Here is a 288,358-nt window from a genome sequence, read left to right as displayed (position 1 = left end):
TGTTCATTCAATTATTTTTGTTTGTGTTGCTTGTCGCTACAAAATGCACTGCCATAATTTTTTTTTTTTAATTTTCTATATTTGACTTCCTTGGGATATAATCTCATTAATATAATCACTTAGTTAAAGTGAGTAGATACTTACATACCTGGAATAATTTAAAATTATTTCCATGAATTTGATTATGGTCTATGACAGGATATTTATTTATATTTAAAAGGTGCTGACTGAATCTTAATGTTCCAAATTCTAATTATATTTACATAAAGTTCAAAAAGAACTGCTATTATTTCTAATAAAAATAGGAACATTAAGAATGATAATAGTACTTATATGACTTTTTAAAGCTTACAAGGATCTTTGAATACGGTATTACATCTGATCCTCATAATAGCTGCAAAAGACAAATGCTTTATTGGAATTTATTTTTCATATGAAAAAACTAAAGCTAAATGAAGTAAGGTGATTTGTCTTGATCCTCAGGGTCACTGGACTAGTAAATGTAAAGGGCAGGAGTTTAACTTAGAGCTTCCTGAACGGTACCACTTAGCTATTCTAGTTAAGTCAAAATTATCTTAATGATTTCTGAGGTCCCTTTGCACTCTGTGAGGTTATGACTTATGAAGAAATGAATCCAATTTAGAAATCATAGTCATAACCATAAAACAAAGAGTGACATACATGCAAAGAGCCTCTTTTCCTTTCTTGGGGAAGCAAAGACCTCAATAGGGCATTTAGTATCATCATTGCCAACATTCTAAAATTACATACAATTTTAAATTGCCCTAAATGCTTGAGGTTTCCATGGGGTTTTTAACCATTATTGTTATGGGCCCAGCTATTGCTCTTCAAGCTTGATAAAAATACATTCAGATAAATAAATGACACATTGACTTAAAGAACAGCACCTTATATGGAAAGTAGTTTTGAAATGTTTGTTTCTACTATATTGAAGATTTTTTTTAAAATCAAATTTATGTTATTTGGAGAAACAGAATAAGATAAAAGAAAAACAGAAAAGGAATACAAAAAGGAACATTGTCATATGTCCAGGAGAAGATCAAGAAAGATTCAAAATATATAACAATAAATACCAGTTTAAGAAAATTATATATGCATAAATATTAATAAAATAAATTATATTTATGAGTATCCATCTTTTTTTTTTACTTCCTTGTAAGATTTTTTTTGTTCTCTGCTGTGTACCTTTTTTTAATTTTCTTTTTTCCCTCCTTTCATCCCTCTACTACCTCAAGTGGGCTATAAATAAGAAAAATATATGTATAAATTTATATATAGATAGATATAGATATTTTATATCTATATCTATATCTCTTTTATATATGTATACACACAGACACACACATATCCCTCTTACATCACCCCAATATTCCAAGGTACAGTTAAGAAAAGATACATTTATGTATAAATATGTAAATATAAACATACATATACATACATACCCCAACTACACACATATCTTTCATATACCTGCTGACTCTCATTAAATTCTGCAGTTTAACTTGCCTTCCTATTACTTAATCTTCCCCCACCCAAGGATGCTGTCTTCTTCCCTCACCCTTTGCTTACCCCATGCCCATCCTCCTGCTTATTTCTTTATAGATTTTGGAGGGTGCTATATCCTTCATGGTATACATGTAGTGTTGTCTATTAACCCATTCCTCATGTGAGTAGGTTTTCAAAACTACAAGCACTTCTCCCCCATTTAATGCCTCTGTGTCAGTTCTTCCTCTGCACCTCTGTACCTAATTTATATAACATGATTTGCTATTTTAGCCTTTATTCTGCCAAACTTTCTTTTAAGCTATCTTATTGTTGATGTAAATCTCAAATATAAAGTATACATTTTCCATGGTGGGAAAAAATATTATATATGTCATCTATCCATGTTTAAAGTTTGTCCATATTGATTCCTTAAAATTGTTCTTTGATATTAGCTCTTATATGTTGATTTTTTTTTTCTGTTAGTATCCAATTTGATGAATAGAAAGGCCTGGGAATCTGCAAATTTGTTGAATGTCCATATTTTTTCATTCAAAATCATGGATGATTTTGCTGCATGTGATATTTTGGACTGCCTGCCTGCTGCTTTTGCTTGTCTGTAGATATGACTCTAGGACCTTAGGTTTTTTATTGTAGCTGCTGGGTCTTATACAATTCTAATTGTAGTTCCAATGTATTTGAATTAGTTTTTTTTTTTTTTTTAATTTTTTCTTACAAAGTTTTCTTTTTGGTTGGGGGATTTAAAAATTTGGCAATAATATTTCTGTATGTTTTTCAACACAAAGGATGACATTTAGGTAGTGATAGGTAGATTTTTTTCTATTTCTACTTTCCCCTCATGTTCTATCACTTCAGGGCAATTTTCTATGATTATTTTCCGCATTGTTGCATCAAGGTTCTCTTTTTGGCTACAACTTTCTGACAGACCAATTATTCTTCTGTTTTCTTTTCTTGATCTGTTCTTCAGATCTGTGTTTTTTCTTATAAAATGTTTTACATTCTGTCCTATTTCCTCATTTTTTATATTCTTGTATGGTTTTAATTTTTTTCCTTAGTTTTTTCTCCATGTCTCTCATTTGATTTTTGAATTGTTTTTTGAGTCCTATAAATTTTCTCTAGGAAGGGAGTCATTTCTCATTACTCTTTGGGGTAGAAACGTCTTTTTATTAAAGTGTTCTCCTCTGAAGATGAACCCCCAGTCTTTTCCTGTTTCCATGATATGTTTCAATGGTGAGGTTCTTTCATTTTTGCCCATTCAGGTTTTTTTTTTTTTTAATTAGAAGTATTAGTGTAAGCCCTCTAATTCTGGGGTGAAGGGAGTATGATGTCTCTGGTTTCTTTTCAGCTTTCCACTCCACTAGAAACTCCAAACTGAGAACTCCCCACTCCTGCTTCAGCCAGCAGCATCCCTGCTCTCCCCTGCTTTTGTACTCCCAGTGTGCTGGCTCCTTCTAGCCCAGGGCCACATCTCAGCTACAGAGCTAGGTTTGGCAATCCCAATCAGTGGAGGTTTCCTCAGTCTTCCTGGACTCAGACCCAGACTCTACAAACACTCCAGGAGCTAAAAGTTTCTGTGGTTCCTGCTGAGGCTCCAGTCATACCCAGCTAAGTTTAGGGCTCCCACTGGGTGTTTCCTGGAGCCAGCCCCAAGGGGTTTGCATTGCAAATAGGTTAATCCCAGCCTGGGGTCTTTCTTCAGATCTTTGCCAGTTGTAACCCGAGGCCCTGTGTTTTGCCTTAAGTCTTGGTTTTTCACCTTCTAGGTTCACACTGAGGTGCAAATTTGTTCTTTTTGTGAGGGGAATTGGGAGAGCTTGAAATTTATCAACCTGTTCTGCCATCTTCCCAGAATCCTCCCCAGAAGATTTTTCTAATAGAAATATCTTATTGAGCCTTTTATTGCTACCTGACAATTGAAGGAAAGCAAAAGTATGTATTAGATACTAAGTATGAAGCACTTATTTAATTTGTACAAAAAGAATAATAGCAAACATATACATATAGATATACATATACATATATATTTATATATAGCCAAAGTTACAAGTCTAGTTGCAAAATGTCATTCACTAAAATAAATATAGAAAGAAAATACACCTAAAACAATTTAGTAGACTCCCACCATTACTGATTGACCTCAGCATAAAATTTATTTACATCTGCCTATTAAATTGCTCAGTAGCTCAAAATAGTTTTAATACTATTCTAATTGTAATATGCTAACTTGATTCAATTTCTACTCCTACAGGTCTCATTCAAGTCCAAAGCCTGTTTTGAACAAACAATTCTCAATAATGTGTCAACTTTAAGAATCTCTGGTGGATCTGAGGATCTTTTACTTTCTTTGGAGTTTTCCTAAATCAGGAATGTAACTAAAGAAGTGAGGTCTAGGCTCTGCAGTATGGCAGAAAATTGAGAGGGTAGTACCAGAAGTCAATATCAGATTAATTCATCAGCTCCTTTCCTCCTCTTTACCATCATGGTGATGAGATTAGTGCTGATAAGGTTAGTAGCAGTCAGAGAGTTGTTCAAATCCCCTTTTAGTCAGTGCAGGTTCTTCATGAAGGAGTTCACAAAACCCAAAATATTAATTGGCAAAAATGGAAGTTTATTGTTGGATAGGAAGCCAGTTTTGCTAAGAGACTGACTTTTTTAGTGGCAAAGTCCTATTAGGGAAATGGAGACCGACACTGAGAAGAGAATGCCTTCTCAGTGGGCAGGTCCTAGAAGCAGAGCAAGCTGCTTTGGACCTTCTGCAATGAAATGAGTTCAGAAATTGCTCTTTAAACGGGATCTTGAGGCTTCTGATTTCAGGTTGAAAGGAAAGCCAAAGTCCCCATGCCTAGATGCTCATCTGGCATCCCAAAAAGATCAAAAGGGTGCTTTTTGACCAAGATTTCTAATTGAATAATGACACTTAACTTATCTGGAGGGAGATGCCTTCCCCAGGAGGGCCTGAGACTTCAAAAGGGATCACAGATCAAAAGGGAACACAGCTCCAGAGTGATAATTTTAGATAGAACACAGTTTCACTCCCCCTCCATTATTCATTGGATATTTTTTTCCTCAGTACTTATACTACTGCAGGATAGCAACCTTGAAATGTCCTAGAGTATGAGTCTTCTCTCTGCTTCTGACCCCAAACCAGAGTCTGTGGCTGCTCAGTTAAGATATTTTTAGTTATTACTTTCCTGAACTTAAATATTTACCTCAAATATTTTACTCAGGATAGTGTGTCTATAAATCCTCCAAATGTGTTTATACTTGCATTTTTCCTCAAACTTCACAAATCTGAAAAAAAAAAAAAAGAAAATCAGATCAATTGTAACCAGTTCTATACCTATTAATAATGAGGTATGATGGAGAGGTGTATGTGACAGAAATCAGAAGACCTGGATTTGAATTTTGCCTCTAAGAGTACTTTTGTTACTTTGAGAAAATCATGAACATCTTCAGGTTTCCTGATGTAAAATGAAGGTGGGTAAAATAAAACTGAGGTTAAAATGAAGCACGCGTTAGGCAAGATAATAATTTATTAACAGTGACACATTTAAGTGTTAAAAGTGAGTCTGATTGACCTCAGTTGGGAGTGCCCACAAACAAATGGAAAATATAATTTTCGTGGAGTACTGAAAGATTTGTTATGAGGAAAGAGGGAGTGAGAATTGGGGAATAGTGATTAGGGTCAGGATAGTTGGGCAGCTTTCTCTTTAACTGTAGCTGGGGAAAGTAGTTGGTTGGCCTTTAGGTTTTACTAATCTAGCTTCCCTCAGATGATTTAGGATTGTTAATTTCTTTATTGGCCTCAAATGTCTTTAGTAAACTTGTACTGGAAATCAGAACCACCTCCATCCAGATCATCCCAGTAAGTTATCCCATAGACGAGACCAAAACACTACTATTCTGTAAAGGAAGGATGAGGGCAGAAATGCTGTTCCTTGTAGAGGATTTCACCTTAAACTAGTTTATTTTTACACATAAACAAAACATGGGATTCAAGCTAGTAAACATCCCAGATGCTAGAAGTGATTGTAATATTTAGCAGCGCACTCTATTTGGAATGAGAGAAACTGCATTTTTTTTTTTTAGCTAAATGGAGAAATGGAGCTTGACAAAATAAGAAATAAGATCAATTATAAACTAGGATTGATTATTAAGTGATACAGTATAATAATAAATTTCCTCAGGGAATTTGACTAGATGACTTCTGTCTGAGAGCTATGCTATTATGATTCTGTGTTTAATACTTCATGGAGGATTTGGTTATGTTAACAGGCCAAGATTCAAACTTTTATGTAAATACACTCCTAATTTCAGCTCATTTTTTATCTGAACTACTGTGATAGCATCCTAAAATAGTTCTACTTTATTCTGGTCTACTGCCTTTTGAAGCATTTTGCATAAAAGCATTAGGTTAATTTTCCTCAAATATCACTTCTATAGACTTTCTAAGAAAAGCATTAATGTCTATCCACTGATTACAGGGTAGTGACCAGTGACAAACTCCTTTGTCAGACAGTCAGGTTGCAAACTACATATTCAGAATTCTTTTTCATAACTCGTTTGTATGAATCCTTTGTTCAGTCATGTAAATTGGCAAATTTTGGCAAGCTTCCCAATTATCCTGACCATAATCACTATTCCCCAATCCCTACCCCCACTCTTCCCATACACACACACACATACTTCTTTTGAGTATTGGATAAAAATGGTCTTTTTCATTCTATTGTGTTTCTGTTATCCATAGTCACTAAAGAGGTCAATCAGACCCATTTTATTAACTGTTATGTGTCATTGTTAATATTATCTTGCAATTTTGCCGATTTACCAAAATTCTTTCCATTATTCAAGTATGGACCTATTTCCTTTCAATTTTTCAAGGGCTAGAGTTATTTATGTTTTGTCATGAATGTCTATCGTATAATATTATACCTAATCTATGTCCAGGACATAATAAACACATATGAATGGATTTGAATGAGCAGATTATTGACTTGAAATTTCTCCCTACCACTCTATCCTGATTCTTCACTCCTATCCTTCAGGATCAACCCTAATCCTTCCTCCATGAAGTCTTTTGAAAACACAAAGATTGCCCCACTCCTAAAAAAAAAAAATGCATTGTCCCTATTGCTTATCAAGTGAGGAATGGTTTGGCATTTCTCTCATTATGTATTTATTGTGAATTTTTTTTAATTGATAATTGTGATGAGTTTGTGATTTTATCTTCAAACATCTCCCCTCTAAAAAAGCAAAACAATTAAAACAAAGAAATTCAAACAAAAACAAAATTGTTATACACTAGATTTTTAACTCCTTAAAAGTATGAGCTTATAAATGCTTCACAAAATATAAGATGGATTGTAGTTATTTCATCTCCTTCAATTCTACAGATGAAAAAATTAACATATTCAAAAATGATAACAATTAGAACATAGCCAGTACTTATAATATAATGTCTAATTTCTTGCCTAGTTTGTAATCTGCATAGATTTAGAGATATAATGTGTAAAATATATTTCATTCTAAATCATAATAAATGATCTTCCCACTGAGGTTGTTAGTCCTTTAAGAGGGTGTTCCCTCCTACTGAACTTAGTATATTGTGCCATCACTTTATACTTTTTAATTTATTTTATTTTTAATTCATACAAAAGCCTTGAGTAGAATTAATATATAACGATCAATGAGCTCTTTGTTTTGCCTCCATAATTGCGCAAAAATAAGTTTTTTAATGATATAAAAATGATCTGATTCTTGAATGCCAGAAGAAGCAAAACTTTGGCAGGTTCTGGAGATATAGAAAAGTTTGGAACTATGATCCTCCCCACTTCTAAAAATAAACTTTATATTTGCCTTCTAAAGACAAATGCAGCTAAAAAAACAGCAACAGGAAGTTGCTTACCAGTTGATAAATATTTTCTGTACATAACAGTTCCTGAAAATTGTCTATTAAAATGTGGAGAAATTTCGGAGTGCCACCCAGTGTTTACAAAACCCGGTTCTTTTGAAGTCTTGACATTTTTTAATAAATGGTCTTTATTCTGTGTTCTCGCTTCTGTTTTCAACGCAAAGGGAAGAATTGTACAGTATTTATATTTTGCCTTGTGAGTGATAAAAACACTCTATATGTTTTATTATCTTTGCCTACTTTATTTTCAGATGTTTGTTATCATGAAAAGAAGATGCCCATTATAAGATGGCCTTGACCTCATTAACGACACAGAAAATAATTTTCGAATTACTGTGCTAGTACCTAGGAAAAGCCTTTTTTTCAATTCAAGATAAATCAAGGAGATTCTATTGACTAGTATAGTACAAAAAAAAAAACCAAAAAAACAAAATGCATGTGCTTTATCCACACATTATCTAGACCAAACATAGAAATGAGGTAAAACAAAGGGAACGTATATAAATAAATAAAATATTCTGAAATGATGAATCAATTATCTTCTTTAATGGCCTTTATTCTACCCTATATATAAAAATAGAACAGAATCAAATCATGTGTTTTGAAGACAAAGAAAAAGAGTTCCCTAGGAGTTTTAAGCTTTCAATAAAGACAAAAATTTGATTTGTTCATCAAATGGCTCTACAGAGTAATAAGTGAAAAAATTTAAAAGAATTTTGGTTGAATTTTCCTGCCCATTAGTTTCCCAGCATGGCTTTTCTGCTCTTGGTGTTTCCTTTCAAATAGACAGAAATTCATAAGACATAAAATGTATTACATAGGTTCACTTAATTTTAGTGCAGGCAAGGGAGCTCAAATGAATGTTAAAGAACTCACTGAAGTCAAACTAGGATATGGAAACTGGTAAGCCTTTTTCTCCCACTGACTAAACTGTATCCCAGTAAAACAAATGAGAGAAAAAATAATTATTTCCAAAAAGTACAACGTGTATCCATTTCTTTTCTCAAAATGGAGAAAAAAAGAAACAAGCAGAAAACAAAAATAAAACAAGAAATCTATAGTCAGATGACATATGTTTGACTCTTTACTCTTATTTTTGTAGCCTATGTTATACTAGATAAAACATTTAACTTCTTTGGGATTCAGTTTCCTCATCTTGAGGTGATTAAAACAAGAGATAACTTTTAAGTTACTTTTGGATCTAAGTCTTTTAATTTATTGCCTAATCTGCTATTGAATAGGAAAACGAAAATGAAAGAAATTGTTGTCTTGCTCCCAGTGACTCAGGTAATGTCCATCACTGAATTTACTTATGGCTTTCTCCTTTATTTGACCACAGCTTCTTTAAAAACTTATTGATGTATTTCTTTTTTTAGCAGAACTATTTGGAGACTTCCCTTGGTCTCTGAGATGTCTCTTATAATAAACAATTGTCAGTCTAATATCTAGATCTCTTCTAATCCTGCCACTTCATTGTTTAAAATAAAGTAATCTACACTGCTCTTTCCTTATTCCATAAGAAAAAATGAATAGGAAAATATTTTTAAAAAATAATTTGCAAGCCCAACCAAACAAAACTAATTCCCCCAGTGTACACAACATATACATAAATATGTGATTATATTTTCCTACTCCTAATTCATCATTTCTCTGCCATGGATAGTCTCTTTCAACGTAGGTCTTCTAAAATCATCCTTGAATTGATTATAGTTCTTATTTCAAAATTATCTTTATAGTTTTGTTGTTATTTTATGAATTGTTCTGCCATACTTTTATATTCTTTTTTTTTTTGGGGGGGGGATTCTCCTTATTTTCACTTTCTACAAATTGGCAAAGTGAAACAAGTACTTTGAATGTGGTACTTAAAATCTTTTCTCTGTAAAATTGGAGATTTGGATTCAGAAATTATTAAGATTTCCCTACTTTTAACTAGGGAATGTTAACTAGGTATGTTTGTTTCTATGGCCTCTTTACTGCTTTGTAAGCTTGATAACCTCCTATATTGTTGTTTTGTGGAAGAGTTAATCCGTATCAGAGAACATTTGTTGCTGTTAAGTTGATGATTCTTTGTGCCCACCATTGGGATTTTCTTGACAAAATAATTGAAGGGATTTACCATTACCTTTTCCAGTTTATTTTTTTTTTTTCAGGTAAGGACCTGAAATACATAGGATTAAGTGACTTGGCCAGGTTCACACAGCTACTAAGTGTCTGAGATATGATTTGATCTCAGGATGATGAGTCTTCCCAACTTCTGGCCCAGCACTCTCTCTACTATGTACCATAGACACTGTTAAAGCCAATAGGAATTGGCTGAGAAACATTCATAAAGTCCTCTGAGGAGCCATAGATTATGATCTAGGTTTGCTGCTCTGCTGTGTCATTGTGGGCACTTAACCTCATTGCATCTTCATTTTTAAGCTATAAAATTGTACTAGCTGTTTAGCGATGTGGTGGTGGGGAGTAACTAATAAAATATATTGCACAGCACTTTGCAAGCATAAAAGGTCCCATATAAATCTTCTACACACAAAAAATCCCTCTGCCATATTATTCTTATCCAGTCTGTCAGTATAAACCAATCCAAAACCAGGTCAGATTTAAGTCTGTTTTTATATACTGTATTTAGATGTTTTACTTATCACCTAATCATACTGGGATTGAAAGTCACTCAGGCATCTCTGCTACTTAGGGAGACATTCAAGGAAGGAAGTAACTTGGCTGCTTGATGTCAAATAATTCATTTAATAGTAATTCAGAATGTATTAAAGGGACAGCTATGTGGCTCACTGGATAGAACACCAAGCTTGGAGTTATAAAAGGCCTGAGTTTCAATCTGTCCTCAGACATATTCATGTATGAACCTAAGCAGGTAACTTAAAGCTGTTTGCTGTAGCTTTACCGTCTGTAAAATGAGGTAAGAGAAATTACAAAGTATTCCCATTTCTTTGTCAAAAAAAAACCAACCTAAACTATGATAACAAAGCTATTTTTATCCTTAAGTTACTTACATTTTCCCATGTGTACATAATATATACAGACTTTGCACACAGATAAGCAAATTTAAAAAGTTGCCAGGGAGTGAGAAGTCTAACAACTGATCAGTTGTTTTCATTTTATGTAGACATGTAAAAAATGGATTTTTACTTGATGATTCTAAAAATGAGGAAGGCAAAAGAAATACAAAGACATTTAGCCATAGTTTAGTTTAGTTTTTTTTTTTTTTTTTCCAAATTAGATAGCTAGAGGAGAGCCAGGTCATGAAAAGCCAAGGACAAAGTATTTAAGAGGAGATGGTAGTCAACCATATCAAATGCTGCACTAAAGTTGAAAAAGATAAGAATTTAGAAAAAGTCATACGATTTGTCAATGAGATCACTGAAAATGTTGAAGAGAGAGCCGTTTCACTTGAGTAATTATAGCATTTTAGAGCTAGAAGGGATCTTATAGTCCAGCCACCTCATTTCTTTTAGGTGGGGTCCAGAGTAGTAAAGTCATATCTCAATTCGGGGCAAATGTGATCTTTTTTTTTTTTTTTAATTTGGTCTGTTATCAATCTCAATCAATAGAACCAAATTAGAACCTACACTCTTTCCTTTTAAAATGACACATGAAAAATTCATTTTGTCTTTGATAAGTAAAGCTTAAGGAAAGGGTCATGTCCATGTTCTTTTTTTCTTCTGGCTGAAGATTTGGAAGAATGTAGAAATTAATTATGAAAACACATCTCCTCTTGCAAATGTTTTCCAACAGTAGCTTAATCATATCTGTAGCATATCCAAAGCTGAAAATGAGTCAACATTGAAAAAAAAATCTTTGAATTTGCTGAATTTTCATTATGAAAATCCACAACCTATTTGCTACATTTATGAGGGACTTTACATTTAATTAATTTGGTTAAATATCTTCAACAAATATTCTGAGGAACAAAAAAAAATAAGATTATAGGAGAAAGCAACAAGCAAGAACCCCATTAAGCCTTCTGGTGTTGAACAGGCTTTTGATTTCAGTATAACTTTCTTTTTCTGTGGCTTCTTAATAAGATTAGCTACAGGATTTACTAGTAAAGGGCAGAGCCTGTTCAATAATATCCAACTGTTCACAGCCAATGTGAAATGGTCCAGATTGAAACATCTATTCTCACTCTTTACAAATCCCTCTCAAATGCAGCAATATTTATTCTTTCAGCTTTTTAAAAAAAGGCAATCCTGAATGAAAATAGATTATAATTTCTGGACAATTCATATTCAATCACCATCCTGCATCATTCCATATATTTGTAATTGTCTTCATGTCTTCTAGTTTAATTTAAAGCAATATTCTCTTTGGTCATCTCAAATCTGGAATGACAACAGTTACATTAATATTTACAGATGGTATGAAGAAAACGACGGCAATAGCAACTATCATTCGTAATGACCTCCATTCTCTTTGCTGTCAATCTGCCAAAATCATAGCAGAAATAGGAAGTGATCACATAAGAGGAAGCCCCATGATATATCATACACACTTCATACACTTGTCTGTTTTCCTGATTGGATTGCTAAGTCATTCATTTTTGAGTAGCTGTAGATCTCATTGTAGTAATTTTTCAATCAGGAAACATTTGATCCCTTGGCAAGCAGAGAGACAAGCCAGCCAAAGCTAATGCAAAGTTAGAGTACAAGCTTATTTGCAAAATATTTCAGGGGAGAATAACAGAAAGTTTATTGCCTCACAAAATGGTGAAAAGTAATAAAGGATAAAATAAGCCAGGAGAAAACTTGGCCAGAGTTCTCAAAAAGCAATTATAGATAAAAATGGAAGAAAGACAACAAATAAAAGCAAAGTAGAACAGATTTATTAATCATTTCTATAGTCAATTATTTTCATTTTAATCTTTCACATTTAGACTCGAGAACTACTTTCTGTACTGTGTAAGGAAATGAATATAGCATTTCAAGAGACAAAGTTTTGAATAAAAGCCAGATCTTATGAAATCCAAAATTAAGAAACCCATGCTAGTAGTAATACAATATGAAGAAAAAAAAAATCTCAAGGAGGCAAGAATCTCACACAATTTTATAAAAATCAAAGCAAAACATAAATATTCAGAAATTATAATCCATATCCATTTCTTATAGTGCTCAGATCAAGCTCAGTAATGGTCTCCATGAAATCTTTATGGTTCACACAATATCTGGAAGTATGTCCAATTCTGTTACTTCTGCTCATTGCGGGGAAGGGGGGAATTGTCTAACTAGGGACAATACAAAGATTACAATGATGGTTACAATATTTATATATATATGAATATGTATATGTGTATATAATTATATGCATACACATACAAATAGATATGGTACCTAATAGGCATTTACTAAATGATGAATTGATTATCTCATATCCATCCTTGTATCCCTGATGCATAGTACATAACATATGATAAATTCTTGTTAAATGTATAAAGTTACCAAAAAAGTATGATCAATTTACCAAGGGCTACATTGACAGAAAATCTCTGATAAGAGTGTGGATTTAGATCTTCTATTTTGACTCTAAGCCTTTGTACTATGTAACTTCCCTCATGAATTACCTTTCTGAGAAGAGGGAATAGATTTTTTTTTCTGCATTCTTACAGCATCAGAAGTGTTTCTAGTGAATGTAAATTATAGGAAAGTAAGTTTATTTCAATTGAAAAGAAAATGTTCTTGCTGCATAGCACTATCTAGTAATGGAAGATGTCTACAAAAGTGGTAAGTGCTATATTACTAAAAATGTTCAAATACTTGTTGGAGGGCTCTTTTTTCAGGGACTGGAGATGAGGCTAGTATTATGAAGGATATTGTATTTCACTTTGCATTTCCCCTGCAAATACTAAAAACAATAAGAAGTAGCATTTTCTATAGTGTTTTAAGGTTTGACAAGTGTTTCACATGTGTTATATCAGCTTATCCTTACAGGCATGCTGTGAGATAGATTATTATATGGGAATGTGAGAATATTATTATTCATATTTTACAAATGAGGAAGCTGAGATTGACAATATTAAATGATTTGTTTATGCGCACCTACTTACAAAAAATCTGAGACTTAATTTGAATTTAGGGCCTCCTGAATATACATCTGGCATTCTACTATCCCATCAAGCTGGTAGATAATATTATTTTATTAATAGAGATTTTGAACATTTGAATTATATTCTTTTATTTTTTTTTTTCCTTTTCTCTCTCCCAGCTTTTCTACCAAGTAGGATTGGGGACTAAGTCAGGAAAGGAAAAAACACCATACACCAATATAAATTGTAGACTTTGAAAGATTCCCCTAAGAGGTTAAGTGATTTACTAGGGTCATACAGTTCGTATGTGTCAGAGGTAGGTTTAGAAGTCATATTTTCCTGCATTCGTGGACAAGTTTCCATTTATGACCACCCTCTTGTTTGTATGTCTCTATTAGAAGGAAGTTCCTGATTAAGATGTTCCCTTCATCATGGCAGATCACAACAAGCTCTTTAATTTGTAGGTTTTAAGAAGTACTTGAGTATAAAGAGGGATTGACTAGTCCAGAAACATAAAAGTAATGTTTATTAGAGATAAAACTTGAGCTGTCTTTTTTTCTTTTTTTTTTTTTTTTTTTTTCCAATTGGATTTAAGTGATTTGTTCACTGTAACACAATTAGTAAATGTCTGAGGCTGGCTATCCTGACTCCAGAATCAGTGTTTTTTCCATTGTACCACTTCGGTGTTCCTGAAGCTCAGTCTTTCAGACTGTAAAACTGGCCATTTAGCCACTCTGCCGCTTTCTCTATTTCCATATTAATGATAAAATTTCTAACTTTAAAATCTGCTCCTATCTAATTATTTTAATATCATTTTATTGACTACCCTCTACATTTAGGTATCACACTCAACACCATGGGAAATACAAATATGATGGTTTCTCTTCCCTCTAGGATCTTTTGATCTAATTGTGAAAACACTAACATGAGAGAAGACAACATAATATAATGAAAAGTGCAATGGTCTATGGGTCTGGGGACCTGGCTTTTGTCCTCAGCTAATTCACTAAATGACCTCAGCAAAATTGTTTCCTCTTATTGGATTTCATCTATAAAATTGCAATGTTGGCAGATGAGAAAATCTCTAAGGCCTCTTTAGCTCTAAGATTCTATGATTTTCAATTATAAAAATTAAACAATTAAATAATACAAATTGGCTTATCCCTAATGAATTTGGCCTAAGTTTTGAGACCTGATGTAATTTCCCTAAGCTGAGTCCTCTCTAGATCATAAACACTTTAGGAGTTGATTATATCTGGGATAGTGTTGCTATCTTGTTCTTGTGTCTTAGAATTCAATGTGATAAGAATAATCAGTTTCAAATTCCTTGCGGATAAAGTGAGTCACAGATGTGTTTTCTGCCAGCCCTAAGACCAGAAGAATGTAATTTCTTTTGTAGAGGAGAAGCTGGGATCCTAATTTCAAAAAGTAGAAAGATTCAAAAGTTGGAGTAGATTTTAACCTGAACCATTTACATATAGTCAGTGGTTATGGTTGTCCCATAACTGACAGCAAAAATAAAGCAGCATTTTCCCCCATGTTGAATAGGTGTCTTTCTCCAAACTAGGTTGCTACTTGTGAAAAGGTAATACAAAGTTAAATTTGATGGGAAAACTTAATGGAAGAAAATTTCCAATCTGATACCCTTAATGTGAAAAAATTAAAATCATTGAATAGATCAAGCAAATTCTTTCTCTCTCCCATCTAATAAAGAAATAAGAGGTACTATCCCAGGAACTCCTATAAAAAGACTTTTCTATATCAGTTGTTCTCAAACTTTTGCTCAAAGAATTTTTGTTTCTGTGGATTACATTCATAAATATTTATCATATTAGAAATAAAATAATAATTTTGAATTTGTAGACCCTCTTAAAGGGTTTCTGATACCCTCAGGATTCTCTAGATTGACCTTTGAGAACAATTTGAACAGTGAAAATCAATGCACAGAACACGAATGTGGTCATGGAGCAGTTGTCTGAATTCCTGGAAGTAGTCCATGAGAAGTGTGCTATGAAAGATTCTCTTCCTAGGACCACAAATTATTTTTTACAGTGAGACTTTAAGTTCCTTTAATCTATTATGATTAAAATTTTGTCCTGTGATATACAAGCAATGTTTGAAAACAAATAACTTGAGATGTCTAATGAAGAGAGTTCTCTTCCCCCATCCTTCCTATCCCAGATATCAAAGAGTTAGTTCAAGCCATAGAAATGAGAAAGCTCCATCAAGTAGTCTAGGCCATTTGTACCAAGAGACTTTGGGAAATGTAAGGATTATTAGATATCTAGGTATAAAGTACAATAAAATTATAGAGTGGCACATCATGTTACAGAGTTCAGTAAGGAGAAGTATCCAATTAGACCTTATTTATCAAGCAAGATCTCATGGATGTAGTAGGACTTGAGATCAGATATAAAAGCTGCATACCAAACTTAAATCTCATTGTTACTCAAAATAATTACATTATACATAAGAACTAATAAAACATTTCATACTTCTCACTAAAAAAATCAAAAAAAGATATGGCAACTTATAAGACATTCAATATCTGAGTCAAAAATGGGCCATCTTGACACATTATCAGTGAAGTACAAAAAAAAAAAAAAAAAAAAAAAAAAACTATGGCCAATTTTGCAGGCCAAGGATGTCTTGAAAGATATAGATTTTCCAAGAAATAAATTGGGAAAGAGAAAATTAAAGTTCTATTTCAGCCTGCAGTGTCAATTGATGATTTAGATAAAGAAATTACATTTTGATCAGTTACTTTGGTTTTATAAAATAAGAGAATAATGAGAAAAGAAAGTAAGAAAACTAGTATAATAAAGAGTGGTCCTAGAAAATATCTATATAAACATGTCCTTGTTAAAGGGGAATTAATGAATCTTGGCAGATGGGTGTGTGGTGTGCACCTCAGTAAGTGTTTTCATGGTTTTGAAATAGAATATCAATGATTGGATGGTGCTAGTTTAGAAACTTCCTCGCTCTGTATTCTCACCTTCACATCTGCTTATTATCTTTCCACAGTTACAATGTTATATGTGTTCACAAAGTACAAATCAATAGAAAAGACCTGTTAAAGTAAAAATAACCCTAAAATGAGGTTTCTTTTGTTGTTTAGCCATTTCCAATTGTGATTCTTTTAAGGATTTTCTTCACAAAGGTATTGGAGTGGTCTACTATGTCCTTGTCCAGCTCATTTTACAGATGAAAAAACAGACAAACAGGATTAAGGGTCACAGAACTAGCCAATGAGGTTTGTGTACTTTTTATAGTGTATTTCCTTTCAAGTCCTACTGCATCCATGAGATCTTTCTCAATATTGTCTGAAGATGGATTTGAACTCTGGTTCCCTCACTATATATAAGATACTCTACCTCTTGTGTCATTGGAGGAAAGCAAAATGAAAAGGTGGATGAAACAGATTCAATGAGGTGGGGAACTTTAAACATGTGCTGGTATAAGGATATGATGTTTGATCCTCAGGGAACCCAAAGCTAACAGAAGAACTAATGAGAAATGATGTTGCTTCAAAAATCTAAGCCCTTTTTTAAAAGGGGTTCTTGGGAATAGTTCATTGTTCTGCTCTCAAGTTCTCTGTAGAGAGGGTGCTGAGTACAGTCTCCAAGATGATGAGATATCAGATGATGAGTTTAACTTAGGGAGATATGATGTCTGTGGAATTGACACCAAGTAGAGTAGCTATAGGGCAGCTAAGTGGGAATATGGATCCAGTTTGGGGAGTGGAGTGAAAATCTGGGCTCAAATTCTTACTAGTTTTGTAACACCAGGCAAGACATTTAACCCTGCTTACCTCAGTTTCCACATCTGTAAATGGATCTGGAGAAGGAAATGGTAGATCCCTTCAGTATCTTTGCAAAGAAAACCTCAAATAGAGTGATAGTCTGAAATAACTGAAATGACTGAACAATAACAACAAAAATATTCACTGTTGGGAAATGCCATTTATAGATTTATACTTTAGCGTTTTCAAAGTACACAACAGTTCTGTGAAATAGATGATTTCACCAGTTTGTGTATATAGAATTTTAGCCTACTTTTTATCCAGAATTACAGGACAAGTATGTGACAGAGGTGGGATTTTAGCTAGACTCTTATCCAAGACCAAGATTTTTTCCAGTATAATATGCTCCCTCCTTGTACTTTAAAAGTATATTTAAACTATATTACACATCTTTAAGCCCTTGGGAAAAATTCAGAAATCTGAGCAGCAAATTAACTATTCAGGTAAAACTTCCCCTTCTAGAGTGGTAATTAAATGATTGAGATATCTGGTCTTGTGATTCATTCATTGTGATTTATCATTCTTATTCTGTTACTTTTGCCCATTTGTCTATGTTTCCCTCTTTCTATAGAAACATGACTATTCTGAAGTTCTTATCCAACTAATGTTTATTCCTTTTCTTCTCGTGTGCTTTCCTTATGCCCTCTCCCTTCGTTCTCCCCCTTTTTATATATAATATATTAACATACACACACACACACACATATAAATTTGTTCAAGAGGGGAATGTCCAAGTGAGAGAGAAAATAGTGACATACAAATATATTAAAGTAATAACTAAAATATCATTCTTCATGTGACCTTAGTGGCCCTACATGGGACATCCTCATCACCTCTACCTCCCTTTCCCTGCCAAAACAAATAAATCAATTAAAAAAATGAAAATAAAGAAATACTAATAATGCATAGACCCACCTATCTTCTAAAATAGATTTATATTTTGTTCTGGTCAATCAAAGGACATAGCTTTAGTAATAAATAAATAAGTTTTCATTTAAAGATAATTTATTGTCCATACATGTTTGGACATGATTTCCAAATACCTGATGAAATCTGAATTTGTCTCTTGGAGGAAATATAATTTTCCCCTTATTTTTACCCCAATTCTGAAGATGTTGGGGAGGTGGACCCACAATATTTTAAAAGTTGTTTGTACCACAATTACAGTTTCTCAACAGTAACTGCATATTCTAATTACAACTAAGACAGCAAATTCCATTCTATTGTATTCCAAAGTAGCTTTAAACTGGCTGGATTGCTTATCAATATAGCCAGCTGTTCAATGGTAGATCCAGTGATGACAGTACTTTTAATTGCTTCTTTTCATTTGGCTAAGTAAGTTCAGATGGTCACTAATTAGTTCTGTCATGCCAAGATAGTTTTGTTATGAACAATGCAATCAGTGTTTCGTTGAAAAGACAACTGTCTTCAAGATCAACACTGTTTAATTATCCCGAGGAATCCATCCTCAGTTTCCTTATTTGTTAGAGCTGTCATGAATTAGGTGACAGTCATTAAAAAGCACTACAGTTTAGAAGCTTGCTCCTCCTGGGACATAAAATAATTTCTCATCTTCCCCTGCTTAAAAGCAATCAGTTGAAATTAGTCACGGAGATGTATTCTTTATTAAGTTATATACAGTGTTCAAAGGTGGTATAAGTTATATCAAAATTACTTGATCTTGAATTATCAAACAGCTCAATATTGCATAATGAGGTAATTTTTTTTTAAACACTCTGATTGAAATATTTTGGATGATTCTTTATTTGGTTTTGGTTTCATAGGAAGAGTTGTTTTTTGTTTTTTTTTTTTTTTTCCTCTATAGAATTTCTTTAAAGTAAGCTTCAGCTTCAGCTTTCTTTGCTTGTTTTCCCTAGACAAGTCATAAGAATTGCTAGAGATGCTTGGGATGTTTACTGGTGAGAGGGCAATAACAAAAATGAGGAGGGTGGCCAGAATATAAGTCATCTGGATTGTCAGTGACCAGAAAATGATGTGACTAGTTTATGTTATTTGTTATGCTCTCTCATCCCCATTAGAATACAACTTTTTGAAGTCAGAGATTCCCTTTTCTGTTAATATTTATGTATTCTATGGTCAGAACAGTTTGGCTACAATAATAAGAGATTAATAAAAAATGTGTTGTTTTTCACTCATTCATTGAAAATGGGGAAAAGATAATTCCATTATATAATATCCAGAGCAGAAAAACATATAAAACTCTGTTTCACACATTTTAAGAATTATTTGATAATGCAGTCAGAGAAGTTCAAGCAGTATAATGAGATAATTAGAGAAAAGAAAAACAAAAACACAAAAGGATTTATTAGAAACTGAGGCTATTTAGATTAAAGAAATTTCTTATGATGGGGGTAAGGAAGAGAAAAGAAATGGGAGCTGTCTTCAAGTATTTGAATGACTGTTCTGTGCAAAAAAGAATTACACCTTTTTCTGCTTGGCTTCAGTGTAAATAATTTTTTTAAAAAATGATTAAAATCATAATGGGGAGATTTGGGGATATATTATCCCATTCCTCATTTTAGATGCATGGATGAATGAACAAAGCATCTATTAATTCTTTATTCTATGGTTTAAGTATTATACTATACTTTCTTTGTTTTACTTCCTTTACTCCTCTCTCTTTCCCTTCCCTTACCCTTCCCTTCCCTTTCCTTTTCTTTCATTTTTCCTTTCCTTTCTTCCTTTCCTCCTTTCTCTTTTTCTTTCTTTCTCTTTTTCTCCCTTCTTTCTTTTCCTTCCCTTTCTTCTTTTTCTTTCTTTACTTTCTTTTCCTTCTTTTTTCCTTCCCTCCTTTAAAAAGGTACATTCTAATAAAAGTATATCAGGAATGAGAACACAGACACATAGAATTTTACTTCCTAATACATACATGCATACTTGAGTATAGAGTGAATGTATGTATATGCATATGTCTATGTTTGTGTAGATGATAGATAGACAGATAGATTGAATGAATATATATTCCACTGGTTATACATATTTCATGGAGAAGAGTGATATATATTTCTCTTTTCCTTTATTTTGTTATTTTCTCCTATTTGAAGTATTCCAACAATTCAACCTTGAGTGACTTCAAAATTGTTTAGCATACAGAGTTCAAATTTATGTCCTTTATCAAGGACAGATTTTGTTCATACATTCATGTGAAGTATTGTTATCTTTTCATTAAACAGTGCATTGAATACATAGATGATTAAAATCCAAAAGAGAGATTTTCACTGTGATCAACAGAGAAAAAGTTACCCTTAAATGATAATAAGTCTGTCCCATTCAGCAACATTTTGTTGTCTTATAAAACTTCTTAAAATAATATATTTTATTATTACTAGAATTCATACCAAGATTACTTTGTTTTTAGTATATTTTTTCTTCAAGTGTTTTCTGCAGAAGTTGGGGTTGAAGCATACTATGGAACATGAAATGGACTATAGATATTGATGAAATTGTTGTTCTATCTAAATAGCAAAACACATTTTTCATTGTTTATGAAGATATATTACATGTACCCTTCCATCTTCCTCTAGTTTATTTTGAGAAATAATTTAACTTTTGGTTTTCTTTATACTGAAACTATCAATATATAGTTCAAGGCCTTCAGCTATGTGTTAACTTGGTTATTAGACAAGATTGCAAAGTTAAAATGGCAAATAGTTAAATGGATGTTTGTATGTTTAAGTATTTTGTGATTTTTATCATTTCATTTTTCTTCCAATTCACCATTCTTATCTCAGATATCAAAGGAGTTTGCATAGTATTGACTTTTTTTTTCAAAATTGATATCTTTTATTTCTTAATTTGTCATAGTTTTCCCAAGTTTCCTTCCTCTCTCAGGGTGAAGAGATATCCTATAAAATAAATCTTAAGTTTTTCAAGAGAAAAAAAAATAGTCTGAAAATATAGTCAATGTACAACAATTATGGATCATAGTTATTGGATAAAGTGGTGGATTAGATGGTCCTTGATCTTTGTTGTTGTTGTTACAATTAACTTTTTAAAAAATTATGCAGTACTTTCTTCAGTAGATAGTGTTGAACACGGAGTCAAGAAGACATATCTTCCTGAGTTCAAATGCAGTCTTAGATATTTAGTGAGTATATGATCCTAGGTAAATCACATAATCTAGGTCTCAGTTTCCTCATTTGAAAATTTTATAGAGAAGGAAGTGGCAAACTGCTACAATATTTTTGCCAAGAAAACCTTACAGGAGGTCACAAGGAGATGGATATACTAGAAAACTGAACAACCACAATAAACTTTCCATTTACATTGTTTTAGCTACTGTATTTCTTTCTTGACTCTGTTCATTTCCTTTTTTTAAGTAAACAGATAATTTTTACTACCCTAAATTTGTTTCTAGCCTTTTAGATATCTAATTTGATAAAATCAAATATTGTTAAAGTGCTTTGCAAATCTTAAAGCACTCTATAAATGTTAGCTAAAATAGTGTTGGTGGTAGCAGTAGTAGTAATAGTAGTAGTAGTAGTAGTAGTAGTAGTAGTAGTAGTAGTAGCAGTAGCAGCAGCAGCAGCAAAATTCTGCTCATTTCAGTGAGCATCAGTTCATATAGATCTTTCCAGGCTTTTTTGTAATCATCACACAAATGATTTCTTACAACAGTGATATTCAACTACATTCATGTACCCAAATTTGTTTAGTCATTCTTCGATTGATGGGAATCCGAGTTCATTATTTTTCATTTCCCAAATCATCTTCTTTCCTGGATTTCTGTTTTCTGTTATTCATATCACCAATCTCTTGTTTTTTCCATGCTCAAATTTCAGAGTAATTTTTGGCTCTTTCTTTTTTTTTCCTCTACTACACACACTTAATGAAACTCTAAATCCTGTTGGTTCCTCCTCCACAAATTTTCTTCCATCTGTCCTTATTTTTCTATTTCTTTGGCTAAGATCATCTTAAATCATTCCTGTATTTTCCTTTGCTTTGACCACAGGTGTCAAGCACACAGCACACCTGAGTGCTGCCAAATTTGATTAAAATACAGTTAGATACTATTTAGCAAAATAAATAAAGATGCAGTAAAATATAGACAATAGCACATTTTAAAACAAAGTTGCTTTGTGGCCTACAGAGATCATTATAAATATATATTAGTTGCCTCTATTTCTATTTAATACCATTTCATTTCTGAATGCTCTTACCTTTCTCTTCCTTTTCCAAATGATCTACACCCCACTGCAGATTCAACTTCCCTTAATAATTAAATAATAAAAATATGACATGATTATTATTTATATATAAAATATATTAAATGACATAATTTTTTTCAAATTAATTTTCAATTATTTACATTTAAATAAATCGAGATGTACAAAATACTTTAAGTTCTGATTTAACCCCTCTAATAATATATTAGAAGCCTCTGTTCAATCCTGTGTTATCAAATATATTCTGACATGTAAGACTTTTATTTCCATTTGCTATTTACTTTCAAGAGTGGTTTTATTTGCTATGTGTGATGTCTTTTTGGAAGTAATGTTGATTCACTATTTCTACAGGATACAATATACAGGAGAGGGATCTGAAATGTAGCTTGAACCTAAATGTTATTTACCCTAGACTAACAATATTTAAAATGGCAAATAGGTACAATTCTAACCTGAATCCCCCTCTCTGAAGAGAGCAGAGGAGATGATTTCATAATTCTAGTCTACTTTTCATTTCCTGATATATCAAAGTTACTCTTGAAGGAGATGAATTCAAAAGATTCTTGAAGTAGCTGTTCATGCAACCACCCAAGGGACATCTAGACAGACTTTTTTGAATATACACATAAACACACAGACATAAATACCTTGCAGTAAATCCTTTGTCTTTCAAAATAATCCCATTATTACTTTGTCAATATCTATAAAGTATCCTTTTTTGTAATTTTTATAATATTAAATTTGAAAATTAATTTTGAAAGTATTCTTATTTTTATTAGCTACTAAAAATTTAATTCTAGCTATATACATTATTTTTTTAATTTTTAGAGAATATTCTACATCTATACAGATATTAGATGAGTTATAATAGATTGAGTCCCAAAATATTTTATGCATTTTATCATTATTTTGAATGAAACTTCCATTTCTATTATTGCCAGTCCCAGCACTGAGGGATCTTACCTGTTTTCTGTTTTTTTTTTTTTTTTTTTAATTGTTGTTGTTGTTGTTGTTGTTGTTGTTGTTTTGTTTTGTTTTGAGCCAATTTGATGAATGTATGATACAATGAATGTAAGTTGCTTAAAATTCACACAATATTGTCAGTGAGATTGAGCATTTCTTCAAAGATGATTTTATATTCAAGTGATTTTTAAGTGTTTTTTCTTTCTTCTTGAAAACACAGCTTTGACTATCTGCTATGAACTGTTTCCCTCCCCCCAACACACATACAAAGTTTAAATGGCAGCATTTTTCTTGAAATTCATTATACTTTCCAAATCTACTGTTTTAATTTTACTTTTGTTATTTTATGTGTTTTAATTCAATGGAATCAAGAATAAGTATCTCAACACTCATTTTTTTTCCTTGGGTTTGATGGAAAAAATCTTTATCCCCATCACAATTACAAAAAAGAGGAAAAAAGTTTTTTTATAAAAGTTATTTTTATTATTTTCTTATTGGATACCTACTTGTGATTCACTGAGAGACGATGTAAAAAAGTGAACATATAAATGTATTCTCCCTAACTGCTGATACTGATAAAGGATAACCCATCTCTTTCTACTGATTGCAATTCTTCTATGAAAACTGAACATCTTTAGGACACAAAATAAAATCTTTATTTGGGCATTTAAGATACTCTACAATCTGTCTTCCACCTGCCTTTCCAACTTAATTTCCATTGCTTCCTTTCTTACACTTGCCATCACCAAAAACAAAAACAAAAAACAACCATATAAACAATTGAATATACTTCCCTTTAATATTTATGGCTAAATTAAACTTCCTCTGAATTCTAAGAGAAATAGATACTCTGAGCCAGTTACCTTCTGCTTCAGATCTCAGAAACAGCCACAGAAACTAAATTTGAAAGTACAGTACATAATACAAATTTATAATAATTTTGAAAATAGTAATGAATTGGGAGAAATTGATATTAAACCTTTTGTATGACATGGGGACAATTATATGTTGTCTAATAAGATAAAATAATTTGGTTATTAATTATAAACATAAATAGGGTTATTTGTCATAGAGGACTCAGAGTGGAAACATTGAAGCTAAGAGAGAGAAATGAAAGGGCTGATTTAAAAGTGTATTAGCAAAACTGAAGATTGAAAATTAAGTATGCTGTATTTACTTTTGATAAGTAAGTATGGGTATACAACCAAACAAACTGAAAGGAGAAATTCTGTGAAATCATACAGGAGATCAACTACTTTTACTAAGACATTTTTGCCAGGACAAAGTTAGAGATGCATAGGATGTATCAGCTCAGCTTAGCAGGAGGAAAAAAAAATCTAATCAACATATAGAACAAATTAGTTAAAAAAATTTAATGGATAGTCCTCCAAGCAGATATAAGACACCAAAGTTTACAGTCAAAATTGTGAATCATCTTGGGTAGTTGGATTTTTCTTACTTATATGTCTGTTAATTGGATTATATTCCACAGATATTAAGTGTGTTTTGATGAGAGTATGACCCAATTTATATATGGATGTTATTATTTTATTATTTAAGCATTAAATTTAATATGTATCTATTATTATAATTAGTGTTAGCATTATTTTCCTTCTTACTGTTTTTGGAAGCAAGGGATTTCCCTTAAAATTATATTTAATTATGTCCAATATCTAAAACAAACAAATTGAACGTGGCTGTTTACCCAAAATGAAATGTATCAATAGAGGGGCAGTTACTGAGTAGTCACTAAGATAATATATGTTCCTTCGACAGAATTAATCCCAGAATTCAGAGATAAGATGAGTATAACAATGTCTAGTGAGCCTACCTAATATTTGGTTATAGTCAAAGGATGGGGTCTTGACTGCAAACTTTCTGTAAAATAAAGGAGTTGGACTTGATTTCCTCTCAGGTCCATATTAGACAAGAAACTACTTGGTAAATATCCAAGAGCTGATATCCCTTTAAAATTATATTGAGGATATATTCAAGTTCTATGAATGTACTGTTTCTATTATGTTTATTGTTTTATTTTTCAGTATAAATACAAATTGATGATGCAGTCTAACTCTGTCTCCCTCCTTTCTTCCTTCCCTCCCTCCTTCCTTTCCTTCCTTCCTTCCTTCTTTCCTTCCTTCCCTCCCTCCTTCCTTTCCTTCCTTCCTTCCTTCTTTCCTTCCTTCCTTCCTTCCTTCCTTCCTTCCTTCCTTCCTTCCTTCCTTCTTTCCTTCTTCCATTCCTTCATCTCTCCCTCCTTCCCTCTTTCCTTTCCTCCTTTCTTTCTTTCCTTCCTCCCTCCTTCCCTCCCTCCCTTCCTTCCTTCTTTCCTTTTATTTTCCATCATTCCTTCCTCTCTTCCCTTCCTCTTTCTTCCCTTCCTTGCTTCCCTCCTTTTTTCTTTCCTTTCTCCTTTCTTCCCTCCTTATTTCCCTCCCGCCTTTCTTTCCTTCCTCCTCTCCTTCCTTCCTTCCTTCCTTCCTTCCTTCCTTCCTTTATGCCTTCTTTCCTCCCTCCTTGCTTTCCTTCCTCCTTTCTTCCTTTCCTCCTTCCTTCCCTGCCTGCCTCCTTCCCTCTCTCTTTCTCTTTCCTTTCTCTTATTTAATTAGTCATCAGATAGACTTGATTCCACTTCTACAACATTTTTCTTTCTTCTCTCTCTTCACTAACACCAGCATAGTATAGGCTCTCATTCCCTTGTGATTAGACTGCATTAAAAATGTTCTTGCCTCCTATACCTCTGCTCGTTTAATCCATACCAATGCATATATGAGATAATTTTAAACCTCCTCTCCCTGACAATCTTCTGATTCTATTCATAGCCAAAATGTTGATAGAGATGTAATCCAGCTCTTCAGTAGCACTATATATGAAACTTAGACAAATTACCTACCGCTAATATTTATTTATTTATATTTATTTATGAAATGAAAATTTTGTGAACTTTAGCATTCTTTTTTTTTCCCCATTTTAGTTGCTCTCTATCTATAACTGCTGAACCAGAAAACAGTAGAGAAAACTTGAGTTTAGTTTAGTTAAGTTTTGCAGATTACCGTAGTCAAAAAATTTATCCCTTGGTCGCTAGACTAGTGATGACATGCCTGTTTTTATTTAGCCAGTGCACAGATCTTTTTTGGAGGACTTTTCAGTTTTCCAACAATTGTTAACCAAATGTCACACATAAGGAAAGTAGGCCAGCCTAGCTGAAGTAGCATATAGATTGGGAGATAAAAGAAATAGCATATGCCAGTCAAGTCAAACCAATACAACCACCACCTCAACCACCATTTTACCTTCAATTTTAATAGTCCAAGTTTTGGGATCCAAGGGCCTTAGAAAGAATAGTGCTTCCAGCCCAGGCCAACAGCCATCATCCTGCGGTGTCATCCCTTTGGAGAGATAGTTTAGCAATTGCTCAGAAAGGCACTACATGCCTGGTGAGTGAAGAGTCAGAAAAGAAAGGGTTTTTTTGGCCAAGATTTTTGGATGATATCAGAAGAGAGCAAAGTTGGGGAAAGGAGGGAAGGGGAGGAAGATCCATCAACTATACTATGATTACTATTCAAAAGTGTCTTTGAGGTTCATTTTCCTCCAGCTTGTTTTTATTAATTCTGATGATATGAGTTAAATATCTCATTATACACTTGGATTTAGATCTTTTTGACATTTGAGGATTTCTGGGATTTAGGAAACCAATATAACCACAAAGAAGCAACTAGGAAACAAAAATGGATTGAGTATTGAATCTGAAGTCAAAAAGACTTGAGTTTAAATGCATCCTCAGACACTCAATAACCATGTGACCTGGGCATTTCATTCGGGTTCTTCAGTTTCCTCATCAATAAAATGGTAATAATAACAATAATTATTAATAATAGCAAATACCTTTCTCTGAGTGTTATGGTGAGTAAATAAAATAATGTTTACAAAGTGTTTTGCAAATATTTAAATATTATATAAATGCTTATTTTTCTAAATTTTATTATCACTTATTGCCATTAGTATACAGATCCATTATTGTATAGTTTTTTTTTTCATTATTGTATATTGCTTGCTTATAAAATTTTTGACACAAGTCAAAGCCCTGTGCATTGTTAGGCATCTTTACATCTGTGGAAATATAACATTGGTATGCCATGATCACAACAATAAGAGTAATGAAAATGAAAATTTTCTAGAAATTATGAGCTTTTGAAAAATAGGTAAGATATCATAACTCTTTTATTTGGATTCAGGCACATTCAATGATTCATAATTAGTGCTGCATTTTAGGGAGAATCAGAGTTGAAAGATAAAAAGTAATTTATGTTCTGAGAATACTAAAAATTTTAAGGATTTGCAATAAACAGTATGATATATGTACAAGAGAATGATGGTGGGATTACCGAGAGTTAGACATATTTTGTTGAGTAAATGAGTAGCAATCCATGTTATCTGGGGGTTATAGTTATGCTATTTGTTTTTTTTATCTTTGCATATATTTTGTTTTTGGTTCTCTGTTGTTCTTAGTTATATATAAGCAATATTTCAATAAAATAAATAATATTAATTCTGTTATATATATTATTAAAATATTAGACAGGAAATGCTACAATTATAAATCTATATTCAAAAAATTATGAAAAGTAATAAATCAAATAATACTATCCTTTCTAAGAATACACACAAACACAAACATACATATATTGACCTTAATAATGAGTGACTTTGTTAATAAATGCTATTTTACGTTTCTTAATCAATGAACATAGAATTTACTTTAAAAATGTTTTCAAAGAAAATTGACTCTTTTGTTATATAACTAATGAAATAATTAGTCTCCTTTATTTAAGAGTTTCATAGGGATTTTGGTCAATTGCAGCTACATAATGATTGTCAAAACTTTACAACACAATGAAATAAATTCTTAAGAGGCAATACATTTATCACCGTGCAGCTTTGGTAATATGCAGTATCGTAAAAACCTTCTTTTTCACCTTTGAGCTGATATATTGGAATGGAAAGATAAATGTCTTTGTGATTTATAAGACTGGGTTCAGAAACAAAAGATAATCTTTAGGTACTAGAGCACAGAAAGGTTTTCTTCTTTCTTTCAGTGAGATTATCTATCTGTCTATCTACCGATTATGTGTATAGTCATTCACTTACTGATTTGTATGCTTGCATTTATTTATATATTTTGTCAGATAACTCTGCTTTTTACTTAAATCCATGGATTTTCTGATCAAAATTTCTGATTTTTTTAAATTTGTGTAGCAACAGAATGATTCAAGCAAATGTAAGCTTTTGTCAGAAGTTTAGGATGTCTAATACATGAGGTAATTTCTATGTTTCCTGGATAGAAGAATCTTCCAAAAAAGCAGATTCTATTTTTCCTGCCCCATAATTTCTGCTGATATCCAATTTCAAATCTCCAACTGCCTTCTAGACATTGCAAACTAGCTATTCGTTATCCATATTTAACTCATGTCTATAGAATTCTCTTACCCTATTATTTTAGAAGACAACATTTTATCAATCCCTCAAACTCACAAGGAGTCATGCTTCCCTAGTCTTACCTCTTATATCCCGGCTGAAAACTAGGCTTCTTGCTTTCATCTCTGTCCCCTAAAAATGTCACTATTTCTAATGTAGGCCCCCATCACCTCATACCTTGGTTATTGAAATAGTCTGCTGGTATATTTGCCTGTTTTAACTTTACATTTGGTGCAATGCATTCTCCATACAGCCAGGAAAATGATTTTCCTAAAATATAGGTCTGATCATGTTGCTTCCCCCTGCCCAATAGATTACAGTGACTTCCAATAGCCTCCTATGAAATGTTCTTTTTAGCATTTAAATCCCTTCATAATCTACCTCCCTGTATAAGCCTAGGCTTTTTATCCCTTATCCCCCTTCTACTACTTTAAGTACTTTCTAATCCAGTAATACTGGGCTCCTGGATATTCTATGCACAAAACAGCTCATCTTTTGATTCTTAGTATTTTATTTGGATGACTCTCAAGTCTAGAATGATGTCTTCTCTCTTTTGACTAATTATTCTTTTTTTTTAATTTTTATTTAATAATTACTTTATATTGACACTCGTTTCTGTTCCAATTTTTTTTTTTCCCTCCCTCCCTCCACCCCCTCCCCTAGATGGCAAGCAGTCCTTTATATGTTGGATATGTTGCAGTATATCCTAGATACAATATATGTTTGCAGAACCGAACAGTTCTCTTGTTGCATAGGGAGAATTGGATTCAGAAGGTATAAATAACCTGGGAAGAAAAACAAAAATGCAGATAGTTCACATTCGTTTCCCAGTGTTCTTTCTTTGGGTGTAGCTGCTTTTGTCCGTCATTTATCAATTGAAACTCAGATCTCTTTGTCAAAGAAATCCCCTTCCATCAAAATATGTCCTCATACAATATCGTTGTCGAAGTGTATAATGATCTCCTGGTTCTGCTCATTTCACTTAGCATCAGTTCATGTAAGTCTCGCCAGTCCTCTCTGTATTCATCCTGCTGGTCATTTCTTACAGAACAATAATATTCCATAACATTCATATACCATAATTTACCCAGCCATTCTCCAATTGATGGGCATCCATTCATTTTCCAGTTTCTAGCCACTACAAACAGGGCTGCTACAAACATTTTGGCACATACAGGTCCCTTTCCCTTCTTTAGTATTTCTTTGGGATATAAGCCCAATAGAAACACTGCTGGATCAAAGAGTATGCACAATTTGATAATTTTTTGGGCATAATTCCAGATTGCTCTCCAGAATGGTTGGATTCGTTCACAACTCCACCAACAATGCAATAGTGTCCCAGTTTTCCCGCATCCCCTCCAACATTCATCATTATTTTTTCCTGTCATCTTAGCCAATCTGACAGGTGTGTAGTGGTATCTCAGAGTTGTCTTAATTTGCATTTCTCTGATCAATAATGATTTGGAACACTCTTTCATATGAGTGGTAATAGTTTCAATTTCATCCTCTGAAAATTGTCTGTTCATATCCTTTGACCATTTATCAATTGGAGAATGGCTTGATTTCTTATAAATTTGAGTCAGTTCTCTATATATTTTGGAAATGAGGCCTTTATCAGGACCTTTAACTGTGAAAATGTTTTCCCAGTTTGTTGCTTCCCTTCTAATCTTGTTTGCATTAGTTTTATTTGTACAAAGGCTTTTTAATTTGATGTAATCGAAATTTTCTATTTTGTGATCAGTAATGGTCTCTAGTTCATCTTTGGTCACAAATTTCTTTCTCCTCCACAAGTCTGAGAGATAAACTATTCTATGTTCCTCTAATTTATTTATAATCTCGTTCTTTATGCCTAGGTCATAGACCCATTTTGATCTTATCTTGGTATATGGTGTTAAGTGTGGGTCCATGCCTAATTTCTGCCATACTAATTTCCAATTATCCCAGCAGTTTTTATCAAATAATGAATTCTTTTCCCAGAAGTTAGGGGCTTTGGGTTTGTCAAACACTAGATTGCTATAATTGACTATTCTGTTTTGTGAGCCTAGCCTTTTCCACTGATCCACTAATCTATTTCTTAGCCAATACCAAATGGTTTTGGTGACTGCTGCTTTATAATATAATTTTAGATCAGGTACAGCTAGGCCACCTTCATTTGATTTTTTTTCATTAATTCCCTTGAGATTCTCGACTTTTTATTGTTCCATATGAATTTTGTTGTTATTTTTTCTAGATCAATAAAATATTTTCTTGGAAGTCTGATTGGTATAGCACTAAATAAATAGATTAGTTTAGGGAGTATTGTCATCTTTATTATGTTCACTCGGCCTATCCAAGAGCACTTAATGTTTTTCCAATTATTTAAGTCTGACTTTATTTGTGTGGAGACATTTTTATAATTTTGCTCATATAATTCCTGACTTTCCTTTGGTAGATAGATTCCCAAATATTTTATGGTATCAACAGTTATTCTGAATGGAATTTCTCTTTGTATCTCTTGCTGTTGGGTTTTGTTGGTGATGTATAAAAATGCTGAGGATTTATGGGGATTTATTTTGTAGCCAGCTACTTTGCTAAAATTATGAATTATTTCCAATAGCTTTTTGGTAGAATCTCTGGGGTTCTCTAGGTATACCATCATATCATCTGCAAAGAGTGATAGTTTGGTTTCCTCATTGCCTACTCTAATTCCTTTAATTTCTTTCTCGACTCTTATTGCCGAGGCTAGTGTTTCTAATACGATATTAAATAATAATGGTGATAGTGGGCAACCTTGCTTCACTCCAGATCTTACTGGGAAAGGTTCCAGTTTTTCCCCATTGCATATGATGCTTACTGATGGTTTTAAATATATGCTCCTGACTATTTTAAGGAAAAGTCCATTTATTCCTATGCTCTCAAGTGTTTTTATTAGGAATGGATGTTGGATTTTATCAAATGCTTTTTCTGCATCTATTGAGATGATCATATGGTTTTTGTTTGTTTGGTTATTGATATAGTCAATTATGCTAATAGTTTTCCTAATATTGAACCAGCCCTGCATTCCTGGTATAAATCCTACTTGGTCATAGTGTATTATCCTGGTGATGATTTTCTGTAATCTTTTTGCTAATATTTTATTTAAGATTTTAGCATCAATATTCATTAGGGAGATTGGTCTATAATTTTCTTTCTCTGTTTTCAGCCTACCTGGTTTAGGTATCAGTACCATGTCTGTGTCATAAAAGGAGTTTGGTAGGACTCCTTCAATCCCTATTTTTTCAAATAGTTTATATAACATTGGAGTTAATTGTTCTTTAAATGTTTGGTAGAATTCACATGTAAATCCATCTGGTCCTGGGGATTTTTTCTTAGGGAGTTGATTGATAGTTTGTTCTATTTCTTTTTCTGAGATGGGACTGTTTAGGATATTTACTTCTTCCTCTGTTAGTTTGGGCAAGCTATATTTTTGGAGGTATTTTTCTATTTCATTTAAGTTGTCGAATTTATTGGCATAAAGTTGGGCAAAGTAACTCCTAATTATTGCTCTAATTTCCTCTTCGTTAGTGGCGAGTTCTCCCTTTTCATTTTTAAGACTAACAATTTGATTTTCCTCGTTCCTTTTTTTAATCAGATTTACTAAGGGTTTGTCTATTTTGTTGGTTTTTTCATAGAACCAACTCTTAGTTTTATTAATCAATTCAATAGTTTTTTTACTTTCAATTTTATTGATCTCACCTTTTATTTTTAGAATTTCAAGTTTAGTGTTTGACGGGGGTTTTTAATTTGTTCCTTTTCTAGCATTTTTAATTGCAAACCCAATTCATTGATCTTCTCTTTCTCTATTTTATACAAATAGGCCTCTAGAGATATGAAATTTCCCCTTATTACCGCTTTGGCTGCATCCCATACATTTTGGTATGATGTCTCATTATTATCGTTTTCTTGGGTGAAGTTATTAATTATGTCTATGATTTGCTGTTTCACCCAATCATTCTTTAATATGAGATTATTTAGTTTCCAATTATTTTTTGGTCTACTTCCCCCTGGTTTTTTGTTGAATGTAATTTTCATTGCATCGTGGTCTGAAAAGGATGCATTTACTATTTCTGCCTTACTGCATTTGAGTTTGAGGTTTTTATGTCCTAATATATGGTCAATTTTTGTATAGGTTCCATGAACTGCTGAAAAGAAAGTGTATTCCTTTCTGTCTCCATTACATTTTCTCCAGAGATCTATCATATCTAACTTTTCTAGTATTCTATTTACCTCTTTGACTTCTTTCTTATTTATTTTGTGGTTTGATTTATCTAATTCTGAGAGTGCAAGGTTGAGATCTCCCACTATTATAGTTTTACTGTCTATTTCTTCTTGCAGCTCTCTTAGTTTCTCTTTTAAGAATTTAGATGCTACCCCACTTGGTGCATATATGTTTAATATAGATAGTGCTTCATTATCCATGCTACCCTTTAGCAAGATATAGTGTCCTTCCTTATCTTTTTTAATTAGGTCAATTTTTGCTTTAGCTTGATCTGAGATCAGGATGGCTACCCCTGCTTTTTTGACTTCACCTGAAGCATAGTAGATTTTGCTCCAACCTTTTACCTTTAACCTGCATGTATCTCCCCGCTTCAGGTGTGTTTCCTGTAAACAACATATTGTAGGATTCTGACTTTTAATCCATTCTGCTAACCGCTTCCTCTTTATGGGGGAGTTTACCCCGTTCACGTTTATGGTTAGAATGACCAATTCTGTATTACTTGCCATCTTGTTAACCCCGGTTTATGCTTTTCTCCCTTCTTTCCCCTTTCCCCCCCTTCCCAGTATTAAGCTTGTGAGCACCACTTGCTTCTCACAGCTCTCCCTTTTTAGTATCCCTCCCCCCACCTTAGAGTTCCTCCCCCTATCTTACCCCTTTCCCTCCCAGTTCCCGTATTCCCTTCCGCTTAGCTTATTCCTTCCCTTTTCACTTTTCCCTTCTCACTTTTCAATGAGGTGGGAGAAGTTTTACCATAGATTGAATATGTCTTAAGATTTTTCACTTAAAGCCAATTCTGAAGGCAGTAAGATACCCACTATATTCATCCCCCTCCATTCTTTCTCTCAGATATAATAGGTTTCCTATGCCTCTTCATGAGATATACTACCCCCACTTTACCCTTTTTCTGATACAATGTCCTTTCCACATCAATTTCTAGAACAAGGTATACATGTATTCTTTATACATCTATATAGTCAAAATATAGTTCCCAAGATTAATCTTTACCTTTTTAGATTTCTCTTGAGTTCTATATTTGTAGATCAAACTTTTTGTTAAGTTCTGGTTTTTTCATCAGAAATAGATGAAATTCGCTTACTTCGTTGAATGTCCATCTTCTTCCCTGGAAAAAGATGCTCATTCTCGCTGGGTAAGTTATTTTTGGTTGCATACCAAGTTCCTTAGCCTTTCGGAATATCATATTCCAGGCCCTTCGATCTTTTAATGTGGATGCTGCCAGATCCTGGGTGATCCTTATTGTGGCTCCTTGATACTTGAATTGGGTTTTTCTAGCCGCTTGCAATATTTTTTCCTTCATCTGAGGGTTCTGGCATTTGGAACTTGGTGTTTTGATTTTAGGATCCCTTTCAGTGGGTGATCGATGAATCCTTTCAATGTTTATTTTTTCCTCTGTTCCTATGACTTCTGGGCAGTTCTCTTTGATAATTTCCTGGAAGACAGTGTCCAGGCTCTTTTTTTCATCATGTTTTTCTGGGAGTCCAATGATTCTCAGATTGTCTCTCCTGGATCTGTTTTCCAGGTCTGTTGTCTTCCCCAGAAGGTATTTCACATTTTTCTCCATTGTTTGATTTTTTTGGATTTGCTTGACTGATTCTTCTTGTCTCCTCGAGTCATTCAATTCCACTTGTTCAAGTCTGATTTTCAGTGAAGTGTTCTCTTCACTCACTTTTTTAAAATCTTTTTCTAATTGTCCAATTGAGTTCTTTTGTTCTGTGGAATTTTTTTCCATTTCGCCAATTTTGTTTTTTAGAGAGCTGTTTTCTGTTTCCAGTTCACTAATCCTATTTTTCAAGGATTTTACTTCTTTATCCACTCTCTTTTTAACTTTCTCCAGGCTCTTTTGCCAAGCCTCCCTCTCCTTTTCCCAAGCCTCACTCTGCTTTCCCCATTTTTCTTCTAGCTCCCTTGTGAGAGCCTTTTTAATCACTTCTATGAGGTTCATCTGTGCTGAGGAACAGATGGTCTCCTCCTTTGGGGAATCACCTGGGGACTGCCTGTTTTTAGTCTCCTCAGGATTTAGAGTCTGCTCTCTATCTGTGTAGAAGCTGTCAAGGGTTAAAGTCCTCTTCAGCTTCTTGCTCATTCTGTCTATTAATCAGAGACAAACTACCAAAGAAAAACAGAAAAAACTGGAGTCTTTCTTTGGGGGAGGGACTGGGTGTGTTACCGAGCTTCCTCTCCAGGCTGCGGGGGGCAGCAGTGAGGCACTAGCAGGACTGTGCTGCGCCTGCGCTCTGAGATCCCAGAGCGTGCTGAGTCACTGTGGGGGGGGAAGGGGGGGGGGCGGCCAGGTCCCGAGAGACTCCAGCTGTTTGGGGTTGTGTTCTTCAGCCCCGGTGTTTTTAGCTTCTCTGCTGGGCTGCTGACTTGCTGCTGGAGTAAAGTATCCAAACCTGTAGCGAAGCTCTCCCCGCAGAGACGGCTGCGATCACTCCCCACCCCCTCTCAGCTCTGCTCCCGTGCTCTCACTGCCGCTGCCCTCAGCCTGCGCCCGATCTAAAACCGTCCCAGCCCTCCAGTAAAGACAGACCTTTCTTGGCAGATCTCAAGGATGGCTTCTCTTGGTAACTATATGTGGGTTTTTTTCAGTCAAGCATTGATTCAGAGGCTTGTAATGAAGTGGATAGTGAGAGAAAGCGCGGAGCTTATGCAACTGTGAGCCTCCTCTCCGCCATCTTAACCGGAAGTCCCTTGACTAATTATTCTTTTGATTTTCTTTAAGACACCACTAAAATCCCACCTTTTATATCAAGTCTTCCTTACCCTTCTTTGATCCTTCTCTTTTAATTATTTCCTGTTTATCCTGTAAGTAGGTTGCATTGAATATATTTGCTTGCATTGTATTTCTCAATGCATTGTAAGCTCCTTGAAAGAAAGGACTGTCTTTTGCTACTCTTTCTATCCCCAGTACATTGCTCAGTGCCTGGCCCATAGTAAGAACTTAATTTGCTTAGATGATTGAGATAAATTCATGTTGAGAATGGTGGCAAAATACTAGAACAAAAAAAAATTATCAGATGATTTTGAATTGAGACAAAAAACTTTATACTGTATATATCTGACACAGTCAAAAACAAGAAAATTAAAAAGCTCTTTGACAACATTTTTATAGTTATAGATATATGAATATATACATATAGAGAGATGATAGCAATATAGATATAAATATATACAGGAAATATAGAGAATGACTAGACACATGCACTTTGGGTTTATAATCAGCTATCACCCAGATCTCTCAAGAGTTTGAGTAATTAAAACAGCATAATAACCAGATAATACTTAAGAAGTCAGTTTCTGAAGAATGTTCAGAGTCTTCATTGAAGGCATGTAATATAATAATAACAAGCCATTGCTCTTATAATCCAAGGAAAGAAAGAAACTTTGTAAAATCAGGGGAACATTTTACCACAGAAAGAGTAAATGCACAGGAGATGATGAGTTCATGGGGGAAAAAAAGGCTTAAAAAGGCTTTAAAAAGAAATCAATTTTGAAGGAATCACAAAGAGAAAATTGTTGAGAATATCATTTTATTTTATATATATAAAAAGCTTCATCAAATAGATTCAAAGTTTCATGTGACATCTTTTTACTTCTCTTCTTATGTGTATAAATATGTGTATTAATTTATGTTTGTCAAATTTATTAAGACATTTTAAAATCAAAAAAGTGAAGGAAAAAACCCTTTAAAACATCTATGATTTTTATCATTGTGGCTTCTTCCACCAAAGAGAATGACAGTCCCTGTATATTTTAGCATTTAGAACAGTGTCTAGAACAAAGCAGGCTTTTAATAGATATGTGTTGATTGGTTGATTTAGTAAAGTTTCTTCATCTGCTATGTATGAAAAAGTGTACCACTTGCCAGTCCACCTTTTGGTATTCAGCTTCTATCAACTCACAACTTGTCCATTTTGATAGCAAATGTAAAATGATACAAGCATAGCTAGCATATAGAGTCACCACAATGTCAATATGCAGAACTTCAAAAAAAAAAAAAAAAGAAAATGTCAATGAAGAGTTATGTTTCATTGATCAAAATAGTTTTAGTAAATGTCAGCTTTGAATCTGGGAATGCCAAATCTCTTCTTTCCATTACTCCTCCAAAAATAAACAAACAAAACACACAGCAATAGTCTCTACCCTCAAGAAGCTTACATTATATTCAGTTTTACAGATTTAAAAGGAATAGAGACAATACAAATCATATAATACAACCTTTCTCTCTCTTTCTTTCTTTCTTTTGCTGAGACAATTGGGGTTAAGTGCCTTGCCCAGTATCACACAGCTAGGAAGTGTTAGGTGTTTGAGGTCAGATTTGAACTTAGGTCTTCCTGACTTTAGGGCTGATACACTATTCACTGCTCCACTTGTCTGCCCCATCTCATACAACTTTCACATTTTACAAATGAGGAAACTAAAATCCAGAGTATTTAAATGATTTGAACATAGTCGAAAGGTAATAGTAGTGATGGGTTTGATGATGGAAGCAGCCAAAGACATGTTATTATGATGTCTCCTGCACTGAAATTTAGTCCTAATACAGTGTCTTACACATTATAAGTACTAAAGAAATGTTTCTTCAGTTAATGAAAGATTAAACAGATCCAATAAGGCATTATATTTTTATTTAGCTTAATATGTTTTAAGATATTATACTAATCCTGGATAACTTGTACATAAAAGTAATGTGTATGTAGGGCTTCAAGGCAAACATTCTAGTCCAGTAGCCTACTATATTCCACCTCCCTTTCTAATTTTCTGGATCTCCCATCATTTGAGACATTCCTTGGTTTCAACAAGTGAGACAGATGAAATATTTTCAATTCTTCAAATATCTGAGCAGGAAGCCCTATGCTGATATAGATTAATTACTTCACTCAGCATAATTCATCAAAGAATCAGCTGGAAATCTGAAACCTCTGTAAATTTAGCTAGGTTGGTCCTCAGAAGACAGTTTATTGCTTGGCATTCACTAGAAACATTTTTAGTTTTTGGAACATAAGGGCTTTTGATTGCAGTATCTCTAGTCTCATATTTCATTCCAAAAGTGTAGATGAAATACATGAAAAACTTTAATCTGAACAAAGAGACAATAAATACAATTCAGTAAGAAGCAACATATAGTGGGAAAAGCAAGGTAAATCTAAGCACGTTGAGTATTTGCTGATCGCACTACTGCCGTGCTCATGACATTTGGAAGGGAGAAGAGGAAATCCAATACTTTAACTCTCTCAATTGGGAATTTGGGCTTGGATTCATTCAGAAATCAAGCTAAAATCCAAGGTTCTTAAAATATTCTGATAAATAGTATGATCATGAAATTGAAATTTAATTAAATTCAACAAACATTTATTGTGTATGAGGCATTGTATTGGCCATTGGAACTATAGTGGGAAAAAAAAAGCCATTACTTTCTTCAAAATTATAGTCTAAAGTTGTAAAAAAAAAAAAAAAAAACCCAGAAAATATATATTTTTTTAATTTTTAAGGATCTTTGAAAAGGACTATTATTATTATTATTGTGGAAAAATATACCCCCTCCAAAGGTTGACTTGTCTTAAACAATGTACATGATATCTTCCTTAAAGAAACATGATGTTGAGAGAGTATGTGGTAGAACTGACTCAAGCAGTTTTACTGTCTCATTGATTGACTTGAACAATGTCTATGAGGAAAAATCTCAAGAACCTCAAATTACCTACTCAAAATACTGTTTCCAAATACAGAGAGGATTGGCGAGACTTACATGAACTGATGCAAAGTGAAATGAGCAGAACCAGAAGATCATTATATACCTGAACAACAATACTGTATGAGGATATATTCTGATGGAAGTGGATTTCTTTGACAAAGAGAAGATCTAACTCAGTTTCAATTGATCAAGGATGGACAGAAGCAGCTACACCCAAAGAAAGAACACTGGGAAATGAATGTAAAGTGCTTGCATTTTTGTCTTTCTTCCCTTTTTTCTGTTCAACTTTTTCTAACAAAGGTATGCAATGGAAACAGTATGTTGAGTAGATAATATGATGACGTTGTTCAAGTCAATCAATTGGTCTATGTGTGTCCACTCCCCTGCAACCACAAGTTCTGGTGTGCTAACATTGCTCATTGTCCTGGAAATTAGAGTAAGTACTGCAACTCAGATACAAGTATAAGTAATGCAACAGAGTCTTGTACCCTGTACCAGCAATGGGATATCTTTAATCAACTCCTGGTAAATTTTATAAACCCTTTACTGTCTTTTGGCCAAGAACTCTGAAAATCACTGCAGGTGATTCAAATGCCTGAAGCTACATTACTTACTTGCTGGAACATTGTCTGCACTGGTCTATGCTATTCTTTTATCATAGTATAAAATAACTTCCCTACCTACCTTGTCTTCAGTTGGAAAATTGTTTTACTTAATTTTTCTCTGTGTTCTCATACTCAATAGTTTATTTTGAATAATTATTTAAAATAGTTTGGAGGTAAATTTGGGAATGATAAGGTAAATTCCTGCTTCTCCACCATTTTGGCTGTTCCCTACAATTCGACTTTTGAAGGAATTATTCTAACACTGAAATTTATGCTTTTTAAAAAAATACATTGAGTAATTCTCTGGCTTTGATGTGTTATTTTCTTTAGTATTTTGTTCCTCTTTTTACCAAATTGCTAGTCTATCTATCTATATGTATCTGTATGTATGTGTATATGTGTATGTAGCTTTTTTCTTATTTATTTTCCCACTTTTTTCTCTAATGTTTGGAATTTGGAATTTTTAAAAAAACTTATTCCAGGCATTTTTGTTGGATCTGTGTTCAATTTACATTTTTCCTCCTTTGAGGCTTTGCTTGTAGCTAATATCATTTTCTTCTTCTGAGTTTGTGTCAAATCTCTTCCATTATTATAATAGTTTTAAACATTCTAACAATTTTTTCTTCCAAAATTTTGATATTTAAATTCTTTTACCTGAGCTCTGAGGATGAAAGCAACATACTAATTATAGAAAGATAGATAGATAGATAGATAGATAGATAGATAGTCCTGAAAACATTATGTCCATATTAATCACATTTTAAAAAGCAAGAAATAAAGTAAAGTGAAAAACTTATATTTAAATTTGCAGTCAGTATTTATCAGCTCTCTTTCTAGAGGTAGATCACATTTTTAAGCAAGAGCTCTTTAGAATTGTTTTGGATCATTGTATTGATCAAAGTAGTCAAGTTTTTTCACAATTAATCATCATTAAAAACATTGCTATCCTTGTGCACATTGGTATACCAGTTTTTCTCATTTCACATTTCATGAGTTTATGTAGGTGTTCCTTTTTTCCCCCTGAAACTATTCCATTTTTGATTTCTCATGTTTAGTGAAATTTATCAAGTCATTTTAACTTTTAGTCTTCATTTTAATATATGTTTATTATTTATTTTTAAAATTTAATACATTTTAATATTATTTTTCTTTAAATTTTGATTTGCAAATTCCTTCAGTCAATATTTCTTATTCACTGAGAAGATAAGAAAAATAATATGAATTGTATATGTAAAATCTTGTAAAACATTTCCATATTAACTATATTACAAAAAATGCAACAAAATGGAAGTGAAAATGAATAAATTCTTCTCCATTTTAATTTCTACTCCAATGTATTTCTTCCATTTGAAAAACTCTTCCCTGTGTGCTTCTTTTATGTGAGAAAAATGTCCATATTCTATTGTCTACTTTCTATCTCACCAATCATCCTTCTCATAGTACATCCATTCTTCTTACTCTTTGTTTTTTTCTAAGATAATACCTTCAAAAGTAAATCATTTCTACTTGCCCTAATAGTAATAAATTTCTTAAGAGTTACTAATAAAGTTTCCACATATTGGGATATAAAAATATATATATATATACATATTAAGTCCTTCAGGAATAAAGAGAGTACACTATATTTAAAAGGGAATAAAAGTCTTTTCAATATATAAAGATATAAGAGGGTGAAGGAATAGGAAAAAGGTTTTTATAAGGTATATAGATTATTACCCTAAATGATATAAGATGTGTAGATAGATTTATAGGAATGAGATAAATAGGGAGAAAGTAGAGGGAGAAGAAAAAAGGAGGAGTCTTTCTTTGGAGGGGTGGATAGGTTAAAGAGAATATGGGAGGGATCCTTGACGGGGAGTAGGTTAAACAAAAGGAGAGCAAGGTAGGAGGTAGTACAAAGGTCAGGAGGGATAAGAAGTAGGAGATATACAAAAACATATAATACAGATCAAGAATCTTTATTATTTATTATTTTTAAAAAGCAGAAGTAGTTAAAGCAAAAATAGATTTCATCAAAAGATAAAGATAGAGAAACTATAATATATGTCAATCATATAAAACATATTGTTATAGACTAAAGTAACTAGTAGCAAAAGGTTGGACTGTTGTAGTTGTATAAGAAATGATGAGATGGTGAAGTTTGGAAAACTATGGAAAGACTTGGACTTATGAAGGAAGATGGATAAATACATATAGCATAGTCTTATTGGATATATATATGAAGAAGGCTTATGTGTATATTTGTGTCTGATTATAGATATTTATGTATATGTATATACATGCACATCTAAACATGCAAGTCTGTGGGTATATGTATATATGTATGTATTAGATATGTGTGTGTGTGTGTGTGTGTGTGTGTATAAACAAATTTATCTGCAGCTGTTCAATTGCAGACTTCTTGGGGGAGGGAGAGATGGGAGAAAAAAGAAAAAAAAACATTAAAATGCAGCAGAAAACAGGAGAATTTATGAGAAAGCAAATAAAAGATGGATAACTCAACACAATGTATAGTGTATGTTAAATAGCCTTTCTTGAAGATTTTTTTTTGCTTTGTTTTTAGAATCCATTCTTATGTTGTGCTGAATACATGATAATATTTATTATATTTTCTTTTTTTTCTATTTAAATTTAATGTATATAAAGAGAGGAGGAAAATAGGTGAGACATTAATAACATTTTCACATAAAAGAAGTAAAATGTTTTACATTATGTTCTCCTGTGTCTTGTATGTTGAATTTTCCATTAAGTTCTAGTTTCTCTCTGCACTCCATCACTACCCCCTCAAACACACATACACACACACACACACACACACACACACACACACACACCTGAAAGTCTATCAGTTCATTGAAAGTATTCTTTCCCCCATTCAGGATTATACTCCACTTTGCTTTGTATATTATTTTTGATCACAAGAGCTTTGCTCTTTGAAATATATTACAAGACATATAGTCTTTTTAAAAATAAATTTACTTATTTTTGGTATGTATTGCTTTATGAATCATATTGAGCGAGACAAATCAGAACAAAAGGGAAAACCCTCATAAAGAAAAAAAAAACAGGAAAAAATGTGAATATAGCATCAATTGATTTACATTTGTTCTTCATAGTTCTCTCTCTGGATGCAGATGGAGTTCTATGCAAAATTTATTGGGATTGACTTGAATTACTGAAGCTCTGAGAAGAACCAAGTCCTTCATAGCTGATAATTGCATCTTCTTGTTATATTATGAACAATGTATTCCAGGTTCTGCTTTTTTTGTTCAGAATCAGATTATACAAATATTTCCAGGCCTTTATAAAATCAGCTTGTTCATTATTTTTTATAGAACAATAATATTCAATTTCCTTCATATGCTACAACTTATCAACCATACCCCAATTGATGGGCATCTACTTATTTTCCAATTCAACATATAGTTTTTTGTTTTTTTTTAAGTAAAAGCCCTAGGTCTTATATGAGCCTTACAGTAGTTCCATTATATTTATATTATTTTTCTCCCCTTGTTTATCTTAAGATGGGACGATGGAATGTAGTTATAATATTCCTCTAATTTTTTATCCTAGGATTTTTTCATTTGGTGATTAGAAGTTTTTTTTTTTTCTGATTACCTCTTATTCTTAATTCAGCATAATTTCTCTCATTATTTTCTCATAACATTGTTATTTGAGACTCTTATTTTGATTATAATTCTCAGGTAAATGAACAGTTCTTGTTTCTGCTCTTTCTGTTCTCCACATCAGTTTTTTTAAAAAATATTTCACATTATCTTTCTTTTTACAGTTCTTTTGATCTTTTGATGTTTATTATTGCTTATTTTCATATAACATCATCAACTTCCACTTCCCAATTTTAGTTTTCAAGAAATTTTTTTTCTAAAGTTTTTGGTCTCTTTTTCTAATTGGTTTACTCTTTTTTTCATATTTTTTGTAGTTTTCTTGGTTCACTCTTATTTTATTTTTTGAAGTCTTTTTTTAAAAGTTCTTCCAAGAACTCTTTTTTGAACTTGTGACTATTTGACATTTTTGTTATAGGAATGGGTTTTAAATTTTACTATCATCCTCTGAATATGAACCCAGATTGTCTCTATTACCATAATAGCTTTCTATGGCCAGGTTCTTTCTCCTTTGATTTTTCATTTTTATTTTGTTTTATTTATTTTTAGTAGCTTTTTATTGTAAGAAGGCTCTAGTCCGGAGGAATGGGAAATAGTGCTCCAATATTCATCTCTTTCTTTTTCTTCTGAGCTTTGTTCAAGTGTCCAAACTAAGGCAATCCTCTCTACCCCAAAACCATGGCTAGGATTTCCCATTCACATTGCCATACAAATGCTCTCATTCCCTGAGATCCTTCCTGGGACTACAAACTTTAGCTCTTTCCTCTATCCTGGAGGCAAAATCATAGATTCTCTCCTTATGCAAGTGCCCACAGCCAGCAAGGTCCCTGCCCATTTGGCTATCCTAAACAGGTTATAGCATTGCTTTTTTGTACCCATAGCTGTAAGATGGGACCTTATATATTTAGCACAGCTGGAATTCCCCAATATTGAGGGGTCCTTTAATTTTCCATTACAAAACTATGCAATCCCAATACTATCTGTGAGTAGAAGTTCCTGAGACCAAGATTATAATGCAAAGTTAGCTATCCCCAAGGCTAGTTGTTCTTGATTTAATAGAGTTTGCCTGGTAGTATTTACCTGGACAGAACTTCCACCCTTGGAAGTAGAGTCTTTCCTAATGTCCTTATAAGTTGTCTTAAGAAGACAACTATTTTGCCCCAGCTTTTGTTTTTTTTTTTCTGGTATATATTCTCTTTGAGGCAATGTGCTGTTGTTGTTGCTGTTGTTTTGTGTGTGTGTGTGTGTGTGTGTGTGTGTGTGTGTGTGTGTGTGTGTGAAATTTGGAAAGTCTGGAGTCTTCTGATCCTACTCTGACATCATTCCAGAATGCTCTCTGGATATTTATTTTCTTTTCTTTTTTTTTATTTAATTTTTATTTAATAATTACTTTATATTGACACTCGTTTCTGTTCTGATTTTTTTCCCCTCCCTCCCTCCACCCCCTCCCCTAGATGGCAAGCAGTCCTTTATATGTTGGATATGTTGCAGTATATCCTAGATACAATATATGTTTGCAGAACCGAACAGTTCTCTTGTTGCATAGGGAGAATTGGATTCAGAAGGTATAAATAACCCGGGAAGAAAAACAAAAATGCAGATAGTTCACATTCGTTTCCCAGTGTTCTTTCTTTGGGTGTAGCTGCTTTTGTCCGTCATTTATCAATTGAAACTCAGGTCTCTTTGTCAAAGAAATCCACTTCCATCAAAATATGTCCTCATACAATATCGTTGTCGAAGTGTATAATGATCTCCTGGTTCTGCTCATTTCACTTAGCATCAGTTCATGTAAGTCTCGCCAATCCTCTCTGTATTCATCCTGCTGGTCATTTCTTACAGAACAATAATATTCCATAACATTGGATATTTATTTTCAAGGGAACAGTTTAACTAAAAATTGAAGACTTTTCTCAGATTCAGAAATTAGACTAATCTTAGCTCCTTTTTAATCTTGTAGGTTATTTCTAGGGATGGGAATAAAAGTTAAGAAGAATTAAAACTTATTTCCCATTGGAACTGAATTTATCTGAAATGCTAATAACTGATATTTATGAAACCCTTTAGTTTTTATAAAGCAATTTATAAACACAATCTCCTTTATGAATCATAAATACCTTAAGTCAACATTAGGTGCATGAGTAGTTATTAAAAGCTTATGCACCTAATGTTGACTTAAGGTATTTATTTGCCAAGCACTTCTGTATGATAGAGATTCAAAAAAAAAAGCAAAAATCTGGCTCCTGTCCTTAAAGAGCTCTTTTTCAGATGTGTGAGCACTATGCAAATGAATAAATATGATAGATAAGAACAAAATACTTGCAAGGTAATCTCCCAGGCATGACAGTATCATTGCAAGATAAGTAGAAAAAGGAAGAAAAAGATTTTGAAAGGTCTCCTGCACAAACTGGAATTTCATCTGTCTTGAAGGAAGCCAAGAAGCTTGGGTAACTGAGGAGAATATTCTAATGATTAGGGACAATTAGTGCAAAAGGCCAAGAGTTGGAGGATGATACATTATTGAGGAGGCAAAAAAAAAAAATGTCCAGTAACTTTATCAAATGTAGTCTATAGGAGGGAATACAGTAAAGTAAGACTGGAAAAGTAAGAAGGGGCAAGTTTTAAAGAATTCTACGTGGCAAATATATATATTTGTGTGTGGGTGTGTTTGATTCTGTAGGTAACAAGATGCCTTTTATTTTTACTGATTTAGCTTTGGGATGGAAATAAATATGGTTAGATTTTGCTGTCTAGAAAAGTCACATTGCCATCTGAGTAAAGGAATAGGGAGTAGAGAGAAATTATCAAAGATCTCCCTAGGTGAGTCCTGGGAATTTAATTGAGAAATGACCTTGAATCCCAGTTCATCAACAAGAGTACAAGGTATTCTCATTATTTTAAGCTTTTATAGTTAAAAAAAGGAACAAGAACTTCTGCTATCTGTTGTATACATTCTTTCTTTAGGCATACAGCTTTTACATTAATCTCTATTAAACTTAAGGGCAGAGATTATACACTTTTAACATTTTGTAATTTACATAGCACTTAGGAGATAGATGCTATCTATCTGTCTGTCTTGCTGTCTTTCTAGGACTTTTACACTTGTTTGTTTACAGAAAAAAAGGAAAAAGTCAAAAGTAATGTATCAAAGGAGATAAATATTATAAAGGTTTTAAATAAGGACAATTAGGGGATACAATGATTAGAGTGCCAAGACTGGAATCAGGAAAACATTTTATTGAGTCCAGATCTGGTCTTGGAGTTTGCCTCAGTTTCCTCACCAGTAATATAAAGCAGAGAAGAAAATGACAAACTACTCCATATCTTTGCCAAGGAAGCCTCAAACTGAGTCATGAATACTCAAATATAATTTTAAAAAATGAACAATAACTAAAAATAATATTTGTAGGATTTAAAAGTGTTTAAATGTGGAAAGAATAATTTTTAATCATTAAAGTGAAAGATATAAGAAAAACAAACAGAAATCAGTTTGCCTGATTAAATCAGCACAGATTTAGATTTATTAGACTAAAAGGACATTTCAATGATTTACGAGGTACAATCAAGACAATTGAGTGCATAATATCAAGCCTAATTGGCGAAAAAACATCTTAAAGCTTATTAACAGTAATTTAAATTTGATGTTTTTCAAGGGTCACTCCATATTATATCTATCCTTTGTGATTTATGAAAACATTATGCAATGTTTTCTCTAAGAAAAACTTTACTAAAAGGTAGCTTTGTTATGGAAGCTCCTATAACCTATATATAACCCTTGTCAGCAATATTCTACTGCTGGCAAGCAGTGTATTTTGGAAATATATCTATGTTCAATCTTCTTATCTTCATTTTTCCAATTTGATTTTTTTTTCTCTTTCACTTTCTTCTTTCTCACTTTTTTCTCTTTTATATGCATATACATCAACATTCCCTTAAGACATTATTATTAATCACGCAGGGTTTATATTTTAAAAGAAATAATTTTGACCTGGACATTGTTTTTGTTCTTATCAAAGTCTGTGAACCTCTTTTCTTTGGTGTTAGTGTTCCTGCAGTACATAATTTTTAAAGGATTTTTGGTGTCATATAAGCTCAAATGACTTTTTGGAATGGAATAAAGAAAGGCATTGTTTTAGGAGGGTAATAGAAATATATCTCTGAAAAGTTTGTATTTTTGTCAAGATACCTAAGACAATGTCTACTCTCTTGAGTTCTTGTTATTGCTATAAAGAATGCATCAGTAAGGGGGAACTATATATTCCTTATAAGCAGATGTCAATATCTAAGGGTTTTTGAGTGATGACAATCATAATTAGATGGCACTCTGGAAAATGGATAAAACAACACTTTCATCAAAGAAAGTGAATAATGTAATGTAAGTAGTATTAATGTGAATAATAGCAATTCTCTGGTAGTTACTCTTTAGGCAGAAGAAAATTATATATTCATAATTTTCTCCTTCATAATCTTGTATAGTATAACCAGATATTTGTGTGAATACATACCCACAGAAAATTGCACAAAAAAGCTAAAAATCTTCCTCTCTAAGTCAAAATGTACATTCTGTGAATTTAAACATTTTCTGAAATTCAATTCATTAAATATATATATTGTGAATCATCTTATATGCAAAATATTATAGTAGGTATCATGAGTACTATAACATTAAATTGACTAATTCCCTACCCTTTAGAAGTTTGTACTCTTTAGAATGGATAACATGAAACAAGCACATAAATTAAGATGGTAAAAGCTATAGGAATTCACAGAAGGGAAAAATTATATGTTCGAGAACATCTGTGATTTCAAGAAGATAATTTCAAGGTCACAAGGGATAATTTTTTATTTGTTTTTTAGAAGATAATTTAAAGAAAAGGTATTCTGGTGAAATATGAAAACAACATGAGAAAGCAATGGAATCAGGATGACATAAAGCCTGTTCCAATAGTAATTCAGTTTTTATGGATCTTATTTTAGGGTCAGTAGATTAAAAGGGCAGGTAAGTGACACAGGGGATAGAGTGCCAACCTTGAGTTCAAATCCAATGTCAGATACTTAATAGCTTTGTGAAGCTAGGCAAATCACTTACCTCTTTTTGCTCCGGTTTCCTAATCTGTAAAATGGGTTGGAGAAAAAAATGGCAAACCACTCCAATATGTTTGCCAAGAAAATCTCAAATGGAATCATGGAAATTTGGACAACTAAAAAGGCTTGACAAAAACAACATCAAGAGGATTGTAAAGATAGATGATTCTATTGTGAATGACTTGAATGTGAGATGTAATAGATTAGAATTATTAGTTTCTAGATTGTTCTAGATTATTAATGGATTATAATTTATTGAATAGCAGAAAGACCATTGATAACAGTTAAGCAGAGGAATAGAATGAGTGGAGCTATGACTTCCTGAGATGTGGGCAGTGGTTGCTTAAATTTGGAAGATTAATAGGGAGTTGCTTCAGCAATTGCATCCAGAAGGAATGAAGAGCTTCATTTACCTATTTAACAAATATTTATTAAGAACCTTTTATAGTCAAAACAGTAGAATAGGATGTGCTTCCATTCCAGGGAATGGGAAAGTCAGCCTCAATGAATAAGAAAATGGGAATGTCAAAAATAGGAATAGGGAAAATGTGAGGAAAAATTGCTGGTGGGAATAGGATGAAGAAAAAAAATTATGGATGCAGCATAGAATGATATTTAGTTCAACAATTCAGCTTAATATTTTAGTTGGCTAAAATTATGATCAAAGAAAAAGTTGTTATTCAAACAAGCAATTAGCCTTGGAAATAAAATAGACAAGGAAAAAGAAAAGGTTGATCTATAATATGCCCAATGTGAGTGGAGAAATGATGTACAAAAAAGCAAAAATTGTACAATTTTTACCATGAGTTATTGTATTGAATAATATGATAAGAATGTTAAAATATCATAATAGTTTGGCATAATGTATTGAAATAGCAATAATAAGTTTTGTAAGAGCAAATGGATCCATATGTTTAGGTCCTAAAATCAGTTGTATAGTACCAGAAGGGACAAGATGGCTTATCGGTAGTTGAGATGGAGAGACCACCAGAAAGTTTTGTTGACCACAAATTCAATATATTTGAGATCCATGAAATAACTGCTTATAGAAACTACTGAAGAATGAGTCTGTGATAACAGAAATATATTCTATCAATGAAAGAAGACAATAGTTCTAAAATATCCCATTAATTTAAATGTCTTCTGGAAGATTGTAGCTTGTTCTATATACCATGTTTTAAGAGGGCATTCATAATATGAAGTGCTTCTAGAGGGATCAAGGAAAGGGGGCAAAAAATTATGATTTTACTTCAGAAACAAAGCACCCAAAATGTTTGACAATATCTATTCTTTCCACAATGTTAAATTGCTTCACAAAATTTCCTTTTATATTAGTTATGATTGCAAACTCTGATAAGCATTCTCAAAAAATTGTAATGGTTCCCAAGCTCACAAGGAATCCAAGCTTTTTAGGACAGGCAAACGAAATGAGTGATATACTTAGGAAGTAGATATGTGAAGAACATGTTATTGTCAGTGTATTTTTTATTCTAAAAAAATCTTTTCTAACAAACTTTCTATAAACTCTTGTCAGAACAAGATGACAAATTTGTCAATATAAACTATAGAAAAAAGTATTTCTTTTTTTAATCATAAAAATATGAAATATTATAAATCAACAAACAAAACTCTTCCCTGTCTTGGAAAAGAGATAGGTCAATCATTCTCACAATCATTCACTCAAGGGCAGAATAATACGATTTTCCCCCCTGAGCATTATTCTACTGTGTTAATGTTTTAATGCAAAAAAATGGAAAACTGTTCATGAAGGTCTATTAGAAACTTCTGTAGCTCCATAGGTATTTGGAAAAATGTATTACCTGCAGCTTTTCTTCAGAGTATATTAAATCTTTCCCTTTCCCCCCTACTTTGGACAACAATACTCTTTTGGAAGTAAATTTAACATTGGATATTTTCTCTTCACTCATTGATAAAAACAATGGAAATCTACCTGAATATTAATTCATCCAAAAAGAGGGCAATTATGGGGAAAATGGCCTTTTAAAAATGTAACCATTTTAAAAACACTACACTAAAACAATAATCATGAACACTGAGAAAATTCATATGAACTTGCCAATTTTCTATTTCTTTTTATTCTCCCAATCTGCTTTCTTCTTTATTTGGATTTTTTGTTTCTCTATTTAATTAATACTTTATTTTTAAACTATATTATCACCTTAATGTTATATTTATATCTATATTTATGTGTGTAGGAGTATGTGTGTGTTTTCCTCATTTGTATACATATTCTTTACATTGAAGACTATGTCTGTCTTTGTTCCATAAATTCCTTTAAAAATCAGGATTAAAAACTATATTTTCCAGATTCTCCTCGTAGATTTCTATTTCTTTTATATCAATTTTGGACATGTTTTCAAATAATGCCCCCCTATTTTTATGGAAATTTCTTTATTGATAATGACATTTGGTACTATTGCAACTTCTTGCAGAATATACTTGTGCATATTGAAATGATTGGTAAATTCTGAATCAATCAGTGAAAAAAAATATCTGCAAGTGACTATGGACCATGTCTTTGGGATGCTTTTCTTTTTTAGATGCAAAGTGTTCTCTCTTCTACTTTGTCATATATTTATTAAAAAGACAGTTTAAGTGACATTTACCACATGAGAATGGTCTTGTGAATTTTCAGAGGACTGGAGTATTTTGATATTCTCTATTTTGTCCTCTCCTGGTAGTGTTCCCCAAACAGGTAATGAAAAGTCACCATTTGATTAACTATTGACACTGAGGAAAGTCAGCTTTTAGACTCTACAAGGAATATAGACTGTAAATGGTATAATTCCTAAAGGGAACTTCATGAATATTTCACAAAGAGGAGAAAATGATTTTTAAAAAGCAATATATTTTCCCTATGGTCTATCTGTACAGTTGGAAGAATATCACATATTGGGAGTGGGAATAAGAATGGTAAACTTTTCACTATCTGTTCCTATCAAAAAAACTTTCCCCAAAAGTAATTAAGTCTGTTTGATTGTTATCAATCAATAATACTGAAGGAATAACACCATTGTAAGTACATGGGATATATTAAAGCACACTTTTCCTAATTTATTTTGGTTACCCCTGGAACTCAGAGGAAAAAAATATAATTGTCTTATTTGGGAAGATGTAAAAGTCCCCTTTTGCAAACCTTGCCTGACAGTGGAAATAGAGGATTGGTGTGCCATGCATAATTATTTGCAAAATAAAATCACTGCCAATGAGCAATCACTAATATTTTAATTCAAAGAAGTGTGTTCTATAAGGAATTTTGGGGGAAAATAGATGTGATTTCTACAATTGATGATTTGATAATATAGTTCATATAAATGGATAAACCACAATTCCAGAGTTTTTATGATTAAATACTGTTATCACCTCCAGAAATAGAGGTATTGAAAGCAATGCGATTGCAACATATTTTCTTTTGCTTTGCCTTTATGGATTTTGCTTTTCTTTCTTTCTCAACACGTATAAGAGACAATAGAGGAAGATAATTTGTATCTGAAAATAAAATAAAATTGAATTAAAATATAATAAATAGATATTTTACTAGCTTGTAATGACAGCTTCCAAATTATTATTAGCATCAAAACTCTTTACAACTTTGCTTCAAACTACCTGCAGCTTTATTATATATGACAACATTACTACACTCTACAATCTAACCAAACTGACATTATTATGATTCCTCATAGATAAGGTCACTGATTGTCCTTGTGATTAAGAATGAGACCCATCTACACTTCTACCTTTTTAAAATTTCTAATTTCCTTCAATTTTTAGCTCAATGTTACCTTGTATGCTTTTCTAGAAAAACATGTTACAATCCTTTCCAAATCTGCAATTATTATGTCTGTATATTTTGTGTTCCCAGCACTCAACATGGTGCTTAATCCATAATAGGTATTTTTTAATGATTAATTAATTCATTTATACATATTTAATTACATCCTGAGGAAAGATTTTATAAAATATATTGAATAAAGTTAAGTAAAGCAGTCTGCATCTTCTTTATTTGGAGTAAATAGGAAACCATTTAATTGAAAATTTTAAAAGTAAATAATAGTTTAATAAATAATAAAATAGTTAAATTTGCTTAATGGTCTCCAAGTGATACAAATAATATCAAATATGCTTATTAGTGTAAGTCAGTAAAGATTACATTAGCTGCCAATAAATATAGCTTACTGAAATTATTATTTCTTTGTATTTTTCTTTGTTAAAACTAAATCCTTTGATGAAGAGGAATACTATATTTTTGTTTTTATATTTCTAATACTCAGTATAGTGCCTAATACTGATTGTGGGGCATAGAAGACTTGTGCAAGAGAATCATTTCTAAGTTTTTAATTGAGCTAAACTTCCAGGAGTTGGATGAGAATATATATATTTTTTAAAAACCAACATAGAATGAGAGTGTTTATATTAAGATCCAAAAGGAACATACTTTAGAAAATTTAGCATTCTTTGTAAGATCTTTCATTTATTTTCTAAGGAATACAATGTGTCATTTATTCAAAATTGTAAAACAACACACATCAATTTTAGCCCACTAGGCTTGTTCTCACAAAACGTCCAAATAGTATATAAATAAACTGAAATGAACTGCCATGCATAAATAAAAAGATTAATTTTTCACTTGATCATTTTCTTTCATGTGTAATTAATAGTATCATTTGAAGAATATAAGAGTGGGGAATAATTATTTACAAGGAGGGGTGCAATGTAGAATTGCTCAGCTTCCCAGAAGCAGTAACACAGCTTTCTACAAGTATGTTTTCAGTGGGAAATAATTTTTAAAAAGATTTGAAGAAAAGGAAGCTATTATACTGTTTTGTATATTCACTGAAGAGTGGACATATTAGGGTGAGAAAGGACTTTGAGAGATCACCTATTCTGTCTTGTCTTTATATTGGAGTACACAGAGCACTAGAGATCAGGAGTCACTTGTTTAAATTCACATCATTAGATCATGGTGAAATTTTTCCTCATTCACATGAGCACATCTTAGATGAATATTGCTTTATAAACTCCAGTGCCTCAGCACATCTTTGTGGGTGTATTATATGATGGTTATTTTTTTCTTTAAAAAAAAAAAACTAAATTCATTATTTATGTTTAATAATCTTCTTTCTGACATGTGTTCAAAATTATTTCCCTTTCACTTAACCCCTTCCCTTCCCACTGAGAAGGGCGGCAGCATATCACTATGCATGTGAAATCATGCAAAAATATTCCTATAGCAGCCATATTGGAAGAAGGAGAAGGAGAAGGAGAAGGAGAAGGAGAAGGAGAAGGAGAAGGAGAAGGAGAAGGAGGAGAAAGGGGGAGGAGAAAGAAGAAAGAACATATTTCATTTTGAAATGATTGCATTAGTTCTCTCCTTCCTTTGAAACTTTTTAGACAATTTTATTAATGAAAATAGCTAAGGTCTTTTATTTTTTAAGTTTTTATATCATAGTTAATTGTGTATCTGTCTTTCTTCTCCTGCTATCTAAACTCACTATGCTGCTATCACAAATTTTATAATCTATCTTGTATCACATAATCTAGCACACTCTTTTACACATAGAACGAGCTGTGGTAGGGGCAAGGGGGAGAAAGTTTGTTGAATTTTACTAGGGTAAGAATGAATGAGTGACTGAAAAATGAAAGAAAAAAATAGTGTTACTTTTTTGCCAAGGAATGATATATGTTCAGAGACACATAGAAGCAATCAAGAAAACTCTTACCCTCAAGGGATTTACTTTCAATGGAAAAAGAATAGAAACAAATGTAAATATACAGAGGAGGTACAACTTACTTTGGAACTGATGGAAAATATATATTGCTCTTGAGGATAAGTTATAGGAGGAGAAAGTTCTTACCGTTTTTAAAAATGTTGTTTTTCTAAATGTTCCATCTTTCCTGCTCTATCTTCGCCGCCCTCCCCCCCCCTGCAAATCCAGGTCTTTGCACCCCCACTATTCCAACTTAACACAAAAATTCACAGAAGTACAGAAACAGGGAGAAAAGCATAAAAGACAAGAGTCTCAGAAACAATGTTTTCCACTCACTCAAAGATTCTTCATTACTCCATCTTATAATCTTCTATAGATAGTACCGGTATAAATATAATCTCTTTCTTCTTTCCTTCCTTCCTTCCTTTCTTCCTTCCTTCCTTCCTTCCTTCCTTCCTTCCTTCTTTCCTTCCCTCCTTCCTTTCTTCCTTCCTTCCTTTCTTCCCTTCTTTCCTTCCTTCCTTCCTTCCTTCCTTCCTTCTTTCCTTCCTTCCTTCCTTCCTTCTTTCCTTCCTCCTTCCTTTCTTCCTTCCTTCCTTTCTTCCCTTCTTTCCTTCCTCCTTCCTTCCTTCCTTCCTTCCTTCTTTCCCTTCCTTCCTTCCTTCCTTTCCTCCTCCTCCTCCTCTTCCTCCTCCTCCTCCTCCTTCTTTTTCTTCTTTCTTCTTCTTCTTCTCCCTTCTCCTTCTCCTCCTCCTTCTCCTACTTTTCCTCCTCCTCCTCCTCCTCTTCCTTCTGTTGCTCTATTTCTACTTTTGTCTGTCTCTCCCTCCTTTCTTCTCTGTCGGACTCTCTTTTTTGTGTGTATGTCCACTTTATTTCTGTTACTTTCTCATTCATTTTAACAAAAAAAAGTTTACTTTGTGAGAGGCATTTTTCTAATTTTAACTTTACATGCAGATAAAATTAGTTATTTAATAGGTAAACTCTGCTTCTGCTTTATTTTCTATATTGACTCATCTGAGTCAGCAATTAGTAGTTGATTATCTAACTTTATTTCTTTTTTTTAGAATGTAAAACTTTACAGTCAACACTATGATTATAGTTCTAATTCTACTTTGTGAGATGCAATTAAATTGCAGGATTGGTAGAACTGGACTATTTTTCTTCCAATTTCAGAAACATTTCCTACATTTTCATGTTTTTGCACTAATTTCTACAAATATTGTGTTTTTTCCAAAAAAGAAGCATTTTATAGCACCTGCTAATGGAATAGCAGATAACAAAAAGTAAAAAAAGGGACAACTCACAATAAGTAGTTATTTTTTTTTCCACATCAAATTATGCTTTTAGTTCACTGTCACTTATGTCACTCCAAAATATCATTGATTACTTTTCAAATGGGAAATGCTTGCAGGTATACTGCAACACAGATTAGCTCAATAAGGCAGTTGCAAATTGCTACATTAGGTAGCAAACTGGGGAAAGCATTTGTATTTTATGTTCCTTACTTGTAGGGCCTGTAAAAATTCCTTCCCAAACTATATATTTTTTAACCACATGAAATACATCAACTGACCTGCAGTGGAGCCAGTCCAATTAGTGTAGCTGTCATTATGCTGGCCATTGGTGACAATGAGCCAAATGTCATGAAATTTGTCAAAATGAATTGAAGAGTTTTGATCAATTCATTTCACAATTATCTGTGCTTCCTAATTGTATTATAGAGAACTCACAGAATAAAAATGATGGAGTGGCCTTCAGACCTGGATTGACTTGGAGTCAAAACCAGAATTTAAATCAAGGTCTTGTGACACCGACTAGCTCTGTGACCTTTGGCAAAGCACTTCCCTTATCTCTCCTCTAATCCATCTTCCACACAATTGCCCAAAGTATAGAAAAAATTTTTCTTCATAAGTATGAATATGAACATGATACTTCATTACTCCACAAAAGTACTTTTAGTCAGTAAAAATACTCTGTTGTCTCTAAGCCAAAAAAAAAAAAAAAAAAGAAAAAGAAAAAGAAACTACTACTTAGTTTTCAAAATTCTGTATGACCTGTTCTAACTTATTCTTTAATTTCATTTTACATTACTTCTTCTTGTCTATAGTCTGTTTAAATAAAGTGTTTTTCTTTCCACGTTATTTTTACCTTCTGAATCCAATTCTTCCTGTGCAATAAGAGAATTGTTTAGTTCTGCACACATATGTTGTATCTAGAATATACTATAACTTATTTAACATGCATAAGACTACCTGTCATTTAGGGGAGGGGGTGGAGGGAGGGAAGGGAAAAATCAGAACAGAAGTGAGTGCAAGGGATAATGTTGTAAAAAATTACCCATGCATATGTATGTACTGTCAATAAAAAGTTATAAAAAAAAGTACCCATCCCACAATTCTTTAGAAATGACATTATATTTCTCTATATCTTATATACAACCACTATGGCTTGAATACATTCTTATATCTCTTCTACCTCATGAAATTATTTCCTTCCTTCCAAATGCATCTCAAACTTTATTTTCCATATTCACTCTGTCTAGCTTTGCCCCTCAATGACAGAATTCTTTTATAAAACACATTATTTATTTTGTATTTATTGTGAATTATTATGAGATACACATGAAATCTTCTATAAACATTTTAATATCTCTGTAAGAAGCAACTTGGATTTTAATTTTTGTCCTCCAATGCCTAAGACAATGCCCAGAACACAGGGCATCCTTAATAAAATATGAGTTGATTGATTTCTCTAAGTCCTAGTTTCCTTAATTACAAAATAATGATTATAATAACTCTTGCTTGTCGTCGCTTAAACATTCATACACACATGCACACACATATACACTTACACATCAGGTTGATATGTTGAAAAATGTTCGTACATTTTAAATTTCTCACAAATAGTGAGTTTTTATTCTTGAACAGACTATGCAAAGTGGTAAACAGTCTTCTGTTCCTGCCGACAGGATGGCAGGAATTTAGGTTCCATACTTGGCACTTAGAGATTTTTTTTTTCCACAGACAACCAAATCACAGTCTCTCTAAGCCTCAGGTAACTTTCAATAATTTACTGACTTCCTTCTATATTGATAGTGATGTGTAGATGAAGAAAGATCTCAGTGATAAAATAGGATATCTTGTAGGCCTTAAAATTTTCATTTGCCATTTAGTTTCTGACCTCATTCCTCCTATTGCTAGCAGGGATATTAGAGGTGAGAATGTGTACCATGAATAATATATCAGACATATGGAAAGTGGTCTTAAGCACATTTGAAAGAAAAATACCAATTATTAGAAATCAAACATGACTATTCACATGCACACACATACATGTAATCAGAATATATCATATTGTTCTATGCCACAGCCACAATCTTAAACTTAGTTTCTGCTATAAGCCAAGTCTATTCTATATACATGAATGTTTGTGTGTGTGTGTGTGGGCGTGGGTGTGTGTGTAGCTAGATGGTACAATGGATAGAGTACTAGCTCCTTTGCCTTTTATTTCATGTGTAAAATGAGCCAAAGGAGAATATGGGGAACTGCTCCATTATTTTTGATAAGAAAAAATGTAAAAGAGTTTGCAGAGTATAACATGACTGAAAACAGCCAAGCAGCAAAATATACATAAAGTTCTTTTTAAACATCAGCAAGATACAACTTTAAAACTTTTATAGTGACACTAAGTTAATAATGTTATTATTTACAATGTATTATGTATTATAACATTGTAATATATAATAATATTATTATTCATTTACTACATCATTGCAAAAATGTATTGAAGTTGCCAATGTCTTTGGTTTAAACAGAAGTTTAAAATAGGGTATAAGATTGCCGAGCTGAGTTAAGATATATTAAAGATGTCAACTTAAATAACTTTTGAACATGGTATCAATATTAATGGTAATCTTCATAGAGGAAATTAAACTCAAGTTTTCTAAGATCCTAGTTTATCCATACTCTATACCAAACTGCCCTTTTTGCTTATTGATATTCATGGTGTTATTTTCATGTCCAACAATTGGTGACCCCATTTGGGATTTTTTTTTTTTTTTGGTAAAGATATCAAAATGATCTGTCATTACTTTTCCAGCTAATTTTCCACAGGGGAAAATTGAGGCCCATAGGGAGGGTTAAGCGACTTGCCCAGATTCACCCAGATATTATGTGTAAAGTCATATTTAAACTCAGCTTCCTGAATTCAGGCTCGGCACTCTGTCTCCTACTACTACATCTAGCTTCCCTTCTCTTCTTATCCAAAGTTCAAATTAATGGTAGTATACAAGATAGACCAGAGGATTAAAAAAAAAAAAAAAAGGAAAAAAAAATGTAAAATACTATTATGCCCCATGAAGAAAAAGATAAGGCACAGGATTAATGTGATGACAATGGACATGGAAAGGATGAGATTCACAGGGGAAAAGTCAAAAAATATAATTACATAAAATTATATGATTAATTAGATGTGGATAAAGCAGTCAGAGAAAAGAGTCCAGAATAATTGCAATATTTTGAGTCCGAATGACTGGGAAGTTAAATGGGGTTGGTTGCTAGGGGAAAAAAGAAATGATGAATTTGAGATGATAACAAAACACTCATTGGAAACATAAATTATAATAGATTTTAAAGTTGGACACAATTTCAGAAATTACGCATCACCACTCCAAATTTATATATATAAATAGTTTGCAGTGTGGAAGTGAAGTCCTGGAGACAGATCACCTAAATGCAAAAAGCAATTATTGGGTACCTATTATGTACCCAACACTGGGTATATAAAGAGAAAAGCAATCCCAGCCCTCAAGGAACTTGTCTAATATTGAGAATAGAGATAAGATGTATACAGATAAGTAAACATAACATATATAGATTGATCAATTATCAGACAGCTACTTATTCTTCTAGAAAATTTGTCATATCTATCAAATTATAAAAGTTACTTCTCTGATAAGAGACCTTTTCCACTTCATCCAAATTTTAGTTTCCCTTGATCATTTTTCATTTATTCCTATATATATTATGTATACTTATCTATATACATCTTTTCTGTCCTTTTAGCCAACCTACTAAGTATGGTAATAGCTAAAATTTGTTTTAATTTTCATTTCTCTTAGCAAAACTAAGATCTTCTGAGTGTATTTTTTTGATATTCATTGTCACCATAATATTTTTCTGTGTTGTTTGCCCATTTTTTTAGCCTATTGTTTGACTTTTTTTTTAGTGGGACTATACTTCCCAATAAAAAGGGAACAGTGTTCCAACCTTCGGGAGTTTTGTACAGATTTTTTCAGAGATACTTTTAGGAACCTGTAAATTTTCATTTTTTTCCAACAATTTTTCAACTTCTTCCAGTCAATGAAGTATTTCCAACTTATACCCTACAATCTAAGGTGTTTTCTACTTCTCTGACTGATGCTCTGTCTGTGAATAACCACAAGCACTCTTTTCTACTCTGAATTTGTAAAAAGGGTCTCTTTAACAAACAATTCTATTGTAGTTGCAAGCCCTGATCTGTTATTGCTCCTCCTTACCCTGGGAAGACCACCTAACTGTGACTTTTATAGGAGCATGAACAGAGCAACAGTCCTGTCTCAAATCTAGCAAAGATACTACTAGAATTTTTTTTTTTTCTGACCCATTGTCCCATCCCCTTACCATGTATGGACTGAGAGATTCAGAAGCATCTGGTGAAAATCCAGTAGCTCCCAACACCTCCCCAAACAAGATGTTTTAATGGGGATATGATGGTATTGGCATGATATGTGCTGGACTATGTTGGTCTGTGCTCCACCCTTACCCAATTCAACAGACATTTTCTGCCAATGTTCTAAGTTGTCTTGGGCTGGAAAAAATTGTTTCACTTCTTTTTGTGGGTTCTGCTGTTCTAGAATTGGTTTAAAATTATTATCCAACGTTATTTGGAATGGTTTGGAGAAAGGCTCAGGAAAGTCCCTGCCTTTATTTTTCCAACTTTTGTTCTGCTTCCCTTATTCACATTTTCACAAAGGCTTTGGCAAAACATTATTTTTCTCACCTGTAAAATAGGGCCAATATTCTTTTCTCAAAGCTAACACATATCACACTTCAAGTTTTACAAATAATTTCACATATATTACTTGATATGACATAACAATCACATAAAGTAAATGCTTTCACTATTTTATAGAGGGCAAAAATTGAATTGACAGAGTTTAAGTGTTACTCCTTGTCATGCAGCTAGTAAGTATCTAAGGTATGCTAGGAACTATGTGATCTTTTTGACTACAATTTTTAGTATCCTTCTCTACCACCTAGAAGTGCTTCATAATCATAAAACCATATATATTTGTGTGTGTGTGTGTGTGTGTGTGTGTGTGTGTGTGTGTGTATGTCTGGTACTTCTAGATTAAGGTGATTAGGAAATTCCTCCAAAGAATACTTCACTGACTAGGGAAGCATACCTGTATATAGTGAATAATCTGAATACTCCTGAAAAAGTGAAGATTTAGGATTTCTTTCCTTAAATTGTTTGTTTAACATTCAAAGCCAGTTATCACTGAGGAATATTAAAATTTAGGTTTTATCAATGCAAAATAGTATGGATATGTTTTTTATCTTGAGGTTTTTTTTTTGTTTTGTTTTGTTTTGTTTTGTTTTGTTTTTCCTTTCTTTGTCTTCTGTTTTTAGAAGAAAGCAGGAATATAATGAGTATCTTGAGTGGGCTGGAGAGTTGTGGTTTATGGGTAGCATTCAGTACCCAGAGCCAAAGAAGGCTGAAGGAAAATGGGAATGGGAATGTTGAAGACAAATCTCAATGGCTGTCTCCATACACATTTAGAAAACAATGCCTGTGTAACAGAAAGTAGCAATGAGAAATTTAATTTGAATAAATATCTCCTTCAAACTTCTATCAGAGGGCAGGGGTCTTATCATGTTTCTGTGCTTTCCTGTTGGAATCCTTACTAACTGTTAACGAATTAGAGTTGATCTAATCTTACAAGAAGATGTTTTGGGCAGAACCTGAAACAAGGTACTAAGTAGAACTAATTAATACAAGGCTTGTGTCCACACCTTTACTCATTGGAGTTCAATGAGTTCACACCTCCCTTGAAGTTCTTTGGGCCAGAGAGCACTATGGGAGAAAACCCATAATCCCCCTCTCTAAGTTCCCTCAGATATGATAGGTTTCCTTTGCCTCATCATGGGATGTAGTTTCCCTCATTTTATCTCCCCTTTTCCCTTTTTCTGACACTATTCCCTTTCCATTTTTACTTCCCTTTTTATGTTATATCAATAAAATAATATTATACATGTGGTTTTTATGTATATGCACAACAGAAATACAGTTCTCCAATTCTGAATAATTCTTTGGGAAGGATCACTAATGAGGAGGAAAATCCAGAAGAGTTAAATGAACATAAAATGGGGCTGGACATGGAGGAAAAGTGTAAATTTTCAGGTAACGTGACAATAAAAGAAGAAAAAGAAAACATTTTTGAACTTGAAAAAAGCAAAGATTCTAAATATGCGGAAATTCTTGTGGGTGAGCGTCAGTTAACATCCCTGTGTCCAACAACCCCATGTCTGCCAATACCTTCTTTGAATCTCAAAGCTCATCAGGATGGCACGATCCTGAAACCCTGGATGAATGATTTCAGATTTTCAGGAAAATATCCTCTCCTTATGTTACAGAATCCTGAAAATTGTGAGATATTTAAAAGGGAAAAAAATGCAGGGATGTTCCAGAAGCCCTTGGGGTTGATGATGTTACCCCATGGATACTGCAAATTTCATTTTAATACATTACGTGGCTGTGAGCGATCACTGTGTAAATTTACTCACGTTCCTGAACAAGCAGATGAAAAGGTTTGCATGGAAATACTTAAGAAATACATAAATATTGGTGAGGTGTGTCTGCTTCAACGTGCAGTATAAAAGAAACAGACACAGAGCACTTTGGGGGATTTTCACCGGAATGGCATGAAGACTGGAGCTGGCTGGAGGCTGAAGAAAGTAGAGGCAGAGGCTGAAGGACCAGACCTTTGGATTTAAAGACATTTGGAGAGAGCTCTTGGAACCAAGCAGAGAGATAGGCCTCTAAGCTAACCGGGCTATATTGGAAACAATAAAATATCTAAACTTTTATCACCTGGCTGTTTTTTGAGAAGAAAAAGATCACAACACTCATCTTTTGTCATCTTTGTTAATCTGATGGCTGTGAGTTATTTTAATTTGAATTTCTCGTATTATTTATTTGGGGCATTCTTTTATATAATTATTAAAATATTTCAATACCAGATGATGAGAAGAAATCCCAAATTTGGTAAATAGAAGGGAATTAGGTTAACTGCTTGGGGAAGAGGATCTGCTTATATTTCCACAGGTGGAAAAGGAATCAGATGGCTAACAATGAGACTGTCAAAAGAACTTTTCAGCTTTCAGTTCCTGAAAAACCAGCAAGAATCACTGGATTCCCTGAGATGAAAAATTGTTGATGAGACTTTTGCAGTACTTCAGAGCTTACAGGAATTATTAGATTCCTGGCACATGAACTAATGGACAATGGAATCCTATTGGACTGTTTCTAGGACTTATGGACATGTGTAAATTTTCAGGATGATTCATGTTATTTGTTACATTACTACTAGCCTGTGTTATATTGCTATGTGCTTATGTAAATTATGTATAATGCCTCCCATATTGATGGATTTATGTATACCATATATATCTGTTACAAAGTTCTGGCCCATATTGATGGATTTATGTGTACCCCCTCAGAAACCCCCTATGTTTTAAAACAAAAGAAAGGGGGAGATGTTGGAATCCTTACTAACTGTTAACGAATTAGAGTTGATCTAATCTTACAAGAAGATGTTTTGGGCAGAACCTGAAACAAGGTACTAAGTAGAACTAATTAATACAAGGCTTGTGTCCACACCTTTACTCATTGGAGTTCAATGAGTTCACACCTCCCTTGAAGTTCTTTGGGCCAGAGAGCACTATGGGAGAAAACCCATACTTTCCCTCCTTGTTCTGGGCATTATTATTATTATTATTATTATTTCACTTTCTCAAATGGAAGCTCCTTTGAGCTTGCTCTGAAAAACATTGAAGAGAGTATCTGAAAGAGTGGCAGCTGCATTGTGCAAATAGTGTCAATGATAAGATTTTTTAAAGCGCTCTAGTTGGAGAGAAAAAAAAATAAATATTTTCATCAGGATTTCAGTTCTGCAAGTGTTTCTGTCTCCATTTTATCTTTGTGTATTCTGCCTCTTATCTCAATAGTTCTTCTCATACAATTACTCTTTTCTCATTAAACTATAAAAAATGATTTGTCAATATTGTTTTCATAGTCTCCTGTTTCTTCTAGCACCTGCAAGCTTTCTTGAGTGTAATATTACTTGTTTATGATAATAACATAACACATAAATTAGAATTTAAACCACAAAGGCCCAGAATTACAAAATCCCCAAATATGTATCTTAAAAAGAAGCATACTAAAAGATAACAAAAAATAGTTTGAAAAAATTCACATAAAACTATCTTTTTTTTCTATAAAAAACAGAAAAGCATTAGTGAATTATTGCATATGTTAAGCTCACTTGTGTCACTCTGGTCTTTTTACCAATTGACTATGTAACTCTAGATAATTTACTTGGATTTCAATTTCCTTACATGGAACATAAAGAGGTCTTTCTGGATAATGTCTAAAATCTTTAACAGCTATAAAATTAATAAGTATTTGTTCCCTCTTTGCACAAATAAATTTTAAGTTCTAAGATAGCTAAGGAATCTAATAAATGACAGTTAGAATTCAAATTGGTCAGGATTAGCACATCTTTTTTTTCCTTTTTAAAAAAAAAATATTTATTTGATATTTTCCCCCTGTTACATTCAGAACACATAGATCTCCCAACCTGATGAAAATAAAAACCCTCAAGAAAAATTAAGTTAAGAGTAGAGAGTGATACAGAGAATAATTGAGAATGCTTCAATCTGTAATCATGCTTGATCAGTTTCTTTGCTGAGTAAGGATAGGATTTTTCACTATAAGTTCTTCAGAGTAGATGTGCATGATATTCATATTAATAATAAAAGTCATTTATAGCTGGTTATCCCAGAACACTGCTATTATTTTGCAGATAGTATATTTCACTTTGTTCATGGAAAACTGTCCAGGTTTTTTTTTTTTTCCTGAAAGTGTCCTGCTCATCATTTTCCAGAAAACAATAATATTCCATCTGAAAAACTTGCTTCATTTTTTTGCAATTAATATTGCTAATAGTATTTCTCCTCATTTATTCTCACTCTTCTTTCACTTTGTCCCTGCTCAAATGGTGTTTGCTACCACTCCCTTCCCAAATATTCCCTCTCATATATCACCCTCCCCCTCTTCCCATATTCCATTCCTCACCTATTATCCTGCAGGATAAGATAGATTTTATACCCTTTTTATGTTTATATGCTATTTCCTATTCAAGCCAATTCTGATTACAATAAGGTTTACTCATTCACTCTCTCCTCCCTCTTCTTCCCCTCCATTGTAAAAGATTTTGTTTCCTCTTTTTATGGCAGATAATTTGCACCATTTCATTTCTCCCTTTCCCTTTCTCGCAATATATTCCTCTCTCATCCTTAATTTCATCATTAAAAAAGACATTATCCCTTCACATTCAACTCACACCTGTGCCCTCTGTCTATATATACTCCTTCTAACTGCCATAAAAATGAAAACTTTATAATGAGTTATAAGCATCATCTTCCCATATCGGAATGTTAACAGATAAATCTTATTAAGTTCCTTATGATGTCACTTTCCTGATTACCTCCTTATGCTTCTCTAACGTTCTGTATTTGAAAATCAAATTTTCTATTTAGCTCTGATCTTTGCATCACAAATGCTTGAAAATCCTCTATTTCATTGCATGACTAGCTTTTTCTCTGAAGAATTATACTGTTTTGCTGGATAGGTGATTCTTAGTTGCAGTACTAGCTCCATTGCTCTGCAGAATATCATTTTCCAAGCCCTCTGGTCCTTTAGTGTAGAAGTTGCTAAATCTTGTGTTATCTTCACTTTGGTTTCAATACACATGAATTGTTTCTTTCTAGATACTTGTGATATTTTCTCCTTGACCTGAGAGTTCAAGAATTTGGCTACAATATTCCTGGGAGTTTTTATTTTGGTATTTCTTTCAGATGGTAATCAATGGATGCTTTTCATTTCTATTTTATTCTCTGCTTCTAGGATATCAAGTCAGTTTTCCTCAATAATATCTTCAAAGATGTATCTTGTTTCTCAAAAAGTCATTAGATTACATTTCTTCAATTCTATTTTTAAGGAATTATTTCCTCAATGAACTTTGGTACCTCTTTCCCCAAATGGCCAATTTTGCCTTTTAAGGTATGCTCCTCATTAGTTTTTTTTTTTTTTTTTTTTATTTCCTTTTGTACCTTTCTCAATTCTTTCCCTATTTTTTCCTTTATCTCTTTTACTTGATTTTCAAAGTCCATTTTGAGCTCTTCCATGGCCTGAACTCTATTGCTATTTTTCTGGGAGATTTTGGATGTTAGAGCTTCGACTTGGTTACAATCTCCTAAGTGAATCTTTTGAACCTCGTCAACATAAAAACTTTTTTTCTTTTTCTTTTTTTTTTTTAAAGAATCAATATCAGAGTATCTTATATTTATTTATTTATTTTTATTATAGCTTTTTATTTACAAGTTATATGCATGGGTAATTTTACAGCATTGACAATTGCCAAACCTTTTGTTCCAATTTTTCCCCTCCTTTTCCCCCATCCCTTTACCCAGATGGCAGGTTGACCGATACATGTTAAATAACATCATAACTTTCAATGCAAAAACTTCTTTTTGTTTTCTGCTCATTTTCCTAGTCTATTATTATTCTGCTTTAAATTCTTTGTTAAAATAGGCCTCTGTTTCCAGGTTAGAGTACACCTAGTTCCAAGGGTTTTGTGCAGATGTTTTCAGAAATCCTTCTAGGAATTTGACCACAAATCTTCCTTCCTGCCACAGAACTGTTAGGTGTGTCCCTACCTCACTGGACCTGTAAGATCTAGGGTAATGGCCAGGTTAGGTCCCTGCTCTGTACTGGGATTGCACATCCCTTTTTCACAGACCCTCTCTGCTGACCTTCTGAGTCCTCCTTGGTGTCTCCAGGCTGAGAGATCCAGAATCCTCTAGTACTTCAAAGGTCTAGCCTCACTGATGCTTGGATCCAGGCCTGAGCTGGGGCTAGAGCTGAGACTGTGTTGGGATTTCACTAATTTGGGGGGTTTTCTTGATTTTTCTTGTAACAATAACCCACTTAAAATATTCATTATGTTTTTTCTTCCAGTTGTGCATTTCTCATGCATAATTACTCTCTTGTAAAATATGGTATGTTTTCCCCTATCCGCTTTACACCCCTTGGCTATTCTTTGGCTGATTGTCAATTTCACTTAGAGCTTAGTATCCCATGTCTCACAGCTATATAATATGGAAAGAAGGAAAGAAAGAAGGAAGGAAGAAAGGAAGGACGGAAGGAAGGAAAGAAGGAAGGAAGCAAGGAAGGAAGGAAGAAAGGGAGGGAGGGAGGGAGTGAGAACAGGAGGAAAGGAAGGAGGGAGAAAGGATAGAAAAAGGAAAAAGAGAGAAGAATGTCACCTTTAAAAGAATAATCTCTGTTAATTTCAGGTAGAAAATTAGGTTTAATAAAGGAATATTGTAATTTCCTAAAGTCAGCCCTGTGCTCCTTCTCTTGTTCATTTTTGTTTCTGTTAATTACCATTTATAGGATCTCCCCAAGATATAGATTTGGATGCATAAGTTATACAAGCTGTCCTTCCAGTTGCATCTCAAAATATGAACATTAGAAATTATAGGGGCAGCTAGGTGGTACAATGGATAGAGCACCAGCCCTGAAATCAGAAGGATCTGAATTCAAATTTGACATCACACACTAGTTGTGTGATCCTGGGCAAGTCACTTAACCCCAATTGTGTCAGCAAACATATATATATATATATATATATATATATATATATATATATATATATATATATATATATATATATATATATATATATGGAGAGAGAGAGAGGGGGGGGGGCAGTTAGTGGCAGAGAAGATATTGAATTTGGGCTAAAAGTCAGAAAGATCAGCATTCAAATCAGCCTCTGGCATTATGTGTATGAATCTGGACAAATGGCTATCTCAGTTTCTTCATCTGTAAAATACGAATAATAATGACATCTACCTCCCAGAGCCGTTGTAAGAATTAAATCAGAAAATAAAGTAATATTTGCAAAACACTTAGCACAGAGCTTGGCACATAGTAGATCCTATATAAATATTAGTTGTCATTATTATAGTTATTATTCTCATAGGCATTTCCCCATGGATAATTAGCCTAAACTTTTTACGAAGAATTTAGTGAATGTTATATTATATTCAATCAACATAATGTTATTGGCAGGAGGAAGGGAATACTACCACTTGAAGACTGTGTTTGGCTCTTGTGCCTGGATTGGAATATTTTATTTCATGTATTCCTGAAAGTATCTATTAGTATAAAAATAAATATAACTAGAATTTTTCAAAACAGAAGAATAGGAATATCCCTTTAAGATAATCTTTTAATTGAGATTTATGGAATACATCTAGGTAGTAGTAGTATGTGTAACTCTTAAAAACATTTTGTTTCAGTTATATCATTATGTTACCATATTCAGCATAAAGTAAAATGCCAAAATCTCAGATAGCTGGCCTCCTGCTAAAAGAAAAAATTACTCATAAATATATAATTGCTTTCCCAGCTGAAAAACAGATACAAACTGCCATTAACTAAATTTGCATGGTAGGTGGTTATTCTTCCTTCTGTTTGCTGCTTGAAGCTATTTACAGATAGTTCATCTCTATTACTATTTGTAATTGCCATTATAATCAACCACTTATTCTGATTTGGTAGCAATATACTAATCAGAGCTGTACTATGATAATTTGAGAAGCTTTCATGGTAGACAAGTGGTGCTTACCAACTTAGTAGCACGTTCATATGACCAGTACCAATCTCAGATAAATTTGAAAGAGTGCATGGAAATTACTACTGGAAGAATATACAGAAATGGTTCATTTACCTTGTATTGTTAGGGAATAACATACTCTCTATAAGTAAATTTTTGAGCCAACAAACCGACCCTCTCTTTTGTAGTATCAGTCAGTTTTTTCCTAATATTGAATTTCTGGCACCTTAAATAGAGTATATGAAACATGGGAGGTAGTATCATCAAATCTGACTTCAATTCACTGATCTCCCCATATGTGAGATGTCAGGATATATGTAACTGCAGAATTCCACATTGTCTCCGTATGTAACAATATTTACTCTGTGAAGCAAAGCAACAACAGTGCAGCAATAACAATCAACTTCAGCATAATATAATGCTGAATGGATGAATTTTCTATCAGTTACAAATGGGTAACTCACTGGCATCTTTGGAGGAAATTCTCACAGTGTCAGCTCTCCATAAAAATGAAATCATAGGCCTGGATCTGTCAAAAGGAATCAAAGTAAAACAAAAAACAAAACAAAACAAACAACAAATAAATAAAACAGAAACACAGTGTTCGATAATATTTACTTAAGGTATGGAGATATAATCTTTCCCTGTCTGCAGTTCATTAGCTTGTTCTGATGTCTTGTAGACACAAACAAAACACAATTATATCTATAACCTATGTGATATCTATTTTTTCTCCTTTTAAATTGTAACAGATCACATAGCAACGCATGTTTCATTGTATTATCAGTAAATCCTCATGATAATGACATAAATACCTTTCTAATGTTATGCTATATACTAAATAATGCAATAATTATAATAACATTTATATGGTATGTTAAACTTTCCAAAGCAATTTGACATGTACCATCTTATTTAAATGTCATAACAATCCTTAATTCGGTACTAGAAACCTTTTATTTCCTATTTAAAAACAGAAGAAACTAAGGTTCAGAAAGGTCAACTACATCCATAATGATGTTATCTATGATCATTTTAATCCAGTGACTTGTATTGTAAAGAAAAAAAATGTAAGGAATAAAGAAAAAAATCATCAAGTGTACAAAAATTGAATACTTAAAATTGTTAGTTTTAAAATTTATGGTTTTAATGTGGAAAGTAGAAGGATTCCTAGAAATTCAAAAGAATATAATCACAAATTTCTTTTGTTCTTATACTGAAGAGAATCCTAGTGATTAAAGTCTAAAATCTAAATATCATAGCAGTAATTTCAAAAGATTCCTGCTAATATGGCCCTAGCATGCTTTATATTTTATGACTTACTGGTGAAATAAAATGTGTTGTATTTGTTAGGTCTTTTAAAAAGTAAAACAATTAAATGAAAATCTAATGGCATGGTGTTCTTGATTAAATTTCTTTTTGCAAATAAACATTTCTGAACTTCAATATAGCATTTTCTTTTAAGTGAGAGGAATAAAAACACAACCATTTCTAAAAAGCAATATATAGAACCATTTCTTAGAAGCACAGGGTTACATTTCATTATACTTAATTTCAAAATGAAATTTAGTCATAAAAAAGCAATGTGTTAAAAATCTAGTCCAGAGAAACTCTGAAGTTTAAGAGTTTGTTCACTGAGTTTAGTTCATTTGACTTGAAAGCATATGTGAGTTTCACATATAATGTTTGGTAAATAGAGCTTTTTGACATCAACAAACAATGAGGTAATTTTTCTCTGTTATAATATAATTATATGCACTTATATGATCACTTTGTGCTTATTAAATTCCTTACTTTCTGTATCCCTCTAGAGAGTACAGAATCATTGATTAATTATAGCATGGTGGAGATTAAGTCAAATTCTGATGATAATGGACATAAAAATGTGAACATGGGTTAAGCAGACTATTCAAGTAAATCAAAAGAAAGAATATAAATAGCTAATAATTTATAGCTTTATTTTTGACATATTTTTCCATAGAATTCTAGAAGACCGTTTCTTTAGATTCTGCAGACTGCATATAAGATAGATATATTTTACTATGAGAAGAACTATTTTACAGAGCATAAATAATGACTTTTTGGATAAATCTTTCATCTTATTATGGTGAACATTTCTTTGAAATCTGAACATGGTACATCTTCTATTCAGGGTTTTAGAAGTATAATTAATATGTCTGAGATCTCTTCTACACCTAGCCCCATTCCAAATTTGTTGTGGTCTCCCCACTAAGTGCTAGTAATTAGCACCAAATTCCATTTGACCATTTTTCTTCTATGAAAGGATATTTTCTTCAAAGATACAGAAAACACAGTATAAATATTTCTACCAACACTAAGGTTCTGTCTACAATTGAAGTGTCTGATGAGAGTAGGCTCAAACTTAGCACGATTCTTACTTAGCATTAATTCTACCACATTTAAGTCCAAGTGAACATGGCTGCTAAGTGAGTACCTGTATCAGGTGTACTTTACCTGCATTCTAAAGCTTACTTACATCTTTCTCCCTGAGACATTGATGTTGGATTGACTGCAAAACATTCTCTAAACTCCTGGACTCCTAGACTTTGCTACTCCTAAATGGCTTGCTAATCTGACCTGTTGTAACTCACAAAGCAACAACTTATATATTCTTTTCCCTAAAAGAAAATGTGTAAAAGCAACAACTAAGAATCTTATTCAAAGAGCCACAAATTGATCTCTAGCAATGTAAAACCTGAGACTTATAGCCTCAAAGCAATGACCATTACCCAATGCTTCTATTCACCAGTAAGCCAAACAATCCAAGAGATGTGCCTAATTTGCTAATTTGTTTTGAAACTCTCTCTCTCTTTCTCTCTCCTCCCTCTTCTCTCTTCCTCCCTCCCTTCTCTTTTAAATTGATTTTTGGAGTGATCAGTGATAAACACAATTTGAATTAAAGAATGAAACTTTGGTATTAGAACATACATATATGGTAAAAATAAAATAAAAAAAAATCAGCTTGTGGCCAACTTTTGATTGATTTCTCTCAGTTTCACTGAACTGGTATTTTGCTGAATGTACTCATTAGTTTTTCCTATACTTAAAGACTCTCCTATTTGGTAGACTGTGGTAGAGTTTTTATGGGTCTGACTTAGACTTGGAAAATTGAAGATCATCTCCAGATTACCACGAGACATAGAAGAAGGTATTAATGGAAGAACCAAAAAAAAATACTGAATATAATTTGAGTTTTCTTCATTCTTTAGGATTATATTTATAAGTATTAAAATAAATCAGAACTTTTAGACACAATAGGCCTAGAGTTCTAAGTTTATAGAATACTTATGCCTTCTTTGTACAATTTTCCTTCTTCCTTCTTATTGACAGGTTGTTCCTCATCTGTTACTTTTCGGTGCCATCTAAGTATCTGCTATAGACTACACACCCATATGAAATTAGTTGTTCAAATTATGTTTAAAATGAGAAGTTCTGAGAAAGATCTTCAAGGACTTCTTTCATAGAAAAAGGATAGAGTACCAGCCCAGCATCAAAAACCTTTTGATCATACTTTTAAATTTATAGCTTATTATGGGAAGGTTGAGGTTGCCAGAAGTCTCGACTTTTTGAGATAAGTATAATGTTACTGTACGTAGATATGAAAAGAAATGAAGCTTGTGACTTTTCATTGTGATATATAAAGAATTGTGAGTAAGGAATAAACATGATTCAGTCATTATCATACCAAGTAAAGTAAGTATTGAATAACAATGAAATGGATGATCAGATATGAAGTGATGATTTGTAAGGAAGTGAGTCTGACCCTTGAGGATGATGTTCCTTGAGGAAGAAGATCAGAGAAAAGATAATGAGAAGATGAAAAATGTGTAGAATAAAAATACATATTCTGATTTGGATTTTGTTTATTCTTTTCAAAACTACACGACTCCCATTATATACAGGGCTTTTTTATTGTCAGTGCTGAAAGATCATGAATCGCCTTTCAGCAAAGCAGAAAATAACTGGAATGAAATGAGTTAACTGAATAACATATTTTATACAAGCATAATTTTACTATTGTTTAATAAACATATTGAAGATCCTATATGATTTTAAGATATCTAGATGAATGACAATTACATACAGGATAGTTCTTGGGGTTAAGGATTAGAACTGTATGAGATGAGGTATTGACTGAGGAGAGGTACAGAGAAAATTGAATGCCCTTTACCTAATTTTCTAGTTTTGTGACCCAGGTGGCACTTATAAGTGACAAATTTAACCTGGGAAAGAACAAAAAGAAATTAATGACATCAATGAAACAGTAAGGCACGGCATTAAGGGGCCAGCTTAAGCCCTTAGAAGTATTCGCTGGTTGTGTAAGCTGCTGTTCTGGGAAATATCGTAGGTCAAAACTGAACACTGCAGGGCCTATAAATATCTATAAATAGCCTAAGATTACTTATTCCTCTTTTGCCTGTGTACTCATTTCTCTCCCTCAAAAGGGGAAATAGCCTACCCTTGGATTTAAAGCCTTCCCGCCTGGTCGGAAGCTGTGGTAATACTTGCAATGTAACCTCATGAAGCAAGTATCCCCATTAACCACTCAAACAGATTATTAACCTCTAAAAATAAACATGAGTTGGGAAGTTTATTTCCCCCACAGAAAGAATCCAAGTTATTATTGATTTTTTTTTCCTCTTTGTGAGCTTAAGTGCTTAGCCTGCTAAGTAAAATGTGTCTCAAGTAATGTGACAGAATATAACACACTTATTGGCAATACCTGCAGTTAGGGCTGGCATTTGAGGCAGAAAGGACACAAGCTAGTTTTTAATGATCCTGAACCTAGTTTACAGCAAGCACCTTGAGGGCGGTGATGGTCATCCTTTCATTTAAAAAAAAATCATAACAAAGTACCACATTATCCTTTTCACAAAGGGAACACCCAATAATTGCTACTTGAATTTAAGTGTCAGCAAATATCAGCAGCAACTAAGGCCTTGCGGCCTTAATGACTTATGATGATGCAAAATGACTTGTGTCATAGAATGATAAAATAGAAAGAATGCTGATTTGAACTATGAAGATATGAATTCAAGTTAGTTTTTTAGTGCTTATTAGCTATTGAAATTATTGAAATTATCACACAACTGAAAACCAAAGTTCAATCCTTTTTTTTTCTTAATGGGACATATAAGTGATTATTGGATCTCATCAGCCAGAGTGAGAACGGTCTCCATGATTGGTATTGAAGTAGATAATTCCCAATCAATGATCTTGGTGAAGGAATTAATAGTATATTTATCAATGTTATACAATAGAGAGCAGATTGGACTCAGACCCAAAAGACCTGGCTGCAAATATTGCTTTTATTGCTTTTCCTAATTAGACAATGTCCTCATTATTTAAACTTTCTGAACCTCAGTTCTATTTCTAGAAAAAGAATAGAATAAAACTTGCATGTGAGAAATAGTGTTCCATAGTGGATAGACAGCTGACTTTTTAGTCAAGAACATCTGATTTCAAATTCTTTTTTTGACACACACTGGTTATTTCATTCTAGACAAATCATTTTCTTCTATGTACTCCTATCTCTCCAAAAACCAGTCATATTTGTTGAAAATATGTATTGACATTGTTGGTGGGATTGTGAATATATCCAACCATTCTGGAGAGCAATTTGGAACTATACTCAAAAAGTTACCAAACTGTGCATGCCCTTTCATCCAGCAGTATTACTACTGGGCTTATACCCCAAAGAGATACTAAAGAAGGGAAAGGGACCTGTATGTGCAAGAATGTTGTGGCAGGTGTCTTTGTAGTGGCCAGAAACTGGAAACTGAGTGGATGCCCACCAATTGGAGAATGGCTGAACAAATTGCAGTATATGAATATTATGGAATATTATTGTTCTGTAAGAAATGACCAACAGGAGGATTTCAGAAAGGCCTGGAGAGATTTACACGAACTGATGCTGAATGAAATGAGCAGGACCAGGAAATCATTATATACTTCAACAATAATACTATATAATGATCAATTCTGATGGACCTGGCCATCTTCAGCAATGAGATGAACCAAATCAATTCCAGTGGAGGAGTAATGAACTGAACCAGCTACGCCTAGTGAAAGGACTCTGGGAGATGACTAAGAACCATTACATTGAATACCCAATCCCTATATTTTTGCCTTCCTGCATTTTGGATTTCCTTCAGAGGCTAATTGTACAATATTTCAGAGTCCGATTCTTTTTGTACAGCAAAATAACAGTTTGGTCAGGTATACTTATTTTGTATTTAATTTATACTTTAATATATTTAACATGTATTGGTCATCCTGCCATCTAGGGGAAAGGGTGGGGGAAGGAGGGAAAAAATTGGAACAAAAAGTTTGGCAATTGTCAATGCTATAAAATTACCCATGCATATAACTTTTAAATAAAAAGATATTAAAATAAAAAAAAGAAAATATATATTGACAGAGAAAGTTTCCCTGCTGAAAGAGAGTTCCACACATCTATGAATTTACTATATCATCCTCTAAAATGAACACACACACACACACACACACACACTGTGTATATACCTTTCTATCTTACACATGTAAATATCTACCATTACCTGTTTGTAAAAGTAGAATATAGTTCATAACCTTTAAAAAACTATCTAAAGTGGATGGTTTGTTATTGTAATTTTTAAAATAAAACTCATATAGGATAAAAGTCTTTATAAAGTGGAATACTAATTCAATTTGACTTGCATTTATTTGAGAAATTTTATTCAAAAACAAAAGTAAAATATAGCGTATTAATATATACAATGAAATAATATATCAATAGTTAAAATGAATTTATTGAATGCTAGATTGGCAAGAAACAAACAAAAAAAACTAGAGGTCATGGCAGAGAAAAAAAAATATTGTGATGAAAATGTTTTATGGTTTTATGTCTTTGTGTATATAGTTTAAAAACTGAATAAGCTTTATATTAACCAAAGTACTAAGGGATGGAGTACTCTGGTTAACTGAATTAAATTGATTTTGTTTCTCCTTTTGTTCAAAATCGTTTAAAATGTGTTTATTCTGTTTCTGTCTTTACTAGGCATATTAAGATGATCCTAATACCATAGGACCTAACAGGGCCTCATGTCATGATGCTTATGAAATTTCACTCTCTAGGTCACCCAAAGAAGAAAAATTTCAAGCATATTACTTTCAATGTATCCTGACATCAGACCAGAGTCAAAATATCATTTTTTCTTCAAATAAATCATGAATAAAAATTCATTTTCTTCTATTTTATTTTTCTTCATTGAAAGTAAAAGTTAAAAATTCTACTTAAGTTAATATTTAGATTGCTAGGGCATACTCTAAATTTCACTGTAGTGTTGTATATTTGTAAAAATATAATACCTTATAGAGGATAGAAATATATATTAGTTGTATCTAAATTGAATATCTAAATTAAAAAAAATATCTGGAGAAAAAAGGTCTTTAAAGGAAAAAAATGGAAATAAAAGGTCTTTTGGAATGTAAAAATTAAGATGAAATAAGAATAGATGCAATCAAACATGGAGAAAAGATGCCAAATGCATAGTTTAGTATGTTATTTTAGTTTTACAATTTTTACATAGAAGCAGGCCATTCATTCCTCATTTTTTATGATTGAGCTAATACAAATTAGAAATGGTTTTACATGGAATTAAGAGTATAATGGATAAATAAGAGAATGAATTTATAGTTGAAAGAATCAACCAAAAAGTGTTGAAAAATCATATTTGAGAATCCCTTAAAATATTATACATCAATATCTATGTTTAGTAGCTAATTAATCATTTGTTTAGATTTAGAAGTCAATTGGAAAACAAAATATAGAGTATAAATGAAGATAATCTTAAAGGGAAACACACTTAGGGTAAATATCATGAGCAATATTGGTTCCAGATTATTAAAGTTGAAGCACACATCTTTCCTATTTACAAAAGATAATTTGATTTAAAAGTGAAAAAGTGATATGTTGACTTTTAGGTCATTTTGCTTAAGTAGATTTGTTGCTTGCTTGCTTTTTTATTGGAATGACATTATTTGAGAAGGGAATGATTGAGGAGATGACAGGTTAGATAGATGATATAAGAAAATATTATTTATATATATATTTAAATATATAAATATGGCCAACCTTGAATTTCTAATCGATTTTTTTCTTACTATAAATCCATGACATTACTAAAAATGGGAAAATAAAATCTAGATACCATGTCCTTCAGAAATATTGATTATTGGGGAATTGACAAATGATCAAGAATATTATATGATTGTAATGGAATACTATTGTGCTAAAAATGATGAGCTCAATGATCTTAGAAAACCATGTATAGATTTACATTAAATTATCAAGAGTAAAATGAATAAAACCAAGAGAATATTGCATAAAATAACAGCAGTATTTATTTAGGAACATCTTCAATGAGTAAATTATTTGACTAGTAAATACCCACATTATAATCACTTTGAACAAATGAAGAAAATACTATCTATATCCAAAGAACTTATAAATACAAATGAATATGGAATAGTTTTACATGTATATTTACATATACACATATATACATATATGTACCTGTGTGAACAAATACACATACACATATGGACAAATACATATTTTATTTCATAGTAGCCATATCTAGAGTATAGAGGAAGAGAAAAAAAAGAAAAAAATAGAAATGTAACTGAAAATTGTATTATATATTTAAAAGGAATACCAAATTATATACATTTAATTTGCAGTTTCAAATACAATCATCTTTTTATTATCTTGTTTTCTGGAAAAGTTTAATAATTCCATAAATGAAACAATTAAAATAAAAATTAAACCACTTAAAAAAAACAAATATTCATTATCATTGCATATACATATTGCAAAGTGAAGTAAACAAAAGTAAAAGTGAACAAAACCAAGAAAACATTTTTATATAGTAAAAGCAATACTATAATAATGACAGTTGTGAAAGATTTAATCTAATCAAGACAATGATCCAAGATGATTCTAAAGGACACATTATGAAAAACAAATGTTATCTATTTCTATTGAGACAAGTGATGAATACAGATTGGGACATGATTTTTTTTTTGGGGGGGGGCTTTCTTTTTCTTTTTTCTTTCTTTTTTTTTGCATCATGGCTAATATGAAAATGTGTTTTTCATGATTTCTCATGTGTAATTAAGAGCATTTTGATTGTCTTCTCAGTTAGTGGAGGAGTAGTTAAAGTGAAACAAATAATTTGTAATTGAAACTTTAAAAATTAAACTTAAAAATAAAAAAGCAACAAATAAACAGTCTATCCTGTTTCCCAGAGGAAATACTGAGTAACTTGACCTTATTATTATTTTTTTTTTCATTCACAAGTCAGCATTGGAAATTAAGACACCTTGAATGATTTGTAAAAATATACATTCTTTGACTTCACCAGTTTTGTTATACTTAAGAATGCTTATAGGGATTGCCATATAAAACTGTTTTTTTTTTCTTTTTTAATTATATCTTTTTTATTATCAAAATATATACATGGATAATTTTTTAAATAACTTTTTATCGATAGAACCCATGCCAGGGTAATTTTTTACAGCATTATCCTTTGCATTCACTTCTGTTCCAATTTTTCCCCTCTCTCCACCCCCTCCCCCAGATGGCAAGCAGTCCTTTACATGTTGAATAGGTTACAGTATATCCTAGATCCAATATATGTGTGCAGAACCGAACAGTTTTCTTGTTGCACAGAGAAAATTGAATTCAGAATGTATAAATAACCTGGGAAGAAAAACAAAAATGCAAGCAGTTTATATTCATCTCCCAGTGTTCTTTCTTTGGGTGTAGCTGCTTCTGTCCATCTTTGATCAATTGAAACTGAATTAGCTCTCTTTATTGAAGAGATCCACTTCCATCGGAATATATCCTCAAACAGTATCATTGTTGAGGTATATAATGATTTCTTGGTTCTGCTCATTTCACTCAGCATCAGTTCATATAAGTCTCGCCAGTCCTCTCTGTATTCATCCCGCTGGTCATTCCTTACAGAACAATAATATTCCATAGCGTTCATATATCACAATTTACTCAACCATTCTCCAATTGATGGGCATCCAATTATTTTCCAGCTTCTAGCCACTACAAAAAGGGCTGCCACAAACATTTTGGCACATACAGGTCCCTTCCCCTTCTTTAGTATCTCTTTGGGGGTATAAGCCCAGTAGAAACACTACTGGATCAAAGGGTATGCACAGTTTGATAACTTTTTGAGCATAGTTCCAAATTGCTCTCCAGAATGGCTGGATGTGTTCACAATTCCACCAACAATGTATCAGTGTCCCTAAAACTGGGTATGTTTTTATGCAGAAGAGACATCTTGATAGATAAGTAAAGAATAGTTACTGAGTCACCAGAACTATCATCAGACCATAAAAACCTCAGTATCCAATCAATCATGTTTTGTAAACTGGAAATAAAAAAGTACCTTATTCTAGAAAAGGACCATCTTCATTAGAAGTCTTTTTAAAAATCAAATACTCAAATTCTTCTTATTTTTAAATTATCATTATTGGAAGCTGGGATTTAGGATAAAATTATCTAAATTTAAAATGAAATTTCTAATTATGTGGATTCCTCTATTGTATATAATCATGCCATAGGTATGACTTTTTCCAGTTTATTTTAATTATCTCTCTTTTCCTCATTATTAATTATCTCTCTATTCCTCATGTACATTGAAAACATTTTTAACCAAATAAGCACACTTTTAAAAAGTCACTTTGGGCAGTAAAATAATGAAGGAATGCATCATACACATTTTGCTCTACATTATTATCATGTTGATTTCTGGCACATATATATCTTGTCAATATTCTAAATGAAATTTATAGTCATTATTTTCCTAACCAATTTTAAAAACTTACATATAATTTTTGTCCATTTATTCAATTACTATTAGAGTTGGGAAATATTTACTACTTCCTAAAAAATGGATTAGATGGATAGAATAAGGGAAAAAAAATTAGCTATCTCCTTTAAGAGAAGTGGAGAAGTGAGATGTTTCCAGGCTAATGACTTTGGCTTTGTCTTAAATGTTCAAACATATTGATATTGTTATCTTATGCATATATCCATGCATGTATGATCTTTCCCTGATTGAATACTCACTTAGCTTCCTAAAAATATAAACCATAGAATAATCTTCCTGAATAATACAATTGTCTAATTTCTATTCTCATATTCCTGGCTCTTTTTGCTGCTTTGATGATATTGACTATTCTTTCCTGGAATTCATGTGTTCCTTTAGTTTTTATAACACTGTATTCTGTGCTTTTTCTTCTATCCCTCAGATTATGTGAAAGATGAATTTAACCTCAATTACTTGACTCAAATATTTTTCCTCTCCAGATATATATATATATATATGTAATACTAATACTACTCATTATAATAGACTAGCTTTTATATAATATTTTAAGCTTTACAAAATAGTTGTTATTAACTAATTTTATTCACAACAATTTAGAAGTTAGATTCTATCATTATATTATTTTATATATGTTCTTACAAACCTGATGTTACAAACAAACGAAGGGAAATGCTCTATGTTTGACCTAATCAATGTAGAACAAAGTACAATTTTATTTCTTTCACTCTATATAGTATACATTAATTCAATGTACCATTGACCCAAAACATTTTAGTCACTGCAGCATAAAGTTTTCTCATAGCAAGTTTCCAATCCAATAAAATCCTCAATCATTTCTCTAATGAATTATCTTGAATACACAACTCCTTCATTCCATTCTGATAATTGATTATTTAACTAATTGAAAGCTTTTGTTTTCATCCCTGCGATGTCTGTCTGTCTGTCTGTCTGTCTCTCTCTCTCTCTCTCTCTCTCTCTCTCTCTCTCTCTCTGTGTGTGTGTGTGTGTAAAGATAACCTGAATCTTTGGTGAGAATTCTATTGTGCATAACTTGAATTTCTTCAAGGTTTGTTTTAATCAATATTCAACACAGTGGGTGGGGAAAGTTGATGGATTTCTAGTCCTGGGTTGTCTTGGGTTGACATTCTAATTCTCCTACTTAGTACCTATGTGACCATGACCAGTTCACTTAGTCTTTCTAAGTTTCAATTTTCTCCTTTTTAAAATAAGTTTAAACTAGATTCTCTTTCCCCTACTTTCAGTTTGAAAATATTTAGCCTCTTGCCAGTGATGCTATAGAAGGGGTTTCTTATAGAATCTGTGTAAGGAGAGAGAATGTCTGAGATCTCTTTGCAAATCTGAATTTTTGGGATTCTGTGCTACCATTTGAAAAACAATGCAGTAGCTGCTGAGATAAAAATGATAAGACCTTCTTTGTAACACGTTTACAATAAACTAGGCAGCTGAAGCATGCAAAACCCTAATTAATTAGAATGTGACACATTCACAAGATATAAGATATATTCTTATATTCCCAGATTTTTAGGTTCAGTGTCTGAACAATGAAAACCACAACTACATTATGATCTTTTTCAAGGGCAGGGATGATTTTTGTCTTTTTTGAAACCCTTGTACTTAGTACAAGTGTTAGTACAAGTACAGGTGTTAGACCTAATAGGTACTCAATAAATGTCTATTGATTTATTTATAGATGATTGAGATTTAATTTAAGAGGATTCTCAGTCCTTTCCTAATCTCCCCTGAAGAATATAAAAGTTAGAAATCTTAAACTATTCTGCCCACCAGTTTCCTTAAATTGCTTCCTCCTGGGGCCTGGCCCCTCTTTCAATTTGCATCTTCTCAGATGCAAGCTATTGCTAAGTCAGCTTACCAAAAAATGACTTTGATTATCTCCTTCAGAGCTTCTTGATGAAGTTATTTCCCACAGATTATTCTGTCCTCAGAGATTATTTTCTCTTTCCATAATGATGAAATTAGAAATAAAGCTGTATATCACATTAGGATATCCAATACCTTGTCACTATATTTCCTTCAACATTAACATTATTTTTTCTAAATTTCTTCTATATTTACTTGGCATTCTTTTTCCAATTCCTCTGTTTCCTCTTTCTTTTAAATTCTATCTTTTCTTTCTATCTACATACATGCATATATATACACATATACTAATATGTATGTGTATGTATGCATATATGTGTATTTGTATCTACATACACATGCACACACACACATGGAAACACACACACACAAAATTAATAACAATAACTCTTTTAAAATGCTACAAGTTTTACAACTAGGGTCACTTAAGCAATTCCCCAGATATTGTTCTCAACTATTTCCCAGGAAGATATAAGAAAAAAATAGTTTCTCAGAATATGTTTATGTAAAATACACATTCATAATACAGACATACATACCATATATACTCATACATATATACATATTCTAGACAATATATGTACATATATTTAAATTCATCTCACCGTATTACACAATTTATGTTATCTCTAGGATGCCCTAGTTTGTCCTTTGTTTATGTTATTCTCATCTCTTTATATAAGTAGGGTTGAATGAAGTGTTCAGGGAGAACTAGCATCTCTGCTGTAAGGGCTGCTGAGCTCTTTTTCTGAGCTACTCATCCATTTTTGGATGGAGATCAAATCAGCCAATACTTAAAGAAATTAACTCAGACTATTCACTGGAGGGTCAACTACTGCAACTGAAGTTTAAACACTTTGACCAAATAATGAGAAGACAGCATTGAATGGAAAAGATCCTGATACTGGGAAAAGATTAAAGAAAAAAAGAAAAAGGAAAGGGCAGATGATGAGAGAGATAAAAAGTGTCATGGAAGCAATGTCATTAACATCAATAACATTCTTTCTGCTTCACATATGAAATAATTGAAACTCAGATTTAATTGCTTGTCCATGGTCATCCATCTAAGAATTAAAGTCACTGCCTTCTAAAGCTTCTTACTCAAATCCCAGGTACTCTTTCAACTACTCTATGCTGTCAGCTCTGAAGAAAACTGAATAAATGATTAAGTTTACTGAAACCATTTTTCTGCCTGTCATCTTGTCTTGAAGACATTGTGATTAGGAGAAAAATCATTAATTATGCCAATGAATGGATACAACATTTTTTAGTACCTGGAAATAACAGTGCTGTTATTTGAAAAACCTTTATCAGAAATGTAGAAGGAAAAATATCTTCCAGAGCTCCTGATTGCGCTAATGCCCAAATCATGAATATTATGATTTATATTTTCTTTAAAAGACATTGGAAATGACTTCTAAACATTATTAGGTTAAGCTATATGGATCTTCCTACTGCCAAAGCCTGATTGTTTCATGATTTAAAAATTTGATTCCTGATGAATCAGAGACTCTGACCAAAAGTTTTAGATCAGCAAATCCATCAGCAGTGTAGCCAATATCAGGAAAGAGTATGTGTTACACAGTGGATAGATTGCTCCTCTTCTCACTTTTGGATCTGGCCTCAGACACTTATTAGCAAAGACCCTGAGGTAGATATTTAAATGAGTTCACCTCAGTTCCTTACCTATAAAATGAGAAGGAAAAAAAATTGCAAACCACTCCAGTATATTTGGCAAAAAAAAAATGCCAAATGACTTAACAAAGAGTAGGACAAAACTGAAATGACTGAACAACAAACAGAATCAAGGATGAATCTTCTGAATCTTACATGAATATACATCCCTGCATCTGAGTTTCTTCCATTACTGTTTCCTTTTTTGTTTATTATTATTGCTGTTGTTGTTGTTAATGATATTATTACTTTTAGATGAACTATAAATGGGTCATTTTGCTATAATTCTGATTCTGAGATATCTGTCCTGGCCTCTCAAAGAGATGCAACAAGAGACATGATCCAAGTTCATACAAAAATTTGGTTATATTTTACCTCTGGAGAAGGCATTTCACTTGTCTGAACCTGTTTCCTCTAAAAAATGAAGAAGTTGAACTGGATGACTTCTAATTCCTGTCCAGCTCTAAATATATTCTCTTATGACAATCCTATGACTAATTCATGGGAAACAACATCAAACAATTCAAAGCAGAATATAAATGAGTAGGAAAATGTCTGGTAGAGAACAGTAGTCTCTTGTTTGTTTATAGCACTCATCTATTTGAATTACTACTGTATAAATCTGTGTCAATCTGACTGTCTATTTCCCAGAACAGTGGATCAGAGGGCTGCATAACACAGCTCAAGGGGGCTGTAAGCAGCCTGATAACAAAGATTTGACACCTCTGTTACAGATGATAAGCAAGTGATTCAGAGAGTTCAAAAAGGTATGGTCATTGAGAGGAGTTGTAGTCGTCATGGAAAAGTTCATGAAAGAATGGAACTGAATATTGGAATGAAGAAAGGATCTGAAATTTTGACAATGTTTGAACTTCCATTATGAGGACTCCCTATACCAGCACAATGGTAATTCATCTGTAACTTAGTCAAAATTCTGAAACACAAAAAGGTTAGATGACATCCTCAGGGTCACAAAGTTAATGTGTCATATGTAAGAGTTATAACTAAGTCTTCCTGATCCAAAGAACTTCATTCTATGCACTGCAATATATTATATTTGAAAGATGAGTCACATTTTCTTTAAAATCTCATCTTGATCACCATCCATCCAAATCACTATCCCCTGAATATAGTTATTTGCATGAAGAGAAACAATGTTCTGATCATATCTATCTATATTGTGATTGAGTGAATAAACGTGTGGATAATTTTGATTCGGCAGGATAATTTTGATTCAGTGAAAAAGATTACTTCATTAAATGTCATAGAGATAAGAAATTCCAATGAAAGTTGAAAAATTTATATAGATTTTCAATCTTTGATATAGTAAGTATTTTATGAAGCTATTAAAATGGGAAAAATACTTTAAAATGTAAGGTTCACTTCTCCCTACTTTTGAAACTATTTTAGTATCAAAATAAAGGGAGTAGTAAAATATATATATTTACTGTCATGAGATTCCCCATAGGATGTGGGGAAAGAATTCCATATTTCTGAAAGCAAGAAATTGCACTCTCAGTATCAAATACAACTGTCTCTTCAAGGTCTGCTTCAATTTGTTCTCTTACTTTGATTTTAGAATGAAGTTAATCCTGCTTCCCTCTAATTCAAGATTCATGGAATCTTTTTTTTTCTATTATTCTTTTTGTTGTACAAATCTAGGCAAAAATGAGAATAAGTTGCTACGATGATAGGTTTTAGGCAAAGTCATACATTTTTAGAAGAAAATTTTAGATTGGTATAGTGACTCAAAAAAGCAAAAGAAGGAATCATAGATCATATAAGATTATTGTCATACATAATCAGTGCTAAACTCTGAATGGCAAGTGCTGCAGAAGACCTCAGCCCCACCAAGAACAGAAATGATTGAAAAAGAAGGTGGGCCAAGTTTTTTAGCGAGAGCAAGTTTTAATAACAGATGGACAACCTGCTTTCTGAACCAATGTCAATGAAATGTTAATAGAAACAGTTTAAGGCCTCTCATGTATTGGATCCTCTGAAGAGGAGGATGGAAAGTTACCAAAAAAACCACCCAGTATGAATGGTCATGGATGGCTTGTGACCTGTACATTTGGAGGAAGTAAAATGGGAATGAGAGCATCGACCCAGTGCAGTACTGAAATAGGCATATTAAGAAATAACTTTAAAAAACTCCAGTTTTATTTTTATCATTTCTGATCACATAAATGCTATATCTTTATATCAATATATTACACCTGTGTATATACATATATTGCCCATATATATCTATATGAATATATACATACAAGAGGCACACATAAATGTATATATATATATATATTATACATATATGTATATACATGCATGCATATATAATTTCTAATAATTTAATTTGGTTAAGTTTAGAATTTGATCTTTTTTTGGGATCAGACCTATAGTTATATCAGGATATGGAACTCACTGCATTGAAATTCTCTTCACCATTGAAGATATAGATGTTGTGTGTAAGTTATAATATTAGAATTGTCCCAAGATAAAACTGTGGTTGGTCACAGGACCACGATGGACACTGATGACAAAAAATAATAATAACAAAACAACAACTACAACAGTAACAAACCATTTATTTAGTCACATAAAGCCACCAATTTTACAAAACAGTCACATCTACTTGTATGGATCTGGTTTTAAGGATGCTTTCCTAATATCAGGTTTAAATTAGTCTTTTTCAAGGTTGCATCAGTTAAATCTGATTCTGTCTTTGAGGCAAGTGGAATAAAACTAACCCTTCTTGATTAAGTCTTTAAGCATTTGAAGACAGCTATCAGACCTTCACCATGCAAATGATATTAGTCCTGTTCAACTATCCTAAGAAGATTTTATCTCTAGACCCTTCACCTTCCAATTGTCCTTTAAGAAACATTCTTCTTTCAAAAAACAAACATTGCTATTCTTGTCCATGTGAGTCAACAGTTGAACTTGCATAATATTACCAAAAATACTCATTTATCAATGGACATTCTAACTGGACTAACTAGTTGAACATTTTTTTCTGAGCTTAAAATAGTGCTTCAAGGAAATTCAACTTTCCAGGGTTTCATGATCAAAATCTATGTAATAATCATCTATCTATAACTTCATATTCTACAAAATTCTCACCAAAAAATTCTCCATACTTCATCTAAGTAGATATCAGATAGTATATAGAGCACTAGAAATGAAATCAGAAAGACCTGAATATAAATCTATTTTCAGTACATATTAAAGGTATGATTCTGAGCAAGCCTCTCAATCTCTCTCTGCCCTCAGTTTCTTCACCTAAAAAAATAGACAAAATTATAGCTCATATAGGCCAAAATTATTTTTCAGATCAAATGAATTGTTTGTAAATTTATTTGCAAAATTTAAAATGCTATGCAATTTTAATTATTAACTTTATCTTAATAATATTATCCATTATTTAGAAATGTTTTCTAAATCATATAATATTGATAATGAGGATGATATCTAACATTTAGAAGTACCTGCTATGAAAGAGATATTGTACTAATTTATCACTTTATTTGATCCTTACAACAATTCTGGGAGAGGCTGTATTCTTATTTTGATTTTGCAGATGAAGTAACTGAGGCAAACATTGGTTAAATGATTTATCCACCCAATTAATGCATCTAAGAATGGATTTGAATGCAGGACTTTCTGACTCCACACTATATGTTCTAACAACTGCAGAGTTTGATAGTATGTAGTCCTACAGCTCTTTCTTTGTTACTTCCTCTTCTTACAGCATCACTGCTTTTCTGTTCTTATATACTAGTATTGTGTGTTTGATATCCCTCAATTCATTCTCATTTACAAATACATTGCTAATAATAAGTTGCAGTGTATTCAAATGCACCTTTATTTTTTCCATGCTAAGAATATGAGAATAAAATAAAGAACTTACTCTGCATATTCACTAAGTAAATGCAACTCCACATGTACACAAAGACTACTATATCCTTTGGGAAATCTTACCATCATTAAGGCAACCATTGACTTCCCCCCTCCTTCCCAGGCAATTTGGCCAGAATCATAGAGCTAATAAGTGTTTAGTTTCTGAGGTGGAATTTGAACTCAAGTCCTCCTGACTCCCAGCCAGTGCTTTATCCACTGTGCCATCTAGCTACTCTACAACCCTTTACTTGTGTCCAATTTGTTTCCACAATTCTGAAACTCAATTGAGAACTCATTGGGGATTACAGCTGTTATTAGTCAATTGCACTAAATAAAAGAACATAAGATGGTACCAGGATGAATCAATTATAACTTCACACAATAGGATGTTAGATGATGGTGAAAGGGAGGAAGGTACACCTACATTTTTGTCTGTTATCTCACATGTATGTATATGTGGATTTGAGTATAATAAATATTTGGAAAAAGTACAATTATAGTTTTGCTCCCTCTGTCAAAGAAGGGAACAAAATTCTAATTTTCCTAATGATCTGAAGTACCAGAAGTAAAAATGCAGCACCATTAACTAAACTCCATGTATAAATGCAAGCATCTGTGAGAATTTGCACAGTTCTGGAATTAGTAAGCCTCTCAACAGGGGTGAGCAATACTTGCTATTCCATTTCAAGCATTGTAAATGTTTCTAAGACATTTGCCAGTCACATGTTAAAAGCACATCAGCTAATCAATGGGAATAATCACCAAAAGATTGTCATATCCTTTTAAAAATGCTACCAAACTTATTAAACACACAACTATTGATAAATATGATCATATTTACATATGTATATATGCAAATATATGTATACATGTGTAAATATATGTTAGAAAATATAAATAAAATAAATATAATATGCAATCCTTTCTTTATATTACAATTTTTGTGTCCAATTTTGATACATTCTCTTCCATTGTTGAATAACAGTTAAATTAGATTAAACTTAACAAATAGTTGTTAAACTCCACAAAATATAAAAAAAAAGTCTGTAGATTTAAAAATTAAAGAAATAAACTAAATCTCTAATCAGGAGTATATCATCTAATGGCATGTATTAAAGGAAAGCAAGAGACCTTGAGTATGCATGTGAGAAGAAATATTAACTCACTACTCATTAATACAAAAAGAAATTTCGTTAAGTATCTAATATGTGAAGAATACTGTTTTACACATTTTGAGAATAAGAAATAAAATAAATCACTTTTGTCTTCATAAATCTTAACCAAGTAGGCGATTCAGGCATGCAAAAAGATATGTGAAAAATACAATAACCAGTTGATTGCACTGGAAAAGACGTTGCAAAACATGTGAAATTGTTTAGTATCAAAGTGGGGAGGGACAGAGCCTGGGAATCTGTTTCGAATAAATGACATTTACATTGGATTTTTTAAATGGGCAGAGTTTATGAGAAAATGTAACCAAGGATACTCACTTTTTCAATGTCGGGGATTTCTGGCAAAAGTTTTACATGAAATATATCAGGATAGGATCTAATTAGATATTGCATTTCTAGAATGATGAGGTATTTACATAGATATGCTGATCTGATTCATAGAAAATAACTCAGATTTCAGGAGAAAGAATATAGAAATTAAAAGAAAAGAAATGAAGGTCTGATGTTCTTGGGCTGTAGACTAGTTAAGATGAGATGGAATCCATAAAGAAGACAAAATTAAATTATTTGGAGTGAAAAGAAAACCAATTGAGTAGGATAATTACAAAGTTAAAGGAAATGAATGTGTTGTAACAGAAAAATGAGGTTGATACTGCTTACAGTAGTTTAGAAAATTCAAGAAAGGTAAAGCTTTAGAACAATGACTTTTAATTTGACTATTAGGATGTCATTGGTAAACTTTAAGAGAGAAATTTCAATCAAGCTTAAAGTAGGAAAGATAATGTGCAGTACTGGTGGTGAGTGATGAGGGAATGTGATCCTTAGAGTAGGCTTTTTTCCAATAAATATATTCATATATGTATGTGTATTACATATACATTTATATTTAATGAATCAAAGATTTTGGGTTATGAATTATATTGATACACACAAGAATCGAAAGACTGAATGATAGCTGGATAGGATAGAATGACAAAAGAATGTCATTTTCAAACTTTTCAAAATAGTTTAGAAAAAAATAAGAAATCTATATGCACATGAAAAGGAATTTCTTAGGGTTAGATTGAACAAGAAGGAAAAAGAAGACTTCACTTTCAGACAGTTTCTGGAAGATGTAAAAAGCAATTAGATCAAAGGTAAAGTATAAAGTTAAGTGTTAGTAAGGAGATATTTCTCCTATGTTTAAGGTGAAAAACCCAAAAGTTGTTGATGGTGCTGAAAAACTGTGAAGAATGGAAAAGGAAATCTGAGAGTCTGTTTAGAACAGAGTCAAAATGAATTCTGTCACTGGACAGATGACCAATAGAATGTTAAAAGAAAATTTGAAAGGAAAGATTACTTTTAGATGGGTGTGTGAGTGTGGGGAGTGAATAATGAAGATTTCATTTAAGAGGTAGAAACTCAGAAAGATAGGGGTTTCAGTGAAATCATAGATCTATTTCTGCAAGGGAATAAGGAACTGCAACATCTTTCATTTTATAAATAAAGATACTGAAACCTAGTACTTTCCCAAAATCACATGAATAAGTCACCCAGTATTTTAAATTTAGAGACATGATCTATGTAAATGCACATATATATATATATATATTAAAGGATGAAATGAATTAGAAAAAAGCTAATTGTAATTATTCAAGTGGGTATAGAAATTTGGTTAACTCTATAAAGAAATAGAAAGAGAAAGATGAAAAGAAAAGGGAGCGACAGATTAAAAGGGACAATTGAAACTAGGAAACAAGGCAACAGAAAGAGGGAAGAATGATAGGAGATAAGGTAGTGGGTGGGATAAATAAAAAAAAAAAACATAGAATTAAGGATAGGAAGGAAAAAGAGAACAAAAGTATTTCGAAGGGAGAAAATAGGATGGAGGAAAATAAAAAGTTAGTAATTAAAACTGTTAATGTGAATGGAATGAACTCTCCCATAAAACAGAAGAAAATATCAGAGTGGATTTAAAAAAAAAATCTTAAAATGTATTGTTTACAAGAAAAACATTTGACACAGAGAGACACATGAAAAGTAAAGGTATAAGGCTGGAACAGAATTCATTGTGCTTTAGCTGAAGTTAAAATAGCAGGAGTAGCAATTCTGATCTCAGATAAAGTAAAAGTAAAAAATAAGAAAAAGATATTATTAAAAGAAATAATGAAGGAAAGTACATCTTGATAAAGAGCATAATAAATAATGAAGTAGTAAAAATACTAAATATGTATTCACCAAATGGTAAAGCAGGCACATGCTAAAGGAGATTTTAAGTTAGTTACTGGAAGAAATAGACAGCAAAACTATTCTAGTGGGGAGCTTCAACCTTGTCCTTTCAGAATCAGAAAAAATCTAACCACACACACAAAAAAAAAATGAGAAAGAAACTAGGGAGTTGATAATATCCTGCAAAATATAGATATAATAAACCTCAGAAGAAAATTGAATAGGGACAGAAAAGAATACAACTTTTTTTTTTTTTTAGGAATATATGGCACCCACACAAAAATTGACCTTGTATTTTGGCATAAAAATCTCACAGTAAAATTTTAAAAAGCAGAAATAGTAAATATGTCCATTTCAGACCTCAATAGAGTAAAATATATATTCAATAAATTCAATAAAAGGCCATGAAAAAATAGACTAAAAACCAATTGGAAATTAAATGATCTAATTCTAAAGAACTAGTGGGTCAAACAACAAACAGAAACAATCCATAATTCCATCCAAGAAAATGACAATAATGAGACAACATACCAAAACCTATAGGATGCAGCCAAAGCAGTTCTTATGGGAAATTTTATATTTCTCAATAGCTACATAAATAACATGAAGAGAATATGAATGAATTAGACGTGCAACTAAAAAGCTAGAAAAAGAACAAATTAAAACCCTCAATAAAATACCAAATTTGAAATTCTGTCCTTCAAAGGAAAGATTAATAAAATAAAAAATAAGAAAACTATAGAATTAAAAGTTGGTTTTATGGGGGGGGGAGGTAACTAAAAAGCTAAACCTTTGGTTACTTTGATCGGGAAAAAGGGAAGGAAAAATAAGGTGTGCTATGTGGAAATAATGGAGTATTATTGTTCTATAAAAATGATGAACAAGCAGATTACAGAAAGGTCTAGAAAGATTTACATGAACTGATGTTGAGTGAAACAAGCAGAAAGAGGAATACATTGTAAACAATAATAACAAGAATGTGTGTTGTTCGACTATGAAACACTTGGTTCTTCTCAGAGGTTCTGTGATTTGAAGCAATCACAGTAGACTTTGGACAGAAATTGCCATCTTCATCCAGAAAAAAGATCTAAAAAGACACTGAATGTAAATCAACATACACTATGTTTACTTATTTTTTCATTTTCTTATCTCTCCCATGGTTTTTCCCTCTTGCTCTAATTTTTCTCCCAACATAAATCATAAAACACTGTGTATTAAAAAGAAATTAACTTATTACAATAAAATAAACTAAAATAATTGTAAAAAGGGTAATTGACTTAATTTGTCTGGCCAATAAAGACTATTAAATGGGGAAAATATGAATTGAATGAGGAAATTAAGAAAGGAATAATCTACTTACATTTCAAGATGTAGCATAGACATTTTATCCTAGAGAAAATCACTTATTGCTAAAGCTTTTTGAGCAAGGGTGGGTAATGATTTGCATTAGGGAGATTATATTGGAAATTGTATGAAGGAACATTCAGAGAAAGAAAAGAATGGAGGCATGGGATTCATTTAGATCTTTATAAAAATCTAAGAGAGAGGTGCCTGAGAAAAATGGTGAGCATTTGGTGGATACAATGGAACTAGAGGCCAAGACAGAAGTTTGTACACACAGGATACAGCTTTTTTATGAAAAAAAAAAGTAAATGAAATAAGTAAAGCCTTGTGAAAGTGTTCATTAGATTATCATAGAAAAGAATGTAAACAGATAAGAGGAAGTATTAAAATAAAACAGACAAAATATACAAAAATAGAAAAGAATGTAAACAGATACGAGGAAGTATTAAAATAAAACAGACAAAATATACAAAAAAAATACAAAAAACAAACAAGAGGGAGGGCCTCCTACTTTTACAGTAAGGAGGAGAAAAATGAACCAGGGGAATATACATTCAGGGTTATAGAGAATCCTAGTGGTCCCCTACCTGTATGAATAATTGTTATCATATTTGATAGCAACATAACCTTCACAAGAAAAAAAAATGTGTGTGTATATATATATATATATATATTTATATATATATTGCCTCTTAAGATAATTTTTGTTGTTATTGTTGTTCTTCTTTGTTTTAGCTATTGCTTTAAGGAATTTTTCTTTTGTTTGCTCACCTTAAAGCTACCTTATTACATGAAATCTATTTCAATGTACCTTCAATCCACAGCTCCAACAAATGCTCTCAGAGATGAGGCAATCTAACCTCTCTCTCCAGGGAAAATTCTTTAGTTGCTTGAAGAGGTATATTATGTGTTTTGCCCCTAACATTCCAAAAATTGACTTTTCTGGTCAAATACCACCAGTTCCTTCAACTAATACTATAATTATGGTTTCAGAATTCCTGACTTTAATCGTTGTACTCTTTTGAACTCTCTCTAGCTTATTGATATGCTCCTTAATGTTTAATGGTGGCAGATGGGTTAGTCTCTCATAAATATCTTTGTATATACACATAAGTATAGGGATATATGAATGACTGAATATATGCATGTTTGTATCTGTAACTATATATTTACACATATACTATATATTAAATATTATTATTTTGTTGTACTTAAATTATATAATATCATATATTATATAACAATATAATATATTTACATATTATTTTCTATTAGCAAAAAAAACCACAAACCTAGTTTTGAAGATATCCACTTAGCTACTATTTAGTGAAATTAGGTGATACTTAAAGATCCAAAGGCATTGCTATTCCAAAGAATCAGTTTTATTTTTATTTACTTCTCACCCTTTCCTCTTTCCAAAAATGAAAAAGCTGGTTTTCCTACAACTATGGTAGTTTATGTTACAGTCTTGACAAAATATTTTTCTTTGGCCATCTGCCTCTCGATTTACCCTGCAAATAGAAACTTAATATTCCAGCATTAAAAAAAAAATCATCTTAAAGAGAATTATTTACATTCACAAATGTTCTCCTCATAGTGCATCCCGAATAAATCACCTTCCTCTCCAAGCACCACACAGTGAAGATAATGTGTCATAATTACTCCCATCACTGAGAATCACTTGCTATTTGTCAGTTGATAGGATACTATTTAACTTCATCCAGTTGGAAATGTCAATCAACACTAGCTTTGGCAATATGTGAAAATTTGTAATGACACTATTAAGCACAGTTAATACGGAGGTCTGCCTCAAAATGGATCATTATTTTTCTGTTCCTTTTATTGTATTGTTGGGTGATTGTTTATTTACCTTGATGAGCCCATTTTTTATTGTTGTTTTTCCTGAAACAAAAAGAAGTATCCATAATTGTTTAAATTTTCTCAAGAACAATAAAAACTAATAAAGAAAAGTTAAATTCCTTTTATTTTATTTTTTTTCTTTTCCAACTCTTTTCTTAAGCATTTGCTTTTCCACCTAAATAAATCATTTTCTCAAAGCTAAAGAGCTTCAACCCCATCAATATAAATTAGTAATTTCTTTGGGAAGAATTATAGGTCTCATTGCTGACCATTTTCTCAATGAAGGGTGCATTCCTGTAGGATTAGGGAATATACTATTCCCAAGTCTCAATTCAGATTGTAAAGCAAAATGAACTGAAATATTTTTCTGTCTTTCCTCTTCACTTTCCCAAGGTCAGAGAACTTGGCCATTCACTTTCAGGACAAGTAAAGAGAAAGGAAGAGAAGATGTAAAAGAGCATAAGGTTGAAGATAGTACAAAAATAGCTGTAGAGGAGGTCACAACCATGTTCACCTACTCAATCAAGGAATAAATTTAAAATACTACAAAATTAATATGAAGTGCATTCTTCCTTGCTTTAGTGACACTATTCCAAAATAGGCTTCCTGTTTATAGTACAGCATTTTAGTTCATTAGCTACTTTATTAAATGTATTTAGTATTTATTTTCTGCTAAAACTAAATTTTTGGGTTTTGTTAAATTTTTCAAAAGAAGAAAACTCAAGATTTTCTATCTCTCTAATTAGAAAAACATATTTTCAATAGGAAAAATTAATTTTATATGTTTTATATTAAAATAAAGGAAGTTTTTCCCCACTATGTGGTATTCATTTTTATTGAAAAATAAAAGGACAACCTAGATATAAAAATAACTCATTGTATCTATAATTTTGAGAAAGAGTCAAATCCCTTTTTCCCTGTCCTAGATGGCATTCATTAATTTCATAAAAAACACTGAGTGGGAATAAAAAGATGATGAATACTATCAACTTGAGAAAGATTCAAAATGTAGAATAAGTAGCCAGTATTTCAGAAGAATACAAAATGTATTTGATCTCAATGCTAATGTAAGGATTTAAGATGATTGTTGCCACTACCTGTTTCTAATGATGATTTCATATAAATTGAATCAAAGATAGCATAGTGAAAATGCAAGATCAGAAAATTTGTTTTCATAGGGAGATTTGTCTCCCTAATACTTATTACATCTTTAAAAAAGTCCTGCAAATAAAAAAACCTCTAATATAGCTTCTGGAATATCTTTGAGAATGTGAAAAAGAAGGGAAAAAAAACTAATACATGTGGGTTGAAATTTGAAAGATTGAGGGGGTATTTATATTGGGGAAATCACAAATTCGTTGAAATGTAGCTATTTCTGATAAGATATATTGTCTTTATTAGGATTAAAACAAAAACAAAAACAAAAAAAACTAAAGACTTAAGAATTCTGATCCAATGACCAGCTACAATCTCAGAGATCTAATGATGATCCATTATATTAAGTAGAATGAGATAACCATTTTCAGAAATGGATGATGCAGTTTTATTTTTTATTTTTTCTTCTTAGTTAAATCTATTAATTCAAAGGGTTTTTTTGTACTTCTTTTTACTTGAGAAATAAAAGGTAAATTAAAATAGAACAGTTTATGTTTGAGACACATTACCATTCCTGTACTTAATTCCCCTTTAAAATGAAAATAAACCTTGATTTTTATGGAAAAATTAGACTCCCCATGAGCCATGGATGTTATAAATTTTTTTCACTGGTATAACATTAATCCAGAACTTAGATTTGTTTTACTTCTGATGAATAAAGATTAAGTATCCCTTTGGTTGTAAAGGTAGATGATTTTTTCTTAATAATCAATCAACTTGAATGAATTACTATTGACTTTGTCAAAGGCACTTAGGTTTTATAATACCAATACAAAAATTGAAACAGTGTCTGCCTTCAAGGAGCTTGCAGGTGGGAGACATACATTCATATATGTCTTTGGGAAATAGAGTCATTAAAAATGATTTTAAGAATATGTCAAATAAATGATACAATAATTCACATTTATTTGTTGTTTATTAAGTTTTTGATGGTTTATGCAAAATATATTTATTTTATTAGTTATGTAAGAGAGACATTAGAATTGTTATTATCTCCATATTATATAAAACAAATTAATTATACAGAGAATGTGATCACAGGTAAGTGATCTGCCCAGGGTCACACAGCTAGCAAGTGAGAGTTATGATTCAAATCTAGATCTCGTAATTCCATGTACAAAATTTTACATTTTTTCTACAGTTGCCAACTGATCACTTTCTTAGCAGATTTTCATCTGTAAATAAACAAGTACCAATGTAGGTTACTGGGCCACTTACATTAAAATTAAACAGTAAAGCATGATATAAAGTATCCTCCGTATCACTTTAAGTTTCAAGTAAATGTATGTATACACACATACACACATACACACATACCACACACACACACACACACACACACACACATATATATATATATATATATGTACTATATGTAATCTGAAATGTTTTCAATCTAATATATATATACATATGTATATTTTACAAATATTAGTCATTTTAAATGGAAAAATATTTTTTTTGTTTTCAATATTTTCATGTATTGTAAAGAAAACAACTTGAAATGTGCATGGTGGTTTAAACTACAACAGCATTTTTAGAAGAAAAATAAGTAAAACACAAAAAGACATGGACTGTGTTGAAATACTTAGTTCACATTTCTCCTTTTTACACTCCTTTTCACAGTTTCTCTGATGTACTCACTGCCCCATCTCACACATGGTAGAGCTCTGAAAATTGTCTGTTCATATCCTTTGACCATTTATCAATTGGAGAATGGCTTGATTTCTTATAAATTTGAGTCAGTTCTCTATATATTTTGGAAATGAGGCCTTTATCAGAACCTTTAACTGTGAAAATGTTTTCCAGTTTGTTGCTTCCCTTCTAATCTTGTTTGCATTAGTTTTATTTGTACAAAGGCTTTTTAATTTGATGTAATCGAAATTTTCTATTCTGTGATCAGTAATGGTCTCTAGTTCATCTTTGGTCACAAATTTCTTTCTCCTCCACAAGTCTGAGAGATAAACTATTCTATGTTCCTCTAATTTATTTATAATCTCGTTCTTTATGCCTAGGTCATAGACCCATTTTGATCTTATCTTGGTATATGGTGTTAAGTGTGGGTCCATGCCTAATTTCTGCCATACTAATTTCCAATTATCCCAGCAGTTTTTATCAAATAATGAATTCTTTTCCCAGAAGTTAGGGGCTTTGGGTTTGTCAAACACTAGATTGCTATAATTGACTATTCTGTCTTGTGAGCCTAGCCTTTTCCACTGATCCACTAATCTATTTCTTAGCCAATACCAAATGGTTTTGGTGACTGCTGCTTTATAATATAATTTTAGATCAGGTACAGCTAGGCCACCTTCATTTGATTTTTTTTTCATTAGTTCCCTTGAGATTCTCGACTTTTTATTGTTCCATATGAATTTTGTTGTTATTTTTTCTAGATCAATAAAATATTTTCTTGGAAGTCTGATTGGTATAGCACTAAATAAATAGATTAGTTTAGGGAGTATTGTCATCTTTATTATGTTCGTTCGGCCGATCCAAGAGCACTTAATATTTTTCCAATTATTTAAGTCTGACTTTATTTGTGTGGAGACTTTTTTATAATTTTGCTCATATAATTCCTGACTTTCCTTTGGTAGATAGATTCCCAAATATTTTATGGTATCAACAGTTATTCTGAATGGAATTTCTCTTTGTATCTCTTGCTGTTGGTTTTGTTGGTGATGTATAAAAATGCTGAGGATTTATGGGGATTTATTTTGTAGCCAGCTACTTTGCTAAAATTATGAATTATTTCCAATAGCTTTTTGGTAGAATCTCTGGGGTTCTCTAGGTATACCATCATATCATCTGCAAAGAGTGATAGTTTGGTTTCCTCATTGCCTACTCTAATTCCTTTTATATCTTTCTCGACTCTTATTGCTGAGGCTAGTGTTTCTAATACGATATTAAATAATAATGGTGATAGTGGGCAACCTTGCTTCACTCCAGATCTCACTGGGAAAGGTTCCAGTTTTTCCCCATTGCATATGATGCTTACTGATGGTTTTAAATATATGCTCCTGACTATTTTAAGGAAAAGTCCATTTATTCCTATGCTCTCAAGTGTTTTTATTAGGAATGGATGTTGGATTTTATCAAATGCTTTTTCTGCATCTATTGAGATGATCATGTGGTTTTTGTTTGTTTGGTTATTGATATAGTCAATTATGCTAATAGTTTTCCTAATATTGAACCAGCCCTGCATTCCTGGTATAAATCCTACTTGGTCATAGTGTATTATCCTGGTGACAATTTTCTGTAATCTTTTTGCTAATATTTTATTTAAGATTTTAGCATCAATATTCATTAGGGAGATTGGTCTATAATTTTCTTTCTCTGTTTTCAGCCTACCTGGTTTAGGTATCAGTACCATATCTGTGTCATAAAAGGAGTTTGGTAGGACTCCTTCAATCCCTATTTTTTCAAATAGTTTATATAACATTGGAGTTAATTGTTCTTTAAATGTTTGGTAGAATTCACATGTAAATCCATCTGGTCCTGGGGATTTTTTCTTAGGGAGTTGATTGATAGTTTGTTCTATTTCTTTTTCTGAGATGGGAGTGTTTAGGATATTTACTTCTTCCTCTGTTAGTTTGGGCAAGCTGTATTTTTGGAGGTATTTTTCTATTTCATTTAAGTTGTCGAATTTATTGGCATAAAGTTGGGCAAAGTAACTCCTAATTATTGCTCTAATTTCCTCTTCGTTAGTGGTGAGTTCTCCCTTTTCATTTTTAAGACTAACAATTTGATTTTCCTCTTTCCTTTTTTTAATCAGATTTACTAAGGGTTTGTCTATTTTGTTGGTTTTTTCATAGAACCAACTCTTAGTTTTATTAATCAATTCAATAGTTTTTTTACTTTCAATTTTATTGATCTCACCTTTTACTTTTAGAATTTCAAGTTTAGTGTTTGACTGGGGGTTTTTAATTTGTTCCTTTTCTAGCATTTTTAATTGCAAACCCAATTCATTGACCTTCTCTTTCTCTATTTTATACAAATAGGCCTCTAGAGATATGAAATTTCCCCTTATTACCGCTTTGGCTGCATCCCATACATTTTGGTATGATGTCTCATTATTATCGTTTTCTTGGGTGAAGTTATTAATTATGTTTATGATTTGCTGTTTCACCCAATCATTCTTTAGTATGAGATTATTTAGTTTCCAATTATTTTTTGGTCTACTTCCCCCTGCTTTTTTGTTGAATGTAATTTTCATTGCATCGTGGTCTGAAAAGGATGCATTTACTATTTCTGCCTTACTACATTTGAGTTTGAGGTTTTTATGTCCTAATATATGGTCAATTTTTGTATAGGTTCCATGAACTGCTGAAAAGAAAGTGTATTCCTTTCTGTCTCCATTACATTTTCTCCAGAGATCTATCATATCTAGCTTTTCTAGTATTCTGTTTACCTCTTTGACTTCTTTCTTATTTATTTTCTGGTTTGATTTATCTAATTCTGAGAGTGCAAGGTTAAGATCTCCCACTATTATAGTTTTTACTGTCTGTTTCTTCTTGCAGCTCTCTTAGTTTCTCTTTTAAGAATTTAGATGCTACCCCACTTGGTGCATATATGTTTAATATAGATAGTGCTTCATTATCCATGCTACCCTTTAGCAAGATATAGTGTCCTTCCTTATCTCTTTTAATTAGGTCAATTTTTGCTTTAGCTTGATCTGAGATCAGGATGGCTACCCCTGCTTTTTTGACTTCACCTGAAGCATAGTAGATTTTGCTCCAACCTTTTACCTTTAACCTGCATGTATCTCCCCGCTTCAGGTGTGTTTCCTGTAAACAACATATTGTAGGATTCTGGCTTTTAATCCATTCTGCTAACCGCTTCCTCTTTATGGGGGAGTTTACCCCGTTCACGTTTATGGTTAGAATGAACAATTCTGTATTACTTGTCATCTTGTTAACCCCGGTTTATGCTTTCCTCCCTTCTTTCCCCTTTCCCCCCCTTCCAAGTATTAAGCTTGTGAGCACCCCTTGCTTCTCACAGCCCTCCCTTTTTAGTGTCCCTCCCCCCGCCTTAGAGTTCCTCCCCCTATCTTACCCCTTTCCCTCCCAGTTCCCGTATTCCCTTCCGCTTAGCTTATTCCTTCCCTTTCCACTTTTCCCTTCTCACTTTTCAATGAGATGGGAGAAGTTTCACCATAGATTGAATATGTCTTAAGATTTTTCACTTAAAGCCAATTCTGAGGGCAGTAAGATACCCACTATATTCATCCCCCTCCATTCTTTCTCTCAGATATAATAGGTTTCCTATGCCTCTTCATGAGATGTACTACCCCCACTTTACCCTTTTTCTGGTACAATGTCCTTTCCACATCAATTTCTAGAACAAGGTATACATGTATTCTTTATACATCTATATAGTCAAAATATAGTTCCCAAGATTAATCTTTACCTTTTTAGATTTCTCTTGAGTTCTATATTTGTAGATCAAACTTTTTGTTAAGTTCTGGTTTTTTCATCAGAAATAGATGAAATTCGCTTACTTCGTTGAATGTCCATCTTCTCCCTGGAAAAAGATGCTCATTCTCGCTGGGTAAGTTATTTTTGGTTGCATACCAAGTTCCTTAGCCTTTCGGAATATCATATTCCAGGCCCTTCGATCTTTTAATGTGGATGCTGCCAGATCCTGGGTGATCCTTATTGTGGCTCCTTGATACTTGAATTGGGTTTTTCTAGCTGCTTGCAATATTTTTTCTTTCATCTGAGGGTTCTGGCATTTGGCCACTATATTCCTTGGTGTTTTGATTTTAGGATCCCTTTCAGTGGGTGATCGATGAATCCTTTCAATGTTTATTTTTTCCTCTGTTCCTATGACTTCTGGGCAGTTCTCTTTGATAATTTCCTGGAAGACAGTGTCCAGGCTCTTTTTTTCATCATGTTTTTCTGGGAGTCCAATGATTCTCAGATTGTCTCTCCTGGATCTGTTTTCCAGGTCTGTTGTCTTCCCCAGAAGGTATTTCACATTTTTCTCCATTGTTTGATTTTTTTGGATTTGCTTGACTGATTCTTCTTGTCTCCTCGAGTCATTCAATTCCACTTGTTCAATTCTGATTTTCAGTGAAGTATTCTCTTCACTCACTTTTTTAAAATCTTTCTCTAATTGTCCAATTGAGTTCTTTTGTTCTGTGGAATTTTTTTCCATTTCGCCAATTTTGTTTTTCAGAGAGCTGTTTTCTGTTTCCAGTTCACTAATCCTATTTTTCAAGGATTTTACTTCTTTATCCACTCTCTCTTTAACTGACTTCTCCAGGCTCTTTTGCCAAGCCTCCCTCTCCTTTTCCCAAGCTTCCTTCTCCTTTTGCCAAGCCTCACTCTGCTTTCCCCATTTTTCTTCTAGCTCCCTTGTGAGAGCCTTTTTAATCTCTTCTATGAGGTTCATCTGTGCTGAGGAACAGACGATCTCCTCCTTTGGGGAATCACCTGGGGACTGCCTGTTTTTAGTCTCCTCAGGATTTAGAGTCTGCTCTCTATCTGTGTAGAAGCTGTCAAGGGTTAAAGTCCTCTTCAGCTTCTTGCTCATTCTGTCTAATAATCAGAGACAGACTAGCAAAGAAAAACAGAAAAAACTGGAGTCTTTCTTTGGGGGGGGGGGGCTGGGTGTGTTATCGAGCTTCCTCTACAGACTGCAGGGGGCAGCAGTGAGGCACTAGCAGGACTGTGCTGCGCCTGCGCTCTGAGATCCCAAAGCGTGCTGAGTCACTGAGGGGGGGAAGGGGGGGGCGGCCAGGTCCTGAGAGACTCCAGCTGTTTGTGGTTGTGTTCTTCAGCCCCGGTGTTTTTAGCTTCTCTGCTGGGCTGTTGACTTGCTGCAGGTTCCAAACCTGTAGCGAAGCTCTCCCCGCAGAGACGGCTACGATCACTCCCCACCCCCTCTCAGCTCTGCTCCGTGCTCTCACTGCCGCTGCCCTCAGCCTGCGCCCGATCTAAAACCGCCCCAGCCCTCCAGTAAAGACAGACCTTTCTTGGCGGATCTCAAGGATGGCTTCTCTTGGTAACTATTTGTGGGTTTTTTTCAGTCAAGCATTGATTCAGAGGCTTGTAATGAAGTGGATAGTGAGAGAAAGCGCGGAGCTTATGCAACTGTGAGCCTCCTCTCCGCCATCTTAACCGGAAGTCCCCTGAAATGCTTTCAATCTAATATTTTTTTTTCTTTTACAAATATTAGTCATTTTAATTGGAAATTTTTTTTCTGTTTTCAATATTTTCCTGTATTGTAAAGAAAACAACTTGAAATGTGCATGGTGATTTAAACTACAACAGCATTTTTAGAAGAAAAATAAGTAAAACACAAAAAGACATGGTCTGTGTTGAAATATTTAGTTCACATTTCTCCTTTTTACACTCCTTTTCACAGTTTCTCTGATGTACTCACTGCCCCATCTCACACATGGTAGAGCTCTGAAAATTGTTCTCACTATAGCAAAACCAGTGAACAAACACACTTCACAGCCTGGTGAACCCTCTTTGTAGCTGTGAATATACCCCATTCACTTAATATCTTTTTTTTGAGTGAAAAACAGTCTAACATGTGTTATAGCAAGTTTCTGGGCTAGCACTACTCCTATAGAAGTAACTGATTTATATAAAAATCACAGTAGATACATGAAGCAAGTAATTTCCTGTCCCTGAGTTTTAGATCTCTCATCTATTAAAATGGGGGGGGGGTAGACAAGATGACACTTTGGGTACTTCTCAGCTCTAAAATTATATGATTAAATTATTTCCATTCAAAACATACATTAAAATAAGATCAGAATTTCACTAAGGTTAAAAAACAGATACTCCTATTTTTTCTTGAATAGTATTTGTATGGTAAAATATAGTGTTTCAGATTTACTTAAAGAGTCATATTTAGTAGATGAAGCATATAATACTGATCTTTTCATCAGAATACTACCTCCATTTTATGTGATTTAATGATTAAGTGATTACTTAAATATAAAAAGCACTGATATCATTTTAACCACATTAGGATAATAGATAAATAGATATAGAGATAGATATAGAGATGTTAAGAACATATATATTTGCTTGTACTTATATACATATATGTATATATATATACACAAAGTTAAAGTTCTATATCAATATTTTATATACTGCTATAGATATGTAATCTGTATATTGAGACAAATATACATATCTATATAAATGTCTATATATAGTGATATCTATAGATGTGTTGTTTTTATTGTTGTTGTTTGTCCTTCATTCTCGAAGAGAATCATGGATTTAGCAATGTGATGTGATAACTTACAAGTGAATTGGATTTACATGTGTAAAATCATCAATCTTACTTCATACATCATACAAAATATATCAATACAAAATCATACATCAATACAAAATACATCAATCTTCCAGAGCTATCTGGGTCCAGTGGCAAAATATAGATCAGAATGCTTGAAGCTGACCCAGATACAGTGAGAGACCTTGGCCTTTTTAAGGTAAGGTCTTTCCCAGATCTCAGTTTAACTGAGGCAATTCCCATTCAGTAATAAAGGCTGGATAATAAATGAAAGAATGACTTCTTTTACCTAGTTAAAAAACAACTTGATTTTTTGTGAGGGGAAGATCCTCAGGATTTCTGGCAAAATAGAAACATTTGCTGTTAACACACACTCTGAGCCTATGTGTATATTTATATGCATTGATAGGTAGATAGGTAGGTAGATAGTAGGTAGATGATAGATAGATAGATAGATAGATAGATAGATAGATAGATAGATAGTTGCCTGGATGATAGGTTGACTACGTTATTTTCCACATTTTTCAGGAGTAAAAAAAAAAAAGTCCTTATTTTAATGTAATAGTATTGCTTTTGTAATTGCATTATATAATTTATTTTTACTTCTCAATGAGTTGAATTGTAGAGAAAATTTAACACCATACATTCAAAGTAGATATTTATAAAAAGTAATTAATCCTGAGCCTATTTATTATGCAAGACCAATTTTCTTACATCAAAATATAGCCCAAAAAATGGACATCTCCATCTTTGTTGAACTAAAGATACAATCAGATTTGGAAGTGGAAAAATACTAGAATATTCCCCACACATTTTATATGGCTTCATAATCAAACAATATGCCTATGTTAAATGAAAGAATATATCAATAAATTGATGGATGGTTTTATCTAAAACAGAAAAATCCTACAATCTTAGAAAAAGGGACCTCAAAAACTATTTATCTTGGCCATGAGAAGTCTAGGAGCCCAGTACTTCCCAATACAATTCATTCCACATTTAGAATTTACTTAGTTTTTATAAATTCTTTCTAAATATTAAATAAAATGTCAGTTTTTGTCTTTCTGTAGTTTCTACATCTTGTGAGTTTTGCTCTCTGGGAACAATAAGAATAAGTCCAGTCCTTTTATCAACCAAAATAGCCTTTCAAAAACTTGAAAATAAATCTTTTCTCACACATATTTTATCCTCCTCAGGCTCTACTTCCTTCTTTCCTTCAACTGATCCTCAGATTGCAGAAGTGTATTACTATTCTTTTTGATACCTAAGTTCACAACTTCTTTTTAACTCTCCCTTTATTTTTGTATGCATTGTTATAGCTATATTCTAATCAGGAATTCTCCTCCTAATAGATTTCAGTTATATTCAGTAGATCAAATATACTTGCAGACTATCCTCTTGTTTATTTCCCTTCCTTTATGTATTTGTGCATAGAACATAGATCATTTTATCATTGGTTTCATTTTGTTTTTGTCTTCTGTGGATGTCCGAATGTCTTTTTCTACTATTCTTCTGTCCTTAATGGCTAATATTATGTCATCACGCTTGGTACATGTATGTAAGCATTTTCTATCTTCCCTTTCATTTTTTTTTTTATTTAAAGCACATTTACTTAGAAATGAAAAATTCCAGGGTAACATCTATTTCTTAGTACTTATTACATGTTCTTCATCCCTGGCCAAGAACCCATTATTTCTAAATTTAAAGAACTGGTTCAGAAATTCCAAATCTATTCTCAGGCACTGGCTGAGAAACAGGAACTTAACCAGCTGTTCACTTTCCTAATCAACCTTTCTCTTCCAGCACTCTTCATTAAAAAAAAAAAAAAAATAAAAAAAAAAAAAAATAAAAAAAAAAAAAAAAGATTACCTTTGGCACAAAGGTCTTCAGTTCATTGTGAAGAGCCATATAGTTTTTAGTAATGACTTCTGATGACTTTTAAAATTTGTCTTGAATCATTTAAAAAACTTATTTTTTATAATTTCCCCAATGACATTATTTTTTGGTGGTGGGAAGAAATGCTGTTGGCTTTGCCAAAACCTTGACTATACCTGAAAGCAGGAATCATTGTACACATATTGCCAGAAGAGCACTGACAATTTGGAAGTTACATTTATCCAAGCTAATCCATCATGAATAAGCTCAGCCAAATACTTCAAACCTGATTCCATCAAGACAGAGTTATATCATTCCAAGTTGTTTGATTGTGCTGAAAAATGATTCTTGCCCTTTTTGTAACCAGCACAGTTGGTTGACACTTGTGGATCTAAAGTCATTAAGGTCCTCAAGGAACTCTTCTAAAACATTCAATATAGAGTTTTTTCTCAAGAGTTGAGAGGCAACATAATGGACATCCAGGACTTAAATCTAAGAAACAATAAAGGCCACATTTTCTGCAAAATGGATTTTTTTTCTGGTAGAGTTGTAAGAAGGATTGTAATGGATCCACAGTAGTACTTGGACATCTTCACCCTGATTGCCAAACTAGGAATAACTACTATAATAATCAAGTATTTTCATCCCACATGTGCAAAAGCCTCTTGGAACATAGGAAAATTTTTGCAGGTAATTTCCAAATTTTGTAGACATTTTTAAAGTCATGCTCTGGGGAGTTAACAAGGCCAAAAGCTTTTCTAATATCAGCTGCAAAGCAAACCTATGGAAAGGAGACATTTACCAAAGGAGTGACTACATGTAAAAATGGGAGAATTTTCCATGTCCTATATGTTCCCTCTTTGAATTGTGATTGGCCATATCAATCATTTTCAAATGATTATGTATTTCATTGAGTAAGCCCTATAATATTTCCAAGTGCAATGTGGCCAATAGAATATCATTCCAAATCACAAAAACCAAATCAAATTTTGCAACTACTGGTCAGAGTTTCATTATTGAACACCAATAAAGTTTTCTTCAAGAAGATCCCTGAAACATACTGAACAAAGTCAGTACCAATATATATTATATAAATTACAGAATATGTCTAAGCTATAGGAAACTTTTTTTTTTAAGTTAGTGGATAAAGTTTCATGGTGGATAGAGTACTGGCTTTGATGCAAGAATACTTGAGTTCAAATCCAAAATCAAGGATGAAAGGGTAACTAAATCAAAGATTTTTTTTTGTATTAATATATAACTCTGGGCAATTAATTTTTCTCATTAATCTTTCCCTTCCTCCTCTTTAAAATAGTGATAATAATAGCACCCATTTCACTAGAGGTGGTGTGAAGATCAAATGAGATAATATATGTAAAGCAATATGCAATACTTGACATGCAACATAAATGCTAGCTCTTTCAAATCAGCTAACCAAATATAATCAGATCATTGACTGGTTAAAGCAAAGGTCAGAATCTGTTCTGAATTAGAAGAGGAGAAGGTGCCTGTGATCACCGTACCTTCAATTGAGTTGACATATTTGGATTCTAATGAGGACTTTTAGAGACAGTATCTAAGCCCCAAATAAAAATTTATGTGATAAGAAAAGTTTCAAGGACATAGCCATGAAGCTGAGAAAAGTATTTGTTTTGTCTCATTTTAACGCTGTGGGGTAAGGATAAGGAAGAAGAGTAGATAGATTGTAGTATTATGATTATGAAAGTAAATAGTATTTGAGAGTACAAATATCATAATATGTTTAAAGTAAAATCATTTTTATGTATGAAAGGCTTTCATCAAATACACAAATATAGGTTATTTTTACCCTTGTGTTATTTAAGAAATAACTTCAGAAAACAAGGAAATGGTGTGGCCCCAAAGGAAATCATCATGATTTTCTTGCTACATAAATCAATTTAGAAATGTACTTGTTTATAAAAATAAGCATTTATTAAGCATCTACTATATGCCAAATTCTGAGCTAAGCACAGAGGGTAGAAAAAAAAGTCCCTATCCTTAAGGAGGAAGGGTCAGGGGTAGTAACAATCAAACCAAAATATACAAACATGTGTGTGGAATAATTAAAAGAGAAAAGACACTAGAATGAAGAGATATTGAAAAAGGCTTCATAAACAAGATGAGATTTTATTTGGAAATTAAAGTAAGTTAGTGAAGGCAGTAGAGGATATGTGGAGGAATCACATCTGACTCCTGATTGTGAAAAATAAATATTTCCATATTCTAATAAAACAAAAAGTGAACATGAATGACATAGTAAATGTATTTATTGTAACTGTCAATTCTGTTTGTGCAAAATGTAATTTTAATTAAATGTAGTCAAAGTTATCCATTTTGCATTTCATAATGCTCTCTATTTCTTGTTTGGTCATAAATTCCTCCTTTCTCAAAAGATCTGATCAGTAAACTATTCCTTGTTCTCCTAATTTGCTTATGCTATCAGTCTTTATTTCTAAAATAGATACCCATTTTGATCTTATCATTGTATATGATGTAGTTCTATATCTTTCCATTATATACTATTTTCCAGTTCTCCCAAAAGATTTTTTTTGTTTGTTTGTTTATTTGGTTGGTTGATTTTGTTTTTGTCAAACAGTGAGTTTTTATTCCAGAATTTGAAATCTTTGGGTTTATCAAATACTAGATTATCATAATAATTTACTACTTTGACTTGTGTACTTAGCTTATTCCACTGATCCACCACTCTATTGCCCAATACAAAATCATTTTGATGATCGCTACTTTACAATATAGGTATAGGTGTGATACAGCTAGATCACTTTTCTTTGTATTATTTTTTCATCACCTCCATTGTTATTGTTGAACTTTAGTTCTTCCAGATGAATTTTGTTATTTTTTTTCTAGTTATATAAAATATATTTGGTAGTTTGATTGATGGACCATTGAATAAGTAGATTAATTTAATTAATTAGAATTGTCATTTTTATTATAATATCCCAGCCTATGCATGAATAATTAATATTTTTCCAGTTGTCTAGAATTGACTTTGTGTGAATAGCGTTTTGTAGTTTGTTTTTTTTTTTTAATATTGTTCCTAGATTTACCTCTGCAGGTAGATTTCCAGGTACTTTATGTTGTATACAGTTATTTTAATAAAATTATCTTTCTCTTCCTTAAAATATCTTACATTTATTTATCTATTTAAATGTTGAAATCCATATATATATATATATATATATATATGTGACTATCACCATTCCATATCTCCTATAAACTTTTTTGCCTCTGTATCTCTAGCATTGGAACACAGTACCTGGATTTACAGTATTAGATTGAATTAGGCAACTCAAAGTTATATTGAATAATCATTTATTCAAGCATTTACCAAGCACATTCTATAAGAAAGGTATGATGCTCCATGCTAGAATCACAAGGACAAAAAGTAGACTATATTTTGCTACCAAAGAGCTTCCATTCTGTTAGTTAAGGCAACAAGAATTTATGAGATAAATACAGGTAATGTGAGAGTGATATTATTGCATCTGGAGAGGGACATGGAATGACTCTACATGTGAGAAATCACATTTTGGAAAAGAAAATAAATATTAATTAAGCATCTACTACATTCAAGGCAGTATAATGTGTGATACTGAAAATATAACATTTATTTTTCAAAACAATCTTGTGAAGCAGAAATTGTGATCCTCATCTTATGACTAAGAAAATTGAAGCAGATAGAAATTGTTATCCTCCCCATAGTTGCATAGTTTCTGAGACTGAATTAGAACAAAATTTGTCCTGACAACTGAGGGTAGGACTGTATCCACTATCTGTTAACACATTTTTTTTTTCTAAAAAGGCTTTAGGAAGAGATCCTTATGCACTAGTGCTCTGTTTTCTCTAGTTCTAGGCTATCCTTTGAACTAAACTCTAAAGTAAAATAGATGTTGTACATAGTAAAATTGAAGAGAAAGGGAATTTGCCACATAGGGGATCATCTTTACTAGTTAACTTGAACTTTGTTGTGTTAGAAAAGAACAAGTTAATTGTGTTGTACATGAGGTAAAAGTCATCAAAATACCACAGATATTTGGCCATCACTATGGTACCATTATAGCTTATAGAATATTTATAGCATGTAGCATGTTTATTATTTCTACTTAGTTCTCTCAATCTAAACAGATAGTAGGTTGTATAATTTGTGGGAACAATAATGATACATTACATCTATATAGAACATTTACTCATAAACAAGTTTTGCATATGTATATAATAAGCAATAGCTTATGTATGTATATATGTGAATATATGTGTGCACATACATATATTTTTGCATATATACATATACATACAAATGTATATAATATATAATAATATGTTGTGATACTTATAGCAACCATATAATTCAGTGTACATTTAGTAACAAGATTCTTTCAAGGAATGCTTTTTTTTTTAATAAAGGAAAATATGATTTTCTCATGTATCTAAAATTAAATGGAGCTTTTCCAATACTGGAAATGTTATTCAACAAAATTCAAAATGATGTAAAATTGTGTAAATAAATACATGAGGAACGGGGCTAGGGGTGCCAGAGATGGAAAAGTGAATGCAACCCAGACTGACAAGCTAGATGGACAACCCATCAAAATAGTTCTTTTCTTTATAGCTTGGTCAGGCAATGCAGATGGACAGGAGCTGAGATGAAAACTGAAATCAATGAGAAGAGAATGTTGAATTACATGTGGAAAATTAGACCGTACTTTTAATGATTTAAAGCTGCTCATTGCTGCAGAAAATTCAACTATTTAGTCTTCTCCCATTTGCAAAATACAGCTATGAGTCATTGAATGCTACATTATTAGAATAATTAAAATTAGAAATAGCCTAACGGACAAACTAAAGATTGATGATGGGTGACAAGAGGCTATATTTTATAATCAGAAACAGCTTGTTGTGTTAAAAATAGTTATCAAATATTGGTAAATGTGTATGTATGTGTGTATATAGATATATGGATATGTGTGGGTGCATATGAATATGTAGATGTGTATTGTGCTTAATCATAAGCCTGCTTTGGGGAGTATGAGAGGACTAAAAGGGGAAAAAAGAATAAAGTATAAAAAGTACAAGAGAGAACCAAATAATAACCCACAGGAAGCAAAGGGAAGATGGACAGTTGTGAATATAATCTCTTCTATTATTAGATATGTTCTTGAAATGGAAAATTATTCTTATATATTTAATCCCCCTGATGTTCTGTTGGGCACATGCCAGTGTTTTGTTTTGCTTTGTTTTGTTTTCCTTTTCTTTTTTTCTTTTTCAATTATGCTTTTTTTTTAAACTTTTTTATTCAACTCAATTTTTAAAAAGCAAAAAACAAAATGCTAGCAAAAATAAGCAAAAACAAAAATGGTGAGGAACATCATGGATGGAAAGTCTAAGTTATATATTGTTATAAAATAATAAGAGGTAAGCTACCAAATACACTGGTCAGATCTTCTTTGAAGACTGATAAGAAAACATGACAATTTGTGATTGCAGAAAAAGTATCCATAATCATGAAATCACAGATCCATATGAGAAAAAAGTGTGAATTAGAGTTTAAAAGGCTTGCCCACGAATACACATTACTAATGAGCAGAACCGGAACTATAACCATAATAATTTGACTCTTTGTCTGGTATTCTTTCACTCTTTCCACTATAGCACATCATCAACCAAAGGGCTTGTTTCAAATCTACAACTCTGAACAAAGTCATGCTATTTCTACAACATTCTTGATCAAAGTTATCTTTCTAGTAACAGGGGAGAAACAGCATTTACAAGAGGGAGAAAATGTAGTCTTCCTCAAATAGTTGAGGTTTCTATGGGACCCATTATATGCACCATAATCCTCCTGATTTTTTTTTCTTCAGGGAATGCTGAAAGCTGTTTGCAGTTGAAAATAAAAGCTTCTGAGTTTGCTTGAAGGCAATCTGGGGTGAACAAAAAATTTGACTATTCTGAACAGTTCCTCTTGTCTTTACTTAGTAAAGGATTTTTCACAAGAGGAAAAAAGAAATATTGCCTTGGGTATCCTAAAATGAATATAGATTATGCTGAAAAATAACATAATGCAATGCTTTTATAAAACTGTTTGAGATCAGCTTCTCATTTTCTGTGACTTGGGAAGTATAGATAATACAGATGTAATACTTAGTCATGAAAACTTAGGGCTGGCATAAAAGTACAAAATAACTCAAGGCTCCAACACCCTTTATTCTTGGGCTTAGAAGAACAAGGATAGAACCATGGGAATAGCAACAACAACAAAAGATCACAGCTCTATCTGATTTTGTTTTTATATAGAGAAACACCTAGAGAAATGCATATACTGAATCTTTCTAAATATAGCTAGTAGCTGGTTTTCCATAAAAGTTTTCCACAAAATAGGAAATCCCATACAAACACTCGTTCTTTAGGTAAAAAAAAAAAAAACTGACTTTGATTCATAGGAATAAAAATACTTCATGTTACAATCTTTTCTTGGTTCAGAAAAATCAAGACATCTCTGCAGAATCCACTGACACCTTAAAATTGAAGAGTTGGGTGGCGGAAGATAACTCTGAGTGTGGCTTATTTTCCCAAGAAATCTGGTATAAAGGAAATGCAGAGAAATGTGTCAAGATGTATCAAGAGCCACAGGGTTGCCTTTCCAGAGTCTTTGTGGGGGGAGGTTGGAAACACCATGGCAAGAAGATGAGTGATGGTCCCTTTTGACCCAAATTATTTCCCCTTCTTTGTCAAATTCTTTGCAAGCATAACCAGAACCCTAGAACTTCTGGGCTTGATATTAGTGGCTCATGATATAGTGTGAAATAATCTCCCTGTCCACCATTATTCTTTTGCAGAGCCACTTTTTGAGTCCTAGTTATGTCTCATACAAATTGAAATATATAAAATACAGAGGTTTTGTAGGAGACCTGAACAAAAGTAGAAGGTATGTAATACAAGAGTTCAGAACATGGGGTCTTTTTTAATGTTTTGATGAGAGGACTTCAATATGTGTTTCCTTTGTAATGCTATGCATTATATTTTATGCATTTATAATATTATTCTAAGAACAAGTCCATATGCTTCTCCAGATTGGCATGAATCCATGACAACCAAAATGTTAAGCACTCATAACAAAAAAAGACTCTCAATAATCCACAAAGGCCAAAACAATACCCCTTCTCCAATTGTTGTTATTTTTTCCATAGGGTCTTATGATTGTTCATAGTTTGAATTAGTGTAGAAGGGATCTGATTGAGTTTCCCTGGGATTATACACTGAATTTCTGGGGAATCCTTCTCTCTAATAAGACCACACAATTCCTAGCTCATAATTCCATTTAATGCCAGACAGTGTTTCTGAATAACTAACTCACAATAGATTCCAACTGCACAAACCATGATGGTGATTGCACACACACACACACACACACACACTCACACACACACACACTCACACACACACGCACACATAAATATATTTCCTCTCCAAAAGACATTTTTTCCCAAAATATACATTTTTAGGAGGAGTATTCTGAATTTTTGAATACGTGGTTACTCATTTAGATTGGTGCTACCCAAGAAAATTTTCTTCTCTGACTAGAAGTTTAAATTTTAGAATTTCATGGCCTAGGGAATTTCTTTTTTCTTCTAACATTAAAGGAGGGAAGAAAGGAGGGAAAAATTATCCAGAAACTCCTCTTTCAGGGATATAAGTTTATGTGAGCATAAAAAGCTCCCATGTGCTTCTGGCTCAAAGTAATACCTATTGACTTACCAGAGGAAAGTTAGAGTATACAACATTAGGCTTTAATGTATACTCTTTAATAAGTCTTTACAAATGAGGTGTTTCATTCAACAATATCCCATGCTTTCAAGTGTTTTTCTAGTCAATTCACTCTAACTGATCACTTTGGAAGTATGATGGAGTGGTTCCACATCACTTATTTAAATTAGAGACAATCCAATCAATGAGACTTAATCAGAAGTTGTTTTCTATGCTTTTAAGTGTCACTAGGAATGTCAATACCCTTTCTTGTGGTGGTTGTTATTTCTTAAATACCTTTGATAGTCTTAGAGTTTTAATATCTCTAGGAATTATTTATAATATAAAAATACTATATATATATATATATATATATATATATATGTTTGTGTGTGTGTGTGTGTGTTTATCTTTAAATCTATGATGTCATTGAGGAAATTGAATCTAATGATTCTTGAAGAAATGAATAGTCAAGTAAATGAGTATGTCATAAGAATACACATGTGCATTTTTGTATGCTAAAAAAGTTATATGGGATTATATTAAATTTCTTCTTCCTGGCTACACATAGTGAAATGAATACTTTTTTTTCCTCTTTTTTTTGGCCACTTTGTCCTACCTTCCTCTCACTTCATAATAGCCATTAAGAACCAGGAAAGGAGTAGTCATTGAGAAGAGATAGCTTACCATCAAGCTCCAATTATAACATCTCCATATTTTGGGTAAAGATAGCAGCTTTATTTCTTCTCTTGCAGCTATACATATTGTTCATAAATGTTCTTCATTCTAGGTAGAAGTAGAAGTGTTTGGGGACCAAGGCAATGAGTTACCTTTTTTTCTTTTTGTTCAGTGCTAGAATATTTCAAAATGGAAAAACTCACATTAAGTTATTTTTTTAAAAAATAACTCTGAAATTGAACTTTTATTACTTTTATATGATTTTGGGAAAAAAGGTAATAAAGATATGTATATTATAATATTTCTTCCTCATATTGATGATGTCCTATCCTATGAAATATCGGGGAATTGTCCTTAATAATCAGCCAGTTTGATTTAGGATAAGATAAATAGTTCAACTACTCTAAAGAACTCACCTATTCTACTTTTGGAATTCTCTTATTTGATCAGACCTCAGATGGCTATGGACTATAAATCAAATCTATCTTATGAAAATAGATTTTCATTATCTAAGTTTGGGAATACAAAATGATATATTTGAAATAATTAAAATTGTAAATCCAGTTAGTGAATAATGGAAGATAATGCATTAGGATGACAATAGCTGTGAGGTGGCTCTGTGGATAAAGAAATGCTTGAATTCAAATCCATCCTTAAACACATGTGACCCTCTGTCTTAATCCACTGAGTAAGGAAGTGTCAAATCACTCGACTATTTTTGCTCCCATGCAATCAATAGTCATGAAGAGTCAGAAATAACTACATGGTAACAATCTTTCTTGAAGATGAGCAATTCCATTTTTTTTTCTTTGCATCATTGGCACCTAGCATGGAGAAGTTTCTCAATAAATATTTGCAAAACTAAGCTGAATCTAAATAATTTGATTTTACCAAGAATGATTGATTTCATGACTGTTGCTACTATATTATTAATGATTACCATCTTTCCAATCTCATTTGGCAAAGGAGGTTAACAGATAATTAAATTCTAAGAAAAAACTGGAGGACCAAGGCAAAGTGCCAGAAATTATTTCTTTCAATATCAATATAGCAATAGTGATCATTATATTGCAGTGCTGGGCTCCCATAGTGACACATTTCTTTTCCCAATTACATTTCCTTAAAATTTTGAAGGATTGTTAAGTAGAAGAAGATTTAAATTTGTTTAAGTGATCTCAAGATCCAAACCTAGGGGCAATATATGGAATCTATAGGGAGGCAAAATTCAACTTGATATATTTCCTAGGAATGAGAGATACCAAAAATGGAATTGGTGGATTGTAGAAATAGCAAATCCTAGTATTGATATAAGCCCTCAAGAAAGGCTGAAAAGTTACAGGCATTGTAGGCATGTTTCTTAGTTTTGGTAGCACTTGGGCTATACGCCTTCTTTTTTAATTCTTAGGCAATGACTCTATATGTAAGTTGTGGGGATGTACATTGTTTTTAGAAAGAGGAAGACATGTATATAAACATGTGGGAAAAAAAGCTCAGTTTTGCAAATATTTATTGAGAAGCTTCTCTCTCTCTCTCTCTCTCTCTCTCTCTCTATATATATATATATATATGTGTGTGTGTGTGTGTGTGTGTGTGTGTGTGTGTTCATATATGTTTAACTTAAAAAAAGAAAATAATGATTGCAGGGAGTATCTCTTGCCATCCAGTCAAGATCATAAATGAAGAAAAGTTCCTTTGTAATATCCCAATAAATGGTCATCTAATTTTTGCTAGATTTCTAATGGACATCTACCATTCTGTCCAGAGGCAGACTGTTTCACTTTTGAATTACTTTAATGGCCACAGATTTTTTTTTTCCTGATGTCATGTTAAATATATCTCTGCATGTTATGCTTAGTGCTACTCAATGCTCTCTGGAACAAAAGAGAAAAAGTTAATTTGTACTTTCATATGAGAGCTTTAAAATACTTGAAGACAACTGTGATGTCTCCAATAAATTTTTCTCTTTTCTAAACTAGATATTCTCATATAATATGATTGAGTTACTTCCAGTAGACTGATTTAGAAAAGCCTAGACTTACCTGAACTGATACTGAGTGAAGTGAACAGAACCAAGGGAACATCATACTAAGTAACAGCAAGATTATGTGATGATTGGCTGTGACGGATATGGCTTTTTACAGCAATGTGGTGATTCAAGACAATTCCAGTAGACTTAGAATAGAAAATGCCATCCTCATCCAGAAAGAAAGAGAGATCTCTGGAGACTGAATGTGGATTGAAAGCATGATGTTTTCACTTTGCTGTTTATGTGTTTATTAGTTTTTCCTTTCTAGTATTGTGATTTTTCTCTCAAAACATAACTAATAAGGAAATATGTTTGAAAGGACTGTGCATGTTCAGATTATATTACATTACTTGCTACCTTGTGATAGAGGGAGGAAAAGGAAGAAGAAAATTGTGGAACACCAAATCTTGCAGAAATAATGTTGGAGACTACCTTTTTATGTATTTGGGAAAACGAAATTGAAAAGAATGCTCAAAAAATTAGGCAAAGGAGGAATCCTAGCAAATTTATTTAAAACACAAATAATGTGCTGACACCTAAACCAGGAAGAACAAAAAGAGAGAATGAAATCTATACACTGATTTTCTTGATAAATATTTAATGTTAAAAAAGAAAGAAAGAAAGAAAGAAAACAAGCTAGAAGCAAGGAAATGAAGAGTTCCTCCCAAGTTTCTCTCTGTCAAATTTTTCATGAGCTTTTAATATATATTCTCTTAAATTAAATCAATTACAAAAAGCATTATTAAGTTAAAATCTATAGAATATTACTAAAAAGTGAAATTTTCAATCATTATGTAACAGAATTAAACTAGTTCTTATTTACTTTATGAAATCATGAAAAAAACTAAGAAACTGATTTGAATGAATGTGAATCAAAACAAAGAGTAGTCAATCTCTGGTGAATATAATTTTTAAATGATTCATTGAAATCCTTATTTTATGATTATTTGTTTTGTTTTCACGTATGTAGTAATAGCAATCTTTAGAGAGAGATTATCTGTTTCAAAAGAATGTGAGAGGAAGATTTCTTTATAGACTTTCCAACCATCTAGAGTTTGTTCAAATGTATTTGTACTATTCCTCATTTTAAAATGTCATGCATTATTATCATATCGTATAGACAAGGGAAGTATGCTTCATTTGGTTCATCCTGATATTACTGCATCTATAGGCATAGCCTTTGAATTGACAAGACAACATCTATCTCTTTATGACAATGATGATTAAAACTGATATTTTAATGAATTAATTTAAAATTAGTAAATTTAAATATCAATAGAATATGAAAGACCCACAGAATGATCTTATTTCTCACTGATAGAGAAGAACAATATTCATTCTTAACATCATTCTTCTTTTGGTAATCATATCTGCATGTTGCACAATAGTTCATATTCAGAAGAAAAAACAATTGACCAACCTTATTACATGCTCAATTTTTGGGTGGTCAATGTTCTTATTATATCTCATTGACATCACTTTTTATGAATCACTTCCTAAGACCTTTCTCAGAACCCATACACATGTAGCTTTTATTTTATGAAAAAGGATAAATAATATTTTTTAAATCCATGAAGAGGAATAAAAGTGTAATTAGTAGTAGTAGTAGAGTATTAGGGGTAGGAGTAGGAGTAGAAGGAAATCTAGGAGTAAGAGTAGGAGTCACTAGAAATTATATAGAACTTATCATGTATTGAGTACTGAGGTAAAGCATAGATAGAAGGAGGAAGCAGATAATTCATAAAAAGGGAGGTGTTGATATTAGATTAGATGGTGAAACAAACAATATATAAACATAGACACATTAAAAAAAAAACCTACTTGCTAATAATATTGGAATAACTGCTAACTCTTAGATGGTGTTATTTCAAAAATATATTCTAGTAAATTTATTTAATATTTTATTTTTCCCAGTTAATTAAAAAAATTAACATTTTTAAAATTTAGAATTCCAGATTCTCTCCTTTACTCCCTCCTCAAATTCCATGTCATTTTGACAAGGCAAGCAATTAGATATAGGTTATATATGTGTAATAATGAAAAAAAATTCAAAATAGTCATTAAATGACAGACAACAAGCAAAAACCATCGAGGAAAATAATAATACATTATATACAATAATATGTAATAATGTGATAATAATAAATAAAATATATAACAATATAATAATAATAAATAAATAGCATGCTTCACTCTATTCATATACCATTAGTTTTTTTCTCTAAGGATAGATAGTATTTTTTCCTTATACAACTCTTTCAGAGTTGTCTTGCAGCATCAGATTACTGAGAAGAGCTAATTAATTCACAGCTAATCATTTTACAATATTCTTCTTATTTTGTGCACTGTACATTTCCCTTTGCATCAGTTTGTGGAAGTCTTTGAAAATTTTTCTGAGAGAATTCTGCTCATCATTTCTTATGCTTAATAATATTTCATCATAACCATATACTTCAATGTGCTTAATCATTCCCCAACTGATTCCTTCAATTTTGAATTCTTTGATTCTCAGAAAGGAGTTGTTATCAATATTATATACACATATATGTGCACATGTGCACATCCTTTTTCTTTTCTGTCCTATTTGTCAATCAATTAGGTATAAAAGGTCCTATCACATTTATTTAATTTGTATTTCCAATCAATAGAGAATTATGGTATTTTTTCGCATGGCTACTGCTACTTTTCATTGCTTTATCTTAAAACTGTTCATATCTTTTGATCATTTTTCCATTGGAAAATAGTTCTTTTTTTTTTTAAAGTAAAATTGATTTGCTGAACTTCCAGGAGAGGAACCAAGATGGCAGAGAAGCCAGGAAGCAACTCAATCTCTCCTATTTTCCCTCAAAAACCATATGAAATCAAATCTCTCAAGAGTCTGATGGAATAAAACCACTCTCTATCTCAAGAAAGATTGGGAAAGCTTCAAGAAAGGACAGTCATTCTGGGGTAAAGTGGGTTTTCAACCCAGCTTATACAGAGTTTGGGAAAGCCAGTAAGAGGGTCTTAATCACAGCAGATCAACATGCCCAATTAATTGATCTCCTCTTTCTCTATTTTATTCATGTAGCTATGTAGAGGTATAAAATTTCTCCCTAAGAACTGCTTGACTGCATCCTGTACATTTTGGTAGATTATCTTATTATTGTCATTCTCTTGGATAAATTATGGAGGGTTGCTGTGATGTGTTGTTTATCCTACTTATCCTTTAAAATTAGATTATTTAATTTCCAGTTGGTTTTTAATCTATTTTTTCCTCACTATTGAATATAAATTTTTATTGCAGTGTGGTCTGAATAGGAAACTTTTACTATGTCTGCCTTTCTGCATTTGATTCTGAGGTTTTTATGCCCCAATAAAAGGCCATTTTTTGTGTAGATGCCATGTCCTGACAAGAGAAAGGTGTATTACTTTTTGTCCTTATTAAATTTTCTCCAGAGGTCTAACATATCTAGGTTTTCTAGCATTCTATTAACCTCCCTAGTTTCTTGTTTATTCTGTGGTTAGATTTTTCTGATTCTGAGAAGGGAAGATTAGGGTCCCCCACTAATGTAGTTTTACTGTCTATTTCTTCCCATAACTGGCTTAATATCTTCTCTAGGAATTTGTATGCTCTACCATTTGATGCATATCAATTTAGTATCCTTACTATATCATTGTTTAATGGACCCTTTAAAATGATGTACTTTTCTTCCATATCTTTTTTAATTGGGTATTGCTTTACTTTTGCTTTATCAGAGATCAGAATGGCTATCCCTACTTTTTTTTTTTTTTTTAACTTCAGCTGAAGCATAATAAATTCTGTTCCAGGTTTTTACCTTTACTCTGCATGTGTCTCTCTATGTCAAAAGTGTTTTCTTATAAACATCATATTGTAGGATTCTGCTTTTTAATCCACTCTGGTGTTCACTTCTGTTTTATGGGAGACTTCATGCCATTCATATGCATAGTTATGACTACAGGCACTGTATTTCCTTCCATCCTATTTTCTTCACTGTATATACTTTTGTTCTCTCTTTCCAACATGTCCTTATTAGTGTCTTCTTTTTTTGACTCACAAAATGCACCACCTTATCTTCTATCACCTCTTCCCCTTTTCTTAACAGTGATTTACTTTTAACCCATCCTACCCACTACCATATCTTCTATCATCACTCCTCCCTTCCTCACTTTTCTTCTTTCTCCTCCTACTTTTTTTATAGGATTAGATAAATTTCTATACCTAACTGAATAATTAAATTATTTCCTCTTTGAGCCAAAACTGATGAAATCAAGCTTCAGATAATGCCCCATCTTTCTCCCTTTTTCTCTCTATTGTAATAGATTTTTTGTGCTTTACCATGTCATGTAATATGTCTCATTACACCTCCTTTTTCCTCTTCTCACAATGTCTTTTCCACTCATAATGTCTTTTTCTTTGAGATCATCATATTAGAGTCCATTTAGAACCACACTCTTAGTCCTCTATCTGTCCCATAACAGATACAGTTCTCAGATTTACAGATTTTTTTCCCGTCTAGGCATGTAAACAGTTTAAACATTAAATAATATGCATCTTCCCCCATTTGCCTTTCTATGTTTCTTGAGTCCTGTGTTAAAAGATTAAATTTTGTTTAGTTCTAGTTTTTTTTTTCAATAGAAATGTATGGAAATCTCCTACTTCACTGAAGAGCTGTTGCCTCCCTTAAAAAAATGATGCTCAGTTCTGATGGGTAATTAATTCTTGGTTGTAGACCCAAGTCCTTTGCCTTCTGTGATTTGGTATTCCAGGACCTCCATCCTTTATTGTAGAAATTGCCAGGTCCTAGCTCATCCTGACGATTACTCCTTGATATTTGATATGTTTTTGTATGGCTGCTTGCTATTCTTTTTCCTTGAAATTGTACTTCTACTTCCGGTTAAGATGGCGGAGAGGAGGCTCACAGTTGCATAAGCTCCGCGCTTTCTCTCACTATCCACTTCATTACAAGCCTCTGAATCAATGCTTGACTGAAAAAAACACACAAATAGTTACCAAGAGAAGCCATCCTTGAGATCCGCCAAGAAAGGTCTGTCTTTACTGGAGGGCTGGGGCGGTTTTAGATCGGGCGCAGGCTGAGGGCAGCGGCAGTGAGAGCACGGGAGCAAAGCTGAGAGGGGGTGGGGAGTGATCGTAGCCGTCTCTGCGGGGAGAGCTTCGCTACAGGTTTGGAACCTGCAGCAAGTCAACAGCCCAGCAGAGAAGCTAAAAACACCGGGGCTGAAGAACACAACCCCAAACAGCTGGAGTCTCTCAGGACCTGGCCCCCCCCCCTTCCCCCCCCTCAGTGACTCAGCACGCTTTGGGATCTCAGAGCGCAGGCGCAGCACAGTCCTGCTAGTGCCTCACTGCTGCCCCCTGCAGTCTGTAGAGGAAGCTCGATAACACACCCAGCCCCCCCCCAAAGAAAGACTCCAGTTTTTTCTGTTTTTCTTTGGTAGTTTATCTCTGATTAATAGACAGAATGAGCAAGAAGCTGAAGAGGACTTTAACCCTTGACAGCTTCTATACAGATAAAGAGCAGACTCTAAATCCTGAGGAGACTAAAAACAGGCAGTCCCCAGGTGAATCCCCAAAGGAGGAAATCATCTGTTCCTCAGCACAGATGAACCTCATAGAAGTGATTAAAAAGGCTCTCACAAGGGAGCTAGAAGAAAAATGGGAAAAGAGTCTGGAGAAAGTTAAAGAGAGAGTGGATAAAGAAGTAAAATCCTTGAAAAATAGGATTAGTGAACTGGAAACAGAAAACAGCTCTCTAAAAAACAAAATTGGCGAAATGGAAAAAAATTCCACAGAACAAAAGAACTCAATTGGACAATTAGAGAAAGATTTTAAAAAAGTGAGTGAAGAGAATACTTCACTGAAAATCAGAATTGAACAAGTGGAATTGAATGACTCGAGGAGACAAGAAGAATCAGTCAAGCAAATCCAAAAAAATCAAACAATGGAGAAAAATGTGAAATACCTTCTGGGGAAGACAACAGACCTGGAAAACAGATCCAGGAGAGACAATCTGAGAATCATTGGACTCCCAGAAAAACATGATGAAAAAAAAAGCCTGGACACTGTCTTCCAGGAAATCATCAAAGAGAACTGCCCAGAAGTCATAGGAACAGAGGAAAAAATAAACATTGAAAGGATTCATCGATCACCCACTGAAAGGGATCCTAAAATCAAAACACCAAGGAATATAGTGGCCAAATGCCAGAACCCTCAGGTGAAAGAAAAAATATTGCAAGCGGCTAGAAAAACCCAATTCAAGTATCAAGGAGCCACAATAAGGATCACCCAGGATCTGGCAGCATCCACATTAAAAGATCGAAGGGCCTGGAATATGATATTCCGAAAGGCTAAGGAACTTGGTATGCAACCAAAAATAACTTACCCAGCGAGAATGAGCATCTTTTTCCAGGGAAGAAGATGGACATTCAACGAAGTAAGCGAATTTCATCTATTTCTGATGAAAAAACCAGAACTTAACAAAAAGTTTGATCTACAAATATAGAACTCAAGAGAAATCTAAAAAGGTAAAGATTAATCTTGGGAACTATATTTTGACTATATAGATGTATAAAGAATACATGTATACCTTGTTCTAGAAATTGATGTGGAAAGGACATTGTACCAGAAAAAGGGTAAAGTGGGGGTAGTACATCTCATGAAGAGGCATAGGAAACCTATTATATCTGAGAGAAAGAATGGAGGGGGATGAATATAGTGGGTATCTTACTGCCTTCAGAATTGGCTTTAAGTGAAAAATCTTAAGACATATTCAATCTATGGTGAAACTTCTCCCACCTCATTGAAAAGTGAGAAGGGAAAAGTGGAAAGGGAAGGAATAAGCTAAGCGGAAGGGAATACGGGAACTGGGAGGGAAAGGGGTAAGATAGGGGGAGGAACTCTAAGGCGGGGGGAGGGACACTAAAAAGGGAGGGCTGTGAGAAGCAAGGGGTGCTCACAAGCTTAATACTTGGAAGGGGGGGAAAGGGGAAAGAAGGGAGGAAAGCATAAACCGGGGTTAACAAGATGGCAAGTAATACAGAATTGGTCATTCTAACCATAAACGTGAACGGGGTAAACTCCCCCATAAAGAGGAAGCGGTTAGCAGAATGGATTAAAAGCCAGAATCCTACAATATGTTGTTTACAGGAAACACACCTGAAGCGGGGAGATACATGCAGGTTAAAGGTAAAAGGTTGGAGCAAAATCTACTATGCTTCAGGTGAAGTCAAAAAAGCAGGGGTAGCCATCCTGATCTCAGATCAAGCTAAAGCAAAAATTGACCTAATTAAAAGAGATAAGGAAGGACACTATATCTTGCTAAAGGGTAGCATGGATAATGAAGCACTATCTATAGTAAACATATATGCACCAAGTGGGGTAGCATCTAAATTCTTAAAAGAGAAACTAAGAGAGCTGCAAGAAGAAATAGACAGTAAAACTATAATAGTGGGAGATCTTAACCTTGCACTCTCAGAATTAGATAAATCAAACCAGAAAATAAATAAGAAAGAAGTCAAAGAGGTAAACAGAATACTAGAAAAGCTAGATATGATAGATCTCTGGAGAAAATGTAATGGAGACAGAAAGGAATACACTTTCTTTTCAGCAGTTCATGGAACCTATACAAAAATTGACCATATATTAGGACATAAAAACCTCAAACTCAAATGTAGTAAGGCAGAAATAGTAAATGCATCCTTTTCAGACCACGATGCAATGAAAATTACATTCAACAAAAAAGCAGGGGGAAGTAGACCAAAAAATAATTGGAAACTAAATAATCTCATACTAAAGAATGATTGGGTAAAACAGCAAATCATAGACATAATTAATAACTTCACCCCAAGAAAACGATAATAATGAGACATCATACCAAAATGTATGGGATGCAGCCAAAGCGGTAATAAGGGGAAATTTCATATCTCTAGAGGCCTATTTGTATAAAATAGAGAAAGAGAAGGTCAATGAATTGGGTTTGCAATTAAAAATGCTAGAAAAGGAACAAATTAAAAACCCCCAGTCAAACACTAAACTTGAAATTCTAAAAGTAAAAGGTGAGATCAATAAAATTGAAAGTAAAAAAACTATTGAATTGATTAATAAAACTAAGAGTTGGTTCTATGAAAAAACCAACAAAATAGACAAACCCTTAGTAAATCTGATTAAAAAAAGGAAAGAGGAAAATCAAATTGTTAGTCTTAAAAATGAAAAGGGAGAACTCACCACTAACGAAGAGGAAATTAGAGCAATAATTAGGAGTTACTTTGCCCAACTTTATGCCAATAAATTCGACAACTTAAATGAAATAGAAAAATACCTCCAAAAATACAGCTTGCCCAAACTAACAGAGGAAGAAGTAAATATCCTAAACAGTCCCATCTCAGAAAAAGAAATAGAACAAACTATCAATCAACTCCCTAAGAAAAAATCCCCAGGACCAGATGGATTTACATGTGAATTCTACCAAACATTTAAAGAACAATTAACTCCAATGTTATATAAACTATTTGAAAAAATAGGGATTGAAGGAGTCCTACCAAACTCCTTTTATGACACAGATATGGTACTGATACCTAAACCAGGTAGGCTGAAAACAGAGAAAGAAAATTATAGACCAATCTCCCTAATGAATATTGATGCTAAAATCTTAAATAAAATATTAGCAAAAAGATTACAGAAAATTGTCACCAGGATAATACACTATGACCAAGTAGGATTTATACCAGGAATGCAGGGCTGGTTCAATATTAGGAAAACTATTAACATAATTGACTATATCAATAACCAAACAAACAAAAACCACATGATCATCTCAATAGATGCAGAAAAAGCATTTGATAAAATCCAACATCCATTCCTAATAAAAACACTTGAGAGCATAGGAATAAATGGACTTTTCCTTAAAATAGTCAGGAGCATATATTTAAAACCATCAGTAAGCATCATATGCAATGGGGAAAAACTGGAACCTTTCCCAGTAAGATCTGGAGTGAAGCAAGGTTGCCCACTATCACCATTATTATTTAATATCGTATTAGAAACACTAGCCTCGGCAATAAGAGTCGAGAAAGATATAAAAGGAATTAGAGTAGGCAATGAGGAAACCAAACTATCACTCTTTGCAGATGATATGATGGTATACCTAGAGAACCCCAGAGATTCTACCAAAAAGCTATTGGAAATAATTCATAATTTTAGCAAAGTAGCTGGCTACAAAATAAATCCCCATAAATCCTCAGCATTTTTATACATCACCAACAAAACCCAACAGCAAGAGATACAAAGAGAAATTCCATTCAGAATAACTGTTGATACCATAAAATATTTGGGAATCTATCTACCAAAGGAAAGTCAGGAATTATATGAGCAAAATTATAAAAAAGTCTCCACACAAATAAAGTCAGACTTAAATAATTGGAAAAATATTAAGTGCTCTTGGATCGGCCGAGCGAACATAATAAAGATGACAATACTCCCTAAACTAATCTATTTATTTAGTGCTATACCAATCAGACTTCCAAGAAAATATTTTATTGATCTAGAAAAAATAACAACAAAATTCATATGGAACAATAAAAAGTCGAGAATCTCAAGGGAATTAATGAAAAAAAAATCAAATGAAGGTGGCCTAGCTGTACCTGATCTAAAATTATATTATAAAGCAGCAGTCACCAAAACCATTTGGTATTGGCTAAGAAATAGATTAGTGGATCAGTGGAAAAGGCTAGGCTCACAAGACAGAATAGTCAACTATAGCAATCTAGTGTTTGACAAACCCAAAGCCCCTAACTTCTGGGAAAAGAATTCAATATTTGATAAAAACTGCTGGGATAATTGGAAATTAGTATGGCAGAAATTAGGCATGGACCCACACTTAACACCATATACCAAGATAAGATCAAAATGGGTCTATGACCTAGGCATAAAGAACGAGACTATAAATAAATTAGAGGAACATAGAATAGTTTATCTCTCAGACTTGTGGAGGAGAAAGAAATTTGTGACCAAAGATGAACTAGAGACCATTACTGACCACAGAATAGAAAATTTCGATTACATCAAATTAAAAAGCCTCTGTACAAATAAAACTAATGCAAACAAGATTAGAAGGGAAGCAACAAACTGGGAAAACATTTTCACAGTTAAAGGTTCTGATAAAGGCCTCATTTCCAAAATATATAGAGAACTGACTCAAATTTATAAGAAATCAAGCCATTCTCCAATTGATAAATGGTCAAAGGATATGAACAGACAATTTTCAGAGGATGAGATTGAAACTATTACCACTCATATGAAAGAGTGTTCCAAATCATTATTGATCAGAGAAATGCAAATTAAGACAACTCTGAGATACCACTACACACCTGTCAGATTGGCTAAGATGACAGGAAAAAATAATGATGAATGTTGGAGGGGATGCGGGAAAACTGGGACACTAATGCATTGTTGGTGGAGTTGTGAACGAATCCAACCATTCTGGAGAGCAATCTGGAATTATGCCCAAAAAATTATCAAAATGTGCATATCCTTTGATCCAGCAGTGTTTCTATTGGGCTTATATCCCAAAGAAATACTAAAGAAGGGAAAGGGACCTGTATGTGCCAAAATGTTTGTAGCAGCCCTGTTTGTAGTGGCTAGAAACTGGAAAATGAATGGATGCCCATCAATTGGAGAATGGCTGGGTAAATTGTGGTATATGAATGTTATGGAATATTATTGTTCTGTAAGAAATGACCAGCAGGATGAATACAGAGAGGCTTGGAGAGACCTACATGAACTGATGCTAAGTGAAATGAGCAGAACCAGGAGATCATTATACACTTCGACAACGATATTGTATGAGGACATATTTTGATGGAAGTGGATTTCTTTGACAAAGAGACCTGAGTTTCAATTGATAAATGACGGACAAAAGCAGCTACACCCAAAGAAAGAACACTGGGAAACGAATGTGAACTATCTGCATTTTTGTTTCTCTTCCCGGATTATTTATACCTTCTGAATCCAATTCTCCCTACGCAACAAGAGAACTGTTCGGTTCTGCAAACATATATTGTATCTAGGATATACTGCAACGTATCCAACATATAAAGGACTGCTTGCCATCTAGGGGAGGGGGTGGAGGGAGGGAGGGGAAAAAAAATCGGAACAGAAATGAGTGTAAATATAATGTAATTATTAAATAAAAAAATTAAAAAAAAAAAATAAAAAAGAAAAAGAAAAAAAAAATAAAAAAATATAAAAAAAAAAAAAAAAAAAAAAAAAAAAAAGAAATTGTACTTCTGTAGTTTTGCAACTATGTCCCTTGGGATTTTCCTTGTTGGATCTCTTTCAGAAGATGATCGGGTGATTCTTTCAATGATTATTTTCTTCTGTTTCTAGAATATTAGGATATTCCCAATATTCTATTGAATTGAATGCCATCCAGGCTCTTACTCTCATTATGATCTTCAGATAGAGCACTGATTTTTAAATTTTCTGGATCTATTTTCCAGGTCAACTGTTTTTTTCCAATGAGAAATTACAATTTTTCTTCCATTGTTTTCATTATTCTTAGTTTGTTTGACTGATTCTTAAAGTTTCATACAATCATTGGTTTCCATTTGTCCCATTCTAGTTTTTAATGTATGATTTTATTCAGTTAATTTTTCTATCTCTATTCCCATTTGATTAATTCTGCACTTTTTGTTCTTTGTTTTTGATAAGCAATTGGGGTTAAATACCCAGGGTCACACAGCTAGAGATGCTAAGTTTTTGAGGCTGAATCTGAACTCAGTGCCTTTTGATTTCAGGGCCAGTGCTCTCTCCACTGTACCATCTAAATGCCTGAATTCTATTGTATGGGTGTTGTTTTCTTCAGTAGATTTTTTTTTTTTTTTGCATTTAGTCAATTGTACTTTATAAGTAATTTTCTTCCTTTTCCAAGCAGTTGACTGTTTCTTGGATATTTCTTATCTCTTTTTTTTTATTTTTTCTTCTACTTTTCTTATTAACCTTTTAAAATATTTTGTCAGCTTTTCCAAGAAGCATCTTTGTGTTTGAGATCAATTCATAGCATTCTTTCAGATTTCCTCTGTGGACATTTTGTTCTCATCTAGGTTGGTGTTTTGCTCTTCCCTGTCACTATAATACCTCCTTATGGATAAGGTTCTCTTCTGTTTCTTGCTCATTTACTTTTATTTTGGCATTTCCTCTTATTTATTTATTATTATTATTATTATTATTATTTTGCTTTTATGCTTGATTTCTGCTCCTGGGATAAAGGGGGCATTGTCCAAAACTTCTTGTGTATCTCTGAGTATTAGCTCTGAGTATAGGAGCCCCTTATATTTGCAGGAGATAGTTTGCCTTCTCTTTTCAGGAAACAGCCTGGTTTCCCAGAATTTGCCTTCTGAATTGGGACTTCCCCCTTGGTCTGCTCCTCTACTGAGAGAGGACTGAGGGTCTCAGTTGCTGATCTGCTGTGATTAAGACCCTCTCACTAATTTTCCCAGACTCTGTCTGAATTGGGATGAATACCCTTTTCACCTCAGTGAGATTGACCTTTCTTGAAGTTTTTATAATCCACCTTGAACTTGAGAGTGGTTTCATTCCCTCAGAGTGTTCAGATGCTTGATTTCCTTTCCCTTTTGAGGGAAATTGGAAGAGGTGGAGTAGCTTCCTAGTTTCACTCTATCATCCTGGCTTCAACCCCAAAAGTTACTCTCTTTCTCTTCCCAATTTTTCCTTTCCCTTTATTACTTGACTCAAATTCTTTTTTTCTCAGTTTTGTCATATCCTGAGACCAATTCATTTTTTTTCCCTTGGAGATTTTTTAATATAAGAGGTTGGACTTTTGTTATCTTCTTCTGAGTAAAGTATGTGTTTTGATTTTCATTGTCATCATATTAGCTTTCTATAGTGAGAATATTTTTCTGTTGGTTTGTCCAGCCTATTATTTGACTTTTAACTCTGTTAAAGTAAGGCTCAGCTTCCAGGGTGGAGGGTGCAGTGTCCCAAGGTTCTGGGGTTTTATGCAATAATTCTTCAGAGATACTTTTAGGCACATTTAATTTTTCAATTATTTCAAGGTAATAAGTTCTAATGAGAGGCTCTACTGGCTGGTTCCACGGGCATTGTTTCCTGCTCTGGAACTGTGAGGAGAGCCCTTGTTTCACTATGGCTATAAGTTCTCATGTGCTAGTGTTCCTCTTGACCCCAAGACTGCCATCTAGCATGCAACTGGGATCCAAGTCTTGACAAAGCAACAGAGTCCTGTCTTACTGCTAGCAAACTGACACCTTTAAACTCCTTCTCACCAGTTATTTGATCCCATTGCCAATTCTAGGCTGCAAAGTTCTGAAGTTGCTAATGCTGCAATTGATTCAGTGTTTTCCAAGGCCTTCTCCTCATATGCTGGGGCAATTATGGCATGGTCTATGATGGACTGTGCTTTACTCTTAACCAGGTGCTACTAACTAGTCCTTGCTGACCTTCTAAGTTGTATTGGTCTGGAAAATTGGTTTAATCCATCTTTTCATGAGTTCTATCACTCTAGAATTTGTTTGGAATCACTATTTTGAAATATTTGGAGAGGTTTGGAATAGAACTCAGGTTTATATATCTATATCCATCTACATATATGTTGTTTTATGTGTGTTTATGTAAGCAACTGGACAGGTGGTGTTTGGCAATTTGTCAATGTATACTGAAAGAAGGAACAACCTTCTAATCAAAGTGCATAATTATAATGTATTAAATTATTTATCAAAAATACCCTCCTTCCCCAGTATACAGTTTACCTGAAGAAGTTGGTAAGAGCATACTAGTACTTTCTCATTATGGTTAAATATAAAACCTTTAGTTATTATTTAAAACAAGCAATTTAAAAGTTGACTGTACTCATCATCAGAAACAATACAGAATAATCATTCAGTAGTTGAGTTTCCTTCACAGGCCAGCTGGGCCAATGCAGTGGTCTGGGGAGCTGAGGTGTCTCTGGCCAATGATCATTTATTTGGAGTAGCCGCCAGTGTAATCTGCCAACATCAGTTACCCACACTCGGCATCTGTGCACTGATACTAATCGGGGTAATTGAGATGATTGCCAGAAAAACATCTCCCAGTTTGCCTAGTTGATTGGCCACAAAATCTCAAATGAAAACCTATCCAAATAGCCTGAATAGGTCCCAATTCCCTACTAGATTTGACCTACAATAATAAGGTTAGAGAAAGGCTTCCCAATCCTTGGCTCAGCTCTACTTGATCTTATCTTCAAACATCAATTACAAATATTGGAAAGAAAAGTTAATGAAAATCATGTGGAGGGAAGCAGTATTAGGAATTTGGCGTCATGTACTTGTGAGCAATCAGAATTAAGCACTAATGCTGCTGCTTAACTAGAATTTTATATTTTCTAGTGAGATTACCATTTGTCTTCATAAGAACATGAACCTCACATGGATCTATGAATAAATAAATTGAGGACTTGACTCTTACTTAAACGATCAACCTTATCATACCCTTGCTTCCACCACAGAGTTGATAACTATCATTGAGGGATTCTTCCATTAAAGGATCATTGATTTGAGCAACAATTTTTTGCTGATATGTCCCTATTTTCAGATAGTGGCAAAATATATACTTATTTATTTGGATATACTCTATGGACATAAAAAAAATCATACACACAAACACACACACACACACACACACACACACACACCAAATATTGTGTATGTATGTGTGTGTTCCTTTTCCCCAAAGTGTAAAGGTAATATTAACACAATAAAAAACTGTCCAAATTTTATAAATCTATTTTTGTTTTATAACTTTATATGCACTGTCTCTTTGGTGCTGGATTCATAAGTATTATGGCATGACTGAGCAAGTGAACTAAATTTAGAGTTACTGGAAGTTAATGACATTAATTATAGTAGAATTAATTAATTGATATTTGAGTTTAGAGGTAGCATAATCATTTGGACTGTTCTTATATTTAATTGTCTTTTTTTTTCTTTTTGTGTGGGTGGTGGGGACATGTCATAATATACCTAAATCCAAGGTGTGGGGCGAGGGAGAATAAGACATATTTTTTTATTCTACTCTTCTAATTGAGAGCATATTGAGCAGTAGGAATTATGGTCTTGACCATGGTTTAAACTTGTTCAATAATATCTATTAAGCATTTATGATTTGCTTTTTGTAACTCTGTAAGCCAATAGTATCCTAGGAAATTTTATTTTAAGCATAATTTTATGTTCTGAATTACTATGTATCCTTCACAGCAATTGTTCTTTGGTCATATTTACTTACTCAGCTTTCCTCTTTGGTGGTATATGGCAGGGCACCCTCATAAGATTTCACTGGGCAGTTCTACCCAATTCTGTCATTCCGCAGTGTCCCAGTCTTTAATGAATATAGCAAATATTTCATTATTTTAATAACCATTACATGTTTCTATACTACTCTGTATTTTATTAAGTGATAAGGATAATAAATATTTATGAAGCACACTTGATTTTGCTTTTCTTCATGGAAGGCTAGTCTGGGGCTACATTACTTTCCATCTTCAGTTATGTTTGGTTTGAACCAAAGAACATCAGTCCTCAGCTCTGAGTCCACCCTAGTGTCTCCCCCTGCCCCTGCTTTCATGTTCCTCTGGTGTGTTGTATACCCTTATTACATTGTAAACTCCTTGAAGTCTGGGGCGTACTTTATTTTTCATATCTGTATCCCTTGTGTTTAATATAGTGTCTGGAAATAGATATATAATATATATTCATTAAATTGAATTAAAATATTGAAGTGTTTTATATACAGTAATTTATTTAAGCTTTTCCAAACATGGCCATTATCTCTAACTTAAATTTTAAAGTGAGAAAATTTTGGTCCAGTAATATTGAGTAATTTACTCAAAGACATAGTTTGTAAATGTCAATCCATGTGCCAGGAAGAAACTTGTGTTTTCTGGCTTATTCTTTCTTAAAAGAATATGTTTAATGACCAAAAGAGGAAATATTTGTATTTTACTCAGAAGAAAAATCTAATAGTTTCAAATTATGAGAAATGTATTTGTATTATCATTTGTGCTATAGGACATCATCTCAAGAAATGGTAAGATAAAACTACTTTTATTAGTAGCAAATCTTTCTTTTATCATTCATTAGTTCAAAATCAACCAATTAATCAATAAATATTTATTAAGCATCTAAGGAGTGATAGGGACTGTTTCAACAACTGGAAATACAAAAAAAAGTAGTTCCTTTCTTCAGGGAGTATATAAGCTAATGGAAGAGACAAAAAGAAAACATACACAAAATTAAATATAAGGAATAAATAGAAAAAATGAATATTTATTTAATACTTTCTACATGCTAGACTGAATAGTAATATCTACCTTTAATGAATTTTCTATTAAATTGGGGGATTCGACTCATAAAAGGAAGCTGAAACAGAGTGAGAGGAAAGTGAACCAAAGCCAGGTAAGAAATGATGAAGTAATGAGGGGCTGGCTTGGGACCTCTCCTAAAACAAAAAGAAAATTAAAATTAAAAAAAAAAAATCTCGCACAGATTCCAGTGTTGTCCATGTTCTCCAGTCTCAGGGAGGGAGGGCTCTAGAGGTAGAAAGTATTAGGAAGTATGTGTTTGAGAGTTAAAATGCTTTTGCAGGAAGATGAGTTTCTTGGGGATGGAGGGAGAGAAGGAAACAGATAAACAAAAGAAACAAAAAAAAATTATCTCTGTGGATCTTCAGGAGAACCTGTGATGTTTTGAGCCTTGATGGAGTCAACATAGTGAAATCCCCAAATATAAACAGCTAAAAATCTTATTAATTTACAGGAATGCTTCTTCTTTTTGGACATTTTACTTAACATCCTCAATATCAGGGTCAAGCATTTTTAGTGCCACTTCTTTATGTATCCATTGTTATTCATATTCAAAATAGTGTTAAATAGTATTGCTGTTGTGATGTTATCCATCACATTTTGCATGATTTCATCATCTGCTGTCAATGTCAGGTTAAGGAGAATATGTAAGGCTGAATATTACTCATAAAAGCTTGGCATTTTTATATATTAACAAACTGTAAACATCTTTGTATCTTGAATTTTCATCTTTCAGTCATTCGTGTGACTGATGATGTATCTGATGTCAATAATCCTTTGGGAGGCAGTTAGGTGGTGCAGTAGATAGACCACCAGCCCTGAAGTCAGGAGGACCTGAGTTCAAATCTGGTCTTAGACTCTAAACACTTCTTGGCTGTATGACCCTGGGCAAGCTACTTAAGCCCAATTGCCTCATAAAAAAAAGAAAGAAAGAAAGAAAGAAAGAAAGAAAGAAAGAAAGAAAGAAAGAAAGAAAGAAAGAAAGAAAGAAAGAAAGAAAGAAAGAAAGAAAGAAAAGAATCCTCTGCTTTTATCTTCTCATACTTTCACCATTTACCCTTCCAACATTCAATCTGTGTAATCTAATCAATTTCATTTCCTGTATATTGCTATAAGAGTGTTGATTTGGGATCAATGAAAGACTCAGCAAGGAGAAAGACACCTTGAGTTGTCATTCTTTATTCTCCTTGAACCACCATGAATTATTAATTATTTTATGAAATTATGACTTGTGTACAATGCCTAGTTCTTTGGATATTCATCTGGGAAAACCATGATTGGTTATTAGAAATGTCATGATAATAATACATTAACTGAACATAGAGGATATAAAGACAAAAAACCCATAAAAGACATAGCCCAATAGCAAATAGTATAGACACCAACAATTGTGTGGGAACAATGGATAGAGTGCTAAAGACAAGTAGCTGGAGAAGACAATAGGGAGAGCAAGAGAAAGAGATTATAATATTTAACCATGAGTCAGATTTGGAAACACTTTGTAACATGAACCTGTTGGAAATGGAGGAGCATTCAATGGGCAGAAGTTTGAGACCTAATTTTTATAGATTTTTTTTTTTTAGGGAAAACACCAAACTAAAATGTCCAAATCATCTCAAAGTTGTTGTTTAAAGATCAAAGTCATCATCTCAATGTCATAAGTACCATAAAGTCTAGAACTGTAGAGATTTGGATTTTATCTATAATTTTCATATCATAGGACCCAAATTTTGGCAAATTTCTCCTAGATGGTTTCTTCTGATTTGGTGCAAGTTACTAGTATGAGAATTTAAGTTAATAAAAGAAATCTTGCAAATTATACTTCTTTAGTCATTGGAGTAGTTTAAATATGACTTCCGAGTTTTGCTTTGAAACATTATTTCCTGCTATTCCTCTATTTTGGTGGTTACTTATAAACTTAGTATACCAACAAGAAAGGTGAAAAGTGATGGGGGTGGGGAGAGAACAAGATACAATTTGAACACACCGTTTCTCCATATTTTATTTTATATAATTTCCTGCCCACCCCTTTGGTAAATTTCTTCTCATTGGCTGACTATCTCTTAAAGTTTTCTTGAGAAGACTGGCCCAAGACCCAGGGTCTGAAGCTCATCAAACAGGGGACACCCAATTCTTGTTATGTCAGTGTTGTTTTTTCTAAAACACATTTGTGATTTCATGGGTGTTAGAGAACTCCCAGGGAGGAAATTCCTTCTACAAATGCAATTCAACACCTGCTCTGCAAATTAGATAATTGCCTGGATGCACTGAGATGTTAAATAACTTTTCCAGAGTCACTGTCAGTCTTATTAAAGTTAGGATATAAACTGAGATTGCCCTGACTCTAGAGACTGGTTCCCTGGGTCCTCTATACTGTGTGTGTTTCCTCTCCAACACTAATTATGGGCAGTTTGGTTTTGTTGTTGTTTTTCAAAATGATGGGTTGAAATAAATTATAATCATTTTTTAATCTCATCCAATGTTCCAACCACTATGCTAGGCAATGAGGATACAAAGAAAAAAAAAAAAAAACATGAAATTGTTTCAACCCTCAAGGGGTTTAAAACATAGTTATTTATAAGATGATTTTTGTAAAGTACTTTGAAAATCTTAAATTATTACCAAAAAAGTTCACTATTACTGCTTTTAAAATATACAAATATACTAGAATCTACCTGGAGTTTTCCTAACCTCGGAAGATTTAATTCCTACTTTTCTCTGACTCCTGGGAATAAAGGGTTTCCAATCTAAGGATTCAACAATCTAATGGTGGAATTGTATTTTTACCCAGTTGAGAGGGGCATGTAGCAAAATGACAGGTCATTTAAACCAGTAGAAAGGTAGTGAAGCTCAATTGATTTCTTAAACCATGTTTTTTAGGATACTACCTTTTTTTTTTTTTAGTGCATTCTGTTCAAGCATTTTTTCAGTCATGTACAACTTTTGTGAACCCATCGTACATTTTCATGGCAAAGATATTGGAGTGCATAATTCTCTGTCTGAATGCAAATGGCATTTTCTTTTCCAACTCTCCAATAGGTTTTTATTAAACTTCTTTTCCTGAGGCTGACAGAAATATGGCATTTCCTTAAGAACCAACAAGTGCTCCAATTTTGGAACAGGTCCTTTTGTACAAGGATCTACATGACAACTGGCTTTGTGTATAACATCTCATTCAAGAAAGAGACCAGTGTTATCTACAAAGCACACTAGAGTAGTAATTCTGGTATTATTAGGATCGCAAGTATTTGAAATAAAAAAGGAAGATTACTTTCAAATAACTTTTTCTTCAGCCTCCAAAATCACTCCCTGATACAGGAAGCATTAGTAATTTTCCTCTGAGCAAACATTTACTCTGGCTTGATTGCCTTGTTAGGTTGCTGTGGTGTACAAGAGATTTTGAATGTAGGTGTATTTTATATGAATGGTGATTAGTTCTTAACAATCTTGGTCACTTAAGATTAGACTTTTTTTTTTTTTTTTTTTTGTTTTGTTTTTTTGTAGTGATCAGATTGGTCTTTCCCAGGACATTTACCAAACCCTTGAGGTATTACACATTAAGAGGGTTACCTTAGTTAAGGCATTTAATGTTTCTGGACAGCTATATGACACATTAAATAGAGTACCAGGTGTGGAGTGAGGAAGACTTCAAATTGAGCCTCAGATGGATGATTCTGAGAAAATTACTTAATTTTTTTTGCCCCATTTTCTTCATCTGTAAAATGAGCGGAAGGAGGAAAAGGAAAGCCATTCCAGTATCTTTGCCAAGAAAAGCCCAATTGGGTAGGGATAGTTGGCCAGGACTGAACAACAATAAATCTTTCTGGGTTTGTTCCAGTTTTCTCACCTGTAAAACAAGAAGATTGAATTCTATGAACTCTCTAGGTCTCTCCACTTCCAAATGTGTGATCCTAGAGGGTGAATTTAATTGGGTTATTAAAATACAGAAATAATAAATTATTATTGTTCATTCCATGCTTATTAAGTAAACAAAGAGAGGTGGTCAATATGTTCTAGCCATTAGATGATTGTCCTGGAATCCAATCTAGTAGCTGCCTACTGAATCTGTGGCTATGCCAAGTTGTTTAAGCCTTTTGTGTCTGAGATTCCCTAAGATTATAAGTTATCAAGGAAATGGCAAACTGTTGTTGGAGGGATATCTCTATATTAATGGAATAGTCTCCCATTTCTACCACCTATGAAAATAATTTTAAAAATTTTGCTAGGTTCTATGAGAAATATGAAAATGAATTAAGTCATGTCCTTGATCCTCAAAAACTATATGAATATAGCATTCTAAGTATCAAGATATAACATAAATCAACACAATATAAAAATTATAAATTTATAACTCCATATGGATAAATTGTAATAAAATCTTGAGAAGTACAAAGCTTTTTTGAGATATTCTAAAGAAGGGATCAATCAACTGAAGCAATTAAGAAAAGCTTCATAGAAAAGGTAGAATTTTAATTATGTTTTAAAGATTTTCAACAGTCACCCATCAGACAATAAGATGAACCAAATATAGGATATCATTTCCTTGAATATGTTTCCATTAAGGCTATGAGAGGGTTGGGACAAAACTTGAGAAATCTGAGATTTAGATTAAGTATTTTTGTTTAAAGTATCATGGCTTTCACAACCATCTATGTGGATTAGGTTGCCATAGAAAATTAGTTTGGAATTAGAATACAGAAATTTATATTTAACAAGATCAATTCTTATCACTTTCTCCAATACTTATCTTCCCTCACACTTCCCCAAATGGAGCTAAAGAATGTATCTATAATTTCTCACCTCTCTGATTGTTTACAATTTTAAACCTCCCTGGATATATTATTAATTTTTTTACATGTTCAGTCAAAGTCAAAGTATGTTGGGAATGTGGTGAAAGCCCTGATGATCATCCTAGTAAATTATATCTGATCTTTCTATATTATTAACTCCATTTTTCATCTTGTAAACTTGACCTAGTTTCTGCTGAGTTGGTGCTCTCTTGACTATCCAGGTCACTTCTTTTCATTGTCTTTGCCTCTACCATCCACTATTATGATCTGATGAATCTTGCCCTGCTGAATATTAAAATTCTGGTCTATCTTTCTATTTCTCTTGTATCAGCACTCCTTCTAGTTCTTGAAATTACATTCTTATTATAATACATTTTTTAAAAACCTAGCAAATTTACTGCAAATATTGGCCCTTTCTCTGGATTCCAGAGTGTCTTCTTTGTACCTGGACCTCCCCATCTGTCTCATTCAGTTTAACCTCTTGACTATTGTAACAGATATCAACCAGGGACTGTGCTGTGTTGCGTGACAGTATAGACACACATCTTTCAACTGGGGGAGCTGTGTGGTGATAGCCTAAGGGTATAATGACAACAAAATTTCTAAGCCAAACTGATTTTCTTAGCACTCAAATCTCAGCATTGTTTTGCTTTCATTTACTAGTTACATACTGCCCAGCATGGAAGAGAAGCTGATGCATGCTCAAGGCAAGCTGCTTTGGCTTCCCTTTTATGTCTTTATTACTCAATTCTGCTGTCTTTTGTATTAACTTTATAATGCAAGTGTAGTTGAAGGTGATGGCAATAAAAATAGAGAGAAAGGGATAGACCCAGAGGACTTATGTAGGTGAATTTGACTTTAGTTGCTAAATGAATTGAACCAGGGAAGTAAGGTACAAAGATTAAAGTGAAAAACAAAGTTTTGAAGATGAAAGAATAATTGAAGGTTGATTGAATTGACAGAAATTGACAGAAAAAGAATGGAATTGTATTTCAATAAAATAAGTTGGAGATTTTATGAATATGAAGTTAAAGTGGAAATTTGTTTTAGTTTGGTTTTGCTCCAGGCCTGTTATTTCTACTGATCTACCACTATATGGAAGGGTGGCTAAGTGACAGGATGTATAGAGTATTAAATTTGGGATTAGGAAGACTCAACTTCAGATCTGGCCTTAGACACTTACTAGTTGTCTTTTTGAGTAAATCAGTTATTGCTGTTTGCCTCAGTTTCCTCATTTTTAATTTGAACTGGAGAAGGAAATGGGAAACCATGCCAAAGTTTTTGCCAAAAAAAAACCAAAAAACCAAAATGGGTCACAGAGAGAGGCAGACATGATTGAAATTACTGAAAACAAAGAACTATGGGAAATTTTTAACATGAATATTGCTCACACCAGTGAAACTTAGTAGCTTCTCTGTAATTTAGGACCTTCAGAAGTTTCCTAGGGCTTGTCCTGATAATTTCAATGATATGTCTACGATCTTAAAGATAGCATGATTCAGAGGCTGGACTTTTAATCTCCAAGGTAAGTGCTAGATCCACCATGTTTGCCTGCCTTTCTAAAAGAGCAATATTTATGTAAAAAATGACCTGTAGTCATAGAGACATGAGAGTCTAATCCTGGAAAGAAATATGTATGATAACATTATAAGTGCTGTGAAGAGATGATATTAAGGTGCTTGGGAACAGGCTGAAGATGAAGGGAAGTCCTCAAGGACAGTGGGTAGATGCTGAAGAGAGGATAGAATTGTTTTTTCTTTCTTGTTTTTGTTTTCAGGTTTAATATATATATAATTCTTTTAATCATATTTCCATATTTGTCACATTGTTCAAGAAATATCAGACCAAAAGAGAGAAAAACAATGAGCAAGAAAAAAAAAAGAGAAAAAAAATGTTTTGCTCAGTGTTCAGTCTCCATGATTCTTTCTCTGGATATGAATGGCATTTTCTATCATAAGAAGAACATGATTTTAGAAGAGAGGATAACTTAAGTGCTCCCAAAAGACTAAGAAAAGTCAATTTGAGAATTACAAGAACCAAGAAAATGTAATATCTTAGAAGTCAAAGGAATAAAATAGAAACTCAAGCAAAATTTTATTAAAATCGTACAGATAGAAGTCAGATTATAAACAGGAATTTAGAAGTATTGGACATTGTCTAATTTTCAAGAAATTTCTATAAGAAGAGAAAAATAGAATGAGATGAGGTAGAATGGCTAAACTAAGGGGGAAGATGAGGGAGAAGCAAAAGTACTAAATCCATGAAGAGAGAGAGATTTAAAGTATAAAAAAAATTATGATTCTCTATTAGAGAAAAACATATTTCTAATGAGAACAGAATTGTACTCCTAATTACCTATTTTAAGACAACTTTGACTTCTATCTCTCATGTGACATCTTCCATATGAATTCTTTCAGATTATCAGTCTTTTCTCCAACCCTGTTTTTATTGCATATCTTTTGGTATCTATACTGTATACATCTAGATTTGTGCAGACTTTAAACTCAGTGGCCAAAATGAATTATTATACTTTGTATTTGTGTCCCTAGTTGTCAGCAAAAGTATTTGACATACATTCAGTTGTTGAGTCATATCTGATTCTTCATGATCCCTTTATGATTTTTTTTTTTGGCTAAGATACTGAAGTGGTTTAGAATTTCTTCTTGTAATTAAGACTTCAGAGATTAAGTGCCTAGGCTTATACTGTCAGTAAATATCTGAAGCTGGGATATGAAATCAGGTCTTCCTAACTTTACACTCAGTGTCCTATTCAATGAGCCACAGAGCTACCTTCATTGGGTATATGCTAGACAGTCAATAATTTCTTATTGATTGATTGATTCCTCCTCCTCTGATAAATTGCCAACTCCTGCAAATTCTACTCCTATTCTATTTCTTATTTTGGTGCCCCTCACTAACACTGATGACATTCTACTTTAGGGTTTTATGACTGTTGGTTTCAGCATTGATTTTTCCTTCAAGTTCTCTCTTTTGTATTTTAGGTTTCCTAGAACCATAAAAATAACTGTCAAAGGCCCAATTATAGATCACTTCCCTGTTCAAAAACTTTCAATGACTCCTTTTTTGCTCTAGGAAAAATATAAATTACTCATTCTTATATTCAAGAACCTCTAAAATCTAGTTGCCATTTATTTAATTTCTCTTTGTTCCCTGTCACATAATCAGTGGTCTAGATATCCTAAAATACTCACTTTTTTTTCAAAAAAGACTTTCAGTCTCTTGTCCCAGTACACATTCTGTGCCCCCCATATCTGATATGAATTTCTTCTTCATTTCCATTGCTTTAGTAGTCTTCACTTTCCATGAGCCTTAAATCAATTCCATCTTTTTGTTGTAGCTTTTCTTGATTTCCCATGTAAAAGTTTTATGTCTGTTCTCACAAACCTCTACAACTTTTTTTCCTATATTTTTGTTTTGCTCTAATAATTTCTTACTTTAGCTTATATTTATCTGGCTACAAATTGCAGTTGTTTGCGTGTGATGTAAGCTCATTAAAATTAAGGACACTTCTTTTATGAATTTGTAATGTACTAATAACAGATAGCAAATTCTTAATAATATCTTTGTTTAAATGAATCGAGTCTGTATGCAATAAGATCCAGCACTCATATCTAGTAATAAGCATGAGCTTTAATTCTGTATTTAAGCACCTCTTATATACCAGATACCATAATTGCACTTAGCAACAAATAAGCAAACCTCTATCTAATGGGCAGAAAGGAAGGAAGAGAAAAGACATGATGATGCTAAAAAGTTATAATGAATAGAGAGAAACATGGAAGCTCCATTGGTCAATTGCAGCCTTCTACTACATGAAATAAAAGATTAAGTCATCTACAATAAATAAAAAGAATAGAGGAAGGCCTTGAGAAGAACAGAAAATGCTTTAGATGATTAAGTGTGAGGAATGTTATAGAAAATCAATAAATGTAGACTAGAAGGATTGCCAAGAAATAGTGAGTACCTAGCAGAGGTCATGTATTATGATACATAATATATAGAGAGTAAAATCAGCACAATTATTTCCCTGACTCGAACAAAGAAAGTTATCATAAAATATTTGTCAACAGGTCGATCATTATACTGATGGCAGTTAGATATTCCATTCATAAGATGGAAAATCTCAAGTTTTAGAAAAAGAAGCTATGATCCACTATGAAGAGATCAGCTCCAGTGTTTACCATAAAGGCTACTTAGAGATAATAAATCTAAAGAACTCAGTGATCATTATCCCTGGCATATAATAAAAAGCAATGAATTTGCAGTGAGCAAAAAGAGATTTGAAACATGCTTCCTACATGTACATTGTCCTTGTCACTTCTTTGAGCTTCACTGTCAGAATCTCTTAATTAATAAGTTGAATGAGGTATAACTTCCCAGGAAAATTTTTTACTTGCTTCCCTATGTGGTTTTTTGTATTATGTAAAGTGTTAGTACTTCTTAATGCATCTAAAATATTGACTATAAGCTGCTTTCCTTAAAAGAAAATGTAGCCATATTGTTATCCTGAGAAATAACCAATGCATCTGCTTAGCCTCATGAAAGGTTTATGTAGGATGCCACTTAGAATTTCCTTCTCGAATATCAGTTCATATTCAGAAGCACAAAGGGTCAGAAAATGAGGATCACCCTCAAAAGACTAAGCATCTATATTTCTATTCCCCAGGATTAAGTGTCATCATTTAAAAAAAAAAAGCACCCTGATGAGTTTTTCACAGTGACTATGTGATTCTCTCTGCCTATTGTCTGTTGCACAACATTGAATATTATTGATGAATTCTGTAGAATGATCACATTTCAACTTAGTTCTTTCCATTTTATAATCAATGAAGCTAAGTGATTTCTATTACAAAATGTAAAACATACATTTCTTTAGGGGATTTTTTTGCCATGAGAATTTCTATAATATAATTTTCACATTATTTATTATACAATCTCTATTATACAAAGACTTCTCAAATATAAGCATTTCCACAGAAATATATCTCATCAGAAATCTGCAATTTTACAAAAATGGAATTCACTTTATGGAACAAAAACTTGATTTTTCATTTGTTTATTCCAGTTTTGAGTAGTTCAGTATGCCTCTAAAACATTCACAATTTTCTTTTAACTTTCAGACTAGTAAATATTTCATGTACACTTTAAAATTTAATACTCCCTATGTTAAGAAGGATGTTTTTACCTTTTGAAAAATAGTTTATAAATCTTTCTTCTATCTTGGAGAGCAGGTTTTATATTTGAATTATTAATTGACCATTTATTTATTCTCTGACAGTTTTTGGATTATCAATGTGGGCCCTGTTTAACCATAAACACTATAACTAAATGGAATCACAACTAATTATGTCTCCCTAAGATCATATATTTGTTTTATAAGAGAGACTTACAGGAAATAAATTTTGCATATTAGGAGTTGCACAATTTAGTCTACTTTTTATTAACCAGAAATCAAAGCAATTATTTACAAATACATTTTATATATGTTGTTTTTAAAAAAGAACAATTTTTAACATGAAGAATAGTAGAACCACTATACTTATATTCTTACATCACAGTCCCAGAAGATTGTTTGAACACACCAGAATGACTAAGAAAACAAATTGAGGAAAGTGTTACTCTTGATCAGGTCAAATAATAAATATTCATGTTGAAGGTAACAGAATTTTAAGGTCATTTAGGGATCTCTTGAGATACTTGGAAGATGAAAACAAACAAATAAACAAAGGTTTTCAGAACAAAAAAAAATTCTACTTTCTTAATATTTAAAAAAAAAAAGTGAGAAAATATCAGTACCCATGTTTAATTCTTATCTCTAAATCTTTTTTTTTTTTTTTATGAACTTCATTCTTCATGAAAGTATGACAAGGAAATAGATAGACATTCTCATATGGCATTCTACTGTCCATATTTCTTAAAGTCATTTGCCTTAAAGATATAGAAAGTACATGATTCTACTTTGATAATAGGTGTTCCATTTCATCAAATCTATTTTGTAGGGATTTATAAGCTTTTCCCATTTCATCATATCTAATTTTAAGGAGTTTTCTTCATAATTTCTTTTTTTTTCTTTTTCCATATCCTCTTGCAAAGATCTCATTTCCTTTCCCCATTTTTCTTCTCTCTTTTAAGATCTGTTTTTGAAATCTTTAAAGAAAGTCTTGTGGAATAGAGAAGAGCTAATATCATCCTTTGGGACTTCATCTGGAGTTGATTTGCCTTTAGGAATCTCAAGATTGAGGTCTGTTTTTGTCTCTCTCCATAAAAGCTATATAAGTTCAGAGTTCTTTTTGCTTTTTTGCTCATTTTAAAAAAAAGGTTTAAGGTCTGATTTTAAGGCAAAAGGATGACATCTGTTTTAGTTTGCCTTGGGGAAGTTTTGCTGACTAACTTCTTGTACAGAAATATTGTGGCCAAGTCCCATGTTCTTCTGGGGTTCAAAAGGTTACAATTCGCCTTTTGTATTTGTTTTTTCAGTATTTTATAGCAAATCTACTAAACCACCTGCTTACAACCAGGACAAAGTGGCGCAGCAAATTCTCTGGTGCACAGATGTCTCTGGGTCCCTACTCCCCAGCTCCTTGCCTTTGGTTTCCTACACTGCAGTCTGGGCTTGCCAGACTGTCTCTCCACCCAATTGAAACAAATCTATTCTGAAGTTGTTCTAAAGTATCTTCTTCTGGAAATGTGTTGTACTCCAAATATTTGTGGGCTCTGTCACTCCAAAACCAGAGGCTTAATCTGCTATTGGTTTGAGAATAGGTCAAAGGAGGTCAAATAGAACTGTGTCTACTTTCTACCATCTTGGCTTTACCCCCTCATCTATAATGGGTTTTGTGGATAAAAACATCACTTCAAATATTCTTCTCCAATAAAACTATGCTTATAAAGTTTATTTGAAATATGTAATAAAACTGATAACTTAGTTTAATGCTCTTATGATAATTAACCATAAAGAATGCTTAAAAAGCTTTAGATTCATTAAAGTTGTTTGTCACAGTCATGGAAGATGCCCACATCAATTTCATTTAGGATTTGACTATGGATGGCCGAGATTCCTGTAACATTTTTGAGGGAGACATTTAAGCTCATTATCCTTTTACCTGGCCTTAAATCCATCATTTTTTCCCTTTAGTTTTATTAAAGTGTCATTTTAACTTGAAATTGTGAGGGAAAAATTCTTTTCCTTCTCCATTAAAATATATTGGACATATCATGGTTAAATATGATGGTTCCATTGAATAAATGTAAGAAGCCAATAATTGCAAATATTTTCTTTTCCTTCAACAAAGACATATTGAAAGAAAGGATATCCAAGGGAATTCTGCGTCTGAATATGTTAAGAAACTGATATCCAAAAATAAAATGTAGTAGAAATAACACTAGATAATTTGATACTGATGCAACTCCAGTCAAAACATACTCTCAGAATTTTAAAATATGTTTTATATATCTAGAATATACCCTAATAATATCCTATGGAATATTGCAAAATACATAGTCTGTCACTCAAAAAGAAGGTATAAAAATGGTCATTATTTAATTTTTTTTTACAAAAAGGTGTTAAAGACTTATTGTATGTTCTTAGAAATAATTTTAATTTTAATGATAATTAACTTTTATTACAAGCTTCATGTTTGTATACCTCTTTGCAAGTATCTCATTTTATGCTTACAATTCTGAGTTAATTGCTATTATTAGCCCAATTTTACAAATGAAGAATGAGGTATTCAGAAGTTAAATGGGTTGCCTAATCTCACACACTAGTAAATGTTTGAGATTGTTGTGTTACCATTTGTTTTTATGAGACAATTGCACTGCAGGCTTAGAAATACATAGTGAAAGTGAAGTTTAATGTAAAAGATAAAGAGGACATTGCCATTAATATGTATGTATTTGTATGTGTCTCTGTGTACGTACACACATAACTCACACACATACCCAAACATAAACACACACAAACACACACACACACAAATACAAATCATAACCTGACTTCTCACCAGGCCAGTAGAAACAATTTCTCACTATATTTGATCCTGGATAAAGATCAGACAAAAATATTAAATAACCAAATAACTTATGGAATAATTCAAGAGTCCACACTGTTAAAGGAGTATAAGATTCAGGACTGTGTGTCTCAATTTCTTCATTTGTAAACAATATAACAACACTTTCACTAACACTTTCATGAAGTTGCTATAAGTAATCCCTTTGTAAACCTTAATTTTTAATGTTAATGTGAAATAATAGTATCCCTTGATACATTTTTTGATCCTGAAAACCTCTATCTTATAAAGGGGCAAAAATATAATCATTGACTCCTTCAACTAGGATAAACTCACTTCTCAGGGATTTCTGAAGAATTTATCTAAACACTTTACCTTCCTTGGGGAAGAATTCTTCCCAGTAAAACTAATGGAAAAGCCACTTTCCTCTTCAAGGGAGTGATCAGAGAAAGCACAGCTCTAGGAAATCTCTGCAGGGCAGGTTTTTCCAGGCAAATATTGTATTTGTTCCATACCTGCTGTGTCCATCATATTAACATCAGTAGATTGAATGGCTCATAATTATATTGCAACTTTGCAAGTCCCACTGTGAAGATGCCAGTGTCATAGATATAAGTAAGGACTCAATAACAAAAGCAATAATGATAGCTGACATTTATTTATTTAAATACAACAAGATGTGTAATATATTCTTTGGACAACATTTTCCCTTGAAAATACAACTTACTATTTTCAAGTTAAAGTGTACTTTAGACCATTTGCAATTTAAAAAATATATATATATATTTTGTGATTGATGGAGCTTTAGCTACAACATAGATGATTTTCATCTTATAAACATGGAAACATAATTATCTTAATATTTGAATCTATTTAAAGACAATTTATATCCAATGGTTAATAATAACCTCTAAATTCTTAATATTTAACTAAGTTAAACTATGAGGATAAATTGCCTAATTATCAGTATTTGAAAATTTTACAAGTCCATTTTATTTTTTTTGTTGAATATGCTATTATTTTTAATATCAAGACAATAGATATTTAACAATAAGACCATAGGTCACAATGATCTCTTTTCATTCCATCCAAGAACTATCACTTAGATTCACATGATGTTATGAAAGTGAAAATTACAATTGAAGTTTTATATGTAATATGTTGTCTTTGACAGTCATAACATAACATAATTTAGGCTTCACCATGAAGATTATTGCCTAATACAGAATTCAGAATGATGAATCATGGAGAAAATGAACAATCACCATTATATTTTGATATTACTCATCTTATTTTCTTGAGATGACCTCAAGTGAAAATGAGAACCACAAAAGAGTTTTTTCCTCTTCTATGAGATGATATAGTCATGAGAACAATAATCACAAAGCCCTTTGTCATGGGTTATTGTCATTTTAAAAAAATTAACAATGGAAGGAAAAAGAATACATAATTATTTTAATTAATGACTATGGTTTTGGTGCCAATTGTTGGATGTCCTCAGTATTTGTTTCTCTACACCTTTCTTTAATGCCGTAGACTTTTTTTCCTTCTATTTTGATAGAAGTTGTAAATAACGAAGTATGACAAGAATATCAATAATTCATGCACAATCATGTTGTCTAGGTATTTGATGAAAGCATTATGTGTGTGTTCATTCAATCTCATTGTCTTATAATACGACAATTTGAGTCTGAGAGTTGCAATGATTAGAAAGTTATTAACACATCAGAACCAGCTAAGTGAGCATTTATTTCAAAGGTACTATTATAATTTTCAAGCTTTTCAGAACAAATATGCAAAATCATGATATGGAATTATCGGGACAAGATGAGAAGTTAGCCTGCTTTTTATTTTTGGGTGGGACCCTCGGGAGAATAAGATGGTTAATGCCATTTTGGGGGGATTCATTTTTTTATTTGATCACAATGTCAATTTTTTTTTGTTATTTTTGAATGAGATGGATAAAATGGTAAGTTTTCAAGAAAATTACCATGATTTCTACTTTTTAATTTATATTTCCTTGAACTTCATATTTGACTTTCACTGACTTGGAAGTCCCACAGTTTAGGAAGTTGCTGGGCAAATTTCATCAGTTGCGAAGTATTTATCACTAGGTAGTAGTGGTGCTCCTCTGTTAGCATGTGGTTTCTACCCCACTTTCATTTAAAGCTTATACAGTTCTGAAAGTAGTCTCATTTTATGGCTAATGTCACTTTATCCCCCCCTTCCTTATTTGATTCCTCTGTCCTTTCTGCAGGCTAAGCAAAGAGGAACACTGAAAGCCATTTCTTTAGAGATTATAAACTTTTGAGATAATAGATTGTAATGATCGCGTATTTAAAATCAGCCGGAGTCAGGAATTCAGGTTAAGGGAAAAATCTTCAATATTTATTGAAGTGAAGAGGTGAATAAAGATTGCGATAGCAAATATAGGAAGCTGCGACAGGAAGCCAGCTAACCAAGAGTGATCTGAGCTGAGCCAACCGTGGCAATGGCAATCCTAAAAGTCTCCTCTTCCCCTTCCTTTTCCACTCCCCTGCCTCCACCCACCAAAATCATCATTTCCTATAAAACACATCAGGACTTTCACAAAGAGTGGGCGGGGGCCATTCTTCTCCAAGCTTATATATTAATAGTGTATGGTCCAATTACTATTTAGCCTCATGTGCTTGGGACCTCAGTGCATCAACTCAAGCCTCAGCCCATTACAATAGATAGATAAATAGATAGATAGAGTGTATAGTTATTTCTTTTAGATCAGGGAAATTCCCAATTTCTCTTGAATATTCCACATTAACTGATTTTCTTTTCTTCCTTATAATTTCCACAAGACTTGACTCAGATGTGGAAAAAAAGAATCCTAAAGAAAACAATGAAGCTATTAAATCCTGATTTGTTTTTTGTTTTTTTTTTTTTTTTTTCTTTTTACAGTGTGTCATTATTGGGCTAGCCAATTTTCTTTGAGATATATCAAGGATTACTATAATTATTATAAAAAACAATACTGTATTTTGCATGTTTATGTCTAGACATGGTTTAGGTAATAGTTGTAATATTGTAAGTGTGCTTCCCCTTTCCTAATTCTATGAATTAAGAAACAGCAGAATTCTTATAGTGCTTTATAACTATATTCTATCATGAAGAAGCTCCACAAATTTAATTTTATCATCTAGTAATAATAATAATACTTAATTACATTAGATAACTTACAGTTAATGAGATTCTCCCTCCCCCCCCCATATCATACTATTGTTCATTTTGTCTGGCCTTTACCAAAGCATTCCAATATAATAATAATATTAATAATTGAATTGAGATTTTCTTCAACATGTTGATGTCAATGTTGGGTATTTGGACTTCTTAATATATACTCTGCTGGTTATTTTATCTTTTATGATGGTTTCCTACATAAGTACACCCCTCCTTTTTTTTTTTCCTAGAATGATCTGGCTATGAAGAGGCTACGATCTTGTCCCTTTACTAGTTTAATGATTGTCTTCTCCGTCAGCTGATAAATATTTCTTAAATACCTGTTTTGAACTAGCCACTATGCCATAGTGCATACACAGATGCAAACAGTTATTGCTTTCCAAGAACACAGAAAACAAAAGGGAAGACAATAAACATATAACTAGGGACAACTTGCATACAGGATAAATCAGAAATAATCAAATTGGGGAAAGCACTAGAATTGGACAAGATCCAGAAAGGGCCCCAGTAAAAGGGAGCACTTATATTAAGGTAATGTGGTGTAGTACCAAAAGTACAAGATTTAATTTGAATCATAAATTTAGAATTGCAAGGGACCTCAGTATTATTATTGAACAAACTAAGATTTAATGAAGTTGTGACATCTATGTTGTACATAGTTGGTAAATGCAGGTTTCAAACACAGGTCTTCCTGATTGCAAATCCAGTGGTATCATACACCATTTCATTTCTTAGCTTTTCCATTTATTATCTATGTGCTACATCAACTGGAACATCACTCCAATCTTGGAATTCTCACCTCCATTTGTGAAGTGAAGAACTTGATGACAATTAGTTAAGATTCTTGTAAAGAGGATCATTATTAATATAGAAGTTGGATTAGATGAATTATTAAGGCTCTTTCATCTTTGAGATACTATAATGGTGACACTATGACTTCTGCTCACTTTTTGTGTGTATACATCAAATATCTAAAGTATTTTAGATTGTAGTTTGTAAATATATGAAGTGCTCATTATTAGACTTTATCTTTTTTTTCCCTTTCATATATTACTTATATTTATTGGAAAAAATAATTACCTGTCTTTTAAATATCATATTTTTAATTATGGTTTATCTACTATTTCATAGTTAAACCCAGTGTGAACAATCAATTTTTCTTGCATATATATTAGTGATTTTATTATTTCTTCTCATTAATAATTTTTGGTTTATGCTTCTTATATCTATTTATATATTTTTTTATTTTTTATTCTTAATTAGACACCAAAAGAAGAAAAAAGTATTTTTTTTCTATAAAATTTATACTCCAATTATTTTCTTTGAGTGAAGGAAAAAGTTTATTTCTTTCTCATGAGAAAGGCTGCATGGTCTCTGACACATAAAACTTAGTTTTAGAGGGAGACACACACTCTAATTATTTATCTTGACCTTGGGCACACTATGAATTCTCAAATGCTTTGACAATAAAAGATAAGAATCCACAGGTTCTGTTGAAGTCAAGTGTCTCTCAGTGTTCTTTTACACACACACACACACACACACACACACACACATGCATATATATATATATATATATATTTGTTTTTTCTTTCTTTCTTTCTTTCAATATCTTAAATACTATCCATCTCTTTGGTGGTGAATTTTGAGTAAGGGCTAATTTGGCTAATTTTGGTTCCTTTCCAAAAGATTTGTCCATTTTTGTGCTGTTTTTCACCAATGTCAACTTATGAAAAAATTACAAAATAACACTGAGTTTTGCATGATTTATTTTTTCTTTCTGCAGTAGTTATGATAGAGTATTGGATGATGGAACAGTGGGTCCCAATTATCACATAATACACAGGCCTTCCAAAATATTTCTTGAACTTTGAGTATCCTTACTAAGTGATTTATCTATTGAAAAAAAATTTTAAATACTGTTGGAGGAACTGGTAAGTAAATCACATTAAAATTTTTTGCAATATTTACTTTACTTTGGTTTTCATTTTAAACTGAATTTGAAACCTCAAAGGTATTATTGAAAGAAGAGGGGAACAGTTTGGCCTAGTTAGCTTTATTATGTACCATAAGGCACCAAAATCATTAAAAATGCATCATGTGTAAACAGACTATTATGAAAATAATTGCTGCTTATGAACAATTCTATTACAGAGGATGAAGGAGTACCAAATAAAATTATGATTAACTTGATAAGATTCCTCAAGCTAAGTAAACAAAATCTGGGCTCTTGGTAACTTTGGAGTAATGGTAGAAATAAAGAAGGATGATAATAATCATAATAAATGATATCAGTATTAAATGCTGTTAAATAAATTAAAATAAGAAATAAGTTAAAAGCCAATAATAAGTTACATCCATCTGCATCCTGAATACTTTCTTCAGTACAAGGTTAAGAAGATACTATAGTTTAGAACTTTAAATTGCAGCAGAGCAAAACCAGTCAAATGCATATTATATCATGTCAAAATGATGAGCTTGCTGGAATGGGAAGTACTGAGGGAGACAAAAAGATGCTATGTGGAGGGGAGGGATTTACTGGCCCAGAATAGATATGGAGCAAGTCAAAGTTTCAGTGTCAATTAGTAGTGGGATCAGTCCTTTGAGGGGCTCCTGAAATTGCATCCTAGGGAAGATAGAAAGATCCAGTTTCAATGCAAAAAAAAAATAAAAATTGTAGAAAATGTTTAACACTGGAGCTGAATTTTAAAACATCTCAAAGGACTAATCTTAGTTGATGAAAGTATTATTTTGTAAATTTTAAAATACAAATCATAGAAAATAGAAAAAAAAACTTTCAATCTAAGAATTTAAAATCTGAACCAATTCATGTGTCCAGTCTATCCAGTGTTAATACTGAAATTCACATGCACAATTTATTGTATCTAAACAGATAGAAAACTAATACTTGCTTTCCCCCCCAAAAAAAATTACTTCAGAATCAGTATTCTGTCCAGTCAAATATTTGACTGAATAGAACAAAGGTCAAAATCAATACTACATAAGAAGAAAGGTCAGATGTAATTAAAAACTATGGGCAATTCTAATAGTTTTAACCCTGTATGTTTAAAGATGTCATCAATTAAAAAAAATGAAGAATGGGCAAATGTTCTTTTTTTTTTTTTACATGAATCACTATTTCTTCTTTAAGTGAAAAAAAAATAGTTACTACAATTAGAAGGCTAGCAAATCTGAAGATCTGTCTTAAATAAAAATATTATCACAAAAAATATAGATAGGAGAACCAATACCAGTCCTGGTTCAGTTTTCAACTACTTTGGTATATATTATGAAGCTGAAGGATTGACAATTATGAATAGTTGAAGGGAAAATAAACTGCAAAGAATATAATCTAGTACTCAACTAAGCCATCTTATAAGAAGCCATCTATGAAAGAATATAGAAATAGATCAACAAATGAAAAGTAAAATGGCAAAGTACATTGTTGATTTTCTGGTGATCTTCTCTACATGCTAAACTTGGATTGTGAAGATTGAGTTCATATCCAGTTTCTGCTATTTATAATCTGTTATAATTTCTGTGACTCTGGAATTCAGCCTTCATCTGCAGAAGGGAGTTAGGCCAAATGAGCTCTAAGAACCTTTCTTTTCTAAATCTGTAATTCTATTATCCTATAATAATTAAAGCATTTCACTCAATATCATTAATTCATTAACAATTTTTCTTCCTTTTTGATGAGAAATTGGCAATGGAAAAATGAAGAGAAGAGAACTTATCTTCCTAAGGGGGAAGAATTGATAACACAAACATTATTATGCTCAAGAATCAATCTTCAAACTAGCTCAGAGATAAGATGATATTGACATAAACAATTATGGATGACACAACTAACAAAATAAAATGCAATCAAGGAAAGATCAACAATTACTGACATATATCTCATTTATCATTCTTCCAAAACCTTTGTGACAGGATTCTGTGCACATTCCAAAGTGTGGACAGATGAAAATATGAAAGATGAATAATCAGACTTTCAAATATAATTTTATATTACACAAGATATCACAAATGTCTTAGCACATTTTTAAGCTATTAAAACTTAATACTAAGGCTTTTGAGATACATGTATATCACTTTATAGACATAGAATTGATTGAGAGATTTGGAGAATATAAGATCTATTTATTATTTTCCTGTTAGAGAGAGGGGCAGATGGAGTGTTAGACTTCTCAGATTAAAATGTAGCCTGAATATTTTAAAAATAAAATTGAATCTATACCCATTTAAAAATGAGATATTTTAATAGTCACAACCTCAGATATATAATTGTTCAATGATATTCTCATTATCCATATCAAGTGAAATATAAGACAGAAAAATATAGGTTCAACAAAGGTATTTGCCCATATCGTGGAGGAGACTTGGCTTAATATTGGAGTTAAATGAGGAATTTCTTTTCAACAGAGGGGCCCTCGAAATTCTTCTGTGTTTGGATGACATTATTCTGATTCCACCAAGTCCTAGAACATACTGCATTTCTTCCTTAATGAAATCTTGAGAAAGGTTGCTCTATATTTATATTTGTCTGTTTGTATATTTGTATCCAACAATCTATATCCTCTTTCTATAGTGGAAAGGGTATCAGTTTGAGATTGAGGGCTCAGTTTCTAATATTGCTGTTATTTTCTTGGGCCAGTCACATTGCTTCTTCAATGTTTCCCCATCTATAAAATGAAAAGACATCTTTTCCATCTCTAAATTTTCTGATTTTAATGTTACTTCAGAGAAAGCTATATAGTCAACTAAACTAGCATATTATATTTGGTAAAGAACATACTGCTTATGTTTAGACATGAAGATAGAAGAATGAAATGTATTCTAACTTTTACGAATAAATGGCGACATGAATAGTGGGGGGAGAAAGACTAGCTATGTTACAAGAACAATAGATAAACCTCTATTCATTATTGTTTTGATATGATGTTATATTAAGTGTTTTAGACAAAAAAGAAATGTGTCTGGTGATGGTGCCAATATGTCAGAGTGAAGTCAAAGAGAGTTGTTCTAACTCTCCCAGTTTCCCTTGAAAATCACATGGAACCAAATCACTAAACAGAATCTGATAGAATGAACCCACTTTCCAGCTCAATATAGATTTGAAAAACTTCAAGAAAGATCAGTCTTATTGGAGTGAAAAGAGGAGTCAGCCCAGCTCAGACAGACTCTAGGAAAGAAAGGAAAAGGGTCTTAATCATAGAAGGTCAGCAACTGAACCCCTTGGTTATGGCTCAATAAAGGAGCAGACCAGTGGGACTGCCTCCAGTCATAGTTCAGAAGGCAAATTCTTGAAAACCAGGCTGTTTCCTTAAAAGAGCAGATAAAGTTATTCATTGCAAATAAAAGGGACCTCTGTGATCAAAGCCCAGGCTCAGAACTGCACAGGAAGCTTGGGACAATGTCTCAAAGGACTCTGATATAATGATAAAGGAAAAGATATTAAGAAGTGAAAAAAGGACTGTTCTGGGAGAAAAGGAAAGGGGAGATATAATGGAAAAATTAGATCACATGAAGAGACACTAAAGATTTATTACAATATCAGAAAAAATGGAGGGGGATGAGCATTGTTCAAAGCTTGATCTCATCAGTCTGGGCTCAACGAGGGAATAACAATCATTCAGTTGAGTATAGAAATTTTTCTAACTATATAAAGAAGTAGGCAGAGAAAAAAAAAAGAAAAGAGATGGGTTGGCTAGAATAGAGGACAGAACAGCTAGGGAAAAAAAAAAGATAAGAGAAAAGGGGAAGGGTAATGGAAGATAAAATACTACCTAAAGAAGGGGGAGCTGTGATAGAAGATAAGGTAGTAGGTGGGGTGAGTTAAAAAAACAAACGAACAAACAAAAAAAAAACTACTGAAGAAAGGATATACAAAAGTATATACAGGGGAGAAAAGAACATAACTGGTAATCAAAACTATGAATGTGAATGGTATTAACTCTCCCATAAAATGAAAGCAAACAGCAGAGTGGATTAAAAAACAGAATCCTACAATATATTATTTACAAGAAACACAGCTGACACAGAGAGATACAAAAGGGTGGAGCAGAATTTATTATGCTTCATCAAGAGTAAAGAAAAAAAAAGCAGGAGTAGCAACTCTGATCTCATATAAAGCAAAAATAAAAGTAGATCTAATTAAAAGAGATGAGGAAAGTACATAATTTTAAAGGTTATTATATACAATGAAAGAGTAAGGACAATAAATGTATATACATTGAGTGGTAAATTCCTTGAGAATCTTCTTCAATATTAAGCTAGTTATGGGAAGAAATGCACAGCAAAACTATATTGGGGGGTGTTGTGGCTGTGATCATGGCACATGAACCTTTTGATCTCAGAGACAAGTGAATGGGGTTGAATACTCACAGGGTGTGAAAAGAGCTCCAGTTTATTATGCTGTACAGCCTGTTGGAATGCATTTCTGCAAGTGTGATCATTATATGAACAGTAGATAATCCCCATTCATGATTCAAAGAAGCAGCTTGTGGACATTGCATATGCATGGTATCTACCAATGGGAGGAGAGGGAGTCCAGCAATTCAGCAGCTCACTCACAGATGAGAGACCCTCTTCAGGCATCCCTGTTCATGTAGCCACTGGCTGTGACTCTCAGCTTACACTCGCTCCCATGATGACAAATCAATGTTCCTTGATCAATAAGGGCATTTCTGCAATATGGCAGAAAACTTATTGTGCATCAAGGATTAAGGTGGCCTTGATACTCCCTCTCAGCAGAATCCCATATTCTTGCAAGGGGAGGGCCTCAACTTTTCCTTCTTAAAATCAAACAAATCTAACCACACAATAACATTCTACAATATAATAAATAAGAAAGAAAATATAGATGTTAATGGAATCCTAGAAAACATAGATGTGTTAGACTTCTGAAGAAAATTGAATAGGCCAGAAAGGAATTCAGTAAATGGCAGTTACACAATAACTAACTTAGGGAATAAAACCCACAGAATCAAATGCAAAAAGGCATACATAGTAAATGTTTCCTTTTCAGCTCACAATGCAATAAAAAACATTATATTCAATAAAAGGTCAAATAAAGATAGAATCAAAACCAATTGGTAATTAAATAATCTGATTTTAAAGAATGAGTAGGTCAAACAACAAATTACACAAACAATCCATAATTTCACCCAAAAGAATGGAAATAATGAGACAACATACCTAAACCTATGGGATGCAGTCAAAGCAATTCTTAGAGGAAATGTTATATCTGTAAATAGCTACATGAAAAAAATAGAAAAAGAAGACATCACTGAATTGGGCATGTAACTTAAAAAGCCAGAAAAAGAACAAATTAAAACCACCTAATTAAATGCCAAATTAGAAACTCTGAAACTCAAAGGAGAAATTAATACAATTGAAACTAAGAAAACTATTGAACCAATTAATAAAACTAAGAGTTGCTTTTGTGAAAAAAAAAACAACAACAATAAAATGGATAGGAAAAAAAAAAAAAAAAACAACAACCTTTGGTTAATTTGATTAGAAAAAGGAGAGGGAAAAAAAAAAAAACTGTTACTAGCATCAAAAATGAAAAGGCTGAATTTACCTGCAATGAAAAAGAACTTAAAGTAATAATCACTGGCTGTTTCACCCAAATGAATGGCAGCAAATCTGACAACCTAATGAAAATGGATGAATATTAACAAAAGATATAAATTGCCTAGATTAGCGAAAGAAAAAAAATTACTCAAATAATCCCGTTTTAGAAAAAAATACACAAACCATTAATAAACTAAGAAAAATCTCTAGGGCCAGATGGATTTTTAAGTGAATACTAACAAACATTTAAAGGACAATTAATTCCAATACTATGTAAACTATTTGGAAAAATAAGGAATGAAGGAATCCTGCCAAATTATTTTTATGACACAATGTATGATTGAGAAAATTGATTGTTCAGATTTGCACCTACAGGAAGATACACTTAAGAAGAAGACAGATGTTTTATTGATTTATATAAAAGGCAAATGTATAGGAAATTTTCAACAAGAGCAACAATAGCTAAAAAAATCTTAATACTATTTTAATTATAGCAAAATGTAAAAAGTAGTAGAAAACACCATCAGTTCAGAGAAGGACCAAATCCTGAGTCTCTCAGCTGGAGGATCCTGGATTCTAGCTCTCAGGGTCTTAGTTGGGAAAGTCCAAAGCAGAAAATTTTCTCCATGGGAGAGATTCCAAATTTACAAAGGTATCATCATCATTTAAATCTTATTTGGAACAAAGAATACCCTGTGTCCAGAGAGTGTGTTATGATTCTTCGATTGGGTCTAGCCTAGATCCCAGTGGTACATAGTTCCTTTAATGGATAACATATTTCAACATATCAACATCATTCAACATGAACTTGACTGAGTTTCTGCAAAACATTTGAGGGGAGAAATTAGGAGTTTGACCAAATTCCTACCTTGGTTCTCAGGATTTAATTGAATGGATGTTTAAATAGGTTTCTTTACAGTGGCAGATTTTTTTTTTCTTTTTTGGCATTTGGGGTTAAGTGACACACAATGTCATATAGCTATGAAGTTTTAAGTGTCTGACATCAAATTTGAACTCAGATACTTCAGAGCTGGTGTTCTGTCCACTTAGCTGCTCCAGCAGATGTGTTCTTTAGATGAAAGTCAAAGAAGATATAATTTATATGCTGGGCTTATACAGAGACATGGACGAAGTTCTAATCCATATTAACCATTCATACAAATATGATACTAATACCTAAACTAGAAAGAGCCAAAAGAGAAAGAAAATTACAAACCAATTTCCCAATAAATATCGATGCAAAAAATTTAAATAAAATATTAGCAAAGAGATTACAGCAATTTATCAGCAGGATTATACATTAAAATTAAGTGGAACTTATACCAGGAATTCAGGCTGGTTCAATATCAGGAAAACTACTACCATAATTGACCATGTCAATAACAAAACCAACAGAAATCATATTGGTCTCAATAGATTAGAAACAGCATTTGACAAAATAGAGCACCCATTTCGATTAAAAACACTAGAGAACATAAGGATAAAGCTTTCCTTAAAATAATAAGCAGTATCTATTTAAAGTGAACAGCAAACATTATTTGTAATAGAGATGAGCTGGATGCATTCTCAAGAAGATCAGATGTTAAACAAGGATTTCCTCTATATCAATATTATTCAATATTGTACTAGAATTGTTGGCTTTAGAAATAAGAAAAGAATAAAGAAATTATAAGAATTAGAATAGTCATGGGGCAATTAAACTATCACTCTCTGCAGATGTTATGATAATATACTTAGAGAATCCTAGAAAATCATTGAAAAACTTAATGGAAACAATTTACAATTTTAGCAAAGTTGTGGGATATGAAGTAAACCCACACAAGTCATCAGCTTTTCTATATTTTACTGACAAAGTTTGTCAGCAAGAGATAGAGAAATTCCATTTAAAATAATTATAGATAAAATAAAATATTTGGGTGTCTACCTGCCAAGACAAACTCAGGGACTATATGAACTCATTTATAAAACATTTTTCACATAAAGTCAGATCTAAACAATGAGAAAAATATCAGTTGCTCATGGGGTGGCTGAGTTAATATAATACAAATGTTAATTCTGCCTAAAATGGTCTACTTGTTCAGTGCTATACCAATAAAACTACTAAAAAATTCATTGGGAAGAACATAAGGTCAAGAATATCAAGGGAATTACTGTAAAAAATACAAAGGAAGGTGGCTTAGCCGTACCAGACCTAAAACTATGTTATAAAGCAGCAGTCATCAAAACCATTTGTAATGGCTAAGAAATAGAGTGGTGCATCAGTGAGATAGGTTAGATACATATGATACAATAATCAATTCCTATAGTAATCTAGCATTTGATAAATGCCTACACCCTAGATTCTGGAATATGAACTGGCTATTTGACAAAAATTGCTGGGATTGAAAAATAATATGACAGAAATCAAGCATAAAGGTACATCTCACATTCCATATCAAAATAAAGTCAAAATGGGTACATGATTTGAGCATAAAAGGTGATATTATAGACAAGTTTGAAGAATGAGGGAGAATCAACTAACAGATTTTTAGAGAAGAGAAGAATTTATGACCAAAGAACATTAAGAAAAGCAAAATTTAGAACTTTGAATACAGTAAATCAAAAAGGTTTTCCAGAAGCAAAAGCAACACAAATAATATTAAAATGCAAGTACAAAGTTGAGAAAATAATACTTACAGCCAGTGTTTCTGATAAAGGGTTCATTACTAAAATATATAAAGAATTGTGTCAAATTTATAAGAATGCAAGTCATTCCCCAATTAGTAAATGGTCAAAGGGTATGAACAAACAATATTCAAATGATGAAATGAAATCCATCTATAGTCATATAAAATATGCTCTAAATCACATGATTAAAGAAATGCAAATTAAAACAACTTTGAAGTACCACTTCACACCTCTCAGATTGGATAAAATGACAGGAAAATATAATGATAAATGTTAAAAGAAATGTGGGAAAACTAGGACACTGATGCATTGTTAGTGGAGTTGTAAAATAATCCAGTCATTCTGGAGAGCAATTTGGAAATATGCCCAATAAAACTGTGCATACATTTTGACCTAGCAATGCCACTACTGGCTCTGTGTGCCAAGGAAATCATGAAGGAGGGAAAGGGACTCATGTGTGCAAAAATGTTTGGAGCATAGAATTGAAAAATTTGGAAGTCACTGAATTAATTGTGATATATGAAGGTAATAGAATATTATTTTTTTTTCTATAAAAATGATGAAAAGCTGATTTTAGAAAAATATAGAAAGATTTACATGTACTGATGCTGAGTGAAAGAAACAGGACCAGAAATACATTTTACCCAATAATAGCAAGAATATAAGAGTCAACTGTGGAAGACTTGATTCTTCTTAGTAGCTCAGTGACTCAAAACAATTACAATAGACTTTTGACAGAAAATGCCATCTGCATCTAGAAAAAGAGCTAAAGAGACTGAATATATATCTGCATATAATATGTTCACTTCTTTTTTCTATTGTTTTTTTTTATTTCTTCCATGTTTTTTTTTCCCCTTTGCTCTAATTTTTCTCTCCCAACATGATTCATAAAGTGGTGTGTGTTAAAATAAACAAACAAATAAATGATCTTTAAAAAAAAAAAAGAACTATTGAGGATAAATGCAGGCATTTTATTTTCACATTTTAGGGTGACTTTTCCCATCTCTTCTGTTTCTTCTTTCACAACATGACTAATGTGTAAATATGTATAAAATGATTGCTGTGTTTAACTTATATGAGATTGTTTGCTATCTTGGGGAAAGGAGATGAAAAGGAGGGAGGGAGAAAAATTAAAGCTAAAAATTTTATGAAAAATGAATGTTGAAAACTACAAAATATTCTAAACAATGAAATATTTAATTTTTTGACTGGCTAAAGTTGATAAAGCAATGAATGTTCAAAATAAAATCTGTTATTTGATTCTTTTCTTTAGTTACTTTGAATTGTGATAAGCAGGCTATACTGCTGAGTGTGAATAATCACAGAGGTTCAGGATAATCACTGTCTATAAAAAGGAATGTATTTACTTTTCCCATAATTTGGTCACTATTGTTTTTATCCACAAATGAGAAATAACATAGTACTATAAACTTTAGATAATAAAAAGGGCATCTTTTCATTGACTTTATTTCTCGTCACCTAAAGTCACACTGTTTTCAACAAATTGAAAAATGCTGTAAATATTCTTTAAGTCATCAAAAAAGTGAATTTGGGCAATTGTGAATAGTACACATATCCACATTGCTATGAAATTATACAAATCAACTTTTTCAGTTGCATTTGCTTTCTTCAAACTATGTTCTTCGTTTTGCAAGGAAAAATACTCAGAACAACATTAATGACTACCACAAAACATGAGTTCATTGGACAGATTTATTAACATATTCAGTCATCTCTATTATTATATCACAAAGTAGTCATATATAGTATAACAATATGCATGTTCTTGCCTCTAAGCTCTTCTGGTCACAGAGCCTATTTTTTTTTAATTTTGTGTTTCTTTTCTTTTTCTTTGAACAGACAAAAAGTCTGTACTGAAAATCATGAGTAGTAAATATATATGATACTTTGAAAAAAAAAGTGTGTCTCTTCCATGACAATAGATTCAGGCTGCATTATATTATATATTACAAAACCTGGCTTCAATACTTATTAGTCTTATTAATTTGAAAGATGTAATTTAACCACTGTAAGGCTCAGTTTCTGCATCTGTAAAATTTATAAAATTATTTGCAAACATTTACTAATGGAGCATTGTATGGAAAAGCACTTTACAAGCTTTAAAATATCACATAAAAGTTAGTTATTTTTATTGTTTTCATGAATATCTTTTTTACTTGAGGCAAATGGTCAAATCCACTTTTTTTTTTTTTACAGTTTTGAGACATCTAGCTTGAAAGCACTTTTGTTATTCATTTATTTACTAGGCATGTAAGTAATGAACCCTCAAAAGTTCAGAAAAAGTTTTGAAACCTCATACCAAAATCATACAAGGAACTAAGTTTTTGTTTGTTTCTTTTTTTTTTTTTTCAGATTTTAAATCATTTAATGCAGTATTGACTGCATATAATATGTATCCATAATATGTACTTTATGGTTTGGTAATATTAATGATAACTGAATCAGTATTAAGAAACTTTTTAGTACATAGTTCCATGAAATATGCTCTAGCAGCAGAGTCTTCCAGAATTAAATATAATTAAAATACATACAGATGAGAATAGATGGGTGGGGAATTGGGAAGTTGGGACCTATATATATATGTATGTATGTATGTATGTATATGTGTGTGTGTGTGTATATATATATATATATATATATATATATATATATATATATATCCATGAAGTATATATAAGATATACTTCCTATATCCTTGTTACCCAAAAGGACGAGTTCAGCACGTGGTGTTTTTTTTTTAACATATTCATTAGCTATTGGCAGATGGATACCTTAAAATTAAATATATGTATATATATTTAAAATAATTGAAAATTCTCTTCTAGTTGGTAAAACTAATAGAATAAATCATGATATCCAAGGAAATTCAGAGCCCAGATTCCAGCAATTTTCAATTCTTAAACAATTCAAGAATCACAGTCCATGGACTGAAGACACATATATGACCTGTGGACCCTGTGGCACAACAAAGACCAAAACAGACAATGGATAGCAAAAAGGTTGGGAGAATCCAAAACCTGTTAATTAAACCAGTAAGTGTCTCTTTTTATCTTCTCTGGAAAGACTACCTGGAATAAGCAATCCTAGTTCCAAATACAATCTCATTTCTCTATACTTAAATCTATTCTGAAGAGTCCAACATGGTGTTTGGGGGGTAGGAATGGGAAGGATGGTGAGTGGTATGATTGTGCATCATTTCAATACCCTGACAATAACTTGGAAAAATGAGTTCTGACAGCTTCCCTGAAGGGCCTTATGTCCTATTCTAAGAGTCTATGTTTGGCATGCTCCTTCGCTTTTTTTTTTTTTTTTTTTTTTTTTTTTTTTTAGTAGTAGCAGAACATTTTTGTTTATTTTTTTTTTATTTTTTTTTTTTTTTTTTCTCTTTGCCACTTGGTATCACTCTGTTTTTTTTTTTTTTTTTTTTTTTTTTTTTATAATAAATTTTATTTTATTTAATAATAACTTCGCATTGACAGAATCCATGCCAGGATAATTTCTACACGACATTATCCCTTGCAATCACTTATGTTTCGTTTTTTCCCCCTCCCTCCCTCCTCCCCCCCCCCAGGATGGCAAGCAGTCCTATATATGCTAAACATGTTGCAGTATATCCTAGATACAATACATATTTGCAGAACCGAACAGTTCTCCCGCTGCACAGGGAGAATTGGATTCAGAAGGTAAAAATAACTCGCGAAGAAAATCAAAAATGCAAATAGTTCACATTCATTTCCCAGTATTCCTTCTTTGGGTGTAGCTGTTTCTGTCCATCATTTCTCCAATGAAACTCAGTTAAGTCTCTTTGTCAGAGAAATCCACTTCCATCAGAATACATCTTCATACAATATCGTTGTCGAAGTGTATAATGATCTCCTGGTTCTGCTCATCTCACTTAGCATCAGTCCATGTAGGTCTCTCCAAGCCTCTCTGTATTCATCCTGCTGGTCATTCCTTACAGAGCGATAATATTCCATAACATTCATATACCACAATTTACCCAGCCATTCTCCAATTGATGGGCATCCATTCATTTTCCAGTTTCTAGCCACTACAAACAGGGCTGCTACAAACATTTTGGCACATACAGGTCCCCTTCCCTTTTTTAGTATCTCTTTGGGGTATAAGCCCAATAGAAACACTGTTGGATCAAAGGGTATGCACAGTTTGATAACTTTTTGGGCATAATTCCAGATCGCTCTCCAGAATGGCTGGATTCGTTCACAACTCCACCAACAATGCATCAATGTCCCCGTTTTCCCGCATCCCCTCCAACATTCATCATTGTTTTTTCCTGTCATCTTAGCCAATCTGACAGGAGTGTAGTGATATCTCAGAGTTGTCTTAATTTGCATTTCTCTGATCAATAGTGATTTGGAACACTCTTTCATGTGAGTGGTAATAGTTTCAATTTCTTCATCTGAAAATTGTCTGTTCATATCCTTTGACCATTTATCAATTGGAGAATGGCTTGATTTTTTATAAATTTGAGTCAGTTCTCTATATATTTTGGAAATGAGGCCTTTATCAGAACCTTTAATTGTAAAGATGTTTTCCCAGTTAGTTACTTCCCTACTAATCTTGTTTGCATTCGTTCTGTTTGTACAAAGGCTTTTTAATTTGATATAATCAAAATTTTCTATTTTGTGATTGGTAATGGTCTCTAGTTCATCTTTGGTCACAAATTTCTTTCTCCTCCACAAGTCTGAGAGATAAACTATCCTATGTTCCTCTAATTTATTTATAATCTCGTTCTTTATGCCTAGGTCATGGACCCATTTTGATCTTATCTTGGTATGTGGTGTTAAGTGTGGGTCCTTGCCTAATTTCTGCCATACTAATTTCCAGTTATCCCAGCAGTTTTTATCAAATAATGAAATCTTATCCCAAAATTTAGAATCTTTGGGTTTGTCAAACACTAGATTGCTATAGTTGACTATTCTGTCTTGTGAACCTAACCTTTTCCACTGATCAACTAATCTATTTCTAAGCCAATACCAGATGGTTTTGGTGACTGCTGCTTTATAATATAATTTTAGATCAGGTACAGCTAGACCACCTTCATTTGATTTTTTTTTCATTAATTCCCTTGAGATTCTCGACTTTTTATTGTTCCATATGAATTTTGTTGTTATTTTTTCTAAATCATTAAAATATTTTCTTGGAAGTCTGATTGGTATAGCACTAAATAAATAGATTAGTTTAGGGAGTATTGTCATCTTTATTATATTTGCTCGGCCTATCCAAGAGCACTTAATATTTTTCCAATTATTTAAGTCTGACTTTATTTGTGTGAAAACTTTTTTGTAATTTTGCTCATATAATTCCTGACTTTCCTTTGGTAGGTAGATTCCCAAATATTTTATGCTATCAACAGTTATTTTGAATGGAATTTCTCTTTGTATCTCTTGCTCTTGGATTTTGTTGGTGGTGTATAAGAATGCTGAGGATTTATGGGGATTTATTTTGTATCCTGCTACTTTGCTAAAATTATGAATTATTTCTAATAGCTTTTTAGTAGAATCTCTGGGGTTTTCTAGGTATACCATCATATCATCTGCAAAGAGTGATAGTTTGGTTTCCTCATTGCCTACTCTAATTCCTTTAATCTCTTTCTCGACTCTTATTGCAGAGGCCAGTGTTTCTAATACAATATTGAATAATAGTGGTGATAGTGGGCAACCTTGCTTCACTCCAGATCTTACCGGGAAAGGTTCCAGTTTTTCCCCATTGCATATGATGCTTACTGAAGGTTTAAAATATATGCTCCTAACTATTTTAAGGAAAAGTCCTTTTATTCCTATGCTCTCAAGTGTTTTTATTAGGAATGGCTGTTGGATTTTATCAAATGCTTTTTCTGCATCTATTGAAATGATCATATGGTTTTTGTTTGGTTGGTTGTTGATATAGTCAATTATGTTAATAGTTTTCCTAATATTGAACCAGCCCTGCATTCCTGGTATAAATCCTACTTGGTCATAGTGTATTATCCTGGGGATGATTTTCTGTAATCTTTTTGCTAATATTTTATTTAAGATTTTAGCATCAATATTCATTAGGGAGATTGGTCTATAATTTTCTTTCTCTGTTTTCAGCCTACCTGGTTTAGGTATCAGTACCATATCTGTGTCATAAAAGGAGTTTGGTAGGACTCCTTCAATCCCTACTTCTTCAAATAGTTTATTTAGCATTGGAGTTAATTGATCTTTAAATGTTTGATAGAATTCAGATGTAAATCCATCTGGTCCTGGGGTTTTTTTCTTAGGGAGTTGATTGATAGTTTGTTCTATTTCTTTTTCTGAGATAGGAGTGTTTAGGATATTTACTTCTTCCTCTGTTAGTTTGGGTAAGCTATATTTTTGGAGGTATTCTTCTATTTCATTTAAGTTGTCGAATTTATTGGCGTAAAGTTGGGCAAAGTAACTCCTAATTATTGCTCTAATTTCCTCTTCGTTAGTGGTGAGTTCTCCCTTTTCATTTTTAAGACTAACAATTTGATTTTCCTCTTTCCTTTTTTTAATCAGATTTACTAAGGGTTTGTCTATTTTGTTGGTTTTTTCATAGAACCAACTCTTAGTTTTATTAATCAATTCAATAGTTTTTTTACTTTCAATTTTATTGATCTCTCCTTTTATTTTTTGAATTTCAAGTTTAGTGTTTGATTGGGGGTTTTTAATTTGTTCCTTTTCTAGCATTTTTAGTTGCAAGCCCAATTCATTGACCTTCTCTTTCTCTATTTTATACAAATAGGCCTCTAGAGATATGAGATTTCCCCTTATTACCGCTTTGGCTGCATCCCATACATTTTGGTATGATGTCTCGTTATTATCATTTTCTTGGATGAAGTTATTAATTATGTCTATAATTTGCTGTTTCACCCAATCATTCTTTAGTATGAGATTATTTAGTTTCCAATTATTTTTTGGTCTACTTTCCTGTGGCTTTTTATTGAATGTAATTTTCAATGCATCATGGTCTGAAAAGGATGCATTCACTATTTCTGCCTTACTGCATTTGAGTTTGAGGTTTTTATGTCCTAATATATGATCAATTTTTGTATAAGTTCCATGAACTGCTGAAAAGAAGGTGTACTCCTTTCTGTCCCCATTACATTTTCTCCAGAGATCTATCATATCTAATTTTTCTAGTATTCTATTTATCTCTTTGACTTCTTTCTTATTTATTTTGTGGTTTGATTTATCTAATTCTGAGAGTGCAAGGTTGAGATCTCCCACTATTATAGTTTTACTGTCTATTTCTTCTTGCAGCTCTCTTAATTTCTCTTTTAGGAATTTAGATGCTACACTACTTGGTGCATATATATTTAATATAGATACTTCTTCATTATTCATTCTACCCTTTAGCAAGATATAGTGCCCTTCCTTATCTCTTTTGATTAGATCAATTTTTGCTTTAGCTTGATCTGAGATCAGGATGGCTACCCCTGCTTTTTTGGCTTCACCTGAAGCATAGTAGATTTTGCTCCAACCTTTTACCTTTAACCTGCATGTATCACCCCGCTTCAGGTGTGTTTCCTGTATACAACATATTGTAGGATTCTGGCTTTTAATCCATTCTGCTAACCGCTTCCTCTTTATAGAGGAGTTTATCCCGTTCACATTTATGGTTAAAATGACCAATTCTGTATTACTTGCCATCTTGTTAACCCCGGTTTATGCTTTTCTCCCTTCTTACTCCCTTACCCCCTCCCTTACCCCCCTTCCCAGTATTAAGCTTGTGAGCTCCCCTTGCTTCTCACAGCCCTCCCTTTTTCAGTATCCCTCCCCCCCCTTAGAGTTCCCCCCCAACTTACCCCTTTCCCTCCCAGTTACCGTATTCCCTTCCACTTAGCTTATTCCTTCCTTTTTCACTTTTCCCTTCTCACTTTTCAATGAGGTGGGAGAAGTTTCACCATAGATTGAATATGTCTAAAATTCTTCTCTTACTGCCAATTCTGAAAGCAGTAAAATACTCACTATTTTCATTCCTCTCCATTCTTTCTCTCAGATTTACTAGGTTTTCTTTGCCTCTTCATGAAATGTAGTACCCCCACTTTCCCTTTTTTCTAGTACAATGTCCTTTCCACAACTAGATTCTAGAACAAGGTATACATGTATTCTTTATACATCTTTACAGCCGAAATATAGTTCCCAAGATTAATCTTTACCTTTTTAGATTTCTCTTGAGTTCTGTGCTTGTAGATCAAATTTTTTGTTAAGTTCTGGCTTTTTCATCAGGAATAGATGAAATTCGCTTATTTCGTTGAATGTCCATCTTCTTCCCTGGAAAAAGATGCTCAATCTCGCTGGGTAAGTTATTTTTGGTTGCATACCAAGTTCCTTAGCCTTTCGGAATATCATATTCCAGGCCCTTCGATCCTTTAATGTGGATGCTGCCAGATCCTGGGTGATCCTTATTGTGGCTCCTTGATACTTGAATTGGGTTTTTCTAGCCGCTTGCAGTATTTTTTCCTTTGCCTGAGGGTTCTGGCATTTGGCCACTATATTCCTTGGTGTTTTGATTTTAGGATCCCTTTCAGTAGGGGATCGATGCATTCTTTCAATGTCTATTTTACCTTCTGTTTCTATGACTTCTGGGCAGTTCTCTTTGATAATTTCCTGGAAGATAGTGTTCAGGCTTTTTTTTTCATCATACTTTTCTGGAAGTCCGATGATTCTCAGGTTGTCTCTCCTGGATCTGTTTTCCAGGTCTGTTGTCTTCCCCAGAAGGTATTTCACATCCTTTTCCATTGTTTGATTTTTTTGGATTTGCTTGACTGATTCTTCTTGTCTCCTCGAGTCATTTAATTCCAATTGTTCGACCCTGATTTTCAGTGAGGTATTTTCTTCACTCACTTTTTTAAGATCTTTTTCTAATTGTCCAATTGAGTTCTTTTGTTCTGTGGAATTTTTTTCCATTTCGCCAATTTTGTTTTTTAGAGAGCTGTTTTCTGTTTCCAGTTCACTAATCCTATTTTTCAAGGATTTGGTTTCTTTATCCACTCTCTCTTTAACTGACTTCTCCAGGCTCTTTTGCCAAGCCTCCCTCTCCTTTTGCAGAGCCTCCCTCTCCTTTTCCCATTTTTCTTCTAGCTCCCTTGTGAGAGCCTTTTTAATTTCCTCCATGAGATTCATCTGTGCTGAGGGACATAAGGTCTCTTCCTTCGGGGATTCACCTGGGGACTGTTTGTTTTTAGTCTCCTCAGGTTTGGAGTCTGCTCTTTATCTGTATAAAAGCTGTCCAGGGTTAAATTCTTTTTCAGTTTCTTGCTCATTCTGTCTATTTATCAAAGACAAACTATCAAAGAAACAGAAGGAAAGAAAAACCCCTTGAATGGAGGCTGCTTTCTTTGGGGGAGGGGCAGGGTATTCGTGAGGCACAGGTCCTACTGTGCTATGGCGCCTGCGCACTGAGATCCGAGCGCTCTGAGATCCGAGCGGGCTAAGACACTGTGGGGGAGGGGTGGCCAGGTCCCGAGAAACTCCAGCTGTTTGGGATTGTATTCTTCACCCCCGGTGTTTTTAGCTTCTCTGCTGGGCTGCTGACTTGCTCCTATAGCAAAGCTCTCGCCGCAGAGACGGCTGCGATCGCGTCCTACTCCCTCTCCGCTCCACCCGGTTCTGAGCTGCTATCTGTGCTCTGGTTGCCGCTGCTTCCCGCAGACTGCTTCCAAATACCGTCCCCGCCCTCGCGCAAAAACAGACCTTTCTTGACGAGTCTCAAGGATGGTTTCTCTTGGTAAGTAATTGTATGGTTTTTTTTCAGTCGAGCATTAATTCAGAGGCATGAAATGAAATGAATAGTGAGAGAAAAACACGGAGATTACACAGAAGTGTATTTCCTCTCCGCCATCTTGGCCGGAAGTCTGAGAACCGCTCCTTCGCTTTAATCTTTATCAAGGAAACAAGCTTAAGTTTCCAGTTCTCAATCGTAATTTTGGGAGTAAATGTTCTGTGAACGGATGTTGACTGAATTTCTAGCAACTCAGTTAAAAGGATATCAGGAGGCCAATTCTTTATTATTCTTTTCACAAAACAAAATTGATTGTCTTGATTCCCCAACCCCCTTTTCATCAATATAGTCCTATGTCATATTAACATTGCTTTCAATAGGACATTGAACAATAGGACATTAAATGTTGGGTCAAAAGAAATACTCGATACATGCATAGCTGAAAAATTCTTAATAAATCTGGTCAATTAAATATCTGTTAAAATTAATTCATCTATTTAAATATTATGCTAATGTGTCATTCTGAGAATAGAAACAATAATATGATACAATGGAAAAAGAACTAAATTTTACAATCAGCAAATACAGTTTTAGTCTCAGCTTCAAAATGTGTTAGTTATGTTACCTTGGACAAATATATTTATTCTATCTCATCATCAGTTTCCTCATCTTTTAAATGCGTATAATATTGTTTTCACTCTCTAATACCTCAGAACATTATTAGAAATGAAATTTATAACCTACGTGGCATTACATTAATATTAGTTATGCTATTAGTTTTACATCCTTACAATCCATACCCTATATGTACAAATTGTTCTTCTTGAAAATATCTTAAAATGTCATTTGGTTTATTTTTATCACCCTTCCCACCCCCCATTATTTGCCACTTTAATTACTTGGATGCCTAAAATAAGCTGTTCAGTTTTGATATTTTTTTTTTAAGTTGATAGTGACATTTAAATAAATAACATGATTTTCAATGCCTTTATCTAATAAAGATAATGAGAAAAGTAAAATTCAAAAGTTAACAGCTGATGCTACAGTAAATCATCCAAAGCCTTGATTTTCATGATTGAAACATGCTGCTACTAAGGATGCTACTATTAACACTTTGGCAGATGCTGCTAGAACCCCATTGTCTCTCCCTTTCTTTCTCTGTTTTTTAATATGTGGCATAAGTATTGTGTTTGAGAGCATTAATTTTCTTTGAGGTTTCTGTTAATAGCATCTGAAATCATCACAATTTTATATTTCACTGGCATAACATGTAAATTGTCTTTTAAGCTTTGAGTCTTTCTTTTTCTGGTTTACTGGGCTCTTTGTATATGTTTCATGTCTAATTAAAAAAAAAAGTCATATCTTTTACTATGACAAGACCTGTTCTCAGTGAACATAACTTAAAAAATAAAGAAATCTTAGTAATTATTACCAAAGGCAAGCAATAAAAATAATAATTATACATAAAACCACTAAGTCAAAATAATTTCTAACAGAATATGATGTTTATTTAAAGAGCCCAATAAGATAGCCATATATTTTGGACAAGAATGACGAGAAGTAAGTGGGCTAGATTATATTTGGAAGATGGCATAAGACTTTCAAAAACTCCTTCCTGACATAAACTCTATCATTTTATATTAACATTTTCCTATTGATCTTCTATAAAAACAATTGGAACAATACAATGCAAAAGTGGAATTCCTAAAAAAAAAATAAGATTTGTGAGTAATTCAAAGCAATAAAAAGACACAGATCTGGGTAAACACTCTCATACATATTTTGTGTTTGAATTGAAGCAGAAGATATGATAACAAATATAATTGGAAAAGTAGTTGGATTAGTCCTTTATTGAGAATAAGAGGCCATACACAGATAACAGGAGAACTGCAATGAAGATAAAAGATTTTAAGGAAAGCCTTGGATATAAAATATCTAAAGGATTATGGGAGGATATGAGCAAGAGGCAAAACAATGTATAATTGGATTGTTGTCTGTCCTGTGGAAATGACAAAATTAGTTAGAATTTACCTTTTTTTTAAGTTTGTTTTTTAAGATTTCACAAGTTAATAACCACAAAAAGTCCTATTCTTTTTCATTAGTTTTGCTCTGATTTTGTGTTTATTATGTTAGAACATTATTATGTAATTAACATGTGTATCATCATTGTGATTGTAATTTCTGGCCTAGATATCACTGCATATGCACCTGTATATATCTTTGAATTCTTTATAGTCACATATTTTATAAAGCAATTAGAATCCATAATGTTCCTATACTAAAATTTATTCATTCATTTTCAAACATAAGATCCATGGGTTATTTCCCAGTTAGAGAATATTACAGAGATATAAGCTATGAATATTTTTTGTATAAATTAGGACTTTAATTTATGGACAAGAAAAGGAATACCCTCTTTTTCTATTGTCAGATATAGCTAAAGTAGAGTATTCTTTCATCCTCATTGAGACTGAAAACTAAGCATATTCATAATTGAATTGTGGATATTCTATAGTTGTTTTGAGAAAACAACACGATAAAATAACTTGTAAAATTAATGTATTCCACGAATAAGTAAAGGGCATATAAGTTTAAGGGGGTCCTCATTTTTCCTATAATTTGACCTAGAATTTTATTCATAAAAGTTAAATGACTTATCCATGTTAACTCAGCAAATGTCAGAGACTTCAGTTTTCCTGAATCCAAGTCCAGTTATGCTGCACAGTGTTTCTGTATATAAATTAATTGTTCAGAGTTTATTGTATTCTTCACCTCGAGGATATGTGGGGGGCAGAGGAGAACTACCTTTCTTGTTGATAATGCAACAAACTCTTGATTTTTCTTATGTAGGTTTTTGAACAAGTGTTCTTATGAAAGGAATTATTTTGTGTAATTGAATCCTCTTCTGCTCCTCAGTCCCTACTGATTAGTCAGCTAGCAAGTGCTTAAGGCATGTAAACTTAAGCTTGAATATTAAATTACATAAAGGAAGATTGAAGATGTTAATCTGCTAGTCTGCAACATAAACTTCATGCAAAATGTTCCAAAGACAAATGTAAATGCTTCTTTAACATTCTATCAAAATGGAAGTGTGCACAAAGATGAAGTACAAAGAATGGTGAATTTTAAAAAGCTGGAGTTTTAGTTCTGCTTATGCTAATTACTTGTTAGCAATTGGACCTCAGTTTGCTCATCTATAAAATGAAGAAGGTAATGTCTGATATTCTTATGCCTAGCATAGTTATGATCAAATTGGATACTTCTTCTTTCCTTCCTTTCTACAAAGCATTTTGAAATCCATAAAGTACTCTATAAATGCATGCTAAGCGTGACTTTTCTGGGTCACAGAACTACTCTGTTCTCTTAGATAATTGAGAAGTGGAGTCTTGTCTAGCCTTATGATTCTATGATATAAGTGCAACTGCTTTTAAAATAAATGTCTTTTGATGCATGGTTTTGTGATGGACCTCTAACAAAAAAGCTCAAATCAAGTGTATTATGAGCATTTCAAATACAATAACATATCCCACTGATAACTGATCTTTGGGCTCAGTGCTCAAAAGGTACATCTCCCTATGCAAGACCATTATTTTTGACATAGTTTAATATTTTATGGAGTTGGGTGAGGATTTGCTTGACTAAATCAAAAAGAAGAACCGGAAAATAGTATAGTATGTGTGGGCAGTTTGGCAGAGAGCCCTTAAAGCCAGTATGAAGAGAGTTAATTTGATATAAAGGTCACTGGAGAAGGCATCGGAGGGATTTAGAGAAGGGGAGTGATGGATATGGCTGAGGCTATGAGTGATAATAATTTTCAGGGTAGCATTTTGGATTGTTTGGAAAGGTTACGGGGTGGATGTGATGAGAAGGTTGTGGTATTTCCATCAAAAGGTAACTGGACTTGGAAAATACCCAGATAAATGGAAGGCAAGTGAGAGGGGTGATTTTTGAAGCTGTTGAGTTAGCATGAACATTGCATTGCGTTAAAGTAAAGAAAGGACAAAAATACAATTTTAATGTATTAAATATCCAAAATTTATCTTGTGGAACAACAGCAAGATAAGTATTCTTTGTGAATAGCCTTTTCTTAGTGAGATTGAGAAAAGGGAAACAGATGTGGTGGAAGAAATAAAATTTTGGTCTACCATATGTAGACTAGGTAGCAAAACTTATTCTGAAAATCTGCCTACGTCAACTCAATTCAATTCAATAAATATTTATTGAGCATCTGCTGTGTGCCAGAAACTATACAAAGCTCTGGAGATACACATAAGAAAATGAAATATAGTTCCTGCACACATGGTTCTTAAAGTTTAATGGGGAAGACAATACCGAAGAGAAACTGGAAATGGTCGGGCAGATTGAAAAGAGAATACAGGTGTCCAGCAGAGGGGCATCTTGTTCTACTGTGTTGAAACCAAAAAGGGCTGCAGGTTAAAAATGGATCACTCAGTAAAGAAAATGTTTGTGTGGAGTTTGGTGCTTCTCTTTCCATCTCACTAACTGGAGAGGAAACTGAGGGAATATCCAAGGCAGATTTATCAAGCAGCATAGTAATGAGATCTACATGGTCAATTTAAGGGAAGGACACTTTTTTTTTTTTTTTTTACAGAATTGACATTAAGCAGAGCTGTGATTGAAAACTAGATATCTCTTATCTCTTATGTAACTATATATCTCTTTTATTGTCTGATATTGAATAATTAGGTATCTTTTTTTTAAGCTTAAGGCACTGCCTCGTGCAAGTAACCTCTATTGAAATATACTTCCTTTCTGAAAGGAACAATCCATTGCAACATTATTAATCAGGGAGAAAAATTACAGGGAGCCATTCTGTACTTTTATGTAATCTCTTTTAAATTTCATATAACATTAAAAAATTCATAATAGAAGATACAATCAGAGTGATCTAAGTTACTAAGCTGCTTGATGTCATGAAAGCTAAAGCAAGACCTATAGGAACTTAGATGGATCCATGTAGATGATTAAAAGGAGAATTTAGACAAAAATTTATAAAATGAAAAGACTAAAGTGCATGGTAAAGAGAATACATAAAATGATTAGGATATAAATATGTTGAAAGATGAAAGAGACATTCTGATTTTCAGTTTTAACAGATAGCTATTCTTTAAGACAGGTAGCTATATATAGAATATTGAGGAATGAAAAGGATGGATCTAAAACATGGGTCATTGGGGAGGAAGAATAGTAAGGGAATTGCTCTATCTTGATAATTTGATGGCACCCATTGAAAAAGTTTAAATCTTTGACTGTTGAATATAAAATTCACCTATCTAAAAACCTGGCTGTATTTATCTCAAGATATGTATGGGACAGGATTAGGATACTGGTAGAGCAGTGGTTAGAACTTTCATCATTCCCATCTCAAGCCAATAGTAAGTTATTCAGTTGCCTACACAAGACATATGGAGTTATTAATTCACAAAATATTCTTTGACCTCTTTTACCTTTGACTTTGAGGGCATTTCAGAATAATTAGTATAAAAATAGAAAAATGGCTTTAAGAACAATAACCATCCAATAAATATAGTTACTTTACTCGAAGAGGAAAATAAGTTTGCATAAATTTTCTTAATTGTCAAAACCATGGTTTTTGAGGGTTTTTTTTAGTTTAGTATTCTAATATTTAACATATTTTTCTTCAAAAATATGTGTGTACATACATATATGTATATAACATGTATATATACATATATATTACATATATATATATATATTCAGGTGTAGTATATGTAGATATATATTTATATGTCCTATATCTAAAATCTGTGACAAGTTTGGAGGAAAGACATAACAATGTGAAATAATTGGAGCAGAAATACATTCATTGCATCAAATCACTCAAAGACTCTTTTGTATTTTATGAGAGTGCTTCTAAAAGCCATTAGGCTGCTTAAAAAGCCTCTACTTCTCTAAGTGTATAGATACAGATGTACTATAGAATGTTTATGCAAAAGCTATTTCAGCCACTTTTAAAATTTCCTAATGCTACTTTCATTTTTAAGCAGATTTAGTTCTGGATAAAAACCAGAACATAAATGTCATTTATTGTATCCTCTTAACTGACAGGATTAAAGAATTCTCTTAAGATAAAAAAAATCCCAAATCCTCAATATTAGAAAGATTCACATGTGCACATGAATACATATATACATAAACACATTCATATATGTATTTGGTGGGAAAGAAAGTTGTTTGGAACTTAATTGGGGCATACCTGTTAGGATAATTCATGGTAATTTTGTATTTTATTTAATCGCCTTTACTTCTTAGGTGCTAAAATCACTTATTTCTATGCTGCTATGTGACTCAAAGGGTTATTAGAAACTGGAAATAGATAAAGCCTCTGTAGTCCTGTCCAACTACTTTGCCCAAATCTTAGTTTCTCCTTTTCAGTGTGTTCATGATGATCTCAAATGTGATCTCAAATTGGAACCTATTCAGACATGTCTGAGGAACATCAATAACTCATAGACTTTTCCTCCTTCACAATCTGGTAAGAATAAGTATAGTTCTTTCTTAACAAAACTAACCATTTATGTATATATAGACAAAGCTTCTTCAAAGAATCATCTGACCTGAAAAAGCAATATTCCTAAGTTCCTAGGAGGTATAAAAGCTTTAGTTTTCAAGGTCCCCATTTTGCTTGAAGCCTCTTGACCCAGATACACATCAGAAGAATGACCCAAGGAAAAGCAAATATTATGTTTGTGCATTTGAAAATGTAAAACAATTCTATTGCCATAGTGTTCATTTGTTTCACCTCTGCCAGTATCCTTTCTTGTAGGAGGAAAGTATGGCAGCAAGATGGATTTAAAACCAGTGTGATCAATCTATTTGTAGAAAATTCTGTTTTATATTTCTGAGATAAAAAAGGCAAAATATCTGTCTCGTAAGCAAGAATGCCAAAGATAACTAACAAAATAGTCTTTGAGCATCTTGACCCCTCTGTTTATTTTTTTTAATGGAGTAATAAATCTGACCAAGATTCATGAGTTTTTTCAGTCAGTAATTATTTATTAGGAACTTGATATGTTTCAGACATTGCATTGGATGCTGAGGAAACAGAGAGGCTGACAGACAGAGACAGAGAAATAGAAACAGAGAGATACTCAGACAGAAACATAGAGAGAGAGAGAGAAGAGAGAGAGAGAGAGAGAGAGAGAGAGAGAGAGAGAGAGAGAGAGAGAGAGAAAGAGAGAGAGAGATATGCAACTATTTTGTATATATAAAAACAAATTTATAGAAACCTATGTAATTTATAATACACACATATTTTATATGCCACATATATATGCCATAATGCTTAACATATTCTAATGAATATATAATGCTCAATGGCCAATACATAACAAATTAAATAACCTTCTCCATTAAGACTGAGGGTGAATTAGCCATAGGACTTTATTTTTTGATACATTTAATGTGCTTATCTTATAGGATTATATATGATAATTATCTCTTTGTTTCTTTTCCTGTAGTTCAACTACAAGCTCCAAGACGATAGAGAACAAATTTTAATGAAAAATTTTATCTCTCCTAATTTCTAGAATGAGTGTTTTATACATAGAAAACATTTAATAGATATTGGTAGAATTTATTAATCCTTTAATAAATTAAATAAATAAATGCTTTTTAAAACCCACACAAGAATAGAATTAGAATATAACATATCAAAATAAGAACATGCTACAGGTGCAAACAATCTTGGGAAAAGTTCATGGTCCTTGCAACTACAAAATTGCAAAGTTTGTTAGCAGTATTAATCAGCTTATTTACTTTGTGATCATAGTCCTTTTAATTCTCTTCTAACCATTTGAGTTAGCCAATCTTGTGTAGGGCTTCCTTAAGTGCTGGGACCAAAGAATGTTGTCTTCTTTAATTATGAGTAACAATGAAAGAGTAGAATTATTTCTTCCTGATGGATAGACGGATGTCTTTGAAACGATGAAGAATTGTGTCCAAGATATGCCTTTTACATATATTCACTGTTTAATTATAGCAAATTTTTTAACCTTTCAGTTCTTCCAGACAGTCTTTGATCATAAATCAGAGAATTCTAGATTTTCAGCAGTGAAAGAAATTTCCACACGGAGAGTTCCCACCTAGGATTAAAATCATATTTCCAGGTGTGTGTATGTATACATGCAAATAATACACTTATATAATATTAAATCTGTGTTGGTTATAAAATTCATATTAAATCTAATTGGTAACAATGAAAATAGTAAAACATAAGCATAATTACTTGCACATATCGATAAATAAAACAATGAATAATGATAACTCATGAACTATTTACAAGCTGCATGCTTTGACAGAAAAAATTTTTGAACAAGACTGAATACAAACTGGATCAAACTACAGTGTAAATGGGAAGAAGACCATAAATGCTAAAAAATAATCAAAACTTTCAAGGACATGTTTTGGATAGTCTCCTGCCTGCCAATAATACATATCATTATACATTTTATAATTTAATATTGCTTTCATTAAACACTCTATTTCTCAGAAAAAATGACAAATTAGAAGGTTAAACTCCCAGTGTAGAGTAGATCTGGAGATGTTACTAATTAACTATTTTTAATAAGTTCACTAAAGAAGGAAATGGAAAAATGTCCTGTCTGCTTTTCAATTAGCATATTTTGCTCCTTGTCACTTGTTCCCAATTGTCTATTTTGACTAAACTGCACATTATTCTTACCTGAACATTTTTCTCTTTAATATATTTTTAATGATTCTTTTTATTCTGGCATTAGCAATGAAATATATTGCTTAATATTGGTTAACCCAATAACTCCATTTAAGAGTGCCAGGAATATAATAATCCCTCTGTGAAAGAGAAAGCAGTCTATGCAGGTGCATTGGCAATGCATCTTCTCAGAACTAGCATTTTCATTAACATATACATTGTTCTGAAATTGACAATCCAAGAATAAAAACTCTATAATGTAAGCAGAAATCATTTCTATTGCAATAAGCATTGTCCCTTTTCCTGTCTCCTGTGCTGGCTAATATAAAATCATGTCCCGTTGTACATAAATGGCAAACTACAAAATTGCAAAGCTTGTTAGCAGTATTAGTCAGCTTATTTTAGTTTGTGATCAAGTAGCATTGGCTTCCTTTCTTCCCACCACTTATTTGACAGTTTTCTGTCACTTTATTGGAGTAAGTTTGGATGGTAGAGGCTATGAAACTGGCATCATATTTTCTGTTTAACATTCTTTTTGACATAATGAACATTTCCCCCCTCTTTTGCTGAAATCAGCACTTGGGAAAGATCAAATACAGCAAGGTCTTTAACAGCTTAAAATTTCCCCTGTCATTATCTTGTCAGTTGCATCAGACCTTGAATGTTCAAAACTGTGAAAATTTTTCAAGACAATTTTGATAGAGGCACTGCTGGTTAAGATTTTTTTTTATGATTTTCAGAGTTTTGGAGCATTCTAAGAGATGGGAGGAGTATGAATGTTGCTTAACCATCCCCCAAAACTGGAGTCTCTATTTTTGCAAGTTTAGTTAGTTATCCAAGGTCAGTTTGGACTATGCAATTCATTGTTTTGTTTTGTTTATTTCAGATTTTTTTTCCTTAGATGTTCATTCAAGATCAGCACCAACAATAAAATATTTTGTAGTTAGAATACCTTTGTCACCATTTTTGGTAATGAACATTTATCTGCAAGATATTTTTTCTTTCTTTCTTTCTATTTATTTATCCATTTTATTATTATAGCTTTTTATAAAAAATATGCATAGCTAATTTTTCAACCCTGGTCCTTGCAAAACCTTCTGTTCCAAATTTTTCCCTCCTTGCCCCCACCCCTTCCTGTGGCACGTAGTTCAATACATGTTAAATATGTTAAAATATATGTTAAATCCATTATATATTTATATATACATATATGTGTTTCTACAGTTATTTTGCTGCACAAGAAAAATCAGATTTAGAAAGAAAGAAAAAACTGAAAAGGAAAACAAAAATGCAAGCAAACAATAACAAAAAAGTGAAATGCTATGTTGTGGTCCACACTTAGTTCCCGCAATCCTCTCTCTGGGTGTAGATGGCTTTCTTCCTCACTAAACAATTGGAACTGGTTTGAATCATCTCATTGCTGAATAGAGCCACATCCATCAGAATTGACTGATCATCATATAGTTTTGTGGTTGCCATATATAATGATCTCCTGGTTCTGTTCATTTCACTTAACATCAGTTCATGTAAGTCTCTCCATGCCTCTCTGAAATCATCTTGCTGGTCACTTCTTACAGAGCAATAATATTCCAGAACATTCATATACCATAATTCATTTAGCCATTCTCCAATTGACGGGCATCCATTCAGTTGTCAGTTTCTATCCACTACAAAAAGGCCTGCCATAAATATTTTTGCACATACAGGTCTCTTTCCCTTCTATAAGATCTCTTTGGGATATAAGCCCAGTACAAACACAGATGAGTCAAAGGGTATGCACAGTTTGAAAACTTTTTGAGCATAGTTCCAAATTGCTCTCCAGAATGTTTGGATTCATTCACAGTTCCACCAACAATGTATCAGTGTCCCACTTTTCCCACATCTCCTCCAACATACCATAAACCAGGATCTTTTCCTGTCATTTTAGCCAATCTGAGAGGTGTGTAGTAGTATCTCAGAGTTGTCTTAATTTGCAGTTCTCTAATCAGTAGTAATTTGGAGCACCTTTTCATATGACTAGAAATAGTTTCAATTGCTTCATCCGAAAATTGTCTGTTCATACCCTTTGACCACTTATCAATTGGAGAATGGCTTGATTTCTTATAAATTTGAGTGAATTCTCTATATATTTTGGAAATGAAGCCTTTATCAGAACCTTTAGGTATAAAAATGTTTTTTCCAGTTTATTGCTTCCCTTCTAATCTTCTCTGCACTAGTTTTGTTTATATAAAAACTTTTTAAATTAACATAATCAAAATTTTCTATTTTGTGATCAATAATGATCTCTAGTTCTTTGGTCAAAAATTCCTTCCTCCTCCACAGGTCTGAGAGGTAAACTATCCTATGTTCTTCTAATTTATTTATAATTTCATTCTTTATGTCTAGATCATGAATCCATTTTGACCTTATCTTGGTATATGGTGTTAAGTGTGGGTCAATGCCTAATTTCTGCCATATTAGTTTTCAGTTTTTCCAGCAGTTTTTGCCAAATAATGAATTCTTATCACAAAAACTGGGGATTTTATCAAATCCATCACAAAAACTGGGGTTCTTATCACAAAAACTAGATTGCTATAGTTATTGACTATTTTGCTTTGTGAACCCAATTATTTCACTGATCAACTACTCTTTTTCTTAGCCAGTACCAAATTGTTTTAATGACTGTTTCTTTGTAATATATTTTTAGATCTGGTACAACTAGACCACCTTCATTTGATTTTTTTTTCCATTACTTCCCTTGAAATTTTTGACCTTTTGTTCTTCCAGATGAATTTTGTTATTTTTTCTAGGTCAGTAAAATATTTTCTTGGGAGTTTGACTAGTATAGCATGAAATAAATAGATTAGTTAAGATAATATTGTCATCTTTGTTACATTTGCTTGACCTATCCAAGAGCACTTGATATTTTTCCAATTGTTTAGATCTGACTTGATTTGTGTAGAAACTGTTTTGTAGTTTTGCTCATATAGTTTCTGACTTTCCCTTAGCAGATATATTTCCAAATAATTTATTCTATTGACAGTTATTTTAAATGGAATTTTTCTTTTTATTTCTTGCTATTGGATTTTGTTAGTGATGTATAAAAATGCTGATGATTTATGTGGATTTATTTTGTATTCTGCAATTTTACTAAAGTTGTGGATTATTTCTAGTAGCTTTTTAGTATTATCTGCAAAGAGTGATAATTTGGTTTACTCATTACCTACTCTAATTTTTAATCTCTTCTTCATCTTTTATTGTTGAAGCTAGCACTTCTAACACAATATTGAGTAGTAGTGGTGAGAGTGGGCAACCTTGTTTCACTTCTGATCTTATTGGAAATGGTTTCAATTCATCCCCATTATGTATGATGCTTACTAATGGTTTTAAATAGAAGCTAGTGACTATTTAAAGGAAAAGTTCATTTATTCCTGTACTCTCTAGTGTTTTTAATAAGAATGGGTGATGGATTTTATCAAATGCTTTTTCTGCATCTATTATAATTTTATAATTATATGTTTTTTTTGTTAATTTGGTTATACTAGACATAGTTTCATACAAATAAGATATGTACATCTTAGGAAAGGTAATTCATATGCTAAATTATAGATCTCAATGAACAAATAAGAAAGTTTAAATTTACAAAATAGGTATTGCTGTAGTATTTTAAAATATACAAATAAAATTACACAAAGATTTTAAATCTGAAAAAAAATGTCATGCAGCTCAACATATTTTCTACTTAAAAAAAAAAAAAAAACTGCCAATGATTTTATTTATTTATTTATTTGTTCATTTATTTATTTATTTATTTATTTTGGCCTTGACCTGTAATTTCATTTGTTTAAAAATTCCTATGAGGAAACTTCATTTCCCTTTAAAAATCAGAAAGTACTTTAAAAATATTTTCTTAGAGGTGTCTAGGGAACGTAGAGGATAAGTAACTCTATCAGGTTCAAAGAGTCAAGATAGATCAGAGGCCAAATGTGAAATAAGATCTTCCTATCTTCTCAATCCTTTTGGCCATGATGCCTTCTTCCAGAAGATGAGTAGCTATAATATTGCCTGAACTTTTTCCTTTATGTATTTTTTTAGGTTAAACAAGCAGGCCAGGGATAGGAGATCCATATTACTATAATTAGTTTGAAGTCAAATTACAGAAATGGCTAGAGGAAAAAAATAATAACTACAACATTTTCTGGCTTTAACCCTCATGCCTTCATTTCTAACTAAAATAACGATGACAATTGTTAATTGTTAATTGTTAAAATGCTCTTCATTTTCTTACTATTTACTCCCCTGAATGTGGCTTTCTATCCTTATTACTCTGTTGAAAATGTTATATCAAAGATTGTCAAGAATTTCTATCTCACTAAAAATGAATAGCCTTTTTCATGGACTTAAATTAACCATACATTCTTTATTGAATCTATGTCAACTTTTTGAGAATTTCTTCCCTCTTGACTTCTGTGACATTAATGATAGTCTGGATTATATTCTCTTACTATGCAACCTATGTCTTTACTTGGTTTTTCTTGCTTTTCTATACCTTAAATTTGGGCATCCTCCTAGTCTTAATTTTCAATCTTCTGCTTTTCTTTCCATATGATCTCTTTCACTTAGCTCATCCTCTTTCATATTTTGACTGAGTCTCATTTATCTTTTCATTTTCATAAAGTCTATTATCCTAGATTCCAAATTGCCTTTGAGCTATTTCCATTAGAGTGCTTCACAATCACATCAAATTCAATTCCCAGACTAAGATCATCTCAATCCTATGTTACTGAAAGAATATGTTAATATTCAGTTTTCTGCCATGGCACTGGTAGACTATCCAGGTTTCATTATTATACAAGGAGGTCAGTACAATGACTCTGCAGACCTTCAATTTGGCAATCAGTCTCATACCTTTTCTCTTCCACACTCAGCTAGCTATGGGAATACATGCATCAATCAGTTTCATAGCCAATTGTCATTATTGTTATTGTGTCAGTTCATAATAATATACTCCCAAGGTAAGCAAACTTATTAATGGAATTCAAAACGTTTTATATGCTGTAACTGGTAAAGCCTTCAGCAGCTGCAGTGAGTGCACAATCATCTGCAAATCAAGAATTATGTACCAAACTCTCCCTTTACTTTAGTCTTGACTTTTATCTTTTCAAATTAAATAATTTACCATCAGCAGAGTAGATGATAGTGATGCATAATCATCATCATTAAAGATATCTGACAACATAGCTGCAAACACCATGCTTAAAAAGTATGGAAGCAAGCACACAATCCTGATTTCACTCCATTGTTGACTAGGGAATCATGAAAACATCTTCCACTAACCAGAACCATCATGAAATTATTGAACAATATTGATGAACTTCTCCAGGCATTTGACATAATTTTCCAAAAAGCCTCACAAATGATTATATCAAAAGCCTTGGTTAGATCAAAAATGTTATGTACAGATTTCTGTAATTTCTGCAAATGTCCTGAAGCTGTTGGGCAATAAACACTATCTATCAATTGATCAATATATCTTTTTATTGATTTTTCTATAAATCTATAAATTTAGATCGATCAATATTTAGATAGATAATATTCTTAGACCCTTTTCAAAGCTGCACAGGTTGTCAGGTAAATGATTATTTTGCAGGGTTGAAAGATCAGCTTATTAAAGAAGATTCTGATATGAATCTTGCCAGCCATGATAAAGAGAGAAACCTCTCTTGATTGTCACAGGAAATTTTTTTTTTCCCTCTGTCTTGAATTCCTGGGAGATAATCTCCTCTTGTTATATAACCTGGAAAATTACAGTCAGCTTTTGTGTGAGTACATAACTCAGCTGGAACTGAATCAGTATCAGGTGCTTTATAACAGGGGCAAAACTAATGACATTCAAAATTTCTTCATCAATTGGAAATTTGGCTAGAAGGGGATTGACTTGAAGCTAAAGTTGTCATCAGCTTCAACACTGATTCATGATGGTTTGTTGAGACTACAATGAAAGGGTTTGGCCCATCCCTTCAGGATCATGTTTTTATCACTCATGGCTCAATTGGAATTGAGTAGTTAAATTGTACCATAAGATTTTGGCCCATAAATAGCCTTCAGGAAATCATGAAAGCAATTTGGATTGTTACAATCAGCTTAAACTGAATTTCATTTGCCTTCATACTGAGTCAAAAACCCGGTCTCTCTCTAAACTTTGTTTGAACTTCACCTCTGATGGAGTTAAATACAGCCTTCTCACAGATGAATGAACGATCCTGCTGGAAAACCACATGGTGTTATCATTTTTCACTTAGTAGTTTCTGAATTTTCCCATAATTTTTGTCAAAGCATATTTAATGTTTTCACATGTGCTGGCTCAAATGAATACATGCTATGTTGTACATCACATTTCTAAAAGTTTCCACTCCTTTTCTGCTCTACAGTTGCCAACTATGCATTGGTTCAAATTTCCCTCCAATTAATAACAAACTCTTACTTCTCAGAGAAGAGTTCTAATGTATTGATATGAAATCTTTGAATAATAATCTTTCCTTGGGATCTCTGCCATTATTGAATAAGAAAGGATAAGTCTATGATCAGTCCAGCATTCTGCACCACACATTGTCTTCCTCTTTCTCATATCCTGTCTGTCTTTTTTTCCTTACACTGACATAGTCTTTTAAATGTCAGTGTTTCTTGCAAGGGATCCTATATGTTTTATTGAGTTAAGGTAAATAAAAGATACTGTTGGTGCTGAAAAGGTCATAAGATATGTAAGTCTTCTATAGTAAGTAGCCATTGCTGTTGATATTTCCAACTCCATCCTTCTAATGATGGTGGTGTGACATTTTCCTGCAAGTGGAAATCATATTGACATAAGTATGTTCTTCTCTCCTTTTGGTAGGCATACAACATTACTCACTAGATTAATTTTGATTACAAAACTTACATTAGCTTAATGACATTCCCCTTCACTGCAGCCTCTACAGAAAAACAAAATAAAACAAACAGAAAGCATATTGTAGCCTAAATTCAGTAGGATGACTCTTATTTGTCAATCTTGTTTCACTCAGGATGCTATTTGGATGCAATATCTACTCAGTTTTCTCACCACAAGAACGGCTTTTCTTTGAGATCTACTTGTGTTGTGTGTGAGTGTGTGTGTGTGTGTGTGTGTGTGTGTGTGTGTGTGTGTGTATGTATGTGTGTTTGTGCTTTGATTGCAGGGTGGGATTCTCACTTGCTATGGTGAACAGGCAAAGGCTGGGTAGGCACATAATTTTCAGGGAACCTTTTCTAGCTCTTCCTCCCTCTGGGGGATGAGAAGTACATTCCTTAAAAGGCTGCTGAATCCTACTGCTGCTTCCAGTGAGAAAAAAACTATGGCCTGGGCCACCTGTGAATAGGATCACACACGTGCCAGCACCTGCTGCTTTGTCACTTGCCTGTTGTTTATATTCAACTTCTAATGTTCATTTCAAGGAAAGTATGTGCAGAATTTCACAAGCTTGTGCTCTGTAGAAACCACAACTTTTCTAGTTCTCCCCTTTGCTGAATTGGCTCAATATTTCCCCTAAAATTATTAATAGATTTTGGAATTTGTTCTTAACTGACATACTGCTTATGGAAAAAAGAATGGGAAATACTTAGCGTGAGGCAGAGAGATGAGGCTACAAGGGATATTGGTTGCCTTAGCAACCTCTCTTCCATTTGTGTTCCATATATTGGTCAAACTTTTTAGAAAGGAGCTCAAGAAAGCAAATAGTGCTCTGTTCCCATACCTGAACATCTCACTCCTCATTATAGCCACATTTCTGGCTAGGATTTCTCAAAGCCAGGTTAAACTGTATTATGGGAAAGAATATAACAGATATACAGCAACAAAATATATGGGTGTGAGTATATGTATATGTATATATCTATACAAGTATATGTATATATCTATACATGTATATGTATATATGTGAAGTATATATATATTACATATATATATACATTTTTGCAGCATATATATATATATACATTTTTGCAGCACATATATAATATGTATATACGTATTTTAGAAGGATTATAATGAAATGGAAAAAATTAAACATGGGATTTCGAAGATTTGAATTCATATCCATGCTTTGACACTTGTTGCATCACAATGAATAATTTAATTCACTTCTTTGAACCTGCATTTCTTTAGCTGTAAATTAAGAAAGATAGCATTATCTTTCTTAAAAGATTATTGTGAGATAAGTAATAATAAAAGGAAGCAAATATTATACATACTACAATGTGCTTTAGAATGTAGAGATCATATCATCATTATCCTTATCACTGTGCTTTAATTCAATGAAACTTTTCAAATCATCTTCAGCAAAAATAACAATATCATGTAGTCAAAAGAAAATTATCTTTGGAGTCAGAAGTAGCTAGAATCCAATCTTGCTTCTAATACTTTCTAACTATGGCCTCAACAAGTCACTTCACCTTTCCTTGGTCTATCATCTCCCTGAGTGAAAATGGGAAAAGTCTTCCCTGATACATTTAGAGAAAGCAAATCATATGATCAACCTAACAACAAAAACCAAAATTTAAATCCAAAATAAACTCCAGCTCCTATGTCTACTCCTTTGGGTGATTAACTATGCCAAACAACTTTTTTTCTAGAGAGGGTACAAATTTATTTAACTGTTTAGCATCATTGCTTTTGTTAGTAACACATTTGCTGAACTGAATCACATAGTAATGATGGTTGAGTACACTGGACCCCATGGTTGTTATTATACCCTCCTTTCTGAAAAATCATGGATATACTTCTATTATAATATATATAGTATCCTCCTCAGAGAATTTAAACTCCTCATTTGGAAGGGAGGGTTTCTTTTTGGTCTTTTTATCCCTAGACATAGTGTTTTGTACATATTGGTTTCTGTTGCTTTCTCTCCCTGCTACCCCATATCTTTATGTCTTCCTGTTTCTGTATTTCAAGATCTGATATGGATATTAAACACATGACCTTGTTCTAACATAACCTGCCTTTCTAGTCAATTGAATTTAGGAAATTCTTGTGCACACTGATTATGGCTAACAAAGTTAGGAGATTTAGAATGAGTAGCAAATCAACGTGGAACTTGACTTTGGTTACACTTATTGAAATTGATTAAAATAATGTCTTCTTACAATCAATCAAGTTAAAGACAACAAAACAATTTTCATTTTTATAGTCTGATGAGAAAAAACTGTGACTAATGTTTTTTGTTTGTTTGTTTGTTTTAAATTTATTTATTTTTAAAGTCAATAGGCTCCGTGATAGTCAGTCAAAAGAAAATGACCTATATGTCAAATGCCCAATGTTACTGGAAAGTTACTTTTATTTTTGTTCCAACTTTACAATTTATTCTAATAAAAGCAAATTCACATTAGCAAAATTACCACTTAAGGACCAAGATAATTTAGAATAGTTTTCTGTTTCATCTTGGCAAATTTCTTCCTGCTAATAAGAACCTAAGTGATATTTTAATGAGATTGTCCCAGGACTTATATTTACATTGATTGAAGAGTGAAAAAAGGAAATCAAAAGCTTAAAATGACACAGTCTTTAATCTTAACTATTTCCCACTAATAGATATTTTGGAATATTTTTTTCAATCATTAATCCATTATTAATGTTCCCTGTGTGACAATTCTTGGTTTCCCTCTAATATGAATGATTTAATTGATATTTAGTGCTTCTGATTTGTTACAGCTCTTTAGGCTATAAAAGGGTCAATTTTCAATTTCATAAGCATATGAATTTCTATATTAGTAAATAAATGCAGGATTTCATTATTTGGCACTTTTTTACATGATGCTTACATTAGAAAAGCATATTTGTTTTGATTCAGAGAAAGAAGGAGAACATTAAAAATCATTTAAGCAAAGTATTTAAACTTGTGGTATGTGTTTACCTTGGTAGGCTTGTCAGAAATGTAGAGGAAAAAAAATATAAAACACATTACTATGTCAACTTTGAGAATATTGGGGCATCAGCATTAATAAAATTAGAACAAAGAAGCACCTTCATGAACAATTTGAATATATACTCCCAAAATGAAAGAAGAAAAAATACAAGCTGATTTCTTCTTCCTTTCTTATTTCCTTCTGCCTCTCACTCTCCAATGAATGGGATTTTTTTAAATAAAAGATTTATTAATCAATAAATATTGATATGAGAAAACAAAACCTGATTTTTGTCTCTTTTTAACTTTAAAATATTGTTTTTGTTTCAGGTGACATATATTTTATATGTGATGATAAGAAATTAAAGGAATAACAGGGATAGGATGAGGGATATAGGAAGATATTTTGTTAATTTAAAAACAAAATGATCCAGATTCAGAGAAAAAACTAATGACGTCTGAATACAGATTGAAGCATACATTTTTCCTTTATTTTTCTTGAGTTTTTTTTGGTCTGTGTTTTCTTTTACAACTTGACTATTAATGGAAATGTTGAGTATGACTATACATGTATAACCTATAACAAATTGCTTGCATTCCCAATGGGGGAAGGAGGAGAAGGAGGAAGGGAGAAAATCTGGAACTCAATGTTTTAAAAAGTAATGTTAAAAATTGTTTTCACATGTAACTTGGGAAAAATAAAATATTAAATAAAAGGCAGAAGAAATGAAACAAAAAAAAACAATAAAGTATTTTTAATTAACTAAAATAATACTAAATCATTGCATCTACAAATTAAATATGAAAAGTCATATAAAGGATGTTTTTAAAGATGTGTTTGACTATCATCAATAGGAGCAGACTCATGCAGGCAGAATGTAAGAAAGGAGATAGGTGATTACATTTGTATGCCTAAGATATTAAAAAGCAAATATGAATATATCCATGAATAAATGCTTTGAAAAGGAAACCATTACAATTAAGTGGGCTATTATGAGAATTGAAGTCAATCAAAAAGCACTTAAATGTTTCCTATATGCCAGACACTGCTAAGTGGTAGTTAAAAAAAAAAAAAAAAACTAATTCAAAAAACAAATCTAAAAAAAAAAAGCATAAAAAAATTGACCCTGTTTTTAAGGAGTTCACTGTCTAATGAAAGAAACAATATGCCAACCGATGTGTACAGGCCAGATAATAGGATAAATTGCATACATTCTGAGAGAGAAGGGAGAAAGAAGGGCAGGGAAAGACTTTTTATAGAAGGTAGAGTTTTCAATGAGACTTGAAGAAAGCCAGTGTAGTCAAGGGTTAGTGAACAAGAGGAAGGCCAAAAGAGCAAAGAGAGTTGGCTTAATTGGTAAATGAGGAGGAAACTGAATACAATAGCAATAATAACCATAATCCCTTGAGCTCTAGTCAGTGGTGACAAAGAGGACTGCTTTACTGTTCAGGACACTGGGTTATTTTGGGGGCTATAATGTTTTAGGGAAACTGCAGTTTGGCTAATACATTTTAAGAAGATATCATGTATAATTTTATTTAGCCTCCAAGTCATTGGATAAAGAACTATGCTGGAGAAAAGGGGTAGTCTATTTGACTGGAGAGAACCATTTCTGGCTTCTCTTCCTTCCTTATTTTTTTTTCCTTCTTTAATTTCCTCTCTATTTTCTCTGAAAGCTAGAAGATTCACTTTCATACATTATTATAATATTTATAATATTTCTTCCTTTAATATTTTTTTTATGTTGGAATGCCTAAAGGATTAAGCTGTTTAGAGAATTAGCATAACTGAGGTAGTCTTAAAAATAAATGGCTTCCATCCAAAGAAGCAACTTATAAGAAGTGTCTTTGGTAACTATGCGATATCTTCTCATATCTCTAATTTTGGGGGAACCTGAAAGAATTATTATTCCTTCTTTTTCACAACTAAATGCTTAACGAATTTGTCAATATTTCAGATATAATACTGGTACCAAGTACTAGGACATATTGGCTTTAGGAAAATGAGTTTAATACAGGGAAAGTTAGTGGAAAAAAAGTTTATTGTAACATGGAGTGGTGGGGTTCCACCAAACCCCATCTGGATCTAAATTCTTGGCTTAGATTCCTTTGCTTATCCTTCCTACATTTATGATGGAAAGTTGGAATAATTCCAAAGAGAGAACAGACATATTATTATAATTCCTTTCAGAGTCTTTCATGATTAGTGTAAAGTTGGAACAAGGGGAATGTGACCTTGATTATCATGATTGAGTTTAACAGTAACAACAGGTCTATCTCATGGAAAAAATTTAACTTGACCTTAGGCTATCTCTGTTAGTATCCATTCTTTATTGTGTTTCTATAAAATATCTGGTGTGGCCTGAGAGTGGTGTAAAGAGCTGCCCTGTCCTGTTCTTGTCCAGGATGGGTCTCAAAAGTAAATTCCCAATTAAAACCTATTGACAAACATGTTGTTGTGAACTGTTCTGCTCTCTTTGTTATTTCAGTATCCTCTTGGAAGTGGAACAATCTCTCTAGATGTTCTATCCCCTTGCACCTTAGCATGGGGTGTGGTAGGGGAAGAGTGACATCCAGCTATTGCTTGCAAGTATTGTTCTTAATAAATCATTTACTAACAGAAGACAGAGCAATTGTAGCCTGACATAACAGTTCTTCTTTAAACCTAGGACCTACTCTTCCACTTCACACAGGAGATAGTGGTACAAACTTACAGCAAGCAATAAATGAGACTCCTTAGTAGGGAAAGGAAACCCATGCATCCAGAGCAACTAGTGATTCTGGAATGAAGACTTTAGGCCTCCTAAGGAACAATATGTACCCTGTATCACCTCCTGGAATGGTCCACTTCTTTTATGGACAGGTCTTTCTACTCTCAGACTAGATAAACTATTGCTCTGCAACTCTCTGGCCTCTGAAGCAGTAGTCAAATCTTTCTTTAAAAAAATAAGCCTCAACCTTTCCATCTGCAGAGTTTTCTCTAGACTGGCTAACATGGCTGAATACTGATGTAACATTAGACACTTTCAGTGAAAATCAGTTACAATTCAGAAAAACTTGAGATGAACAAAATATTAAGGGACTACTCTCTGGACTGTGAATAGTTTCCCCTTCTCGAGCCATTGAAGACAATTAAGGAAAAGGTAGACAAGCCACTGAAAGGTTTCCTTTGTTTCAAATTGTAAATTGTACTAGAGTGAAATCAGAGACAGTAGTACTCCCAGGAATCTTTTCAAACAGTAAAAGATTCCTTGTCCTTTAATTATGGGCACCAGAGCTTTCTTCTAACCAGAAGAACTTTCTTCCCTTAGCTACAGAGCTTATCATTTGGTTTCTTCTGAGCTTATCTCAAAGCAGAAGATAATTTTGGTCTCTGTTCTCATTTACTATTTCTGTTGACAGCTCCATGGTGTTCTCACTTTATCTGGCTTCTATCTTTTTTTTATAAAGCTTTTTATTTTCAAAACCTATACATAGGTAATTTTAAACATTCACTCTTGCAAAACTTTGCATTCCATTTTTTTTTCTCCCTCTTCCCATCCCCTCCCCTAGAAGGCAAGTAATCCAATATATGTTAATCTTGTGCAATTCTTCTATACATACTTCCACAATTATCATGCTGCAAAAGAAAAATCAGATCAAATAGGAAAAAAAAATATTGAGAAAAAAATGCACATTTGGCTTCTATTTTGATTCAACTTCTAACAAGGACTTCTTGATATCTCAATGACTTTTTTATCTCCAGTCAAAGTTTCTTCATATTTACTTTATCTTATCTTAGTATCAAAATAAAGAAGCAGAATACTCAGAAGTTGATCCAGGAAGATGTAGAGATGGAATGGCATCTGATGGGCTAGGGGATGTTTGTTTGTTTTTTTCTTTTTCTGAATGATTTACCATTATGAATAAACTTTTGAAACTTTACCTTAGTTGGACTGCTTATTTTTAAAACAGATCAAATTGGTAATGAAAGACTGAGATTTTAACATCTGCCATTGAACTTTTTTATCAAAATATATTCCCTCACTAATGAGGGATCACTGGCAATGAGACTTGGAATAATAGTGACTACATCTTCTCTATAGTGAATATAATTCAAGAATGTATACTTTCTTTGCCTCTCTCTACATACTAAAATCTAATTAGATGTACAGAAGGAAAGATATATATAGATATAGATATAGATAGATATAGATAAAGATATAGATATAGATATAGATATAGATAATATTCTGGTTTATATGAAAGTGTTAGAGAGGATATTAACTAAAGGGGAGCAGAAATCAAACTCAAAAAAAAATCTTTGCTTTCATAAAAGTCATTGTCCTTTGACTTTTTTCACACGTTGACTTGTAATTTTATCAAGTTTTCAGCAGAAAAATGCACATAACTTCAGAAATCAACTACAAAAAACTATGAAGAGCACAATTCCCCCCATCCCTGAATTGTGTGTGTGCATGTGTGTGTGTGTGTGTGTGTGTGTGTGTGTGTGTGTGTGTGTGAGAGAGAGAGAGAGAGAGAATAAGATATTCTTATGCCTTATGCCTTTGGGGGACAGTTAAGTAAAAAACTTACAAATGGATTGGCAGAATAATCATAACTATGACTATTTATGGATACATATTATTTATGTGATATATAATAATTTTCTTTGTAATGCACTAGGTTCAAAGCCCTCTTTTTCCTTAATAATTAACAAACCATGGGGAATGGGAATCACTTTTATTTTTAGGTTAGGAAGACTGGCAATGTAATTCTTAGCAATGGATTCATTTTAATAAAATCCCACTACACAACACTTCCCAGATCTGCAATTTAATTTATATAGTAATTTCTTGACCATTGTTCATTATAACCCATTTAAACCTCAATAGTTGAATGTAATGCATCCTTCAGTCAAAACTTTAAATTATAAAAGAAAACAACCACAAAAAAAACCACCTTTAGGTAACTTGGTAAAGATGTCTTTTGAACCTCAATAGGCAAAATCAGCCTATTCAACCCAAACTTTTAGTTGCCTATTTTCTATAATTATTTTACTTCAATATGACCAACAGAAAAAGCTTGTGACTTATTTATGCTCTGCTCCCATAGTTTCTTGGTACCCAGAGTGACATGTAACAGATTACAGACAGACCTTAAGGAATGCTAAATATTTCAACAAAACTATTATTTAATACTGCTGATCCTTCTATATTAACATCAGCAGCAGCATCATCACCACCATCATCATCATTATCATAGCATTTATGTAGTGTTTAAAGAATTACAAAACACCTTAGTTATGTTATCTCATTTTTCACTTTCCATAATTCTTAAAGTAAGTGCTATGAAAATCTTTAAAAGTATTATTTTTTTATAATGTTGATTCCAAAATATGAACGGTTCATATCATGGAGGTGAAGGACAATTGATTAAGCACCTACTGTATTCCAGGAACTGTGTTAAATGCTTTACAGAGATTGTGTGATCCTGTGTGATTCTCAACTCAATCCTGTGAGGTGTTGCTATTATTATTTCCATTTTTCATGATGAGAAAAAATGAGGCAGATTTGAAATGATTTGGGACTTACACGGCTACTGATTGAATCTAGATTTTAACTGAAGTGGCCCTGTTTCCAATCCTAACACTTTACCTAATGTACCAATTAGCTGAGTAGTGCTGGTGGTCCTGGGGATAGTGCTGCTGCTGCTATTTCTACTATTGCAGAGCCTTTCATATGAGTTTATTTATAATTGAGAACATTACGGTGATACCCTTGCTTAGTTTTGGAAACTGTATTTCCTTGTGAGTTCATTTCAATCCATCTAATGATCTAACTTTTCTCATTTCCATTCCCACTTAGATATTGAAATATGGAATCTATTATCTAGTTACTAATATAAAGAGAGACTATATATATATGTAGTGTTTTCTGAATGAGATTCTATTTCAATAGGTGAACTAAATATGCTTTTCAGAACAATGGGAGAGCAAACATTTATATCTAATATATTTTCTCTTAAATTTGCAAAACTCTAGTGTTAAACAAATATAATTTAATTTTGCTTTGGCAGCAGGGAGTTAATACAGTCGTTCTAAGTCTGTGTCACATATCTCATCCTCATTTATTTCAGCAGAGTTAAGAGGCAGTTCATTTCTTTCACCCCTAAATCACAAGTCTTTGTTACTGTTTCATTAATATTGTGTCTCAGTTTTCATGATATTTTTAAATGTAATAAGGCTTTATTGAAAAGATTTTCTGAAATGTAGTGATAAAGGTGTTTCTTTCAGAGTGAAAATATAAAGAAGTTCAATCTAGAATTAGCCTACACCACCTCATCTATATATGTTTTTCCTATTGGACACCAAAATACATCTCCAATAAGAGAGTCGATGCTGCTTGAAGCTGCAGATATAGACAGGAGACCCAAATATGTTGAGAAGTTGATAAATAGCTTCTTGGTCTATGATATATGATAAGCATTTGGAAAAAAAATGATAGAGAAAGGTTCTAAAAGGTTGACCCAGCTCAATAAATTTATAAGCTTTTTTAGATAGGGATAGTTTTGATAACTATCACAGAACTATTCCAAATGAATGCAATGAATATATTTATAATCTTTTTCATGTTGTAAAATAAGTTATATAAACTTGAAATTATGATTAAATAGAATAGTTTTAAATGACTATGAAATTTTTAATAGCAATATAATTCATCTTATGGACAAAAATATCTTCACTATTTCAAGAAGGTTAAAACTGATTATTTAGATAACTGTGCTAACAACACTTCCATCATAAAGTAAATCTCAATATTTTGTTACTTCCAGGGTCCTCGGATGATGCTTCAAACTAGTTTGTCATTGGAAATTAAAAAAACAAATCAATTTACCTTGCTTTGAAATTATTTTAAATCAATGCATCAATGAAGAAGAAGACTTTTTAGTGATTATTATATGCTACACAATGATACAAACAAAAAAGTATAAGATACTTCCTGATTTCAAAGGGTTTATATACTAATGGGAAGTGGAAGAGCAAAAAAAAAAATGGATTGAAAGATGATTGTTTTGGTATGGATTTGATATGTAAATATGGAATGTGCATGTGTTTTCTAAAGGCAATGTAATATTAATTTGATTCTAGATTTCAGGAAAAAAAAAGATATGGGAAGGGGTAATAGGCAAGTATGCCTTGTTAGAAGAGAAATAGTCTCAATGTGAGATGCATGATCTCAGGGGAATGCATATTTTTCTTTAATATTCCATTTTCCCATGGATCAAGTTTGTAACTTTAGTTAATTGTTATAAGATTTGTAAACCTTCTGAGCATCTTCAGATAAGCAAAAATTCTCAATAAAAAATAAATTTAATGTATCCAAAATATATCAAAATAAAACTTCATGAAAATTTCAATATATTTCCTTAATATTGAGGAAATTGGGTTAAAATGGTGAATGATGTTTCAGAAAAAGTTAGTTTTAGTTATTTGTGAACTGATGGAAGGACTCTTAAAATTCAATACTCTAATCAATATAAGAAAATACCCTGAATATAGGCAAAAAAAATAAAAATAAAAATAAAAACTGTTGAAGAATTCATGTTTTAGAGATAGGGTCACAGGTCCTATTCGTGTTGTAAAATTACTTAGTGTTGGAACTAAATTCTAACCTACATCTTCTATTATTATATAGTTGAGGAAATTAGGGTTCCGTTAGAGTAAGTGATTTCTCCTGTATAAGAAAGATTTGAACTCAGGTCATCTAATTCCAGAGATGTAAATTTTTCCAATGGACTATGTTGCTTTCACAAATAATTACCTCAATTTATTTATTTATTTTATTTCTAAAAGAATAAGAAAAAGGAAAGAAGGAAAGAAGGAAGGAAGGAGGGAGGGAAGAAAAAAGGGAAAGAGGAAGGGAATGAAGAAGGGAGGAAGGATGGGAAGAAGGAAGGAAAGAGTCAAGAAAGGGAGAAAGGAAGGGAGAGAGGAAGGGAGGAAGAAGGGAAGCAAGGGAAAAAAAAAAACTAATTTAGCACGTACTATGTGCTTTATGATTTGATGTTCACAACCGCATTGGAAAAGGAATGCTATTATTATCCCCATTTTATAGTTGAGCATCTGTAAGGTTATATGGCTTACCCTTGGTCAAATAACTAAAATATTACTTGATGCTGAATTTGAACTTAATATTCCTAACTCTTACCACATTAATATTTCCACTATACTATATCTGTATAGTTTGTATACTAGTAAATGTCTTTGTCTACAAATGCAAAACAGAACTTAAAGTGCTAAGAAATTTGAGGAAGGAGGGACCCAAGATCAAGAACAAAACTAAGTTCATTTAATTTCACCTCCTCATTTTACAGAAGGGGAAGCTAAGCTTTTGAGATTCTTCATCTATTGTACATTTCACAGCCAGAAAACCTTAATTTATCTTAAGTTGCTCAAAATCATGTACTCTAGTTCTTTACTGGATTGCCAACTCTGAGGGATGGAAATCTCCCTTAAGCTAAAAGTTAAAGTGAAAAGTGAAAGAAGGGATATTTTAGAGGAAACATAGCAAAGGGATGATGTGAATTCAGTTCATAACCTTCTCCATTATAACCATGAGGTATATGGTGTAGTTTCATCTTAAACTTCTCATCTCATTGGATGGGTCCATTTAGTAAAGCTATCCAAAATGGTTGGAATGGATGCCAGGAAAGGTGTTTTAACAATTAGACATAATCAGAATGAAAGGAATATCCTCTCCAACCACCATGGCACATCTCCTAAGAAGAACTGGAGAGTCATGTGCCAGTAATAGACAATTTAAAAAGATTAATCACTGAGTCTTATATTTCAAAAATACAAGGTTCTTAGTAAAATGTGAATTTTGCTGTCATTACAGATGAGAAAGCTGAAGCTTTCCTAGATAGGTTAGGAGATTCATTCAAGTTGACACAGGCTGTGAATGAAAGAATAAGGACTTGAACCCAAGTCCTTTAAATCCAATCCAATCCTGTTTCCCCCATAGCATGATGATCACGAGAATTCCTTAAAATTTTGAAATTTTATGATTCTGAGTCAAATATGTTTTCATCACGTAGAAAGTGACAAAGAGCTACTTTTAGCAATTGCTTAGAAACTTCCTTATACTGGACCACTGGAAATGATAAACATTGAAGAAATGTACTGCACAGAATATATGTATTCTAAAAGATATTTTTTCTCTCTTACATACATCTTTGCAACTTGCCAAGCCATAGTTATAAAAAATAGATCAAAACTGTTCTTGCTTAAAGTAATTACACTTTTTTGCCCTCACATTTTCCCAAATTAATATTTAAAGATAAGACCAATTGAAAATAAAATTGAATTAAATTGAGGTATTCTATTGCAAACGGTGCTAGTAGTTTGCAATTGATCAGATATGCCAATGCTAATCTATAATTCTGATGTGCTGTGCATACAAATGATGGATCAGTAGGACACTTCTGAAAGTGTAACAACTTTTAGAATCATATCAGAGAAGATTTACTGCAATTCTATAAATAATAGAATATACTAACTTCTAGACTGTGTTGATGAAATTAAATTTAAATATCTTTGACTAAACATTTAATAACAATGAAAACAACTGAAAACACATTTTTGGAAATTGGAACATTCCTTGATGTCTTAAGGAGTAATATCATTTAATCTGTGTGATTGGTATTGGGCCTAAGAGCTACACATTCTTCCCCCATGTGGAAACATTGATCATCGCTATATCTTCAACACTTTTTATTACAAATTGACATCTTTGTAACTTAACTCTTCCTACCAGAGCAATAGTTAATGGTCTTTTGTTCCTCAAATTTTTGGCTGAAGGTGAGTCACACAAGGCAAGACAACTCAAAAGGCATCTATTAGAAATTTAACAAATAAAATAAATATAAATGTGAAATATTAAAAAATAAAATATAAAAATATAAAAATAAAATTAAGAAATTAAACTAAAAAATATTACATAATCTTCTCTTAGACATGAGAAGAATCACAAGGGAAATATTCCAAATCTATGCATCTTTGTGGAGGAATGAAGAAATACAGAGCAATAAAAGAAAAAAAAAAAGAAAGGAAAGGGAAAAAAATAGATTAAAGGGAGAAAGTGAAACAAAAGCATAACTGTATCAAGTTGAAAGAGAGAGGATAATATAATAATTCTCTTTGCAGCACCTGGCCAAGCTTGTCACACCAAGTATTTTTAAGAGGTTACTTTCACAGAGTCTCAGAATGCCAAATTCAACAATAGCCTTAGGCATTTACTTTTTCAATTATGGTTCACTTCTATACATTCTGAATATGAACATACACACCTCCTTTTCTCTCAAAAAAAAATCATGATGAATTTCCTTCCTTGCTCTACAGAATTCCAAATTTCTCATATTCTTTCTAAATTAGACATATATTAGCTTTAAGGGTTTTGTATGTAATTTGTTTATACATTCTAGAAAATAGAATCTTATTTCTTTACATTATGACCATATCCAATGTGTTAAAGAAAAAAAATGTACTACTAGAAAAACCAAAAAAGAATTAAGATTGTCTTTGATTTAAGCTTGTGTGTTATCATAATTATGTGCCTTGGACTAATTACTTAATCTCATCAAGCCTAAGTTTCTTCATTTGTAAAATAAAGATTATAATAGCTATTGGTTTTATATCAAAATTTTGTTAGGTTTAAATATGATAATATATTTGGATATATATGAAAGACATGTAAAGAAAAGGCTACACAAATGTAAAACTGGAAAATAAAATATGAAATTTGTAATATGAACCAATTAAATATGATTCCTCATAATGTTTAAACATATAATTTATTTGAAGGCCTTTAGATCCCCATGGCATTCACAGTAATGTCTGACTACTTCTGATATATTATAAATTTTCACTTGAAAGTATATTCTATCTTTTGGCCACTATGACCCACACTGATATTTCTCTTCCCTAAATTACCATTGTACCTAAAGGCTATAGGCTATATACTTTAGCTTTTTGATCATGTTTGTATCTATTTTTTTAAGCTTCATATTTTCAAACCATATGCATAGATAGTTTTCAACATTCATCCCTGCAAAACCTTGTGATCCATTTTTTTTCCTTTCATTCCTCCTCCCCATGCCCTGAATGGTAAGTGATCCCATATATATTAAACATGTGCAATTCTTCCATACATCTACAGTTATCATGCTGCACAAGAAAAATCAGATCAAAAAGGGAAAAAATGTGAAAGAAAACAAAATGAAAGCAAACAAAAACAAAAAGAATAAAAATCCTATTGTGTAATCTACACTCAGTTCCCACAGTCTTCTTTCTGGGTACAGATGACTTTCTTCTTCACAAGATCATTGGAACTGATCTGAATCACCTCATTGTTGAAAAGAATCATGCCCATTAGAATTGGTCATCATATAATCTTGTTGTTGCAGTGTACAATGCTCTACTGGTTCAACTCACTTTAGTTAATGTCAGTTCATGTAAATCTCTCTGGGATTTTCTGAAATCATTCTGTTGGTCATTCTTATAGAACAATAATATTTCATAACATTCATATACCATAGTTTATCCAGCCATTCTCCAACTGATGGGATGTTTCTATATTTCTGAAAGCTTTATCTTTGAAGGAACACCTTGAAGAGTAAAGAGTACTTCTGCTTTTTTTTTTTATGTATCCCAATTTACCAGTTACATAGTCATATTCAATTTAATTGAAGATTATATTTAACTTGTGCCACTTTAAACAATATTTACTAAAATGGGCATATTTTTCTAGACTAGAAGAATCTTACTCTTAAGAATCCATTTCATAGCATAATTAGAATGCTATTTATGGAGGTTCTACCCATCTGTGCCAGACCTTTATTAGGATTCATGTCAGATTACAATTGTATTGGACACAAAATCTCAGGATACAATCAAAGTGAAAGTATCATCACCATTATCATAATTGGCATTTATATGTTTGTCAACATTTTTACAAATATCATCTCTTTTTCACAACAACCCTATAAGGTTGCTGCTACTATTATACCAACTACCCTGAAAGCTGTAACATCTGAACAGTAATATCTCATATAAAGGTACTATACATGAGGGAAGTTATCCTAGCTAGTTATTTGGATTGTTAGAGAGAGGAACTTTGAATTCCCTTAGACAAAAAGCAAAGGATTTTTCCTGATAAATAATGAAATAAATATAGCCCAATTATATAAAGATATATAGAACACACACACTCATATTCTTTTGACAAAATCCACTTACAAGAAAAACACATTAACAATCTCTTTATTTCTTTTCATAAATACAAAAAACGGATATGATTATGTAAAGGTTCATGGAAGAAATATATTTATGTTAAAAGGTCTGGTTCATCTAAAGGTAGTATTGTCTAAAAGTAAAATATAAATCCGATCTTAAAACCTTTAAGATATCCAGAACTTTAAGCAAAATGTCTTGAAGCAATCCATATTTTAAAGTCATTTAAAAATAATAATTAACCTTTTAAACTTTTTATGGTCTTGATTCCTCAAAATGATAATATTTCTTGTCTAATGATCATTAGATCCCTGATGCTGAAAATTGATGTCTTATTTATCATGTTTGGCTCATGCCCATGTGATTACCACTCTGTTCACCAAGAGAAAAGAACCTACAGTGCTCAGAGAAAGGTTCTTTAAAGACTTGTGTTTTGTTTTACTTACTATATGCAAGCACCTTAACATAACATTCGAGTACTTTTCTGCGTGACAGGAACTCTGTACCATATCAGAAAACGTGAACTAACTAGCCAAGATATTCTAGTGCAGAATCAGGAGTTAGGAACAATGGGTCATGTCCGTTGGGATGTTTGTGCTCTGCAAAAAAAAAAAAAAAGGAAAAAGAGAAAAAAAGAAAAAAACCTATCTGGATCTATTCACCTCAGTGGAGAGTAGAGATAATGCAACTGATTTCATTGAGAAATTGTGGATCCATCCAAGGAGTTAGGTTATTTACTAAATACTTTAAAAATCTTAAATATTCTTATTACTGAAGAAATAATTTCTTAGATATTTTCCAGGGTTATATATAATAAAAAAGAGATTGGGAAGGAGCTCAGACAGATCCTGCTTGAAGAAAGTCAGTAACATAAACCCATTACATTGAAGCTAAGTCATTCCTTTTTTAAAAACTCCTCTCATGAAACAATGTTTTTGTTTGCTTTTGTTTTCATTTTTGTTTTTCCCCTCTATATAAAGGCTAAAAATGACTTTCAGCAACTTCTAGCAATTGGTTATACCTGTTTCCTTTGAGGCCAAATAGAACCAACCTAATCTCTTTCACACAATAGCACTTTAAACACTTGCCCGGAGCTATCATGTCTTTTCTTCACAGGCTAAAAATACTATAATTATTTTAAATTATGTTTTCACATGATGACCCACTTCTAGATGTGCATTCCAACATTACTTGGAAATGAACACAATTTCTAAATACAGTTTTAACACTACTACCAATAGTAAGAGTAATGCTAAGACTTTAAAAAAAAAATCTAGCATTTCCATAACACTTTAAGATTTATAAAATGTTTCATATAAACTATCTTTGTTTTGATCTTTTCAACAAGTTTGTAAAAGAGATGCTATTATTACCCCAATTATACAAATGAGGAAAGTGAAATCAAAGGAAATAAAACCATGGTCACATAGTACCTGAAGTAACATTTACACTTAAGTTCTCCAGACTCCAGGCCAAGTACTTTACTTTTACCAACCAAAGTAAAAAGAAAGAAAGATTACCATCTTCTTTATTCTGGATATTATGGTGACTTTTGAATACAAATGTAAAGCACAATTAGAATTTGAATGAACATTCATTTTATAGATTGGGAAATCAGGCTAAAAGATGTTGTGACTTGCCCAAGACCACATAGTAAAATAGTTACCTTATTCCATATCGAATATATTCTCCGTACACTTATCCTTACTAATATTCATTTTGTTAAATTAGACATGTATCTTTAGCCTTTGATATGTGGAATGGTCAGGCTGAAAGAACAAATAACCATGTCCTCAATCAATTAGTATTAAATTATCTGCAGTTTTCCTTGCTATTTAAGAGGAATGAAGGCATATACTTGATGTAATATTTAGGAATTATGGAAAGTAATAATAATAAGCTTGGCAATGTTCTCTACAGAAAAGCACATTTGTTATTATAAAATATTATTTTATAAAGTCCCTATAGTCTTTTCACAAGAAAAGCAAATGCCTAGGGAGGAAGTGCAATTAGGCCTAGAATAAAGATAATGTGCGATACATAAGTGCATAATATTAAAATGGTTTAGACTCTTAACTCTGCCACCTAATGAATGAGGCATTCCTGTAAGCTTTGGTGTTTTTACAGCTTTAAGTAAACTTTTTGTTTACTTTTTTTCAAATTATTATTATCAATATTGTTATTTAATGTTAAATAGTACACAGCCAAGCAATGATCCTCAATGAATACTACAGACTTTCATCTTGTTTAACCTATTATTATTATCACTTATATTTTATCTCATTTGATATTCTTAGCATTATAAAATAGATATTGTTATCCCCATTTTATAAATAAGGAAACTGAGTCTAAAAAATTAAGTGATCACCCTGCTAGTAAGTTTCTGGGACAAGATTTGAAATCATTTTTTTTTCTTTGCACTATGCTACCTAGATGTCTATTGTGTCTTGAAACACTAATGACTATACTTTGGATCAACCATTAAAATAGCTCTATGATAATCTAGTTCTCTTCTGATCTACAAGAGCTACATGATAGATTGTGCCAAAAGTTTTACAGAAGGGAAAGCAGAGCCAAAACAGTGGAATAAAGATATAGACTTGCCAGAACTCTGCCCCCCAAATCTCTTTAAATACCTTTTAATGATGATTCTAAACAAATTTTATAACATCAAAACACACAGAAGAACAAAATGGAACAATTTTAACTGAAGGCAGCTTGGAGAGTCAGCAGCAAAAGTTTGTTGCACCATAGTAGGTGTGGTGTAGTCCTGCACAGCCCCAGATACAGCAAATCAGAACATTTGGGGTCCCTGAATCAGTGATGTAGCTGCAGTTTCCAGATCTCTCAACCCACAGACACCAAAGACAACTTAGAAGGTATATAGGAAAGGTCTTTCACACTAGGGTGAGATGGGGAGTACCAGCAAATGATGAGGAAACCTTAGGAGTCACTGAATTGGCAGTAGCAATGGCTGTAGCATGCAGAGATCTCAGCCCACAGATTGGTAAGAGGGTTGAACAACTGGCAAGATTACAGGGGTCTTTTTGCTAGTACAGAGGCACTTTGCCCATACTCAGATTGGGGAAGAAGACCTGGCTCAAATGCTCAGGGTGAGATGGTACTCTAGAAATTATAACCAATGTGGATCAGGGACCATCCTCATAGTTGCAGGGGAGAAAAAAATATTTTTGTTCACTCACAGACCAGAGCACAGACCAGGAGAGTAGTAAATACACTTCTTGTACCATATAACCTTGAAAGAATTGAAAACATTTCCCTAGAATGATCTCTGATAATAACTGCACAAAAGCTGTGAAGCTTGGGACATTGAACCGTCTATTTTGGAAATGTAGCCCTATTTTAACAAATAGTTAAAAGCCAAGTAATACACTAGGGAAATTAGCAAATGATACCAAAATAAATATTTTTTTAACCATAGAAAGTTAAAATAGTAATAAAGAAATCAAAACACTCACTCAGAAAAGATAAAGTCAAATCTTCTATATCCTAAGCCTCTAAGAAAAACAAGAATTGGTCTCAGAGCATAGAAGAGCTCAAAATGGATTTTGAAAATCAAATAAAACAGAAAGAAAACAAACTGGGAAGGGAAATGTGAGTGATACAAAAATGAAGTACAAAAATAAAGGAGAAGAATGACATTTAAAAAAAGCAAATTTGGTCAGATCAAATACTAGGTAAAAAGCTCACTGAAGAAAATAATTCCTAAAAAAATTTGATTTGAGCAAATGGAAATTAATGACTTTTTGAGAAATCAAGAAACAATCGAACAAAATCAACGGGATAAAAAAAATAGAGAAAAATGTGAAATATCTCATTAGAAAAACAATTCATATGGAAAACAGATTTAGAAGAGAGAATCCAAAAATTATTTTTCTCCCTTAAAGTTATGCTGAAAAAAGGACTTAGACCTACTCTCTCAAGGAATTATCAAGGAAAACTGTCCTAATATTCTACAAGCAAAGGGTAAAATAGAAATGAAAAGAATCCGCCAATCATCTACTGAAAGAGATCCCAACATGAAAACTTCCAAGCTTTTTTGCTAATTATAGCAAAATTCTAGAACCCCCAGGTCAAGGGAAAAAAAAAATATTGCAAGCATCCATAAAGAAAACAATTGAAGTAGAGGCCACAGTGAGGATTACCCAGAATATAGCAGCTTCTACATTAAAGGACCAAAAGACTTGGGATATGACATTCCAGAGAGCAGTGGAGCTAGGATTACAACCAAGAATCACCTGTCCTACAAAACTGAGTAGAAACATGAATAACTGGAAATTCAACTAAATAGGGATAATCAGGAAAGGATTATCTTAAGGGACTTTATTAAGTTAATCTGTTTATATTCCTACTGAGGACAATGATACTTGTAACTTGTAAGAACTTTTTTCATTTTTAGGGAAGTTAGGAATATGTGTGTGTGTGTGTGTGTGTGTGTGTGTGTGTGTGTGTGCATATGTATACGTATAGATGTATATGTGTGTGTGTGTGTGTGTGTGTGTGTGTGTGTGTAGAGAAATACACCCACATACATATATCTATAGAGAGAGAGAAAGAGAGAGAAAGCATAGGTGAGAGTTGAATATAACTGGATAATATCAAAAATAAAATTAAGGGTGAGAAAGACATATTCTGGGAGAAAGGGAAAGGGAGAGGTAGAATGACATAAGTTAACTGCCACAAAAGAGGCAAGCAAAAGCTTTTATAAGGGCAGCTAATTGGTGTAGTGGATAGAGGACCAGCCCTGAAATCAGGAGGACCTGAATTCAAATCTAGCTTCAGACACTTAATACTTCCTAGCTGTGTGACTCTGGGCAAGCCATTTAACCCCAATTCCCTCAGGAAAAAAAAATACAGTGTGGGGCAGGAGTGGGAGGAGAGGGGGAGTGAGCGAATGTTACTTTCAGCAGAATTGGCTGGAAGAGAAAATAGTATACAAAGTCAATATGGGTATAAAATCTATCTTAACCTATAAGAAAATAGGAGGGAGAGGGAAGACAAGAAAGGTTGGTGAAAGAAAGGAGAATATCTTGGAGGAGATGGTGATCAAAAGTAAAACACTTTTCAGGAGGACAGGATAAAGTGAGACAGAGAACAGAATAAATAGCGGGAAACTATGATGAAAACAAAACAAAACAAAACAAAACAAAACAAAACAAAAAAACTCAGACATCATCTCTCAAGAAATTGTCAAGGAAAACCATTCTAATATTCTAGAACCAACGGGTAAAATAGAAATTGAAGGAATCCACTAAACATCTCCTGAAAGAGATCCCAGCATGAACATTTCTAGGACTATGATAGCAAAATTTTAGAACCCTTAGGTTAGCATTAGTAATTGTGAATAGGATTTTGAAGCAATTAACTCTAATGAAGGTCTCATTTCTTTTTCTTTTGTTTTACTTTTTTTTTTAATTTAAAGCTTTTTATTTTCAAAACATGTAGATAGTTTTCAACATTTATTCTTGCAAAACCTGGTGTTCCAAAAATTTTCTTCCCTCCCTTCCTTCCACCCCCTGCCTTAGACTGCAAATAATCTGATATGTTAAACATGTTCAATTCTTCTATACATATCTCTACAATTACCCTACTGCACAAGAAAAATAAGACCAAAAAAGGGAGGGGGGGAATGAGGAAGAAAACAAAATACAAGCAAACAACAAAAAAGTGATAATACTGTGTCGTGATCCACACTCAGTCCCCACAGTCCTCTCTCTTGGTACAGATGGCTGAGTACATTACAAGACCATTGGAACTAGAAGGTCTCATTTCTCAAACACAGAGAGAACTGAATCAAATTTATTTAAAAAGTAAGACCTATGCCTCAATTGATAAATAATCAAAAGATACTAACAGTTTTCACATGAACTAATCAAGCTATTTATAGCTATATTTAAAAAGTACTCTGACTCACTATTGATTAGAGATACAATATTGAATTTAAAACAATTTTGTGATATTACCTCAAACCTATTAGACTGGTTCATAGACCAGAAAAGTAAAATGACAACTAATTAGAGTAAATATATGATTTTATATATGAATTTCTGGTGGAATTTTGAACTAATTGAACCATTCTGTGGAACAATTAGGAATTATGTCCATAGGTCTATAAAATCATGTGTATTGTTTGACTTAACAATACTATACTCCATAGGTATTCAAGAGTTTTTTTTTTCTTTTTTAAAAGGACATATGCACAAAAATATTTATAGCAGCGCTTTTCTCAGGGTAAAGAGTTGGAAAATGGTGCCCATCAATTGGGGAATGCCTGAATAAATTTTGGTATATGACTATGATGAAATTCTGTTCTTCTATTGAAAAAAAAATAAGCAGTATACTCTGAAAAACCTAGGAACTACTTCCTGAGCTCAGGAAAAGTGAAATGCACTGTGTGCAAAGTAAGGGCAGTATACTGGGATGATCATATATGAATTAATGCTTTTCTTAGCCAAATAATGATCCAAGACTGCTCTGAAGGACTTTTGATAAAAAAAAAAAGTCATCCATTCCCAGTGAAAGAATTGCTAGTGTATAAATATAGACTGAAACACACTTTTTTTAAACCTTATTTTTCTTGAGTTTTCTTTTTTTTTGGGGGGGGGGGATGGGGCAGAGATCTTTTCTTTTACAACTTGACTTTTTTTGGAAATATTTTATATAACTTTACATGTGTCTTCTCGATGGGGCAGATGAGAGGAATGAAAGGAGAAAATCCAGAATTCAAGTTTTTCAAAATAAGTATTTTGAAAATATTTTATATGTAATTAGTTGAAAATAGACTATTAAACAAAATAAAACTTCTTTACAGAAATATATATATATATATATATAATGCTATAACTCATTGTTTCAGTCTAGTTATCATTAGAAATGAAATTAATTTTATTCTGCTATAATTTATTCCTGATGAAGCTATGACTTAAAATACTCATATTATTTCAGGTCTTTATATACAACCTATCCCCTTATTTATAAATCAGCCTCAGTAACCTGAAGTTTCTCTATTCCCAATTCTGAAATCTGGATCAACTGTTAATCTGTGTCCATTCATGTACTCTCCAATATTTGTCAGTCTACTTAAATTCATTAACAACAATTCTGTATTTCATAGTGGAAAATTATAGGAATTAACTCATTTGAATATTGTAATGAGCAATCAGGGAAACAATGTGATGTCTTTTCATTGATTTTGATTTATAACTTTCTCTAATATTTATTACAAGTTGATTATATTTGAAAGAGAAATAAAATGAAAACTATAAATCTGTCGTTTCTCATCATCCCATTCAAACAGTAATTTGGTATTTATTAAACATTTACTATATTGTAAACATTGTGAATACAGAAATAGGTAAAAGACAGTTCCTGCTCTTGGGAAGCCCACAATCTAACATCACTTCCATCAATTCAATGAACATTCTCTTTTACCTTAAAAAAAAAAGTTGTTGTTGTTGTTGTTGTTGTTGTTGTTGTTGTTGTTGTTGTTTTAATTGAAGAGAAAGAAAATAAAATGTTGTCTTTTTTTTTTAATTTTTTATTTAATAATTACATTATATTGACACTCGTTTCTGTTCCGATTTTTTTCCCCCTCCCTCCCTCCACCCCCTCCCCTAGATGGTAAGCAGTCCTTTATATGTTGGATATGTTGCAGTATATCCTAGATACAATATATGTTTGCAGAACCAAACAGTTCTCTTGTTGCGTAGGGAGAATTGGATTCAGAAGGTATAAATAATCCGGGAAGAAAAACAAAAATGCAGATAGTTTACATTCGTTTCCCAGTGTTCTTTCTTTGGGTGTAGCTGCTTTTGTCCGTCATTTATCAATTGAAACTCAGGTCTCTTTGTCAAAGAAATCCACTTCCATCAAAATATGTCCTCATACAATATCGTTGTCGAAGTGTATAATGATCTCCTGGTTCTGCTCATTTCACTTAGCATCAGTTCATGTAAGTCTCGCCAGTCCTCTCTGTATTCATCCTGCTGGTCATTTCTTACAGAACAATAATATTCCATAACATTCATATACCACAATTTACCCAGCCATTCTCCAATTGATGGGCATCCATTCATTTTCCAGTTTCTAGCCACTACAAACAGGGCTGCTACAAACATTTTGGCACATACAGGTCCCTTTCCCTTCTTTAGTATTTCTTTGGGATATAAGCCCAATAGAAACACTGCTGGATCAAAGGGTATGCACAATTTGATAATTTTTTGGGCATAGTTCCAGATTGCTCTCCAGAATGGTTGGATTCGTTCACAACTCCACCAACAATGCATTAGTGTCCCAGTTTTCCCGCATCCCCTCCAACATTCATCATTATTTTTTCCTGTCATCTTAGCCAATCTGACAGGTGTGTAGTGGTATCTCAGAGTTGTCTTAATTTGCATTTCTCTGATCAATAATGATTTGGAACACTCTTTCATATGAGTGGTAATAGTTTCAATCTCATCCTCTGAAAATTGTCTGTTCATATCCTTTGACCATTTATCAATTGGAGAATGGCTTGATTTCTTATAAATTTGAGTCAGTTCTCTATATATTTTGGAAATGAGGCCTTTATCAGAACCTTTAACTGTGAGAATGTTTTCCCAGTTTGTTGCTTCCCTTCTAATCTTGTTTGCATTAGTTTTATTTGTACAAAAGCTTTTTAATTTGATGTAATCGAAATTTTCTATTCTGTGATCAGTAATGGTCTCTAGTTCATCTTTGGTCACAAATTTCTTTCTCCTCCACAAGTCTGAGAGATAAACTATTCTATGTTCCTCTAATTTATTTATAGTCTCGTTCTTTATGCCTAGGTCATAGACCCATTTTGATCTTATCTTGGTATATGGTGTTAAGTGTGGGTCCATGCCTAATTTCTGCCATACTAATTTCCAATTATCCCAGCAGTTTTTATCAAATAATGAATTCTTTTCCCAGAAGTTAGGGGCTTTGGGTTTGTCAAACACTAGATTGCTATAATTGACTATTCTGTCTTGTGAGCCTAGCCTTTTCAACTGATCCACTAATCTATTTCTTAGCCAATACCAAATGGTTTTGGTGACTGCTGCTTTATAATATAATTTTAGATCAGGTACAGCTAGGCCACCTTCATTTGATTTTTTTTTCATTAATTCCCTTGAGATTCTCGACTTTTTATTGTTCCATATGAATTTTGTTGTTATTTTTTCTAGATCAATAAAATATTTTCTTGGAAGTCTGATTGGTATAGCACTAAATAAATAGATTAGTTTAGGGAGTATTGTCATCTTTATTATGTTCGCTCGGCCGATCCAAGAGCACTTAATATTTTTCCAATTATTTAAGTCTGACTTTATTTGTGTGGAGACTTTTTTATAATTTTGCTCATATAATTCCTGACTTTCCTTTGGTAGATAGATTCCCAAATATTTTATGCTATCAACAGTTATTCTGAATGGAATTTCTCTTTGTATCTCTTGCTGTTGGGTTTTGTTGGTGATGTATAAAAATGCTGAGGATTTATGGGGATTTATTTTGTAGCCAGCTACTTTGCTAAAATTATGAATTATTTCCAATAGCTTTTTGGTAGAATCTCTGGGGTTCTCTAGGTATACCATCATATCATCTGCAAAGAGTGATAGTTTGGTTTCCTCATTGCCTACTCTAATTCCTTTTATATCTTTCTCGACTCTTATTGCCGAGGCTAGTGTTTCTAATACGATATTAAATAATAATGGTGATAGTGGGCAACCTTGCTTCACTCCAGATCTTACTGGGAAAGGTTCCAGTTTTTCCCCATTGCATATGATGCTTACTGATGGTTTTAAATATATGCTCCTGACTATTTTAAGGAAAAGTCCATTTATTCCTATGCTCTCAAGTGTTTTTATTAGGAATGGATGTTGGATTTTATCAAATGCTTTTTCTGCATCTATTGAGATGATCATGTGGTTTTTGTTTGTTTGGTTATTGATATAGTCAATTATGCTAATAGTTTTCCTAATATTGAACCAGCCCTGCATTCCTGGTATAAATCCTACTTGGTCATAGTGTATTATCCTGGTGACAATTTTCTGTAATCTTTTTGCTAATATTTTATTTAAGATTTTAGCATCAATATTCATTAGGGAGATTGGTCTATAATTTTCTTTCTCTGTTTTCAGCCTACCTGGTTTAGGTATCAGTACCATATCTGTGTCATAAAAGGAGTTTGGTAGGACTCCTTCAATCCCTATTTTTTCAAATAGTTTATATAACATTGGAGTTAATTGTTCTTTAAATGTTTGGTAGAATTCACATGTAAATCCATCTGGTCCTGGGGATTTTTTCTTAGGGAGTTGATTGATAGTTTGTTCTATTTCTTTTTCTGAGATGGGACTGTTTAGGATATTTACTTCTTCCTCTGTTAGTTTGGGCAAGCTGTATTTTTGGAGGTATTTTTCTATTTCATTTGAGTTGTCGAATTTATTGGCATAAAGTTGGGCAAAGTAACTCCTAATTATTGCTCTAATTTCCTCTTCGTTAGTGGTGAGTTCTCCCTTTTCATTTTTAAGACTAACAATTTGATTTTCCTCTTTCCTTTTTTTAATCAGATTTACTAAGGGTTTGTCTATTTTGTTGGTTTTTTCATAGAACCAACTCTTAGTTTTATTAATCAATTCAATAGTTTTTTTACTTTCAATTTTATTGATCTCACCTTTTACTTTTAGAATTTCAAGTTTAGTGTTTGACTGGGGTTTTTAATTTGTTCCTTTTCTAGCATTTTTAATTGCAAACCCAATTCATTGACCTTCTCTTTCTCTATTTTATACAAATAGGCCTCTAGAGATATGAAATTTCCCCTTATTACCGCTTTGGCTGCATCCCATACATTTTGGTATGATGTCTCATTATTATCGTTTTCTTGGGTGAAGTTATTAATTATGTCTATGATTTGCTGTTTCACCCAATCATTCTTTAGTATGAGATTATTTAGTTTCCAATTATTTTTTGGTCTACTTCCCCCTGCTTTTTTGTTGAATGTAATTTTCATTGCATCGTGGTCTGAAAAGGATGCATTTATTATTTCTGCCTTACTGCATTTGAGTTTGAGGTTTTTATGTCCTAATATATGGTCAATTTTTGTATAGGTTCCATGAACTGCTGAAAAGAAAGTGTATTCCTTTCTGTCTCCATTACATTTTCTCCAGAGATCTATCATATCTAACTTTTCTAGTATTCTATTTACCTCTTTGACTTCTTTCTTATTTATTTTGTGGTTTGATTTATCTAATTCTGAGAGTGCAAGGTTAAGATCTCCCACTATTATAGTTTTACTGTCTATTTCTTCTTGCAGCTCTCTTAGTTTCTCTTTTAAGAATTTAGATGCTACCCCACTTGGTGCATATATGTTTAATATAGATAGTGCTTCATTATCCATGCTACCCTTTAGCAAGATATAGTGTCCTTCCTTATCTCTTTTAATTAGGTCAATTTTTGCTTTAGCTTGATCTGAGATCAGGATGGCTACCCCTGCTTTTTTGACTTCACCTGAAGCATAGTAGATTTTGCTCCAACCTTTTACCTTTAACCTGCATGTATCTCCCCGCTTCAGGTGTGTTTCCTGTAAACAACATATTGTAGGATTCTGGCTTTTAATCCATTCTGCTAACCGCTTCCTCTTTATGGGGGAGTTTACCCCGTTCACGTTTATAGTTAGAATGACCAATTCTGTATTACTTGCCATCTTGTTAACCCCGGTTTATGCTTTCCTCCCTTCTTTCCCCTTTCCCCCCTTCCAAGTATTAAGCTTGTGAGCACCCCTTGCTTCTCACAGCCCTCCCTTTTTAGTGTCCCTCCCCCAGCCTTAGAGTTCCTCCCCCTATCTTACCCCTTTCCCTCCCAGTTCCCGTATTCCCTTCCGCTTAGCTTATTCCTTCCCTTTCCACTTTTCCCTTCTCACTTTTCAATGAGATGGGAGAAGTTTCACCATAGATTGAATATGTCTTAAGATTTTTCACTTAAAGCCAATTCTGAAGGCAGTAAGATACCCACTATATTCATCCCCCTCCATTCTTTCTCTCAGATATAATAGGTTTCCTATGCCTCTTCATGAGATGTACTACCCCCACTTTACCCTTTTTCTGGTACAATGTCCTTTCCACATCAATTTCTAGAACAAGGTATACATGTATTCTTTATACATCTATATAGTCAAAATATAGTTCCCAAGATTAATCTTTACCTTTTTAGATTTCTCTTGAGTTCTATATTTGTAGATCAAACTTTTTGTTAAGTTCTGGTTTTTTCATCAGAAATAGATGAAATTCGCTTACTTCGTTGAATGTCCATCTTCTTCCCTGGAAAAAGATGCTCATTCTCGCTGGGTAAGTTATTTTTGGTTGCATACCAAGTTCCTTAGCCTTTCGGAATATCATATTCCAGGCCCTTCGATCTTTTAATGTGGATGCTGCCAGATCCTGGGTGATCCTTATTGTGGCTCCTTGATACTTGAATTGGGTTTTTCTAGCCGCTTGCAATATTTTTTCTTTCATCTGAGGGTTCTGGCATTTGGCCACTATATTCCTTGGTGTTTTGATTTTAGGATCCCTTTCAGTGGGTGATCGATGAATCCTTTCAATGTTTATTTTTTCCTCTGTTCCTATGACTTCTGGGCAGTTCTCTTTGATAATTTCCTGGAAGACAGTGTCCAGGCTCTTTTTTTCATCATGTTTTTCTGGGAGTCCAATGATTCTCAGATTGTCTCTCCTGGATCTGTTTTCCAGGTCTGTTGTCTTTCCCAGAAGGTATTTCACATTTTTCTCCATTGTTTGATTTTTTTGGATTTGCTTGACTGATTCTTCTTGTCTCCTCGAGTCATTCAATTCCACTTGTTCAATTCTGATTTTCAGTGAAGTATTCTCTTCACTCACTTTTTTTAAAATCTTTCTCTAATTGTCCAATTGAGTTCTTTTGTTCTGTGGAATTTTTTTCCATTTCGCCAATTTTGTTTTTTAGAGAGCTGTTTTCTGTTTCCAGTTCACTAATCCTATTTTTCAAGGATTTTACTTCTTTATCCACTCTCTCTTTAACTTTCTCCAGGCTCTTTTGCCAAGCCTCCCTCTCCTTTTCCCAAGCTTCTCTCTCCTTTTGCCAAGCCTCACTCTGCTTTCCCCATTTTTCTTCTAGCTCCCTTGTGAGAGCCTTTTTAATCACTTCTATGAGGTTCATCTGTGCTGAGGAGCAGACAATCTCCTCCTTTGGGGATTCACCTGGGGACTGCCTGTTTTTAGTCTCCTCAGGATTTAGAGTCTGCTCTCTATCTGTGTAGAAGCTGTCAAGGGTTAAAGTCCTCTTCAGCTTCTTGCTCATTCTGTCTATTAATCAGAGACAAACTACCAAAGAAAAACAGAAAAAACTGGAGTCTTTCTTTGGGGGAGGGGCTGGGTGTGTTACCGAGCTTCCTCTACAGACTGCAGGGGCAGCAGTGAGGCACTAGCAGGACTGTGCTGCGCCTGCGCTCTGAGATCCCAGAGCGTGCTGAGTCACTGAGGGGGGGGAAGGGGGGGGCGGCCAGGTCCTGAGAGACTCCAGCTGTTTGGGGTTGTATTCTTCAGCCCAGGTGTTTTTAGCTTCTCTGCTGGGCTGCTGACTTGCTGCAGGTTCCAAACCTGTAGCGAAGCTCTCCCCGCAGAGACAGCTGCGATCACTCCCCACCCCCTCTCCAGTCTGCTCCTGTGCCCTCACTGCCGCTGCCCGCCGCCTGCGCCCGATCTAAAACCGCCCCAGCCCTCCAGTAAAGACAGACCTTTCTTGGCGGATCTCAAGGATGGCTTCTCTTGGTAACTATTTGTGGGTTTTTTTCACTCAAGCATTGATTCAGAGGCTTGTAATGAAGTGGATAGTGAGAGAAAGCGCGGAGCTTATGCAACTGTGAGCCTCCTCTCCGCCATCTTAACCGGAAGTCCAAATGTTGTCTTTGATATTCATGGCTATATTCACTGCATTACTGCATTACTATCTACTCTTTTTTTCATCTTATATTCATATTTTAGAAAAATATATTAAAAACTGAAAATATAAAAAAATTAGCTGTTGAATAAGCCTAGTATTCAATAACATGGAACATAAAAGAATTATGATTTTTAAAAGAGAAAATGCTGTCATTCTGTCTGAAGCTCTCTGTGCTTCTCTAAAAGTTTAGTTATAATGTTTATGCAGTTTGCTTGTAATGATTTCATTTTGCATGACTATTTATAAATTTTCTATGTTTACTTTTATACTTCATTTATCAATTTTATGGCATCATAATTTAATAAACAGAAACAAATTTTAAAATATTTGCACTTTTGAGGAAAGCTTAAAATTAGTTAAGATTATATCATAATAGTGCCAAGAAAGCTAATGTTATTTTAGAATGCTTTGAGAAAAAACATAGGGTTCTGGGATAATGAAGCAGTAGCCCCAGAGTACTCTATTCTAATTAGACCACATCTGGAGTGTTATGATCAGTTCTGAGAAACAATTTTACAAAGCAAATTGATAAGCTGAGGAGTGCTCAAAAGATCACACATAATGATGGATCTCGAGAACATACAATATGAGTCAAGTAAAATCAAAAATTATTTGTCAAATAACTAATTTGTGAGGAAAAACTGTACTAGGTGCTAGGGATCCAAAAATTAGACAGAAATGATCTTTTCTCTTACTCTAATTTGGAAGACAATATTCAACCACATATAAACATCACATACATATATGGCTCTTTCTATCTCTATGCATGTATGCATGTGTATACATTTTGAGAAAGTAATATTTTAGTTAAGAGTTGAGGTAAGCCAATTAAGATAGGAAGTACTAATGAAAAAGAACGAAGCACTAGACATAATTGAGTGAAAAATCACTCTTCTTTGAAGATAGAGGCCCTGGTGTAAGTAAAAGCAATGAAATCATTGTCACTGATTATAAAGTAAATTGAAAATGAGTGATGTAGTGGAAACCTATAAAGGTAAGAAGGAGACAGATAATAAAGCTCTAAAAGCCAAAAGATTTTATATTTGGTTGTAGAGATAATAGGTGACCATTGCAGTTTTCAAAAAGGAGGGTATGACATGATCTGTGTTTTAGGAAGATCAATTTGATAGCCAGATAAAGGATGGATTGGATGGAGACATGAGGAAACAAATCAGAAAGTCATTTCAATAGTCCAGGGATGAGATAATAACCAAAGTGGTGAGTTGTCTTATTAAAGGGTTAAAAAGTAAGAAATTTTACAGTATAGAAAAATGGTGGAGTGTGGTGATCTTGTTCTTTTAAAATAAGTAGAATAGTTCTCTCTGGGGGAGAGGTGCAGGTTTCTTGAGGAAGGTTTTCTTGGAGGCAGCTTTAGTATCAGTTGAAAGTAATAATTACCTCAAAACGGAGCCAGGTGATAAAAGTTCAGATATTTTATTATCTCCAATATAGCCCGGTTAGCTTAGAGCCCTCCGAATGTCTCCAAATCCAAAGGTTTTGTCCTTCAGCATCTGCCTCTGCTTTCTTCAACCTCCAGCCAGCACAAAGATGGAATGAATCTCTTGTCTCCTTCACTTGGGGCTCGGCTAGCTTTCTGGTGAGTCTTTCAGACCAGCTTGGTCTCAGTGGGGGGAGTGCAGGAGCCCAGCCACCAACCACAGTGGTGTGAGATGAAGACGAATCTTGTTGTCCACTGAACTCTCCACTCGTAGATTCTTCCTCTGAAAACTCTTTTACTGCCACCAGCCAGCCAAGAGGAAAATATTCTCTCTTGCCTGGGAGAGAGGGCTTCTGGCGTAATTCCGCTGAAATCTTCCCGAGAGCCTCTGTCTGTTTCTTTTATACAAGAGGGAGGAATTGTGGGATACGAGAGAGAGGGATTATGAGAAAACTCCCATAGTGCTCTCTGGACCTAAGAGCTTTAAGGGAGGTGTGAATTCACATCTGGCATACTTGTGAACTCCCGATGTGTAAACACAAGCATTGTACTAATTAGTTCTACTTAGTACCTTGTTTCAGGTTCTGGCCCAAAACATCTTCTTGTAAGATCAGATCAACTCTAATTAGTTAGCAGTTTGTAAAGATTCCAACAGTGGAGTGAGAGAGAATGGTTTAGAATGATATCTATGTTGTATGACAGTGACTAGAAAGAGTGTAGCATTGTGTAAAATAATTGCAGAGAAATAGAATAATAGAATAGCATATTAAGAGCAGAGAAGTGGAATTGGAAAAGAGGAGAGGATTTGTAAGAACAAGATCTTTCACTATCAGATATCTTTAGTTTATGATTCCTCATAGACATTTAGTTCAAAATATCCAAAAGCAAACTTGAAATGCCAAGAGGTTGGAACAGTGATCATATATGAATAAATCTAAGAAGCCTCATCACAGAAATAATAATTAAATCATGAAAGCTGATATCACTGAGACAAATACCACATCATGTTTAGGTAAGGCAAAGTGGAAATATTAGATTTTGAAGAAGAAAAGATTTAGGAGGAACATGATAGTTGTTTTCAAGTCTAGTGGAAGATAGATTAGATCGATTTGACCCTAGAAGGAACAATTAATATATAATCATTATCAGATATAAAGTGGTTGATGGAAATGCAGTCTTAAGAAATTTTTTTTTCTACAAATTGGACTGAAGCAAGAGTTCTAAGGGATGCCTATTGAGTCGCCCATACTACAGATTTTTAAGGAAATGCTGAATGACCATTTATCAGCTTTGTTTAAGGAGGGATCTTGTTTAAATATGCATTGGTTCGATGGATTCAGTGTGCCTTGTAATTATTGTAATGTTCTGTGATTCTTCAATTTCAATGTGCCTCTTTCAGGCACATAAAAATAATTAAGAGAAAGAAAAATAAGATAAGAATTATGAATATGACCTGAATGTTCAAAAATTATGCCCCTGAAAGGATTATAGCTTGAAGTTATGCATATATAGGAGTGTTATTACTTTTCAGAACCCTAAAGCACCTCTCTATTAATTATATTATAGGGCACAGGTTATTTAAAAATTCTAAATAAACATATATCAAGTACAGTATTTATAGAATGAAAATGTGAAAAACATGAAAAAATGAAAGTAATTTACTAAATGTTGAAAAATCATAAAATGTTTTATTACAGAATTATAAATTACATAATAAATTACAATAGAGAGAATTTTAGCAGTATGTTACCAATATGCCAAAAAATTTCGAGAAACATCTAACTAGTGCATTTCATATATAGTCATTACAGAAAAAACTCTTGTTTCAGACAAATTAAAACAATTTAATAATTTATAATTGCAAATACATTTATATCTATGCTACATAAATACATATGTGTGTGTATATATATATATATATATATGTAATAAAGAATAGAAACAAATTCCTTTTATTAATTAAATATCACCCTGATAACCAAACTAGGAAAATCTAGAGTTGTAAGCACAAATAATTAATGAAGATACCTATTGTTTTTAAATACGTTAGCCAATATTATACATAGATGAAATTAACTTTTCTAATCAAATAAAAATATTCCATGAATTCACATTTCCTATATCAAATAGAGAGTTGGCATCTTTGTCATTGATAAGCGTTCAAAGTTTTCTGTACATACATGTAATATATATATATACCTATATAATCATTTGTCATATATCACACATACAGTATGTGTGAATATACTATTTATGGCAATTATTTTTGTAGTGACAAAGAATTGGAAATTGAAGGGATGCTTAGCAATTGAACAATGATCAAATAAGTTGTGTTTTATGAATGTAATGGAATACAATTGTATTATAAGAAATGAAGAGCAAATGGATTTCAGAAAAACCTGGAAAAACTTATGTGATCTGATGCTGAGTAAGGTGAACAAAACCAGGAGAAGATTTCACATAACCATAGCATCATTGTTCAATGATTGTGATAGACTTAGCTCTTTGAAGCAAATTTTATAGAAATGGAGGAAAACCTCAATAGATTCAGAACTATTTAATGTTTGTGAACTGGCTGTGAACAGAGTAAAAGTACTGATAATACCTAAATTACTTTACCTGGTTAGTAGCAAAACAGATGAATACTCTTATAAGCATGGTAGCTCATCAGTTTTGGATTTCTCCTGAAAAATAAACATTGTACCAAGTAATTCCTCATTCTAAGAGACTATTGCTTATGTCCTTCTGTATTCTTGCCAGAAGGCCTGCAAGAGGAGTTTGAACTCCCTTTCTCTTGGTAGCAGTACAACACTCTGATTGGCCCCTGCCATTGCTCATTCTTGCTATGTGACCAATCCATCTTCTCTCTCTATTTATAATTTCTTTATGATATTGCTTACTCCTCTTCTCTGTCAGATTTCTCCAGTGGTTTTATACTATAGCCTGTTTATCAATAGCATGTACCTTTTCTCTGTGTTTTCTTATACTCATCTTTAATTTTGTGGAAACAGTTGTATTCTATTTAATTGCCACATTTCAATACTGGTAGAATGTTAGCATTAAAACAACAGCAATACCATAACAACTTTTTTTTTAAATTATAATAATTATAAATGAAGAAGATTGGCAGTTTACTCAAAGCATTTTTTAAGTTGTTTATGTCTTTTATTCAACTTGAGATTCAATTGGTCCTTTTGTATTGTCTGCCGCAGATACTGAAAAAGACTGGAAAGTACAAATTGCATGAATAAACTGCATATTGAAATCTGATTTATACATGTATTTCAATTACTTGTTTTTTTTTTTTCTATTTGATGGGAAGACAAGGTCTGTAATGTTCTGAAGTTTGTTTCAGTCAGTGCAGTGTCTTATACAAATAAATATTTCTGGAGTATCCTAAGCCCTACAGAAAATATCTCTTCACCTTGTATTCTGCTCTGTATTTTTACTATTATACGAGTAATCAATGTTGAACATATATCTTTCTTTTTATGCCTGTATTTTCCGAGTCCAGATCTAATATCTTTCACTTGTATTATATTATATCTCCTCCTGCACATCTGAAAAATGAATTATTTGAATATCCTAGCGTCCCAATTGAATTATTATGAACTCTTCTATATGGGCTATTTCAAACATGTATGTAAGACTAGTCATGAATCGGATACCCAAACTCCATTTCTTCTCAAAAGAATTTGCCCCAAGTATGTTTAAACTTAACCTCATAGTAGATACTTTAAACCCATACTCACTCAAAAGAACTTTCCCAAAGAGGGGTCAGGATTAATCAAACATTAAATAAATCAACATAATCTTCCCAACCAGATGAATTTGTTCCAAGTGAAAAAAATTCTTATCTGTGATGGATAGTTAAATTGTGGTCTTTAAAAGCACTATACTTAGAGTCAGATACTCAATTTTATCTGATATCTCAGACTTCTATGCCTGATGTAGCAACTTGTATAATGTTCTTACTCTATATTGTAAGCCAGAAAAATTGACTTAAATTTATGGCTGGAAGTTGCAGAAAGTCAGATTTCAATAGAACATACAGAAAACTTCCTAAGAAGTAGAGCTGATTAAAATAGAATAGGCTGTCTTAAGAGGCAGAAAGAGCTCTTCATTATAGGAGGTATTAAAGTGAAGATTTTATGATTACTATTGGGAGATTATAGTGAAGATCCTTGTGTCAATAGAGATTGATCTAAAATATTTCCAAGTTTCTTTAAAAAGCTACATACTAGTTTTTTAAATAGCATGTAATAGATACATGATTTTTTTTTTATTTATAGTTTTATACACACATGTGTTATGGTCCAGAATTCTAAATGTGAAACAAAGGATTCTAAATCAGTGCAATTGATAGAGACAACAGTTATCTAATTTAGAATGGTTCAGTATGATTGATTTAATCCTACAAGGAGATATTATGGGCCAGAACTTGAAACAAGTGGAATTGAGGAGACAATGGTTAAATCTAGTTTAGCACTGATTCAATCCTACAACAAATAAGGTTTCCTAGTGATATAATGATTGGTGTATAGTCAATGTGGGGCACATAAACAAGAAGGTCTCAGGGCCAGTAAGGCAAACACACTAGAAGCTCTTGGAACCTCAGCCAGGATCCAGGAGATTCAGAAGTTAGAGAAAGCAGGCTGGAGCTCAAGCTCTCGGAATCAAGGCCAGACTGAAAAGCTCTCCAATTGTAGTCATATTCATTATATAACTGTAGAATCTTTAAACTGTTTTGCTTCTGCTTTTGTTTTGTTTCTGTGCTATTATTTTTCCTTTCTTGCTTTAATTTTGAAGGATATATACCAGGAATGTAAGGACACTTGAATACTTTAGTGGAGTACTGATTAAAAGAACCATTTCAATCAATAATTGACAATTTGTCTCAAATAAAAGTTATAAAAATATTCAAGTAATATGTTGTAAAGAAAAGGTTCATTTTGCTCTAGTCTTGAAAGATTCTGTGACATTTTGAGTAGAAATGTTGAAAAAAACCAAGTCTATTCAGAAGCAATTTTGTAAGCTGAAGTAAGATTGATCCATTTTGCAATAGAAAACCTTCAAACCATAGCAAAAATAAAGAATATTTTAAAGAATAATATAAAATGGCAAAATATATGTCAAAGGAAGAATATCCCTTTTGAAAAGTCATTGACTTTGTAAATATTAGAATTTCATTTTATGCTTAGGATTATGTAGCACCACTCCACACCTGTCAGATTGGCTAGAATGACAGGGAAAGATAACGTGGAATGTTGGAGGGGATGTGGGAAAACAGGGACACTGATACATTGTTGGTGGAATTGTGAACACATCCAGCCATTCTGAAGAGCAATTTGGAACTATGCTCAAAAAGTATCAAACTGTGCAAACCCTTTGATCCAACAGTGTCTCTACTGGGCTTATACCCCAAAGAGATACTAAAGAAGGGAAAGGGACCTGTATGTGCCAAAATGTTTGTGGCAGCCCTGTTTGTAGTGGCTAGAAGCTGGAAAATGAATGGGTGCCCATCAATTGGAGAATGGTTGAGTAAATGGTCTTGTGGTATATGAACATTATGGAATATTGTTCTATAAGAAATGACCCGCAGGATGAATACAGAGAGGACTGGCGAGACTTACATGAACCGATGCTAAGTGAAATGAGCAGAACCAGGAGATCATTATATACCTCAACAACAATACTGTTTGAGGATGTATTCTGATGGACGTGGATCTCTTCGATAAAGAGAGCTAATTCAGTTTCAATTGATCAAGGATGGACAGAAGCAGCTACACCCAAAGAAAGAACACTGGAAAATGAATATAAACTGCTTGCATTGTTTTTCTTCCCCGGGTTATTTATACCTTCTGAATTCAATTCTCCCTGTGCAATAAGAAAACTGTGCGGTTCTGCACACATATATTGTATCTAGGATATACTGTAACTTATTCAACATGTAAAGGACTGCTTGCCATCTGGGGGAGTGGGTGGAGGGAGGGAGGGGAAAAGTCGGAACAGAAGTGAGTGCAAGGAATAATGCTGTAAAAAAATTACCCTGGCATGGATCCTATCAATAAAAAGTTATTAAAAAAAACAAAAGGATTATGTAGCAACGCAGTGTTCTAATTGGGGTCGGTGAAAGAATTGCTCCAACTTTTACCTCCCCTCCACATCATTATATTTGACCGAAATGACACTATTCCCTAAAAGAAAAAAAAAAGGTTATTTGGTGGCCTTTGTGATAATTGGCCAAAATGCTACTTTTGGAAGGGTAAGAAGTCACTGAAGTTAAGGTTTTTCTCGCAGAGTTTCATGACTCTAAGAATGCTAGATTGCTTCTAGTCTGGACCATTTATCTTTCTTCTCCTGAATTAGAATAAATACAGAAACCCCAGGGAACTGTGAACTCAGTCATTAATTCCTGACAGATGCTCAATCACATTTTTCCTTCCTATTACCTCGGAGTCTGGTTGATTTCAATATCCTAAATAATTTACAAATTTGATGATGATGATGATGATAACAATAATGTTGCTAATAAGAAATGAAAATTAGTATTACTATATCCAGCTGGAAAAGTGGGAATAAATTTGATAAATGTTCATCACTAAAGGTCATTTTTAAATTTTTTTTCAATTTTATTGAATATTCTTAGCCAGTAATGAATTCATTGAATAGAATAGCTTAAAGCAAAACATGGCCAGTGTAAAAGTGAATGTTGCCCCAGGGCACATCTTTATTAAAACAATTAACAAGATTTTTTTTCCTCTGGAATTAGATTTTGCCATTTAATGAAGAATAATTCATGCAGATTCAATCAAGCAGAATACAGCACTGTTTACTTAGCTATTACCCTTAAAAGTGGCTTTAGACCTTGGGTAGAAATACCTTGAGTCATGGAAATTATACTCCAGGGAGCATTTTTAAAAGAATAATTCTAAGAACTGAGTTAAAATCATTTTTATACATAAAAAATATTTTGATAGTTACTTTGAGATCCTCATGGTAGAAAAAAAAATCTGATAACATAGCAGTATTTGGTAGGTTTACATGTAAGAGAGATATACAGGAAACAGTTTATTTGAAAGGCACTTTTTGTATAGTGAAAATAGCATTGGATCTAGAAATGGAGGAGCTGGGTTCAAATGACCATTTTGCTACTTTCTCCCTATGTAAAACATGGGCAAATCACTTCACCTCTCTTTTTTTTTCTCACCTGTATCAGAGGAACTATACCCTTAAGGTGTGTCCCAGCATTAAATTACCTGATCCTAACAGTTAATATCTTCCATTTATATGTTAAAAGAATATTTAATGACTTTCTGATCACTGTTGCCAAGCAAGAGATAAAACAGAGAGACCTATACATATCAAAGCTTTTTTCCTACTGAACTGGAAAAGGTCCAATTCAGAGAACTAGTTGAAGAGAGATTCCCTCTACATGGAAAAGTCCTCAATAAAGTGTTGTTTGCCAGTGATATCCTATTAATTCCATAAAGTTCTGGGATATACTAGAATCTACTAAATTAAATTCTTAGTCACTAAGAAGAAATTGGTCTAATTACTCAAAAGTGAAAGAGCAAATTGATTTTTAAAAATGGCTTTTCTAGACTATGAAATGCAATTGAATGTAAAATAGATAGTTTCTTAATATATTCAATATATATGTACATATATATGAATAATTGAATGTGTTTATGTGGTGATCTATATGTATATATAAATTCTGTGTCTCTATTTCTTTGTCTCTGTGTCTGTATCATGTATATAAAGAAATTATATATATATATATATATATATATATATATATATTATATATATATATATGTGTGTGTGTGTGTGTGTGTGTAATCCACTTATATAGACATACAAACACACACATATACATACAGATTCACTTATATAGTGGATATACTTATATAGACATACAAACACATACACATATACATACAGAGGTACAAACATACACATACACATATACTTTCATCTGATCTCTAGATTTTATATCCAAGTACATATGCTTTAGAGTAGTACTAGGTATTATTGATTCAGGAAACTATAAATTAACATTACTTATGTTGTCTATTATTTTGGCAGCAGTTATGTAATGCAGTAGATAAAGGGCTGGGTATGGAATCAGGGAAAAAAACATCTCTGTGAGTTCAAAAACAGGATCAGATATTTACTAGTTGTGTGACCCTGAGCAAGGTATAACACCATTTTCCCTAGTTCCTCATTTATAAAACAAGCTAGAAAATCAAATGGCAAATCCCTCCAGCATTTTTTCCAAGAGACACCCAAATGGGGTCATGAGGAGTCAGAATCTACTGAAAAATCATTCAACATTTTAGTTTTATTTATTTTGTTAAACATTTTAATCTAGTTAAAGTTACACTTAGGATTTTACTGGCTGTTTATTGCCTGTAGGCCACTAGTTTGACAAGAGATCAAGCATTTATATATAAAGGTCTATTGACCCTTTGGGAACTTTTGAACCAATTTCTAGGGATCTATGAAATTTGATGATGATATATATATGCATGTATGAATGTATGTGTATATATATATATATATATTCAATAAATTTTAAAAACTTCATATTTTCAATTGTGAATTTCAATAGCAATAGTATTATTCTGAAGAGAAATCCTTAGGCTTCATCAGACTGCCAGAGGAATCATGGCACACTAAAAAAGAATAAGAACTCTTGATTTAGAAAATAGATATAACTTTATTTATTTATTTTTCTTTCTTACATTGTAAATCCAAAGTCTTTTGTGTCATTAGTAATTTCATTTAAGGAGCTTTACAATTTCCTTAGACTGATGAAAATTGCCCAACATGGTTGGTAATGAGGGACATAATTATATACATGTAATGTCTTTAATATATTTTGTAAATATATACTTACATCACATGGGACAAAATAGTCACAAGATGATCAGAAAAAACAAAGGACCACAACCAACCAGCATATAGTTGTACCATTTTTAGGATTTATATGTATAGATAGACACATATGTATATATTTTTATACACTCACATATATGGTGTATATCCATGTCTGTGCTATATATGCACTGAAAATGGACAGTGAAGTTAGACTATAATTGTAAAATTGAGTATAGGAAGAAACTGGCATATATTGGCTTTGGGAAATTGTGAACTTTTCCTCAAAACCTTCAAATCCTCCCTAAAACAGAGAGTCATCTTTAACTAAATTATTTCCCCATTATTTTTGTATGACTATTAAATCACGGAATGCTACAATCACTAAATAACTGAAATTGAGAATACGCTGAAATTCAAAAGAGAACTACAAACTAAAATACATTATAAAAAAGTTTTTGTTTTGGGTTTTTTTTTTTTTTTTTTAAGAGAGAAGCACAGTAAATAAAACCATCAAGGGAAGGCAAAAGATTAAAAGATGATGTAGTCATAGTGCAAGAGTGAGTAACAACTGAGAGATGGCCCATATGTTCCAAATGTAAAGTTTTTGTTTGTTTGTTTGTTTTGTGAAGAAAACATCTCCCTTTGATAAATGTATTAGAAGATGTGAGCAAGAGTTACTCAACAATGATATCTTGTATGTGATACAGTGCATATCACTGAAACAGGTTCAAAAAAATAATGAGATCATAGATCCTTTTGAATGGTAAGGTAGAATACAAATGAGCACTTTGCATATTCTGAAAATCTACCCACCAATTTCTTTTCTTCCCATTATGTCAATGACTGTATTCCTACAATGGCCTTTGGTATAATGTTCCTCATACCTAATCTTCTTCTGGTAATAAATTCTCTAAATAGGAAAGCATTTTATCATTTTTGTGATCACTAACTATGAAATGTGTTAATTATATATAATCTTTGATGATTATTATTTTCTATTTGCATGAAAAGAACACATATCAGGATGTTTCATTGATTGCTGGCATAAAAGAGCTTTTTAGAAAATTTGATCTCATATGACCGGACAAATCCAAGAACCCAGTATATATTTTATTGTCAACATCATGGTAAATTAAAACCATTTGAATAATCAATTTTAACATTTTAATCTATTTTAGAGAATCTTAGATCACATATTAACATAAATGCAAATTTGTGAAACACTAATATTTGTATTTATACATATTTGTCTTCCTTCCTTCCTTCCTCCTCTCTCTCTCCCTCCCTCTCTCCTTCCCTTCCTTCCTTCCTTCCTTCCTTCCTTCCTTCCTTCCTTCCTTCCTTCCTTCCTTCCTTCCTTCCCAAAGCATTAAAGTGGCTCTTTGGTAATTAGTAATTAGTGAGCCCATATCATTGGATAGGGTTGATATGGGATGCTTTCCATTATCTACTAGAGTCTACATATCTATCTCCATGGATAAATACTACAAATGATAAAACTATTAGACACATTCCATTGTCCTGTGTCAATATTTCTATGGTCTAATCTCCAGGACGTTATCAGGCATATGAGAGATATGAAAGAGGGGACCCTAATACTCAGCTTAGGAAGATCCAAAATATTATCACTAATTTTGGGGGGATAACATATACCTAATTGAGCAGTAATAACTAGAATTCTTACAAAAGAGATACATGGAACTTTGTCCACTTTCTTCCTTGCTTGCTTTCTCTCTATATTCCCATCCCTCCTTTCTTTCTTCCCTCTCTTTTTAACCTTTTCTTCCCTCTCTTCCCTTCCTTCCTTCCTTCCTTCCTTCCTTCCTTCCTTCCTTCCTTCCTTCCTTCCTTCCTTCCTTCCTTCCTTCCTTCCTTCCTTCCTTCCTTCTTCTTCCTTCCTTCCTTCCTTCTTCTTCCTTCCTTCCTTCCTTCTTTCTTTCTTTCTTTCTTTCTTTCTTTCTTTTTTCTTTCTTTCTTCTTTCTTTCTTCCTTCCTTCCTTCCTTCCTTCCTTCCTTCCTTCCTTCCTTCCTTCCTTCCTTCCTTCCTTCCTTCCTTCCTTCCTTTCTTTCTTTCTTTCTTTCTTTCTTTCTTTCTTTCTTTCTTTCTTTTTCTTTCTTTCTTTCTTTCTTTCTTCTTTCTTTCTTCCTTCCTTCTTCCTTCCTTCCTTCCTTCCTTCCTTTCTCTCTTTCTCTCTTTCTCTTTCTTTCTTTCTTTCTTTCTTTTTTCTTTCTCTCTTTTTTCTTCCTTTCTCTTTTTCTCTCTTTCTTTGCTTCTTTTTCTTGTCTTTCTCTCACTCTCTTTGCCCTTATTGTATTTTTCATTTTCTTCTACTTCATTTCTCTTTTTGTCAGATCTTTGCTTGTGTTTCTATTTATCCTTTACCCCCACAATATGTAAAGAGATTAAATTATCTTTCCTTTAAAATATTTGAGAGTAAAGTATGCATCTAATTTGTATTTCTTTTCTTCTTATTATTATTATTTGACACCATGATTTTTTAAACTTGGATTTAATCAGAACATGGTCTGATTCATTTTCTTAATTCACATGAAGTGCTTTTGTGGTTGACCTGCTATTCCGCCATATTTCTTAGTCTGTGAGACATACTTTTGGATGAAGCCACTATGTAGAATTGTTGTCCTTGATTGTATTTATTAGCTACCAGTTTTTCTTTCCCCCCCCCCGCTTTTTTTTTCCCCTCTATTAGTTAAAGGGAGATAAGAACATTGAGGGGAGTGTAAGGATTAGTAATGCTGTTTGAAAGAGGAGAGGAAGGGGAAGGAAGGGAGGGAAGAAGGAAGAAAGGGAGAGGGAAAGGGGAAGAGAGAGGGGAAGAGATAAGGGGAAGGAAGGAAGGGAAAGAAGGAAAGGGTAGAAAAGAGAAGAAGGGAGAGGGAGAGGGAGAGGTAAGGGAGAGGGAGAGAGAGAGAGAGAGAGAGAGAGAGAGAGAGAGATTGAGAGGAAAGGGGGGCGGAAGGGGAAGAGAGAGGAGGGGGAGAGAGAGAAGAGAGAGGAAGAAGGAAAAAGAGAGAGGGAGAGAAGGAGAAGAAGAGATATTTAGAGCATTGAAGCACTTATTAAAAACATACAGATGTACAGAAGGGAAAGAAGAATATTATATGAAAGGAAAGATAAGCACCAAAGCTTTGAAAGAATGTGCAAAATTTATTAAATACTCAAGAAAAAAAAATAAAACAGTATAAAGTAGGATTTCTAAGGTTCTTGAGCAAACTTTTTGTGTTATGGTGGGAATATGGAAATACTCTCTTTTTGATATTTTAGTTCACAATAAAAATGATATCATAAAGAATAAATTTGTTTGCCCTCGGTTTGTATTAGAATACCATCAAATGGATGAGTACAATGAGCAAAGCTTCGATGGTAAAGATGAGGATAATCAGTAATTATATCAAATATTTTATGCCAATGTTAACATTTTAAATACTTTCAAGCCTCTTATCTACCCTAATGTTTTGATTATTGTTACAATCACTATCAATCATTTATAAGGCTAAAACCAGAATTTATCTGGTAAATGGAGAAGCATTGAACTTGAATTAATCAAAATATATTATATTTAATTCAACTTGAGTATATATTTTACTCAAACTATATTAAGTGCTTTCTAGTAGAGGTCCTCAGGGCAATTAAATTAATGAATAGGTAATAATGGTTTGTAATTAATATGCCAATAAAGCATATGCAAATCATGCTTTTGAAGTGCTTGAGAATTCCTGAAAACAGTTTGTTCTCTTAAACACTTTAATATTCCCTCTGCCATTTTGTTTACACAATTAATTTGTACTCTTTTGAAAAGAAAGGATTTGCTAAGAAAAAATAAATTTTTAACTCAGTTCATGTCTGAAAGATGACCGATTCCCAATTGGTAAAACCTAAATTAACGTGGTTTTATTCCAAATTGAATTTTGGAATGGGGAGAGATATTCATAAGTATGGCAATTATGTTTCATCGTGAAACAAACAATGGAACAAACAACAATGGCTTAATAAGAAAAGAAAAGAAGAGAAACATACATTGATAAAATGTCACTACAAATCAGCTTCAAATTAAGGGCTTCACAATGAATGTTACCTTCTTTCTATCCTAGGGCCTTTTGAGTGAAATCAGATTAATTTAGACATTGGTTGCAAAAGGAAAATTAAGTGTTTTAATTTGGATACCTGAGTTTTTTTTTGTTTATGACTATTCACACCAGAAAGAACATTAAATTAGATCTCTAAGAAAAAGAGCATGAAAATGTCCATTCAAGTTAATGCAAAAATGTAATCTTATGATACTCAGATGACTATTTTTTTAAATAAATTGTTATTAAACTTCAAGTGATTAGAGGGTTAGCGATAGATAAGACCACGTACTAGCTTTGAGAGACTATAATTTCTCAAAAGTATGGCTATAGCTATAACTACAATTATATATATATATGTATGTATGTATGTATATGTGTATATATATGTATATATATGTGTGTGTGTGTATGAAACAGAGAGCTATTGAGAAAGATGCAGATGCAGAGACAGAGAAAAAGAGTATTATTTCTCTATGCATTCAACTCTAAGAATTCATTCTTTGTGCTACTTTAGTGTAGTTCATTCTTAGTACTACTTTTATATAGTTAAAATCTTCCTCTCCATATACATCTCCCTATCCCACCTCATGGAATTAATTTCTTTTATACTACTATACTATCTACTACACTATCAATTTCTACATCAGGTTAGCATATTTCAGGGTAACCTCTCATCTCCTCTCCTCTCCTCTTCTCTCCTTTCCTCTGCTCTCCTTTCCTTTCCTTTCCTTTCCTTTCTTATAGCACAATGCCCTCAGGTGTACCCTATTTTCCCAGGATCCTCTCAATATATCACAGTATACCCTGTAGCCTTCCTGAACCATATGCTGATAAATTATTTCTTGATTTTACCAGTTCTAAAAACCTGAAAGGAATACCATTTATTTTCAAGTTTATAGTAACACCTATTATGGTGATGATATAATTTTTATTTTCCAAAATTCCTAAATCTGGTCTTAAGATCTCTCCCAATCCTGAACTTACAAGTTTACTTGAACCTCAGTTATTCAGTTTCGTTGAGCTCTTAAAGAATGGATAGAAGGACAAATGTGGCCTTTTAGGTATCTTATTTTATATATATATATATATATATATATATATATATATATATATGTATATATATATATATATATATATATATATATATACACACACACACATACATATACACACATATTGCACATAAATATACTTGGTTACATAAGTTACATTATATAAAAACCTGCTTACTATATATGTGAGTGCATTTATGTATGTAATAGAAAAAACTTATTTCTATGTACATCTGAATGTTAGTTTAAAAGCTGAAGTATATAATTATTTATGTCTTTGTTCCCCCCCTTATCTATATACTTGTGTGAAATCACTTGACACTCTGTGACTCAGTTTCCTTATCCAAAAAAGAAAGGGAGTTGTTAGAGTCAATGGTATTTTCAGTTCCTTCTGTCTTTCTGTCTATGATCTAGTGCTCTGATGATTCTTACACATGAAAGATAGTTAAATCCTTTTTGTATGAATGAACTAAAAAATATTGATATTGGGCTCAAAACGCAAAAGGGCAGCTCTAGATAACAAAATGATTACCTTATAGCAAACATTGCTTGGATTTGAAGTATTCTTTGTTAATTGCATATTTTGGAGAATTGCTAAATTGTTTATTTCAATAACATCTGGTCCCAGTCACTACATAGTTTTACTAAATGAGCTCCATGTATTTGTATTATAATAATAGTATACATTTTAAATTTAATTTAAAGAGTGAATTTGACAGAGACAAAGGAATCCATAATTATATACATTGTATCACCCAATTCACAAACTGATGTTTAGCCTTGCCTGTTCTAACTTAAAATTTGGGAATATTAATTTGTTATTTTTGAACATCCAGTTAATTGGCTTGGTGCAAAAGACTAGTCATGAATGGTTCCTGTGTCCAAAATTTACAAGCATACTTTCTGATAAGAGAATGAGAAACATTTTATGTAAAGTTATAGTCTTATCAAGGAGCATCTATATAAAATGAAACCTCTGAAAACTGAACTTCTCCAACCGACATTAAAATGTCCCACATTCACTTTAAATGTCTTCCATAGCATTCTATCAGAAGATAAGTTATAGCTATCCAAGGCCATACAACAAATGCAAACAAATAATATTTCAAATGTTAAACATAAATCTGAAATCTTGTCTATCTCTTTTTTTCCCCTCGAGAGTGAAATAATAGTTATATCTTAGGTGATCAATCCTTTATTAAGCTTTATCAAGTGCTCATTGAATACAAAGTACCAGATCAAAACTAATGAGAATTATCAAAATCAGCTCCTAGACTCAAAAAAAGGAAACAAAGAAAAATAAAAGAAAACAAAATCCCCCTAAAACAAAGGTAGAATGAAAAGCTCACATTCCACCTGAAATATTGGCACATGAAACACAGTATGAATAGCTAGAAATCATCTCTCTTACTGCTTCATCTGTCATTTTCTAGTGATGTGTCCTCCATTAGACATCACCAGTTCCTGTCTTGTCTGAACATCCTTCTAAAATTATTGGATTGTAATGAACCCTTATATTGGTGTCAAGAAATCTGAGTTTGAGTCCTATTCCCTGTATGTAGTAGTTTTATTTTTTCTTGAAAGATGACTGATATGTTCTGTACTCTGGTTTCCTCATCTGTAGAAACAGAGATAATCTTACTTGCATATTTCTTCTAAAGTTTTATTGTAGGTATGTTTTAAACTTTAAAAAATTGTGACATTATTATTACATTACTGGATATTTTGACCTGGATATTGCAGTGAAAACTCAAATTCAATATATATTGAATTAAATCTACTTACTAAATTTTCTTTCACTGTCAAAAATAATTTCCACCAAAGCAAAAAATTTTACATTCATTTCTGACTTAAACTTCTTCAACTTTTCATATATTTAGATGCACATCTCTTTGGTTTTTCTATCAAAATTTATTTTCTTCATCCCCTGTGTCCATTTCTCACTACAATGATGTAGGAACTCATCCCCTCATACTTGGAGTATTCTAACCAATTCCTGATCAGCTTCCAAATGCACCTTGCCTACTGTTCTTAAACACATCTTTCAATTTGATCATGCCTTTTCACTGACTAAAAACTTAAGGCTTTTAAAATTCCACTATATCAAATCTAAACTATTCTGCCTACTTGAAACACCCTTCAAGATTCCATATAACCTATTCAATTGTATTTACCACTGATTCTCAACATGTCCCCTTCCATCTAATCATATTATTCCAAAAACATCTTTGTATTTACAAAGAAAATTAACTAAACTAAGCTACAAATCCCAGGATTGTTCATCTTTTAGTTTTGCAATTTATGCTTTCTTAAAAAAAATCCATTGTCATATCATGTTTAAAGAAAGAATTTATAATCTAGCTCTTATAATTCTTTAAAACTTATTTGAATATAAATATCACATTTGTGAACAAACAGAAGAGAAAAATCTTGCCAACACTAAATTTTTCCACCATGTTGATTGAAATAATAATAAAAAAACACTTTATTTATTATCTACCCTCTTCTGAAAAAAAAGACATCTTTTATACTTATTTCATAAATTTCATGAAATTTGTAAATCTTTTGGGTTACTTAATAATGTAGTTTTCAAGTTGTTATTAACATCTTGAATTGTCATCTAGGTCAACCTTTTGAAAAAAGAAAAAGGCAAAAATACATTCATTAAGCCTACAAAATTAAATTATATAATGAAACTGAGAAATTAAATCAAAAAGTTTATATGAAAATAAGCATTTGCCAAAATGAGATTTGGTTCAAAAAATGAATTACTTTGAAGAATTTAACCTCCAGTGATTTTCATGAGTACATCATGTGGACTACAATCAGAATGAAGAGATAAACATGAAGAATGGACATAAACTCGGTAAGAGGAAGAAGCCAAATAGATAACCATTTCTTCAAAAACTTTCTTTTCAACCTTATCCCCAAAGGATTCTTGGATCTTAATCAGATCTGTAATGTCAATTTTCCTAGAGTACTGCACTATTCTTCTTAATTGTGTGTGCCATTGTGTCAGCTATGTATTTTGTCAGAAATGTTCTTCCTCTTGTCTTCATTTATCAAAATTCTGTCAGTCTTCAAGATCTCACAAATGCACAATCTTCTACTTGAGAAGACTTACTTTATTACTCCATCTGGAAATGGATTTCTTCTATAGAAGGTCATTTCTGTACCATTTGATTTTATATTGTTTGATTATTATGTAAATATTTCTGTGTATTCCCTGTTGATCCATTTAGATCACAAGTTGCTTAAAGGCTAAAATTGCATATTATTTATTTATTTTTCTTTACTTTCTTTAGATAATAATGGTTGGATATTGCCATTTTCTTTACTCATTATTTTACATCTCTCCTTCCTTTAAAGTCATACATTAAGGGGAGAGGTTGGCAGGGGAAATATGAAACAATTGTCTACATTTATCTCTACTTCCTCTTCTCTGGCTCTACTTTTGACTTCCATTTTTATTTCTCATCCGAAAACGCTAACTTCAAAATTATTATTGTTCTCTCCACTACTTAATTGAATGGCCTCCCCCTATTCTTCTTGACTCTTCATCATTTAAGACTGTTATTCTCCTTGATGCTTTTGGATCCTTTTTTGTCTCATGCTCCCACCCCACTGTGGACACTGTACTATCATGGTTCTCCTCCTAACCATATGGAAATCTTTCTTCAGTGTCCTTTGCAGGATTATAATCATATCCTTCCTTCTTTGTTTAATATATTCTTTCTCTTGAGCTTTTTTCTCTTCTTTTTCTTCCCTTCTCTTTTCTTCCCTATCCCTTATCCTCTCCTCTCCAGTTTTATTTTTCCCATCTCCTTTCCTTGTTTACTCCTTCCCTCCCCTTTCTTTTCTCCCCTCCATCTTTTAGAATTTAGGACAATAACTTCCAAAATACACTCCTTTATTGAGAAGAGAACACATAGTCCCCTCACTTAAGGACTCATATCATTTGGTACATTGAGAAAGGCAATTAAATGGTATCCTACTGGTCTCAAGAATTTTGTGCAATTTGTTCCTTTCTTGCCAGCAGGAATAAAGCAATATGAAATTATTTTAATGACCCTTATATAATTGATTTAAATTGTTAATGAAAAATAGCAAATTAACAAAAGATTTTGCTTTTGTTAAAACTGCACATATCTGTGGCCAAATATTCCATGAAAGAACATGATTATTTCAGGTGTCTTAAAGATTAATAGAGGAGCACTGTGACATATTTAATAGAGTCAAAAAGATCAGTTGAACTCCTGCTTCTGACACATACCATCTATCGTATTTTAGCCAAGTCATTTAGTATAAAGCGATGATTCTAAATGACAGATGAAACTGTCAATCTACTTTGCTGGGGTGATTTCCCATACTAGAGTTCTATTAAATCAACCATATCTCAGGTGCAAATGTACTCACCTCTTCTCATAAGCACACATATATAAATAACAATAACAACAATAGCAGCATTAGAATGAGCTTCTCTGAAGAATCCTAAGGGGTATGGATACTTGAAGGAGTTAAGTAAAATTGTATAGAATGTTAGAAATTAGCAATAGAAGACTAGCTCTTAAATTTGGAGTCAGTGAATTCTCATCCACTTCTCAACTCTCACTGGAATCTCACATCTTGCTCTAGTTTAGGACCTTGAGATGCTTTTGGACCTCAGTCATTTTATCTTCTATGAGAGTATTAAACTAAACAACTTTTGTTTTTAATTTTTAACATTTTTTCTAGGAAATTTATTTATTTTTAATACACATTGCTTTATGAGAGGACTTGGAAGGCCTCTTTCAGTTGTACAAATAAGATTCTGTGATCCTTATTTAAAGATATATTTTTTTTCCCTTAGAGATTTGGAAAAAGCCACTAAGAAATTAAATGACTTGGTTAAAGTAATACAGATAACAAGAAGCTATGCCAGGATTCATTTTTAAGTCCTTTGAATTCCTTTGACTAAAACCATGGTTTCTCTCTCCTCCATTACACTGTGCTAAACAGCCTTACTGTTTAGCTATGGACTGGCTACTTCAGTACTGTAGACATGACAATATCTTGGATTCAGGAGAACAGAAGAAAACTTCAAGTACATATTTGAATTAATGTGACTGACGTTTACTTTGTAAATATTTGTATGTTTATGTGTGTCTATCTATGTCTATATCTATATCTATATCTATATCTATATCTATATATACACACTTTTTAAAACAAATACTTTTAATATTCCAAATATGTGTGTTTGTGGGCTTAAATCATATCTGTTGATGTCTTCCTTCATATAAAACAAACAAGGGAGATTTGAAAGAAAAGAATATTTTATGCTAGCCTAATTATTGATGCTTCTGTCTTCAACTATTTAACTCTTAATATAGTCATTTGAGGACTCAAACTCAGATTTCTTGACACCAATATAAGGGTTCATTACAATCCAATAATTTTAGAAGGATGTTCAGACAAGACAGGAACTGGTGATGTCTAATGGAGGACACATCACTAGAAAATGACAGATGAATTGGATGGATTGCATCCAATCTATTGCTTTCTGAAGATATACAGCTCTAGACTTACTTCAAATGATAGGGGTGTGGGGGGTAAGAAAAAATGTAGTCCTGATTATTTGTCTTTTTAGAAGCACACACACAAAAAGCCTAGAATGAAATAGAAAATCGTTTTTATTAGCAAATAGAAACAAGTCTTTTAAAGTTATTATTACAAAAATGAATATTGGACTAAATTACCAATTCCTATTCAAGGCAGGAGCCTGGACATATCAAAAGGTACAACAGATTAACTGAGTTATTTTTTGTTGGTCTTCTGCTTCCCACATGGAAATTTGTGTATCCAAATTGAGTCTTCTCATTGAGACAATAACAATATAGTCAATAAGGCTGGAATGTGCAGGTTGAAGATGTTCATTAAAATCAATGCCTCTCTGTTAACATAAACTGAGTAATTGTCAATGTATTTTTATAATCAGATTTCACTAACTTCACAGGTAGTTCAATTATACTGTACCTCATTATTTCCTTTGAGAATAAAGAGCCATGTAGCAAATTCTTAAATGACCTCAATTGAATAGGCTCAAAAATATGCTGAAATTGAACTATCTAAAGGATTGACCTTGAAAAGTCTTTGCCTCCCTTCTTAATCCTTTTAAATTAAATTATCTCTTCTAATTATTTACTTGCTGTTAAATTATTTTGCATTTTCTTCTAGTCCCAGACTTTTGGCTCAGCTTTGTCACAGAATTGTCTACAGGTGGTGATGGTGGGGGGCTTTCATCATAATAGTGTACCATTTCTTTTGATTTTCAAGTTATTATAATTCTGTAATATTTCTTTGATGACTGACAGGATTAAAATTTGAGGTTTAAGTACACATTAGATAAAGTAAGCTATACTGGTTGCTTTGAAATAGGAGAGCACTCTCTCTCTAGAGCTGTAGGAGTAGGAAGACATAAATGTACTTCTCACCCGTAGAAATATTTGCTACCTGGTATTGCCTGTTCTGAGATGAAAATTGAAAGATGGTAAACATAATGGGGGAGAGAACTAAGGTAATAAACATTCATATAATACTTACTGTATGGCAGATACTGTACTAAATGATTAAAAAATATATCTCATTGGATCTTCAAAATATATCTAGGAAATAAATCTTATTATTATCCTCTTTTTTTTTTTTAAATTGAGGAAACAAAGAAAAAATAGATAATCACATATGTGCCAAGAGTCAAATAGCCAGGAAATGGCAGAATCAAGATTTGAACTCAGGACTTCCTAATTCTAAATCCACTGCTTTATTATCCCAATACATACTCAAAGTACTTATTATGAAATGAATGAACAAGAATGCAAAAGTTAATATGGCATGTTGCCATAAGCCATTGAATAAAGAAAAGCCATAATTTTGCATTAAATTTGTGACCTAGAAATAACTAATCCTAAAAGGTTTAAAGACAGAAAGTAATTAATTCTTGAAAGATTTCCTAGGGGTTCATATGTAGCAATGGTTAGGACCTCACTGAACATGAATTAAGAAGGTGAAATGGAAGGAGAATGAGAGATATAGTAGGTGATGTGGATTGGGCATATAGATAAAAGGAAAATTTTAGCCACCAATGCCACAATGTTTTCACCAAAGGTGGAAAAATGTCTTGAGTAATTCTTTCTGTAGCTGCATAAATTAAATAAGGGTAGCTCTGACCTTGATGTGAAGATCAAAAACGTTTGAAGAGCTGAGTCATTGAGTTCAAAATGAAGTTTTCGCATTATTTGGATCAAGAGAAAAATTTTAGTTCTAAGCTAGTGCAGACAATGTGAGTTACTGGCACCTTTTTTAGGATTGCAAGAGTCAGAAATTATTAAGTAAGTAAGGAGCTGATCTCAAAAGATTGGATAATATTTTTAGATTATGGGGGGAAAAGTGGAATATTAGGAATTGGGTAAGGTAGGTCACTTAAGTATAGCAGTATATAATCCTGAATAGCAATAATTTATAAGGACTTAATTACAACTTTAAAAGTTCCATTTGGAAATTATCACTGTAGCAGCTCTCCTTTATCTACTTGGTAATCCTTGATTTTATGATGCAAAACATATTCAAGAAAACATAATACTTACAATCCTCACATAGAGACAATTCACAAAACTAGATCGAAATTTACCAAAATTATTTATTAGTCATTTATAGTTTAAAATAACTATTTATATATTTAAGTTAGAACCTGTGATTTCCTGGGAGGGACAATTCTCTAAAAGTATTGTCTGAAACTCTTTCCTGGACATGGAACATATGTATTTTTAATATACTTGTGAAGTAAAAATATATTGGCTATATTTCAAATTTTGTATAAAATTTTCTCAGAGATAGAGAAAAGTACTAGTGAAGAAATCCTAGGACTTAGCATAAAAATGAGAAAAATAAGCACTATGCCCTTCTAACAGTATCATTTCTTTTCCTTAGGTTGATAAATCAACAAGCATTTATTAAATAATTACAATGCATTTATCACTATGCTAAATACCAAACATACAAAGATTTTTTTTTCAAAAGTTCCTTTAATCAATGAGTTTACATTCTAAGGGAAAAGATTAAATATAAATAAATAGATATATGAAAGATAGAGAATAAGTGGAATATAAATTTTAAAGGGGAAAGAATTATAATCTGGTAATATCTGGAAAGAGTTCTTGCAGAACATGCTGTTTGATCTTATTTTTGGAAGAAGAAGAGATATAGGAGATGAAGATGAGGAGAAAGAAGACTCCAGAAATGAAATAAAGCATATGAAAAGGTTTGTTTATGGCCTAGAAAAGCTTTAGAATTAATCTCAGAAAATGATTAATTCTTGAAAGATTTCTTGGGGTTCATATGCAACAATGATTAGGATCTCACTGAACATGGATTAAGAAGGTGAAATGGAAGGATATTGAGAGATATAGTAAGTGATGTGGATTGGGCATACAGGTAAAAGGAAAATTTTAGCCACCAATGTCTTTCTACAAATAAATAGAAAACAAATAAATACCTTTGTACCTCACCAATTCTTCCTAGCCAGAGTTCCAGGCCAGCAATCAGAAAGATTCATCTTTCTGGAGAAGGAAATGGTAATATACTCCAGTCACTTTGCCAGGAAAATTCTAAATGGGGTCACAAAGAGATATAACTTAAACAAGTGAACAACAACGTAGATCACTTGAGTGAAGGCTTTGCTTCGGTGAATCCTTGAAATATCTCTGTTGCTTGGGATTATCCTACTTCAGTTGATTTTTCATCAGATTCTAGGTATCTTGCTACCAACTATTCTTTGAATTTGTGTGATTGAGGAGATATGCTAACTTGTATTCTCATGTCAAGAACTAGATGCATTCTAGGACTTCATTAACAGTCATCTATTTTTTTTTCAAACTGACATGCAATGTAGCATTGTGATAGGTTGATAGAACCACTTTAAAGCTGCCTAACTAATGGATTAAAAGAATCTCCCTGAAGGACCCCTGCTTAGGAAAATGGAAATCCTCCAAGTATATATATATATATATATATATATATTTTTTTTTTTTTCTTTTTCCTTAACCATGTAAAGAAATCTTATATGGCAGAGTTCCTTGGTAGAATTCCTATTTTGTAAAAATACTTCATAAAGATATCGTTGTTTGTCTTTCACTGTTGAAGAGGAACACAACAACGGAAAAGGGAGGTGATGCTATGATATACACATGAAGTACATTCAAATGAACCCATAGATGGGCTATGCAGACAGCAGTCTCACTTTCTCCTCCAGAGTCATCGGGGTCCAATGGCAAGATAAAGATCAGGACTTTTTATAAACACAGGAAAAATCATGTAATATTTGACAACACATAAAGAAAATTTAAGCAAATGTGCAAGATAGTAATAACTTTATCTCTTTCTACCTATCCAGTCTTCTTATACTTTTCTCTGCTGACAAACTCTCCAATAAAATAAGTGACCTATTTGCTGTTCTTCTCACAAAAATTTCCATCTTCCAATTTTATGCCTTTTCATAGACTTTTTTTCATTCCTGGAGTCTTCTTTCTCCTCACCTTTATCTCCTATATCCTATATAAATAAGTTCAAACAACATGTTCTGCAAGAGCTCTTTCCAGATATTCCCATATTCTAATTCTTTCCCCTTTAAAATTATATTCCACTTACTCTCTATCTTTCATATACCTATTTGTTTATATTCATTCTTTCCCTTTAGAATGTAAACTCGTTGATTAAAGGGACTTTAAAAAATCTTTGTATGCTTGGTGTTTAGCATAGTGATAAATATATTGTAATCATTTAATAAATGCTTGTTAATTTATCAACCTAAGGAAAACAGATTATGTTATTAGAGGGACGTAATGCTTATTTTTTCTCATTTTTATGCTAAGTCCTAGGATTTCTCCATTACCACAAATTGAAGAACAGTTTGAGAAATTAGAGTTCTTTCACATAGGTGGTCATTTCTGATGATATCATTTCAAAAAGGAATAACTCTGGTCCCTGCAGTATTGCAAAGACCATCAAAATGCATCTACTTATCTAGTATCCTCAATTTTGGCTAGTTCTGAGAGATCCATCTTAGAAAAATGCAGAATTTTTATATAACTTTGAAAATATGCTAGATATGCATAAACCATGATTCTTATGAAGTACTTAAATATTTAAAAAGTCAAAATCCTTCTTTTGACAGTGTCTGACCTTTAAGCTTATCTATTCCTAAAATACATCTTGCCTATCAACCAAAGCTTTAATCACTTTCTCATTTCAGATATTGAAAGAAAGATTCCATTTAAATCAAGTAAAGGTCATCTTTCTTTGAAATATAGATTATTCACCTGTACTCTTTAAAGAAGCAGAGATTGGAGAGCAAACTCAATAGAGCCACCTCTCTCCCCACTCTTTCAAAATAATGAGTAAGCAGCAGAAAGGATTAAGAATGATTATATTCAAATCAAAGACTGAAATCCAACTAAGAAATGAAATTCAGCTTCAGTTTTTAAGTTCATAGTTCTTAAATGAAATGGGGGGAAAACATAGTTATTTAGATTTTGAAGTATTTTATGAGATTATTCAGGTTAAAGCAGCCACAGATGCATCAAAAGCTGCTTAGGGATGTATTATTTACACAAAACCAGTTCAATGAAGGTGAATGACTCTTGCTCCTGTTTGATGAAACCTAAAATCCTAAAGCAAATGAGAATATTCTCTTTGCCCTAAAGTTCACATTTATTTTACTAAAATAGTTTTGAAGCTATAGAAATTCAACTTTAATAGAGATTTTGATCTTAAATTCCAGGAAATTTTTACTTTTTTAATGGAAGTAAACTAAACCTCTTTATGGAATAAAATTCATTCAATCATTCAACACATTTCTGACTAATTAAGCACTTTAAGTTTAATTTATCATGAATATAATTACACTTTTTGTAAAAGTATCTAATAGTTAAAATTAAAAAATAATAATAATATCATTCTAACTTTTCTTAATCCATCTAAGTATTCCCATCTATCAAGGTTTAATGGATATGCATCTCATATCTTCATATTACTGTCACTATGAGGTGAATAAAGACAAGTCATTTAACTACTCTGGATCTTAGATTCTTTATCAACACAATGAGCATGTCCTTTAAAGCCACTTCTAGATCAAGATCTTCTTCTCAGAAAACCCATCTCTAAATCTTTTATGGGTTTTTGTTTGTTTGACTGTTTTTAATCTTACCATTGAAACTTTCCCTAGCATATTGAACCAAACTGATCTCATTTATTTGAATTTTTATTACCTGTAACACACATTAGTTCATATTACAACATTATTTTCCCCTCTTTCTGGGTAGTATGTATTATATTTATATAATCTAGAAAACAAGACTTCAATGTCACTCAAATCTTGCCTACACATATGGGGCTATGTGACTATAAATAAGTCATTTAATTACATAGAACTCCAGGGAACTAAGCTGAACAATTGCTGATCTGCATTAGGAGAGGGAATTCCCTCTTATGGAATCCTGCATTCCTAGGGTACTGGCCATGTGATCTCAATCACTTCACCTCTTAATCCTATACAATTTACTAAGATTATAAGATACATATAGCAGATATAGCTATAAATCAGATATGTGTTATGCTTTGGTGGTTGATTTTTCTTCACAGTAAATCCAATGTGTTAATGAAATCACAGGTATGATTTAAAAAAAATAGATGAGAAACATATAAGATCTCTCCCACACCAAAATACTGTGAACTTTTTAAATGTCATAGATCTTCCACATATCCTTCTCTGCTCCCTCTGTTCTTAATATTTTTCTTATTTATATGAACTTGTATTTTCTTCGATAAAAAATAACACATTATACTGTACTGATTTTTCTCTAATTGTCTCATTTCTAATAGTCTTCCCACAGTCCTCTTCAGTATCTAAGAAAATACTGAGTATTCGATTAGAACTTAATCAATACTTGCCAACAGAAGTTCTATTCTTCATTCTTCCCCATTCCTTACTTCCTTGCCCCACTGCAGAGAAAATTTTGGGTCAGCTAGTAGAGAAATGTCTGGGGCAAATCTCATTATCCTATCTCATTAGATACTTTCATTGATAATTGTTTTGTTCATATTTTTAGTCTTGTCCAACTTTCTGTGACCTCATTTTGGGTTTTCCTTTCTTTTTATTTTCTCCAGGAACATGTAAAAAACACCATTTTTTTGCTTACATAAGTACATTTTTTAAACATATTTCCTTATTGAGCATGTTAGAAGAGAAAAATCAGAACAAAAGGGAAAATAAACAACAACAAAAAAGCAAACATAGTATATATTGATTTATATTCAATCTCCATAGTTTTCTCTCTTTATGCACATGACATTTTCTATCCAAAGTCTATTGGGATAGTCTGGGATCACTGAGCTGCTGAGAAGAACCAAGCCTTTCATAGTGGATTATCGTACAATCTTGCTGTTACTGTGTAGAATACATTCTTGTTTTGCTTGTTTCACTCACCATCAGTTCATGTTAATCTTTCCAGCCATTCTAAAATCGGCTCGTTCATCATTTTGGAATTGAACAATAATATTCCATTATTTCATATGCTATGACTTATTCAACTATTTTTGGTTTTCTTGAGAAGGATACTGAAGTGCTTTGCCATTCTATATTTATAGCTCATTTCATAGAGGAAGAAATTAAAGCAAACAGGTTTAAGTTACTTCCCCAAAGTAACACAGATACTAAGTGTGAGGCAAAATTTGAATGCAGTAAGATGAGTTTTCCTATCTCTATCCATGATACTCTATCCACTGTGCCACCTAGCTGCCCTTTCTTGAATATAAATTCTACCCTGCCCAAATAGCAATACCAACAATTAGAGTAATAGTAATGATGATGATGATGATGATGATTAATAATAATATTAATAGGCAATCTTTGTATAATATTTATTGTGTCTTAGGCTCTCTACAAAATGCTTTACATATATTTTCTCATTCTCATCACAATAATTCTGGCAGACTATTATTATCCCCGTTTTAGAAATGAGAAGACTGAAACAGATTAAGCGAGTTACCCAATGATATAGCTAGTATCTATCTAAGGTCCCAATGTTCTATCTACTGCTGTTCCACATCCTGGCTCTGAGGGCTAATCTGGACAAATTACACACTTTCTCTAGATATTTTTAAGAACTTTTAAAGTTTTTAACACTTTTTATGAATATCGATAAGGAAGCAAATATCCAAAGAAATAAAACCAAGATGGCTGTCAACAAACATTTATTAAAAATTCCCTATATACCAGGTACTGGGCTAACATTGTTTAAGGGCCTTGCTACCCTGTCACGTTCACATCAGTCCAAGAATCTAGGAATGAAAAAAAAAAAAAAAAAAAAACCTCACAGGTAACATGAAAAATGTTCAAAAATGTGAAGGATTATCACATGTAGGATTGATTATATTTTTTGTTTGGCCATAAAGGCCAAAATCTAAAGCAGTAGGTGGAAGTGAACACGTGACCAATGTAGGTGTGATACATGACAAAGGTTACTAACAATTACTGTTGTGCAAAAAGTAATGGGTTGACTCAAGGAATGAGGGATTTCCCTTCTTTGGAGCTTTTCTAGCAAAGATTGGATCATATACCCCTCGATGTCCTGATTGAGATTGGCATTTCTCTATATTAGACATAATTATTAACATCATAGTAGAAAGGAATAGTTTTGGGTTTTTTTTTTGCTTTGTTTTGTTTTGTTTATTTGTTTTTGGTAATCCAAGGACTATAGGTAGATCATTACAAGAACTTAATTTGGTTATATAGTTATTTGGTCCTGGTGAAAAACAATTAGAATAAAGCTAAATTGTAGTTTATTACTTGCTAGATTATATGTTCTTCTTTTCTTTACTAACTTCATTGTTATTACACCAAAAAAAAAAAAAGTGTTATGCAATGAAATTTCTGTTGAGTAATAAAAACCTCAGAGTAGCAGTAGAGCTGTATTAAGGGCTAACAATTGACTAACATTTTTATTAAAACAAAATAAAACAAAAACACAATATAATTCCTTATTTTACTGTACCGAAAAGCTTCTCTTCAGAGAATAGGTAAACAGTCCTAACTTTCATGATGAGAATTAAAAGTAGAAGAAATTCCTTTGTAGGACTGGAGATTTTATAAATATTTAATGTGTAAAATGTAAATGTTTGGTGTATCTTTTATTTTCTTTCTGTAATTTCCTAAATTTTCAGAATCCAGGATACATAAGCAATATGCAAATATTTAGTAAATAGGCTGTTAAATTATAGGAAGACAAATCTTTACCACACTATGGGGCCTGCAAAATTTACTGTGCTTAGAGGTCCCAAATGAATGCTTATACTTTTTCTTAATCAATCGCAGCAGGTAAAAATAAAAACATTTTGCCAGCCGAGTAGGAAAGTGTATACGTATTTAATTGAAACAAGTATTTGGGATTTTAAACTAGTCCAATAATTCCCTCAATTCAGCATAGCTTTTTTGCTTGGGTAAACACAGTCTAGAAGTGGCTGTGTGTGTGTGTGTGTGTGTCCGTGCATATACATACTCTTACAAATACGCATATACATATTCACATACACGTGTTCATACAGATATTTGTTATTTATGTTTATTTAGTACCTGTCGGAGTCTCTCTCTCTCTCTTTCTCTCTTTCTCTCTCTCTCTTTCGCTCTCTCTCTCTCTTTCTCTCTCTCTCTCTCTCTCTCTCTCTATATATATATATATATATATACACACACATATATATGTATGTGTATATGTACACACACACATAGATATAATTCATCCAAATTTAAAATATGCATAGCAAGATAGCAAAGTCGATAGCTTAAGAACAGAGGAAAAAAGACCATAATTGTTTTGTTTGTTTATAAATTGCCAATGAGCACACATATCACTTGAATTATTTTCTTTTTTGCCTTAATTCTTATTGCCTAGCACAGTGTCAATTATATAACAGACCCTTACTAATTTCTGACTAAATTGCATTGCAAAGATCTGAATTCAAGGAGAATGTCTATATAGTGGATATCAAAGGTTTACCTGAAGGATGAGCATTAGAGACTGGCAAAGGTGCACCTTGCTATCCACTCTGGCAGAATAACCATATGCCTCCTTTTGTTCTCATCTTCCTATATCCCTATTCACTTTGGTATCCTTGCTCTAGCATAACCTCTGATTCTTTTAGTCTTATGTAAAGTTGATTATCAAGATTCTGTTTGTTATTTATGGTTTTTAAAATGTTGGATGAATTTGGGAGACTGTACCCATTACTAAAATGCATTGCTTCTTTCCATCCCATAGCTAGATGCAGCACATAGAAGACTTCTCCAGGAGGAGGAGGAAGTTGTCCCCAATCTCTTACTTTGCAGCTGGAAATTTGGAAGTATCTGTCACACCACTTGAGTTAAGTAGATGTGTGATCTTCCAGGGTGGAGCCAGGAGGGCAGGAATAAAGGCAAGGACTCCCTTCTTTTAATTGATGATTTTGAGCATGGCAACATCCAAACAAAGATGGAGTGGAACATTTTCCATCTGAAGGCAACTTAGAAACTCAGCAAAAAAAGTGTGTCACACAAGCATGGGTGTCCAGTCCCAGCCCCAGCTCCATTATAGACTGGTAAAGTAGGAACGGGTTCTAGGGACATCTAAATCAGCTTCAATATTGGTGATTTCTAAACCTCTCAGCCCAGAGACATCAAAAACAACTTAGATACTCAGCAGAAAAAGTCTGGGGAATCAGGGTGGAAGCCCAGCTTGCAATGCTAGGGCCCCAGTGTCAGAAAGCAGGACCTCTGAATCAGTCCCAGTGTTGGTGACTTCAAGAGCTCTCAGCTCAGGACATCTGAGAAGGTTTGGAAGGTTGGCAGAAAAGGTTTGTCAGGAAGATCAGAAGGTTTTGGGAAACCAGGAATCTGACCAAAAGCCTTCTTTCCTGCCCTGGAGCTAGTTAGGTGTGTTCCAGCTCAACATGCAGCCCAAGACTCAGACCTAGACCCAGCAGGATCTCTGAATCAGCAGCAGTACTGGTGGCTTTCTGATCTCTCAGCCCAGAGACACCAAAGAGAACCTGGAAAGTCAAAAGAAAAGGTCTGTGGAACCAGAGTGGGAGCCCAGCAAGAAATCCCAACACAGGCCCAGCTCTTGGCCCAGCTCAGGCCTGGATCCCAGCATCAGTGAGGACTCCTGGATCAGAAGCAGCACTGAAGGTTTTTGGTTCTCTCAGCCTGGAGCACCAGGGAGGATTCAGAAGGTCAGTAGAAAGTATCTGTGGCAACAGGTATGAGTCTGTTGTGCAGGCCCAGAGAAATCCTGGTCAGTGAAGCCTGAGACCTGGTCACCACCCTAGATCTCCAGTAGGGAGGGGACATACCTAAAAAGTTCCAGGACAGTAAAGAGGGTTTATGGGTGGATTCCTATAAGGATTTCTGAAAAGAGCTGCTCAAAAGCCTTGAAGCTTGGGACAACGACAAAGCCCTACTTTAATAAAGAGTTAAAAAAAGAGAGAGACTAATAGGCTAGGAAAATGAACAGAAAACAAATATATATACATATATATATTTCTGACTATTGAAAACTATTATGATGTTAAGCAGAATTAAAATACACCCTCAGAAGATGATAGCAAAGTCAAAGGAACTACATCTAAAGCCTCTAAGAGAAATAAGAATTGGTCTCAGGTCATGGAAGAGCTCATAATGGATTTTGAAAATCAAGTAGGAGAGATAAAGGAAAAATTGGGAAGAGAAATAAGAATGATGCAAAAGTAAATACAAAAACCTATTGAAGACATTTGCCTGGATGAGTAGAATGCCCTTAAAAGCAAAACTGATCAAATGGAAAAGGAGGTACAAAAGCTCACTGAAGAAAATAACTCCTGAAAAATCATAAAGGAGCTCGTGGAAGCTAAAGAAATCAAGAAACAATAAAATAAAACCAAAAGATTTTTTTTTAATATCGAAAATAATGTGAAATATCTCAGCAGAAAAAGAACTGACCTGGAAAACAAATCTAGGAGAGAGGATTTAAACATTTTAGTCTACTGGAAAACCATGATCAAAAAAAGAATCTAGACATCATCATCCAAGAAAAAAAAATCAAGGTAAACTGCCCTGATATTCTAGAACAAGTAGGCAAAATAGAAATTGAAAGAATCTAACAGTCACATTCTGAAAGAGATCCCACGATGAAAATTCCCAGAAATATTATAGCCAAATTCTAGAAGTTCCAGATCAAGAGAAAATCTTGCAAGCATCTAGAAAGACACAATTTTAAATAAAGTAGAGCCACAGTCCAGATAGATAACACAAGACTTAGTAGCTTCTTCATTAAAGCTTTTGAAACATGCTCCAGAGAGCAATGGAGCTAGGATTATAGTCAAGAATCAAGTACCCAGCAAAACTAAGTATAATCATTCATGGGAAAACTGAACATCCAATGTAATAGAGGATTTTCAAGCATTCGTGATGAAAAGACCAGAGTTGAATAGAAAATTTGATTTTCAAATACTGGTCTCAGAAGAGGCATAAGGAGGTAATAAGTAAAGGAATATCATAAGGGAATTAATATATTTAATCTGGTTACATTCCTATATGGGAGAATGATACTTGTAACTTACAATATCTTTCTCATTATTATGGCAGTTAAAAGAAGATATATATATATAGATAGATAGATAGATAGATAGTGCAGATGTGAATTGAATTTGAAGGGATAATGTCTTAAAAATGAAATTAAGAGGTAAGAGAGGAATTGAGAAAGGAAAAGGGAGAGTAGAATGGCATAAATTTTCTGTCATTAAAAAAAAGTAAGAAAAAGTTTTTACAATGGAGGGGAAGGGAGAAGGTGAGGGGAAGTGAGGGAACCATAGTCTTAGCAGGTTGGCTCAAAGAGGAAATAACATACACACTCAACATGGGTATAGAAATCTATCTTAATTTATGAGAAAATAGGAGAGGAAGGGGAGATGAGAAGGTAGTATCGTGATAGAAGGGAGGGCATATTGGGTAAGGCGTTAGTTAAAAGCAAAATCTTTTGTGAAGAGACAGGGTGAAAGGAAAGAGAGAATAGAATATACAGGAAGGAAATCTGGTTAGCAATAGTATTTTTAAAAATAATTTGGAAGCAATTTTCTGTTGAAATCTTTACAAATTGTTAAGTCATTAGAGTTGATAGAGACAATAATTATCTAATTGAGCATGGTTCAGTATCCTTGATCTGATCTTAACAGGAGATGTTTTGGGCCAGAACCTGAAACAAGGTACTAAGTAGAATTAATTGATACAATGCTTGTGTTCACACCTTTACTCATTGGAGTTCACACATTTGGGAGATTTCAGGGTTTAGTATGAGATCTCTGAATTCACATTTTCTTTGAAGCTCTTAGGGCCAGAGAGCAAGCTGGGAGATATCCCACAATCCCACTCTCTCCTATATAAGAAACAGACAGAGGCTCTCGGAGAGAGTTCAGCTGAATTAGATTGGAGAGGAGCATGCTGGGATAGACACAGAGCACTCTGGGAGATTGAGAGCCAGAAGCCCTCTCTCTGAGGCAAGAGAGATCCATTCCATTTTCCACTTGGCTAGCTGGAGGCTGAAGGACAAACCTTTGGATTTGGAGACATTCGGAGGGAGCTTTTGGAACCAAGCAGAGAAATAGGCCTCTAAGCTAACCGGGATATATTGAAGGCAATAAAAGATCTGAACTTTTGACACCTGGCTGCATTTTGGGTGATTATTACTTTCAACTGATACTAAGATGGCCTCCAGAAAACCTCCCCGAGAAACCTGCTCTCTCTCAGAGAGAACCATTATATTTTAAAGAAGAAAAACACCACAATTTTCTATAATGAAGGTCTCATTTCTTAAATATATAGGGAATTGCATCAAATTTGCAAAAAAAAAAAATTATTCCCCAATTGACAGATATTCAAAAGATATGAACTATGCCCAAAGGCTATAAAATAATGCATATCCTTAGACCTAACAATACGATTACTAGGTATGAATTCCAAAAGATATTTTTCTTAAAAAAAGGAAAAAAAAACTATATGTACAAAGTTATTTATATCAACTTTATTCTTAGAACAAAGAATTGGAAATTTAGGGGATGCCAATCAATTGGAAATGGCTGAAAAAATTGTGGTGTGTGATTATGATGGAATATTATTGTTCTATGGGAAATTATGAGCAAGATGGAGCTCCTGAAACTCCTCCATGAACTCAAGCAAATTACAAAATAATAACACTGGTATAGGATGATCAGCTAGGAAGGACTTTGCTATTTTAAGTAATACAATGATCCAATAGTGCTCTGAAAAACTTATGATGAAAAATGTTGTCCATACTCATAAAAAGAACTGATTGGTTCTGAATACAGAATGAAGCATATTTTTTTTAACTTTATTTTTCTTGAGGGTTTTATTTTGAGGAAGGGAGGAAGATCTATGGCTTCTTTCAACACATAAAGTTTATAGAAATGTTTTGCGTAAACTTACATGTGCCTTCTCATTGGTATTCATTAATATTCTATTACTATTGTGTGATTTTCATTATTTCCTATTTATTCTCTCTCCTTTTCAATCGGTTACTAAACTTACTTTTTCAACTTATTTGATTTTGCTTTTATCTAAAGTCAAGATCTCATCAATTCTTTTTACATTGGTTCCTAGCTATACTCCCTTAACCTAATCTTTTCTTATATCTCTACAAATCCTTTGAGAGATCTGGTCATGTCATTCTGTTTGATATAGTCTTTTTAGTGTGTTTTATGTAACCCCCATCTCTATATCATCTCAATGTTTTAAAAGTTTACTATTTATATATTTATCCAAATTATAGGGAAAATCATTACATTGAATAAGGTCCAGTATGCATACAATCTTAAGCAATCTCTAGAGCACCTCCTGGGGTGAAATTCAGACACTAATCTATATTCATATCTACTTAATAGCACCATTGCTTTGTCTACAATTTTCCATCTTCATCTATATGTAGTTTGTAGTAAACTTCACTAAAATCTAAACAACCTGTATCTTCTGTAGTCCTCTGATATATCATTTAAAAATCTCTTCAAAATTTTAATTTGCTATAGAATACTTAATGGAGTCATAAAGGCTTCTGTTTTCACTTCTTGCTAGTTGTCATTAATCACAGTAACATGTTTAGGAAAATTTACATGTGTTAAAGTCAAAATTCTTCATCTAATATAAATACTACATTTTATTCTCTTTTTCAAGTTTTGAAGACTTTTCTGTAATCCTAAGGAACATATTTTTTTTTTTCTGATTTCTTGAAGATCATAGTGCAATTTCCCCCAACCACCACCATTATGTCATTTTATTGGGATGTAGTTCATCTACAACTCTTTTTATATTATTACTTAGATTGTATTATTTCTCATCTTTACTTTCCATCTATTTATTTACTAGGAGATTAATTAACCTTTTTAGGATTCAGTTTCTTCAATAATGTGAAGTTGGGATTTATGATATATAAGCACTCTGTGGTTTAAAACACAGGGAATTGCCTCAAAAGATGTTGGATCTGTAGGGAACATACAGCATAGTCTTGTCAAGGAGCTTCCTATCTACTGAGGAAAAGGAGAGAAGAATTAGAATAAAATAATTAAGATATAAAATAAAATGCTGAAATAAGAAAAATCTAGGCATAATTCTATGAAAAATGAATAATGAAAAATTTGAGAGCTCACTTTGCTTGCTATGTGAATAGAAAGGAAAAGAATAGGAATCATTTCTAGGATTAAAGGCATTGAAATGGGATCTAAAATATGTTTCCATGAGCAAAGGTGATGCTGATCCATTTTAAGAATCAAGAGCAATACCAGTAAAATAGGGAAAGACAAAACAATAAGTCACAGAAAGTAGTCTATTTTGTCTAGAAGATAGATAAGTAAAAACTGATAGTGACAGAAATCATCTAGACCTAAACTTTCATTTATCCAGTGAAAAAATGATGTGAAGTATAAATGAAGTAATTTACAAAGAACACACATGTAGCAAGTGACAGGATAAGAATCAGAAATCAGTTATATATTTCATTTGAAATAAATAATACATATACACATAAATGGATAGATGAAGGAAAGAGAGAGACCGAAATTCAGACAAAATGACAGAGAGAGAGAGAGAGAGAGAGAAAGAGAGAGAGAGAGAGAGAGAGAGAGAGAGAGAAATAGAGATATAAACTATTAGTTTCATTACTGTCTTGTTAGATGAAAATAACACCGATCTTGTTGGCTCTCATTTTGTCTTCTATTCCTACAGCAATCTGATGCACTGAAAGCTCAGAACACATGGAGTGTCTGGTGGAATTACTGGCTCACTCAAATGTAACATATGATAGCCTACTGTGCTCCTTTCATCCCCAGGACAGTTATAATTAAATTAATCCTGCTGCCAAAACAAACTTAGCAAAACGGGTCAAAATCTAGTAAACCTTTAACAATTTGACAATAAATTAACACTTGACTAATGCATCTGTAGTAGTTGTAACATCTGGGACTAAAGAAGAAAGATGAAAGGCGAGCAGTGAAACATGTTTATTCTTAATTGCTCTGTGGACTTTTTTCTATAGTGGATCATCCTCCCAATCCACTTTAAGTAAATCATCTAGCATATGGTTTGCACTAAATATAGAGCATCTGTGGTACATGAACAGATCTGCTTATTTGCCACACAGGTGTTTGACTTTGGACTTGTCATATGGACAGATGGGATTTTGTATTTGTATTTTTTTTTATCAGTGGCAAAGTGAGGGAGTTAGTGTTAGTTGTTTTGAAGAAAGCTTGACTATTTACACTTCCCACTACAATATGAGGGGGTGGACCTGTGCTCCTTCCTATACCACATCACTGGGGGTGGGGAGAAACAAAGAAATGCAGGCTGTAAAACCTCTTAACTGGGAATACATTGTGTGGAATCTTAAATGGTTTTGAGGGGAAAACAGAGCATAGTTTCTTCCTTTCTGGCCAATATACTCTTACCTGAGTACAGTGCAAAGGATGAGGAGCATTTAAATTTATTCTGATTGACGTCACAAAGGTTTTGAAACATGCTATATGTGACTACCCAGATGAAAAACGCTGTTGCTTTATCAGGATTTGTTTGAATTCTAAATAAATAGGTTATTATGTTTGCTTTACAAATAGAGACCACCTTTTCCTATTTTCCTATTTTCAATCCCAACGATTCTATATTCATTTGCATTCTACAAAGACTGGCCTGACATGAAACCTGGCTAGAGTCTGAAGATACTTAGGTAACACATTACTAAAAAGAACAAAAACAAAAGCGCTCGCTCTCTCTCTCTCTCTCTCTCTCTCTCTCTCTCTCTCTCTCTCTCTCTCTCTCTCTCTTTCTCTCTCTCTCTCTCTCTCTCTCTCTCTCTCTCTCTCTCTCTCGCTCTCTCTTTCACACACACACATATATATGATGTAATGTTGGACTTCTTACTGAAAAAAAAAATGAACAATTAACCAATGAAGTAGACACTGAAAGCTCCTTCTACTGCATCTTCTCTTTGGGCCAGCAGGATATCAAGCTAGACTAAGAAGTCTTAACTCCATTTAAACTCATGGACCTCTTTGGTAATCCTCTGATGCCTATTAAACCTTTTCAGGATTTTTTTAAAAATTACAAATAAAATAATAAATGCAGAATATTCCAAAAGAAACCAATTATATTGAGATGTAACCTGCAAAACTGAAGAGAATGGTCAAATACAATCCAATTGAATGTCTAAGAGCAACAATAATTTTGAAATAGCAACAAGCATGTAACATTTTATTATTATATTACATATTATATTATAGCTATGGTTAATGTTATATTATAGCTACTGTAGCTATAATGTAGCTATTTTTATATATCTTCAATAAATTTAACATGTGGAAAAGGTATGATATGGATTGATTACAACTATCAGAGATACTGCTAATAGAATTTTTTTGCCTGCATTCATAATAGAAGATGTTGCTAAATTTCAATTAATGTTCAGTGAAATGAAAGATGTATTTTTCTTCCATCCAAGTTCATATTCTTTCTGGTTAAGAATTCCTGAAGGGACCATAGAGGTCTTTTAATTCAGTGGTTTCATTTTACAGATGAGGAAACTGAATCCCATAAAATTAAAATAAATTACAATTAGAAAAGTGGGATTTGAACTCAGATGATGGAATTCTACATTCTGATTTACTTCTGTCTTGATGGATCCGTTTTATCCATGACCTACTTTGTCATTATCCTCTCTTCTACCTGAAACTTTCTGTTTCTATGAATATAAAAACAGGTGATTATAAGATAGTAACAAAGTGTCTTCACCTTTGTGAAGATTTTAGCAGGGAAAACAAATGCATTTGAAACCAATGAATCATAAAGTGACACATGGGAAGGCTTCTCATATCTAAAGCAAAGGATGTAGATTGCAGAAACTTTTTAAAGATGCAAAGAACATAATCTCAAATATGTAGCATAAATATGTAATAGTAATAATGTACGATTTGCCCTGCAACATACTCAGAGCTGATGTCTTCCACCAAAAAGTTGGAGTATGTAGTGAAAGGAGTGACAGGCTATAGAGTTATTAAGAGATTTAAAAAGCAAATAATAAAGGAAGTGTCATTGACTATGTTTCTGTGTTGGTAGTAACATTCATCCATGCGACAATCAAGAATGACTTAGAATATGGACAATCATCATGATAATAACAAAGTTTGAGGATTTTTTTTTTTTATAAAAATCTCCTCTCCAACATGAGAATCGACTAGAGTTTTATTTAATGATCTGTGATTATATTCTTGATGCTGTTGAGCTAAGGTCAATTGTGATCTAGAAGCATTTAAACCCCAAACACACTCCAATGTAATCAAAGAAACATACACATCAAAATAATAAACACAAATTCAAAATGAATTTAATTGAGAAAATAAAAAAGAAGTTTTGCAAAGAATGGTTCCAGTTAAATTTCCATTTACATTTCACAGAAGCAATTAATAGAGTCAACAGAAGATTGAAGCACATTTTTGTAGCAGTAGAATACAAATGAAGGAAAAAATCTAATATGTAATTCTTTAATAAGAATCCATTTATTGTTTTAAAAAATAACAGAAGAGAAAAATAAAAAGAAAATCATTTATTATTGTTCTAAAACCTAATGTTTTTCATGAAAAATGTGTTTGCTATTTTATTTGATCCATCACTTTAAAGTAATTTTAGCAAGATATTTATTGATTTTGTAATGGAAAGTATACTAATCTAAGAGAGCATCTCTATAATATTTCCATTTTTTCTTCCTTTCAACCTCTGCTCTCAAACCTTAGTATAATACTTCACCCCACCACATGAAAGAATGCAATAGTTTTGTAATGGGTTTTCTTATGTACATGTTTTTCCTTTTCAATTATATTTGATACTCTTACCAGACTAACCAGCTTTTTACTTGGATTTAATCATTTCACGTCTTCACTCAAAATTGTTTAATAGCCCCCCCCTGTTACCTGTCACATAATGTCCAAACTCAACTTTGCATTAGCAGGCACTATGAGTTTGTCTATCTCATCTTATTGCATATATTATTTATGCATTATATGTTCTACCAAAGTGAACTAATCCATGTCATCTCAAAACATATCTTGTGGAGAGTTTTTTCTTCCTCTTTGATCTGACCATGTCCCTCATACCTAAAATGAAATGAAATCGGCATGCTGAATGTATACTCATTTTTAAAAGTCCAAATCAGATTACTGTTTTCTTTGGATTCCTTTGATTTCTGCTATTGATAGAAGTTTTTACCTGACTTGATATGTTCGTTGGTGGCCTCCAATCTGACCTCAGACATTTACTACCTCTATGACCTCAGATAACTCAATTAACACTGTTTGCCTCTACATCATCACTGTATAATGAGCTAGAAAGGGAAATGGCAAACCACTTCACTCTCTTTGCTGAGAAAACCCTAGATGCGATCATAAACAATTGGCATGACTGAAATGGCTAAACGACAACAATGACAAATGTCATGGGATCTTCAGAATATTCTTTAGACAATGTATATTCTTTCTCAAGTTGAAGTGCCAAACATTCAAACTCTATACAAGAGAAGGCAACCACACAGGGCTGAACATGTTGTTCAAATGTCAAATGTACATTTGTCTAGGATACTATTTTATGGAGCACTAACACAAGGCAGAACAAAAGTTCATTTTCAAAGTGAAGAATTTTGGAATTTTGTGAGATATGGAAGACACTGGCAAAGGACCATCTAGCATGGCATGTCTTCCTCATAGAAGGCATTATGCTCTATAAGAAAAGCAGCATTAAGTGAAATGAGCAGAACCAGGAAATCATTATATACTTCAACAACGATATTGTATGAAGATGTTTTCTGATGGAAGTGGATTTCTTTGACAAAGAGACCTAACTCAGTTTCAATTGATCAAGGATGGATAGAAGCAGCTACACCCAAAGAAAGAACACTGGGAAATGAATGTTAACTATTTGCATTTTTGTTTTTCTTCCCGGGTTATTTACATCTTCTGAATCCAGTTCTCCCTTTGCAACAAGAGAACTGTTCGGTTCTGCACACATATATTGTATCTAGGATATACTGTAACCTATTCTACATGTAAAGGATTGCTTGCCATCTAGGGGAGAGGGTAGAGGTATGGAAGGGAAAAGTTGGAACAGAAGTGAGTGCAAGGGATAATGTTGTAAAAAATTACCCTGACATGGGTTCTGTCAATAAAAAGTTATTATAAAATAAATAAATTTTTAAAAAAAGAAAAACAGCATTGCAATAACTAAAAAATAACATGAGATGCACAAATTTACAAACATCCCCTCTCCAGATATTTCTGTGGGTTATTTGTACCTAACCTGTGATAGACTCTTATGAGATCATATTGATCTTATCAGCCACAGTTAGGCACATATAATGAGATCATATCAGTGCTCTTTGAGCATACAGGAAAGCAACCAACCAGCAAACCAACATAAAGTAATAATATACATTATAAATTTTATGTTAATTTATTAACCACTGGGTAATAACTTAAATTTTCACTAGGACAGAGTACATTTCAACATTCCCTATACATTTTCTGTATCCTTTTATATCCAATAAAATGCATACTTTGAAGATATTTATTTTAATTTAAATTGAATTGAATCATAAACTGTAGGTTCTATTAACTTCCCAGTAATATACGTGGAAGAGTCCTGGATAGGTATTCTGAGAACCTGGATTCAAATCATACCTCTGGCACTACCATTGTGATTTTAGACGTGTTACTTGTTTATTACTGGGCATCAGTATTCTAAATCATATCATGAGAGAATCGGGTTTCCTAATATTTATTGTCCTTTCTATCTCTAAGTCTATTATCCTTCAGCACTTTGAGGCTTAAAAAAATATGTGACATAAATTATTTCTTCCATTTTTCAAAAGCACATTATGAATTAATTATTATAATTAGTATTTTCTCCTTTTCAGATATAAGGAAACTAATTATTAGAAAAATTGTGTGACTTTTCCATGAATATAAGAGTGAGAATTTGAATTTTAATATTCTTCATTCTAAGTTCAGTATTTTATCTACTACAACATACTGTTTCTTTAATGTTGCCATTCTTTTTAAATCTATGTCACCTTGAGTAAGTCACTTCATGTCGCTTTATCTTAATTTCCTATTTATCAAATGCATAAATTAAAATGGATTATCTCAATATAAAAACTTCTGGAGGTAGAGCCAAGATGGCAGAGTGAAGGCAGGAAGCTACTTGAATTCTCCCAGTTTCCCTCAAAAACTACATAAAACCACGTCTCTGAACAGACTCTGGTGAAATGAAAACTCTCCAGCTTACGATAGATTGGAAGGACTACATGAAAGGTCAGTCTCACTAGCATGAAAAGGGTATTCACTAGTATGAAAAAGTCCTGCTCATATAGTCTAGAAAACCACTGAGAAGGTCTTAATCACAGTAGATCAGCAACTAAAATCCTTAGTACTAATTTAGTAAAGGAGCAGACCAGTAGGGCAGCCTCTAGGCTCAAATCAGAAAGTGAAGTCTGGGAAATTAGAATGCTTTCTAAAAATAATAGGCAAAAAACAGGCAAAATTTCTTCCTGCAAACACAAGGGGATAGGGGGTGGCTGTGTTCAAAGCCAAGGCTCAGAGCTCCCCAGGAAGCTTAAGACAGCTCCACTTTACCCCTGACACAGAGCTCAACCATAAAAATTAAAAAAAAAAAAAAGAAAAAAGAAAAAAAGAAAACTAGAAATACCAAAAGAAAAGGAAAGAAAGTGAATAAGAAACAGAAAAGAACCTTGACCATAGAAAGTTATTGTTGAGGTGACAGGGAAGACCAAAACATCAACTCAGATGAAAACAAAATGTCCAGAGAGGAAATCTCAAAGAGTGATATGAATTAATTTCAAGTCCAAAGAAACTTCTTGGAAGTGCTCATAAAAGACTTTAAAAGGCAAATAAGTGAGGTGGAAGAAAAATGGGAAAAGAAATGAGAAATCTGCAAGAGAGAGCCAACAGCTTGGAAAAGGAAGGCAATTCCTTAAAAAAATAAAATTGATCAAATGCACAAAAAAATAAAATAAAATCCACAGAAGAAAACACCACCTTCAAAAATAGAATTAACCAAATGGAAAAAGAGATAAAAAAGCTAAATAAATAAAAACATACATCAAAAAGCAAAATGGGGCAAAGGAAGCTTAATGACTATGAGACATCAAGAGTCACTCAAACAAACTTAAAAGAATGAAAAAAAATGGAAGAAAATATAAAAAAAACATCATTGGAAAAATAGCTAACCTGGAAAATAGATCCAGGAGAGACAATTTAAACTTTGTCCATTTAAATAAAATATTTGTGTGTCTATCTGCCAATACAAACCCAGGAACTATATGATGAGAATTACAAAAAACAAAAACAAAACAACAAAAAAAAAACACTTCTTACACAAATAAAATTAGATCTAAGCAATTGGAAAAATATCAATGTATAAGCCAAGCTCATATAATAAAAATTACAATTCTTCATAAATTTCTCTACTTGTTTAGTTCCATACCAATTAGACAGCTAGAAAATTTTATAAAGCTAGAAAATAATAGTAAAATTCATCTGGAAGAACAAAAAATCAAGAATATCAAGGGGATTGATGGGAAAAAAAATACAAATAATGGTGGCTTAGCAGTACGAGACCTAAAACTATATTATAAAACGGCAGTCATAAAAATCATTTGGTACTAGTGTAAAAATATAGTGGACTGATGAAATAGATTAGATATGATAATTGAGATTAAAGTAATCAGGTCCTATATTAATTTAGTATTTGACAAACCCCCTCGACTCCAGCTTCAGGGATAAGAACTCATTATTTCACAAAAATTGCTGGGAAAACTGGAAAATAATGTCTGAAACTTGACAAAGAAATACATCTCACACCCCATACCAAAATAAAGTCAAAATGGATACATGATTTGGGCATAAAGGGTGATATATTATAAACAAAGTAGGAGAACAAGAGATAATTTACCTATCAGATCTTTGAAGAAGAGAAGAATTTATGACCAAGGAAAAATTAGAGAACATTATGAAAGGCAAATTGGACAACTTTTATTACATTAAATTAAAAAGTTTCTGCACAAACAATACCTATGCAAACAAGATTAAAAGGAAAGTATAAAGCTGAGGAAAAAATCTTTACAGCCAGGATTTCTAATAAAGGTCTCATTTTTAAAATATATAAAGAACTGTATCAAACTTATGAGAATACATATCATTCCCCCATTGGTAAATGGTCCAAGGACATGAAGAATTTTCAGATGATAAAATTAAAACCATTTATAGATATATGAAAAAAATGCTCTAAATTACTAATGATTAAAGAAATGCAAATTAAACAATTCTGAGATATCATTACACAATTCTCAGATTGGGTAAGATGACAGGAAAGAATAATAATGTCGAAGGGGATGTGGAAAACTGGGACTCTAAATAATTATTAGTAGAGTTGTGAAATGATTTGCCGGTTCTATAGAACAATCTGGAACTATGTCAAAAGGGCTATGAAATATAAAACTGCCTACTCTTTAACCCAGCAGTGCCATTACTGGGTTTGTATTCCAAAGAAATAATTAAAGAGGGGAAAGTACCCACAGGTGCAAAAATTTTTATAGTGGCTCTTTTTGTGGTAGCATAGAATTGGAAAAGGAGTGGATGCCCATCAATTAGGGAATGGCTGAACAAGTTGTGGTATAGGAAGATAATGGACTATTATTATTCTATGCAAAATGATGAATAAACTGATTATAGAAAGGCCTGGAAAGATTTACATGAACTCATGCTGAGTGAAACAAACAGAACCAGGAAAATATTGTACATAATAATAACAAAAAGGTACATTGATCAACTATGAAAGACTTGGTTCTTCTCATTCAATGATCCAAAACAATCCCAATAGAGTTTGGATAGAAAATGTCATCTGCAACCAGAAAAAGAACTAAGGAGACTGAATGTAAATTATTATGTTATGTTCACTCTTTTGTTGTTGTTGTTGTTTGTTTGTTTCTGTTTTTGTTATCTCTCCCATGGTTTTTCCCTTTTACTCTGATTTTTCTCCACCAACATAATTCATAAAACAATATTAAAAATTAACTAAAAAAGAAATTATTTTTAAAATAAAAAAAAGAAATTATTCTTTGATAAGTAATATTTGGAAGGGTAATTTCATGTCTGGAAATAATGACCTTTCCTTTTTTTTTTCATAATTAGTCTTACAATATATCTTCTGTTCCTAAAATTTAATTTCATCATTATTATATATTCTGTGTCCATAAAGCAATCCTTTGTTAGCTTGATTTTAAAATGACATAACAAGAAAAATAACAAAAAAAACAATCTTTCCATAAAACTCTACCTTTCTTTATCAAATAGAAACAGCAATGCAATTGAGCTCTGACTTGCCCTTCTGTCCAATTCTCCTTAGCTACCCATTTCTCCTGCATATGTATCTTTCAGTGTGTGTTACCTATATATGTTTGTTTTTTCTATGGTTCCTTTAAGTATGATTTTAGCATAAGACTGAGAGTGTTTTAACCAAACAGTAAAAGAAAATAGTTTTAAATGACTGTAAAAATTATTTGTGTTTCTATTTAGCTAAAAATGTGAAGTTGTACAGAATCTGTTACATTACTCTTTCCAGGACTGAGATTTTATCCATTCTACGCATTTTTGAGGTACTTTGCTTCCCAAAATTTATCCTTGGGGGAGAGGGGGAATCTCTAGGTATGAATCTTTAACTACATTCATCCTAAGACAATAAGCATCCAGTTCAATGGTGAGTCTATGGCATTTGACAGGCCCTGACAGAGTATGTAATTTATTTGCAGAATTCAAGGTCATGCCTACAAGTATAGAAGGCATCAGAATAAAACTTTTTTGTGGAAATAATTATGCATCAATGTATCCATCCATACCAAACTAACTGCTTTTTTTATAATAATATTTTACAAAGTGTAAAGTTGATTTGAATGACCTTTTATGAGTATTTTCAAATTTTCAACTCAAAAATGCAAACATGGATATTTTGGTGACAAGAGCATAGAAATGTGTCTTTAGTTCATGAAGATCATAAGGCTAATAATGCAAAAATCAAGGGACCTGACAAAAGAGGAGACATGACAAAAGAGAAGGGATGAGCACAATTGCTAAAATCAGCGTTTTTTAATTCTTTTTGCCCCTCACCATTTTGTTTCATTATTGTAATTAGTTCAAATCAGAATTGATTAACTTGATCAATGTCAGCTATCCATTCTTTCAATACTGACTTATTTAGGAGGGGAAAAAATCTTTCCAACAGAACAGAATAATGATGTATATACAAATAAACATGTTGAAAAAGGACAGATGACATATCAAAATAGAATAGTAGAAGATAGCTAAGTTAAAAAGAAAAAGAAGAAAGATTTATTAAGTGGTTATTTTATAACAGGCACTGTGCTAAGTCCTGAGGACACAAATAGAAGCAAAAAGAAAGATACTTTTACATTCACCACTGCAATGAAGATTGGTTTGCTTGGGTACTTCCAAAAATGAAGAAAATGTGCAGAAATGGAAAGAAAGGTCTCACAAATAGAAGAAAGGTCAGAATAGTAGGTTCTAGCTCCAGCTGAGAAGACAGAGAGGAGGCACTGAGACATGTTCCAGGATGAAAGGCTAGCTGAGTCATGTTGGTAAAGCCATTGTCATTGAAAGCACAGTGAGGAAGGGGATGATTTCATTCATTTACAAACATTCTGTGAGTTTAAGGATAGATTTTCCAATTTCCAAAAATGAATTGAAAAAAATCTAGTGAGTCATCCAGATGCTTCCAAATATCTGGATATATGATGTCATACAGATGGAAGGGAGCACTCTATTTCTGGAATGATGCATACACACATATTACTCTCCTCACCCTGAAGATTCAGGAGGACTGGGCTCAATAATAAGCAATGGTTTTCTATTATTTAAAGATTGAGCTTTTTAGTTGGGAGGGAATGGGAAAATTATATATTCTTTATATAAGAAATCACTGATCTTAAAAACTTAAATATCTTTTAAAAGAATAATGTCATAATTGAAAATATCCTATATTTTATACAGATTTGTCTTAAAAGACATGTTTAAGTGAATATTTCTGAGCCATGGATTATAATTAACAGTCCATTGTTTTCCATTTTTGTCATCATTTCAATTCCCACACCCCCATGGAGATTACAATAGAATTCAAAAAATACTTTCATTTAGAGGAAATGTCTTTTTTTTTTTAATGATCAAAAAATAAGCACAGATGTTAGTATTTGCACATTGTATTCCATCATGGTATAGCAGATATGTACTTTGCAGATTATGTATGTGTCCTTCACTAAAAGGGGAAGAGAAAGGAGAATATTAAAGAAAAAAAATAAATAAAATTAAATAAAAATCAATAAAAACGCCCTGCTTAAAATTACAAGTACCTTTAGTCAGCTCTTCTGAAAATGCACAAGAATGATGCCTCATTATTTGAAGAATAAAATGTATCACAGTATGCTTAGAATTTAAAACACATCAAGAACATATGGGGTGGCATATGCCAAGTGCTCCAGACACCCTGAACTAGCACTATCATGGGGCCCAGCCTGTTTGCAGGAAATATTACACATTCCCATTTGCCAACCAGAAAGACAAAACAGAAGCACTCGAGCATTAAAATATATGCGGGTATATGTGGATGTCTGTAGGCATGTATATGTATATATTTCAATTCTGAAGCAAAATAATTAGTAGTTTTCAGTTTGCAGGAATATTCCCAAAGAAATCCTTACCTGATCTAGTTTGGGGTAAGCATGATAATTCACAATACAACTACCTCTTGGTCAGCCTAAGGTTGGAGATACCCAGTTAAGTACATTTCTCAAATCAGAGGTTATTATTCAAGATTCTTTCAACAAATCAGTATTAATTTAATTCTTTTGAATTTAGACACTAATAGAAGGAGCACAGACAAGTAAAATATATGGGAGATAATCTCTTTCTATTCACTCAATCACTGTTTTTATTGTCCCTATTATTCAAGTTCTGGCTGCATTAGTACAGCAATTCTATTTAAAAATTAAAAAAAAAATTTGGGCAAAATAAGTCATCAATAGCAATGTTAGTCTATATAGATAGATAGATAGATAGATAGATAAAATTAAAATTGCCTGTACTGGATAATTTGACCTCATGCATTAAATCAATTTCCTTGTTCTCATTTAGAAGCCAAGAAAAAAAAAAATCAGCTTCAGAAAGGTTAAATAGTGAACACTGACATACTGATTTGGAATCCAAATCAAACACATAAATACAGTCATTACCTATTTGGTCTACTACTACTATCCAAACAAAAAGGACCATCAAGGAATGGAAAACACAATGATGAGGAAACTGATGATTTGTATCTGTAAGAACTACATGGGTTTCATTTGTTTTGTTTTTCCTTCTGGACATTAGCACTTGCTTTGGTGATTACATTTGGTAGAATGAAGTTAAGGGAAGGATTTATGGATATGTGTGTTGAGAAGTGACCTGAAAGAAAAATTACATGTAATTTAGCTGACAGAGAGAAGGCAATTCCAGGCATAGAGAAAGTGACTGCTAAGTATAACTGAAGATAGAAAGTGAAAAGGGAAAACAAAGGTTACGAGAAATTACATGTAGGCCTGAAAAAACCATAGCAGAATGAGCAAAGGAATTGGCAGAAACTAGGCTGGATCCTCAATTGAAAAAGATGGAGAAGGTGTGAGGCATAAAAAGAAAGATTGAACTTAAAATGGTAGAAGATAAATATAGTTTGTTGTTATTACATGGTGTGAAGAATGATGTAGGATGACCTTGGCTACTGAAGCAAGGAGAGTCTTAATTTGGAACTTTGCAATATAGATGAAAGTTCCAATACAAAGAAGTCTAGTCATGGAGGATGGATTGTTCTTGTGATAAATAAGAGGGTGTGGTCAATTAGGGCATTGGATGGTGTTTTTTTTTTTTTTCCTTGTTGTATTGTTTTTGTTGTTATTATTTTATCAAGGAGAAGGGCAAATGTATTAATATCTGAAAAAAAAAAGATTCAGGTGGTTCCAAAAATTGAGATTTCATAGTTCTTCCCAATTTTGGAAGAGTGGAAGCTAATACAAGATACACCTTTTCTTGGAAGCTCAGAGGTTTTCGTGTTTTCTCTCTCTCTCTCTCTCTCTCTTTTTTTTTTTTCATATAAGGAGTTTTAGTCAGAGAATATGAAACTCAGGGAATATGAGGAAAGAAGAAAATGATTGTCATTCTATGGCAGCAAGATCACAGTGGAAGGCAGAATCTTTTATATCTCTGGTTCTCTTTTTTAGGACTTGAGATGGACTCTAGATAGAGTGCTTTATTTATTTATTGTGAATTACTGTGATCCTACTCTCTGGAGAAACTCAGGTAAAAATAATTATACATCTTAGGTAGTGCTGATCCTGTACAAGAAGGAAGATTTGCCAGAGAAAATAAACCAAAAATGGATTTAGATTCACTTCCTACTGGGTTTTTTTTTTTTTTTTTGGAATATCAGGATTAATTGATCACATGAGACCCCTATAAAACTGTAAATTTCCCTTCTTCTTCATTATTTGAATGCCTTGCAACTTCTATTCATTATATACATATATAAAGATCTTTATATAAAACAAACAACTTTTTGTTAAAATCTAAAAAGTAACATTATGCATTTGTTTCATATTACTCAGCAAGGAAGAAAGAGAAAGGTTGTCTTCCTAAACTTGACTCATTAGGTGGAAGCAATACTCAGATCCGAGTATATATGTTGGGGGTATTATAAAATCAGTGTCAGGGACCAATAAACTAAATGTGTGTGTGTGTGTTTAAGTAGAAGACAGAGTGAGATAAGTAGATTCTGAAAGTATAATAGGCTACAGGCATCATAAATTGAAAGAGAGAAGTAAGTTGTAATGTTTGACTATTTCAAGGGAGGAACATGAAAATGGAAATTCTAATTTGAGAAGTGGAAGTATTAGCCTCATACAGAAACAAATAGTATATATATATATTTTATTTGGGATGGAGAGATATATTGGAAATACTAGCTTTGAATTTTTAATTTTGGTGAAATGTTAAGTTATAGGTGCAATTGATGCAAAAAAGCTATTCTTTCACCTAGGCCAGAAAAAAGAAAAAAGAAAAAGAAAGAAAAAAGAAAATCTAGATAAATGAATTAATGAATGAATAATAACACCGGTAGGATATGACTCTCAGGTTTTCTAGCCAAAGCCAACATGACTGTCATTTACATTTAATCTAAGTCAATCAGGACTCAAACAATGACCAAATAATGGTTGACCAGGGACCTATTGGTGGCCAATCAATGAAAAAGCAATTAAGGAATCTAAGATGAATACAAATGGAGTTCAATTTATTTCACTTCAATTATTTAGAAATTTTTGAGGGAAAAAAAAAAGAACTAAATAACAAGCAAATTGCCAAGCACTAAAGATAAAAAGAGAATAAAAATGAACTAGTTATTACCATTGAGCTTATATTCTACTGGTTGTGGGGATAAGGAAGGAAGTTATCTTAAAAAAAAATCAAAACTATGTGTGTGTAGATAGAAGGATATCTAACTGTACAGAGAAGTACAGTTGACTAAGTTGGTGTGTTATACAGTGGAAGCAAAGAATAATGGATTACTTAGTTCTTTAGTAATCCTAACAAATGGTAAAAGAATTATGAATTTTGGTAGATTCTCTATGAGTCTTTTATGGGAAACTATAATCAATTTTCACAAAAAGGCATTGATTATAAATAAGACAATATAATGAATGAATGAACTTTTGAATAAATATTGCCATCAAAGTAAAATGTAAACTTTACTAAAGAGTAAAACCATAGTTTCTATCCCTTGGATGAGTAAGAGTAGGGACCAATGTAATTGAACAGTAAATTCTTAACTTTGAAGGATAGTGAGCTCTTAATATTTAAGTTCTGCATCTTAATTGATATTTATATTCATTTCTATCTAATTAATAACCCATTTGTGGATGAGACAAGATAAATTTCATTGGCAATGTTTGATAAAGAAACAAGCAGAGAATAATAGAATATGGGTTACTAGGTAGACTCAAAAGTGTAGAGGAAAAAAATAGATTTTTTTTCCCTTGGAAATTCCATCAGTCCTTCCTTTGGGGGTAGAGAGGTCTTCTATGACCACTCTCCCCTGTCCTTGCTTAGTCCTACCTTTCCCCCCTTTTCATTTGTTGCCTCTGAGATGCTGATACTTTCAAGATCTATCCTGAGTAGCTCTATTTCTTTATTCTGTCATAACTTCAACATTTCTCTCTGTTTCTATAACAGTTAATTATTTTGTGCAAGTTTGTCATAGGGTATAACAAAGTTCCTCAGTCAATGAGAACAGATTTCCTTTGTGACATCACTGTAATTCATCCAATAGCTTGATCGATTAGTATGAGACATATTCTAACTTCATAGATTAATCGGGGCTAAAAGAGGTGAGGTGATTTTCATTGTGTTTCACTTGAGATTTTCAAGGTTTTACTGCTGTTATAAATTTATCTATCATAAATTCACAATAGTATAAGGACATATAGACAAATCAGAGCAATATTAGTTCTGATTCTGAAAAGATATAAAAGACTATAATCTGAATAAACCAGCAGGTCTCATAATTATAGATGATTCAGTGTTTGGAGCCAGCACTATTTTTGTTTTATTCAAGAGGATAAAGTTACCTGTAGTCTTTTACAAAAACTCCAATCCAGTAAGATCTAGTGGTATCATCAATATGCCAAGATAACTCAACTCAACAAGTATTTATTAAGTTCTAACCACTTGCTAGGAACTGGACTATGTCCTACAAGCAGAAGAAAGCAGAAAAAAAGACACACTTTTCCCTAAAAGAACTTAAATTCTACTAGGGAAAGATAATATAAAAAAGTGACCTAAAAGGGGTAGGGGGAGAGGAGAGGAGTTCCCTGGCTAGAAGATTAAGTACCTTATTTTTGAACCTCTCTGGGGAAAAAGGGTGGCAATGATGGTGAGAGAAGCTGCAATCAGAGAGAGAGACTAATACTTTATGCTAAATAATAAGTATAGTGTTACTTAACCTCTTCTCCTGTGGTAAGAAGTTTATACAATTTACTAATTAACTGAAAAAGTACTAATAAAAGCCTGAAACCTCTCTCAGGCTTTCTGTGTCCATATTTGATTAGCAATTAAGGTCTAGAATTAATAGCTAAGCAGATATTTTGATTAGTAAGGAATACGATAATTGGTTAAAAGAAAAACTACATCCAAAAAATAAATAAATAAATACATAAATAAATAAAGAGAAGAAGCAAAGAGATAGGCTCTAAAAAGACCTAGAACAATGGCAGGGACTTTTGTAGTATAAGCCAGACAAATGTTTCAGAAACCATGTTGGAAAAATTGGTGGAGTTGTGAATAGATCCAACCATTAAGTAGAGCAATTTGAAATTATGTCTAATGAGCAATCAAACTGTGTGTATGCAATACCACTATGAGTTGTGCATCCCAAAGAGATTTATTTTTAAAGAGTTTGGGGAGAGGGAAGTCTTACTTGTATAAATATATCACAGTTCTTTTTATGGTGGCAAAGAAATGGAAATTAAGGGGAGGCCCATCAATTGGAGATGGCTGAATAAGTTGTGATATATAAATAAAATGGAATAGAAGTGTGCTGTAAGAAATAACAAACAGGCAAATTTCAGAAAACCTGGAAAAGCTTACATGAACTGATGCAAAATGAGCAAGATTAGAACACTGTACACAGTACAATATTGATAGTTAACTGTAAGTAACTTTTTGGGGGAAGTGTTGTATTTTTTTCTTTCATAACATTACTAATATGGAAACATGTTTTACCTGATTGAATATACATGCAACCTATATCAAATTGCCTGTTGTCTTTGGGAGAAGGGAGGAAAAGTAAGAGGAGAAAATGAAGTTCATTTTTAAATGAATGCTAATATTCATCTTTGCATTTAATTAGAAAGTATAAAATACTATTAAAATTTTAAAAATGCATAAAATATCTGAGAAAAGAGGGGGAAAGTACAGGTAAGCAAAACAAACCAACACCAATTCCTTGTCAGCTTAATTCAAACATACATTAGAAATATTTTACTGTTTTATTTTTAAAAGCATATCAGTTTTAAAAATTCGTACTGTAATCTTCCCTACTGAATAGCTTCTAAATTCAGAGGTTATATTAATTTTCTTGTCAGAATTAAAATATTTCTAAACATATATCTTTTGATCTCTTTTTTAACACATTTTTGATTTTTTGAAAGTTCATATAAATATCACTATCTATTCCACTAGTAGTGAGAGGTAAGAAGTGGAAATTAGTTGGTTTCTTCAGAGAACTACTTTGCTGCCACATCAAGCTGATGTTCCCAATTGGCCACATCTGCAAAGAAAACAGGAACTATGTTAAGATAATGTCAGGGTACTTCCCAAATCAATTTAATAAATTAAAAACGTTGAGGGTCTTTATGTCTTTGAAAATTTCAGAACAAAACTTCTTAAACTTGGTGACCCCTCTCTTTTTGACAAAAGTTCACATACTTTTAAGAAAACTGCAAATTACTTCTCAGTTTATATTGTATTAAAGTAGTGGTTTGCTACAAATTTTAAAATAATACTGAAGCTACCCTTAAAAATACAATTAAAATAAAAGTGTATTGTTAGATATTTGAATGATTAAAATTTCTTTGGAGGTATTTTAATTTTTTGAAATATTATTGGAGACAATGCAGGCAGGATGCATAGTACCTTTTTTGTGGCTTCCTTCCACTATTAGTATCCCTCAGCAGAGTCAGATGTGCCATTTGTGAATTTTTGAGGACATAGGGTGTCCTCTTCCTCTGCCCACAACTTGAAAATTGCAAATGAAAAAATTTGTAGCCAAATGATTATGATTTGAATCATGGCTTCAAAACTTATAAGCTAAATCTTAGATGACTACAGTCAAAATTGTCCATCTCAACTAATAGCAAACTTGTTGAGGTCTTCAGAAATTAGTTGTACTATATCTTTGAAGCAACCCTTAGAGATATGAACTTCTAATTGCAGCTGGTTCAAATACTTTAGTTTTGTCTGTGTCTATACTTCCCTTTTAAATCTATTATAACAAAAAAAAAAACACACAATCACACATATATCCTCTCTTTTGTCTGTCTCTGTCTCTGTCTCTCTGTTTCTCTCTGTCTCTCTGTTTCTCTCTCTCTCTCTCTCTCTCTCTCTCTCTCTCTCTCTCTCACACACACACACACACACACACACACACACACACACACACACACACACACCGCCTTATATACCATCTGGTGAAATAGCAAAGATAACAAGCTGACATTTCTAGCACAAAAAAAAATTGCAATTAATGATACTATATCTTAAAATTTGCACACATCCCCAAAGAAATTGTTCAACATAATTTCTGAGGCAGCAAATCTGATTTGTGAAATCACCCAATACTCACTCATATGTCACCTTCAAATCTGAAATTATTGTGGAAAATTTTGGTGGGGCTGATAATTTGTTATTTAAAACCCAATATCTATAGATAGTTTTATTAAATGAAAAAGAGGGAATTTTTCCTTTTGAGAAAGACACTGGGGGAAATGTGTTTCTATAGGATTTCAAATGATCAGCTCAAATATACTTTTAGTTCTAACCACAAACAATGGTCTGGACTAATCCTTGGAGATCCACATCCCCTCTAGGCTAAAGGACCTTATTAATAAACTCAGTGCTAAGTTACAAAAAATAAAGCTTAAGCAAGATAAAAAGTTGTAGTTCATTAAGACTTTAAGTTATCACTCATGGTGCTTTGAGATAAGAGTCATGTGGTGCCATGGGATAAGGAGAATATTTCAGAGTTCTGAGCATCAAAAAGAGTTCTTCCTTCAAAGTTGAAAGGACATTTTTTTTTTACATTTTTATTTGCCCTGCAATTTTTTTTTCTCAGATCCCATCTACTTCAATCACTCAGCCTTACTTTTAGAGTCCAAAGAATTTGCCAAATGCTGTGACATTGTAATTCACAAAATTATTTCCTTAAAAGCAGAATACTTTAGTGGAGATCCTCATTTATCACCCTGGTCCAACAGCTTAACAGTATGAAGCATATTAGATAAAAGCAAATCCTCCACAATTATTTGACAAGAGCTTGAAGGGCAGCATCATTTGCTGTTATTTATTAGCTGGGAGTACAATCTAGAAACACAATTTAATAGTCATCTTTGGGGGGAAAGTTAACTATTGGAGGACTAATAAAGTGTTAAAAAAAAAAAAAAAACTGGAATCCAAGGACCTGCTGTATGCTTTTTCAATTCCATACTGTCATTGAATATGTGTTAATGGAATCAGAGAATACCTTAAATAACTGCTCGGCTGTTTTCTAGCTGTGCAACTTTGGATAAGTGATGGAGCTTCTTTAAAAATTTTTCACTTGCTTTAAAATGAGAGATTTTAACTACCATCAATGTTCCTAACCATTTTTTTGGTGTGTGTTGAGGACAATTTTGTTGGAAACTGTGGGTTCCATTTAAGATTAACAATTTTAAGTGCATAAAATAAAATACAAAGATAACAAAGGAAATTAATTCGAAATGCAGATATTAAAATGTAAAAGTAAATTAAAGCTCATGAATCAGGTTAATAATAATCTAATTATATTAAAATATTAGAAAGTATGAAGATAATAAATAATAATTTCTTATTAAACTGAAAATACTCTAAATTTAGATCTGGTTACCATATAATGTATGTTTAAGGACAAATCTAATTAAAAAGAGAGAGGATGATCACTTAGTCTTGCAATACCGGTCATCCTTGACTTCCTAATCTCCCTTACCTCTATATCTAATTAGGTGCCAAATCTTACTAATGATACGTTCATAGAATCTTTTGCATATATTTTCTTTTCATACATGGCTGCTATATGAGTTCATGTCCTTATCACCTTTTATCAGTACTTTTTCCAAAGCTTCCTTACTGATGTCACTACCTTCAGTCTCTTCTCTCTAATCTTTCCACAGAGCTGCCTAATTGACACTCTTAAAATACAAATATGACTAGTTATCCATTCCCCAGCACATAAATATCTGACTCTTCTTTCTTCTCTCTAGGATATAACACATAAACTATTCTGGCTTTTAAAGCCCTTTGCCATCTGACTTTGGCTTACCTTTCTGGGATTACTGTGTTATTCTCGTCCAATAACTTTGTGTTCCACACAATTTGTCTTGCCTGGTGTCCTTTTCACACAATATTTCTTTTACTAAGCATATTCTGTCCCCATTGTTCCATATATAGAATTTACTCCCCTCTTACCTCTGCTTAATTGAATCCCTAGCTTCCTTCAAAGTTTAAATCATAGCTGCTATAGAATACCAATGTTCCACAGTTAATATTGTCCCTTAAACTGTAGATTATTTTGAATAACTTTTTATATTATGTTGTGTATATTTTGTATTCCTCAAAAGAACATAAATTCTCCAATTTGTCTTTGTATCTCAGTTTTTAGAAGTATCTGCTATTTAACAGGAACTTAAATTGTATTAAATTGAAAAATGACCATAAAGTTGTAAGTTAGACCATGGATAATCTTGGTCCTATGAACTAATAAAGAGCTCAAAATCTTCATTGGTGGAAGAAGTTTACAAATCAATGAAATCACAAGATGTTTCAAAATAATAACTGATACTTATATAATGCTTTACTATTTGCAAAGGACTTTGGTAATCATATAAGGTGCTATTTAAAAGAAAACTACTTATCTCCATCTTGAAAATGGAGCACAGAAAGATTAAGTGATTTTTCAAGATCACCTAGTAAATAAATGTAGAGGGCCACAGATAGTGGGGAAGGTATACTTGAAGCAAGGATACTTATAGCAGGGTGTTTATTCAGTGTGATTGATGAGATAATGGTTCTCTAGTTCACAAATACTTAGTGTGATATAAAGATGTCATCATTCTAGCATGATATAATGATGTAATCACTTTAGTTGTCATATACTTAGTATGATGTAATTATGTAATCAGGCTGAAGTATTTGAGGGTTGAGAGGACTAGAGACGAGAGCTCCAAGCTCAATCTCAGACTCAGACTCAGACTCAAACATAGACACAGAGGAGACAGACACAGAAGACTGAGACAGAAACACAGATTCTCCTGGTGGCTCTCCTGACTTCATCACTCCTTCACCTAAGACCAAGGCTCATCCAGAGATCCTCCAGAGAGCTAGTGCAGACATTACAAATAAATCCTAGAGCTATGACACAAATTCAATGCGATGGCCAGTGTGCTCTCATACCATGCCATAATGATTTCAAGAGTCATCAAACAAAAGGTTCATGTGGTTGAATCATTTTTTGGGAAAGGTGGGTATACTTTTATGCAAAAGAGAAGAACTCTATTCTCTATCCCTGATGGAATCCTTTCTACCTAAAATGGCAAAGCTTCTTGTAACATTTAAAAGTATAGAATTCATAAAAAATCTACTGCTTTCTCCCTTTCAAGATCCGCTCAAATATAATCTCTTTGTGGAAATGTCCCTTGATTATTGCAATTTCAAATAATTCATTTTCCTTTAGACTCATACAATATAGTTCAAGTCTAATTTAAATATCATAAGATTATTTTCATTTTTTTTTCACATTCTTCCTTGATTAAATTACTTTTCTTCTCTATTGCGTAGGATGCTTTGTAAAGTTCTTTTGAGAGGTACTTCTACAATTTCCCTTAAGTATTTTAATGTGGACAGTGCAAAAGAGGTCCAACAATCACTCAAGATCATGAAACACATTTTATGTTCAGTAACTATTGCTTAATTCAAGTGCCCTCTCCTGTGATGTACTGAAAAGAGCATGGGATTCAGAGGACCTGGCTTCATCAGATGCTAGCAAACTCTGACTCTGCTCTATCTGGGACTTTAGGCAAGTTAATGTCTCTACATCTCAATTTCTTCCCTTATGGGATTAGAGGGTTTCTGAATTTTTTTTTTCTATTTTTAGATATATGATTTCTCAAGATAATTTTTTGGATTAAGTGATTGGTTTAATAATAAGTCAAAAATTACTACTAATGAATTTTTTTTTTCCTGGATTTGCTAGCCAGATTCAGGATAATGAAGAAACAACTTGTTTAAGATAAGTCAATCTGTCCTTGGTCCTTTACCATTGGGAAAAGTTGTTTCCACTAAAAACTATGGAACAAAAGCATATTTTTATGCACTTGAGCAAATTAATTGAAAACAAGTACAATAACAAAACATTTTATTCCACGTGCATTTTCAAATAGATAAATAGGATTCCCACATCTATGATCCCAGACATTCAAGTAGCTAAAATCTACACATCATTAGTGAAAAGTCATAAGAATGATCAGTGATTCATAAGAGGGACAGTTTAAGCTTTCCCCCATCCTCAAATGAACAAATGCCAGTAGCAGAGAATTAAAAGAAAAGAAAACAGTTCTAAAATTGAGGGAAATACATCTAGATATTAATTTAGGGTTATATTTAATAGGTCCCAATGAGCTTTGGATATGGTATAGGGTGGGGCTTTTTCTTAGCTTGTTTCCATTTATCTTATTTCCTATTTTCTCATAAATGAATGGTAATCTTAGGGGACCACAGGAGCCTGAAGTGACTTTGAAAAATGAAAAACACACTTGCAGTGTAAAATGAAAAGTGTAGAGGAGCCAAGAAGAACTATGGATAAAGAAAGAAAATGTGTATAGGTCTTAAAGGTAATAAAATTACCCCTTTGGGGAGAGAAAAATACAGGAAGCAGCAATGTGAGAATAAATGGAATCAACTGACTCACATGACTATGTCTATGGAGAACAAAGCTATGATGATGAGAACAAACCAGAAGAATGATTACTGAATTTAGAGACAGAGGATGAGGCTAGAAATCCTGCTTTTGTTTCCAATTGCCCGGGACACTTGTGTGGAAGCAAAGATCATTTTAATGGGTCTCAGTCTCTTCATGTGTAAGATGAGAAAACTGGAAAACAGTTTTATTGAGTCTCATTTGTCATCTACAAAATGACTTTTAGCTCTCTTCTAAATCTATGCCATGATGGAAAGAATTCCCCATCATATGGGAGAGGGGCATTTGCCTAACTTATTGAGATTTTTTTTTGTGTGTGTGAACTCATTCATAAGAAAACAATATTATCTAATGTATGTACACATTATGGGTGTACACACACCTATACACAGATGAATATATATACATAGATATATTTAGATATATACACAATGTATATGTACATATATATGTATATATGTGTATATATATATATATAAACATATATAACATTTAAGGTTTTCAAAGTTATTCATATTTACCTTTGATCTTCACAAAAATATGAAGATTAATATAATTTCCATTTTATACATGTGGAAACTGATAACAAGAGAAGTTAAGACATTTTCTTGGGATGAAAGAAATATTCAGTAACTGAAAACAAGATTAAAAGGGAAGTCTTGTTGATCCTAGGTCTAGCTCTCTATCTACTGATTTCATCGGAGTGATACAAGATTGTTAAATGCAGGTGAATATGAGCTGATTGCTGCTGCCCTTACTGACTGAAGCTGACCTAGTTAGTACTTCCTTTCTGACTCATGGATTGACTGAGGCTGACCAGATGGGTGTTAGCACTCTCCCCATCCTCAGACTATTTTATAAATGCACAATATTGCCTTTTTTTTAAGGTTGACAATATTGGATTGAGTGCATGGTAATAGTTCTCTCACATTATCAATGTTATAGTCTCATAATCCTGGAGGACTGAACTCACATTTAGTAAAGTACTTTTTTTTTACTCTGTGAGTAAAAAAAAAAAAAAAAATTCTCTAATTGAGTATCTGAATCCTAAAAAAAAAACATTCTACTTCAGTAAAATCCATGAAGTATAACTCAGTAATATGAGAACAAGAAATTCATTGGGGCAAGCTATTTTAAAAAGAGGCCGATGGTAATTATTCATTGGGTGAAGTTTGTCATATCAGCTCTGCCAATGGGTTGGGAGGCCCCATAGGGAATCCACCAGGACAAGTTCATTTGGAAAGTTAAAAGGAAATTCTGGCTGGGCAGGGTCGGGTACCTAACTAAACTGAGGAGAACAGAGTGCTGCAGTTTTAGTTGTGGTCAAAGCTCCTTGAGAAAAGGCAATCTGGATAGCTGCCAGCTTATGGCAATAACCTACAGTATTCGCCAACTTTATCAATAAGTGGGGTAGGACAGTAGTTATTTAGCAGTGTGCTCAGGGCCAACCAGGACCACATCCTAGATAAAAGGCATTGGAAAGGGGAGAACACCAGTTTCCTGAGTCTGAGTTTTAAAACTTCAAAGAAGCCAAGGTCAGTGATTACATGTTTCTTGCTGTCAGTAGCACAGCTTCCAGGCACTGCCAGGAAAGACACCCAGGTGTGAAAGGTGCTCAGACCCACAGCAGTTTTTAATCACCCTGGCATGTGCCCTGACTAAGGCCATGCCCTCCTATCAGCTGTAGTCAGCAGTCACATACATACAGCTTGACCAGTCCATGGAATCAAGGGCAAAAGAGGCAAGGGCAACGGGTGGCAGTCTTACAAACAGTTTGAGACATTTATTTCTCATCTCGGATTTTTCTCCAGGGAAGTAGTTAGCCTGAGGTTTTATCAATTACTGGTAGGGATTTAGCTGAATTGTATGAGTAGTGATTTGATTAGTCTCTCGCTCTCTTCCCAATTTCTTTAGTTTCTCCTCTCTTCAATGTCAGAAGGTTTCCTCAGATTTTGTGGGTTTTTACAAGTTTCCCTCTAGGACAGAGTTTTAAGCAACCTTTATCTGAATCTCTGAGGAACAGAAATCCACCTCCAAAATGGAGAGTGAAGACTGTTTCTGTCAATGATTAAAAGGGAGGCTATGCATTATGAAAATTTACTAGAATTTAAACTAATTTTTTGTTTGAAAGCTTTATCTAGGAAAATTAAGAAAACATCTTAAAAGGTTGATTGGGGAAGTTGTTGTGCTTGTTTTGTTTTTAGTTTTAGTTTTAGTTTTTTTTTCATCTTCCAGGGAGATGGTGGTTCAAAATTGATTTTCTCCAAATCTTTGGCCATAGAATCTGGATTTACTTGGGACCTAACAGCAGCTGACATTCTCATAGGGCTTTAAGGCTTGGAGATAGTTTGCATTTTTTTTTTTGCCCTTTTATTCTCATAGCGATTTTATAGCCATTCTCCAAAACCTATGTTGAATCTGAAACTACATGAAGAATCAGAGGTGGAATGTGAAACAAGGCCTCTCCTGCCTCCAATACCCTTATCTTTTACACTGTTAACTTGTAATGTGGGAGAAACTGAGCAAGATAGAGATTAGAGAGTATTTAATAATTTATTAAATACTACCCCATAAATGGAGAGATCTACTAGGACCAAATGGATCCATGATTTGGTCCCAGGACTGAATGAGACTATTGTCTCAAAGAATCCAGCAGCGAATGTCAGATACAAAATTCTTTTATAGTGTAACAAGAACAATGACATAATGGGGGAGGTACCTGGATGGGGATGATCTAATTGGGGGAGGCACCTAGGATGACATAATAGGAGGTATTAGAGAGGCTCCTGATACTCTAATGATGTCTAAAATGGATAAAGACCTTTATTCTATCAAACATTAAGAGGGAATGATTAAGACCTAAGATATAAGACCTTTATCCTGACATTAAGAGGGAATGGTTATAACCTGAGGCAGAATAACTGAATAGGACAATTAGGGAAACTGGGTCAGGACATTAGAAGAGAACTGTGGCACAACAAACTATCTGCCCTATAAAAACCAAAAGTGGTGTGGGCAAGAAATTCAGACTCACACTTATGCATTTAAGGGTCAAGGAAACAAATTCTAGAAAAGTTAAACAAGAGAAACTTTGTCAAACAGTAGAATTTGAATGAACATCACCCTGACAACATTGAATCTGTTTACTACATGAGGATGAAAATGAAAGTAAATAAGCCAGACAAGGTAAGAGTTCAGTTGCTGTTTCCTTGCATTTTGTTTTCTTTCTCATTTTCTTCCTTTTTGATTGGATTTTTCTTGTGCAGCATGATAATTTTAGAAATCTGTATAGAATAATTGCATATGTTTAACATATATTGGATCACTTGCTATCTAGGGGAGGGAGTCGGGAAAGGGGAAGGGAAAAAATTGAAACACAAGGTTTTGCAAAGGGGAATGTTGAAAATCATCCATGCATATATTCTGAAAATAAAAAGCTTTAATAATAAAAAATAAATAATACAAAAAAGAATATTGATAACATTTTCATATAAGTAAGCAGTTTAACTTTAAAAGCAAACAAAAAAAAAAGCTTCAAGAAAAATAATGTTTCAATCTATATTCAAAAAAAAAGTTAGAGTTCAGAAAGAAGAAAGCTTTATTTTCCACTAATTTGAACATGGATCCTTTTGAATTATTAGGACCTCTGTAACATAAAATGCCCCCTTTTTTTTTCTTTTATACCTTTGCTTAATGACACTGGCTTTGATGAGGTCTTGGGTTGTCAGATGGACATAAGCAGAGAAAGCCTGAATCTCTGTACAACAATCTGGACGCCTACCTACCCCCAGAGGCAAAGATAGAGGAGCACTGATAGGATCATCTCAGACTTTAGTAGTCCTTTTGTTCAAGTGGACTCTTGATTGCAGCCGCACCCCAGGTGGGGGTCTCTGGTAAAATTCTTAGCTGAATTATTTGCTTTGACAACATTATAATAATTCCACTATAACTATATTCAATTAGTCAAACATGATGCCTCTCCCTTCTCAGGTTATATTTTCCCTTTTAAAGACTTAACTGTACCTCACCAACTATCTAACTCTTTTAGGGTACTAAATCCCTTTTAGCATTTACCAGAACTAAGCAGTCTTCCTCCTAGTTCTTGCTTAGGGAACTTGTCTTTCCCTTTGGTAATTACTAGAACATTTTTCTTGCTAAAAAAAATCCTTATGGATCTGGCCCACTCTTAGTAGGGTAATAAAATCTTGCCCCTTGATTTGCAGTTCTCTACATATAAATTCTTCAGAGACACCTCAGGATACTACCCCATAACCCCAATATACCTTTCAGATCCAATAATCACAAAACTCATAAGTGGAATTATAATGAAAACAGTCAATACAACAAAATGGAGGTCTTCAATTAGGGCAAGTGAGTTGCAGCTGGGATGCCACACAGCACGTACTGGTGTACCCAAGCTGAGTGGATGGGAAAAAGGTTCTATAAAGTAAGTAAGGCAGAGAGAATGATTAGGCTGCAGGTGGGAAGTGCCAGCTGTCTTCAGTTGAATTAGGTTCCTAATTCTGCCTAGCCAGAATTTCCTTTTAACTTTCCAAATGAACTGAGGTTAATAGATAATGAACTCTTCAGTAAGAGAGAACACTAATATATTGTTTCCAAAGGTAAGGGCATGGAGGAAAGTAGAAAGGATACATATTCTACCGCAAGAAAAACTAAGGGGTAAAGCGCATAAATGAGAAGTGGTAGCTACAGAAAATTTTTTTGGTGGGAAGACAGAAATTTCACTAGATCCAGCCCTGAAGCTTGTTGGTAGAAAGAAAGTAGTTCTAGTGTTGTGACAGACCAATAGTAATATATCTAAAAAGCAGGTGAGAGAGAGAGACAGAGACAGAGACAGAGAGACATTCTAACAGATGTATTTGCCCAGTTGGAGCTACTTTCAAAAAAGTGCTCCTCCCATTGCACATTTTTTTTTTATTCTAATCAAGCAATCATTTGTTTATGTGAGAAGGGTTAGGATAGATGAGTTCTACATCCTTTTCCAATTAAAATTATATATATATATATATATATATATATATAGATAGATAGATAGATAGATAGATAGATAGATAGATAGATAGATATACATTTAATACTTCTTTCCTTCCCCCCCTCTTTGGCTGTATGTATAATGGAGAAGTTATTTGATGAAGGGAATTTTCTGAGCAGGTAAAATATTTAAAAATCAGAGCTTATCTAGGGGAGGAGGTGGGGAAAAGGAGGGGATAATTTGGAACAGAAGGTTTTGCAAGAGTCAATGTTGAAAAATTATCAGTACATAAGTTTTGTAAATAAAAAGTTTTAATAAAATAAAATTTAAAAAAAAAGTCAGGGATATTATCACAATAACTAGATGGGTCATATCAATATCTATATCTAATAGATATTGTATCCAATATGCAAAATACAATAGATGTATCCAAAAGCATGCTAGGTACATGCTGAATACAGATTATCTATGTATCTAAAAGTATGCTAGGTACATGTCTCTTGGAGTAAGTGTTACGATTTGGGAATGTTGAACTTCAAAAGTATATTGAGGTTTTGTGGGACAAGGGCCAGATCCCTTTTCCAAATTATCTAATCAGAGACATCTTCAAGTACAAAGGGAAAGCATTTATTAGTCCCTGCAGGAAGACGCCCAAGCATACCTGGGAAGCATCCCAGTTTCCAACATGTGCTTGTTGACCTGATAAGCCGGAAGCAGAAACACCCAGTTAAAGAGCAAAAGACACAAGTCTTTTCATTGGATAGACCAAAAGGAATTAACCATCACTGACCAACCACCAACACCAATGTTTTCTGCTTCCTGTGGGTTATTTCACTTGCTATATCTTCCTATCACTGTCATAGGGTCTGACCTTTAGAGACCTCTAGACCTTGAGATCATATAATTTCCTGCAACCTGGGTCCTAAGGCCTGATCCTCTGGCTCTAAAGACCTCTGGGAATAGGGATCATGTGATTTAGTCCTAAACTCAGACTTCTTGAAAGAACTCAACCCAGTCAATCCCATTCAAGGTTATGTTGTCATGAGGTATCTCAAAAGAATATGTAGGCTTAGACCTCCAAATCAAGAGGAAAAATAAAATAAAATAAAACCAGCCTAAATCCATATTGTGGCTTTAGCAAGGAAAGGGATTTTAGCAATTAACCAGGGGAAAGATGGTATAAAGCAGAACATGCCATTAAGGTATGGTAGACAACATTAAAAGGGCTACATGCCTAGAAAAGAACTTTAGGATTTATACCATCTACCAGCAGGAAAAAAAAAATGGGTCCCAATAGATTTTGGAGAGGAAAAGAGGGGAATTACAATACAGTATGTCTTTTGTAGGGAAATACAGCTTTGGGGGTTGCCATTATAAATTGGCTTTCTGTTTGGGTACAGGAAACTGTGAATGAGACCAGATGAAGTTTTCTCAAAAAGTCTATGACATGGAGTAGGTTAGACTTTAGGCCTAAGTCAAGTGATCTCTCCTATACCCAGAGGTCTGCAGTGGCAGAAGGTCTGCCCTTAGACCAAAGTTTCAGGAAATCATATGATCCCTAGCCTGGAGTTCTCTAGGGCAAGAAAGATTAAAACCTAGAAAGGTCTAAGCTTTAGGAAATGACAGGAAGTGACATGAGCCACAAGAAGCAGACAACATTGGTGACCATTGATCAATAAGGATTACTTTTTAGTCAATCCAATGAAAAGACTTGGATCTTTTGTTATTTAACCAGTTTTACTATTTTCGGAAGGTCAGGTCAAGCACATGTTGGGAGCTGACAGAGATGCCTCTCAGGTGTGCTTGAGCCTCTCCCTGTAGGGACTAAATAAATGCTTTCTCTGTCTCTGAAGGCGTCTCTAATCAGTTAATTTGGGTAAGGGGGTCTAGCACCTGTCCTACACATATGGATGCTGATGACTTTGTCATTGCAAGGAACAAAAGGCCTCCTTAAAAGCAAAATGCCCACTTAAGGCCCAAGAAAATACTACCAGTACTCTTCCCATCTTGCCTCCAAGAGTAGTTTGGATTCCAAATTGTATACAGAAATTCAAGTTGTGTGGTACGGCAAACCCCAATTCAAAAATACTCAGATGTCTCAAAGTGAAGAATAGAAGTTTTATTAGGATCTCAACAAGAAATGGACAGTCCTCTCACTGAAGTCTCAGGGGGAGGAGGTTGGTCTCACGAAGGCTGTGAGATAATTTAAGTGGTCAGTGAGAGAAAAAATATATATATAAAATCTCTCTGCCTATCCACTCCTGTTAATCCTCCTAGAATTGATGAGGCCATTCCTGGTCAGGGAACCAAATGATAGTGGCAGTGCAGAGAGTTGTGGGAACTCCTCTTTGGTCAGTGCAGGGGTCTAACGTGAAAGAATTCACAAAACCTAAATATTAGACTGGCAAAAGTTAATTAGCACTGAGAAGTCAGCTTTTGCTAGGAGACTGACTGATTCAATGGCAAGGTCCTGACAGAGACATAAGGGTCCTAGCAGAGAAATCCTGGCAGAGAGATAGAAAGGGGTTAATGCTGAAAAGAGAATGTGTTCATAGTGGGCAGGGATCCTGGCAGGTAGCTATGCCAAAGAGAGTTCCCTTGGCATGGCATGATTCCTGCTTTTAGCAAAGAAATGAGTCCCCAAATTGCCCTTCAAATAAGAAATCTGAGACTAAAATTTCAATTGAATGCAATGTTGTCACTGCCCCCAGGCCTAGATTTCCAATTGAATAATACCACTTAATTTCAAACTAAATAGGAGTGGTCCTAGATTAATTTTCAGCTCTATAGAAGTATCAGGTCCAGATCTGCAGCTAAATGAGACCATTTAAGTTTGAGCTAAGTAGGGAGTGGTCCTGGGCTAATGTAAATAAAAACACTTAACTGCCCTGAAGGGTGGATCTCTGTCAGAGGAGAGCTTCTCAAAAGTTCAAGGAGAGTTCTCCCTCCCCAAAGTCAGGACAGTTTCAAGGTTCCCTCTATCAAAATTATTGGCAAACTTGACTTTTATTTCTTTGGACAAACAAAGAAAGTCTCTGGAATATAGGTGGGCTTTTGTGGCATGAGGCTCTTGGTTATGCAAGATTTATTCCAAAAGAAAGAGTTTGTTCTGCTTCTAAGATTAATTAATCACTTTAAATAGTTTAAGGAGACTTGGTTTTACCTCAGGCTTTTCTCAATCAACTAATAGAGATTAGCCAGTTTATAGACCTCTAGAATATCTCCAGGTCATTAAATAGTTAGTTAGATTCTTTTCCATTCTTTTCTAAACAGTTGTCTCTTAAATGCTTTCCCTTGGAAAGTCTTTTTTCTTCTTCCCAGAGCCTAATGATTAAACTCTTGGTTCTGAGTTTTATTCTTCTGAGAAATTCTTATTATAAGTCTTTTTATTCAGAAAATTGTTAATACTGATTGTAACATGGACTGCTACAATCTCTTAGTCTTCCTAACGACATCAAAATTCAAGTACTGTTTTTACATTCTTTTCTTTAAAATAATCACATTAGGTTGAGCTGAGCCATATTTTAAACCTCCATCCTAGAATTTCCAAACCCCAACCTCAGAATATTTCCTGGTAAACAAAACCAGCTCAAGTTAAGTTGCCCCCTAAGAAATTCTTCCTTCCTTCCATTAGGATTCATAGCAGGAAGGGTAAAGTAGCCAGAATTAAGTAGTTTCTTTGCCTGGATTGTCAAGGATCCCTGGGATTTCATGACCAGGCCTTTACTTCTTCATGTTGCCTCATCCCTCTCTCCTCTTGAACTACAAAACCATGTTTATGGTTCTCTGGTTGGGAAATCCACTGGATATCCCTCATGATAACAGATTTGCTATCCTGTCATCTCCAGTAAAGACATTTTCCTCCTCAGTCATATCATCCCTTTCTATCTACTCTCCTTAGATATTCATTTGTATATTGGGGAAGTCAATTGCTAACTAGAAGTTTTATAAGCAGCTGAAAAATTAGGAGAGAAAGAAAAGAACTGTGTATAATATTATTGAAAGATTTCTCATTTAATGAATTAGCCCCAATGTGTCCGAATCCTCCCTAGTGAATCATTTAGAGAGGAAAATTCAATTCAATCTTTAATTAAGTTCAATAAAATGTTATTAAGTACATGTGTAAGGCACCTTTCTAGGCTCTAGAGGTACAAAGAAAGAATCACATAGTTCAGAAGTGATGTGATTTGCCTCTTAATATAGGAAGCAACATATAAAAAAATAATGAAATGCAAATATTTTCTTTCTTTTTTTTTTTTAACTTTTTATTGATAGAACTCATGCCAGAGTAATTTTTTACAGCATTATCCCTTGCATTCACTTCTGTTCCAATTTTTCCCCTCCCTCCCTCCACCCCCTCTCCCAGATGGCAAGCAATCCTTTACATGTTGAATAGGTTAGAGTATTGGATACAATATACATGTGCAGAACCGAACAGTTTTTTTGTTGCACAGGGAGAATTGAATTCAGAAGGTATAAATAATCTGGGAAGAAAAACAAGAATGCAAGCAGTTTATATTCATCTCCCAGTGTTCTTTCTTTGGGTGAAGCTGCTTCTGCCCATCTTTGATCAATTGAAACTGAATTAGCTCTCTTTCTCGAAGAGATCCACTTCCATCAGAATACATCCTCAAACAGTATCATTGTTGAGGTATATAATGATCTCCTAGTTCTGCTCATTTCACTTAGCATCAGTTCATGCAAGTCTCTCCAAGCCTCTCTGTATTCATCCTGCTGGTCATTCCTTACAGAACAATAATATTCCATAACATTCATATACCACAATTTACTCAACCATTCTCCAACTGATGGGCATCCATTCATTTTCCAGCTTCTAGCCACTACAAACAGGGCTGCCACAAATATTTTGGCACATATAGGTCCCTTTCCCTTCTTTAGTATCTCTTTGGGGTATAAGCCCAGTAGAAACACTGCTGGATCAAAGGATATGCACAGTTTGATAACTTTTTGAGCATAGCTCCAAATTGCTCTCCAGAATGGCTGGATGTGTTCACAATTCCACCAACAATGTAGCAGTGTCCCTGTTTTCCCACATCCCCTCCAACATTCCACATTATCTTTCCCTGCCACTCTAGCCAATTTGACAGGTGTGTAGTGGTATCTCAGAGTTGTCTTAATTTGAAATGCAAATATTTTCCAGAGGGAATGGATGTTAATAGTGGGGGAGAATGAAAGAATTCCCTTAGGTCACACCTAAATTTAAGCATTGAATGACCCTAAGGATCCTAAGGGGTAGAGGTTTGATGAAATTGTATTCTGTTGTAACATACAATACCTACTGCTGTTGGTCAGATATGTTTCCATCCTCCTCCCTGAGATCTACAATACTTTTGGAGGAGGCCAAAGTTGTAGTATTGAAGTGTCTACTACCTACAATTGGATCAAGCATCCACTAATTTTGTTTTCCCAATTATAAGGGGTCCCCAACATTCTAGTTCAATTTGGTTATAGAAGTCAGATTAACTTTTACAAGGGAATATTAACTTCAAAAGTTTAGCAAAAACAAATATACAAAGACTGTAACATTCTAATAACTATTTCAGCTTAACCATACTATCTAAGTGTCATTTATGATGGCATTTTAATTCAATTCTCATATGAGATAGTCCCATCAACTTATAAATTCACAAGGCCCTAGGCTTGTACCGCAGCACTCTGGCTTTTAAGAATGGCCCTGAGGATCTAGTTGCAATATGTGATCTGGAATAACTCCTTCCAAGGTCCAAACTTGTACACTGGGTTTGGAGGACTATACTCCTTGTTCCTATAAGTGAAAAGGATAATCAAGGACCAAAGCCTCAAGTCTGCTTCTTAAGGTCATAGAAATAAAGGGAAGGAGGAAATAGTTTTCTACACCCCTCTCCATTCCACTTAATGAATAGTGCTAATAATATGGAAGAATGAAACATTCATCCTTAGATGTTACTCAGAAGAGTGAGTTTGTATCCTTAGTAGATCAAAGACAGCCAATTACACAATCAATGGAAAGAAGCTGTTCCCAGACATAAGGAAGGGAGAATATAGGATATGTTGTTGTTGTTGTTGTTGTTGTTGTTGTGAGGCCATTGGGATTAAATGACTTGCCCAGGGTCACACAGCTAGGAAGTATTTTGGATCTGAGGTCAAATTTGAACTCAGGTCCTCCTGGGATAATTTGGGGTTTATATTTTTAATGGATAGCCTTTCATAATTATTAGAAGACTATCATGGCCCTATATGGAAGTATGGTGCTTTGTAAATTGTTTCTGCAGCAATGTTTGAATTCTTAAGGTTTTAGATTTCAAGCCCACTCACTGTTCTAGCTTTGTGGTTTTATGAAATAATTTTCATATGTTTGTGTGTGTGAATGGATATATATATGGATTATATATGTAGCATAATATATTACATTTTAATAATATATTATTTATAAAATATTAAATATGTGTGTTTTCTCATGAAGCTTTTGCCTAACATTCTGCATGAAAAGTTGCATATGACTTTGGGAAACTTTCTATTTAAGGGATTCGTTCCCAAGATGATGTTACAAGTAGTTATATATCTTTACTATATTAGTCGAACTAAAGACATCTGATTTTATTTCCACTTGCATATCAGAATCAAAAAGATGCTCAATCAGTTTCAGGTAGACTTTTGAGTTTCCTGATTAGAAAAAACCATTTATTTCATAGGACATTAAAATATATAATATTATTCAATGCTAAATAACTATCCATTTCTAGTAGTATCAACATGCTGAAAAGGAAAGATCTTGGGATTATTATTATCAAGCATGAGCATATCAGTTTCTTTTTTTTTTTTTTTTTTTTTTTTTTTTTTTTTTTTTTTTTTTTTTTTTTTTTTTTTAAATTTTATTTTATTTAATAATAACTTCGCATTGACAGAATCCATGCCAGGATAATTTCTACACGACATTATCCCTTGCAATCACTTATGTTTCGTTTTTTCCCCCTCCCTCCCTCCTCCCCCCCCCCCAGGATGGCAGGCAGTCCTATATATGCTAAACATGTTGCAGTATATCCTAGATACAATACATATTTGCAGAACCAAACAGTTCTCTTGTTGCACAGGGAGAGTTGGATTCAGAAGGTAAAAATAACTCGGGAAGAAAATCAAAAATGCAAATAGTTCACATTCATTTCCCAGTATTCCTTCTTTGGGTGTAGCTGTTTCTGTCCATCATTTCTCCAATGAAACTCAGTTAAGTCTCTTTGTCAGAGAAATCCACTTCCATCAGAATACATCCTCATACAATATCGTTGTCGAAGTGTATAATGATCTCCTGGTTCTGCTCATCTCACTTAGCATCAGTCCATGTAGGTCTCTCCAAGCCTCTCTGTATTCATCCTGCTGGTCATTCCTTACAGAGCAATAATATTCCATAACATTCATATACCACAATTTACCCAGCCATTCTCCAATTGATGGGCATCCATTCATTTTCCAGTTTCTAGCCACTACAAACAGGGCTGCTACAAACATTTTGGCACATACAGGTCCCCTTCCCTTTTTTAGTATCTCTTTGGGGTATAAGCCCAATAGAAACACTGTTGGATCAAAGGGTATGCACAGTTTGATAACTTTTTGGGCATAATTCCAGATCGCTCTCCAGAATGGCTGGATTCGTTCACAACTCCACCAACAATGCATCAATGTCCCCGTTTTCCCGCATCCCCTCCAACATTCATCATTGTTTTTTCCTGTCATCTTAGCCAATCTGACAGGAGTGTAGTGATATCTCAGAGTTGTCTTAATTTGCATTTCTCTGATCAATAGTGATTTGGAACACTCTTTCATGTGAGTGGTAATAGTTTCAATTTCTTCATCTGAAAATTGTCTGTTCATATCCTTTGACCATTTATCAATTGGAGAATGGCTTGATTTTTTATAAATTTGAGTCAGTTCTCTATATATTTTGGAAATGAGGCCTTTATCAGAACCTTTAATTGTAAAGATGTTTTCCCAGTTAGTTACTTCCCTACTAATCTTGTTTGCATTCGTTCTGTTTGTACAAAGGCTTTTTAATTTGATATAATCAAAATTTTCTATTTTGTGATTGGTAATGGTCTCTAGTTCATCTTTGGTCACAAATTTCTTTCTCCTCCACAAGTCTGAGAGATAAACTATCCTATGTTCCTCTAATTTATTTATAATCTCGTTCTTTATGCCTAGGTCATGGACCCATTTTGATCTTATCTTGGTATGTGGTGTTAAGTGTGGGTCCTTGCCTAATTTCTGCCATACTAATTTCCAGTTATCCCAGCAGTTTTTATCAAATAATGAAATCTTATCCCAAAATTTAGAATCTTTGGGTTTGTCAAACACTAGATTGCTATAGTTGACTATTCTGTCTTGTGAACCTAACCTTTTCCACTGATCAACTAATCTATTTCTAAGCCAATACCAGATGGTTTTGGTGACTGCTGCTTTATAATATAATTTTAGATCAGGTACAGCTAGACCACCTTCATTTGATTTTTTTTTCATTAATTCCCTTGGGATTCTCGACTTTTTATTGTTCCATATGAATTTTGTTGTTATTTTTTCTAAATCATTAAAATATTTTCTTGGAAGTCTGATTGGTATAGCACTAAATAAATATATTAGTTTAGGGAGTATTGTCATCTTTATTATATTTGCTCGGCCTATCCAAGAGCACTTAATATTTTTCCAATTATTTAAGTCTGACTTTATTTGTGTGAAAACTTTTTTGTAATTTTGCTCATATAATTCCTGACTTTCCTTTGGTAGGTAGATTCCCAAATATTTTATGCTATCAACAGTTATTTTGAATGGAATTTCTCTTTGTATCTCTTGTTCTTGGATTTTGTTGGTGGTGTATAAGAATGCTGAGGATTTATGGGGATTTATTTTGTATCCTGCTACTTTGCTAAAATTATGAATTATTTCTAATAGCTTTTTAGTAGAATCTCTGGGGTTTTCTAGGTATACCATCATATCATCTGCAAAGAGTGATAGTTTGGTTTCCTCATTGCCTACTCTAATTCCTTTAATCTCTTTCTCGACTCTTATTGCAGAGGCCAGTGTTTCTAATACAATATTGAATAATAATGGTGATAGTGGGCAACCTTGCTTCACTCCAGATCTTACCGGGAAAGGTTCCAGTTTTTCCCCATTGCATATGATGCTTACTGAAGGTTTAAAATATATGCTCCTAACTATTTTAAGGAAAAGTCCTTTTATTCCTATGCTCTCAAGTGTTTTTATTAGGAATGGCTGTTGGATTTTATCAAATGCTTTTTCTGCATCTATTGAAATGATCATATGGTTTTTGTTTGGTTGGTTGTTGATATAGTCAATTATGTTAATAGTTTTCCTAATATTGAACCAGCCCTGCATTCCTGGTATAAATCCTACTTGGTCATAGTGTATTATCCTGGGGATGATTTTCTGTAATCTTTTTGCTAATATTTTATTTAAGATTTTAGCATCAATATTCATTAGGGAGATTGGTCTATAATTTTCTTTCTCTGTTTTCAGCCTACCTGGTTTAGGTATCAGTACCATATCTGTGTCATAAAAGGAGTTTGGTAGGACTCCTTCAATCCCTACTTCTTCAAATAGTTTATTTAGCATTGGAGTTAATTGATCTTTAAATGTTTGATAGAATTCAGATGTAAATCCATCTGGTCCTGGGGTTTTTTTCTTAGGGAGTTGATTGATAGTTTGTTCTATTTCTTTTTCTGAGATAGGAGTGTTTAGGATATTTACTTCTTCCTCTGTTAGTTTAGGTAAGCTATATTTTTGGAGGTATTCTTCTATTTCATTTAAGTTGTCGAATTTATTGGCGTAAAGTTGGGCAAAGTAACTCCTAATTATTGCTCTAATTTCCTCTTCGTTAGTGGTGAGTTCTCCCTTTTCATTTTTAAGACTAACAATTTGATTTTCCTCTTTCCTTTTTTTAATCAGATTTACTAAGGGTTTGTCTATTTTGTTGGTTTTTTCATAGAACCAACTCTTAGTTTTATTAATCAATTCAATAGTTTTTTTACTTTCAATTTTATTGATCTCTCCTTTTATTTTTTGAATTTCAAGTTTAGTGTTTGATTGGGGGTTTTTAATTTGTTCCTTTTCTAGCATTTTTAGTTGCAAGCCCAATTCATTGACCTTCTCTTTCTCTATTTTATACAAATAGGCCTCTAGAGATATGAGATTTCCCCTTATTACCGCTTTGGCTGCATCCCATACATTTTGGTATGATGTCTCATTATTATCATTTTCTTGGATGAAGTTATTAATTATGTCTATAATTTGCTGTTTCACCCAATCATTCTTTAGTATGAGATTATTTAGTTTCCAATTATTTTTTGGTCTACTTTCCTGTGGCTTTTTATTGAATGTAATTTTCAATGCATCATGGTCTGAAAAGGATGCATTCACTATTTCTGCCTTACTGCATTTGAGTTTGAGGTTTTTATGTCCTAATATATGATCAATTTTTGTATAAGTTCCATGAACTGCTGAAAAGAAGGTGTACTCCTTTCTGTCCCCATTACATTTTCTCCAGAGATCTATCATATCTAATTTTTCTAGTATTCTATTTATCTCTTTGACTTCTTTCTTATTTATTTTGTGGTTTGATTTATCTAATTCTGAGAGTGCAAGGTTGAGATCTCCCACTATTAAAGTTTTACTGTCTATTTCTTCTTGCAGCTCTCTTAATTTCTCTTTTAGGAATTTAGATGCTACACTACTTGGTGCATATATATTTAATATAGATAGTTCTTCATTATTCATTCTACCCTTTAGCAAGATATAGTGCCCTTCCTTATCTCTTTTGATTAGATCAATTTTTGCTTTAGCTTGATCTGAGATCAGGATGGCTACCCCTGCTTTTTTGGCTTCACCTGAAGCATAGTAGATTTTGCTCCAACCTTTTACCTTTAACCTGCATGTATCACCCCGCTTCAGGTGTGTTTCCTGTATACAACATATTGTAGGATTCTGGCTTTTAATCCATTCTGCTAACCGCTTCCTCTTTATAGAGGAGTTTACCCCGTTCACATTTATGGTTAAAATGACCAATTCTGTATTACTTGCCATCTTGTTAACCCCGGTTTATGCTTTTCTCCCTTCTTACTCCCTTACCCCCTCCCTTACTCCCCTTCCCAGTATTAAGCTTGTGAGCTCCCCTTGCTTCTCACAGCCCTCCCTTTTTCAGTATCCCTCCCCCCCCTTAGAGTTCCCCCCCCCAACTTACCCCTTTCCCTCCCAGTTACCGTATTCCCTTCCACTTAGCTTATTCCTTCCTTTTTCACTTTTCCCTTCTCACTTTTCAATGAGGTGGGAGAAGTTTCACCATAGAATGAATATGTCTAAAATTCTTCTCTTACTGCCAATTCTGAAAGCAGTAAAATACTCACTATTTTCATTCCTCTCCATTCTTTCTCTCAGATTTACTGGGTTTTCTTTGCCTCTTCATGAAATGTAGTACCCCCACTTTCCCTTTTTTCTAGTACAATGTCCTTTCCACAACTAGTTTCTAGAACAAGGTATACATGTATTCTTTATACATCTTTACAGCCGAAATATAGTTCCCAAGATTAATCTTTACCTTTTTAGATTTCTCTTGAGTTCTGTGCTTGTAGATCAAATTTTTTGTTAAGTTCTGGCTTTTTCATCAGAAATAGATGAAATTCGCTTATTTCGTTGAATGTCCATCTTCTTCCCTGGAAAAAGATGCTCAATCTCGCTGGGTAAGTTATTTTTGGTTGCATACCAAGTTCCTTAGCCTTTCGGAATATCATATTCCAGGCCCTTCGATCCTTTAATGTGGATGCTGCCAGATCCTGGGTGATCCTTATTGTGGCTCCTTGATACTTGAATTGGGTTTTTCTAGCCGCTTGCAGTATTTTTTCCTTTGCCTGAGGGTTCTGGCATTTGGCCACTATATTCCTTGGTGTTTTGATTTTAGGATCCCTTTCAGTAGGGGATCGATGAATTCTTTCAATGTCTATTTTACCTTCTGTTTCTATGACTTCTGGGCAGTTCTCTTTGATAATTTCCTGGAAGATAGTGTTCAGGCTTTTTTTTTCATCATACTTTTCTGGAAGTCCGATGATTCTCAGGTTGTCTCTCCTGGATCTGTTTTCCAGGTCTGTTGTCTTCCCCAGAAGGTATTTCACATCCTTTTCCATTGTTTGATTTTTTTGGATTTGCTTGACTGAATCTTCTTGTCTCCTCGAGTCATTCAATTCCAATTGTTCGACCCTGATTTTCAGTGAGGTATTTTCTTCACTCACTTTTTTAAGATCTTTTTCTAATTGTCCAATTGAGTTCTTTTGTTCTGTGGAATTTTTTTCCATTTCGCCAATTTTGTTTTTTAGAGAGCTGTTTTCTGTTTCCAGTTCACTAATCCTATTTTTCAAGGATTTGGTTTCTTTATCCACTCTCTCTTTAACTGACTTCTCCAGGCTCTTT

The sequence above is a fragment of the Antechinus flavipes genome, chromosome 6, assembly GCF_016432865.1.
Source record: "Antechinus flavipes isolate AdamAnt ecotype Samford, QLD, Australia chromosome 6, AdamAnt_v2, whole genome shotgun sequence".
Taxonomy (NCBI): Eukaryota; Metazoa; Chordata; class Mammalia; order Dasyuromorphia; family Dasyuridae; genus Antechinus; species Antechinus flavipes.
The sequence above is the reverse complement of the archived record's forward strand: the minus strand, read 5'-3'. Positions refer to the sequence as shown.